The sequence below is a fragment of the Loxodonta africana genome, chromosome 22, assembly GCF_030014295.1.
Source record: "Loxodonta africana isolate mLoxAfr1 chromosome 22, mLoxAfr1.hap2, whole genome shotgun sequence".
NCBI classification, from domain to species: Eukaryota; Metazoa; Chordata; class Mammalia; order Proboscidea; family Elephantidae; genus Loxodonta; species Loxodonta africana.
The window spans coordinates 53,098,549-53,386,906 of record NC_087363.1 but is presented as its reverse complement, the minus strand read 5'-3'; positions in this window follow the sequence as shown (position 1 = coordinate 53,386,906).

Sequence of the window (288,358 nt, the reverse complement as noted above, 5' to 3'; positions counted from 1 at the left end):
AAAAAGTACAACATATAGTTAAATATTGTTATTTTCTAGAATAAGCCCAGAGAAAGGGTCTTTCCCAAGGTTACAATGCTTTTTGATAGTGACAGATATAAAAAAGTAACCTCTCATTGTTTAGGTAGATGTGTTGCATTCAATATTTCAGATTTCAAAGCCTGTCTCCATCAATAGCTGACTGACTGACCTACCAAACCCCTTTGAAATTCAGTTTCCTCATCTGTAATAATGTCTTACTTTTAGATTTGTGGGGATGAATGAATGAAAAAGATTATAACTCAAATAATAAGGAACAAAATAGATTTTCACCAAATGGTTTCTGCACACTAAAGACATGTTAGATATAATTATTGCCACGTATGAGAATAAGTAAGAAAATGATTGCGATTGTCAAAATGGAAGCATCCATCACTGTTTTTTAAAAAAATAGAAAACTTTAATATTACATTAATATCAAGAGAAAGCCTTACATTACAGATTTACCAAGAAATATCTTAACATCTGAACTACTCTCTGTACCATAAGTTGTAGGGAAATATTTTTTGAGTGGGAACTGTTGAGTCTTTAATCCCACCAGAGGTCTCTCATCTTTCTACTCCGCTACTAGAAGCAAAGCTTCCCTAATAACGATTCCAAGTTTCTAAATACTCCCACTGAAATCATCATGTCATAAATGATAACCATCTGCAGCCTTTTTTCCCTGAAAAATGTCTGGGAGTCATTATAATTGAAACAAGTGGGAAAATTCTGTGGACTGACTTCTAATTGTAGTCTACTACTGGGCTTCCCTTAAATGAGCGGTTCTCCGTTTTGTAGTTTGAGTGAGGATTTTTAGGAAACTAATCTAATGCGACAGAGGAGATGACAACCTCTTTTAAGGATTCTTTTCAGGGCTCTTAAACTTTCTTCAGGACTCTGGGCAGATGGCTATAGTATTCATAACTCCACCCATTAAAAGTGTATCTTTGTTTTTATTCTTTCTCCCTACAAAATTCTTTATTTCTCTGCCAGCCTTGATAAAATCAGAAGACACATAGAAAGCAACTAATTGCTTGCACAAGTCCCCATTGTATAGTTAAGTTCATTGGAACACACATTATACTGGAATCCTGCAGATGGCTGGACACATGGTATCTAAAATGTTATTTATACTTTGAAACTAGTCACAATGTCTACACTTGCCTAAATAATTAAAAATGCATTCTCCATGTCAAACAAAGTCCATGCTCATCACTCTCATCCCGCATGCACTGGAGGACCAAGTTAGCAATTGTTCAGTTCATTTCCTACTGGTCAAAAACTAAAATATGTATATAAACATCACTGTGTGATATTAATAGTGACAGGCTGATAATAACAGATGCTAAAATGTGTTAGCTATTTTTTCTTCTAAGTATATCTTTGTGTTATAAAATACTAATTTTAAAGTACAGTTGACAAGAAAATGGCAAATTATTTTTCATGCCAACTCTAATCACTTGTTCCTGGCGGTCTGGAGAGCTGTCTTGAGAAGGAAAGCACATCGAGCTACACCAACCAAGAGTGTCAGAATCGATTAGCAATGCCTGCTTTGGATCTAATAAGAGGGAGTGGCAGCACATTCACAGTGTATTTGCCTTTCTTAGATTTGTGGTTATGGATTTTAGGTTTTAGGAGTCAGAGTTCTGGATTTAATTCCTGGCATCATCACTTACTAGCTAAATGACCTTGAGCAAGTTGTTTAATGTCTCAGAGCCTCGGTGTGCTCAAATGTAAGTTGAGGAAACTAATATTCTCTCTATCTCTCTTTTTATTATCATTAAATGTATGCTGAGTGGTACCTGGAATGTAGCCAAGAATTCAATAAAGTTAGATAGTCATATTACTGCTCCTACTAATGATATTTTTTTTTAAAAAAAGTCGTGTTTCTTTTGGTTCATTACAAATTGAAGAAGTAACTGGTGAGCAAGGACATTAAGAACCCATAATAAATCCCTTACCCATCCTCCTAATCTCCCCCAAATCATCTCCCTCAAGCAGATCCAAAACCAAATGTCTGAAAGCAAAGCCTTCGCTGGAGGTAGCTGTGGCATAGTGGAAGGTGTGCTGGCCTTTGAAACATCATGGCCTCAGGGGGATCCCAGACTCTGCTGTTTGAACTCAGTGCCCTTGGGCCAGTCACATGGTTGGGCTTCAAATACCTACCCACCTTCCTCACTAGCTTGACATAAAATGTATTTGTGACATTATTGTTGTGAGCCATCCAGTAGGCCCCCAACTCATCGTGACCCCATGCCCAACACAATGAAACAACTGGTTCTGTGCCACCACCATCACAGGTTGTGAATGGTACTGTTGTGATCCACAGGGTTTTCATTAGCTAATTTATGGAAGTAGATCGCCAGAAATTTCTCCCTGGTCTATTTTAGTCTGGAAGTTCTGCTGAAACTTGTTCAGCATCATAGCAACACACAAGCCTCCCATGACAGATGGGTGGTGGCTGTACATAAGGCACGTTGGCCTGGAATAGAATCCGAGTCTCCCGCATGGAAGGGGAGAATTCTATCATTGAACCACTACCGTCCTCTATTTGTGATACTGCAAGAAAATTTAAAAAGTACTATGCACATATGAAACTATAGCACATTTTAATGTCACTTAAAAAAAAATCGGAAAGCACAAGGAATAACACGATCTCATTTACCTGTACTTGAAATTATCAAGGTTAATATTTTGTCATATTTGTTTCAGGTCATATGATCATTTTTTTAAAATAGAACTTTTTGAAGAATAGTTCCTTATGTTGTAGTCCTTTAGGTTCAGCCCTCAAGAAAAATTCATCCTGTCGAGATATTTGAGCAATTCTTTTGGTCTAGAATTAAGAAGAGATTTGAAAGCTGATATACGCTGTGAAATCGTGGGGTCATCCAAAAAACACTGGCAATGGCCAAGTGACTTCAGAACTATCTTATAAGGGCCACTGCATAAGGTTGTTCAATCTCTGAGCTGTCAGCTGGAGTTCTAGATGGGTGACGGATTTGTCGGGTTCAGCTCTTGCAAATCCAGCCTTTGTTTCCAATAGAGGGAGCTTCTGTGAAAGAGACCTTGACCGCACTGGTTTCCAAACTAATCACCAACACTTTGTACTACCAGGAGAGTCTGTCTCCAATTCCACTAATGCCCAATGAAATTAATACGACTCCTCTAACATTTTGCAATGTAAAATAATAAATTAACTAGAAAGGACTGTAACATGGCTCTTGCTAACATCTGCTCTGCTCTGGTTTTTACTAAAAGAAGCTGCACACTGGCGCCTCGGTGCCCTCACACTTTTCAGCTCCATTTACAGATGGCAGAAGGAAGTTTAGCTGTGGTGTACAGTCTGTGCATATCATTATGATGAGTTATTTCAGCAGGGAAATGACTATCTAAAAAAGACCATGGCTTTTGGGGCCCAAAATAAGCATTTATCACTGAAAAGTTTCCGAGAGAAACCAGTCTTGCCATCAGCCTCAGGGTGCGCATATCAGATTGTTGAGTCGGATGTTCAAGCTCATTATGCAGCTTTCTTACTGGTAAAACATCTGACTTGGGAGCTTTCCTTCTCACCCGAAAACCATTCTGACTTTTCTTCTGGAGATTTAAAAAAAAAAAAAAGCCCGTATAACCCTGACTCTGTTTCTCTCTCAATCATCACACTCAACACAGTATTATTAGACCACCTAGATCACCTTTCTCAAAGAAGCTTCCCTGAAGCACTAATATTCTACTTAGTAATGTTTGTTCCTGTGATCCATGAGCAGCTGGGGGAGCGAAAGTCTTCTACGACCAAATGAGTGTGAAAATATAAGCCGAATCTCTTCTTGGTGAGTCAAAGTGCATGACAGAGGATGAGAAGACTCGGCGTGCAAGCCTGTTGAATCCAGTGTTCACAAACTCACTTGTTCTGAGAATTCTTTTTTTTTTTTCCCTCCCCCATGGAACCCCTATTAACATCACGTGGGTCATTGTGAGAAACACAGTTTGGGAAACACTGATCTTGATCATTTCCTCTCCCCCACTTAAGGGTATTGCTCGATTTATCCAGTAATTAAAATCTCTCACTCTCTCTCTTTGTCTCTGTCTGTCTCTGTGTATGTGTGTCTGTCCTTGTCTCTCTGTGTCTGTCTCCCTCTCTCAATAGACAGCTAGATATGTGTATCTATATGTGTCTGTCTATCTACCTATCTATAATAAATTTTAGATTTATCTAGTTTGGTTGTTTATAACTCATTCACTGCATAATCTCAAACCCTCTAGTTAACTGTAGGCTGCCTGGTTCTCACCACAGAAAAAAGTAGAAAAGATTTTCCATTGCTTTTGTTCACAAAATGCACATTTTGAATCCACTGCAGAATTATTGCATTTGAGTCCGATTGTGTCCTTGGAAGACCAGATGGAAAACATACAGAGAAATTTCCTCTTCTAAACTGGTGAATGATAAGATACTTCTTCAGCCACACAAAAGAAAAAAGTACTGCATGAATTCTCAGAACATGTTTCCATCCTCACAGATTGAGCGTGTCCATGGAGTAAGTGAGATACAGACCTGGGACAAGCTTTCTGAATGAGGTAGGAAAGGGAAAGGTTAGAATAATATAATCCAGGAGGGTGGTTAAGAGCTCAGCCTATTGATTCAGATAGGTCTGGGATTAATTTGCTATTTCCATGTTCGTTAAGCATTGTATCTTAGACACATTATTAATTCTTCTAGCATTTGTAACCACCTGTGCTGAATAACATGAGGGTGAAATGAGATAATGCATATGAAAGTGCTTAGTACAATGCCTGCTAATGAATAGCATTCCGATGTAGCTGCTATTTTTATTTTGTCAGTGGGGACATGAATAGATGAAGAAGCTAAGATGTCCTCTCAAGCTGGCACCACCCACTTCGCTAAGGGCTGTGCTGCTGGAGTTCACCTGACATTTGTGCTGAGTGTTAAAGCTTATCTTTTTTGTTTTCTTTTTATTTGTGTATTTTCCCTGCTGGGCATTTGAGGAGTTTTCTTCTTTCACCTGGAAGTATCCTTTCTGATGATGATGAGCTGATGTTAATTGAGCAGGTAACCTATGTATTATTATGAATTAGGCTTTATTTCTATTGAGCTAAATAGGCTTAGTAAATCAATAATTATGGAACAGGGTGTTAAAATAGATCCAAAGCTATTCATTATAAAGGATCAGACATCCAATAGTATTGTAAAGGAGCCCACCTGATAGAATTTGCAAAACTTAGGGCATCAAGAACAAGTTAGATGTCATTCAATCAGTTCATCCATGCTGAGGGTATAGGGTTCAAAGGAGACCCTTTGGGGAAGGACTGTGGAGTACCTTGTGTCCTGTGAGTCTCATCTCCCCCTATTTCACCTACGGGAAAAGGATAGAGGGCCTTTCCCCTTTGGACTTCCTGGGTGGTACGAATGGTTAATGCCCAAAAGGCTGGAGATTCAAGTTCACCCATAGGCGCCTTGGAAGAAAGGCATGGCTATCTACTCCTGAAAAATCAGCCACTGAAAACCATATAAGTATAGTTCTACTCTGACACACAAGAGTCGCTACGAGTTGTAATCGATTCCATGGCAACTAGCGACATCCGTCTTTACTTCTGGAGAAAATAACCTCAACAAATTCATAAAAAGATCTTGAAATAGGTCTCCTCAGGTTGAGGGACACAGTAGACTATCGTCTGACTCCTATCTGAAACATTTAAAAGGCAAGAAAGGGATAACGGAGGACAGACAGGCTGAAAGGGAGAAACATGTACTTTGGAGTCATGTTGCACTCCCAAAGTCTGCTGGGGCCATGGATGGGCAGTTGTTTCCCAAGACCACACTCTGCTGGGGCCATGGGTGGGCGGTTGTTTTCCATGACCACAGTCTGCTGGGGCCATGGATGGGCGGTTGTTTTCCATGACCACAGTCTGCTGGGGCCATGGATGGGTGATTGTTTTCCATGACCACAGTCTGCTGGGGCAATGAGTGGGCGGTTGTTTCCCATGACCACAAAGGAGTGACAGTGAGCACAGGTTGGAGAGTAGGTTAAGGGGCTAAATCTTGTCCCAGAAAATGCTCCTCAAGAAGTGATGAAACATCAAAAGAGAATCTAGCATTGGACTTCAGGCTTCTGAAGGAGCCTGTATAGGAGGAGCAGAGCCCTGATGGCGCAGTGGTTAAGTGTTCGCCTGCTAACCAAAAGGTTGGCAGTTTGAAGCCACCAGCTGCTCCTTGGGAACTCTATGGGGCAGTTCTACTCTGACCTACAGGGTCACTATGAGTTGGAATGGACTCAACAGCAACGGTTTTTTTTTTTTTAAGGTATAGGAGGAGTAGCCAACAGATGTAGAGCTATATTTGCCCCAGCCAATGGAGCTGGAGGGGAGAGCTCCCCAATAAAAGGAGGGGGTTCATTTTCAATGAATGACAAAATCCCCAGAAGAATCAGATCCAAACACCTGAAAGGCTTAGAGATTGAGAAAATGAAAAGTAAACTGGCTATTCATCCCCCAGCCTCTCCCCCACCCCACTCCCCACACATCCAGATCCTGAATGCTGGTTTACTTTAAAATAAATGTTATCTGGATAGTTCCAGAACCTAAGCTGTGTCTTGTATCTTACAATAACATAAGGACTTAGCAATTCTTAAAATCAACCAAACAAGTCATAGGACTCCCTGTTTGCATCCAGGCTGAGGTATCTTTCTTCCATTGAGCGAAAAGGAAAGAGGAAGACTAAATAAAGTTACTTTATTAATAAAAATAGTATTTACTTACTTAACCCCCCATAGGCACTGTGCTGGGGTCCTTGAGTGGAGCAAACAGTTGAATGTTTGGTTGCTAAACAGAAGATTGGCATTTCAAGTCCACCCAGAGGTGTCTTGGAAGAAAAGCCTGGCAATCTACTTCCAAAAAATCAGTCATTGAAAACACTATGGAGCATAGTTCTACTCTGACACACATGAGGTCACCATGAGTTGGAATCAACTCAAGGACAATTGATTTTTTTTTGGAACTATGCTAAGTACTTTCTTCTCATTCAATGCTCCCAACAACCATGTGAGATAAACACTGTTCTCCCAGTTTTCAGGTGAGGCAGTTGAGGCTCTAAGCCTCTCTGGTGGTTTAAATACCAAACTGAAATTGATCCCATACCTAAGTGACTCCAAACCACAATTCCTTTCAAATCATCACAAAGCCAAAGCCTAACTTACTTCTAAGAAGAGCGTAAAGCTCTAGAAAGACTCTCAGTCATTTCAATATACAAAATTTTTATCAAAATATTATGAGGCAATTTAATCATTCTATTTTTCTTTAGAGTTAAGATGGCTTGGCTTTTCTAATTTGTCTTATAAAATTACATCAAAACTGATTTGGTAAAATTGTTCAATTTTCATCTCTAATGAGGAATTTTATTTAAATACTTAGAAACTGGATTAGATAGAAAATATCTTGGAGAATATCCTTAAAAGGAAGGTAAAATCTTCCATTCTGAACATGTATTATTTTCTTTTGCACATCGAATTCTAATTATGGAAGCAGAAACCAGGACAGTGATGCTTACCGGGAAAGAGGAGGTGAACAGTCTGAGGAACCAATTATTTTAAGATTCCCAGAGGTTTTGACACATTTTTATTTCATTCAGATTTTCTTTGCTTTTTTGTTAAAAACCAAATCCAGACTTAATAAGGCGATACTATTTAAAAGTAGTATTGCAAGACTGGGGAAAGGGCCTACGGCAATAGAGGAAGAGGGACTGTTACAATAGGGAGAACACTCTGAAAAAAAAAAAAGATCAGCAAGCATCTGGAAGTTTGACAGAAAAGGGCTTTACTTTTATAACCGATTTTCGTCAAGTTGATTCCAACTCATGGCAACCCCATGTGTGTCAGAGTAGAACAGGATTTTCAATGGCTAATTTTTCAGAAGTCGATCACCAGGCCTTTCTTCCAAGGTCCTCCTGGGTGGGCTCAAACCTTTTACTTTTCAGTTAGCAACTGAGCCCTTTAACCTTTTGTACCACCCCGGGACTTCTTTCATAGAGAGAGTGGGAGACCTTTGTTTCTTGGGTCCCCTCTCTTAAAGCTCTGCATTTAAGGCTTGTACCAATATGTGTAAATCAAGAAAACCAAAAGAGCAATACCTATCAGTTTAATTTTTCTTAAAATAGCTGAAAAAGCTAAATTACAATCAACTTGCTATGTTGGTATTATGTGCCATCGAGTCAGTTCTGACTGATAGTGACCCTACAGGACAGAGTAGAACTGCCCCACAGTGTTTCCTAGGCTGTAATCTTTATGGGGGCAGATCGCCAGGCCTTTTCTCCAGTGAAGCCACTGGTGAACTTCAGCCCCCAACCTTTCAGTTAGCACTCCAGCACTTAGCTATTTGTGCCACTTTGGCTCCTTCAATTTAGTAGACAAAATTTAAATCACTATATTCACAGTTCCTTTGAATAAAAGTAACAGAACAAACAATTAAATCATCTCACATTTCGTAACCTAGTACCCACTCAATTAGCCTACCCCAATTCAACCATCCAACACAGTCCCAACATATTTTATGTATCTGAGAATTGTACCAATAATTTCTATTTACATACCTTCTTTGGGGGGGGAGGGGAGAGATATTTTATTTATATTCAATGAGAACATCTGGGAGAATTGATATTATGTGCCCTCTGAAACAACCATTCTGACTTTCTAATTGAAAATTTCCTATTTCTTTCTTTGACTTAGGAGGCACTAGTTTGACACAGTCTCCATGCTAAAGCCATACAGAATCATTCCAAATGCAAGGCAGCACTTTAAAACAAAACAAAACAACAACAAACAGAGACAATCATTGGTTGTACATGATTTGGCTAAGGGGAAAATATCTGTCTCAAAAATAAATAAATAAAAGGAGAGAAAAAGTATTTGGCCAAGGGAATCCAAAATCGTAAAGGTAGAGAAGTGCGTTGGAAAACAAGCAGTTTCCAAATGGTATGAGACGGACACATAGATAAGATGTAAGGAAGAAAAAAATTTAGCTTAATTCTGAATAAACTACCAAGGGAATATATGCAGGTAAAAAAAAAAAAAAAGGAGTCACCTTAAAATCCTTGATTAGGTTGATGTTCATTTTATCTATTTTTTTCTTTTCTCTCACGATGTCTATTTTCACACTGTGAACACTTTGACAAGGCAATAGTGATTTCTTTTGTTCTCATCATCAAGGTAATAACCAGTGAAATTATTTGATGGCTTTCTCTGCAGTGGAAAATACGGATTAACTTTTCCATAATTAAGTCTTGATAGTAATTGCCCACGATTATCCTGTATCCACTGTCAAATACATTTTAGTAAGTGAGTGCACGGTGCTAGAACTACAGACACAAACTTTGCTTATTAGTTCAATTAGCAGTGAAGCATAGTGTCTTTCCCTCCATGATATTTTTGTTTTTCTGGGTTGTTAGGAAGATACTATGAGAGTGCTCTTTGCTACACAGCTGGTGTTCATCATTACCTTGGTTCCACCTGAGTCCCTTTGGGTTTGGAAGTTTTTATATAGTTAATAGTTTTTCAGATCTCTTGAGATTCTTCACTTGTCTTTAGCTATTCACGTTCTGACACTTCATTCAATACACTTTTTTGACTTTCAGGGCACTGCACTTTATGCCAGAATTGTGTTGCCAAAGACTTTATGTAGCTCAAAGCTCGTATAATTCAAGACTTATCCTGAAACAATGAAGTTTTATATTTATCGACTAAAGTGTGTAATGCCACTTAACAGAAAACAGAGTTCACAACTTACACAGCAAGTTAATTTTTGAACTTATTTTATTTTATGGGAGAGAGGGCCCTGCATGAATTAAGAATTTCTTTTTAAGACTTATATCACACTATTTCAAATGTTGATAAATCACATTTATTTAAAACATAAACACACTAATGTTATAATTGTGTTATATGAAAGGTTTGTAGTAAACCACAAAAGTTATAAACAGGATAAATAAACTAAAGAGAAAGGTGTAAATAAAACAAACTTATTGAACACAAGTGATTACTCAGAGAATAAAAGACATCTGACTTACCAGGCTTATCAACGCCACCCTGAAGAATGGCCTTTATTTCCAAAAGGAGTTCAGCAAATAGATTTCGATTATTGTAAAAATCCAGACTGACGAATGGAGTCTACACAGAACATTCTCTTCAAGGTTGCAGGATAGCATTGGTGTTAAGTGCTCCATGACTGATGAGTGCTGTCTGTCATGTGTGTGGATGGAGGATTCCAGGCACATGTGCCACATAGTCAACAGTTTAATTAATGACTTGTGTCACATATTAAGGGACCCTGAGCTGGACGTTAAGTAGGTAGAAGACATCTACTGCTCAAAGACTGAGATACCATTTGCTGAAGCCCTGCACACCTGCCTAAATAATACTTGGAGATCACTTTCCCACTGCTAACAACTGAAGGCGTGAAATGCTGCTGCTGAGCACTCAGGCTACCAATCCAAACCTCTGCACCGCTCAGCGTGGTCCAAACATCCGATCACCACTGACTGCATATAGAGTTCCCTCTTCACTCAGTGTTCCAAATCTGGGTACTCTATGTGGACTTCTGACCAAAAGCTAAAAGCACGTTCCCTAGGACCTATGGGGATTGCTTTCTATTAAGAGGGAGCAGAGTGATGTAGCAGAAATAGGACTGAACAGTCAGGACATGGGTTTTCATTTCCAGTTTTGCTGCTACAGAAGTGTGTGGATCTTGGGCAAGTCACTCGACCATTCTGGGCTTGTTTTTTCACATGTAAAACAGCAATGATAATGACTATTTAATGTCTTGTAATACTGCATGAGCATCCGATATCAAGAGAGCTGAGAAAGCTGGTTACAGTGAGGAGTGATTAAGTAAGGTAGGTCTTTAACACAATTTTTACAACATTGCCCTTAGATTTGGGGATTCCAATACAGTATCAATGTGCATTGCTGCATAATTTCCCAATTATGACATTTCTTCCCATTTTCAGTCATCATCCATTTCCTCAAAGTACTGCAGATCAATGCCTTAATTTGAAATTACAAAAAGATATGCATAGATGACAAGCCAATACTTCCCATTACACATATTCCCAAAACTTTAGTCTTCTATTTAAACCCTTATGATAATAGCGCAGGCATTGCTACATATTTAAGTCTTTGTGCTTTCAGAGCAACGGTTCCTCATCAGAGGTCTGCGAACTCCACCCCTGGGTCAAATCTACCCCCTGTTTTTGTAAAGTGATATTGGAACACAGTTGTGCCCACGTGTTGACAGAGTCCTCGGCGATTTCACAACTGCAGAGTTGAGTATTTATGGCAGAGGCGACACAGCTCATAAAGCCTAAAATGCTTACTATTTGGTCCTTTACAGACAAAGTTTGCTAATCTTGGTTCTATTTTCCTAACCTCAACAAAACAGCACCCACATTTTGTAGTTCTGAAATGCTGAAATAAGCCCCATGAGGAAATAAAAATTAGTGTACTTGAAAGAAAAATGGGCGTAGCATTAAACTACAATCAGCGCATTAGCGGAAATTGAAGCTAGTGATTAGAGGGCAAATTGTAAATAAGCAAGATGTTTATTTAAAAACAAAACAAACAGGCAACTCTTTTTGCCTATGAATATGGGGGGTATAGTATTTAACGTGCATGAAGCCTCTACTGTTTTCAGGCAAACACTTTAAGGCTTCAAGCTGATGACTAAGGAATAGATTTGTTTTTTGCCTATTGCTGTAAACTAAAGAAAGAAAACTAAGCCCATAGCCTAAAAAAATTGTCTGAAATAAAGTTGTTATTTTTAGGTGATTCTTAAAAGGCAAAAAACATTTAACATAATGATAAAATTGTACAAAATATTCTTTTGCAGCCTATGTTAGTCAGAGGCCGGGTTGAATTTTCTTTACTGAACTTGGGCTAGGGAAAGTCTGACTTAATGTTGTTTTTTTATTCAGCCTTCCTTATTTGTGACATGGGCCAGGGGGTTAGAAGTGGTCTTTAAAACCACAGGTTGTCTTCGAAGGCATCATTTGCAGTCTAAGGGCTTCTTGTGTTAGCTAACTGCAGTAGCGGTCCTCAGTGGGGAAAGTTGGTTAGGATATTGTGTTTGATTTCTCCTCAGAGCCCACCTGAGGACAGAATCACAACGCTTCCTTGTCAGGTACTAAAGGAGGAAGGATGAGAGTCATTTCCTCCTGGCTCCCTGATCTTTCACTCTGATGAGTCTCTACCTCAAGTTTGCCTTTGTGGCTCTCATTCTATGGAAAGGAAAATAAAACTGCTCCAACCTGTGGTCATGGAGTCCCAAGGTTATACTTGGTCCTCATTACTGGTAGCTTTCTTCGTTTTCTTTTAAATTAGTCAGCTCCCTCCTCCACCTTTATTATATCTGTTGCCATTCTTTCATTTTTATGGGTTTTTATGAATAAAGGTAATGTTGCTTAATTATATATATATATATAATATATATATTTCCTTATATTTTGCTTTCATTTACAATTAAATGATGCCTTTTTGAGTAGGGTCTGAAAGCTTTGTGCAAGATTTGCCTTCCTGTTTTACACAGAAGATGGTTCGATAGTGTAGAGGAAGCTTCCATGTGCATTATTTTAGTCATCATTCCACTTGTATACAGAGAGAGTTTAACATGACAGCTAAGAATTCTGAATCTTAACCAGTGTACAAATCCTGTCTCAGAACACTTACTCAAGATGCAAAGTATTTACTTCCTCCTTTCCTCAATATTCACGTCTGTAAAAAAAATTTTTTTTTTTTTACCATTTAAATGGAGGAGTCCTTGTGGCACAATGGCTAAAGTGCTGAACTGCTAACCAAAAGGTTGATGGTTTGCATCCCAGCCAGTCTGGGAGAAAAAGACCTGGCAATCTGCTCCTGTAAAGATTTCAGCCTAGGAAACCCTATGGGACATTTCTACTCTGTCCTATAGTACACTATGAGTTGGAATCAACTTGATGTCATACAGCAACACTGTTTAAATAAGTTAATATTTGTAAAAGGCTTAGAACAACGCCTGGTCATGTATAAGTGCCATTTTTATTATTATTAGGACTACAATGTAAGGTTACAGATGCACACTCTGATCTTTATTTTTCCCAAAGCAATTGGACCCTTTCTCCTGTTTGTGGGGGCGCCGGGGGCAAACAGCTGACATCAGGGAGGGCTGGCCACATTTCTTTTCTAATGCTGGACATGGGACCTAGTCCCAGTGATATATGAGAAATTATAAGTTGGAGAGCTTCTAAGAAAATTTTCTTCTTTATTAAAGGGGAAGTTTAAGGAGAAATGCTCTGCTCTATATCATTACCTGCTTCATGGTTTAGAAGTGACGAAGACTGTGATGCTCGGAGTTGTTGCAGCCATCTTGTGGCCAACAAAAATAAGTAAACATAGCATAGGCATGTCAGTCTTGAGTTCTGCCACTTTACAGATCCTGAACCAACCCAGCAAATACCATCTTGTAGGCGTCTTGTCATGTGGGAAGCATAGCCTCCTATTTGTTTAGACCACTGTTAGTTATGTTTTTCTCTTACTTGTAGCCAAAAATATTCCCACTGAGTATAATCTTCTCTTCTACATACCAATATCTGCTTTGCCAATGCATACATCTCTTTTGTGATGGATTCAACCAATGAGCAATGAATATTCTAATTGGCATTTCTAAAATATATATTTGATTATGCAAATTCTTACCAGTAGTTTGTATCACTTCAAAATAACACATAATCTGTTATGTTATTTTTAAAGGAATTCAGACTCTTCAGTAAGGGGATAAGAGAGAGTATTACAAAGCCGAATCAGTGGCTCTCTTAAGATCTGGTCTGGGAGCACATATCCATAAACCTCTGGAAGTCAAGGGATTCTTCCTTACACAACACGTTTGTGTGGGTCTACCTGGATTCTCTTGTTTCCACTTTTATGAAATCTAACTGGAATTTTAAAACTGATTTTCATATGTGCTTCCAACATTTTTGTAGAAAGAAGTTAACTTCATTTAAACTGACAACATTTATGGACTAAATCAAACATCGTAGGTAGTTAAAAAAGAAAAAGAGAGAGAGATTTATTTATGAGGATGTAACAGAAGAAGAAAAAATAGCACCATTCAGTTGCCCAGCTTTAAAGGACCAGATACGCCTTATAATAAATAAAGCTATGGAATATTAATGGCTTCTTCTCATCAATCCCAGTAAGAGCCTGGAGAAAAATCAGAGCTCTTTTCCCAGTTTGGTAATTGGGTTTTTAATAAGTATTTTTTCATACTACCATAATGTGGTAGCCAGCGTTTTAAAAATTCCCTTCTTCTTGGTATTTTCATGCCCTTGCGTAATCTCCAATGAGCCCTGGTGGTGCAGTGGTTAAGCGCGTGGCTGCTAACCAAAAGGTCGGTGGTTTGAACCCAGCAGCTGCTTCATGGAAGAGCGATGTGGCAGCCTGCTTCTGTAAAGATTTACGGCTTTGGAAATGCTATGGGGTAATTCTGCTCTGCCCTACAGGGTCACTATGAGTCAGAAACAACTCTACTGCAATGAGTTTGATGTAATTTCTTCCCCTTGACTGTGGGCAGGAACTAGTGACCGCATCTAATAAGTAGACTATGGCAACATGATGAGATATCACTTCTGTGGTTATATTACAAAAGACAGGGATATCTGCCTTGATAGCTGACTTTCTTTATTGTCCTCTGGTTTATGTGTTTTGAAGAAGCAAGCTGCCCTGCTGGACAGGTCTGTGTGGCAAGGAACATAAGACTCTTCACAGCTGCATGTCAGTGAGGAATCAAACCCTCAGTCCAATAACCTGTGAGTGGCTGAATTCTGCCAACAACCGTATGAGGTTGGAAGTAGGTCCTTCTCTAGTTAAGCCTTGAGATGCTATTCCATTCCTGGCCAACAGCTTAATTGCTGTTGCCCCAGCTAAGTCTTGTCTGGATTCCTGACTATGGAAACTGTGAGACAATAAATATGTGATATTTTATTTGTTTTTTTATTTTGGTAAATACACAGATAACAAAACATTCGCCATTTCTACAATCTTTACATGTACAGTTCAGTGACATTAATTCATTCATTATGTTGTTCAACCATCAGAATTAACCATTCCAGAATTTTTCTATCACCAGTAACAGAAGATCAGTGTCTCCCAGGCATTGTGTCTTCCTTCCCACCCACCCCCCACCTCCCCCTGGTAGCCACTAATAAACTTTGATCTCTATATTCTTGGCTATTCTAGATATTTCCTATAAGTGGTATCATACAATGTTTGTCTTTTTGTGACTAACATATTCACTTAACCCTACCACCCAGAACCTAGGCTTAAGGTCATGTCTAACCGCAGGGGAAGTTAGGAAATATAGTATTGTGCTTTGTTTTATTTTGTTTTGGTTTTCTCCTGAGCTCCATGTATGAAAGAGATGGGGAAGAGTCTTAGACTGCAGCGCTGTTCTATGCAAGTTTTGGCTAGGCTGTAATTGTGCATTAGAGGAACCCTTCATCCTACAGGAGTGGACCTGCACTAGTATCCCTGCTATGCTCATCATCAGATGGGAGGAGCCCAGGAGAAGCATGGCCTTGGCACAAATGCAGTGGACAACCCAGATGGGTGATTGTCAGCTATCCACACAGCCCTCTTGCCAGTTACCTTGATGGAGATCTGAGCAGCACATTTCAGTGGCTACCAAACACATAATGCCGGGGTGTTTAGCAGGTGGATGGGTTGATCGTGATTATCGAAAATGGCTTCACATGCATATCTAGTGCTCCTGTCAGGGTGACTGGACTGTCCACTGAAGCACCCACACGTGGCCTCTCCAGCATGATGGCCTCCAGGTAGTCTGAATTCTTACATGGTGACTCAGGGGGTATGTTTCCGTGAACAAGCAGTAGTTGCATGGCCTTTTATGATGTGGTATTTGTAGATACATAGAATCACTTCTGTTATACTCTGTGGGTTGAAGCACCTACAAGACTTCCCAGGTTCAAGGGGAGGCAAGATAGGCCCTACTTCTCATGGGAGGAATATCAAAGTATTTGCAGCCGTGTTTTAAAAACCACCACGATGTCCTATGTTCTTTTATATTTCTGCCAGTACCCTGTACCCCAGTCTCACTGTATCCAAGAGGGAATACAATGTAAGTGTTAAAGAGCACATCCTTTGAGATCAGATAGACATGAATTTGTCACCCATAAAAACCCATTGCCATTGACCCTATAGGACAGAGTAGAGCCACCCCATAGGGTTTCCAAGGAGCAGCTGGTGGATTTTAACTGGTGGCCTTTTGGTTAGCAGCCAATCTCTTAACTACTGTGCCACCCAAAGGCAGAAAAAAATAATATTAATACAGTATTTAACTCAAAAAGTTATTCTGAAGACTAAATGAAACAATATATGCAAGTTTCTGGTACATACTAAGTATTCGATAAATGTTTCCTATCCCTTATGTATTTCCCCCATATTTGTACTACAGAATTGCCAAGTCCATTCTTTGGGACAAATAATTATTTCTTCTGCTCCCAGAGGACTATTTTTGTGGCTAGAATTCATTTTTCAAACCACAGACTTTTAGATCTGGAAGGGACACATCCAATTGAATCTAATGTGGTCATCTTAGTTATCTAGTGCTGCTACAACGGAAATACCAAAAGTGGATGGCGTTAACTAAGAGAAACTTACTTCTTCACAGTCTAGTAGGCTAGAAGCCCAAATTCAGGGTGTTAGTACCAGGAGAAGGCTTTCTCTGTCAGCTCTTGAGGAAGGTCCTTGTCATCAATCCTCCCCCAGACTCGGAGCTTTCTGCCCAGGAACCTCAGATCTAAAGGATGTGCTTTGCTCCCAGCACTGTTTTCTTGGTGGTATGATGTCCCCAGTTCTCTGTTTGCCTCCCTTTCCTTTTATCTCTTGTAAGATAAAAGGGGTGCAGGCTATACCCCTTTACATTGGATCGAGAATGTGACCTGATCAAGGGTGTTACATCCCACCCTAATCCTCTTTAACCACAGGCAGAGATTATGATTTATAACACATAGGAAAATCACAAAATGGAGGGCATCCACACAATACTGGGAATCATGGCCTAACCAACTTGACACATATTTTTGGGCTACGCAAATTAATCCATAACAGTGGTCAACAAGCATTATTGAGTAGCTATTCTGGATTTGGCTTAAAGGATTTAGATATCGACTCTAAATGGAAAAGAAAATAAATTAAAAAGATAGGCATTTTGCTTTTATAATACTGTAAGTGGACTTAAAATCTCGGGAAGTGTGGTACATCCCCCTCACCCCAATCCTTAGCCTTGATCGTCAGCAATGGGCTGGCTGTGCTTCTCATGCCCACGTGTGCCAGGCAGTTAGACAATGGCCATTCTGTGGATGTCCCTTAGTGAGGGTCCCTATCTCAGCCATCTACACTGTGCTGATAGCAGCTGAACACCTCAGACTGGGAGTAGCACCAACTTTTACAGAAAGGTCTGGCTGGGCCCTGAAACCAAACGGCTGGCCTCCTGCCCAGCTACTTTTTCCTCTATCCAATTTCTGAGCCGAATGTTACTATTCCCAGAGGAGACCTGGGGACTATAAATTTTGAGCCTTGTTGATGAGTTCTAAAAAGTACAATGTAAACAAAGCTCATAAAATTTATTGAACTCTTAAGTCCCAGAGACAGTGTTAAGAGCTTTATAATGGTAGCTCAGTGCTCACATTTCTGAAGTTGGCACTATTATTATATCTACAGATGAGGCAACTGAGGTTCAGGGGCATGAAGGAAAAAATTAGAAAATCAGGTTTGGAATATTTTATTTATTTTTATTATGCTTTAAGTGAAAGTTTACAGCTCAAGTTAGTGTCTCATACAAAAATTTATACACACATTGTTATATGACCTTAGTTGCTATCCCTATAATATGACACACACTTCCCTATTCTATCCTGAATTTCCTGCGTCCACTCAACTAGCTCCTGTCCCTTTCTACCTTCTCATCTCGTCTCTGGACAGGAGCCGCCCATTTAGTCTTGTGTATCTACTTGAACTAAGAAGCAGACTCTTCATGGGTATCATTTTATGTCTTATAGTCCAGTCTAATCTTTGTCTGAAGAATTGGTTTCAGGAATGGTTTTAGTTCTGGATTAACAGAGAGTCCAGGGGCCATGTCTTCTGTGGTTCCTCTAGTCTCAGGCAGACCATAAGTCTGGTCTTTTTACTGGAATTTGAATTCTGTGCCCCACTTTTCTCCTGCTCCATCAGGGACCCTCTGTAGTGTTCCCTGTTAGGGCGGTGATTCGTGGTAGCTGGGCACCATCTAGTTCTTCTGGGGGGTTTTGAATATTTTAAATGAAACTATAGACAATGATAGAGTTCCTGGGTGGGGCAAACAGTTAACATGGTGGTCTGCTAATGGAAAGGTTCACGGTCTGAGTCTACTCAGAAGTTCCTCAGAAGAAAGTCTTGGAGGTCTACTTCCAAAAAAATCATCATCGAAAACCCTATGGAGCACAGTTCTACACTGACACACATGGGGTTGCCATGAGCATAAATCAACTAGACAGCAACTGTTATAGGTAATGGCGTGAAACTTCTGTTTCTTAATGAAATATAATCCAGTGAGTGGCTTTTGAACCTCATAGTTTAGTTGGTAAAGGAAAATATAATATAGATACCCAATCTGACAAAATTGGCATTACTATTTTACCAGTCATATAAAAATTTTGGTTAATGTGTGGAATCATACAGTTGATTCACATATAAACATATTAAACCTAAAATATATAAATGTACTTTCATTTATTAATCACTTGATGCAGAGGAGGGTTGTTTTGTTTATTGAGTATGGGTCCGCTGACAGAAGGTCCACCTTGTTCTTTATTCATCAAAAAAAAAAAAAAGAAAGAAATATTCATGGTGCACCATCTAAAATTTGTAGCTTTAATTTTCTTACAGAAGAAATTATTTTATATTCTGAAAGTTGTTTTCACCAATTATTTAAAACTGTTGTATACTTAATTCTACGATAATTTTTGGCCTAGTTGCCTTTACTGTGTTGTTTCATAGAATACACATATTTCTTCAGTTTCTAAATGTTTAAACAAGACTTAAAACTTGCTTAACATTGAACTGTAATAAGTGGGCTTGGGAACAAACACAACTAACTCTTAGTAAGAACGTTAAGTGCAGGAATAGGAGTCACCAATGTACTAGAATGTAGCCAGAGGAAGGGCAGGTGGTGACATCTGCAACATTGACTAAATGGAGGAGGTAGGTACAGCGAGGGTCTATCTATGGCCACTTTTCACCTATCTTTAAGATCACCTTTCTTTCTATTGACATCAGTACATACATGTGATCAACTGCTTTGGATTACTCTTCATCCTTAAATTCTTAGGATATCCTTTTGTCAATAATTCCCATGTCCCACAGACTTGCAGAAATGAGTGGAGCTCCACTCGTAAATGAGAACAAAACATAAAATGAATTAAAGCCCATCAGTCAAAAACAAAAAAGATAATTGAACAACAAAGATGCCACATCTATAGTTTGACTTCTTCAGGAAGCATTTCAAGAAATTTAATGTGTGGTATCTCTATTAGGGCTATTCAATAAAACAGTCTGTGCTGAAGGAAATGTTCATTATAAACCATTTTTTTCTATATAGTTGTTTCTCTCTACTTATTGATTTGTATGATTGATTTCTATGTTCCATATTTATACTATTCAATACATAGCCATTAGCTACATATGGCTATTGAGCACTCTAAATGTGGCTAGTACAACTGAGTAGTCCTTGGGTGGTGCAAATGGTTGAGTGCTTGACTATTAGCCAAAATGTTGGCAGTTCAAACCCACCCAGGGGAGCCTCAGAAACCCTATGGAGAATTTCCACTCTGCACACATGGAGTCACCACGAGTCGGAATCGACTAGTTAACAACTAACAGCAGTACAACTGAAGAAAAAAACAAAACAAAACAAAACAACTGAGGACCTGAATTTTCGTTTTATTTAATTTGAGCTAATTTAAATTTAAATAACCACATGTGACTTGTGTCTATTGTATTGGAAAGCAGAGATTTACATCTATTACTCCAAGATTAATTCACATACAGGGCTAACTTCTACAACTTCTTCCCATAAATAAATGAATTGTGAAAGTAAATCACACTAATGCTTTAATCTTGGACTGGGAGTTTTCCTCTTAGTTTTATTAAAGGAGAGGGTGAGGGTAAGTACATGCATGTCTGTACACAAATATTGCTAACTTTAAATAAATTATTCTCCATAGTTTTCTATATTTTATGTACTGTTGGCTTAGTTTAGTTTGGACCTCATTTATGAGTGTGTGAGGTAAATCAGAGGGCAGATATCTTGCCATCAGAATATAAACTAACTCTTGTGTAGAATGACATGCAAATCGGTATGAATGTCCATATTCTTACCTATGTTTACCAAATGAGCTGATGAGCAAACAAAATTGTGCAAAATCATGCAAATATGAAAACAGATCGGTCAGTGTTCACATTTGAAATGTAATGATCACTGTGAAACCACCTGGGCTTAGGAAAGTCATTTAAATCATACATATTAATGATTTATGAGTTTACCTGTTCTGCTTCCCCAACGTGCTCAGGAACCAGGACCCTTACTAACCCATGAATTATGTCACCCTAACTTGGGAATCATATGGTCTGCGGACAACTGCATTTCCTAATTTATATCAGAATCTTCCAATGAGCACAGGTAAAATGGAATGAAAGTTTTAAGGTAGAAATATTGATATTCGTAATGATATAATAGTAGATATAGTAGCAAGCAGAATAGAATCTAAACATTTACTGGAATTATTTTACTATTACTTTGGTATGGTAGTGTTTTGGAGGGCATTTAAAATGTCTGTTTTTAACTAATCTTAAAATTAAACAACTCCCCAGACGCCTGGACAATGTTCCAAGACTTCTAGGCGTCTTATCATTAAATACAGCCCTGAAAACCAACCTCATTAATCTCTCAAGAATGCCCCTTCTCATTTCCCAAGGACCTTACTTACTTTGAAGTAACAGATGGTAGATGTTTAGCCTAGAGGTTTCTTTTTCTCAAGACCTGTATATCTAAAGTTTGGTATATCCCATGTGACTTGCTTTTCTGTACTACTCTATAACCTTCAAAAAACTAGCTGTATGACTTCCAGCCAACATGGAGCCATAGATAGAAGCAGCACACCATCCCTCCACAGCAAAGACCCAAAAAACTAAGTAAAACAGAGACAAACGTCATTCCTGGAACCCAAAGTATCAAATGAAGAGATAAAGAACTCAGCCAAACACCGAATGGAATAAGAAACTGACAGAGAACTGAGAGCAAGGAGAGATACTTGCCAAGGTTCCTTATTAGCTAATGCAGCACGGATTTGCCATCTTTGGACTCCTGTCAGAGATCAGCTGACAGGGAGCACGAGAAAGCTATTTCACGAAGCTCCCAGCAGGAGACAGAGCACCGGGTCACCAGAAATACACACTTTCCCACCCCCTATCCTCTTCCTGCTGCTCTACCTCCCAGCTTCCTGGCTGGCTCCGGAGCTCGGCTGCCTGGGAAATGCAGCCTCTGTGCCCCTTGGATTCACCCCACCCACATGGCAGATTGGCAGACATGGAGTATGGGAAAGCAGCTTCACAAAGTTCCCAGGAGGAGACAGAGCACCCGGTAACGAGCGATATATGCTTTCCTAACCCCTACCCTTCTTCCCCTCCCCCTTCGGCCTCCTTTGTTTCCTGCCAGCCGCAGTCCCTTGGCCAAGAGGCAACTGTTTCTGCCCCAGGCCACTTGGATTTGCCCCGTCCACACTGGCCGGGTCCCTGAGCTGGTGTAGCTTCTTTCCGTCTCTTTTGATTTCTTATGTGTCTCCCACCACCTCCCCCTCCTTTATCTCGAACACCTGGCTCCATGTGCCATCTTTGCTTCTTCTTGAAAGCCTGTGAAGCCCTGCTTGACTGGGGATCCACTACCCAGGCCCGTGACACCACGCTGGTGGGATCCCTGGGGCTTTATGTATTTGCTTGTTTTGTTTTACTTCATTCTGTTCTGTTTTGTTTGTTTTCTTTCTCTTTTTTCATTTGGGAACCCCTTCTAGCTAAAAAAAAAAAATTTTTTTTTTTTTTTTTTCTAGCTGGGCTGCACTGCACAGCCTAGGAGCCACTCCCTTAAGCTGCATAGCCGGGATCCCTGGGAGCATTTCTCTTTTTTCTCCTCTTTTTTACTGTTTCTGTCTGTCTTCATTTCTCAGCTCTCCTCTGTCTACACTGGCCTTCTTTTCCAGTCTCCTGAATACCTGGTGCTGTATGACGTCTATATCCCCTTTAGCCAGGCTATACTTGCAGGACTCCCGGGGCTTTTCTTTTCTACTTTTTTTTCCCCTTTCCAAATTTTTGTCTAGTTTTTTTTTTTTCTTTTTCTTTTTCCATTTCTCCCTTTTTGCTTCTCTCCATTTCTCAGATTCTCATCTCTCTACTCCAGTGGCAACCTCCCTTTGGACTTCTCTTTTTTTTCTCTGTTTGTTTTTGGCTCCTGCTTTTCTCTCCTCTTTCCCATACCCATACTAGCTCCATACATCACAACCTCCCGCATATTTCCTGTCTACCTGCACCACGAGCTGAACATCACACCTCTGAGCAGCACAGGCACAGCCTACTGGAACCTGCCTGGCACTGATTCCCGGTCTGCCCTGTCAGCCATAGTACATGCCACAAACAACCCATCCTACCCCCTCCCCTTCAGCTGGACCTTCCCTGGTGCACCATAGCTGAGTGACCGGCCCCACCCATTGGACAAGGAAGTGAAAAGTATCACCACTACAGATGAGCAAAAAACAAAAAATGCACAGACTGCCTGCTCAGACATAACCAAATAAAACAAAAAAACAGGACAAAACAAATCTACAATCAAGAAATGAAGAAAATAACTACTGAATGTCCTGAAGAGAGCAGACAATATCAAAACATATTAAAAAAAAAAAAAAGAAAGAAAAGGATGGTTCCAGAAGGTGTCCAAAAGAAAACACCAGATGAATTTCCAGTAGAAGAAAAGGCTTTAGAACTACTGACAGGGAATTCAAATCTCTAATATTCAGACCTATCCAAGGGTTGAAGCAAAAATCAGACAAAAATGAGGAAAAAATTGACAAATTTATGGAAAAGGCAGACAAATTTATGGAAAATACACACAAAAAATAGAAGAATTCAGGAAAATAATAAAGGAACAAATGCCAAAATAAATTCACAACTAGAAATCACACAAAAACAACAATTAGAAATCTAAAAGATAAACAATAAGATTTCAGAAATGCACAGTGTCATAGAAAGACTGAGGAGAGGTTGAAAGGATGAAAGACAGGATTAGTAAAATTGGAGACAAACACTTGGATACAACTCTGAGGAAAAATCAGAAAAATGTGGAAACCCTGAGAATTATGTGGGATACAATCAAAAGCAAAAATATGTGAATGATCAGAATTCCAGAACAGGGAGACAAAACAGAAAACACAGAGAAGATCACTGAAGAATTGCTGACAGAAAAGTTCCCTAACATTATGAATGATGAAAAGCAGAACATCCAAGAAGCTCCACAAACCCTGTATAGGGTAGGACCCCCACAAAAAAACACCAAGGCATATCAAAATCACACTTGCTAAAACAGAAGACAAAAAATCCTGTGAGCAGCTTGAGAAAAACAAAAAGTCACATATAGAGGAGAAACAATAAGACTAAGCTCTGATTATTCAGCAGAAACAATGCAGGCAAGAAGGCAATAGAATGATATACAAAACCTTGAAATAAAAACACTGCCAACCATGAATAATATATCCTGCAAAATTTTCATTCAAATATGATGGTGAAATTTGGACATTTCAAGATAAACAGAAATTAAGAGGATATGTAAAAACCAAACCTGCAAGAATTATTAAAGGAAGCCTTTTGGTCTGAGAACAAGCAACATCTGACCACAGCCTGAATCTAGGATGCAAGATTGTACCAGCCAGATACCAAGGTAGGAAATGAACTCTCAAGGACTATCTAAAATCAAAAGAATTGTAACAGGAAACCAGAGAGTTTCATCTATAAATGACAACAACGTCAGAACAATAAAAGAGGGAATAAACGGTGTAGGTACAGAACTTTCGAATGGAGAAGAAGGCAAGGTGATAAAAATAATAGACTGGTTCAAACCTAGGAAGATAAGTGTAAATTTCAAGGTAACCACAAAGAAAGTTATACCCACTCATCAAAATAAAGAAGAAAAACATAAAGTCTTGATAAAAGCAAAATCTACAAAAACAAAAGAAATCCACAAACAAAAAAACTCAACATAGGAGAGTAAGAGGAACAAAAAAAAAATGTTTGCACCACAAAAAAAGCACTACAAAATGACAGCAATAAACTCACACCTATCAATAATTACACTGAATGTAAATGGCCTAAATGTACTCATAAAGAGACTCAAAATGACAAAATGGATTTGAAAAAAAAAAAAAAGGATCCATCAATATGCTGTCTACAAGAGACACACCTTAGAAACAAAGACATAATTTTATTAAAAATCAAAGGATGGAAAAAAATATAACAATCAAATAATTACCAAAGAAGAGCAGGAGTGGCAATACTAAACTCAGATAAAACAGACTTTAAAACAAAATCCACCATAAAAGACAAAGAAGGGCACTATATAAGGATTAAAGGCACACTCCATCATGAAGACTTAACCATGATAAATATCTACACAGCCAATGACAGGGCTCCAAAATACATAAAACAAACTGTAACAGCACTGAAAAGAGAAATTGACACAATAATAATAGACTTCAACATCACTCTCAGTAAAGGACAGAACATCTTGAAAGAAACTCAACAAAATACAGAAGAGTGAAAAAGTGCATGACCTCATAGACATATATAAAACACTCCACCCAACAGCTGCAAAGTACACATTCTTTTCCAATGCACATAGAACATTCTCCAGGATAGGCCACATCTTAGTTTACAGAGCAACCCTCAACAAAATCCAAAACATTCAGATAATATGAAGTACCTTCTCTGACCAAAATGCCATCAAAGTAGAAATTAACAACAGGAACAGTAAGGAAAAAAAATCAATTACATAGAAACTGAATAACATCCTGCTTAAAAACCACTGGGTAATAGGGGAAATCAGAGATGGAATCGAAAAATTCCTAGAATCAAATGAGAATGAAAACGCATCATACCAAAACCTTTGGGACACAGCAAAATCAGTCATCAGTTGCAGCAATTGATGCACACATCCAAAGAGAAGAAAGGGAAAAAATCAAAACATTAGCTACACAACTTGAACAAATAGAAAGAGAACAGCAAAAGAAGCCCACAGCCACCAGAAGAAAGGAAATAATAAAGATCAGAACAGAATTAAATGAAATAGAGAGTAGAAAAGCAACAGAAAGAATCAACAAAACCGAAAGTTGATTCTTTGAAAGGATCAACCAAATCGACAAACCACTGGCCAAACTGACAAAAGAAAAACAGGAGAGAATGCAAGTAACCCAAATAAGGAATGAAATGAGGGTCATTACAACAGACCCAACTGAAATAAAAAGGATCCTAGAGGAAATGGACAAATTTCTAGAAACACACTATCTATCCAACCTAACACAATGTTGAAAATCTGAACAGATCCATAACAAGAGAAGAGACTGAAAAGGTTATAATAATAATAATAATAAACCTCCCAATAAGAACAACAGCAACAACAGCTTCACTGAAGAATTCTACCCAACATTCAGCAAAGAGCTTACACCAGTACTACTCAAACTCTTTCAGAACATAGAAAAGGAAGGGATACTTCCAAATTCATTCTATGAAGCCAGCATAACCCTGATACCAAAACCAGGCAAAGACACCACAAAAAAAAAAAAAAAAAAAAATTACAGCCCAGTATCTACCATGAATATAGATTAAAAAATTCTCAACAAAATTCTATCCAATAGAATTCAGCATCATATAAAAAAAAAATAATACACCACAACCAAGTGGAATTCATACCAGCTATGCAAAAATGGTTCAACATTATAAAATCAATCAATGTAATCCAGCATATAAATAAAATAAAATAAAAGAATTGCATGATCATCTCAATCAACTCAGAAAAGGCACTCAACAAAGTTCAACACCCATTCCTGATTAAAAAAAAAAAACTTTCTGTAAAATAGGTATAGAAGAAAAATTCCTCAACATAGTAAAGGGCATCTATACAAAACCAACAGCCAACATCATTCTTAATGGAGAGAGGCTGAAAACATTCTCCTTGAGAACAGAAACAAGACAAGGATGCCCTTTATCACCACTCCTATTTAACATTGTGTTGGAAGTCCTAGCTAGAGCAATAAGGCAAGAAAAAGAAATAAAGGACATCCAAATTGGTAATAAAGAAGTAAAACTGTCCCAGTTTGCAGATGATATGACACTACACATAGAAGACTGAAAGACTCTAAGAGAAAACTACTGTAACTAATAGATTCAACAGAGCAGCAAGACACAAGATAAACATACAAAAATCAGTTGGATTCCTATACACCAATAAAAAGAAAGATGAAAAGGAAATCAGGAAAACAATACCATTTATAATAACTCCAAAAAAAAAAAAAAAAAAAACTGAAGAATAAATCTAACCAGGGATGTAAAAGCCTATAAAAAAAAAAAAACTACGAAGCATTACCACAAGAAACAAAAAGATCTACATAAACGGAAAAACATACCATACTCATGGATAGGTAGATTCAACTTTGTGAAAATGACAATTCTACTCAAAGCAATCTACAAATACAATGCAATACCAATCCAAACACCAACAACATTCTTTAAAAAGATGGAAAAACTAATTATTATCTTATATGGAAACAGAAGAGTTCCCAGATAAGTAAAACACCATTGAAGAAGAAGAATAAAGTAGGAGGACTCCCACTACCTGACCTCAGAACCTACTATACAGACATGGTAGTCAAAACAGCCTGGTACTGGTGCAATGACAGGTACATTGATCAATGGAACAAAATCGAGAACCCAGATGTAAAACCATCCACCTACGGTCACCTGATCTTCAACAAGGGCCCAAAATCCATCAAATGGGAAAAAAAGAAAGTCTTTTTAAGAAATGGTGCTGACAAAGCTGGATGTCCATCTGCAAAAAAATGAAACAGGATCTGGACCTCACACCATACACAAAAACTAATTCAAAGTGGATCAAAGACCTAAATATAAAACCAAAAACTGTAAAGATCATGGAAGAAAAAATAGGATCAATGCTAGAGGCCCTAATATGTGGCATTAACAGGATACAAACCATAACTAACTACACACAAAGTCCAGACAATAAGCTAGATAACTGGGATCTTCTAAAAATTAAGCACTTTTGCTCATCACAAGACTTCACCAAAAGAGTAAAAAAGAGACCCTACAGACTGGGAAAAATTTTTGGCTCTTACAAATCTGACAAAGTTCTAACCTCTAAAATCTATAGGAAAATCCAACACCTCTACAATAAAAGGACAAATAATCCAATTAAAAAATGGGTTAAGGAAATGAACAGACACTTCACCAAAGAAGACATTTGAGTGGCTAACAGACATATGAGGAAATGCTCCTGATCACTAGTCATTAGAGAAATACAAATCAAAACCACAATGAGATACCATCTCACCCCAGCATGACTGGCACAAATCAAAAAGCAGAAAATAGCAAAAGTTGGAGAGGCTACAGGGAGGCTGGGACTCTTATTCACTGTGGGTGGGAATGCAAAATGGTACAACCATTTTGGAGAATGTTATTGTCCTTACTTAGAAAACTAGAAATAGAAATACCGTGTAAGCCAGCAAGCCCATTTCTAGAAATATATCCTAGAGAAATAAGAGCTATCATATGAATAGACACATGCACACCTATGTTCATTGCAGCATTGTTCACAACAACAGAAAGATGGAAACAACCTAGATGCCCATCAACAGAGGAATGGATAAACAAACTGTGGTACATACACACAATGGAGTACTACGCAACAATAAAGAACAATGATGAATCTGCAAATCGTCTCACAACATGAATAAATCTGGAGGGCATTAGGCTGAGTGAAATAAGTTTTTTTTTTTAACACTAATAAATCTTAAATATATTAGTTTTGATGTGTATTTCATAACATAAACTGGCCATGTTTTCCCCCAAATTTAAATGAATACAACTCTACTGTCTTAATTGTTATTTAAAGTTATTTTAAGAGCAACTCCCAGATATTACTTGGGGGTGGGATGTAAGTATAAGGTGATTAACGGGAGTTAAGGAAAACCTTCTCTAGGCAAACCAGGTATTTTTCCTCATAGAAGATTTTTATGTTGTCAACACTAGGCATTTGCCAGGTGAGAAGTGACCTTAATGAAACAAAAATTAAATCTTAATGTTCAAACCATCATATACTGGACATTTTGTAATATTGTACAGTATCGCATACCACGAAAACTTCTTAATGGAGGATCAAACACTGGAATCTTATTCTTTTTTTGTCTTCTTGTTCTGTTGACTGGCTACTCAATTTGATGAATTTTATTCAATTACATTAAACCAATTAATGTCACACAAGAGAATAAAACACTAAATTCAATATCTTGCCTGTTATGAAACTTTCAAAGAATAAATGGTCTTCATTGAAAGAGCCAGAAACAATAATTTCTGCATGAGAGTAGAACTGTACTGTGCATTAAAGTGAAATGAAGTAAAATGCTTGTTCTGGGAAACACTGGGCATGTGGTCTGTGAGACTGATGAACGTGCTGAAATTCAAACTGAAATTTAGATTTATGAATCAACAGTTCCTGGAGAAAGTGGCTTGCAGAGGAGTGGCTTGTCTCTTGCTCAAGAGACATCAACAAATGTTTGGATTAATTTGTCTTGACGATCTCTTGCCACCAACAACTCTTCATGGGAGTAGGAAACTATGTACCAAGCACTTGTGCTCCTATCCTATACCCCACCCTTTTTATGCAAAATAAAAAGAGAGAGCTTCCATTTTACAGTGGTTTTTATAGCTATCTAGAATTTGAGACTATATATATTTTTAAAAAGTGGTCTGCATTATGGGCTTAATATTTTAAATAGAGCATCTTTAAGGTGCTTGAAGTCTTTATATACTTCAGTGAACATCCTTGTACATATCACATTGTACACATGTGCAAGAGCATATCTAATTTATAAAACTAGAGCTGAAATTACTGGATTGGAGTGTGTATCCATTATCAATTTTACTAAGAAATACAACTATATTTCTTAACATAGGAAAATGGGTTGAACCGATTTGTATTTTTACCAGCTGTGTATAAGAGTTCCTTTTCATTCCTATTCTTGTCAACACTTAATATTGTTGGGTTGCTTGATATTCCACTGTTCTTACTAAAGCTTTAATATACATTTATATGATCACAAAGATATTGAACATCTTTTCATATGTTTACTGGAATTTTTTCAGTTCCTATCATGTCCCATGTATTGCATTCTTTATGTAGTTCTCTTTGAATTGGAGAATATATGCATTTAATGGTAACCTGGTTCAATCTCCTGTAGAGAATGGAGTCCATTTTATATAACCGTAGGAAGACCATCGGCCACCATCTATTCAAATACTTCCAATTAGATAGTTTTTATGAACTCCCTAAGAATGCCTTTTAATATTGAAGAATTCTTAAATCTAACAAATAATCTGGTAAAATATTTCTCTATTTGGTAATCCTTACTGTTTAAAATGGAAACCCTGGTGGTATTGTGGTTAAGAGCTCCAGCTCCTAACCAAAAAGTCAGTAGGCACTCCTTGGAAACCCTATGGGGCAGTTATACTCTGTCCTATAGGGTCACTAAGAGTCGGAATTAACTCGACGGCAACAGGTTAACGTTTAAAATCCCTATATTCATCTTCTAATTACATGCTGGTAAGCGTCCCAATCAATTAGTTTTCTTCTTATAGTTTAAATGTATATTTCAGTGTGCTTTTATATACTTAATGTTTCTATTGTAATTTTAAGGCCACTGAGGGCTGAAGTTTAGGAAGTTTCCAAATACCCAAAAGCAGAATTGCTACAGAAATGGCCTTTTTCCATTTTTATTACATCTTAGTTTTTGTGTTATAACTTCCAAGTAACAAATTGAAGAAAGAAACTAGTTTGGTAATGAAATGCAACCGGACAACACACCTCACATATATCAGTGAATCAGTTGGGGCACCTTTAGTTATGCATAATAAAGCCCATTTGAACCAGATTAAAGAAAACAGGGATAATATACTATGTTTTATGTGCCATAAAATATGATGTTGGCAAAGAATATTGAATATACCATGGACTGCCAGAAGTATGAACAAATCTGTCTTACAAGAAGCACAACCAGAATGCTCCTTAGAAGTGAGGATGGCAAGACTTCATCTCAAATACTTGGAAAACGTTATCAGGAGGGACCAGTCTCTGGAGAAAGACATCATGCTTGGTAAAGTAGTAGAGGGTCAGCGAAAGAGAGGAAGGCCCTCAACAAGGAGGATTCCAACTCATAGTGACCCTATAGCGACCCTATGGGACAGAGTAGAACTGCCCTATTGAGTTTCCAAGGAGCACCTGGTGGATTTGAACTGCTGACCCTCTGGTTAGCAGCCATAATGCTTAACCACTACACCACCAGTGTTTCCCCTTAGCCCTTGGTAGCCACTAATAACCTTTTAGCTCTATGCATTTCCCTATTCTAGCTATTTCACGTAAGTGGGGTAATACAACATCTGTCCCTTTGTGTCTCGGCATAATATTTTCAAGATTGATTCATGTTGTAGAATACATTAAAACTTCATTTCTCTTTATGATTGAAAAAAATTCCATTGTATGTATATACCACATTTTGTTTATCCATTCATCTGCTGGAGGACACTTGAATTTTGTCCACCTCTTGGCTCTTGTGAATAGCACTGCAATGAACACTGATGTGCAAGTATGTGTTTGAGTCCCTGCGTTCAAGTCTCTTGGTATATACCTAGGAGTAGAATTTCTGGGTCATATGGTAGTTCTATGTTTCACTTTTTGTGAAACCTCCCAAAGTGTTTTCCATAGTGTCTGCATCGGTTTGCATTCCCAACAGTAATGCATGAGGGTTCCCATTTCTCTACATTCTAGCCAATACTTGTTATTTTTAATTTTTCTGAAAATAGCCATTCTGGGTATGAAGTGATATATCACTGTGGTTTTGATTTGCATTTGTCTAATGACTAATGGCATTGATCATCTTTCCATATGCTTCTTGGCCATTTGTATATCTTCAATGAAGAAATGCCTATTCAAGTCCTTCACCCATTTTTAATTGGGTTGGCTATTTCAGACTATGGGACACTCACAGTTTGTCCTCAATTCCTAATTAGAAAGAAAGTCATTAGAAATAGGGCACCAATCACCGATACTGATTTTTCAATGGATATTACGTCTTTCTGATCAGTCTGAACATACCAGATGCTCCCAGGTCATGAACATGTGAAAAGCAGCTTTTATCACTTACAATAAGAAGCAGACAGCACACCAGAACAAATGCGTAGCTGTTGGCATTCTCTTCGATACAATGGTTATATTTAAGCTTCTTAGAAATTCAATACAAACTTTTGAAATGAATACATGCATATTCACATCAGGAGATGAAAACCCTATTTCAAAACAGGATTACATCTACAGGTATAAACCAAATGAAAACCCACTGCTATCCAGTCGATTTTGACTCATACCAGCCCTACAGGACACAGTAGAACTGCCCCATAGGGTTTCCAAGGAACAGCTGGTGGGTTCCAACTGCCGACCTTTTGGTTAGTAGCCGTATCTCTTAACAACTGCACCACCAGGGTTCCTCTCTATAGGTATAGGGGTTAGGACTCAAACACATATTTTAGGGGGACTCAATTCAATCTGTAACAGATGCTATTGTAAACTGTTTTATTAATTTCCTTTTCAGCTTGTTCATTGCTGGTGTATAGAAACACAACTGATTTTTGTGTATTGATTTTATACCTACAATTTTGCTGCATTCATTTATAAGCTCTAGTTTTTTTTAGTAGCTTTTTTGTGGTAAGGGCAAGCAGCAGGTACAATCTGACAAATGCCTCATCTAAGGAATTTTCTGGAGGGACTTCTGAGAGAATTGCCTTCAATCTTAAAAAAGGACAAAACACAGAGACATACCCCATCCTGCCTTTGGATATTGTCTTATAATGTGATAGTTGGAGCTCTGGCAGCCCCTTGAGACCATGAGGTAAAACTGAAATCAATCGCAGAGAAGTCGAAAGTGGATAACTTATATAATTGGGCCATAGCATTAGCCAACCGTGGAACTACCCACTCAAGACTTCCTATCATGTGAGATAATGCATTTCCTATCATTTAAAATATACAAGTCAGTTTTTTCTGTAACTCATAGCTGTTGGCGTTCACTTTGATACAATGGTTATATTTAAGCTTCTTAGAAATTCAATACAAACTTTGAAATGAATACATGAATATTCACGCCAGGAAATGAAGTCTAACCACTAATAAACTTCACCTTTCAAATCTTCAGTTTCTTTTTCTTCTCCTCCAAACCTACAGAGTTTTATAAAAATACTAAACATGAAAAGCAGCAGTTTGGTTTCACACCCAGATAATGTTCTCCAATTTTGCCAAGTTTCATTGTATATCTCCATTTAAACACACACACCCACAGCTGATTCTTTTAAAATAATTTTATTTAAGCTGGAGGCTATGTGCCTCAAAATCAAATTACTAGAAGACAGCCTCACAAAATACATTTGATCTTTGTGGGGGATGATCTGAATACTTTAGAGGAGACCAGAAACCATGGAATAAAAATACTAGTTTCAAAATTGCCCACAAGGCTAGCCATCTCAGTAGGGAAATAGATTTTTTTTTTTAATAATTTCTAGTGTAAAGCTCTATCCACTAGGATGTGCTGTTGCCTTGTAGCTCTCCATAAAATCCCTTGTTTCCAAAGCATGTTCATAAATTGTCCCTGCCAAATCTGGAATGCTTTATCTCCCTTCCTCAAAGCAAGCACGCATGTTGTTGTTTCCTTATTTCAGTGCAAGCCAGAAAGTGTCTTGCTGTAAGATAGAAAAGAATGATGTTGGAAAGCCGCTGACATGCGGATAAGTTTGATTACTGGCAACATTCTAATGTCTGATGAGAGCGCTGGAGTTGAGGTCTGCCAATTATTCACAGCTCCGAAGGATAAATGATTTCCAACATGGTATCCATCCACCCAGGCAGCCAGAGTGTTGCAGGGATGTTTCTAATTGTGAATTTGAAGAGTGGCTGTCTGCATGCAGCGTTAATAGAGCTTTGTGCCCTGGCAAACATTGACATGAGGCATTTAGACACCCTAAGATTTCTCCTTGGGAATGACAGGGTCAATTATGGACTCCTCAGGTAATCTCATTTGGCAGTGGAGATGCAGCCAGTGGGAGGGGACTCTAACTCAGAAGGGAGACAGCTTATCAGGCCATCAGCAAACAATCATTCAGTGTCTGCAGTAGGCCAGCACGGTAGGCTTTGAATTTTTATTATCAGAACTCCTGACAGAAGTTGTGCTGGTCACAGAGGGCTAGGTCTTTGATGAAGATAGACTGGGCTTTTCTTCCATATAACCGCTGGTACCCAAGGTGTCACTGAACGGCAAATGCCTTTAAGGACATGGACTTAATTTTGCATATGCTCAGTTTCTTTGTTTGTTTAGATTTTTAAAATTTTAATGAATGAAATAGTTTCCCGGGGAGCACAAATGGTTTGTGCTTGGCTACTAACACAGATGTTGGTGGTTCAAATTCACCAAGCAGGGCCACAGAGAAAAGCCCTGGTGATCTTCTTCCATAGGATTACAGCCATTGAAAACCCTATGGAACACAGTTCTACTCTGAAACACATGGGGTGGACATGAGTTAGAATCAACTCAATGGCAACAGATAATAAATGAAATTAAACCTAAGCGCTCTTGATACAACGATGAAAAGGCTAGCATGGTTCCAAACCTAAAGAAAATTAGAAAATCAGATGGACATTCTGTATTAGTTTTGTAGGGTTATTGTAACAAAGTAACACAAAGTGGGTGGCTTAAAAACAACACAATTTTATTGTCTAACAGCTCTGGGGGCTACAAGTCCAAATTAACATGTTGACCTGACCACGGTCCCTCTGAAGGCTCTACTGGAAGATTTTTTCTTGTCTCTCCCAGCTTCTGGTAGGCCCAGGCATTCCTTGGCTTGTAGATACATCTTCACATGGCTGCCCTTATGTCTGTCTGTCTGCCTGTGCCTCTTCTCTTTTATATGAATACCAGTCATATAGGATTAGGAACCCTCCTACTTCAGAATGGCCTCATGTTAACTGATAGCATCTTCAAAGACCCTATTTCCAAACAAGGTCATATTCACAGGTACCAAGGGTTAGAACTTTGACAGGTTTGGGGGGAGACACAATTCAGCTCATAACATATCCTTTATGACCTGGCTCTGCTTCCTGCTATGGACCCATCAGTTAATACATTTACCATCCATTTCCATATGGGTTTTCTAGAACTAACCCCACGTGCGGCCACAATGCTCCTTAGAAGCAAGGATGGCGGGACTGCGTCTTACATACTTTGGACATGTTGTCAGGAGGGATCAGTCCCTGGAGATGGACCTCATGCGTGGCAGAGTACAGGGTCAGTGGAAAAGAGGAAGACCCTCAACTAGGTGGATTGACACAGTGGCTACAACAATGAGCTCAAGCATAACAACGATTGTAAGTATGGCGCAGAACTGGGCAGTGTTTCATTCTGTTGTGCATAGGGGTCGCTATGAGTTGGAACCGACTCGACGGCACCTAACAACAACAACAACAACCCCATGCTATTTTTTCACATGCCCCTCATCTCAGCTTCTTTCACTCCTATGATTTGCTGCTTTTCCTGCTATTCTCTTAGCTTGGAACAAACTTTTCCTCTTCTTCCCTGTGTACCTAATCCTAGTAAGCTTTTTATTCTCTTAATAAACATGATTTTACCTACAAAGCCTTTGTTTATTTCGCCTCTGAAATTTTTTTCCCGAGATTTTAGTGAACTATATATATGTATAGACTCATATGTGAAACAAAATAGAAGCTTAGTAAATATTGGTTATTTTTGTTTTATTTATTTATTTATCACATTCTGTATCATGTATTTATAGTTACATGGTTCTCCTATACACTGTTAGGGTGTCTGCAAAGATGGCTGCCAACACCTCTTGTTATCCTTATGGGCCCATGCTATGCCTTCCATCAGGTGGTGAGATGTAGTTCTTCCCCTCTTAAATCCATGCTGGCCCCAGGATTTACTTTGAGCAATAGGGTGTTCTGAGGTTTCCAGGCCTAGGCCTTAAGATGCCTTGTAGCTTCAGCTTTTATTCTCTTGGGATTTGGTTGCCATGTCAAAGGACTTTGAGAATTATTATAGACACATAGAGTGAGAGAACAGTCAGTCCTCAGCTATTCCAATCACTCTAGCTGAGGTCCCAGATATGTGAATGAACCGTATTAGACGTTCTAGCCCTAGCCAACTTCCAGCTAAATACAGCCTCAATTAACTCAAGTCACTTTGATGTGGAACAGAGGTGATCCATTGCCAGTGAGCTCGGCATAAATTGTGGACTTGTGAACCAACACACGGTAATTAAACCACTAAGTTCTGAGGTGGCTAGATATACGGCAGCAATGTGTAATTGAAACATCTATACTGTGCAACATGCAAGTTCTTTGAGAGAGAGAGCTGCATGCCTTTGTAAATCCCTTAATGCCTAGATTAATGTCATATCAACAGCAGTCATTCAAATAACATCTCAAAATGAATGAAAAATACTCCACTTGATACTTAGAGCTCTCGTTTACATTTACCTGATCCTGTCAGACTGAATGATGGCACTGCAGATATTTTTGGCAATTTGGCTTAGCTGCCATCTCACATTGTACATTGTTGAAATTCACTCCGAAGTGAAGTTTTCATAACTTCGGTTTCAACTTCAGTGTTCATCATTCTGTCTCAAGGGCCTTCTACTGGATACATCCCTTGTGCTAATGCAAAACTGTGGCCTGATCTGTTGCAAGATAACTTTCAAAGGAAACCTCAAATTATCTATAGCTATGAACATGCACTCTTTCAATAACCAGAAAATAAAGAGATACGGAAATTGATTTCCTTACACAGGGAAATTTCCCTATATGCCACATGACATCCTCAAGTTGCAGCCAAGGCAATACTACTTATTCCCAATTAATGCTGAATTTTCTTCTAGATTTATGATCTCTTCCTCTGCACTCCCAGCTTTTTGTGGCCTCTACAATGTTGTGAAATTTTGAAACCATTCTTTCAATGGCCTGGTGTTCCTTTCTTCTGGATTTCACATCCCCTTTGAAAATATCCTTCTTGTCCAATTGTCAGTGAATCTTGGCACCAGCTTCCGGCCTTACACTGAAATCTCAGTGGCAGTAGTTAACATTAGCTATAACATAAGCTATCAATCTTATTCAAGTAGAATATGACATTATGATTAGTTTTTAATATGGAAGAGATAATTTTCCCTCAAATGAATACCATTTATGGAATTTGGCTTTCCAGTGTCCTGGACTGAACTTTCACATCCAATGTTCTTTGTGTCAAGACTGTAAAAGAAAAGTTCACCATAGCCTTCCTTACAACAAACCTTTCGTTTCTACTCCGTTAATAAAGTCATACTATATCAATGTCTTTTAAAGTATCTTTTCTTTTTGGTCTGGAACCCTCAGTCTAGACAAATAAGTTGAGCCAAGTATCAAAAAACAGATCCACTTTCATCTGTATTGTCAACAATGCTAAAGTGTCTCCTGTGCGTAAGCACTGCAAACAAGAAGTGCGAGCTGGAATCTTCTTTCTAGAAGATTAAGGTTCTGAATTAGTATTTGTATATGAAAAAAAAAAAAGTCATCTGTGGTGGTTAAGGTTGTGTGTCAGCTTGGCTGGGCCATGATTCTCAGTGGTCTGGCTGTTAGGTAATGATGTCGTTATCCTCCATTTTATGATATAATGTAATCACCCCCATGATGTGATCTGATGTGATCAGCCAATCAATTTTAAGGGGAATTTCATTGAGGCTGTGGCCTGCATCCAATATATACGGATGTTCTGACAAAGCTTAACGGCTCTTGCTTACTCTGGATCCTTCATCTGGTTTGTCATCATCTGACTTCCTGCTCTTGGGACTTAGCCAGTGGTCTGCTGTATTACCTGCCAATCTTTGGATTCATTGACTTCCACAGCCTGTGAGCCAGCAGCCTGTCGCCTAACCTGCCAGTCTTGGATTCATCAGCCCCTGCAGCCACATGAGTCAGGAGAAACCTCCAACCTGACCCCTGACCCACAGACTTGGAACTTTCCAGCTCTACAACCACTTGAGCCATTTCCTTGAGATGAAGCTCTGTCTCTCTCTCTATATGTATGTATGTGTGTGTGTATATATATATATACATAGATATGCTTCACTGGTTTTGCTGACCTAGAGAGCCCAACCTGAGACATTTGGTACTGACAGTGGTTCTAGAGAAACAAAATTTTAAGGATGAGTTTTCTAAATTGATTCTCAAGTCTGGTTAGTCTTAAAGATGTTGATGACTCTGCTTCTAGTAGTAAAAAGGGCACTGCTAATCAATGGCGTGAGGTGGCAATGTTGTTGTTAGGTGCCGTCAAGTCAGTTCTGACTCCTAGCCACCCTACAGGACAGAGTAGAACAGCCTGATAGGGTTTTCAAGGACTGCCTGGTGACTTTGAACTACTGACCTTTAGGTTAGCAGCTAAGCTCTTAACCACTATGCCACCAGGGCTTCAAAAGGTGGCAACAGACATGTGCAACATATCACTACCAACAGGCCAAGTATCGGTGAGAGGAGGGGCTCGGGGTGATCACATGTTTGATAGTCTTCTACATTTTTGTCTGAATGAGAAGTATAAGGAAGCTAATTGGTTGGCCCTACCTTCACTAGACAAAGTGGTGAAAGAAAAAGATGAGCTCAGGACTTCAAATTTACCACTCAAGTGCTACATAAACGACCTCAAAGTTTCCATGTGTGCCCTGAGCCAAAACAAACAAACAAACAAACAAAAAGTTGCTGTTGAGTCAATTCTGACTTATACGGACCCCACAAGACAGAATAGAGCTTCCTCATAGGGTTTTCAAGGAGAGGTTCATGGATTTGAACTGCTGATCTTTTGGTTAGCAGCCGAGCTCTTAACCACTGTGCCACAGGGTCTTATTGTAAGAGTGGCTGAATTACAATGCCGGTTGAATTCCCAACCTCAAATGGTGTCTGAAGTTAAAGTGAGGATATTGATTGGGAAGAAATGGGATCCTGAAACTTGGGATGGGGACGTATGGGCAGATAATCAGGAAGCTGGGGACACTGAGCCCCTAAATTCCATTGAATCAGCCCTGCCAATAGATCTAGCCTCTCGTTCCCATCTGAAGAGATTACTCTATCTTTGTCTGCTAAGCTACCTTCCCCATTAAACCATTAGCTCCTCCACCCCCATCTGATGAGATTAACCCGACTGTGCCTGAAGAGCCTCTGTTTGAGTCGTCTCCTGGGGAGGTATTTGATGCCTTATGAGATGTTGTTGAATGTTCTCAGATCACATCCCTACCACCCATTTTTTGCTTCTAGATTTGTAACTAGACTTAAGCTGTTCACCAGCTTTAGCGCTTGATTAGTCATTTTCCGTTTCCTGGTTATTATTTTACACCCCTACAACATGAGTATACTCAAGCTTGATTGCATTTGATGTCACTTGCTTCTTCCTCAAATGCAGCTCCTATCCTTAGTAGCACCTCTTTCCCAGTGCACCATAAAAGGAAAGAAAATGGGAAAACCAACACATTGAGTCTGTGGGGTAGGGACTTTTTTCTGGAAAGAGGAAGAGGAGAGTCTGTCACACGTCATAACGCCTCCAACTTATAGGTACACAAAGCAAATCTGTTTTCTTATGATATTCATCCATTCCCCTCACCCTTCTTTTTTTTTTTTTTTAAATAGTTTCATTTAAAAATCAAAGACATTTTTATGCTTTGTTCCAAAGAAGCAAACATACATCTCCCAAATTCTAGTTGTAATCTGATTAATATAGCATGAAGCTTACAAAAATATGCCCCACTTCCCATTCTGCAATAGTAACTAAACTTCTTATGAGAGAAAATAGACAGGCATGAACAAATGATGACTTATTAGAATAAAGCAAAGAACTATAGCTTTATTTGCATTATGAAAGATTATGTTTTCCTGATGGCACCAGCCACCTTATTCTTAACATTTGACATGGGCATAAAGATTACAAGGGGTTTGGAAGCTTGCCTGTGTCCTAGGCAAATCTGAGAGTATATTCCTGCTCTTTCTCTTTTATCACCTTTCTGAGTAAGCAGCAGACCACATAACGTGCTTCCATGGCTGAGTGATTAGAACAGTGGTTGTCAACTGACCTTTTTCTCTAGAGTGTTTGAACTGAGATCTCAGAGCCAAGCTGACTATGAGCTTCACTGCTGTAACTGGAAAAATAGATGTAGGTACTGCGGCTGCCATTTTCAAAATAATAGACAGTGTAAGAAGTCATAAAGGAGCTCTAGTGGTGCAAATGGTTGAGCACTTGACTGCTAACTGAATTGGCAGCTCAAACTCACCTAGCTGTTCCATGTGAAAAAAGGCTGGCCATCTGCTCCCTTAAATATTACAGCCTAGGAAACTCCGTGGGGCAGTTCTACTTCATTACCTGGGGTCACTATGAGTTGAAATTGACTTGACAGGACCTAACGAAAACAAGTAGTCATAAAAACAATAGAGTGAGAAAAAGAGAAAAAAAAAAAAAAAGGAAAGAAAAAGACAAAATCAAATAATGGAGAAGAGCAGACACACCCCATCATGGTGGCAGAGACACAGACATGGCTGATCCTTACAGCTGCTTACATTCCTGCCCATTGTAAGCTAAGCTAATAAAATATTTTTGAGTTTCCATCTATGAACATCCTTTCAAAAACTTCCCCCTTTTCCTGGGGTCCCTTGAGCAAGTCTTTATTCCTTGGAAGCAAAATTACCAGGACAACTGGGGTGTGGTACACAGTATTTTGGAAAAAATAACAAAGCATAAGGAAGAATAATACAAAAGAAAGCTCCTGAAATTGGTAAGAGAAGGTATTCAGAAAGGAGGTAAAAACATGGATGCATAAGTCACAGAAAGAGATGAAGGTGGGAAGAAATTTATTTAGAGGCTGAAGTCAGTAAAACAGAGTCAAAACAAGGTGTGGGCATGTTGTTGTTGTTAGTAGGTGCTGTCGAGTAGGTTCCGACTCATAGCGACCCTATGCACAACAGAACGAAACACTGCCCGGTCCTGTGTCATCCTTACAATCGTTGTTATGCTTGAGCTCATTGTTGCAGCCACTGTGTCAATCCACCTCGTTAAGGGCCTGCCTTCCTCTTTTCTGCCAACCCTGTACTCTGCCAAGCATGATGTCCTTCTCCAGGGACTCATCCCTCCTGACAACATGTCCAAAGTATGTAAGACACAGTCTCGCCATCCTTGCTTCTAAGGAGCATTCTGGTTGTACTTCTTCCAAGACAGATTTATTCGTTCTTCTGGCAGTCCATGGTATATTCAATATTCTTCGCCAACACCACAATTCAAAGGTGTCAACTCTTCTTTGGTCTTCCTTATTCATTGTCCAGCTTTCACATGCATATAATGAGATTGAAGATACCATGGCTTGGGTCAGGCGCACCTTAGTCTTCAAGGTGACATCTTTGCTCTTCAACACTTAGAAGAGGTCTTTTGCAGAACTTTGAAGGACTTTATTTAGAGGCTGAAGTCAGTAAAACAGAGTCAAAAAAAAGGTGTGGGCATACTGTAAGGGAAATGAGAAAGGCTAATACGATGGGTCAAGACAATTTAGGACGCAGTGAAAGTATTGTAAAGGAAGTGCCAAAGAAGGTTACATTTTCCTATATCTTATCTCTGACAGACCCTTCAATTCCAACATTTTCTGCCTCCTTTCTTAAAATCATTGAAAAAAAGTCTTTTTTTTTTTTTTTTTGCAACGTGCTTGGCATTAACCTTTCCCAATTAAAATTTGAACTTTTGTTATAAGAGATATTTAAAATGTTATGGCTTCACTGTACACCATTCCCCCTTTTTAATATTCACAAATGACATAATTCCTTAACAGTATTTTTATGGGAAGGTCAGTGAAACCACAAAAGACATTTAGCTGACAACACTTGGTGTTTCTGTCTTTGAAAACATGTTCAGCAATTTCCAAGCCCATCTATTTCTAGTTTATTTGGAACTTTATCTTGTGAACTGTAAATGCCATTATTCTTATTTTATTTTCACTTTGCCCAAGTCATAATGCGGGCTCATCAAGGCTTACTTGAAAATCAAACAAAACAAAACAAAAAAACCCTAACCCATCCATTGCCATCTGGTCAATTCTGACTCGTGGTGAACTCATGTGTTACAGAGTAGGACTGATCTCCATAAGGTTTTCTTGACTGTAATCTTTCTGGAAGAAGATATCCAGGACTTTCTTCCACGCCCCCACTGGGTGGGTTCGAAGTGCCAACCTTTTAGGCGGTATCCCAGTGCAAACAATTTGTACCACCCAGGAACCTAAGGCTTACTTACCCTGTTACTTAACTTTGATTGTGATTTCTAACACAAAAATTATTCTGGAAGGTTTCAATGTGAAAAAAACAATATCTTCATTTGGAGGTTTTGCTTTAGCAGAGATATGAAGGTATTGGTGCAAGAAGACTCTGTGCTTTGGCAGAAAGATGCCTGAAAGTACTTGGGAACATATGGCTCATCAATGGAAACCAGCAACTAACAGTCCTCCAGCAATAACACCATGTGTACAAACTGGGCCGATGACAGGTTGGGCTAACTCGTACACAAGCATTTTTGCTGCCAGGTATACAGATTCTCTTTGCCTCTGGTTCTCAGTGTGGGTACAAATCAGAGTTGCCTCCAGAGCTTTTTCCAATTTTGTGTGCTATATATCTGTGTATATATGTGTGTGAAAATTATCTTTATATATCCATATATCCATACATACCCACATTTGCTCCCACTTACAAATATGCTTCAACATATTGTGCTGGTCAAATGTCTGTTTGTTCTGTTTCATTCCTTATGATGGAAGGCAGGAGGAGGGAAGGAAGACGGGTATTTCTGCTCACTCACTCCTTCTTTCTGCGGCACTGTAGTGGCCACTGAAACTCCTCTGTGGCTCCTGATCCCACTACATAGCTGTTCTTTCGAGGTCCCAGCTCCAAAGTGAAACCCTGGCCATGGCTCTGGCTACTGCAGAGCCACCTGAAATTCTCTGAACTGCCTCACAGACTAATTTCTGTTGTCCTGGATTGTCCCAGGTGACACACACTTACATCACAAGCTTGTACACTCTCCCACACTCTCATCTGTACATCAACATTAGTATTGTCGTTGTTCTTATTGTCATGGATAAACACTTATGTAGTGCTTTCTATTAAATCTTTTAATCCTCGACACAACCACAGGAGGTAAGTTCTAGTGTTATTATTTCATTTTTACAGAGGAGGAAACTGAGAGGTTAAAAGACTTGCCCATGGTCACACAGCTAAGAAGCACAGTTGTACCTAGGCAGTCTACCCTCAAAGCCCATACTCTTAGTCATTACACATATTGCCTTTTTATACATGCACGTAGACGCACATGCATACACATATCTTCATGTTCCTCCACATAAAGGTACACACTTAGCTATAGGATTCTGGGCCCTATCCTCATGCAATTAAGTAGGACATAGGGATGTGGACCAAATACCTGTGTTATCAAAAGGTATTAGATTTACAATCTTTTTTAGAAACCATTGCTTTAGTTGATAACTGCTGTGGCTGTTGTCTAATTTTAAGGCAGAATTGAAAAACCCTTCACAGAAGGGGATAATTTTTTAAAGCCCGCCCTCTTTCTTTCTGTTCTAGCCAGAGGCCAGCCTGGTGTAAAATTATTTTAAATGCCCAAAAGTCTTTATACAGTCCCCTAGCTCTCCCCATTATAGCCTTTTATTAAGGAAAATATCCTCTCACATCTTGAATTCTTGTCTCATCTATCATTGCAAAGAAGCTTGTTCACAGCCCTCCTTAGTAGTTAGGGGACCCTGGGTAGCACTAATGGTCTATACTACTAACTGAAAGGGTGGTGGTTTGAACCAATCCGGCAGTGCCACAGCAGAAAGGCATGGCAATGTGCTCCCATGAAGATTACAGCCTAGAAAACCCTGTGGAGCACTTTTATGTTACCACACGTGGGGTTGCCATGAGTTGGAATTGACTCAACAACAATAGGGTTAGTATTTAGGGACTGCAAATTTTTCTCTCTTAAATACTATATATTAAAAAATGAAATCTGTGCTAAGTTAGGATCTTTTACTGGGTGGATTCCAGATATTTCGTGTCTAATGCAATGTCATATGGATGTCTTGCAGGCATGAGTGTTATGAGGCATCTGCAGATTCTGTAGCCTGATTAGTGATGAAGATGCTCCAAAGAAAATAATGAATCTCAGTATTTTCATGGAATGGGGCTTGTTCTGATGCTACAAAAATCAGTCTCCAGCAAGTTGATTCTGACTTATAGCTACCCTAACCTGTTGCTGTTAGATGCTGTAGAGTTGGTTTCGGTGCATAGTGAACAAAACACAGCCTGATCCTGTGCTATCCTCACAATTGTTGATATGTTTGAGCCATTGTTGAAGCCACTGTGTCACTCCATCTCATTAAGGATCTTCCCCTTTTCCCCAACCCTCTACTTTACCAAGCATGATGTCCTTCTCCAAGGACTGGTCCCTCCTGATGGCATGTCCAAAGTACGTGAGATAAAGCCGTGTTATCTTCCTTTCTAAGGAGGAGGCTGGCTGTACTTCTGCCAAGACAGATTTGTTCTTTCTTCTGGAAAGCCATGGTATATTCAATATTCTTCACCAACACCATAATTCAAAGGCATCAATTTTTCTTTAGTCTTCCTTATTCACCGTCCAGCTTTTACATACATATGAGGCGACTGAAAATAATATGACTTGGTCAGGTGCACCTTAGTTCTCAAAGTGGCATCATTAATTATTAACACCTTAAAGAGGGCTCTTTGCAGCAGATTTGCCCAATAATAATACATCGTTTGATTTCTTGACTGCTGCTTCCATGGGTGTTGAATCCGGATCCAAGTAAAATTAAATCCTTGACAACTTTAATATTTTCTCCATCTATCAGGATGTTTTTTATTCGTTCAGTTGCAGGGATTTATGTTTCCTTTATGTTGAGGTGTAATCCGTACTGAATACTGCAGTCTTTGATAGTCCTCAGAAAGTGCTTCAAGTCCTCTTCACTACCAGCAAACAAGGTTGTGTTATCTGCATACTGCAGGTCATTAATGAGTCTTCCTCCAATCCTGATGCTGCATTCTTCTTCATATGGTCCAGCTTCTTGGATTATTTGCTCAGCATACAGATTGAATAAGTATGGTGAAAGGATACAACAATGACACATACCTCTTCTGATTTTAAACCACACAGTTTTCCCTTGTTCTGTTTGAATGACTGCTTCTTGGACTATGTACAGTTTCCTCATGAGCACAATTAAGTGTTCTGGAATTCTCATTCTTCACAATATTAATCCATAATTTGTTATGATCCGCACTGTCAAAGGCCTTTGCATAGTCAATAAAACACAAGAAAACATCTTTCTGGTATTCTTTGCTTTCAGCCAAGATCCATCTGACATCAGCAATGATATCCCTCATTCCACATCATCTTCTAAATCCAGCTTGAATTTCTGGCAGTTCCCTGTCCATGTATTTTTGCAACATTTTTTAATTATCTTCAGCAAAATTTTACTTGTGTGTGATATTGTCTGATAATTTCTGCATTCTGTTGGATCACCTTTCTTTGGAATGGTCACAGATATGGATCTCTCCCAGTCAGTTGGCCAGGTAGCTATCTTCCAAATTTCTTGGCATAGATGAGTGAGTGCTCCCAGTGCTGCATCCATTTGTTGAAACATCTCAATTGGTTTTCTGTCAATTCACGGAGCCTTGTTTTTCACCAGTGCCTTCAGTGCATCTTGGAATTCTTCTTTCAGTACCATCAGTTCTTGATCATATGCCATCTCCTGAAATGGTTGAACATCTACTGCTTGTTTTTGGTATAGTGAGTCTGTATAGCCCTTCCATCTTATTTTGATGCTTCCTGCATCATTCGATATTTTGCCCATAGAATTCTTCAGTATTGCAACTTGAGGCTTGAAATTTTTCTTCAATTCTTTTAGCCTGAGAAATGCCAAGCACGTTCTTCGCTTTTGGTTTTCTAACTCCAGGTCTTTGCGCATTTTGTTATAATAGTTTACTTTGTCTTCTAGAGCTCTTTTACTTCATCATTCTTCCCTTCAATTTAGCTCTTCTACTTTCAAGAACAAATTTCAGAGTCTCTTCGGACATCCACTTTGGTCTTTTCTTTCCTTCCTGTCTTCTTAATGACCTTTTGCCTTCTTCATGCATGAAGTCCTCGATATCATCCTACAACTCATCTGGTCTTCTGTCAGTGTTCAGTGGTTCAAATCTATTCTCGAGATGGTCTCTAAATTCAGGTGGGCTATACTCAAGGTTGTATTTTAGTCTTGTGGACTTCTTTTAATTTTCTTCAGCTTCAACTTGAACTTGCATATGAGCAGTTGATGGTTTCTTCGCAGTCAGCCCCTGGCCTTGTTTCAACTGATGATATTGAGCTTTTCCATTGTCTCTTTCCACAGATGCAGTCAATTTGATTCCTGTGTATTCCATCTGGTGCGGTCCATGTGTACAGTCATGGTTCATGTGGTTTAAACAGGTATTTCCAATAAATTTTGCTCATGCAAAATTCTATCATACAATCTTTGGCATCATTTCTATAACCAAGGTCTTGTTTTCTAACTACTCACCTTCTTCTTTGCTTCCAATTTTTGCATTCCAATCACCAGTAATTATTAACTTATCTTGATTGAATGTTTGATCAATTTCAGATATAGAATTTGGTAAAAATCTTCAATTACTTCATCTTTGGCATTAGTGGTTGGTGCAGAAATTTGAATAATATTTGTATTAATTGGTCTTCCTTGTAGGCATATGGATAGTACCCTATCACATTGTACTTCAAGATAAATCTTGAAATGTTCTTTTTGGTAATGAATGTGATGAAATTCCTCTTCAATTTGTTATTACCAGCATAGTAGACCGTATGGTTGTCCTATTCAAAATGGTCAATACCCGTCCACTCCAGCTCACTAATGCTTAAACTTAGGATATCTATTTTCAACTGTTTCATTTTGTTTTTGACAACTTCCAATTTTCCTTGCCTTGTGGGCTTCATACATTCCATGTTCAGATTAATAATGGGTGTTTGCAGCTGTTTCTTGTCATTTTGAGTTGTGCCACACCAGCAAATGAAGATCCCAAAAGCTTTACTCCACCCATGTCATTAAGGTCAGTTCTACTTTGAGGAGGTAGCTCTTCCCCAGTCTTACTTCAAGTGTCTTCCAATTGGAGGAGCTCATCTTCCAGCACTATATCAGACAATGTTCAATGCTGTCCGTGAGATTTTTATTGGCTAATTATTATTATTTTGGAAGTGGATCACCAAGTCCTTCTTCCTGTTCTGTCTTGGCCTGGAAGCTCCACTGAAAGCTGTTCACCATGGGTGACCCTGCTGGTATTTGAAACACTGGTGACATTGCTTTAGGCATCACAGCAACATGCAAGTCACCACAGTATGACAAATGACAAACAAGTGGTGGACCAACCCTATAGGAAGAAAAATTGGGAAGAAATTTCGGTAAAGTATAGACCTTCCATATGCTTAGGGAAAATGCTACTGAGTGGCATTAGGGCAATAAAATCCTATACATTATTTTTTTTGTGTGTGAGTCAAACAGACACAATACTGGCTTTTTCACACTGAAGAATGTCAAGAAGGCCCAGCTACAAGAGAGGAAGGAATGTTTTGAAGTCTGTTATAATGACAGGAACTCAGTTATTGTGTTACGAAAACAACTTCACAGTAAAATCACAATCCAAAGAAGTGATAACTAGATTCTCCTTCTACTTTTCTCCCTAGCCAAGCACAGAGTATTCTTAACTCTAAAACTGTGATTATAATAGTGACATCTTCATCAGTTGTTGGTAGAAATAAATGAGTTCATAGTTATATAATTCTTTGAGTACCTGCCACAAACGTGCTGAATAAGTCTTAGATATTGGTAATAGTATTATAATTGGTATTGAGTAATACAGATGGGATCTTTGAAAAAGTTGAAGTTTGAGTTTTGTATTATCTATGGATCACTTAAGGACTTCCACTTCTTTTTTTCACCAAACTGAAAATTACACTAGTCTCCATTATGGTATAAAGGAATACCCAGATATCACTATAATATTTGTGTTTCAGAAATCTGATTTACAAACTTACACAAGGAGGACTAGCTGCAAAAGGCAGAGTCAGACTTGAAATTAGGTCTTCTGATAAGTAGCTATAAAGCAAGACAAATTATGATAACTACTAAAAGATGAGAAGTGCCATTGTGGCTCAGATGAAAAGGGCAAGCATCTTACTGGTAGCTGAGATAAGGAAAGAATGTATGCTTGAAATTTTGTTCATTTGCTTAAATTCTGTGTTGCTGTTTCCATATATTCCCCAGAGTTGGTTGGCCTTACTACTTTGTCCCAAATGACCATAGAAGTTGGCTCTAGGGCAATTTTTTCCTAATCCAGTTAGAATTGGCCTTACTCTTTTCACATACATGATAATTTAGTCTTAAGCCTTGCCCTCTGCTTGAAAGGCTGTTGGAAATGAGTTCCAATACAGAATAAGACCATCTGTCCCTGATGCAGGAGATCCAGTTGTGACTGGCTCGGCTCTGGCTGCCAAATTAATTCTGGATATATTTCATGGTGTAACTTACAGGTCTTACAATCCTAGATCAGCCAAGTGTTATGTTATTAAAATCCATTTGGCCTCTCTTTGGAACTATGAGTCCTTATCTCAAAGGCAGACAGGGATAGAAGTGCTTGGGCAACAACTGAGGGATTATTCCTTTTCTGGGTGTCTTTTGCCAAACACCGAGCCTGCATGCTCTGTGAAGAAAACGGTTCTGTGTTCAATACTGTTGGTGAAATGCTATATACTTGCTGATTCATAATAGACATTATAGTATCAAGACCACAGCAAAGTAAGTGAAACACTCACTTTGGGCCCAAAACATAAGGAACACCAAAAACTCAGTAATCAGGATAAATACTATTTAATGGAATATAAATCCAAAATTAAATGTCATACAAAAAAACCCATGATGAATGAAATATCAACATTTTAAATGATGACAGAATCTGATCCTACACTTCATCATCTTGCCTCACTAGCTGCACCCTAATTCTGGCCCTTGTCTCAATAAAACTTTATTTCCAAGAATCAGCAGCTGGCTTACGGCCCATAGCTTGCCACTTAAAAAAAAATATTGCATTAAAATATCTATCTTGATTATTGAGTTTTTTGGTGCACCTTTAAATTTTGTGCCAGTGGTTAAGTACCTTACTCTGCTCACACAATTCCTGAGTTAGATTCCCAGTAGTCCTGCAGTCTAGATGCCTAATTAACTAAGTTAAATGCACCCTTTACCACACCATAACACTATAGGGTAGCTGTGAGTTGGAATCGACTTGATGGCAGTGTTTTTTTTTTTTTTTAACACCATATTTTGTGTAATATCTCAAAAACTAATATCCCAGAGAAGTCCTGTTATAGAAAATTCCAGAGATTAAAGAATTATGTCTATTCATTTCATAACATAAATAGACATCCATATAAAGTAGGCACTTTTATTATGGCCTTCATTTAATGGAGGAGAAAAAACGAAACAGTAATGGCTAAGTAATTTGGCCAAGACAAGATAGAAAGTAAGGGATGGAGCTGAATGTTAGATCGAGCTGATTGACTCCAGAGTCCATATCCTGACCTATAGACTAAGCTGTCTATGTTCAGCAGGAAGCAGAACTGAAAGTCCATGTCACTGCAAAAGGAGAGAGTGAGAGACACGAGATGGGGAAGGGGATTTCCCATGGATATTCTAGTTCTTGGGTCTATCTTATATGAGGCCAGATACATTCCTACCCTGGGGTGTCATGAGCTGCTTCTGTATACTTTTAAGAAATTCTCATCCTTGACTTGTGCTAGCAGAAGTTGCTTTATTTTGCTTTGAAAAAAACTTTCTGTAAAACCCTAAGACTGACTCTTCTAAAATTTCCACCTACTATGCCTGTCTGATTTTTTCATGTTGACAATTCCATTAGTTTTCATCATCTCAACACTTATTCCATTTTTATTAAATGTTTTTATAATTTCATTTTAGGTTGTTTTACAATTATTTTTTTAATAAGCATATCATCTATATCTATCTGTCTGTCTGTCTGTCTGTCTGTCTGTCTGTCTGTCTATAGGCTGTGGTGGTTCACTGATAGAATTCTTGCCTTCCATGCAGAAGATCAAAGTTTGATTCCTGGCCAGTGCACCTCAGGTACTTCCACCACCCCACCTGTCAGTGGAAGCACATGTGTTGCTATGATGCTGAACAGCAGACTAAGATAGACTAGAAACAAAGGACTGGCAATCTACTTCCAAAAATCAAACAATGAAAATGCTATGGATTACAATGGTCTGATCTGCAGCTGATTATGGGTATGGCACAGGATTGAACATCATTTTGTTTCATTGTGCATGAGGTCTCCTTGAATTGGATCTGACTCAATAGCATAGCAGCTAGCAACAACAACATATATATACTATTTTATTTATATTTTCTTCATAGCTGTGATGCACTACCTTTTGGCTTCCATGATACCTAGTTGTGTTGTGTACTCAGTTATCACACAATAAATATTTTAGTATGAATAAACCCATCTAATGACCATTTTTATTTTTACCTAACCACTAGGACAAGCATCATCTCCAGTACTTTTAATATGAAACCATATATTTTAAGCATAAAAAGATGTTCCCTTTCTGTGCTGTTAACTCTGGAATAAACAAGTCTGAATTATGAGATGCTGTAATTCCTCAGAGGGCAACCATGACAATAGAAAACATGAGTGCAAAGCTCAAATGGTTTTTGTGTTCACCAGAAACTCAATTCGAAATTATCGCTCAATAATTCAACCTTCTCCCTATGAGATTGTTTTACTTTAAATTTTATATCCTATGTAGATCAGAGTACCTAGCACATAATATACACAGACATGACCAAGCAGGGCCTGGAAAGAAAATCAAGAATTTGCAAATCCATTATAATGGAAATATATGGGAAATTATTTTATTTTCATAACCTGCTCAATCCTGTGTCAACCTGCATTGGTTTTGGATGGCATTTCCTGAAGTTGTGCTTTGGGATAAGTAATAGACATGTACTAAAAATACCAATGCCCACTGTGTGCATTCTTATATCCTCAAAGTTATTCAAGTCCAAAATAAGCACACTCAAGTTCAGCCTGCCAAAACTAAACCTTAGAAAGAAGTACTGGTGATTCTAATAAAGCTAGAAATCATTGAATGGCCACTGCTTGAAATAATAGACTTGATGGAGAATTCTATTTTCTATTAATGGAAAAATCCTGTGGAAGGCTTAGCTGTCCCTCTCTTATTCTTGTTGTTGTTATTAGTTGCTGTCAAGCCGATTTCAAATTATTGGCAACCACATGTCTGCAGAGTAGAACTGCTCTACAGGGTTTTCAAGGCTGTCAACTTTTGGAAGATCACCAGACCTGGCTTCTGAAATGTCTCTGGGTGGGTTTGAACTACTAACATTTCAGCTAGTAGTCTAGAGCAAATCCTTTGGGATACTCAGGTACTCCTCGTATTTCCCTTAAAAAGCCCCAAATATATCCTTATCTAGTGCTCCTATAACAAAAATAGCACAAGTGGGTGGCTAAAAACAAACAGAAATTTATTTTTCTCTCAGTTTAGGAGACTAGAAGTCTGAATTTAGGGCAGCGGCTCTAGAGGAAGCCTTTCTCTTTTTGTCGGCTTTGGGGAAAAGTCCTTGACCCTTGGTAATCTTCGTGTGCTATGGCTTCTATCTTTCCCCAGCTCTGCTTTTTGTTTGCTTGTTTAATCCCTTTTCTATCTCAAAAGAGATTGACTTAAGACATACCCTACACCAATACTGTCTCATTAACATAACAAAAAAACATTTCCCAAAGGGGATTATAACCACGGGTATAAAAACCAAACCAACCCTGTTGCGGTCTAGTTGATTCCAACTCATAGTGACCCTACAGGACAGAGTAGAACTGCCCCATAGGGTTTCCATGGAGTGGCTGTTGTATTCAAACTGCTGACCAGGGCTCTAACCACAGGTATGGGGGTTAGGATTTATAACACTTATTTTGGGGGGACACAATTCAATCTATAACAGTCACCACAAGTTGGAATTGACTCGACGGACACTAACAACAACATAGCCTAGCACACCTCAATTACGTTTCTGAGGCTCATTTTTCTCTCTGTAAATTGGCAGTGAGAGACCTAACTCAAAGGATTACTGTGAGGATTTAATCGGTTAACATAAAAGGTGTGTAACAGCTCTGTTATATATATGCAATAGTGCTATTTTTACTATTTATTATTTTACTCTTCAAGTTTATCTACCTGCCATTAAAAAAAAAAATTATCTAAATCTTCTTTGAAACTATATTATTGGCCTATTTTTTAAACTTTTAACACCTTTGGGGTTAACCAAAACATCCTTGGGTTTACTACTTGCTATGGAGACCTGGTGGCATAGTGGTTAAGAGCTACAGCTGTTAATAAGAAGGTCAGCAGTTCAAATCTACCGGTCACTCCTTGGAAACCTTATGGGGCAGTTCTGCTCTGTCCTATAGGGTCCCTACGAGTCAGAGTTGATTCAATGGCAACACTTTATGTATGAAGTACTTGGTTCAAAAATTAGCCTTCCAGGTGTCAGAAGGTACATTTTACTTTCTGTGTTCTAGAGTCTGGCTAAGCATGAACCTTGTTCCCCTACCTCAGGGTTTTGTCATGACTGGAATATCTTGGGCCCTGGTGCAGTTTTGTGTCCCCTCCCCTCTGGAAATGCTTTTTATTGATCTGACTACTGAAGCCCTCATTCTTTACTTGGTATAATTTTTTCCTAGGGCAGCCATAACAAAGTGGGTGCATATAAGCACAGAAATTTATTGTCTCACTGTTCTGGAGGCTAGAAGTCCTAATTCAGGGTGTTGGCAGGGTCATGTTTTCTTTGAAAGACCTAGAAGATGAGTGTTCTTGTCCTTCTCAGCTTCTGGTAGCCCCAGGCATTCCTTGGCTTGCAGCTACAGTATAACTCTCCGGTAACACAAAATTCTTCTCTCTGTGTCTCTTCTCTTGGTTTATAAGGATTTCACTTAGATTGGATTAGAACCTACCCTACTCCAGTATGACCTTATGTTAATTTAACTATAACATCTTCAAAGATCCTAATTCCAAGCAAGGTCATATTCACAAGTACTGGGTGTCATGACTTCAATTATCTTTCTAGGGGATTCAATACAATCCGTAACATTTGGCTATGGCTTTTCTTTCAAGGGGGTATACAAACATCAACCTTTGGAAAGAAAATTTGAAACATCTTTCCATCTATCTAAAGGTTCCCCTCCTTTTTTTTCCTATTTTTTACATGACACTTACACTGACCTTTCAAGTGGATTGTAAATTATTGACAACTGGACTATTTCATTCAGTTTTGTATTCTCAAGTCTAAAAGAATGCCTAGATCATGTTAGGTATAAAACATACTTTGCGTTCTGGAGGGTGTTATCTTAGAAAATTAATAGTCAGTTTTAACACGCATAAACTCCTTTAGTTTATCAAAAGGTAGCCATGGCTAGACTTCACAACATTCATTTATTGTTGTTAGGTGCTGTGAAGTCAGTTCCTACTCACAGTGACCCATATACAACAGAACGAAACACTCCTCAGCCCTGTGCCATACTCACAATCTTTGCTGTGTTTGAGACCATTGTTGCAGCCACTGTGTTAATTCATCTTGTTGAGGGTATTTCTCCTTTTTGCTGACCCTCTACCTTATTAACCATCATGTCCTTCTCCAGGGACTGGTCCCTCCTGATAACATGTCCAAAGTACGTGAGACGAAGTCTCACCATCCTCAAGTCCAAGGAGCACTCTAACTATACTTCTTCCAGGATATACTTGTTTGTTCTTCTGACGGTCCGTGGTATATTCAGTATTCTTCATCAACACCATAATTCAAAGGCATCAATTCTTCTGTCTTCCTTATTCATTGTCCAGCTCTCACATGCATATGAGGTGACTGAAAATACCATGGCTTGGGTCAGGTGCGCCTGAGTCTTCAAGGTAACACTTTTTATTTCTGTCACTTTATAGAGATCTTTTGCACACATATGTCCAATGCAATAAATCTTTGATTTCTTGACTGCTGCTTCCATGGGTGTTGATTGTGGATCCTAGTAAAATGAAATCCTTGACAACGTTAATATTTTCCCCATTTATCATAATATTGCCTATTGGTTCAGTTGTGAGGATTCATTTAGAACCAGAAAATCAGAATTAACAATTCCAATTCCAATGTGTTTTCAATGGTTAGAGTCCAGATCTTCAGACTTTAGGTTTTCACCTTTAAGGAGTAGTCTCAGGGGGAAGGCTTAACCAAGACTCAAACTCAGTGGAGGTCCCTTGTAGCTAGGGAATGAGGTCAGTGGCAGACAGAATCTCAGTTCCATCTCTGCCTCTTCTCAGGGAGTGGGCAGAAAGTTAGGGTTTATATGTGTATTTGTCACCTTGGCTCCACAATACAAAGGTCAGTGTGATGCCAAAGACTAGTATATTATGCCTTTTTTCCAGGGTTGGAAATCAGCTGAATGAAGGATCTTTTCTTCAAGGTTAAAGAAAAGGGAGGTTGTTTGGAGATTAACAATGTTATGTTTTCTTGTGTCACAGATCAAAGTGAATTCAAAAGTTGTTTACATTCTGTTGTGGATTGAATCGTGACCCCCAAAAATATGTGTGTCAATTTGATTAGGCCATGATTCCCAGTATTGTATGATTGTGCACCATTTTGTCCTCTGATTGATTTTCCTATGTGTTGTAAATCTTACCTCTGTGATGTTAAAGAGGTGGGATAGGCAGCAGTTGTGTTAGTGAGGCAGAACTTAATCTACAAAATTGGATTGTGTTTTGAGGCAATCTCTTTTGAGATATAAAAGACAGAGGCAAACAGAGAGACAGGAGACATCACACCACCAAGAAATCAGTGCCGGGAGCAGAGCTTGTCTTTGGACCCAGTATTCCAGTGCGGAGAAGCTTCTAGTCCAGGGGAAGATTGATGAGAATGACCTTCGTCCAGAGCTGACAGAGAGAGAAAGTTTTCCCCTGGAGCTGACACTGAATTTGGACTTCTAGCCTACTAGACTGAGAAAATAAATTTCTCTTTGTTAAAGCCATCCACTTGTGGTATTTCTATTATAGTACTAGATAGCTAAGACACATTCTTTACATACTTCACATGCTTCTGTGTTACTGTGGAAACACTGATGGTACAGTGGTTAAGTGCTATGGCTGCTCGCCAAAAGGTCAACAGTTCGAATCTACCAGGTGCTCCTTGGAAACTCTATAGGATGGTTCTACTCTGCCCTATAGTGTCACCATGAGTTGGAATCGACTCGATGGCAATGGGTTTTTTATGTTACTGTGTCTAAGTTTAGAAATTTTATAAATAACTTACTTATGACTTACAGGGTTTTAATGACTTAATGTTAAGGAGCCTAACAAATGTAGACATTTCTATTCCTAAATTCATATGAGTGGTTATACATATGTATTTTGGTGAAAGCATAATAATGTCTTATACCTTAATAGATTTGAGATCATTATAGAATCATATAAAATGATTTGAGTAAAAGGATGAAAAAAATGTGTAAGGTATGTAAATTTTTTAATATGCTGCTTGATTTTCACAGTTAACTGGCTACTCCTTTATTTAAAATAAACTACTTTAGAAGACTTCATTATGCAGGCATTTACCACTTAATGGTACAAATGATTAATGTGCTCAGCTCTTAACCTAAAGGTTGGAGGTTCAAGTCTACCCAGAAGAGACTTGGAAGAAAGGCCTGGCAATCTACTTCCAAAAAAACAGACATTGAAAATCCTATAGAACACAGTTCTCCTCTGACACAGTGGGGTTGCCATGAGTGGAAATCAACTCAACTGCAACTAAAACTGATGGCTCTGTCTTCCAAAGGGGGCTGTGATTGACTAAAAGAATAGAAAACCCAGAACTGAAGATGGAAACCATAGGCAAAAAAAAAACTGGCCTAAACCTGTTATTAATAATAACAGCAACCATGGGAATGAGGCATGAAGAATGAACAGAATACTTTAATACTGTCAATTGTTTAAAAAAATAAGCAGATGACAAAACCCTTGTAGGAGTTTATTGATTCCGTTTTGTAAAGAATTCGGATATGTTTCAAGTGGATATGTTCAGCAATTTCGTATATTGGCTAAATGTTATAATGACAAATAGCACATGAATGGATTTGATACACATTCTTATTTCAACCAGTAGCTGTTAAGTTTACATAAAATTACAGGAATTTTTCATCCATATTAGGGAACTCTATTAAAGAGAAAAGATAGCATATCAAACCTGAGTCGATGATGCACAAATATGTTTTCTGGACTCTCTTTCACCATCCTTTCTTTCTTTCTTTATTGTACTTTAGATGGTTTACAAAACAAAGTTGTTTCTCATTAAACAGTTAGTACACATATTGTTTTATGACATTGTTAACAACCCCACGACATGTCACCACTCTCCCTTCTCAACCTTGGTTTGCCTATTACCAGCTTTCCCGTCCCCTCCTACCTTTTAGTCCTTGCCCCTGGGCTGTTGTGCCCCTTTAGTCTCGTTTTGTTTTATGGGCCTGTCTAATCTTTGGCTGAATGGTGAACCTCTGGAGTAGCTTCATTACTGAGCCAAAATGGTATCCAGGCACCATACGCTCAGGGATTCTCCAGTCTCTGTCAGGCCGGTAAGTCTGGTCTCTTTTTTGTGAGTTAGAATTTTGTTCTACGTTTTTCTCCAGCTCTTTCCAGGACCCTCTATGGTGACACACTGTCAGAGCAGTCAGTGGTCATAGCAGGGCGCCGTCTAGTTGTACCGGACTCAGTCTGGTGGAGGTCGTAGTAGTTGTGCTCCATTAGTCCTTTGGACTAATCTTTTCCTTGTATGTTTAGTTTTCTTCATTCTTCGTTAATCACAAAGGGGTGAGACTAGTGGAGTATTTTAGATGACCGCTCAGAGGCTTTTAAGACCCCAGATGCTGCTCAACAAAGTAGAATGTAGAACATTTTCTTTATAAACTACGTTACGTCAATTGAGCTAGATGTTCCCTGAGACCATGGTCCCCACAGCCCTCAGCCCAGCAATTCTATCCCTCAGGGATTGTGGATGTGTCTATGGAGCTTCCATGACCTTGACTTTTACAAGTTGTGCTGGCTTCCCAAGTATTTTGTACTGTCTTACCCTTCACCAAAGTTACCACTTATCTATTGTCTACTTAGTGTTTTTCCATCTCCACCTCTTCCCTCCCTCGTAATCATCAAAAATTGTTTCTTTTTGTTTGTAAACCTTTTAATGAGTTTTTATAATAGTGGTTTCATGCAATATTTGTCCTTTTGTTATTGACTTATTTCACTCAGCATAATGCCCTCCAGATTCATCCATGTTATGAGATGCTTCACAGGTTCATCATTCTTCTTTATCTTTGTGTAATATTACACTGTGTGTATGTACCATAGTTTTTTTATCCACTCATCTGTTGATGGGCATCTAGGTTCTTTCCATCTTTTTGGTATCGTGAACAATGCTTCAATGAACATGGGTGTGCGTAAGTCTATTCGTGTGATGACTCTTATTTATCCAGGACATATTCCTAGGAGTGGGATTGCTGGATCATATGGTATTTCTATTTCCAGTTTTCTAAGGAAGCACCATATTGTTTTCCAAAATGGCTGTATCATTCTGCATATCCACCAGCAATGCATAAGAGTTCCAATCTCCCAGCAGCCTCTCCAACATTTGTTATTTCCTGTTTTTTTTTTTTTTGATTCATACCGGTAATGCCAGGGGTGAGATGGTATCTCATTGTGGTTTTGATTTGCACTTCTCTAATGGTTAGTGAAACTCTGATGGCGTAGTTGTTAAGTGCTACAGCTGCTAACCAAAAGATCAGCAGTTTGAATCCACCAGGTGCTGCTTGGAAACGTTATAGGGCAGTTCTACCCTGTCCTATAAGATCGCTATTAGTCAGAACCGACTCGATGGCAACGGGTACAGGTTTTTAATGGCTAGTGATCTCAAGCATATCCTCATGTGTCTCTTGGCTGCTTTACTATCTTCTTTGGTGGAGTGTCTGTTCATTTCCTTTGCCTATTTTTTAATTGTATTATTTGTCTTTTTGTTGTAGAGGTGTTGGATTTTTCTGTAGATTTCAGAGAATAGATCTTTGTCTGATTTTTAATAGCGCAAAAATTTTTCCCAGTCTGTAAGTTCTCTTTTTACTCTCTTGGTGAAGTCTTTTCATGAGCACAAGTATTTAATTTTTAGAAGATCCCAGTTATCTAGCTTATCTTCTGGAGCTTGTGTGTTGTTGGTTATGGTTTGTGTTCTGTTAATGCCATGTATTAGGGCCTCTAGTGTGGATCCTATTTTTTCTTCTATGAACTTTATAGTTTTTGGCTTTATGTTTATGTCTTTGATCCATTTTGAATAATTTTTGTGTATGGTGTGAGGTAGGGGTCCTGTTTCTTTCTTTCTTTTTTTTGCAGATGGACATCCAGTCTTACCAGCACCATTTGTTAAAAAGACTGACTTTTCCTCATTTGATGGACATTGGGCCATTGCCAAAGATCAGGTTACCGTAGGTGGATGGGCTTACATCTGGGCTCTCAATTCTGTTCCACTGTATCTGCATTGTACTAGTACCAGGCTGTTTTGTCTGTACATTCTGACGTCAGTCATCAACCTTTCTTAAATATAGATTATTTTGCGTAAAAAAAAAAATTAAAAATGCTGAGGCTATATTCACTTCAAATTCTGGTGCTATCTCCAGTGAAAAATATGCTAAACATTAACAAACTGAAGCAGCCTTGTATTTATTTCTAATCTAATTTGTTGTATTTGCATAAACATAAACTTTGCAAAAAAATCATATTACTAAAATACTAAAATTGTGCTGGCCATATTTAATTCTAATGTTATTTAAGATGTATGCTTCTTGATTGTATATGAGTATACCAAAGTATAACAAGTGCCAGTGCAGCATCTTCTTTTTTGATGATTTTTGGGCAAGTGTTTATGACATTAATCACCTGAGATGCCGTGGATCAAATGTCTAATAAATGACTACGCCACATTCATAGGAATTCAAACAATGAAATTTTCAGAGCATAAGAAGAGAGATTGGTTTGCAGCATAATTTCTCATTGTCTGTACCTAATTTTGGTTTTTACTTTATTTCCCATGTTTTCTAATATTCCACCAACGACCATCAGAAATCATCTAGACATTTAAATTTATTTTAATGATTGATACTTATAAGTCACTTTGAGACATGCAAAGATGACTTCTGGATCATCTTTCATGTATTCATTGAGTTAACTTGAGAGATACTTTTTTGTGCATATATAATCGTCATTCGAGAGAAATGCTATGCATTGTATTTTACAAGTTTTTGTGCTCAAAATTTGGAAGGGGCCAAATTAATGCCCTTTTTATTGAATATTTATTGGTAACAACTTATTCTACAAAGATTATGAATAAAAGATGCTCATTTAAGTCCTCAAAAGCTGAGTATTAAATCTGGAATAAGGGGGCTTGTGCTCCTTTATGAATCACAGTCATAATCACGCTCATTTTACTAGCCTGGAAGGCAAGGAATTAAGTTTAGTTCTAAAATTTAGGAGCACTGAGGTAAGCTTTGAATGTTTTCCAAACATCCCCAAGGCCATCGAGTCCGTAAACTGTAAATGCTATTCTTCCTGGTGAATAGAACACCACAGCCCTTAATCAAATCCCAACAATATTTCTCTTTGAGAAAAACTGCCTCTGTTATTTAGATTCCAAAACAACTACCAAAGGAAAACTTAATAATGTGTACATTCTTTGTTTCCCAAACCTAATCGGGCAACCCCTAGTCACAAGTAAATGATTCTGGTTTAATATCTTGAAAGGGAACCAACCCCCAGGACATTTTCACCTCTCTTAGGTATTTTTTTTTAGGTAGAACTCTCCACTACCCATTTTCAGTTTGCGTCCAGCCAAAGTTAACTGGATTTGGGGGTGAACATTTTTCCAGTCCAGGGAGGTAGTTACATATTCTGTAGTTCACTGTAGCAGAACATTTTTGTGTTTCTCTAAAGATGAGGTACACAATCTTTAAGAGCCTTTTGGAAGAAGGAGGAACCTCAAACTCACATGTATTTTTCATTACTTTCCAGCTGCTACTCTGTAGATTGTCAGAATTGGGATAATAGCTTGCAGACTCTCACTTAGCACTTTGCTGAAAGGGAAGGTTGGGTTGCCACCAAACCCATAATTGAGACTGAATTAGAATAAACGGCTGTTAATCTCTCAGCCTAATTGTGAATGGTGTGTATTTGACATTCGCCAAGATATACATTAAAATAAAAAGAACATTTTCAGAAACACGGAGTGGCTTTGCATTAATGATCACCTCCCTTGCAGTGCTGACGGTTTGCATTATTCATAATGTCATTATCAGGACTATTCAGCACTGAATGATTTGTTCGACCAGAAATTGTACGGCCTGACCAGATAAGTAATATCTGGAGTTTGTATTTATTCTTACGGCTGCTTGCTCGGGCATGGCTTCTTTTATCTCTGTTGTGAGCTTACTTACTGCTGCTCAGCAGGATGTACCATCAGTGACATAAGCTTTATTCGTTTACAGACCCAGAGCGCTGCATCAAAGTATTAAATCCTGCACATACGGGCAAAACGCAAAGGCTTTCAATCCTCGGACTGGCAATCGTCCTTGTGCTGCTGCCATATGTCAGCGCGCAAGTCAAGTTTCCTGTCTGTAAGGAAGGCACGCAGCCATTGTCCCAGCTTGTTTGTTTAAGATAGAGACTTCCCCGCCACCGCAATAACTTTGCCATTCAAACCCCTTTCATCCGCACAGAATGAACTACCCAGTCATACAATGAAATACCAACCGTCCTTTCAAAACTGATTGGTCTATTTCATAACTCTTTTCTTATTCTAATTAAAGCGGCTTAGGAGAAGCCTATGTTTCAGCATCTTGGGCTTCCCAACGACAAGGAATGGCAAGGAAGAATCAGAGCACTTAGATAGTTCTCTGTTGTGAAGGCAAGGTTTAAAGGTCTAGAGAATTTTTTTTTCCTTCTTCTTTCCTGCAAAGAGATCATCTTTTGAAATCTCCGTCAGCTACCCTCTACACATACCAATTTCAGTTTTATAACACCCCTTGCTGTGCGTCTCTTGGCAGGAAACTTGCCCATCTTGCAGAGTCTTGTATGAATAATTCATTTAAGTGTCATGCTGACTCTCAAAACCCTAGATTACTGCTTTGGAGGAAATGTTTAATAGGATTCTTCCAAACAACTCAAAACATAGGCTCTGAGTTCTATAAGTCCTATCCTTTAGAAGGCCTGAGAGCAATAAAAGAGTTAATGCACAGGAAGCCCAAACCTACTGGAGGCCGCTCAACCTGTGTTTAGCTGGATTGTAACCTAATAATGGGAACTTAGTATCTTAAATGAGGGTCACGGTTTTCAGAGATATGATTCTTACGTAGAGGGCTTGAGTTCAAGACACAGGCACAATTACTTTTTGTTAGATCTTGGGGTTTTGACCTTTCTTAAACAATATCAAAGATCCTTGGAGTACCAGGCAGGCAAGCAGCTGAGTGAAGTGCTGAGTTAGCTGTGGTCAAGCAAACTCTACACACAGTCGCCAGGGTGACAGATTGCTGTTACTCAATGACAGTAACTGCTATTTGCCCAATCAGAATATGCAAAGATCTCCTATGGACACAGAAATTTACCTCTTTTAAGCTCTGCCTTGGTGATTGTATTGTATCTTCTTCACCTTCACTTCCTCTTGCATTTCCCATCATGACTTCCTTCACATTCCCATCAAAGCTTGCCTTTAACAAAATATTTAAAATGCATTCATATTACCCTGACTGGTGACCTAAATTTTAACCCACTCTCACTCTCCTAGAATGATTTGCATTTTAAACCAACAAGAGAATCATAAACTTAAATAAAAAACTTATATTGAGGTTTTTTCTTTTTAATTTAATAACTTTAAAATAACACAAATAATACTTGCTCCTGGTAGAAAAACAAAACAGATAAAGTAAAAGAAAGACAATTAAAAAATGACAATAATCACAAATAACATCTTGACGTTTTTACTGGTCATCCATGTTCACTCTTTATATCTCTATAGTGATCTCCTAGTCTATATATTCATATGTCCATGTATACAGCATTACAAAGGTAGGAAAATCAAAAGCAATGTTTTAAACTGCAGTCAAATTGCAGAAAAGTCTATTCCATAGGAGTGCCTTGTCTAGGTCAGGAGGTTTTAAATGGTGTTTCATAGATGCTTACAGGTTGGTTGAGAGCTTTTGAGTTGTATATGTCTTCTTCTTTTTGACCCTCTAGATCTATGGTCACCTTTTTCTACACTTCCATCTTTTCTATTTGAGACTCTGTCTCACGAGAATAACTTGAATGAATTACGTCAATAGGCTCACCTACCCCCTTGCTTTCCATTGGGTTCAGCCAATGACAGAATCAGCAAGAACTCATAAAAAGGAAGAAAGTGAGATCAGGGTATATATTCTCCCAGTTCCTCTCTTAGGAGTGGGAATAAATAGTAATAACAGCTTTTTCTGCTTCTGGGTTTTAGAAACCAATATTGCTCCTCTCTCCTTCAGGTTGGGGGTAATATTGTCTCACTCTAGTATTATTGCTGGGGGCAGAAAAAAAACCCAAAACTTAGTGACTTAAAACTATAATCATTTATTTGCCACAGCAATGTAATTTTTGCAGGGCGTGGTAGGGAAGGCTCATTTCTGCCTCTTACCACACCAGCTGAGATAGCTTAACTTGGGGCTGGATTATGTACTTCTAAGAAGGCTCCCTTACACGGCTAGCAAGTTGGTACTTACTGGGCTTGAAACTCAGCTTGGACTGAGGGCCAGGGGGCCTAGGTTTATTTTCCCATGGACCTCTCCACGGGCTGCTTGGACTTCCTCACAGTATGGTGCCTGGATTACAAGCACGGATTTCTCAAAGAAAGCGAGGTATATAAGCTGCATCACCTTTTATGAGCAGCCGTGGAAGTCAAGTAGTAAATCAAATGAAAAACAAGACCAAACAAAACCCAGTGCCTTCAAGTTGATTCCGACTCATAGTGACCCTATAGGACAGAGTAGAACTGCTCCATAGAGGTTCCAAGGAGCTCCTGGTGGATTCAAACTGCCAACCCTTTGGTTAGCAGCCGTAGCACTTAAACACTACAGCACCAGGGTTTCCAAAAATTAAATGAGGGTGCCATATTTTCTGCTGGGACCTTTCTTAGTACAGAATTGAGCGTGGATGATGCAGGAAGGGGAGCAGAGGGTGGCTCCAAGTAGCAAGGTACCAAGAACCAACATCAACTCTAACTACTGTAGTACCACCTTTATTTTTAGTATATATATTTTGATAGCACATAAGATTTCAACTGAATAAAGTGTCTTGCTGTTAAAATAATATATTTTAACATTACTACTTTAGGTTCTTGAGCATATTGTTAGCAGTTTTAAAAGTTTCTTCATGTCTACCGTACTAACTCTGCAACAAAATCCTTACAAATATGTACTTCTTGGCAGGGAAATTACATTTTTTTTCTTGGTCAATCACCAGATATGTAACAAGTCGGTGCAATGTTCAGTTTACTGTCAGATACTTTAGCAAAACATCATCACTAGATTCCCTGAGCAATCCACTTTACAGTCAACGTGTTATTAACCTCAGACTTGAGTGGTCTATTCCAACAGTGATCTTCCACAAGGATAGTTTGTAAGAAAGGTTTCAACAACACTTTTGTGCTCTGCTTTCTACTGTACTTCTCTTCTCAATTGATGCCCTCCAGATGCTTACTGGCCCCTCACAAGGAAATAAGATGGCAGGAGTTAGGATTTATTCTACTTGTCAGAACAAGTAGAATAGAATGGGCTGCCGCACCGTTCAACTGGTGGAACTGAATTCCCTTGGAAAATAAAAAAAACAGAGAAAGCAGTATTTTGGCTAAGGGAGTACAAGTTGAAGGTAATGGCTTTTCTTTCTTTTTCCTATTTCCTTATTGGCCTACAGGAGATTTTCCCTATGTGAAACTTAAAGCAGTAGAATTGGTTAAAATAATGTAGCAGAAATGAATGAAGAGATGCATGAATAAATCATAGGAAAATTTAAGATTCAGGTAACTATGAATTTATTTGTTTGACTGTTTTAAAGTGGACTGTTGAGACACTATCACAATAAATTGCAAGAAGGAATAAATCTAGATTATTCCCCCAATTAAAAACAAACAAAACATTTTTAACTCTACTGTAAATATCCTGGCTTTAAATAGCCAATAATTCCTCTTATTGTTGTTGTCAGCTGCTGTTGAGTTGGCTCCCAGCTCAGAACCACACAATGGAACCAATGGAATGCTGCCTGGTCCAATGCCAACTCCATGATTAGTTGCAGATCAAACCGTTATGATTTGTTGATTTTTGGAAGCAGATTGCCAGACCTTTTTTCTTAGTTCATCTTAGTCTAGAAGCTCTGCTGATACCCGCTCAGCAACATAGCAATGTGCATTCCTTCACTGACAGATGGTTGGTGGCTTCATATGAAGTGCATCGGCAGGGAATCAAATCCGGTTCTCCCTCACGGAAGGTGAGACTTCTACCACTAAACCACCAAGGCCTTTATCCCCATTTCCTTGCTATATTAGGATACTAGAGTTGCCACTTAGGTCATCGTAACAGTCAGGGTCCAGTCAAGAGATAGAAACCACACCAGTTATTTTAACAGAAAGAATAGAAAAAAAATTAACTCTGTGTAACTAATGCGGCACAAATACAGTTAAGTGCTGGGTTACTAACAACCAGGTTGGCAGTTCAAGCCCACCCAGAGGCACCTAGGAAGAAAGGTCTGCTAATCTACTTCTGAAAGAAAAGCCATGGAAAACTTGTGGTATACAGTTCTACTCTGACATGCATGGGTCACCATGAATTGGAACTGACTTGATGGCAACTTTTTTTTTTTTTGTAAACTAAGTTCAACTAGTAACTGGAAATGCAAAAAGAGAAACTAAGTAATAATGGAGATGGCAACTTCAGGATGAAGCTGCCACCCCTGGACTAGAGCAATAAAGGGAAGAAGTTGGAATTATTAGAATTTAGAGACTTGGAAGAAGAGTCCTGTGGAACTGACACACAGACTTCTGAGCAGGCAATGCCAGACAGCTGGTGCTACTATTTCCAAGGGGGATTTAATGAGGCTGGTTCTGAAGATACTAAAAACCGTATACAACCAAAACGCAGTTGCTTCTGGGTTAAAAAAGCATTGCTGGGATGATGCTTACAAGAACCATAAGGCCACTTGAAGCAAAGAGGAAGAAGCTAGTCCCTTTTGCCCCTCTTGCCTTCCATCTCTATTATTCCCTATTGGAAAAGCTTAACAGTGAGCAACTGGCAAAGTGGAACTATGGTTTGCAGAGTTCTAGCCATACCATCACAAAACAGTGTAGAAGAATAGGTTTGGACAATGGCTTAATTGAGTACCAGTAATTCCTTATAAAACCTGCATCTGTATTACTTATTTATTGCTCTATGAAAATTACCTGTAAACCAAGTGACTTCAAAAGCAAACATTTAGGAGGTGGAGCAAGATGGTAAAGTGAGCAAGGCTCCCTTTACTCCCCCAGCAACTAACCCACCGAATAATGAACAAAAACAAACACAGACTGAGTTCACAGAATTCCAGATGGCAGCGGAGGTGTTGGAGAGTCACAGTGAGTCCAGAAGCAGGGATAGGAGGAGCAAGGAGGGCATAGAAGTTGAGAGGACCCACCCACTAAGACAGGGAGTGCTCACTTATCACAGCCATTTTGGAACAGGTTTGGGTAACACCCCAAGTAGGGAACAAAGAAAAGAAGTTAATCTGAGGAAGCTGTAACCCAATATTTGGCTACAGGAGTTGCTGGACCACGCATCTGGGAGGGGTTGAAGGGAGAAGATGGTGCTGCAAGAGAGTGCTCCCAAAACTCTCTAAGGCCAAGATGAACAGGAACTAGGACTTGAAGAAACAGCAAGTGCAGCAACGTGAAAGGAATACTTCAAACTGATGGGGCCACACAGAGGGAAAATGCCAACAGCAGGACACCATGGGCAAGGCTGTGCAGGGGTGCCCATGAGGGAAAGACATAGAAAGCCTCCCAACTTCACCACAGGCAAGTCATGTCCCACTGCTTACATCAGTGTCTGTGCCCAGCCACACACCTCTCCCGTGTATGTATAGTGAATGCCAGAGATCAAACATTCAGAACTCCTGAATGAGCAACAACAACAACAAAAAAAAGAAACCCTAAGTTTAAGAGTGCCCTATAGTAGTTCTCAGGAGAAGATACCAAGCCCACTGTCGCTGGGAGGATTCTGTGGGGCTGAGTGGAGCTGCCTAGTGGGATTTCCAGGGCTATGAGTTTTTGTGGAGGTGGGCTGCAGAACCTTTGTCCTGTGTGGCTGGTGAGTGAGGGCCTCGGCCTTTTGGTTGGCAGCTGGGCACTATGACCCTGCAGCACCAGGGCATCCAATCAGAAAATTTACCCACAAAAATCAGAATATGAAAATTAAAATAAAAAAATAAAGATAGGAAAATAGACCAAATTCAACAACAACAACAAAATATTGGAACACACAAAATCACAAAAGAAGAAGGAACAGTCAGAAGTAAAACATGAAGAAGAGGAAATTTCTCTAATAGAGGCCAGAATAATGTAAAGAATTGATCATTTTCAGACTATGGTGCTATAGTTTAAAGAAAGAAAAAAATACACAAAAAAACAAACCAGTAGGGATCAGGAAACAAATGAAGAAACAAAATGAAAGACTTGGCAAGGAAATTGAAAATATTGAGAAAAAAAAGAGGCAGAGAACTACTGGAACTGAAGAATAAAACAACTGAATTAGAAAAAGCAAGAGAAATGATCAATAATAGAGTTGAACAAAGAGAAAACCAAATAAATGAACTAGAAGACAAAACAACAACTAATCAAGTCTAAAGAGAAAAGAACAAAGAAAAGTGAACAAACCCAAGAGGAAATATGGAATTCAATTAGAAAATCTAACGGTAGAATTGTTGGAATTCCAGAGCATCATGACAAAAATAAAGGCATAGAAATTACTTTCCAAGAAGTAAGGAAAAAAAAAAACACCCCTCAAACCTGTTGACTTCCAGTGGATTCTGACTCTTAGTGACCCTATAGGACAGAGTAGAACTGCCCCATAGCAATTCCAAGGAGTGGCTTGTGGATTCGAACTGCCAACCTTTTGGTTAGCAGCCAAATTCAAAGAGAATTTTCCAGATGTGAACAGAAAACCAAGACTGCAAGTACAGGAAGCTACATGAACCTCAATCAGAAGGGACACAAAAAAGATCAACTTTGCACCACACTGTAATAAAATTCTTGAAAACCAAAGACAAGGAGAGAATTCTGAAAGCAACACAAGAGAAAAACACAATGTAACATACCAACTGTCTTTCATAAGTATTAGTGCAGATTTCTCCCCAGAAACTCCAGAGACTGTAAGACAATGGAGCAATACATATAAAACACTGAAAGAAAACAATTCCTAACAAAGAATTTTTTATCCAGAAACACTGTCATTCAAAAAAGAGGGAGAAATCAAGACATTTCCGAACAGAAGCTCTGGGAATTTGCCACCACCAGACCACCTTTGCAAGTATTACTCAAGGGAGTACTCCAAATGAAAAGACAAGAGCATTAAATAAATACTTGTATCTATACATGGAGGAAATGAACAAAAAATAAGAGAGATCTTAAAAAAAAACAACAACAAAAAAAAGAAAAACAAAAAACCAGCAGCATGGGCAATCATAAGAACCAAGTATGCGATATTTTCAGGGAATAAACCCGATAACTAAATAGTGCAAACAATACAACATCAAGTTGGTAAGAAGTAAGTACAAAGTAAACTTATTGAATATAGGTTGTATATTGATTTTAATGAAGACTCACCAACAGAAATGGGGGAGGGAGGAGTATATCAGGAATAAATGTATTATGTTAAGGATGTATGTTAACTCTTGTTAGTATGTAAAACATTGTTGCAATTTAACTTGTATAATGTAACATATGTGGTAACTACTAAGAAATCACCAAGAAGAAACATGCAGAAAAAAAGAAGGAAGTTAGCCAAAAGGCTCATCACAAGAAATGAGCAAAATACAAATGAAAACAGAAAAAATCAGAACAACAACAATAAAAAAAGATACAAAACACTCAAAAAACAAATATCAAAATGAGTGAGGTAGACAATTTTCAGTAATAACCTTAAATGTGGTCTGAATGCCCCATGCAAAGGCAGAGAGTGTCAGAATGGATAAAACAGCATCATCCATCATTTTGCTGTCTACACAAAGCACAGATCAGACATCAGGACATGAAACAGATTGAAACTAAAATGACGAAGAAAAATATTCCATGCAACCAATAAGCAGGAAAGAGCAGGGTGGCCATACTAATATCAGATAAAATAGACTTTAAATTAAAATCTATTACAAGAGATAAAGAAAGACATTCCATTATAATAAAAGGGTCACTCCAGGAAGAAGACAAAACAGTTATAAATATAACCTAACAGCAGTGCACCAAAATACATGAAACAAATACAGACTAACATGAAAGGAGAAAAAGACAACTCCGCAGTAATATTAGGGGATTTTAACACACCACTTTCAATTATACACAACATCTAAAAGAAGATCATTAAGGACAGTTGAGGACTTTAATAAAACCATAAGCCATTTGGCTCTAATGGATACACATAGAACACTCAACCCAGCATCAGAGCAATACATATTCTTTTCCAGCACATATGAATGCTTTTCCATAATAGACCATATTCTAGAACACGGACAAGCCTCAATAAATTTAAAAAATTTTAAATCACACAAAACACCTTCTCTGACCATAACAATAAAAAAAAAAAAATTTTTTTTTTTATCATATGCTAGAAATCAACGATAGGAAAAATAAGGAAAATAATTCATAGAAACTAAATAATAATTTAAAAAACTATTGTCATAGAAATTTTAAAGTGAAATTTAAAAATTTCTAGAATCAAATAAAAATGAAAATGCAACATATCAAAACCTTTGAGACACAGCAAAAGCAGTACTCAGAAGGAAATTTGTAGCTATAAATGCCTACATTAAAAAAGAAGAAAGGGGAGAGGCGAGGCCAAGATGGCGGAGCAGTCAGATGCTTCCTGTGATCGCTCTTATAAGAAAGACTCAAAAAAAAAAAAAAAAGAATTGATTATATATGATAATCTAGGAGCCCTGAACATCAAAGGCAAAATTGAAGAATCAAACTGAGTGGCAGGGGAGGCTCTGATGGTTCAGAAACAGCAAGGATTTGCCAGACCTGACCTGGCCTGTACCAGCAATCTGCAGGCTGAATCAGCTGGCATGCATGGCGAGAAAAGCAGCAGCACTCATAGAGACTGAATGGTGGAGAGGGTGGAGAGTCAGCTCAAGTCTCCAGAACCAGCAAAAAAACAGTGCTATATTGGCAAAAGATAAGTGCATGCATCTAACCTACCATGCAGATCCAAAAAAACACCCCCTTTGGGAGAACCTCTCACTCATGAGAAGGACCAGCCCCCTTCCAGGTCTGCACCAGGTCCTGGGCCAGCTTCAGCAATTGCTACATCTCCTGGGCCAGAAGTGCCCTGTACCATTCTCCAGGATTTGGAGAGGGAACAAATTAACAAACAGAAAAGAATAAGCTGCCTGCTTCCCTAAGCCAGGAATTTGGGGCAGGGATAGATGCAATTGCCTAGGCACAGGATAAGGGGGTCCACAGACTTTGAATGCCCTTCATGCTTGCATAGACCTGTGTGGGCCCATTTCAACACCATAGGTCTTCATTAGCACAGTACAACAGGGTATATACCTGGAGTCTGTTTTCAACCATATCAGCTATAAGGGGGAATGGTAGATTTGTAACATTTGACACCACCCTGCCCATTAAGGAGGGTCCTCACCTACCCACATCATGGGCCTGAGGACTGGTGGCTCCACCCACATCACCTAGCTACCCACAACAGGGGCCCAAGAATAAGTGGTGCCTCCCAGTCCTTACAGCCAACAGCATTGGGTGCCCGTAGTCTGGCTTCAAAACCCACCCAACTGTGTGCTCTAGGGAACAAGAACATGTTTTCCTCCCAGATACTCAAGGGCAGATTTCAGCCCCCTGCCTTGCTCACCACCTGACCCCTTACTGAAACCATATACCTGTGCCTACTCCAATCACCCCTGCCTGTTTAGGACTGTAGATGAGAGCCTACACCATACACTTGATGACCAACTACCTGGACACCTGAGCTGAATCCATACAAGAAAATAAACAGACTCCTGGGCTCACACACCTAGTAACAGCTCTAACCACCTGGTAACAGGACATGAGGACTTCAAACACACCAATAATCAAACTAACTCACATGACAAGCCTATTTGGGCATATCAAAACAAAACAAAAGAATAAGCTAGGACACAGTAAGCAAACATAAAATAAATAAATATAATAACATTGATGGCTCGAAGACAACAGTCAATATCAAATCACATAAAGAGGCAGACTATACTGGTTTCAGCAAGGGCCCAAATTAAAGAATCAAGAAACCTTTCAGAGGAAGACAATTTCCTGGAATTACCAGAGGTAGAATTCAAAAGAATATATACAGCACTTCAAGAGATCATGAAGAAGATCAGGCAAAATGTAGAACAAGCCAAGGAACACACAGATAAAGCAATAGAGGAACTTAAGAAGGTCACACAAGAGCATAATGACAATTTATCAGGCTGCAAGAATCCATAGAGAGGCAGCAAACAGAAATCCAAAAGATTAACTATAAAATTTCAGAATTAGACAACTCAATAGAAAATCAAAGGAGCAGATTTGAGACAATGGAAGTCAGAATTAGTGAGATTGAAGGTAAAGCACTTGACACCAAATTATTTGACGAAAAATCAGATAAAAAAATTTAAAAAGATGAAGGAACCCGAAGAATTATGTGGGATTCTATCAAGAAGAATAACCTATGAGTGATTGGAGTACCAGAACGGGTGGAATAACAGAAAGTACAGAGAGAATTGTTGAAGATTTGTTGACAGAAAACTTTCCTGATATCATGAAAGATGAGAAGATATCTATCCAAGAAGCTCATCGAGCCCTACACAAGGTAGATCCCAAGTCACCAAGACATATTATAATTCAACTTGCTAAAACCAAAGATAAATAGAGAATCTTAAGGGTGGCTAGGGATAAACAAAAAATCATCTACAAAGGAGAGTCAATAAGACTAAGGTCATACTACTCAGCAGAAACCACGCACTCAAGAAGGCAATGGGGTGACATATATAAAGCCTTGAAGAACAAAAAAAAAAAATTGCCAGCCAAGAATTATATATCCAGAAAAACTATCTGTCAAATATAAAGGTGAAATTAGGGCATTTCCAGATAAACAGAAGTTTAGGGAATTTGTAAAAACCAAACCAAAATTACAAGTATACTAAAGGAAGTCCTCTGATTAGAAAATCAATAACATCAGATAACAACCCAAGAACAGAACACAGGACAGAACAACCAGATATCAACCCAGATAGGGAAGTCACAAAAATATATCAAAGCTAAAACATTGAAAATAGGGAAACAGAGATGTCGATATGTAAAAGATGACAACATTAAAACAAAAAAGAGGGACTAAAAAATGTAGTCATATTATCTTTCATACGCAGAGGAAGTCAAAGTGATATAAAGAAAAAAAGATTGGTTTAAAATTAGAAAAATAGAGGTAAATGTTATGGTAACCACAAAGGAAACTAACAATCCTACACATCAAAATAATAAACAAAAAAACATAAAGACTCAGCAAATACTAAATCAGCAACAATGAAAATGATGAAAAGAAAATGCATAAAGAAAAATGACTCAGCACGGAAAGTCAAGTGGAACAAAGAAACTGTCAACAACACACAAAAAATACATCAAAATGACAGCACTAAACTCATACCTATCAATAATTATGCTGAATGTAAATGGACTAAAGGCACCAATAAAGACACAGAGAGCGGCAGAATGGAAAAAAAAAACACTATCCATCTATATGCTGCCTACAAGAGGCACACTTTAGACTTAAAGACACAAACAAAAGAAAATTCAAAGGATGGAAAAAAAACGTATCTAGCAAACAACAATCAAAAAAGAGCAGAAGTGGTAAAATTAATTTCTGACAAAATAAACTTTAAAGTAAAATGCACCGCAAAGAATAAGGAAGGACACTATATAATGATTAAAGGGCCAATACACCAGGAGGACTTAACTATAATAAATACTTGGGTATCCAACAACAGGACTCCAAAATACCTAAAACAAACTCTAACAGTATTGAAAAGAGAGATAGACAGCCTCACAATAATAGTAGGAGAATTCAACACACCGCTTTCAAAGAAGGACAGAACATCCGAAAGAAGCTCAATAAAGACACGGAAGAACTAAATGCCACTATCAACCAACTTGATCTCATAGACACAGACAGAACACTCCACCCAACAGCAGCCAAGTATACTTTCTTTTCCAACACACATGGAACATTCTCCAGAATACACCGCATATTAGGCCTGAAGCAAGCCTTCACAGAATCCAAAACATCAAAATATTACAAAGCATCTTTTCTGACCATAAAGCCGTAAAAGTAGAAATCAATAAAAGCAAGGGAAAAAAAAATCAGATACATGGGCACTGAACAACACCTTGCTCAAAAACTACTGGGTTATATAAGAAATTAAGGACAGAATAAAGAAATTCACAGAATCAAATGAGAATGAAAACACATCCTACCAGAACCTTTGGGACACAGCAAAAGCAGTGCACAGAGGTTAATTTATAGCAACAAAAGTACACATTCAAAAAGAAGGGGCAAAATCAAAACATCAACCCTACACTCAAACAAATCGGAACAGACCAACAAAAGAAGTCTTTGGGCACCAGAAGAAAACAAATAATAAAAATAAGAGTATAATTAAATGAAATAGAGAATAGAAAATAATTGAGTTAACAAGATGAATAGCTGGTTCTTTGAAAAGATCAGCAAAATTGATAAGCCACTGGCCAAAATGACAAAAGAAAAACAGGAGAGGAAGCAAATAACCCAAATAAAAAAAGAGATGAGCAATATTACAACAGACCCAACTGGAATTAAAAGAATCATAACAGAATACTATCAAAAATTGTTCTCCAAAAATTTGAAAACCTTCAAGAAATGGACAAACTTATAGAAACACACTACCTACCTAAATTAAAACAAATTGAGGTAGAACAACTAAATATACACACAATAAGAGATCAAAAAGGTAATTAACCTCCCCCCCCAAAAAAAAAGCCATGGCCTTGATGGCTTCACTGGAGAATTCTACCAAAGTTTCAGAGAAGTGTTAACACCACTACTATTACAGGTATTTCAGAGCATAGACAAGGATGGAATACTCCCAAACTCACTCTATGAGGCCAGCATTACCCTGATATCAAAACCAGGTAAAGACACCACAAAAAAAAAAAAAGGAAAGAAAATTGCATACCAATATCCTTCATGAACTTAGACACAAAAATCCTCAATAAAGTTCTAGCCAATAGAATTCAACAGCATATCAAAGAAATAATTCACCGTGACCAAATGGGATTCATACCAGCTGTGCAGGGATTGTTCAACATTAGAAAAACTATCAGGGTAATCCATCACATAAATAAAAGAGGAGAACAACATGATCTTATCAATTGATGCAGAAGAGGCATTTAACAAAGTCCAACACTCATTCACGTTAAAAACTCTCAGCAAAATAGGAACAGAAGGGAAATTTCTCAACATAATAAAGTGCATTTATAGAAAGCCAACAGCCAAAATCATCCTAATTGGAAAGAGTCTGGAAACATTCCACTTGAGAACTCTTATTCAATGTTGTTCTGGAGGTCCTAGCCAGAGCAATTAGGCTAGAAAAAGAAATAAAGGGCATCCAAACCAGTAAGGAAGAAGTAAAAGTATCTCTATTTGCAGATGATATGATCTTATACACAGATAACCCCAAATAATCCACAAGAACACTACTGGAACTAATAGAAGATTTCAGCAAAGTATCATGATACAAGATAAACATACAAAAATCAGTTGGATTCCTCTACACCACAAAGAAAACTTCAAAGAGGAAATCACCAAATCAATACCATTTACGATAGCCCCCAAGAAGATAAAATACTTAGGAATAAATCTAACCAGAGATGTAAAAGACCTATACAAAGAACACTACAAACCGCTACTACAAGAAACCAAAAGATACCTACATAAGTGGAAAAACATACCTTGCTCATGGATAGGAAGACTCAACATTGTGAAAATGTCTATTCTACACAAAGCGATCTACAGATACAATGCAATCCCTATGCAAATTCCAAGGACATTTTTAATGAGATGGAGAAACAAATCACCAACTTCGTACCGAAAGGGAAGAGGCCCCAGATAAGTAAAGCATTTCTGAAGAAGAAGGACAAAGTGGGAGGCCTCAAGCTACCTTGTTTTAGAACTTATTATACCAACATGGAAGTCAAAACAGCCTGGTACTGGTACAACAACAGATACATAGACCAGTGGAACAGAATGGAGAATCCAGATGTAAATTCACCCATGAGTAGCTAATATTTGACAAAAGCCCAAAGTCTGTTAAATGAGGAAAAGACAGTCTCTTTAACAAATGCTGCTGGCATACCTGGATATCCATCTGCAAAAAAAAAAAAAAAAGAAAGAAGAAGCATACCTCACACCAAGTAAAAACACTAACTCAAAATGGATCAAAAAAAGACCTAGGTATAAAATCTAAAACGATAAAGATCATGGAAGAAAAAATAGGGACAGTGCTAGGAGCCCTAATACATGGCATAAACAGTATACAAAACATTACTAACAACGCAGAAGAGAAACTAGTTAACTGGGAGCTCCTAAAAATCAAGCACCTATGCTCATCAAAAGACTTCACCAAAAGAGTAAAAAGGCAACCTACAGACTGGTAAAAAAATTTTGACTACGAGAAATCTGATCAGGGCCTAATCTCTAAAGTCTACTAAGTACTGCAAAACCTCAACAATAAAAAGACAAATAATCCAATTAAAAAATTGGGCAAATTATATGAACAGGCACTTTACCAAAGAAGATATTCAGGTGGCTAACAGATATTGGAGGAAAAGCTCGTGATCATTAGCCATTAGAGAAATGCAAATCAAAACTACAATAAGATACCATCTCACCCCAGCACTAAGCCAAAAAACACAAAATAATAAAGGTTAGGAAGGTTGTGGAGAGACTGGAACACTTATACACTGCTGGTGGGAATGTAAAATGGTACAACCATTTTGGAAATTGATTTGGCACTTCCTTAAAAAGGTAAAAATAGAACTACCATAGGATCCAGCAATCCCACTCCTTGGAATATATCCTAGAGAAATAAGAGCCGTCACATGAAAAGATATATGCATACCCATGTTTATTGCAGTATTGTTCACAATAGCAAAAAGATGGAAAAAATATCAGAAAGATGGCCTAGGTGCCCATCAAAGGAGACTGGATAAACAAATTATGGTATATTCATGCAATGGAATACTAAGCAACGATAAAGAAGAACGATGAATCCATGAAACATCTCATAACATGGATGAACCTGGAAGGCATGCTGAGTGTAATTAGTCAGTTGCCAAAGGAAAAATATCCTATAAGACCTCAGGAAAAGGTTTGCACAGAAGAAAACATTCTTTGGAGGTTGGAGGGTGGGGAGGGAGGAGGAGGGATATTCACTAACTAGATAGTAGACAAGAAGGGAAGAACAACACACAATACAGTGGAAGTCAGCACAAGTGGACTAAACCAAAAGCTAAGAAGTTTCCTGAATATAACCAAACACTTTGAGGGACAGAGTAGCAGGGGTGGGGGTCTGGGGATGATGGTTTCAGGGGATATCTAGATCAATTGGCATAACAAGGTTTATTAAGAAAATGTTCTGCATCCCACTTTGGTGAGTGGCATCTGGGTTCTTAAAAGTTAGCAAGCAGCCATCTGAGATGCATCAATAGGTCCCAATCCACCTGGAGCAAAGGAAAATGAAGACCACCAAAGACACAAGAAAAACATTAGCCCAAGAGACAGAAAGGGCCACATAAACCAGAGACTCCATCAGCCTGAGACCAGAAGTATCAGATGGTGCCCTGCTACCACCAATGACCGCCCTGACAAGGAACACAACAGAGAGTTCCTGACAGAGCAGGAGAAAACTGGGGTGCAGAACTCAACTTCTAGTGAAAAGACCAGACTTAATGGTCTAACTGAGACTGGAGTAATTCCAGAACACATGAACCAAGGACTGTCTGTAAACCCACAACTAAAACCATTCCTGAAGCCAACTCTTCAGACACACCTTAGACTGGACTATAAGACATAAAATGATACTTGTGAAGAGTGTGCTTCTTAGTTCAAGTAGATGCATGAGACTAAATGGGCAGCTCCTGTCTGGAGGTGAGATGAGAAGGCAGAGGGGGACAAGAGTTGGTTGAATGGACACAGGAAATCTGGGGTAGAAAGGAGGAGAGTGCTGTCACATTACAGGGATAGCAACTAGGGTCACATAAGAATGTGTGTATAAATTTTTGTATAAGAAACTCTCTCGAGCTGTAAAGGTTCACTTAAAGCACAAAAAGAAAACATGGAAAAAAGGCAGGTGTAAACACATAAAAATAACTTTTAAAACAGTAAATATCTTAACAGTGTGTCATTTCTTTTTGTAAAAAAACTAATTGATAATCAAGTGATTTGCATATTTTCAAATAAGGCAGAGCAGTTCTATTCTCTTTCAGCATCTAGTAAGGCAACCTGAGTACTTTCTGTTTGTCCTAAGGGCTGATGGAACAACAACAAAACATAGGTAAGAAATAAAATATAAATTCTTTACATATCCTAAAGGGTGTGGATTTCTATCACCTCACTGTGACTTGTTTTTCCCATTATACCATTAGTCAGCTGTTTAATAAACAGATTTTGCAAAGATAACAATTATCTTTTTTGCCAGTGACAAGACTATATGTAATTACCATTAGCAACAAAGGATGGTGCTTTGTGAACATCATAAACATTCTCCCATGTTTATGGAGAGCTTGTCCTGATGTCAAGATACCATATCAAGAACTATCAGGGCGGATGACATTTTTTTAGGTAAAAACTAGTATGTTAAATTGCTGCTGTCTCAGACCTATTGTTATAGATGATGCTTTGCTTATGTAATGGAATGTATGCTAAGTGGGAATGTGTATAATTAAAGAACTTTAAGTCATATGTATATACTTGATATGTATTGGTCATGTACATTTTATTTACAGTTTATATAGCACATAGGTGAGAACCCTGGGAAAACTTCTGAATACCACCCAGCCAAAACAATTTTTTATCATTTATTAGAAATTTCTCAATATTAAGAGTCTTTGCTTTTCTTCTAAATCACTAAGCACTTCAGAAAAAAACACCCTTTTCTATCAATGTATTCCATATTAGTATAAGTACGATCGTACATATACTTGAGTAGTCAACTTACTTTTACTTACACATAGCCTACTGCCTCATTATAGGTAAAAAGACAGTTATAACAGCTCAGGAAATCACAAGAACTCAACTGAAATTGAATTTTTGTGACAAAAATGTCAGTATTGGCAACGTGCACCTCCACTATTAAACTCTCTAAGCCTGGTTGCACAAAGATCTTTAAACAGGGACTGATTTCAAGTAACCTAAAATGTTATGTTATCAAACGAAGAGCTCCTGAATTTGGAGTAATGGTAGAAGACAGCGTCTATTTCCTTGGTAAAACTGAAGGGATTTGTCTTCCTGTAGAGATACTATCGGGGGGAAGAGAGGGTTGTTTGCCAAACAGATTTTAAATAACTGGATTTAACTACTAAAATGTTGAAAAGTTATGGCGGGGGGAAGTGACTTCTTTTTTAAATAGCTAATGAATTGGCCTGTGTGAGACTGTCAGAATCAACAGGAACTAGTTGGTAAGGCATTATACTGAATGAAATAAGTCAATCACAAAAGGACAAATAATGTGAGACCACTACCATAAAAACTCATGAAAAGGTATACACTCAAAAAGAAACAATCTTTGATGGTTATGCTGGGAGGGGTGGGGATGGAAAAACACTAGACAATAGATAAGCAGTAACTTTGGTGAAGGGTAAGACAGTACAACAATACTGGGTAAGCCAGCACAAACTGTACAAGGCAAGGCCATGGAGAGGCTGAAAACCTTTCACTTGAGAACTGGAACAAGACAAGGATGCCTTTTATCACCACACCTATTTAACATTGTGCTGGAAGTCCTAGCTAGAGCAATAATGCAAGAAAAAGAAATAAAAGGCATCCAAATTGGTAATGAAGAAGTAAAACTGTCCCTATTTGCAGATAGTATGGTGCTGTACATGGAAAACCCAAATGACTCCACGAGAAAACTGCTGTAACTAATAGAAAGATTCAGCAGAGCAGCAGGACACAAGATAAACATACAAAAAGCAGTTGGATTCCTATACACCAATAAAGAGAATGATGAAAAGCAAATAAGGAAAACAATACCATTTATAACAGCACCTAAAAAAAATAAAAAAACTTAGGAATAAATCTCATCAGGGATAACTACAAAACACTACTGGAAGAAACAAAAAGAGATCTACATAAATGGAAAAACCTCCCATGCTCATGGATAGGTAGATTCAATATTGTAAAAATGATAATTGTACCCAAAGCAATCTACAAATACAATGCAATTCTGATCCAAATACCAACAACATTCTTTAAAGTGATGGAAAAAACTGATTGTTAACTTCATTTGGAAAGGGAAGAGACCTCAGACAAATAAAACACCGTTGAAGAAGAGTAAAGTAGGAGGACTTGAACTACCTGACCTCAGAACCTACTGTAGAGCTACGGTAGTCAAAACAGCCTGGTACTGGTACAAGGACAGATACCTCAACCAATGGAACAGAGTTGAAAACCCAGATGTAAATTTATCCACCTATGGTCACCTGATTTTCAACAAGGGCCCAAAGTCCATCGGATTGAGAAAAGTCAGTGTTTTTAACAAATGGTGATGGCAAAACTGGATGTTCACTGGCAAAAAAATGAAACAGGGCCCATACCTCACATCATACACAAAAACTAACTTCAAATCAATCAAAGACCTAAATATAAAACCAAAAACTATAAAGATCATAGAAGAAAAAATAGGATCAGCACTAGAGGCCTTAATACACGACATTAAAAGAATACAAACCATAACTAACAACACACAAACTCCAGAAGATAACAAAAGAACGAAAAAGGAGGCCTCACCCACCCCAATATCAAAACATACTACACTGCCACTGTAATCAAAATAACCTGGTATTGTTTCAGTGATAAACACATAGACCAGTGGAACAGAACTGAGAACTCAGAATTAAATCCAGCCATCTATGGAAAACTGATTTTTGAAAGAGGTCAAAATCTATTCAGTGGAGGCAGAAACAGTCTATTTAATAAATGGTGCTGGCATATTATCAATCCCATTGTGGTTCAGTATTCTGTTGTATAATTAGGTCTTTTGCTGTAGTGGTCTAGTAGGGTCAAGATTTGCATTGACTGTTCAGAAACACCAGTTGGTAAAGTGCTAAATAACACAGATTTCCTTAATATAATTCACTATCGAATAGGTCAGCAGAGGTCTGTCTTACAAGCTAAGAATCTACGACATTTCATTCTGCAGAAAAACTGTCCACTTAAAAAGAATCTTCATAACAGTAAATTTAGGTTTTAAAAATGAGACCATTAAGATTTTTTTTTAAATTTGTTTCTTAAATACATATATCCTGTCTAGTAATCTGACCAAAAGTACAGGTTTTGGTCACTGATATTAACTTATAGCTGAAAAATTTTCACTTTTTCTATCCACTGTACTTTTTATGCTGTCACTAAAGTGCATGCCCAGCACTGTATGTTAAAGACCAAACCAAAACCCACTGCCATCGAGTCAATTCCAACTCATAGCAACCCTATAGGACAGAGTGGAACTGTCCCATAGGGTTTCCAAGAAGTGTCTGGGGGATTCGAACTGCTGATCTTTTGGTTAGCAGCCATAGCTCTTAACCATTATGTCTCCAGGGTTTCCATATTAAAGACAGTCTCTCACAAATGTTGGAAGAAGGGACTGGTTTCATCTTGGTTGGCATATTAATGTGGCATTACATGGAGTTTATTCTTCGTTTCGTATAAAACATTGCAAGTTTCCTTTTTCTTGGATCCATCATTCCACCTACTGTTCAAGTAGTTCTTCTAGTAACTCTTCCTATTCTTACTTCTATTTGGTTCCATTTCTGTGATTCCTTTATTTCCACTAACGTTTTGTGATAGACAGTTAACTAAGATAAATTTAACGAATCGTGACTTATTTTCTAAAGTATCTGAATAATGTATGTAATCTGGGCACAGAATTTAAAGTGAAATTGTATCAAAACATAGGAAAACTACATTACTGTCTATTTTGAAATTATGAATAACTTAAATACTGAAAATATTCTGATTCTAATGGCAGTATTCTTACCTTCTAATTTCAGCTAAATGGTTCATGTTAATTTATTATTAGTTGTTTAAACACCAGTTACTTTTGTTTATTGATATCTACTTTTTTTTTTTTACTCTATGCTGGAAATGATAAACCATGATAGCATTTGCTACGAACCCTCAACCATTTAACTTTTAGAGCAGAATATTCGTTTTGGGAGGATTTTGTGCTTCGTCTGAGTTTAGAAGTAATGTCATCAAACATTAAGCACATACCTTTTAAGAAAATGTAAGATTTCTAATTGTCTTATTACCATGGTAATTCAAGTGGATGAGAAGTATTTAACTGCGATCTTGTATTATAAAGTTGGGATGTATAGCAGGATCTCAACTTGATGAAAAGTAAATGAACAGTTACCTGATAGACCTTTTTTTTTTAAAAAATGACTTGTTTAATCCATAATTCCATAACAAAATTAACTTCACTTCAATATTTGTCTTTGTGTATTCAACAGTGCTCTAATAAGGAAATGATAGAAAATATCTGAGAATTATTAAAAGATTTAAAATTTTTATTAGAAAAAGTAAGTTTCTCGTGTCTTTGAATGCTAGAATTTTTGTCTTACCCATCCATGGTAGCTAAAAAAAAAAATCACTCAATATTCAGGTTTACATGTTAACTCCCTTTTATAGGGAGCTGTCTACCTCACAATTCAAAGTGTATTCTCTAGACCAGTAATGTAATTGCAATTTACTATGCAGCAAAATGATTCAAGAAGAAAAATAACATAAAATGTCTATTTATCTTTGTATAGACAATTGCTTAATTTACTCTGCTTTTAACAAATATTTGTATTTGGATAAATGCTATGGGTGCATAGGAATATCAGTGCAAAATGCTGCTAGCCTCAGAACAAAGCATTAAAATTATTTTGTGGAAAAAAAAAGGTGCTCGCAAAACTGGATATCTTACCTGCAGAAAAATTAAGTGAGACCTATACCTCCCACCATATACAAAAATTAAATCAAACTGGATCGAAGACCTAAATGCTATACCTAAAACCATAAAAATCCTGGAAGAAAACTATGGGACTTATTTTTTTTTGAAAAATAGGATAACAAACATTACAACAAATGCCTAAATAGAAGAAGACAAAATAGATAAATAGGGCCTGTCTTTGTCATCTAGTGCTGCTATAACAGAAATACCACAAGTGGATAGCTTTAACAAAGAGAAGTTTATTCTCTCACTGTCCAGTAGGCTAGAAGTCTGAATTCAGGGCTCCAGCTCCTAGGGAAGGTTTTTTCTGTTAGCTCCGGAAGAAGGTCCTTGTTATCAGTCTTGCCTTGGTCTGGGAGCATCTCAGCTCAGGAACCTCAGGTCCAAAGGACACGCTCTGCTCCCGGCACTGCTTTCTTGATGGTATGAGGTCCCCCTGTCTCTCTGCTTCCTTCTCTGTTTTATATGTCAAAGAGATTGGCTTAAGACACTATCTAATCTTGTACATCTCATCGATATTACTGCTGCTAATCCATCTCATTTCATCATAGTGGTAGGATTTACAACACATAGGGAAAGCACATCAAATAGTGGACAAGCACACAATACCAGGACTCATGGCCCAGCTAAGTTGGCAGATATTTTTGGGAGACACGATTCAACCCATGACAGGGCCTCATAGAAATTAAAAACCTATGAGCATCAAAGGAATAAATAGACAACCTACAGACTGGGAAAAGTTTTGGGGAACAACTTATCCAATAAGGATCTACTGCCTAAAATCTATAGAAAACTGCAACAATCAACAACAGAAGACAACCCGATCTCAAAATGGGCAAAGGACATGAACAGAACCTTCACCAAAGAGGACATCCAAGTAGCTGACAAACATATGAAAAGATGTTCATGATCATGAGCCATTAGAAAGACACAAATCAAAAGTACAATGAGATACCATCTTATCCCGGCTAAAACGGCACTGAAAAGAAAAAAAAAAAAAAGAAAACAGCTAACTTTGGCAAGGATGTTGGGAGGTTGAAACCCTTATCCGTTGCCGGTGGGACGTACAGTGGTACAACCACTAAGGAAAATGGTTTGGCTGTTCTAAAAAAACTTGAAATAGAACTACCCTATGATTCAGCAATCTCACTCCTAGGTATATACCCTGTTATGTTAGGTGCCATAGAGTCACTTCTGACTCATAGCCACACTATGTACAACAGGAGGAAACACTGCCCAGTCCTTTGACATCCTCATGATAGTTGTGCTTGAGTCCATTGTTGTAGCCACTGTGTCATTCCATCTCTTTGAAAGTCTTCCTCTTTTTCACTGACTCTCTACTAAGCATGATGTCCTTCTCCAGGGACTGAGCCCTCGTGATAACATGTCCAAAGTATATGAGATGAAGTCTCACCATCCTTGCTTAAAAGGAAGAGTCTGTCTGTACTTCTGAGACAGTTTTTTTTTTTTTCATTCTTTTGGCAGTCCATGGTATATTCAATATTCTTCACCAACGCCATAATTCAAAGGTGTCAATTCTTCTTCAGTCTTCCTTATTCAGTGTCCAGCTTTCACATGCATATGAGGTGATTGAAAACACTGTAGCTTGGGTCAGGAGCAGCTTAGTCCTGACATCTTTGCTTTCTAACACTTTAAAGAGGTCTTTTGCAGCAGTTTTTCCCAATGCAATGCATAGTTCGATTCCTTGACTGCTACTTCCATGGGTGTTGTTTGTGGATCCAAGTAAAATGAAATCCTTGACAACTTCAATATTTTGTCCGTTTATCATGATGTTGCTTATTGGTCCAATTGTGAGAATTTTTGTTTTCTTTTTGTTGAAGCACAATCCATACTGTAGGCTATGATTTTTGATCTTCCTCAGTAAGTGCTTCAAGTCCTCTTCACTTTCAGCAAGGAAGGCTGTGACATCTGCATATCACAGGTTGTTCATGAGTCTTCCTCCAATCCTGATGCCATGTTCTTCTTCATATAGTCCAGCTTCTCAGATCATTTGCTCAGCATTCAGATTTAATAGGTATGGTGAAAGGATACAACCCTGACGCACACCTTTCCTGACTTAAAACCAAGCAATATCTCCTTGTTCTGTTCAAATGACTGCCTCTTGATCTATATACAGATTCCTAATGAACATAATTAAGTGTTCTAGAATTCCCATTCTTTACAAAGTTATCCATAATTTATCACAATTTGGTATCTACTCTAGAGACCTAAAAATAGTGGCACAAACAGGTGTGCACACAGGTGAGAACAGATAGAAGTGTCTATAAAAACAAACCAAATCTGTTGTTGTCAAGTCAGTTATGACTCATAGCAACCCAATAGAAGTATCTGTAAGTAGGTGTAAATATACACATGTAGGTGCAGGCACGTATATTCATCAAAGACACAAATACAGATACACTCAGACATAACCAAACCAAACATCTTCCAACATTTATTTTCTGGGTTTGAAAGCTTAGGACAGTAGTCTTATGGGACCTCTCAACCAATTGGCAAAAATCATAATTTGCATCCTAGTGAAGTGAGTAGTGTCTGGGGTCTTAAAATCTTGCAAGTGGCCATCTAAGACACTACTACAGGTCTCTACTCGCCAGGAGCAAAACAGTAAGGAGGTAACCAAAATACTTGAGCCAAAACCTCATCTACCCTGAGACCAGAAGAACTAGACGTTTTCTGATTACCACCACTGACCGTTCTCTTTAACTGTGTTCAGTTTGTTCTCTTTCCAGTACTCTAGATTCCCTAAATGCTTATCTTCTCATCTTTGTTTGTGAGTAATTGTTGATCTTTTGGTCTCATATTGATGGTGTTTAAGTAGGGCACTGATCTTACAGGTAATATCATTTATTTCCTGTGCTGCTCTTTTTTTCCTGTTATTTCACTAAAAGGTGATCTCGGGGGATAGACTCAGTGCCAGCTTTAAAGAGTGCATTGGGCTGATAGTCTCAGGGAGCCATCTGTTCTCTACTGTTCCAGTTTGTCTGTCTTTTGTTTTTTAAGAAGAATTTGGGTTCTGCTCCATAGTTTTCTCCCATTCTCTCCGGGCCCAACTCTTGTGACCCCAGTCAGAATGGTCATCCACAAGCTCTTAATTACCACACTATTACCTCCTTTATTCAATTTTAACTTAAATTCATGACTACTGCAAGAAAGCTGGCACTATATGAATGTCAAACATATCTCTACATGGATATATTTTAGGAACATATTAAATATAAAAGGCTCTTTTAAAGCTAACTTGATGTTAAAAATCCAAGGAAGAGATTTAATCACTCGATGGGTCAGAGGTTCATTTTAGCCTTGAATTCTAAAAGCAAAGCTCAGGCTTCAGACAAGGAGCCAAGCTCATTTTGAAGAAGACATTTGACAGTACTGTGTTCTTTTTGGCTTATGTAACATTTAGATTTAAGTCTTAAGAGGATAACACTTCTAAATATTTACCTTCTCAGAGTCAGTTCCATATGGGTACATTCTGGGAGGTGGGGGTGAAGAGAGAGTCCATGTACTTGTATGCCCTTCAATAAAAAAAAAAAAGATTCAGCTTTATTTTTCAAAAAATCAGTTAAAACAAATTGACACAAAAAGATGGCAGCTTGGCTGAACATCTTAATTTTGAATAGATGTTAATTAAGCATGTTATACAAGTGCTGCCTGAGGGCTGAATTTGAATTCTGTCTTAGTTTCTTAGTGCTGCTGTAACAAAAACACCACAGATGGGTGGTTTAATGAAGATAAATTTATTGGCTTACGGTTTTGGATGCTAGGAGTCCAAATCAGGAGATTGGCTCCAGAGAAGCATCCCTCCTTGTCAGGAGTTCAGGGCATTCTTTGGCATTCTTTTACTTGTAGAGGGCTCCCACAAGCTCTCTTCCATGCGTGTGCGTGTGTATTCTACTGTATGTATAAGACACCATTTGGGAGGGATTATATTTAGGGCCCACCTTATTCTGATATGAACTTATTAATATAACAAAAAGAAAATTTCTATTTCCAGAAGGGTTCTATTTATAGGTACTGGATTAGGACTTCAGCATAACATTTTGGAGGACACAAATCAATCCATTACAAGTTTTTAAATAAAAAATTGGCTAATCATAACAAATATACTTTGTAAGAAAATAGTGTATGTGATTCCTTTGTTTTCAATATATGAATTTATGCATAAGAATAAATGCAAGTAATTAATAGCAAACAGCTGACCACTTATCTAGTCCCTTTCATTAAGTAACACTTACAAATTGCAAATTAAATTAAAGCTAAAGATATATGCTTAAGCCAAAACCCTAACAATGTTGTTCTTTTCTGCTACAGCTAAACATGCTCACCCCCTCCAAAACATCAGTGGGTCTTCAGCTCTGAGATAATGTAAATTAAGGTTAAACCCATTTGGTTTAGCCAAGTGGCATCCCGTAAGCTATGGGCCAACTCTGACTAAGAAAAATAGGCTATCACACTACTTCAGTAAGTTCACATATTTTAATATCACTGTAAATTCAACTTCATTGTATTTTCTATATCCTGGCCACTCTCATCTTGAGGAGCGTGGGGAGATAGGAGCCTTTATCATTTGTTTTTTTCTCCCCTCCCCCATCACCAGAGAAATCTTATCTTACTCGACTAGGCCATAAAAAAAAAAAAAACACGACCAATACCATGCCTCAGAAATTCTAAATACGTATCCAATACATCCTTCACATTTCCCACCTGTTCCTTTCTTATAGTGAATTTTTTTGTATCCATGGTCTAGAGAGATCCCTCCTGGCGTAGTGGTTAAGTGCTACAGCTGCTAACCAAAAGGTAGGCAGTTCGAATCCACCAGGTGCTCATTGGAAACTCTGTGGGGCAGTTCTACTCTGTTCTATAGGGTAGCTATGAGTGGGAAACGACTCGATGGCAACAGGTTCTTTTTTTTTTTTTTTTTTTCGTGGTCTAGAGGCTTACTGTCCTACAAAAGTATCCTGATTCAATTATCTGCAAAGGCAAATATCAAAGGGAAGCCATTGTGGTGATGTCTGGCCTTTCAAAATCATGTTGCCTTGAGGAGCTTGTACTGGAAATGTAGAAGTTGAAGTTTTCTGTCTGAGTTAAGTTAGATTTTAATACCAGAGTTCCCTTGGATTATTAATATTACACCATCCAATTTTCAAAAAACAATTAATTTGCCCTGCATTACCTTTGCTGGCTCTGTATTTCCATCATCACATTTGCCTTCACTTTACATTCCATATTTTCTGTCTGAATAAGCTGTTAATGAAAATCTTACTCCCCTCCAGAAAGTGTAACATTCCTAAATTAAGTTTATAAAACCAGAACTATACTCACCCCTATTCTGCGCATCAAAATTTTCTTAACGTCAATGTTTTAAGATTGTGTTGCTAGAATGAAGAAAAAAATGTGGCAGGAAGATTACAAATTTTAGTGACTCTCGCCTTTTGTTTCTTGTAATAAAGATTTCAGATTAAAAAAAAAAAATGCCATCGAGTAGATTCTGACTCATAGTGAGCCTACAGGACACAGTAGAACTGCCCCCTCTGTTTTCCAAGAAGCTGCCGGTAGATTTGAACTACTGACCTTTTAGTTAACAGCAGAGCTCTTAACCATTGTGCTACCAGGCTCCTGATTTCAGATTAAAAACCAAATACATGCCACTTAATGAGACAGTTGTCTATTGACTTGGCTCCTATACAATATCTTCTGGATAACACATAAAATGGGCCTTTTTAGGGAAAAAGTAGATAGCTCTTATTTTATATTTAAATCAGCATGTGATATTAAGTAAAAGTAAGATATAAAACACAGTTGGAATAGAATAACTGTAGTGTAAATGTATGTTGCAACTTTGTAATTTCTAACTTTGCAACAATTTAGTTAATTCAATCTCTTTTTCCTTATAGCAGCAAGTAGGTTTAAATTACTTTGTTAAGTTTAGTTAGTAGTAGCTACCAATAGTGCTTAATGAGGATTTTGAGACTGTCTGAAGTATTGGGAAATACTATCATGATTAATTAATGAAGTCTTTCATGGCCCCCTGGGTGGTATAAATGGTTAACTTGTTTACCTGCGAACGAAGAGGTTGGAGGTTAGAGTCTACCCAGAGGTGCGTCAGAATCCTGGAGATATACTTCCAAAAAATCAGCCATTGAAAACCCCGTGGAGCACACAGTTCTACTCTGACACGATGGGGCCGCCATGAGTCTGAGTTAAGTCAACAGCAACTGGCCATGAGTTCGAGAGGGAAAAGTGGTACCATACATGCAAGTTATTTTGCATCTCTGATCTATATTGCAAGATTGACTGAAGTTTCCTGTTATTTAACTTTCATACTCTGTGGAGAGTACGAAAAAAAAAAAAAACAAAAAACATAGTTTTGGAATCAGAACTCTCAGGGCTGGGGGCTTGGGAACGCATATTTTTTAAAATTTTCCTGAATGATTCTAGTGAGGAACCACATTTAAGAACCACTACTTTTGGGGTCTAATTCATGCCATACGTATTTTGTAGTTCAGAGGTAAATGGTGAGCATTTATTATGTGTATGTGTGTGATGGATGAGGGAAAGGGGTTGTAGGGGAAATTAAGCAACCATGTTTTTTGTTTTGTTTTATAGAGGCAAAGGTTTACTTCAGTGCTTTGCAATTTTTTAATCTGGAGGTTTTTTTTTTTTTTTTTTTAATCATTCTGGAGACAAAATTCAGGGAAATATAAAAGATAGACTAGTCCGTGAAAAAAGAGAGAGAGAGGAGAGCACAACCTTCATCTAGGGTCATAGGTTCCTCTGTTTCTCTCTAATTTACATTAAGGAGTTAGAATGGTTCACCTGCATTACATACATATAAGTCAAGTCTCAATGGGGTGAAGAATTGTCGCAATTATCTTAAAATTCGGTGAATTACCTGATAATTGTTTCAAGTTTCCATTTCAATCACACCATGGAGACCTGACCATAATTTACTTCCTGGTTGAGTGGTCCTAGCAATGGGTGCACTGCTCTCCTAATACAATACAATTTGACCACATAGCCTCCCATTAAACAACCCACTGCTGTTGAGTCAATTGCAACTCATAACAAACCTATAGGACAGAGTAGGGCTTCCAAGGCTGTAACCTTTATGGAAGCAGACTTCCACAACTTTCTCCTGGGGAGCCACTGGTACTTTTGAACCGCCAGCCTGTGGCTTAGCCGCTGAGAACATCAAACCAAAAAAAAACTAAACCCATTGCCATCAAGTTGATTCTGACTCGTAGCAACCCTATTGGACAGCATAGAACTGCCCCATAGGGTTTCCAAGGAGAGGATGGTGAATTTGAACTTCCAGCCTTTTTGTTAGCAGCTGTAGCTCACCACAGCTCTTAACCACTGGGCCAGCAGGGCTCTACCAAGAGCAAAGTATCTTATAAATAAGGACATACCTGAATCCCCTACCTCTTCCCAAATACTCATGGAGTTTCTTGGCTTCTAAAACCATGGGGCAAGAACTTGTAAAGTTTTTCACAAAAAAAAATTTGTGCATACTAGTGTTCTTTCTCCTCTTTCTGTCTCTCTCCCTTTTCCACCTCCCTCTGTCTCTCTTGCTCTGTCTCTGTCTCTGTTTGACTGTCTCTCTCTCTCCATACACCACACACGTGCACACGCACACACATATGTGATGTAGCTATTTATGTTAATGCATTCTAATAAGGGAGAACTTTGAAAAAGTCCACAGAAATGAAAAAAGATTCTCAAGACACATCACGATCTAATGATTAAAAATAACAATGTTTTGTAACATGTAAAATCACAACATATTGCAAAAGATAATTGAAATTCCTGCATGTGCCTAAGATATTAATACTTTTTCAGCTTTTTTGTAATTAAATTGACGTGGGTATTTAAAAATCTGCTCCCTACATGTGCTTACGGACGCTAAGTATTTCCTGAGTCATTCTGCTAACTCAGACACTGGGTGTGAATGTGTCTTCTCTTCCAGTGGTAGTGTACCCACGTGATATTTTAGCACCACTGGAATGCACTGTGTACTGGGAATATCAGCAAAAATGAAGAAAAAAAGTTATCATTCTGAGAAAGTAATTCACTTAGTGGGCAGTTTTAGCTTTCTGCTGGCAATAATGGCCATTATAATCCAATCTGAATTATATCCTCAAATTTTACATCTTAAACCTGATAGTCTTCTGGAACAAGGGAAATTTGGAAATGTAGAAATTACCTTAGGAGAGGTTCCCTAGAAGCAGAGCCTGGGATAGAGATTTGGATAGATGAGATTTATTGAGAGAGGGTCCTCAGGAGAAAGGAAGTGAGGAAACCAAGATGGGGAAGGGGGTGGAAACTAGCAAGAGTTGCTCCACTGTGAGGCAAAAGTGTCAGCATAGCATTTTGTACCCCCATCTGTCTGTCAGCCACTGGCTGTAGGAACTCTTGGGGATGAGGGGGTGGAGTACCATTCCAGGTGCTTCTGGGAAAGCACATATAGCACTGGGATATACAGAGATACACTGGCTGAGAAAGGGGGTCTAAGCAGTTCACCCCACAGTACCTAGTGCAGAAGTTATTACAAGAAGGAATAGCCGATATTTCCCAAGCCTATAATAACATGTTTCATCAAATCTAGGATCCCATCAATCATAAAATTTACTATTATTTTAAGTACTATAAAGAAAGAGGGAAAAATTTCCAAGATGGAGTTCTAATAGGAAACCCTCACATAAAGCTGAAACACCAAAAAACTAAATCCCCAGTGTCAGGGTAAATGAGAAATAAACCTACCATACAGAAGCAGACAGTGGGAACATTCATGTTTCAACCTTGGTGCAGGGTGGAAAGGAGAAGAAAAAAAATAATAACTTCCTTGAGAATTTGAACCACAAGCCCTTGCTGCCATGGATTTTTGGATTAAATTCACATTTCTGGAATAGTTCAAAATCCTCAGGTTCATGGTGACCTCAAATACTTGACGGAAGCAAACCCAAATGTGGCTAAGCAGTGAAGTAAAATGCCACTAATTATAAGGCATTTCAGCCAAAATGTAAAATAATGATAAATAAGGATTGATAAACTTCAATATGTTCCAGGGCTTGTTCTCTAAGGGTTGATGATCTATGGCCTGTTGGCCAAATCTGGCTGCCTCCTGGTTTTGTAAACAAAGTTTTATTGGAACACATGCCCATTCATTTATGCGTGATCCGTGGCTATTTTCCTGCTACAACAGCAGAGGTTAGTAGTTTCTAAAGAGCACATATGACCTGCAGAGTGGGAAATATTTACTATCTGGCTCTATATAGAAAAGTTTTGCTAACCGTTGAAACGCTTCCACATACTAATTCATTTAATTCTCACAATAATCTTATCTGGTTGCTGAGAGCACATGTGTGCTATACTGTAATTGCCCTCCCCTCCCCATTCTCCATAGCTACTAATGGACACAAAGTAAAGTCAATGCCCTAGAGGGAGATAATTGCCCTCTGAGAGATCAGAAACATTTATTGTTTTATCTTAGAGAGGTAAAGGAGGAAGGACTGTTCCTTGATACCAGTAAGTCTAGAAGAGCTGATCAGGATATCATCACCCAGCCTGAACAGGGGCAATGAGTAGTATCCATTGTCTGCAGGGCCCCTTCCCCTTTTATTATCCCTTTTCTCTTTTATTACCCTTTCCCCCACTCTCTTTTTATATGTGCTTTTTGGCACATAGTCATTGTATCTTGCTAGTATTTTAACCCTGGGAGAGAGGGCCTTTGGGGTTCTTCTCCCATGGCACAAAGTGGGGCATGCGTGGATGCGAAGTAATAGTGTCCCTGGGACAGAATGTTAATTTTGGGGAATCTTGGCTGCTGATGATGTTTGCTATTCTACTCATGCCTGGCCTGTTTATTCTGTGAGTATTAAATACCTGTTGATCATGCTGTTAGAACAGCATCTGGTCTGTGCTCTGCTCCAAATGGTCCTTCACTTAAGGACTTAAAAACATAGTATGTTGCAGAGGTAGATAGTGCCCATTTTACATACATGGAAACTGTAAGAAATTAAATTACTTACCCGATGTCATATAGCTAGTAAAGTAGTAGAACGAAGACTTGATCATAGGTGTCTCATTTTTATCTTCCAGGGATTGACTATACAAAGTCACAGTTTGCAAAAAAAAAGGACTGGCTGATTGTAGGAATTCAAGAGACAATTTCTTACAGGAATGGGTATATACATGAATGAATGCACATACTAGAAAGGGGCAGAACCAAGTTTTGAATTCAGGTCATTTTGAATCCAGAGCCCAATCTCTCTTTGAGAATAGATACAAAAATTTAATTATTAGAAGAAATTTCCTTAACCCTTCCACTTATTGCTCTTGCCGTAGTAACTGACACCATTTCCTTTGAAGAAAACTTGCTGACTTATGAGTCAGATAGGCCACTGTCAAGTATTTTTGCTCCCAAAGTTGAGATGTATAAATCACACTTTAATCAGTATCTTTAATGAACTAGCCTACTGTAGTCCTTATTAAACTGAGGAATAAGTCTTCTATTGTACTAGCCCCATGCCCCATGGGGCCCTCTCCTTCACCCAGTAGGATCACATTTGATCCCAGGTGCCCCAGTGGACTCTGCCTGCCCTTGGAGGCTGGCTTTCCCTGATGATCTGCCCCAGGCATAGAAGCACCCATCCTCACTCTCTCTGAGTTTTCTTGACAGAGTTGAGGTGAGTTGTGGGATCCTCTGGGCAGCTGGCCATCTCTAGAGCACTCCCTGGTCCCCCCAGGCACAAGATCCCTGCACCACCCTCACCGCCTGACAGAGATGCTGGATGCTGGGCTGAGTGTCCTGCTTCCTCCTGCCAGGAGACACAAAGCTCCCTGAGGGCAAGGGGCCAGGCCTAGTTCTCCCCTCCTTGTCTCCTCTAGAAGAGATCTTAGCTCCCGGCAGGTCTGCTGATAAAAGTTCGTGGAGGAGAAAAAGGCAGAGAATGTATTTTTCCTTGACAAATTATCCATTTTACTTCCAAATGTACATAAGTTAAACCATTGTTTTTGTTAACATTTAAAATCAAGTCCTAGCTGTTTGAATTTAATACCCAATATAAATTTAAATCTCATTAAAAATTGAGGCATTTGTTTACATGTATAAATATTCATATAAAATATTTCATAGAAAATGCTTTTTAAAGTTATTTTTTCATTTATTATTACTATTAAAAAAATACGTAAACAAGACTTCATGTTGGTGATATTAGCAAGGAAGTGGCAGAGTCCCTTCTCAAAAGGGACTGTCTGGTGGGAGACTACGTTGAACCCAGGCATGTGTGGCTCCAGAACCCCTGTTTTTGACCACTGTACTCTATTGCCTCTTCCTTGGAAATATTATTCTGTAGAAAGGTCTACACAAAATGTTGAAAGGGCTTCTTGATTGGAGCAGAAAGGAGGAAACATTTGAAATGGGTTTTTAATGGCTCATGGGAGCTTAGAGAACATGGGCAGTCTTAAGAAGGAATGGTAGGCTAGGACAAAAGATAAAATTGTGCAGAGCCCAGAGACATGACATAGTATAAAGAATTCAGAGAGTTTAAAGGGATTCAGTATTAATACAGGGTAGGGCGAATATTTAGACATGGTGAAGAATAAGGCCACCCCCTGCCTGAACTGAAAACAAAAACAATCAACGTGTAGAGTGGGAAAAGCTTGAAGTATCAGGCTTGGACTTCAGCCAATGAACAGTGGGAGCTGTGGAAGACTTTAAACAATGCAATGAGCAAATGTAAATTTTCATTGCTGAGCAATCTTTCTGGCAGCAGTTTATGAAATGACTTGGGTCGGTGAAAGATGGGGTATCTCTGAACTATTCTCATCAATGTCTTTGTTAATTTCATCTCCTCTGCCCACTCTTTAAATATTTCCACAACCCGAGAGCCCACCCTGTGCCTCTTCTTCTCACTAATTCCCTTGACCAATATTATCTACCTTCAAGATTCACGAATCTCTACAATCAAACTGAACCCTTCTTATGCTACATACTAATAGCAGCTTCAAGGAATTTAAAACACCATCTATCCATCCAAAACCAAACCAAACCCAGTGCCATCGAGTTGATTCCAACTCATAGCGACCCTACAGGACAGAATAGAACTGCCCCATATAGTTTCCAAGGAGCGCCTGGCGGATTCAAACTGCCAACCCTTCGGTTAGCAGCCGTAGCACTTTACCACTACGCCACCAGGGTTTCCCTCCATAGCTGACTGAAATCCCCCAATCTATACCATGATATCAATGTAAATTGGTCTTACCATTCCACCAAACAGGCAAGCCAGAAAACCCAAGCCTTCCTAAAATCCTTCATCTTCCTCACCCATCTCCTGCTTTACCCCTTCAACATCAAATTGATATTTTAGCTCTGTTAAGCCAACCTATTAGCAGTCTCATCCCTGTCTCTTGGTGTGGGACCTCATCATCTGTTGCCTGATCTTCTACTACATCTATGTGTAGTCTTGCCATCTTTCATCTAGCTTCCCTACTCAAGTAAACTTTCTAAGAAATTGTGCAAACCTTTGCTTAAAACTCCTCTGTGGTTCCCCACTGCCCACAAGATAAAGTCAAGACAGTTCTCAGCTCCAGGTGCAAATTGGAGCCACCTGAGGAGATTTTAAAATAAACAGATGTCAGAATTTCAGTGCCCAGAGAGCCTTAATTAAATGGTCTCCCGGGAGGCTGTTGTTGTTGCTACCTGCCGTCAAGGTGGTTCCGATTCATAGTGACCCTATAGGACACAGTAGAACTGCTCCATAGGGTTTCCAAGGAGCGGCTGGTGAATTTGAACTACCAATCTTTTGGTTAGCAGCCGAGCTCTTAACCACTACACTGCCAGGGCTCCTCCAGGAAAAAAAAAAAAATAATTTTTTTTTTTTTCCCAGGAGGCTAGGATTTTTTTTTCTTTTTTTAAAATCTACCCAAGGGATTCTGATAAGAAGCTAAGAGTAACTATCATGGCTGTGGGCCTGCTGAACTATGTGATTTGACCCTTGTCTACATCTCAATTGTATCTCACTCTCAGCGCATAGTGTGTCACTCAGCTATTGCCTTAGTCATCTAGTGCTGCTATAACCGAAGTACCACAAGTGGATGGCTTTAAGAAAGAGAAATTTGTTCTCTCACAGTCTAGTATGCTAGAAGTCCAAATTCAGGATCTCAGCACCAGGGGAAGGTTAATTCTCTCTGTTGGCTCTGGAGGAATGTCCTTGTTATCAATCTTTCCCTGGACTAGGAGCTTCTCAGAGCAGGGCCCCAGGGTCCAAAGATGTGCTCTTCTCCTGGCACTACCTTATTGATGATATGAAATCCCAGTGTCTCTCTACTTCCTTCTCTCTTTTATTTCTCAAAAGAGATTGATTTAAGACACAAACTAATCTTGTAGATTGACACCTGCCTCATTAAATCATATAGAAGGATTTATAACACATAGGAAAATCATATCAGATGACAAAATGGTGGACAATCACACAATACTGGGAATCACAGAATAGCCAACTCGACAGATATTTTGGGGGGACACAATTGAATCCATTACAGCTATGTTGAAAGGTTTGTAATTTCCTGAATATGCCAATCTCTTTCAAGACCTCCTGTTTTGATTTATGCCTTTTCTCTGTACCTGGATGGCCCACCATTCTCCTTCACCATCTACCTGACTCTTCTCAACTCATGTAGACCTGTCTATTCCCTCTGTTTGGCCCCAATCTGTCAGATTCTTGCCCATATTTTAGAATCTCTATCACTTTGTTTCCAACCAGAATGTTCCTTAGAAGCAAGGGTGGTAAGACTTTGACTTGTTTGCTTTGGACATGTCATCAGGAAAGACCAATTGCAAGAAAAGGACCTCATATTTGATAAAATAGATGGTCAGCAAAAATGAGGAAAGCCCTCAGTGAGATGGACTGACGCAATAGCCGCAACAATAGACTCAAACATACAAATGATCATGAAGATAACGCAGGACTGGGCAACAATTTGTGTAACACATAAGGCTGCCATGAGTTGGAGCTGACTCAATGGCAGGTAACAACATTAAATTTATTACACTTGTTATTTACCTTCCTGTCTTCTCTCACTAGAGTTAACTCTTTGAGAAGAGGGATTAAGTCTAATTGATTAATTCATCACCAGAGTTAGCTTAGAACCTACATCTAGAACAGAGTCTATCAAACCCAGAACCTTTGACATTCGGGGTAGATAATTCTCTGTCATGGCAAGATGTCCAGTGTTGGAGGTTTAGTAACACACCTGGCCTCTACCCACTGATGCCAGTAGCACTCCCCTTCCTACTTGTGACAATCAAAAATGTGTCCAGAAATTGTCTCCCATTCACCCCTCCTAGGTAAGGGCAAAATCACCTCTGGTTGAGGAACACTGAGGTACTAAAACTCACTGGAGAAGGGAGGTCATTTAGAAGTGTGGTAGACTACTACAGCGATGGTCCTCTGTGAATCAAGTCACCCAATGTTTATACCCTTGGATAGTCTCCTCTCATATTGACTCAGGTCTTGGCCATGTGACTTGCTTTGGCCAATATGTTATCAGCAAGCATGAAGCAAGCAGAAGGATTGAAAATGATTACTTTGGGAATTGCCTTCTTGGAAGCCAGCCACACTGTATGAAGCCAGCCTGGCCTTCTTGAGGAAGACAGACCATGAATTAAGGAAGACGTCGAAACCACAAGAAGAAAGAAGCCCAGCTCTCCCAACCTCCCAGGTAAGCCCATTTCCCAACCTACTGCCAGATGAATGCAGCTACATGAATGTGTCCAGGTGAGACCAGAAGCAGAAATTTCCAGCCAAACTACAGAATCACGAGAAGTAATGAATCATTTTTTTAAAATAATTTTTATTGAGCTTTAAGTGAACGTTTACAAATTAAGTCAGTCTGTCACCTATAAGCTTATATACACCTTACTCCATACTCCCACTTACTCTCCCTCTAATAAGTCAACCCTTCCTGTCTCTCCTTTTGTGACAATTTCGCCAGTTTCTAACCCTCTCTACCCTTCCTTCTCCCCTCCAGACAGGAGATGCCAACACAGTCTCAAATGTCCACCTGATACAAGTAGCTCACTCTTCATCAGCATCCCTCTCCAACCCATTGTCCAGTCCCTTCCATGTCTGATGAGTTGTTTTTGGGAATGTTTCCTGTCCTGGGCCAACAGAAGGTTTGGGGACCATGACCGCCGGGATTCCTCAAGTCTTAGTCACACCGTTAAGTCTGGTCTTTTTATGAGAATTTGGGATCTGTATCCCACTATTCTCCTGCTCCCTCAGGAGTTCTCTGTTGTGCTCCCTGTCAGGGCAGTCATCAGTTATGGCCAGGCACCATCTAGTTCTTCCGGTCTCAGGATGATATAAGTCTCTGGTTCATGTGGCCCTTTCTGTCTCTTGGGCTCATAGTTACCGTGTGACCTTGGTGTTCTTCATTCTCCTTTGCTCCAGGTGGGTTGAGACCAATTGATGCATCTTAGATGGCCGCTTGTTAGCATTTAAGACCCCAGACGCCACATTTCAAAGTGGGATGCAGAATGTTTTCACAATAGAAATATTTTGCCAATTGACTTAGAAGTCCCCTTAAGCCATAGTCCCCAAACCCCCACCCTTGCTCCGCTGACCTTTGAAGCATTCAGTTTATCCCAGAAACTTCTTTGTGTTTGGTCCAGTCCAGTTGAGCTGACCTTCCACGTATTGAGTATTGTCCTTCCCTTCACCTAAAGTAGTTCTTATCTACTAACTAATCAGTAAATAACCCCTCCCACCCTCCCTCCCTCCCCCCCTTGTAACCACAAAGGTATGTGTTCTTCTCAGTTTATACTATTTCTCAAGATCTTATAATAGTGGTCTTATGCAATATTTGTCCTTTTGCCTCTAATTTCGCTCACAATAATGCCCTCCAGGTTCCTCCATGTTATGAAATGTTTCACTGATTCGTCACTGTTCTTTATCCATGCGTAGTATTCCATTGTGTGAATATACTACAATTTATTTAACCATTCATCCGTTGATGGACACCTTGGTTACTACCAGCTTTTTGCTATTGTAAACAGAGCTGCAATAAACATGGGTGTGCATATATCTGTTTGTGTGAAGGCTCTTGTATCTCTAGGGTATATTCCGAGGAGTGGGATTTCTGGGTTGTATGGTAGTTCTATTTCTAACTTTTTAAGAAAATGCCAGATAGATTTCCAAAGTGGTTGTACCATTTTACATTCCTACCAGCAGTTTATAAGAGTTCCAATCTCTCCACAGCCTCTCCAACATTTATTATTTTGTGTTTTTTGCATTAATGCCAGCCTTGTTGGAGTGAGATGGAATCTCATCGTAGTTTTAATTTGCATTTCTCTAATGGCTAATGATCGAGAGCATTTTCTCATGTATCTGTTAGCTGCCTGAATATCTTCTTTAGTGAAGTGTGTGTTCATATCCTTTGCCCACTTCTTGATTGGGTTGTTTGTCTTTTTGTGGTTGAGTTTTAACAGAATCATATAGATTTTAGAGATCAGGTGCTGGTCAGAGATGTCATAGCTGAAAATTCTTTCCCAATCTGTAGGTGGTCTTTTTACTCTTTTGGTGAAGTCTTTAGATGAGCATAGGTGTTTGATTTTTAGGAGCTCCCAGTTATCTGGTTTCTCTTCGTCGTTTTTAGTAATGTTTTGTATTCTGTTTATGCCTTGTATTAGGGCTCCTAACGTTGTCCCTATTTTTTCTTCCATGATCTTTACCATTTTAGTCTTTATGTTTAGGTCCTTGATCCACTTGATGTTAGTTTTTGTGCTTGGTGTGAGGTATGGGTCCTGTTTCATTTTTTCGAGAATGGATATCCAGTTATGCCAGCACCATTTGTTAACAAGACTATCTTTCACCCAATTAACTGACACTGGGCCTTTGTCAAATATCAGCTGCTCATATGTGGATGGATTTATATCTGGGTTCTCAATTCTGTTCCATTGGTCTATGTTGTTGTACCAGTACCAGGCTGTTTTGACTACTGTGGCTGTATAATATGTTCTACAATCAGGTAGAGTGAGACCTCCCACTTTCTTCATCTTTTTCAGTAACGCTTTACTTATCCGAGGCTTCTTTCCCTTCCATAAGAAGTTGGTGATTTATTTCTCCATCACATTAAAAAATGACATTGGAATTTGGATCGGAAGTGCATTGTATGTATAGATGGCTTTTGGTAAAATAGACATTTTTACTATGTTAGGTCTTCCTATCCATGAGCAAGGTATGTTTTTCCACTTAAGTAGGTCCTTTTTAGTTTCTTGCAGTAGTACTTTGTAGTTTTATTTATATAGGTCTTTTATATCCTTGGTAAGATTTATTCCTAAGTATTTTATCTTCTTGGGGGCTACTGTGAATGGTATTGATTGGGTGATTTTCTCTTCGATGTTCTTTTTGTTGATGTAGAGGAATCCAAGTGATTTTTGTATGTTTATCTTATAACCTGAGACTCTGCCAAACTCTTCTATTAGTTTCAGTAGTTTTCTGGAGGATTCCTTAGGGTTTTCTGTGTATAAGATCATGTCTTCTGCAAATAGAGATAATTTTACTTCTTTCTTGCCAATCCGGATGCCCTTTAGTTCTTTGTCTAGCCTAATTGCTCTGGCTAGGACCTCTAGCACAATGTTGAATAAGAGCGGTGATAAAGGGCATCCTTGTCTGGTTCCCCTCTCAAGGGAAATGCTTTCAGGCTCTCTCCATTTAGAATGATGTTGGCTGTTGGCTTTGTATAGATGCCCTTTATTATGTTGAGGACTTTTCCTTCAATTCCTATTTTGCTGAGAGTTTTTATCATGAATGGGTGTTGGACTTTGTCAAATGCCTTTTCTGCATCAATTGATAAGATCATGTGGTTTTTGTCTTTTGTTTTATTTATATGGTCGATTACATTAATGGTTTTTCTAATATTAAACCAGCCTTGCATACCTGGCATAAATCCCACTTGGTCGTGGTGAATTATTTTTTTGATATGTTGTTGAATTCTATTGGCTAGAATTTTGTTGAGGATTTTTGCATCAACGTTCATGAGGGATATAGGCCTGTAATTTTATTTTTTTGTGATGTCTTTACCTGGTTTTGGTATCAGGGATATGGTGGCTTCATAGAACGAGTTAGGTAGTATTCCGTCATTTTCTATGCTTTGAAATACCTTTGGTAGTAGTGGTGTTAACTCTTCTCTGAAAGTTTGGTAGAACTCTGCAGTAAAGCCGTCTGGGCCAGGGCTTTTTTTGGTTGGGAGTTTTTGATTACCTTTTCAATCTCTTTTTTTGTTATGGGTCTATTTAGTTGTTCTACTTCTGATTGTGTTAGTTTAGGTAGGTAATGTTTTTCTAGGAATTCATCCAGTTCTTCTAGGTTTGCAAATTTGTTAGAGTACAATTTTTCATAATAATCTGATATGATTCTTTTAATTTCAGTTGGGTCTGTTGTGATGTGGCCCATCTCCTCTCTTATTCGGGTTATTTGTTTCCTTGCCTGTATTTCTTTAGTCAGTCTGGCCAATGGTTTACCAATTTTGTTAATTTTTTCAAAGAACCAGCTTTTGGCTTTGTTAATTCTTTCAATTGTTTTTCTGTTCTCTAATTCATTTAGTTCAGCTCTAATTTTTATTATTTGCTTTCTTCTGGTGCCTGATGGATTCTTTTGTTGCTCACTTTCTATTTGTTCAAGTAGTAGTGACAGTTCTCTGATTTAGGCTCTTTCTTCTTTTTGTATGTGTGCATCTATCAACATAAATTGACCTCTGAGCACTACTTTTGCTGTGTCCCAGAGGTTTTGATAGGAAGTGTTTTCATTCTCGTTGCATTCTATGAATTTCTTTATTCCCTCCTTAATGTCTCCTATAACCCAGTCTTTTTTCAGCAGGGTATTGTTCAGTTTCCAAGTATTTGATTTCTTTTCCCTAATTTTTCTGTTACTGATTTCCACTGTTATGGCCTTATGGTCTGAGAAGATGCTTTGTAATATTTCGATGTTTTGGACTCTGCAAAGGTTTGTTTTATGACCTAATATGTGGTCTAGTCTAGAGAATGTTCCATGTGTGCTAGAAAAAAGTATACTTCGCAGGTGTTGGGTGGAGTGTTCTGTATAAGTCTATGAGGTCAAGTTGGTTGATTGTAGCAATTAGATCTTCCGTGTCTCTATTGAGCTTCTTACTGGATGTCCTGTCCTTCTCCAAAAGTGGTGTGTTGAAGTCTCCTACTCTAATTGTGGAGGTGTCTATCTCACTTTTCAGTTCTGTTAAAGTTTGTTTTATGTACCTTGCAGCCATGTCATTGGGTGCATAAAAAATATTTAATATGGTTATGTCTTCCTGGTCAATCGTCCCTTTAATCATTACGTAGTGTCCTTCTTTATTCGTTGTGGTAGATTTAACTTTAAAGTCTATTTTGTCAGAAATTAATATTGCTACTCCTCTTCTTTTTTGCTTATTGTTTGCTTGATATATTTTTCTCCATCCTTTGAGTTTTAGTTTGTTTGTGTCTCTAAGTCTAAGGTGTATCTCTTGTAGGCAGCATATAGACAGATAGTGTTTCTTTATCCAGTCTGAGACTCTCTGTCTCTTTATTGGTGCATTTAGTCCTTTTACATTCAGCGTAATTATAGGTAAGTATGTGTTTAGTGCTGTCATTTTGATGCCTTTTTGTGTGTGTTGTTGACAATTTCATTTTTCCACTTACTTTTTTGTGCTGAGATGTTTTTCTTTGTAAATTATGTGTTCCTCTTTTTTGTAGTATTTGCCTTTATGTTTGCTGAGTCGTTATGTTCTTCTTGGTTTTTATTTTGAGTTCTGGAGTTGTTATACCTCTTTGTGGTTACCTTAATATTTACCCCTATTTTTCTAAGTAAAACCCTAATTTGTATCGTCCTATATCGCCTTATATCCCTCTCCATATGGCAGTTCTATGCCACCTGTATTTAGTCCCTCTTTTTGATTATTGTGATCTTTTACGTATCGACTTCAATGATGAATCTTTTTTTTTTTTTTTTAAGCAACACTTTGAACCAGTTCGTTGGGGTGAAGCCCCTGCTGCAAATTTGAATTTCTAGCAAATTCTCAGGCCATGTTAATGTTGCTGGTTAGGGACCAATTCTGAGAACCACTAGTAGAGCAAAAAACCCCAAACCACTGCTGTCTTGTTGATTTTCACTCATTGTGATCCTATAGGACAGAGTAGAATTGCCCCATAGGGTTTCCAAGGCTGTAATCTTTATGGGAGCAGACTGCCACATGTTTCTTCCATGGAGATGCTGGCGGGTTTGAATAGTCATCTTTTCAGTTAGCAGCCTAGCACTTAACCACTGTGCAACCAGTTCTTCTACCAGTACAGCAATGGTTCTCAATATATATTATTCATAGGAATCACCTGAAGATTTTGTTAAAATGTAGATTCTGATCCAGTATATCTGGGGTGGAAATGCAAATTCTCAGCAGGAGTTCAAACAGGAACAAACCACTTGGAAGCCCTGTTTTGAAGCCCTCGTTTTAAGACACTAAGTTGTAGGTGCCTTATTATGGAACAATATAGAACATACAGGTAATGGTAAAAGTCTAGCCAAAGGAACTGAGAGTCTGAAGTAGGGTAGCGGCAGTGGGAATAAAAAACATGGTGGAAGTTAGTTTAATGTTTTCTATGTTCTTTGCTGGGCAATCTACTAAGTACACTGCAGAATTCAAATTTATAAATAATTGATGATTTATACTTGCACACTTCTCTAAAGATTCTAAAACTCATACCTTTTGATAATTTTTTTCTTAACTGCTTTCATGCTTCAGGACCTTTGCATGCATTATTTCATTTAATTGTCGCTAAAATACTGTGAAATGAGTCACATTATTGCATATTACAGATGAGGAAACTAAGGCTCATAAAATTAAGTACTATGCCCCCATCAAATGGCAGTATGTATTGGGTCTAGAACTCAGAATGAGCGCTGACTGAGTCTAGGAACATTGCTTTTAAATACTCTTCTATATTTTTTAAGAGGAGACCTGGTGGCACTCAGCTGTTAACCAAATGGTCAGCAGTTTGAAACCACCAGCTGCTCTGTGGGAGAAAGATGTGGCAGTCTGCTTCCATAAATATTTACAGCCTTGGAAACCACCGGCCTTGGAAACCAAACCAATCTACTCTGTCCTATAGGGTCACTATTATTCAGAATCGACTCAATGGCTATCGGTTTGGATTTTGTTGTTGTTGTTACATTTTTCAAAAAGAAGTATGTGGTTAAATTTAAGATCTGCTTCTTTGTATGATGTCTGTGACAGTGGAGAAAAGCTACCTATATTCTCAGCATTCCCCTTCCCAAGTTGATGTTTTGGTTTAATATGGAGCATTTTTATTATGAACAACTGCAAGACCATGCATATTAATTTCTGATATATCTTCACTTTCTGAACAATACAGCTACAGGAGGGTAAATGTAGATATGGATTTTTAGCCTCTGTCAGCTCCTAGCAAAGATTATTCTCTCTTAGGAGATCAGCCTCTCAGCTCCTGTGTTAGTTTCCTGTGGTTATCCTAACAAAGTTCCACAAACTGGATGGCTTTAACCAACAGAAATTTATTCTCTCACAGTTTTGGAGGACAGAGTCTGAAACCGAAGTATCAGCAGGGACATGCTCCCTTCCAAGGCTCTGGGAGAGAATTCTCCCTTTCCTCTTCCATCTACTGGTGGCTACTGGTGGTCTTTGGCTTGTGATTGCATCACTCCAGTCTCTGCCTCTGTCTTCGTATGGCCTTCTCTGTGTGGCTGTGTCTTATCGTCTGTCCTATAAGGTGTCTTAGTTATCTATTGCTGCTGTAACAGCAACACCACAATTGGATGGCTTTAACAAACAAATTTATTCTCTCACAGTTCAGGAAGCTAGAAGTCTGAAATCAGGGTGCCAGCTCTAGGGGAAGGCTTTCTCTCTGTGTCCACTGTGTGGAAAGGTCTTCATTAATCTTCCCCTGGGTCTAGGAGGTTCTCAGCACAGGGACTCTGGGTCCAAAGGTCACATTCCTCCCCCACTCCCCTCCCAGCTCTTCTTTCTTGGTGGTAGTAAGTCCCTCTCTCTCTACTTGCTTCTCTCTCCTTTCATCTCTTGTAAGATACAAGGTGATGCAGGCCACACCCCAGGGACTCTCCGATTACATCGGCTCAGGACTGGGACCTGAGTAAGGGTGTTGGATCTCACCCTACTCCTCCCTCATGAACATAACAGACAGCTCACTCCCAGATGGGACCATACCACAGGCATACCCCCCCAAAATTCATTGCCTTCGAATTGATTCCAACTCATAGTGACCCTATACGACAGAATAGAACTGCCGCATAGAGTTTCCAAGGAGTGGCTGGTAGATTCGAACTGCTGACCTTTTGATTAGTTGCCATAGCTCTTAAGACTGCACCACCACAGGCGTAGAGGCTAGGATTTACAACACATCCCAAAATGGAGGATAATCACACAATACTAGAAATCATGACCTAGCCAAGTTGACACGTAGTTTTGAGGGACACCATTTGATCCATTACATAAGGACACTTGTCATTGGATTTAGGGCCCACTTAGTTTTTTTTTTTTTTTGGAGAATCTAGATGATCTCATTTTGAAATCTTTGATTTAATTACATCTGTGAAGACCCTTTTTCCAAATAGGTTTACATTCACAGGTTCTGGTGGTTTAGGGGGCACTATTTAATCCACTATAGCTCCCTTCCTTCAACATCTAAGGAAAGTCTTTTCTTTGCCAGGTGATAGCAGAGCTTTTTGTGATGAGGATTTAGGAGCTTGGGTAGAAAGAAAGTAAACTTGAGTAGATAGAAGCCAGAGGGTTACTTCAGTTGAAGGTATGAATTTGAGGGGAAAGAAGGGAAGAGAGTGCTATAAGAGGGGACAAGTTTGCTTGTGGCCTTGCAATATATCAAGGCTATAAATTCTTTAGGTTGTTCCATTTACAGTTTTCTGTAATGTTGCTCACCCAACCTGAAGCCACTTTACCAAGAACTATAAACTTTTTGGGAAAGCATTACTAAACTTTTCACCAAACTTAGCAAAGTACAGAAGCATGCTTAGTCATTGTTAGGGATTAAATTGTATCCCCAAAATAATCAATTGAAGTCCTAATCCCTGGTACCTCTGAACACGACATTGGTTGGAAATAGGGTCTTTGAAGATGTTGTATCAGCTAAACTAACATTAAGTCATACCAGAGTAGTGTGAGTCCCAATCCCATCTGCATGGTGCCCTTACAAGAAGACAGGCACGAAGAGACAGGGTAAATATAGCCATGAGACCATGGAGTTATGCTGCAGCTGCAAGCCAAGGAACTCCTGGGTACCAGAAGCTGAGAGAGATAAGAAAGGCTCTTCCTGTAGAACCTTCAGAGAGAACATGGGTTTGCTGATGGTCTGAATTCAGACTTCTAGGCTCCATAACTGTGAGACAATAAATTTTTGTTCTTATAAGCCACCCAATTTGTGGTACTTTGTTATGGCAACCCTAGGAAACTAATAAAGTCATGATGCAGTGGTTAAGCATTTGGCTGCTAACCAAAAAGTCAGCAGTTCTAATCCACCAACCACTCCTTGGAAACACCGTGGGGCAGTTCTACTCTGTCCTACTGGGTCTCTATGAGTTGGAATCAACTTAATGGCATTTTTTTTTTTTTATCTTTCCTGAAACCGTGGCCAGTTTCCTCTGTGAGTTTCCCTTCCCATCACCAGAAGCAGTGTCAGGAAATTCCACTGGAGAGGCTGCAGTTTTTTGGCTGTCATTTGGAACATGGATTTTGAGATAGCAAATGAAATTAACAGCAGCCTGCTTTGACTGCTTCCAGAGACCATGGGTTCATAAAGGACATGGTCATCTTTCTGTCTTAAAGTTTCTTGATGTTGTTAGCTGCCATTGAGTCAGCCTCCCACTTATGGCAACCCCAAGCACAATGGAACAAAACACTAACTACCTGGTCCTATGCCATTCCTGATAGGTTACAGATCTGTAGAGCTGTCACTGGCTGCTTTTTAAAAATAAATCACCAGGCCTTTCTTCCAAGTCCATCTTAGTCTGGAAGTTCTGCTGAAATCCATTCATCATAGCAACCTGCAAGCCTCCCACTGACAGACAGATAGTGGCTGCATGTGAGGTGCATTTCCAGGAAATCGAACCTGGTCTTCCACATGGAAGGTGAGAATTCTACCACTGAAACACCAATGTTCCTTTCCATCATCAAAGTTTTACTGTTACACTGAGATTGGGAGTGCCTATCTGGATTTGCTGAAGGTGGAGTTGTGTACGCATGTGCTTTCCTCCTACTTTTAGTTACATCATTGGCTCAAGATAAAAGAATATTCACCGAGGTGAGAGGAATCAACCCTCTTAGACAATGCAACCTGTAGTAGAGTCAAGGGCATGTTGATTGACTACACTACAAGCACGCATCTAAGCTGTTATTTTATGTGAAAACTGATGCTCAAGTCTAAGACTTTTCTCTCCGGTTTAATCCACCACATGAACAGCAGAGGGCACTGGCCAAACGTCAATACTTTTCCAATCAGAAGGCTTGTTCACCGAATGGTTGGTGTTTGCTGTCAGTGTTACAATTTTCCTCTTCAAGCCAATTTCTAACTAGAAGCAAACTTTCGAAAACAATGTATACATTGGTCTTGCTAAATGGTTTATAGATTTAGGATAATAATTTTCAACACAACTGCGAATGAGATTCACTATACCATCACTATCCAATATGGTAGCCACTTGCCATATGTGGCTACTGAGCATTTGAAACGTGGCTAGTCAGGATTGAAATGTGTCGTAAGTGAAAAATACACAGTAGATTTTGAAGATTTAGTAGTAAAACATTGTAATTTTTTATATTTAAGTGTTGAAATAATATTTCAGATATACTGGGTTAGTTAAATTCTATTAGTAAAATGCATTTTAGCTGTTTCTTTTTGTTTTTTAATAAGACTAATAGAAAAATTAAAATTACATGTGTGGCTTGCATTTTAATTCTATCACACAGCACTGATCTATACTCTTTAAAAATTCCTTGTCTAATACATGAGGAAGTGTTTTCTAATTATATTACCTTTTTTCTTTTTTTTTTGTCCAATGTTTCACATCCTCCCAGATGAATCCAGAAACCCTGTGGCCCCAGTAGTACAGTTGTATTGTGGGAATCACCCAAGACCTACTTTTAAAAAGCCTAAGGCAACCTCAAAACCCTTGCCATCACTCTGGGAGAGAGCCTTGAACTCAGGGAGTCATCTGAAGCTAAATGTGTGGGTAAACAAGCAGGAAGCGTTTGTTTGACTTAAAAAAAACAATGTTTGTTATGAAATTCAGAGGTTCTGGAATTACAGCTTCAAGATGAACAAGCCTTTTTACACCAGGGAGCTCACACTACAGATGAAAAACTGAGACTTGAAGAGGTTAAGCAACATTACCAGACCACACAGCCTAAAAGTGACAGGACTGGCTTTGGAACCCAGATTTGTTCAATGTGTTTATTTATCGTCTTCCTGCCAAGTTGCTGCCAGATTGAGACACACAGGGTCCTGGGAGGGTGACTGGCAGGCAACAGGGGGTGGGCTCCTCTTGCTTCCACGTGGTCATCAGCTGTATCAATGAGCCAAAGCCAGGACCTGGCAACCTGGGAGCCAGGACCTGGTCATAAACAACAGTGAGATGCTGAACGTAGCATAGTTACAGCCCTGAAGGAGAGGGAGCACAAACAGAAAACAGTCTGTTCTTTGTGATCCTAATGAGATAAATGTTTCATTGTTCTCACCTCTGGAGGGCACCTATTTTCAGCAACAGAAGAACTGCTTTAGGACTGTCAATATTCCGCTGATTAGACAAACCAGGTTCATTAGAAAGATCAAGCAGAAAAGAAAAGTTGGAGCGAAAGTAGAATTTATCAGCACAGTTCAGGCTTACCGCGGTGTGATTTTCTCCACAACAGGATTCCTGAGAACCACAAAGCCATCTTTTCTGCCATCACCCCTACTGTTCTCTAGTGTAGCAACCAGGAAGGTGTCGCCGTAATTGTGTTCAAGGAGTCTTTGTAATTTTCTAGGCTTTAAATGAGCCAGTCTCCCAGCAATGCAAATCAGGCTGGTTTAGGCAAAATGAAACTCAGCCTGCCTAGAAAAGTATCTATTCGGTGAAGTTCAAGCTGATCGTAATAGCTAATATTTATTGAGCACTATTTGACAGATGGTTACATTTGCCATTTTATTTAATCCTAATTCGTTTTCAGAGAGCAGCACTGTTAATTATCTCTATTTCACCAAAAAGGAAACTGAGGCTCAGAAACCTTTTGTGGCTTGTTCCAAGCCATAGAACTTGTATTCAACCCTGGACTTTCTCTCAAGAGCTTTGATCCCTAACCATTACACCACACTGTCTTAGAGAATGTCTTAATATTATATATATATGTATATATAAAAGTGATTTTCTTCCTCTGGACATTTCTTGAAAAATGCAAAAAATCTATACGGAAGGTACTTGCAAGGCACTGAATGCTTTCAGCCATTTTCATTCTCTCACTAACAAAAAGTTGATGCCAAATGTAAGTCCGCATATTTATGAAGGCAGTTGCTTCCTGCTCGTCTCATTTTATAGTTTGCTTTGACTTGAAGAAAGAAATAACAGAGAGCAATCTTTACTGCTATAATTGGATTTTTGCCATCAGGTATGGCTTGGTACAATTGTATCCTAGGAGAAATAATACATTTTGGGTTTAGTTTTATAGAATCTATTTTCCGTAACCTTAAAGGTCTTAAATTTTATCTAGGAATACATTATGTTCAACACTTTCAGCTTGCTTGTTACCTGCTAGGGAAAAAAAAAGAAAAAGCTAATTTAAGAAGATCTTTCTAATCTTGTCTTCCAACTTTCTGGATGAACCTAAAAAAAAATAGAAACTACCTAGGTGAAATTTACATTTTTAGTAATTTTGAACTCTGCATAAAACTTCTAAAAATGCTCTTATCTACAAACTGCAGGAACTTGGAAGATAATTTCGTCTCCAAAATCATTACTGAAGCGCTTTGGCGTCCTTCGTGTTAGTTAGAGATTTTGTCATTTCTTTTAGTGCGCCACTTTTTAAAATTTTTGTTTAAGGCCTTGGAGTATCATGCATAGAAAAGACAAACCAAACTCGCTGCCATTGAGTCGATTCTGACTGATGGCGACCTCATGGCACAGAGTAGAACTACCCCATACAGTTTCCAAGGAGCACCTGGTGGATTCGAACTGCCAACCTTTTGGTTAGCAGCCGTAGCTCTTAACCACTACGCCACCAGGGTTTCCATCACGTGTACAGTATTAGATAAAAAGAAAATATTTGTGGAATCTAATTATTATTATTATTAATAACATGAGAGTTGGATTTTAAGGAAAAGAGCTGAGTTTGTCATAGTTGTGTAATTGAAAGATTTTAATTCATGTTGGAAAAACAAAAAGGCTCTTAGGTATAGCTTGGTAGCCAAAGCCATGAGGAATAATAGGACGTTTTGCTGATAGCCTTTTAGTTTCTAGCTGCAAAAGAATATATTTTCTAGCTATGGAATTCGACGTAGTAATCTGGAATCTCATGAAATGATGCTGTGTTCTTCTGTTAGAAAGAATCCAAAACAGAAAATGTAGTTCAAGGCAGAGAATATACTTTGTAAAGAAAATCTAACTTCTTCAAAAACTGAGTGACAGATAATCCCCAGAGGGAATCATGGCAGAACCTTCTAGTAATAAAGACTAGTGTCTCTAGTATTACGTGTCAATACTAATTCTGTAGATTTGAATTATCTATCTCAAGAGTTTGAATAAAAGCCTATTTTTTTAAATTGCCCAGTCCACCCTCAGATACCAACTTCCTACCTGATGTCTCTACTTGTATAAACGATGCTTTTCAAACTTTAATCTTCATGAGAATCGCCTGGGGATATTGTTAAAATTGAGATTCTTATTTACTGGGGTGGGGCGATTTAAACTCATAATGACCTTATAGAACAGGGTAGTACTGCCCCATAGGGTTTCCCAGGCTGTCATCTTTACAGGAGCAGATCACCAGGTCTTTCTTCCACGGAGCCATTGGTGGGTTCCAACTGCCAACCTTACGGTTAGTAGCGGAGCACTTAACCATTGTGCCACCAGGGCTCCTGGGTTCTTCTTATCCCTTCAAACTACCTCTTGCATTTTCACCTCAGGGCCTTTTTGTTTGCAAGGAAAGTTTGTCCCCCCAGGTCTCATTACCTTACATTATTCAGGTCTCTGCTTCAATATCTGCTCTTCAAATGACCCTACCCACACCCTGTTTAAAATATACTCCGTTCCAGCTATTATGGCTGTCTAACTAAGCACCCGAAATTTAGTGGTTTAAAACAACATTAATTTATTTATTTTTAAATATATAGCATGGGTAGGGCTTGATGGGGACAGCTTATTTCTGCCCCAGTTGGCTGGGGCCAAGACTCATCTGAAGGCTCACTCACACACAGGCATGACACCTGGACTAAGAGGACTGAACAATTGGGGCTCCTCTGACATCTCTGTCTCTATGTGGCCTATAGCTGCTTCAAGTTAGCCAGACTTCAGGGCTCCAAATGCATGTGTGTGTGCATGTGTGTGAGTGTGTGTGTGTGTGTGTGTGAGAGAGAGAGGGAGGCAGCTATTTATCCAGGTAGAAGCCAAATCGCCATTTGTGACCTAGCTTTGTAAATTACTCATGCCGTGTCACTGCTGCTGTGTTCCTGTCTGCCAACTTCTATTTGTTGGAAACCAGTCACTAAGGCTGTCCCATATTCAAGGGAAGCATAATTAAATTTCCCTTTTGGAGGAAGAATGTCAAAGAATTTGCAAACATTTTGTAAAAACTATCACACATGGGGTCTCCACAAGTTGGAATAGACTCCATGACAACTGGCATCACATTGTCCAACTGCTCATCCGTTATCCTGCCTTATTTCTCTTCCTGTCACTTATCACTATGTGAAGTCAGATTTTTCTGTTTTCCGTTCCTACTACCAGAATGCAAGTCCCATGGGAGCAAGGGCTTTGTCTTCCTTACTCAAAGACTGCTGGGCAAAGGGTAGGTATTCAAAAGTACTTGTTGAGTTGTTCTGTTTATTTAATAAACCTCTTTTCTCTGAACCACTTAATCCTGTTTAATGCTGTTACTGATTAACTGAGTTAACATATGAAATCTGCTTAGAATAGTGCAAACCACAAGCTCTATGCTCGGTCGGTGCTAGATAGGTTATTAGTAATAGCTAACATTGACTGTGTGGCTAATATACATCAAACACGTCATATGGATTATTTCATTTGATCGTCCAGGAAATCTATGAGCTGGTACTATTATAGCGAAACCTGTGAAAGCCAGAACTTGAAAGGACTGCCTTGTTTTTCTCGGTCTCACAAGTTATTTGCCTTTGACAGGGTGCAGTATTACCACTTTTCTATCACTTATTTTAATGGAAAATATTTGAGTTTTCCCTCTCTGACAGGTTTCTGCCTTACACAGGTTCTAGCTTTCACAGGTTATACTGTATCATGCCCTTACTTCACACAGCTACCTAGAGCCAGAACTCTTAATTCAAAACTAATCCTGACTGATTCCAAAGCACGAGCTCTCAATCCTCCTCTGTGGTATGATTTGATTATTTATATTGGCAAAGTGGCAAGGACACTGGTTTTGGATTGAGAAGACACAGAGCCTGGTCCTGGCCCTCCGTTTCACCTCTTGGAACCCCAGTCTCCCCATCTGTGAAATGGGAATGATAACAATACTTCTCTGAGGGAGCACTGTAAGGATCAAATGAGCTACACATGAGGACAGTTTGCCAAGAGCGTGATGCTAAAAACAATACAGTTGCCGGCGAGTCAACCACAGCTCATGGCGATCCCATATGTTTCAGAGTACGTCTGTGTTGCACGGGGTTTTCAGTGGCTGATTTTTCAGGAGTCGATTGTCAGCGCTTTCTTCCAGGTGCCTCTGGAGGTGGACGCCAACTACCAGCCTTTCTGTTTGCAGCAGAACATGTTAGTATTTGCACCACCCAGGAATGTGTAATGCTTAGAGGATATAATATAGCACTTAATACCTGTCCTGATCATTGTTACAGGTATTTGTGTGCATATTTTACAAAAATTTATAAGTTTTTGATTCCCAAGACAAGGCTGGCCACACTTGTCTATCCTGCAGTGCCTTATAGCACAGACCTAGAGTTTGATAAACATTTGAGGAATTAGTGAGAGGGTCCAAAGATCCTGGTGTGTAGAGTGCTCTTAAAATAGGTACATATGCATATATATATGTATGTGTGTGTGTGTACATCTATCTATATATATATAGATGTATGTACACATATGTGTGGAAACCCTGGTGGTATAGTGGTTAAGTGCTACGGCTGCTAACCAAAAGTTTGGCAGTTCGAATCCTCCAGGCACTCCTTGGAAACTGTATCGGGCAGAGTTGGAATCGACTCGACAGCCGTGGGTTTGGTTTTTATACACATGTGTATACATACACATATTCTTTGTATTTATTTGGAAGTTAAATACCTCAAATGCTTTCAAAAGTAGATAAGGTAATTGTCATTAAAGAGCCTCTAGCTTTTTTTTTTAGCTTACTATACGTGGGATCATGAAAGTGCGAAGATAGAGAGAGCAGAAGACTTGGCTCATATTTCTGTTGTACCTCTTGTAAAAAAAAAGGTAGAATGGACAAATTCCTAAATCCCTTTATTTTAGCTTCAGTTTCATCTCTGAAATGAAGGTGCTAATACTGACCTCATGGGATTGATTAAATGCTATAAATAGGATAGCTTTGTCATGTACAATGTACTTGCACATATAAGAAGTCATCTATTTCTTCTAAGTCCAGTTTAATTTCTATTCACCTTAGAGAATGAGTGATTTATCTTTGTGATTTTTTAAAAGAAGCCACTTAAGGCCTTTTAAAAAAATCATGAACGCCTGTATTTTAAAATTACAGAAATAAAACCACAAAGTTCATTATGGAACACAGGTAGTTGCTCTTTATTGTAAAGAACGTTGTATATGATGTGATCACCTACAAATGTTTTAACGAGAGCATTGCAAATCCTTGATATTTCCTACCTTCTTTAGTGTTTGCCATTGTTGTTAGGTGCCGCCTAGTCAGTTCTAACTCATGGTGACCCTATGTACAACAAAACGGAACACTGGTGGTCCCGTGCCATGGTTTAGTGTTACCAGGTAGAAATAAGACATGCCATTTACTGAACTCTTTAAATTGTCTCCCAAACATTACCCTTTAACTGCTTTCTTGCTAATAGGTGTTTGGTTTTGTTTGGGGTGGCAACTTAACCTACTCCAAAGGGCAATTCATGATTAGTCTTAGCCCATTGTGTTTACCTTATTTTCCTTTGCCAGATATGTGGGGTCTATTGGAAGACTTCTGAGGAAGAGGTGTTTTCTGGTAAGAGACACACTTAAGAGGAAATCTCATTGGCTAAACTCCTTCCCCTTCCTTCCCGCTTGATACATCGATGACTCCTTCATATTTGCAACTATGTGTAATAGGCCAGAAAATTGAAATATATCCTGTTCTCACAGAATCCTGATACAATTGAGCCTCTTTAAACTCTTGTACAGTCTACCCACAGCCTACTTAAGTAAACAAAAGATGCCATGATCAAAGCTGCTCTTAGTTATTTGGTTTTGCTGCCTGGTTACTTGGAGATGACTGTATCCTAGTGGATGTGTGTCATACCATCTCAACAATCTAGGAAGAGTGGTCATAGAGCAAGGACTTCATTCTCTATGTTGAAATCATAGAATCTTGAAAGAAGTCATTTTGATTCTAGCAAAAATAGCAGTAGAGGAAAGCAAGTAAACCTAACAAAAACACATAGATTCTAATTTCTCTGAGATTCATCCAGTCTTCAGTGAACCGAACGGCATCCATAAGAACTTATTTTTCTCGTAAAAGCTATTAATAAGATTTCACTGGGTGCATATGGTATGAACAATTGAGAATAAGAACATTGAAAAGAATAAATTTTCTGATTATTGTTCATCCATTCCACCGATTTTTAAATTTTGAGGTCTATTCAATATTATTCAATATTATTTAGGAATCTTTTCTATTGTACGAATTTTCTCATTCAAGTTCTGTAAAAAACCGAAAGAAGTTCAGGACATCTCCACCCAGGAGAGTGAAAAGTTGGGTAACGAAGAGACCCAGCAGAAGTGGAAAGCAACAGTCACACCTGGCACAATGGTTAAGAGCTTGACTGCTAACCAAAAAAATGTTGGCGATTCAAATCCACCAGCTGCTCTGTGGGAGAACGATGTGGCAGTCTGCTTCCATAAAGATTTACAGCCTTGAAAACCCTATGGGACAGTTCTACTCTGTCCTATAGGGTCACTATGAGTCAGAATTGAATCGATGGCAATGGGTTTTTTTGTTTTGTTTTATTTTTTATCACGGAGTACCTGTGTGGTAAAATGGTTAAAGTGCTTGAATGCTAATGGACAGGCTGGAGGTTCAACTCTACTCCAAGACACTGTAGAAGACGGGCCTGGAAATCTATTTCTGAAAAATCAGCCATTGAAAATACTATGGAGCACAGTTCTATGAGGTCACCATGAGTTGGAATTGACTCAATGGCAACTGGTCTTACTGGTTGTTGTAGGAACAGTAATTAAAAATTGCATTATCTCATTCAGGGAGGGGCCTAAAGAGATACATATTTTAAAGGAACCACTTTGATTGCAGCTGAAACAATAAATTAGTTGGGCCAAGAGTGAGGCAAAGTGACTTCTCAGGGTGGTTGTTGTATGTTGTAGTAACTTAGGCAAAGATAATGATAATAACCTACATGTATTAATATGAAAAAAAAATTTTTTTTTATTAATATGAACAAACAGGAGTTGGGATAGATTAGATATAGACACTGAGGGAGCTGGAGTAGCTACAAATGACAGAAACAGTTGAATTTCTGATTTAAGAACACCAGACAGAGGAACCATTTGCTAGGATTGGTCAACTAGGACAAATGCTGTAGAGGAATAAAATTAAAAGAGAGAGAAAAGGCCTAGAAGACCTTGGTACCATGTTAAGAATATTTTCATTAGAGTACAAAGGAGGGGAAACCAGACGGCTGAGGGTTGGAGCGCGAGTAGACAGTGAGTTCGTGGAAACAGTGAAGGGGGATGAATCTTGAAGAGGTGGAGAAGAAGAGGGGTTAGTTGGAGCAAAACAAAAAATGTAAGGTTGAAAATTTTTGTTTGAATGGGAGAGAGCAGAGGAAGCTTCAGGAGTCCAACCTGAAACATAGCTACCTTTACTCTTGTCTCTTAAAAAGTATATTCTAAAACAAACACAAACACAACTTTCATTTTTCCTTTCTTTTAGTCCTTACTCTGTGGCACTGCAGACAATACAATGAAAAATGGCAAAAAAAACTATGGAAATTTGAATCTCAGTGGCAGCGTTGTCACTCAAAAACCAAAAGACATCATTTTTAATTGGAAAAGAACAACAACAGTGCAACTCTACTGGGATTTCAATACTTCTAGCCACCTCTCCCACAGTGAGCATTTCCCAAGGGGTCCTGCATGCTACCTGAGTGCCTTCCCCTTTGACCAAAGAGCCTTCTTGAGGGAAGACTACTCTCCAGCCTCTTCTCTGACTTACCCGCTCCCAAAGAAAGCCATTTAACTTTTTGTCTAAATTTCTGTTATTGAAGAAAGGTGCATTCCTACAAATAAGAGGCCAAACAGCTTATGTGGAGAACTGTAAAGCAGCATTTTTTTTTTTTAATTTTTATTGAGCTTTAAGTGAACGTTTACAAATCAAGTCAGTCTGTCACATATAAGTTTATATACACCTTACTCCGTACTCCCACTTACTCTCCCCCTAATGAATCAGCCCTTCCAGTCTCTCCTTTCGTGACAATTTTGCCAGCTTCCAACCCTCTCTACCCTCCCATCCCCCCTCCAGACAGGGGATGCCAACACAGTCTCAAGTGTCCACCTGATACAAATAGCTCACTCTTCATCAGCATCTCTCTCCTACCCACTGTCCTGTCCCTTCCATGTCTGAAGAGTTGTCTTCGGGAATGGTTCCTGTCCCGGGCCAACAGAAGGTTTGGGGACCATGATCGCTGGGATTCCTCTAGTCTCAGTCAGACCATTAAGTATGGTCTTTTTGTGAGAATTTGGGGTCTGCATCCCACTGATCTGCTCCCTCAGGGGTTCTCAGTTGTAAAGCAGCTTTTTAAAAGCAACTGCATTTTTGACACAGATGGCTAGATGTCCACAAAAACATTGTTTCCACTTTTTCCCGGGTACTTAGCTGAACTACATTTCCCAGGCTTCCTTGGAGTCATGTGGGGTTAAGTGCAGTGCGGAATGTGTGCTGAAATGATGTGTTCCACTTAAAACCTCCCGGTGTTTTCCTATATTTTTTTTTTTACTTTCAGTTACCTGGAATGCATATAAGGAGTCCTGGTGATGCAGTGATTAAGTGCTCAGCTGCTAACCAAAAGGTCGGTGGATTGAACCCCCGCCAATCTTTCCGCCAGAGAGAAGGATGTGGCGATCAGCTTCGGTAAAGATTATAGCCTTGGAAACTCTTTGGGGCAGCTCTACTCTGGCCTAGAGGGTGTCAATGAGTCGGAATGGACTAGATGGCAGCGGGTTTGGTTTTCTTTGGTTTGGAATTTATATATCCCAAGGGCAAATAGGAAAATTACTTGTTGAAGATTATGTAACCATAAGATAGAGGGGTAGGCTGTGAGTGATGCAAACGATTGACAAGCTGGGCTGATAACCAACGGCCGGAGATTAGAGCCCACCCAGAGGCACCTCAAAGGAAAGGCCTGGCAATCTACTTTCCAAGAATCAGTCATTGAAAACCCTATGGAGTATAGTCCTATTCTGACACACATGGGGTTACCGTGAGTTGGAGTCACCTCCAAGGCATTTGGTTACTCATTAAGACAGAAGTAACCTGTATCCCTGATTCAGCATCTGGAGGAGAGCCACCTGCCAATCAGAAATTTTTTTGTCTGCAAGAAATAAACTTATATTGTGTTAAACCTCTGAGACACCAGAGTTTGTACATAACAACTAGCCAAATATAGTAACAATGTAGCCAGTAGCATTTGCCATATACTGACACACTAAATACCAGTCATTATATAACTATTATTCTATTTGATTCCCCTATCAACCCTGTGAAGTAGAAGCCATTATCCCCATTTTACAGATAAATTTCAGAGGGATTAACAAACTGGTCCTAACAACCTCCATAATCTCCCCAAGTGACATTTAGGGACTCACAGAGTCTTTGCCTAAAAGATTATTACTGAACAAAGCCCAGTGAGATATCCCTCTTCTCTGTACCTTCAGCTTCAGAGTCCAAGTAGGTTGTCTGTTCGTTTTTAAATCTGTATGTATAAAACATCCATAGAAGGCATAATCAGTATATAATAATTTATATCATAATTCAAAACAGCATTTGAATTACCTGAAAAATTAGATGCTCAAATGTGTACATGCAAGAGCAAATTCTAGAGTATCTTTTCAAACAATAAAAAAGAAAAGAGCTCCTTCTTATTAAAATAAGTCCAAGTTTTAAAAGTACAGCATCCAATAAAAACTTTCCAGACATGCCTTTTACTTGGCGCAACCTATTTAAAATGAACAGCTCAAAACCAGCCTGGCTTGACCTAAGGGTAGATATGCTCAAGCATTGCACGATCCTGAATATCCACTTTATGGTTCATTGAAAAGGCTTTGCAACAAGATTGACAACAAAAGAAAAAATTATAAGGAAAATTGCCTTACTTATCTGCTATAGTACTCTTGATTGCCAACTGTAATTTTACGGTTCATTATAAGAGGGGGGAAAGGTTTGACCACTGAGGACTTGCGTATCACACCGGTACAAAGAATAAGCTGCTTGAAACACTCTTTGTCTTTAATGAAGCCACTGTAATTGCGTGTTTTTAAGGCTTCATCAATTATCATCAGTCTTACCCCTGCTGGAGTTACATGTGGCTAAAGTATTTAAAGGTCATCAGACACGGTGGGACATGAATCAACTGTAGAAAAGCAAAGATGTTGGAATTACACAGGGGTGACACAAGCTATTTTCTGAGTGATCGCTTGACATAGCATGATATTTGACTGGCTAATTGAGGTAAATAGCATTGCTGTTATAGATGTCACGATAGATCAGGTAGGGGTCAGAAAACATAACAGCTTTAATCATCTCTTAACACAGGAGAACTCTGCTCTAAAGGACTGTGGGGGAAGGCCCCCTATTAAAATTGTATTTCCCTTTTCTACAAATAGCCCTAAACTTTAGTTCTCTAAAGTATACGTCCCGGCTCAGAGCATTTTTAACTTCACATTACTTAGAGCTGCAATTTTCAATAGCGTAGGCACTAGCCACATGTGGCTCTTTAAATATAAGTTGAAATAATTAAAATTAAATTGAATTAAAAACTCAGTTCCTCAGTCACAATAGACACATTTCAAGTGTTTGTTACCTATAGAGGGTTAGTGGCTACTGTATTAGACAATGCAGTTCTGCAACATTTCTATCAGCTCAGAAACTTCTCTTGATAGTGTGATCTACGGCTGGGCTATCCAGTGTGATAGAGACTAGCTACATATGGATATTGAGGGCTGAGAAGTTTCCAATCCAGATTGAGATGTGCTAACAGCTTGGCTGCTAACCAAAAGGTCAGCAGTTGGAATCCACCAGCTGCTCCTTGGAAACCCTGTGGGGCAGTTTTACTCTCTCCTATTTGGAAACCCTGGTGGTGTAGTGATTAAGAGCTATGGCTGCTAACCAGAAGGCTGGCAGTTTGAATCCACCAGGCGCTCTTTGGAAACTCTATGGGGCAGTTCTACTCGGTCCTATAGGGTCACTATGAGTCAGAATCAACTTGAAGGCAACAGGATAGGGTTGCTATGAGTTGGAATCAACTCAATGACAAGAGATTTTTGGGTTCCATATTTGGAAGATGTAGTTCAAAAAGAATACTGTAAAATATCTCATTAATAATTTTGTATGAAGGTTACATGTTGAAATGGTAATTATATATATTAAAATATATTAAAATTAATTCTACCTATTTCTTTTTCTTTTTTTAATGTGACTCCTAGAAGATGTAAATTTACATATGTGACTTGCATTATAGTTCTACTAGACAATGGAGAAAAAAAAACATCTGATACAGATTGCCAGGGATACACCTGTAGTCCACCAAAGTCAGGTTTATTACTTGCTGCATCAGGGAGTCTGCACAGCAGAGGAACCCTGAGTGAGGACTCACAAACAAAAGAAGGAGACAGAGTTGTAATAGAAATCTGGGGAAAGAGTGGAGTTTATATAAAATATAAATGAGGTAGTGTTTTGAAGATTGAACAAATCAGTTTTGGAAGAAGTACAGCCAGAATGATCTTTAGAAGTGAGAATGATGAGACTCGTTTTTTTTTTTTTACTTTGGACTTGTCATCAGGAGGGACCAGTCCCTGGAGAAGGACATCATGATTGGTAAAGCAGAGGGTCACTGAAAAACAGGAAGACCCTCAATGAGATGGACTGACACAGAGGCTACAACAATGAGCTCAAACATAGCAATGATTTTGAGGATGGCACAGAACTGGGTGACGTTTCTTTCTATTATACGTAGGGTCGCCGTGAGTTAGAACTGACTTGAAGACAACTAACGACAACAACAACAGTGTTTTGATAGGCTCTAAACAAAGCAGGGAAACCCTGGTGGCGTAGTGGTTAAGTGCTATGGCTGCTAACCAAAAGGTCGGCAGTTCAAATCCACCAGGTGCTCCTTGGAAACTCAATGGGGCAGTTCTACTCTGTCCTGTAGGGTCGCTATGAGCCAGAGTCGACTAAATGGCTACAGGTAAGCAAAGCAAGGGTGTGTATGAAAGGCTTAACCTCAGGTCTGGGCTGAGAAGTAGGCATTTGTCTTAGCTTTGGAAACTCCCAAGTTAAGGTAAGTGTGGAATGTATCTGAAAACACCTTACCTGAAGTTCTGCAACAAGGTTGGAAATTGAGCCTGCTTCTCTCTGTCAAGACAATGCATACAGTTCAGTTAATAGTAGGATGGTCCATTCTTATTGATGTAATTTCTCAACATTACGTTCTTCCATTAATTATAAAAAAAAGGTTCATAATAGAATAAAGCTCATATAATTTTTGACAAAACAGTAAAGTTCATCTGTGGTCTATCTGTCCTCCTGAATAACATCCCTTACTATTCTTGTTTGTATACTCTGTGCTTAGGCAAAATTTTTCTTTTTTTAAAAAAACAATATTTTGTGTTTAAGGTGAAAGTTAACACAGCAAATTAGGTTTCCATTTAAACAATTTCTACACAAATTATTTGGTGATATTGGTTACATTTTTCACAATGTGTCATCCCTCTCATTCATTCCCTTCTGCTTGCACCGTTTCCAGTACTCTAGGTTCCCTGCCCCCTTACCTTCTCATCTGTGCGTTAGAGTAATTTTTTGACCATTTGGTCTTATATAGATGGGTTTTTTAAAGGAGCTTCTCATGGGTGTTATTCTTTATTTTATGAGCCAATCTGTTATTTAGCTAAAAGTTGACCTCAAGGGATAATTTCAGTTTAAGGTTCAAAGAATATCTCAGGTCGAGTCTCAGGGAGTCCTCCAGTCTTTTTAAGAATTTGAATTCTGTTCCAGATTTTTTCCCCGTTCTATTGGGATCCATCTATTATGGCCCTAATCTGAATGGTTGGTAGTGGTAGCTGGGCACCATCTAGTTCTTTGGGTCTCAGGGTAGATGAGGCAGTGGTTTGTGTAGCCTATTTGTCATATAGACTTTCTTCTCTGAGTCTTTTGGAATCCCTTCTTTCTGTTTTGTTCAGGATGAGTAGAGACCAATAGCTGTACCTTAAATGCCCACTTGCAAGCTTTTAAGATCCCAGACAATACTCACCACATTGGGATGTAGAACACATACTTTATGAACTATATTATCCCAATTAACTGAGTTTTTCTCACAAGACTGTGGTCCTAAGCCTTCAAATTCAGAAAACCAACCTCATGAGGTGTTTCGTTTTGTTTAAGAAGTATCTGTAACTGTGTTCCCTACGTGGTTTATTTTACATATGAATATACATGTATGCACACACACACCTGTATGTACATATGCCTGTAGATATGTCTGTCTGTGCTCACATATGTACCCACATATCCATACCCATGCCTATATACATATTTGTGTAACCACACACATATCTTTTGGTTGCTGTTGGTGCAGCCCTGGTGGTGCAGTGGTTAAGAGCTTGGTTGCTAACCAAAAGGTCAGCAGTTCAAATCCACCAGCTGCTCCTTGGAAACCCTATAGGGTAGTTTCACTCTACCAGCTGTGAGTAGGAATTGACTTGATGGCAATGAATTTTTTTTTTTTTTTGGTTGGTGGCAAAAATGTTCTTGCCAGTTCTTTGAGGTGCTCATAATATTCTCTTTACCTAGAACGTTTTCCCACTCCTTCTGTTGAAATCCTTCAAGGCTCAGTTCAAACATCAGAGCTTCTTTTAAAGGCTTCCCAGGTTTCACCCCCTACAGTCAAGCACACATCAAATATCCCATAGCACTCAATCTGGATCTTCCTTGGGCAAGTGGTAGACACATTTTTTTACTTTGCGTGATGCTTATTTGGCCATGCACTCCCTTTTTCCAACTCCTTGGCCAGCTGGAAAGGAAAAACCACGTCTGTCTTTATATCCCCCCACTTGAAACAGCCTATTTTACATGGTAAGCTCACAAAAAAAAAAAAAAAAAAAAAAATCTGATAAATGAAGGAATGTTTACTCTTCTCAATGTGGTAAGGTGTAATTATATTAGTAATCAGTAAAAATTGTTCTGTGTAGGTTAGGCCTACACAGATTCTTTGACCTCCACTCATCTCTTTGCAAACACAGCTCTGGGTTATTTAGTCATTATACACAGACTGAAGAAACAATAATTTTGAACCTTGCTTTGTCTTCACTTGAATGTCTTTTTGGCTTGGGCACCTTACTTTGCACTTCAGTTTGCCTGTGTGGAATACACATGCACACATACACACAGACACACATATGTGATCTAAATCTGCACACTCAGGAGAGAGAGAGAGGAAAAAGAGTATGACCACTGCTTTAGACACTTGGTGCAGAGTCAAGACATGTGTGTGGCTGCAGTTATACCACACTGCCTATGTCTAATTTGGTAAAGCTACCAACATTCATTCCAACATAAAATTGACTCAGAAAGTCTTCTTTCCCATCATTCATTCTCTCGTTTGCTAACTCATTTATTCATTCATTAATAATTTACTGTTCATCTAATTCCTGGCCCCCTCAAGTGTCTGTCAGTTTCTCGTACTGTGGGGGCTTATGTGCTGCTGTGATGCTGGAAGCTATGCCACCGGTATTCAGACACCAGCAGGGTCATCTATGGAGGACAGGTTTCAACTGAGCTTCCAGACTAAGACAGACTAGGAAGAAGGACCTGGATGGCACCTAACAACAACAGTAACTAATTCCTGCCACACACTGCTAGCAATGCATGTATGCGATGAAAATTTATTCTAAACCCTCTTTGCAGGCCATACAGAATTGAAGATGGAGCAAGTAGATACCTAGGTAGTGTTCTTTGAGAATCTGCTCTAAAATTAGTTATCTTACTGTTATCCAATTGTAGTGTAAGGAATCCCAATCTTTCTCTGCAATTATAAAATATATCTTAACATAGAAAATGCTAGTATAATACTGGAGAGACCAATGAGCTAAGAAACAGAAGGCTGGTGTTCTTGGCTGGTTTACTAGATATGTAATCTGGGGAAAATCACCTTCACATTTAATTTATTTTTCCTTTTAATACTTAGTCACCTGGGGATACAAAATGATTCTTCACTTATTTCCACTTAGACAAAAAGAAAAAAAAATTATTCTTCAAACATCTTTCAAGATAAGAATTTTCTGGGGTAGGGGTCTTGTTCAAAAGACAACATAATAAACAAACAAACAAATAAATAAAATATCTCCAGGCCTATTCGTTGGGGATGATGATTGAGTGGTTTTAAGGAGGAGTCTAGAAATCTTTTTTTTTTTTTTTTTAAAGTGACCCTGTGATTACAAGGAAAGTCTGAGAAACACTTTGATATAGACCTGGCTTCACACTTCAAACTGTACAAGAATCGCTGGAAGGCTTGTTAAAAATGCAAACTGTAGGGCCTTGCCTCTGCTGATCCTGATTTAGTAGAACTGAGTTGGAGCACAGGAATCTGAAACTTTAATGAGGATTTTCAGGTAATTCCACTGTTGGTCCACAGACCATAGTTTGAGAAATACAGGTCTGCAGTGTGAATTAAGAGAGGTTAAAGATTGTCTAAGGAGCTCTGATGGCTCTGTGATTAAGTGCTCAGCTGCTAACTGAAAGGTCGGTGGTTTGAACACACCAGCATCTCTGCAGGAGAAAGACGTGGCAGTCTGCTTCCTAGAATTTACAGCCTTGGTAGCCCTATGGGACAATTCTGCTCTGTCCTATAGGGTCCCTATGAATTGGAATCAACATGTGGCAATGGATTTTGGGTTAAAGATTGTCTAATTAAGCAGTGGTGGTTTAGTGGTAGAATTCTTGCCTTCCATGTAGAAGACCGGGATTCATGTGCAGCCTTCACCCACCTGTCAGTGAAGGCTTGCGTGTTGCTAAAATGCTGAACCAGTTTCAGCAGAACTTCCAGATAAGATGGACTGTTTTGGTGATCTGCTTCCAAAATCAGCCAATGAAAACAATGTGGATAGCAACAGTCTGGTCCTCAGCCAATCATGAGAATGGCACCAGATTAGGCAATGTTTAGTTCTCCTTCGTGTGTGCGATTACCATGAGTCAGGGGCCAACTCTACCGCAGATAACAGCAATGGAGACTGACTAGTTCATGGCTATCATTCCAGCTGCTAGAAGCTAAAGTGGGTTCACAATAATTATTGCTGAATTGAGTGAAAGTGCCCCACGAGATAGTATTATTGTTTTAACTAGAACTAGGAATCATTATTTAGAAGTTGTAAGTAAATGGATTCACTAATGTAATAACAAAGATAAGTTTATCTATTTATCTCAGCCACATCTCAGCCACATCTCAGTCTCTTCTCTACTTGGATGTTTCTGCTTCATTCATTTGACAAATACTGTACTTGTTGAACTCCTACTATACACCAAGCACTGTGTGAGGCACTAGTGATACAGCACTGAACGAATAAACATGATTCCTGTACTTGTGAAACTCATGGTGTAGGTAAGTTTTCTGGTCATCTATTGTTGCATAACAAACCACCCCAAAATTTATTGGCTTAAAACCACAAAAGTAATCATTTTGCTCAAAAATTTGTAACTCAAGTAGGGACAGCGGGACAAGTTGTCTCTGCTCTATGTGGTATCATCTAGGACAACTCAACTGTAGTTCTGAGATCCAGTTTCAAGAAGCTGGCTATTAACTTGGAGCTGACTGTTATCTGGGAGCATGGTTCCTCTCCACGTGGCCTTTCCAGGGGTTGTGTGAGCTTCTCACAGCATGGAGGTCCCAGGGTATTTGAATTTCTTCCATGGGAACTGGCTTTCCTCAGAGAATGTTCTAAAAGAGTAATGCGTAAGCTGCAATGCTTTCTCTGAGTTAGCTTCTAAAATCACGGTATGCCACTTACGTTAAATTCTACTGGTCAATCAAGTCACTAAGATATTCCAGATTCAAAACTAAAAGCAAACCAGGTGTCATTGAGTTGATCCTAACTAATGCCTACCCTGTATGTGTCAGAGCAGAACTGTGCTCCATAATGTTTTCAATGGCTGAGTTTTCAGAAGTAGGTCACCAGGCCTTTCTTCCAAAGAGCTGCTGGATGGACTTGAATCTCCAACCTTTGGTTTAGCAGTGAGTGCATTTGCACCTCCCAGGGGTTCCTACCCCAGATTCAAAGGGTGGGGGAATTAGCCTCCACCTCTCAATGGGAGGAAACCCTGGTTGCCTAGTGCTTAAGAGCTAGGGCTGCTAACCAAAAGGTCGGCAGTTCAAATCCACCAGGTGCTCCTTGGAAATCCTGTGGGGCAGTTCTACTCTGTCCTTTAGGGTTTCTATGAGTCGGAATCCGCTCAATGGCAACGGGTTTTTCTCAATGGGAGGAGTAGCAAAGAATTTGCGTCCATCTTTAATTTAACCACAAGGTGAGACTGATATTTAACAATTAACTAAATACGCGTGCATTAAATACTACTAAAGAAAAGTATCTGATACTATGAAAACATAAAACAGAGGGAGGTAATTAGCAAAAGACTCCCTGAGGAAGTAGTATTACAGATGAGACAGGCTCCAACTCAGATTGCTACATAACAAGTAAGGAGATAGTCATTAGAAAGCAGGTAGAATAATTAGGCAAAAGAAACTAGGCTAAAAATGATCATAAAAACCAAACCCACTGCCACAAGTGGATTCTGACTCATAGCGACCCTATAGGACGGGATAGAAATACTCCCATAGGGTTTCCAAGACTATAAACCTTTATGTAAGCATACTGCCACGCCTTTCTCCTGTAGAGCAGCTGGTGGGCTGGATCTGCCCACCTTTCGGTTAGCAGCCCAGTGCTTTAACAATTGCCGCACCAGGGCTCCTTAAAAAGTATAATTAAAAGACACCAAAGCTGTTGCCCATGGAGTCAATGCTGACTCATAGCGACCCTAAAAAAAAAAAAAAAATAGTGTTAATTAGCTAGTGTTATTTGCTCTCTCTGTACCAGACACTGTTTCCAGGCTCTCCATGCATTATCCCATTTAACCTGCACAAAAATCCTAAGCGATATGTTATCATTCCATTTTACACAAACTGGAAAAGAAAAAGGGTCTTGCTGTATGTACTACTGAAAGTTGAGGGCGTGTGCAGCCTACAAGGCTACACCAAAGGCTATCCCAGCGAGAGGCCATGAGTAGCCCAGAAATTCCAAGGGGTGAGGTGTGGGGAGCAGGTGCCCGAGGAGAAAGTCATGCATCAAGTAAGAGTGAACGAACACCAAAGACAAACTTCATATCCTGTGCCCCTGGCTCTGACGGAGAGTTGTAATTTTCTCTCACAGCAGAGTTTTAAGGAGATTGAAAAATAACAGCTGGATTCCTGGTTTTAAGGAGAGAAGGAGAGGCTTTCCATTTGATTTGGCTCCGTTTTCCCCAATCAGAATTTTTTTTTTTTGAAGCCATGAAAACCTTTAACTACCTCTCTCTCTAGGTACAGTGGAAACTGACACTCTACTTGATAACGAGATTTGCTAAATAAATAATAATCCTTTTAAAAATACTTCTAGGAAGATATAAGTCACTGGTGTAGGTTTTGGGAGACCTGGCGGCAGCGAGGTGAACGCATCACCTGAGTGACGTGGCTCCGATGATCGAAGAATGTAATACTTCATCTTGCCGGGAGTAATATACTATCGGGTCTGCGTGGCTTTGGTGATGTATGACTTGGGAAAATAAGGTTAGCTGTCAAAAACTCATTCCAGGGAACTGAAAGTTTGGCTGGGGAAAAAAATTCATTTTGGGCCTTAAAAAAATACATTTTTCATTTGAGTGGCTGGAAAGATGACACACTGGGGTCAAAAGGCTTGAGGGCTTCATGCACCCTGGCAAAAATTACATCTTTCAATACTGACAGCTCAGGGAAAAGGCAAGGGTCAAATCAATGAAGCCAGAGCCCTTCCAGTTTGGGGTTTTTGGAGGAGCCAATCACACACAATCTTAGAATGCTGCAACTTGGGTGACTTTTTTTAACTTCTCACTGAAATGTCACGGAGATAGCATAGTTTGTCAAAACTGTTTGAGTGGGAGTTTCAAAAGGCTTAAGTTTTCATATTGAAGCAGAACCTCTGCAATTAAGGTTTTGTACATGGGTTAGAAAATGTTTTATTATTATTTAGCGTATCCCTATTTATGGATGCTTCATCTTTTTTTTTTTTCCAACAACTGTTATATTCCTGAAGGTGTTAATGTATTCTAAAATGATCTTTAATACTGATATTTCAAAATCTGTTCACAAATATGTGTATCATCTGAAATTAAAAAAAAAAACTGTCTTCTAATGTTTTATTTGCTTTGAGATGTGCTGACTAATCTTGGAACTCGATTTACATTTATGACTAAATTCAGGTTTTAGACTCATCTATTTTTAATTTCTACATGAGCCTAATATTTTCATGACGTGAGAATTAAGTAATAAATTTCCAGAAAAAATAAGGACCTAGCAAAACAAAGCAACAAATAAACAAAAATAAAATATTTGAAGGAACTAAATAGAGGAAATATTTCTTTTAGGTTAAAAAAAAAAAAGCAACTCCTTAGGCAGTTTGTAGGTTTAGAGTTGGGCTTTGCATTTGGTAATGTTGTTGTTAGGTTCCGTTGAGTCGGTTCCGACTCATAGTGACCCTATGCACAACAGAATGAAACACTGCCCGGTCCCGAGCCATCCTTACAATCGTTGTTATGCTTGAGCTCATTGCGGCAGCCACTGTGTCAATCCACCTCTTTGAGGGTCTTCATCTTTTCCGCTGAGCCTGTACCTTACCAAGCATGGTGTCCTTCTCCAGGCACTGATCCCTCCTGACAATATGTCCAAAGTACGTAAGACACAGTCTTGCCATCCTTGCTTCTAAGGAGCATTCTGGTTGTACTTTTTCTAAGACAGATTTGTTCTTTCTTTTGGCAGTCCATGGTATATTCAATACACTTCGCCAACACCACAATTCAAAGGCATCAATTCTTCTTCGGTCTTCCTTATTCGTTGTCCAGCTTTCACATGCATATGATGAGATTGGAAATACCATGGCTTGGGTCAGGTGCACCTTAGTCTTCAGGGTGACATCTTTGCTCTTCAACAATTTGAAGGGGTCCTTTGCAGCAGATTTGCCCAATGCAATGCGTCTTTAGATTTCTTGACTGCTGCTTCCATGGCTGTTGATTGTGGACCCAAGTAAAATGAAATCCTTGGCAACTTCAATCTTTTCACCATTTATCATGATGTTGCTTACTGGTCCAGTTGTGAGGATTTTTGTTTTCTTTACGTTGAGGTGTAATCCATACTGAAGGCTGTGGTCTTTGATCTTCATTAGTAAGTGCTTCAAGTCTTCACTTTCAGCAAGCAAGGTTGTATCATCTGCATAACGCAGGTTGTTAATGAGTCTTCCTCCAAACCTGATGCCCCGTTCTTCTTCATATACTTCAGCTTCTTGGATTATTTGCTCAGCATACAGATTGAATAGGTATGGTGAAAGAATAAAACCCTGGCGCACACCTTTCCTGACTTTAAGCCAATCAGTATCCCCGTGTTCTATCCAAACAACTGCCTCTTGGTCTATGTAAAGGTTCCTCGTGAGCACAATTAAGTGTTCTGGAATTTCCATTCTTCACAATGTTAACAGTAATTTGTTGTGATCCACACAGTTGAATATCTTTGTATAGTCAATAGTGACTTTTTTTTGACTTCTCACTGATACGTCATTGAGATACCATAGTTTTTCAAAACTATTTGAGTGGACCCAGCAGTCTACTTCTGAAAAGCATTAGCCAGTGAAAACCTTATGAATAGCAACATTTGGTAATACAGGGATGCTTTAACTTTTTTTTTTTACTTACAAGAAAATACGAAGGAATAAAAAATCATCTATTGATTACTGAGATGAATTTCGATTTATAACATTAAGAAAGACCAAAAATGACTCAATAAAAGATTATCACGCTTAAAACAAAATAGTCAAGTAGTGATTATGAATACAAAACATTTATATTTTTCTATTTGTTATTTCTGTTTTGAATACAAACAATACAGATAGAGATAGAACACACATTGCTATTTCATTTTCCAAATGTAGAGAATGACACACAAAGTGTTTTCAAATTTTATTGAGAACAATTTGTTTCCATTACCGTAATCATGTCTGCGTTTTGTTTTTAAGATATACCAGAGAAAATATATGACTAGGACATGAAACTCATGATTCACAAATCTCGGTGCTTAAGATAAGGCCCAAATCATTATTTATATAAATTTAAAAAATAGTAAGTTGATGCTCAGCAAAATAGTCAAGAGGCTAAATGAAAGACCGAGGTTTAAAAACCTTAGGTCCATATCTTTGTTTCTATAGTCTTTTATATCCCCTTTTATAGTCTCTGGATTTACTCCCTTCATGCTTCTGCCTCCAGTTGCCCTCCAAACACTGACTATATAATTTGTGCGGCCCAGTCCAAAATGAAAATGCAGGGCCACCTTTTAAAAAATCATTAAGAATTTCAAAATGGCGACAGCAGAGCACAAAACCAAAAGCAGGGCTCTTCTAAGCATGGGCCCTGTACAACTGCACATATAGCTTGCCCAAGGAGCCTGCCCTACTCCCTCTGCATGGAAGGAGGTAAGAAATTTGGGACCTGAGAAAGGGAGATGTTAGTCTTTGCTCCAGAAAAAGCCAGAACATTTGTGGAGGTAATATTTTTGTGTGTGTCGGGGGGTGGGGGCTAGGTGTAGGTTATTGCTGTTTTCACTGTTTGTCCTTGGAAAACAAGATATAAGACAACTCTGGAAAAGATGAACATCAACATTTTCTCTCTTATTCTACATGTGGGAGAAATGGCCTCTTTTGGAAGATCTTAAGCTACATATTGCTCTCTCCTGTGGAATCTGCTATTTCATACGAACAATAAAGTTCCCGAAGTTATTTTCTAGGTTACTTTGGGACTCCCATGAGGTCATGGCTGCCAGGAAGGATGGTATTTCAGCCTCTAGGGCATGAAGTGGGAGATGATGCTGCAGCTGCTTCCTTTTGCAGGCTGTTTTAAAATAATATTTTAAAAAATCACCAGTGTTTACCTTTCAAATATACAAACTATGATGTTGTTACGGATTAACTTACTCTTCTACCCCATGTGTAAATCAGTATTAATTAGTGTAGCATTCTCTTGTAAAGACTGGGACATGTGGTAACCCCTTCCAGGTTGCTTAAATGTAAATTACAGTGAATTTGAAAATGCAATTTTGCTTACCTTCTTTAATCTCACTCCAGAGTTTATTTGCTTTGCTGTTAGATGCCTATGGTTGCTATAAAAATATCCTTTCCTGACTCTCTTAATTATACAAGCCCAGCATTTAGATTCAAGTTTATTACTTGCAGATCAACAAATTAGTAATCCAATGAGTCTATCTGCTTATGGGTATATAAGTCATATAGTGTGTATGATGACATTATCGTGTTTATGTGTACCACTCAATATATCTTCAACTTTCTTAAAGCGTATTCTATCTTTAAGATATTTTGCAGTAATAATGTGGTACGATGGCTTAAGACATCTATGAGCTATATACTAATCAAGCAGATAAATTAACTGTATCTGCCTGTGTGGTATCCTGTTGGGAGTCTTTGGAAGGTCTCAGAAAGAGATGGACAATTTGGATTTTTGGTGGAAAAAAATGTATAAAAATAGCTGATATTCATCACAAATGTTCTCTGCATTTCTCTGTGGAAAGTAATGGACACAAACTGCTATAATAAGGATAGAGCGAGATCTGTGTTTAAGTGAGAATAAATAGGAACTTATAGTAAATGATCTCTAAGTTCCCTTTATAACTCATTGCCTTCAAGTCAATTCCGGCTCACAGCGACCATGTAGGATAGAGTAGAACTGCCCCACAGGGTTTCCAAGGCTATAAATATTTACATAAGCAGACTACCACATCTTTCTCCCATGGAGCAGCTAGTGGGTTAGAACCACTGACCTTTTGGTTAGCCAGTGCTTCTTCACTTTATATAATTCATTTTTCACATTTCTCCTACATCAGTCATTGAATATTATTGAAAGAAAATAAATACTTAAACTAGTAAATACATTTTCTTCGTCATTTCCTCTCCAGTGTTGCTACTGAACATAAAATGTATTTCCTCAAAGGCTATTCTTTTCACACGTTGCCACTGAGTCGATTCTGACTCATAGCGACCCTATAGGACAGAATAGAACTGCCCCATACAGTTTACAAGGAGCGATTGGTGGACTCAAACCGCTGACTTTTCAGTTAGCAGCTGTAGTTCTTAACCACTGCGACACCAGGGTTTCCTTTCTATTCTTTCTATAACAAGGTTAAACATGTGGGCCTTTTGACTTTCCAGCAAGAGAAGCATAATGTTTGAAATCAAGTATCTTTGTATTAGAATACATTCTCCACTTGCTGGCATCATCCTGACCAAGCTGTGAGACAGTCTTCAAATAGCTTAACCTCTTTACATCTATTTAAACCCTTTTGTGACCCAACTGGAGTCCTGGTTGCACAATGGTTAAGAGCTAACCAAATGATAGGCAGTTTGAATCCACAAGGCGCTCCCTGCAAATCCTATGGGGCAGTTCTACTTTGTCCTATAGGATCGCTATGAGTCAGAATCCACTCAAAGGCAGCTGGTTTACAGGTGACCCAATTAAAAGGTCTGGTGACACAGTGGTTAAATTGACCCATTGCCAACTGAAAGGCCAGCTGTTCAAAACCACTACTGGCTCAATGGGAGAAAGATGTGGCAGTCTGCGACTATAGAGGTTTACAGCCTTGGAAACCCTATGGAGTCACTATGAGTCAGAATCGACTCCACAGCAGTGGGTTTGGTTTTGTAACCCAATTATTTTTTCATTTTAATTTTTTGTGGGAACTATGTGTTTTCAGTAAGAGAGGGCATGCTGAATTATCAAGTGTTCCTAAATTTTTGGTAGGTAATATGTATTTTCTTTTATGCCTCATTTCACAAATTGTACCATTGGAGTACCTTTGTGAACACAAACTCCACCTCTAGAGTTCAGAGGTACATATGTGTACCAAATAAAAAATTTTCAAAATTCATTTTTTTCTACCAAAAATCATTTATTCAGCATCACCTAATACAATTCCCTGTAAAAATGGTAATTTGCAATACACACGTTTTTTCCATTTCAAGCTATTATATCGGGCTCTGCCTGCCAATAGGATGTAATGTCAGTGGGACAGCAGATTCTCAATGAACCTCAGAGGTATAAAAAGTAAGTTGGTAGCTGTATATACCACTGGTCCTGAAAGGGTTTAATCATCTGCACAATGGTAATATTGGCCTTATGAAATCATAAATATTAAATAAGTTAATTAACAAAAACTGTTCATCTCTATGCTGCACAAATAATAATCACTTATTAAAGTTAATTATTGTTAGGATTTTCAGCAAGGCAAACTTAGTGGACAAAATATAAGAAATATGTTATAAAAGGAAATTAATACCCTTCTATGTCAAGTCCCATGGTGCCAAAAAAGAGATGAGATATTTAGGTTGAATGGACCATAAATCTGTCCTAAAACAACACTTTAAATTTAATTTTGATTTCCAGGATGCATTTGTATAACTCGTACTTTGAGTTCCTTTAGAACATCTAAATAGGTAAGTTTGACTTTTTTTCTAAAAAATGGGATCTTTCCTTGTCTTTATATCTGTAGTGCATCCTTGAAAAAACATTTATTATAGGTTATATTTACAGTGAAACCAAATACATTTCAACCTTATCATGATTCAAAAAACACCGAAATAAATTTTTCTTTAAGAAAATTGTCGACATTACATCATTTTTAAGCATTTATTTTCTCACTTATCAAAGCTATAGCCTGCTGTAAAAGATGCATAATGATAGTATAATTAGTTTGACTTAGGTCATCTTGCTTGCTTTATAAGTCACATCACATATAGGATTCCAGAGCAAAATGACCCACTTACATTTTTTTTTTCTTGTTGATCAGGCATTTTGCAGTGTAAAAAAAAGAATAGTAAACATGTCTTTTTTTTTTTTTCTTATAACTTTTATTAAGCTTCAAGTGAACGTTTACAAATCCAATCAGTCTGTCACATATAAGTTTACATACATCTCACTCCCTACTCCCACTTGCTCTCCCCCTCTTGAGTCAGCCCTTTCAGTCTCTCCTTTCGTGACAATTTTGCCAGCTTCCCTCTCTCTCTATCCTCCCATCCCCCCTCCAGACAAGAGTTGCCAACACACTCTCAAGTGTCCACCTGATATAATTAGTTCACTCTTCATCAGAGTCTCTGTCCCCCCCGCTGACCAGTCCCTTTCATGTCTGATGAGTTGTCTTCGGGGATGGTTCCTGTCCTGTGCCAACAGAAGGTCTGGGGACCATGGCCGCCGGGATTCCTCTAGTCTCAGTCAGACCATTAAGTTTGGTCTTCTTATGAGAATTTGGGGTCTGTATCCCACTGATCTCCTGCTCCCTCAGGGGTCCTCTGCTGTGCTCCCTGTCAGGGCAGTCATCGATTGTGGCCGGGCACCAACTAGTTCTTCTGGTCTCAGGATGATGTAGGTCTCTGGTTCATGTGGCTCTTTCTGTCTCTTGGGCTTTTAGTTGTCGTGTGGCCTTGGTGTTCTTCATTTTTCTTTGCTCCAGATGGGTTGAGACCAACTGATGCATCTTAGATGGCCGCTTGTTAGCATTTAAGACCCCAGACGCCACATTTCAAAGTGGGATGCAGAATGATTTCATAATAGAATTATTTTGCCAATTGACTTAGAAGTCCCCGCAAACCATGTTCCCCAGACCCCCGCGCTTGCTCCGCTGACCTTTGAAGCATTCATTTTATCCCGGAAACTTCTTTGCTTTTGGTCCAGTCCAATTGAGCTGACCTTCCATGTATTGAGTGTTGTCTTTCCCTTCACCTAAAGCAGTTCTTATCTACTGATTAATCAATAAAAAACCCTCTCCCACCCTCCCTCCCTCCCCCCTCGTAACCACAAAAGTATGTGTTCTTCTCAGGTGTACTATTTCTCAAGATCTTATAATAGTGGTCTTATACAATATTTGTCCTTTTGCCTCTGACTAATTTCGCTCAGCATAATGCCTTCCAGGTTCCTCCATGTTATGAAATGTTTCAGAGATTTGTCACTGTTCTTTATCGATGCGTAGTATTCCATTGTGTGAATATACCACAATTTATTTACCCATTCATCCGTTGATGGACACCTTGGTTGCTTCCAACTTTTTGCTATTGTATACAGAGCTGCAATAAACATGGGTGTGCATATATCTGTTTGTATGAAGGCTCTTGTATCTCTAGGGTATATTCCGAGGAGTGGGATTTCTGGGTTGTATGGTAGTTCAATTTCTAACTGTTTAAGATAACGCCAGATAGATTTCCAAAGTGGTTGTACCATTTTACATTCCCACCAGCAGTGTATGAGAGTTCCAATCTCTCCGCAGCCTCTCCAACATTTATTATTTTGTGTTTTTTGGATTAATGCCAGCCTTGCTGGTGTGAGATGGAATCTCATCGTAGTTTTAATTTGCATTTTTCTAATGGCTAATGATCGAGAGCATTTTCTCATGTATCTGTTGGCTGCCTGAATATCTTCCTTAGTGAAATGTGTGTTCATATCCTTTGCCCACTTCTTGATTGGGTTGTTTGTCTTTTTGTGGTTGAGTTTTGACAGAATCATGTAGATTTTAGAGATCAGGCGCTGGTCGGAGATGTCATAGCTGAAAATTCTTTCCCAATCTGTAGGTGGTCTTTTTACTCTTTTGGAGAAGTCTTTAGATGAGCATAGGTGTTTGATTTTTAGGAGCTCCCAGTTATCGGGTTTCTCTTCATCATTTTTGGTAATGTTTTGTATTCTGTTTATGCCTTGTATTAGGGCTCCTAGGGTTCTCCCAATTTTTTCTTCCATGATCTTTATCGTTTTAGTCTTTATGTTTAGGTCTTTGATCCACTTGGAGTTAGTTTTTGTGCATGGTGTGAGGTATGGGTCCTGTTTCATTTTTTTGCAAATGGATATCCAGTTATGCCAGCACCATTTGTTAAAAAGGCTATCTTTTCCCCAATTAATTGACACTGGTCCTTTGTCAAATATCAGCTGCTCATACGTGGATGGATCTATGTCTGGGTTCTCAATTCTGTTCCATTGGTCTATGTGCCTGTTGTTGTACCAGTACCAGGCTGTTTTGACTACTGTGGCTGTATAATAGGTTCTGAAGTCAGGTAAAGTGAGGCCTCCCACTTTCTTCCTCTTTTTCAGTAGTGCTTTGCTTATCCGGGGCTTCTTTCCCTTCCATATGAAATTGGTGATTTGTTTCTCTATCCCCTTAAAATATGACATTGGAATTTGGATCGGAAGTACGTTAAATGTATAGATGGCTTTTGGTGGAATAGACATTTTTACTATGTTAAGTCTTCCTATCCATGAGCAAGGTATGTTTTTCCACTTAAGTATGTCCTTTTGAATTTCTTGTAGTAGAGCTTTGTAGTTTTCTTTGTATAGGTCTTTTACATCCTTGGTAAGATTTATTCCTAAGTATTTTATCTTCTTGGGGGCTACTGTGAATGGTATTGATTTGGTTATTTCGTCTTCGGTGTTCTTTTTGTTGATGTAGAGGAATCCAAGTGATTTTTGTATGTTTATTTTATAACCTGAGACTCTGCCAAACTCTTCTATTAGTTTCAGTAGTTTTCTGGAGGATTCCTTAGGGTTTTCTGTGTATATAATCATGTCATCTGCAAATAGTGATAACTTTACTTCTTCCCTGCCAATCCGGATACCTTTTATTTCTTTGTCTAGCCTAATTGCCCTGGCTAGGACTTCCAGCACGATGTTCAATAAGAGTGGTGATAAAGGGCATCCTTGTCTGGTTCCCGTTCTCAAGGGAAATGCTTTCAGGTTCTCTCCATTTAGAGTGATATTGGCTGTTGGCTTTGCATAGATGCCCTTTATTATGTTGAGGAATTTTCCTTCAATTCCTATTTTGGTAAGAGTTTTTATCATAAATGGGTGTTGGACTTTGTCAAATGCCTTTTCTGCATCTATTGATAAGATCATGTGGTTTTTGTCTTTTGTTTTATTTATGTGATGGATTACATTAATGGTTTTTCTGATATTAAACCAGCCTTGCATACCTGGTATAAATCCCACGTGATCAGGGTGAATTATTTTTTTGATGTGTTGTTGGATTCTATTGGCTAGAATTTTGTTGAGGATTTTTGCATCAATGTTCATGAGGGATATAGGTCTATAATTTTCTTTTTTTGTAATGTCTTTACCTGGTTTTGGTATCAGGGAGATGGTGGCTTCATAGAATGAGTTGGGTAGTATTCCGTCATTTTCTATGCTTTGGAATACCTTCAGAAGTAGTGGTGTTAACTCTTCTCTGAAAGTTTGGTAGAACTCTGCAGTGAAGCCGTCCGGGCCAGGGCTTTTTTTTGTTGGGAGTTTTTTGATTACCGTTTCAATCTCTTTTTTTCTTATGGGTCTATTTAGTTGTTCTACTTCTGAATGTGTTAGTTTAGGTAGGTAGTGTTTATCCAGGAATTCATCCATTTCTTCTAGGTTTTCAAATTTGTTAGAGTACAATTTCTCATAATAATCTGAAATGATTCTTTTAATTTCATTTGGTTCTGTTGTGATGTGGTCCTTCTCGTTTCTTATTCGGGTTATTTGTTTCCTTTCCTGTATTTCTTTAGTCAGTCTAGCCAATGGTTTATCAATTTTGTTAATTTTTTCAAAGAACCAGCTTTTGGCTTTGTTAATTCTTTCGATTGTTTTTCTGTTCTCTAATTCATTTAGTTCAGCTCTAATTTTTATTATTTGTTTTCTTCTGGTGCCTGATGGATTCTTTTGTTGCTCAGTTTCTATTTGTTCAAGTTGTAGGGACAGTTCTCTGATTTTGGCTCTTTCTTCTTTTTGTATGTGTGCATTTATTGATATAAATTGGCCTCTGAGCACTGCTTTTGCTGTGTCCCAGAGGTTTTGATAGGAAGTATTTTCATTCTCGTTGCTTTCTATGAATTTCCTTATTCCCTCCTTGATGTCTTCTATAACCGAGTCTTTTTTCAGGAGGGTATTGTTCATTTTCCAAGTATTTGATTTCTTTTCCCTCGTTTTTCTGTTATTGATCTCTAGTTTTATTGCCTTGTGGTCTGAGAAGATGCTTTGTAATATTTCGATGTTTTGGACTCTGCAAAGGTTTGTTTTATGACCTAATATGTGGTCTATTCTAGAGAATGTTCCATGTGCGCTGGAAAAAAAAGTATATTTTGCAGCAGTTGGGTGGAGAGTTCTGTATAAGTCAATGAGGTCAAGTTGGTTGATTGTTGTAATTAGATCTTCCGTGTCTCTATTGAGCTTCTTACTGGATGTCCTGTCCTTCTCTGAAAGTGGTGTGTTGAAGTCTCCTACTATAATTGTGGAGGTATCTATCTCACTTTTCAATTCTGTTAAAATTTGTTTTATGTACCTTGCAGCCATGTCATTGGGTGCATAAATATTTAATATGGTTATGTCTTCCTGATCAATTGTCCCTTTTATCATTATATAGTGTCCTTCTTTCTCCTTTTTGGTGGATTTAAGTCTAAAGTCTATTTTGTCAGAAATTAATATTGCTACTCCTCTTCTTTTTTGTTTATTGTTTGCTTGATATCCTTTTTTCCATCCTTTGAGTTTTAGTTTGTTTGTGTCTCTAAGTCTAAGGTGTGTCTCTTGTAGGCAGCATATAGATGGATCATGTTTCTTTAACCAGTCTGTGACTCTCTGTCTCTTTATTGGTGCATTTAGTCCATTTACATTCAGTGTAATTATAGATAAATAAGTTTTTAGTGCTGTCGTTTTGATGCCTTTTTATGTGTGTTGTTGACAATTTCATTTTTCCACATACTTTTTTGTGCTGAGGCGTTTTTCTTAGTAAATTGTGAGATCCTCATTTTCATAGTGTTTGACTTTATGTTAGTTGAGTCATTACGTTTTTCTTGGCTTTTATCTTGAGTTATAGAGTTGTTATACCTTTTTGTGGTTACCTTATTATTTACCCCTATTTTTCTAAGTAAAAACCTAACTTGTATTGTTCTATATCGCCTTGTATCACTCTCCATATGGCAGTTCAATGCCTCCTGTATTTAGTCCCTCTTTTTGATTATTGTGATCTTTTACCTATTGAGTTCCATGATTCCCTGTTATGTGTATTTTTTTTTTTTAATTAATCTTAATTTGTTTGTTTTTGTGATTTTCCTATTTGAGTTGATATCAGGACATTCTGTTTTGTGACCTTGTATTGTGTTGATATCTGATATTATTGGTTCTCTGACCAAACAATATCTTTCAGTATTTCTTGTAGCTTTGGTTTGGTTTTTGCAAATTCTCTAAACTTGTGTTTGTCTGTAAATATCTTAATTTCGCCTTCATATTTGAGAGAGAGTTTTGCTGGATATATGATCCTTGGCTGGCAGTTTTTCTCCCTCAGTGTTCTGTATATGTCGTCCCATTCCCTTCTTGCCTGCATGGTTTCTGCTGAGTAGTCTGAACTTATTCTTATTGATTCTCCCTTGAAGGAAACCTTTCTTTTCTCCCTGGCTGCTTTTAAAATTTTCTGTTTATCTTTGGTTTTGGTGAGTTTGATGATAATATGTCTTGGTGTTTTTCTTTTTGGATCAATCTTAAATGGGGTTCGATGAGCATCTTGGATAGATATCCTTTCGTCTTTCATGATGTCAGGGAAGTTTTCTGTCAGGAGTTCTTCAACTATTCTCTCTGTGTTTTCTGTTATCCCTCCCTGTTCTGGGACTCCAATCACCCGCAGGTTATCCTTCTTGATAGAGTCCCACATAATTCTTAGGGTTTCTTCATTTTTTTTAATTCTTTTATCTGATTTTTTTTCAGCTATGTTGGTATTGATTCCCTGGTCCTCCAGATGTCCCAGTCTGCATTCTAATTGTTCGAGTCTGCTCCTCTGACTTCCTATTGCGTTGTCTAATTCTGTAATTTTATTGTTAATCTTTTGGATTTCTACATGCTGTCTCTCTATGGATTCTTGCAACTTATTAATTTTTCCACTATGTTCTTGAATAATCTTTTTGAGTTCTTGAACAGTTTTATCAGTGTGTTCCTTGGCTTTTTCTGCAGTTATCCTAATTTCATTTGTGATATCTTTAAGCATTCTGTAAATTAGTTTTTTATATTCTGTATCTGATAATTCCAGGATTGTATCTTCATTTTGGAAAAGATTTTGATTCTTTTGTTTGGGGGGTTGTAGAAGCTGTCCTGGTCTGCTTCTTTAAGTGGTTTGATATGGATTGTTGTCTCTGAGCCATCACTGGGAAATTAGTTTTTCCAGAAAATCCGCTAAAAAAAAATGCAGTCAGATCCCTATCAGAGTTCTCCCTCTGGCTCAGGCTATTCGGATGTTAATGAAGCCGCCTGGGGAGGGTGGGGGAGGGAACAGAGAGATAGGAGAGTAGCACCTCAGAATATAGCCAGAGTTGCTTGTCTTGCTTGGAATGACTATTATATCTGAGATTCCCGTGAGTGCGTTGCCTATGTTTGCTGGCTGTGTGGAGATTGCCCCCGGGGGGTCTGGCCCGCTGGAGTCACGGTCAGATCCTCTCTTTCAGCCGCACGCCCAGCGTCAAGGCTCCCCTACTGGGACGGTGCACTCTCGACTCCAAAATCAGTCGCTGCCTCCTGGGGACTTCTCGTCCCTCCAGCCGCGTGGCCGTGCCACCCCCGTGAACCAGGTGGGCCCCCTCCCGGGGTTAGTTCAGATGGGTGGAGCAGCTCCCCGTGTTTGTGCCGTGACCGAGTGTCCCGGCTGGGACGCTGATCTCCCCGCTCCAATATCAGTCGCTGCCTCCTGAGGACTTCTCCTATCGGCTGCGTCCCACGCCGCCCACTCGACCCGGCTGGGCCCCTTCCCGGGGTTAGTTCAGGGGGGTGGAGCAGTTCTCCGTGTTTATGCCGTACCTGCATGCAGTCCAAATCCCGGCGGGACGGTTGCCCGGCTGGGACACTGCTCTTCCTGCTCCGAGACCAGTCACTGCCTCCCGGAGACTTCTCCTACCGGCTGCATCCCACGCCGCCCGCGGAACTGGCTGGTCCCCCTCCCGGGGTTAGTTCATGGGGGTGGAGCAGCTCTCCGTGCTCGTGCCGTACCTGACTGGTGCGCTGGCTCCAGGCTCTGGAAACAATCGCTGCTTCCCCGTATTAGTTTGTTCTCTGTCTCTAAATCTGTGTTTGTTGTTCAGGGTTCGTAGATTGTTATGTATGTGATCGATTCACTTGTTTTTCTGTGTCTTTGTTGTAAGAGGTATCCGAGGTAGCGTCTGCCTAGTCCGCCATCTTGGCTCCGCCTCCAGTGGGTCGTAAACATGTCTTTTGTGATCTAGAAATTTTTTCAGTTTTACATAAAAAATAAAAAACAAGCTGAAAGGGTCCTATACATTGAGAACTTTTTTTTTAAATTTTTATTGTGCTTTAAGTGAAAGTTTAACAAATCAATTCAGTCTCTCACATATAAACTTATATACACCTTACTACATACTCCCACTTACTCTCCCCTCAATGACTCAGCTCTCTCCTTCCTTCCAGCCTCTCCTTTAGTGACTATTTTGCCAGCTTCTAACCCCCTCTACCCTCTCCTTTTCCTTTCCAGTCAGGAGATGCCAACATAGTCTCAAGTGTCAACCTGATACAAGTAGCTCACTCCTCATCAGCATCTCTCTCCAACCCATTGTCCAGTCCCTTCCATGTCTGATGAGTTGGCTTTGGAAGTGGTTCCTGTCCTGGGCCAACAGAAGGTTTGGGGACCATGACTGCTGGAGTCCTTCTAGTCTCAGTCAGATCATTAAGTCTGGTTTTTTATGAAAATTTGGTGTCTGCACCCCACTGTTCTCCTGCTCCCTCAGGGGTTCTCTGTTGTGTTCCCTGTCAGGGCAGTCGTTGGCTGTGGCCAGGCAGCATCTAGTTCTTCTGGTCTCAGGATTATGTAGTCTCTAGTTCATGTGGCCCTTTCTGTCTCTTGGGCTCATAATTACCTTGCGACCTTGGCATCCTTCATTCTTCTTTGATCCAGGTGAGTTGAGACCAATTGATGCATCTTAGATGGCCACTTGTTAGCATTTAAGACCCCAGATGCCACACTTCAAAGTAGGATGCAGAATGTTTTCTTAATAGAATTTATTTTGCCAATTGACTTAGATGTCTCCTGAAGCCATAGTCCCCAAATCCCCGCCCTTGCTCTGCTGACCTTCGAAGCATTCAGTTTATTTAGGAAACTTCTTTGCTTTTGGTCCAGTCCAGTTGTGCTGACCTCCCTGTATTGCGTGTTGTTCTTCCCTTCACCTAAAGTAGTTCTTATCTACTATCTAATCAGTAAATAGGGGGAAACCCTGGTGGTGTAGTGGTTAAGTGCTACGGCTGCTAACCAAAGGGTTGGCAGTTCGAATCCGCCAGGTGCTCCTTGGAAACTCTATGGGGCGGTTCTACTCGGTCCTGTAGGGTCTCTATGAGTTGGAATTGACTCGACGGCATTGGGTTTTTATAATCAGTAAATAACCCTCTCCCACTCTCCCTCCCCCCTCTCGTAAGCACAAAAGAATGTGTTCTTCTCAGTTTAAACTATTGTGAGAACAGTTTTTAATAAATCACTAATATTTCTTGTTTTTTAAACATCTTTAGAGATAACTCACATACCATATAAATCACCCATTTAAACTATACAATTCAATGTTTTTTGGTACATCCATAGAGTTGTACAACCATCACCACAACTAGTTATAGAATATTTTCCTCACTACGAAAAAGAAACTCATAATCTTTAGAAGTCGTTTCTCATTTACTACCAATCTCCCAGCCCCAGACTTATACGGAGTAGAGCTGTCCCATAGGGTTTCCAAGGAGTGCCTGGTGGATTCTAGCTGCCAGCCTTTTGGTTAGCAGCCATAGCGCTTAACCACTATACCACCAGGGTTTCTATCTTGATAGGTTTGCCTATTCTGGACATTCCATGCAAATGGAATCATGCAATATACAGTCTTTTGTGACTGATTTCTCTCACTAATAATTTTTTTAAGATTCATACATCACACTAACACAGGTATTATCAGGACTTTGGTCTTTATTATTGGTTAAAAAATAAAATTTATTTATTATAAAGAAATAATGATCACACAGATTTACTCCTATAATTTCGTCTATGAATTTTATAATATTAGTCCTTACATTTAGATATATGATTCCATTGTAGGGATATACCATACACAATATCTTGTTTATGTTTATTTTATTTAAAAATATACCACATTTTATTTACCTACTTGTCAGTTGATAAACATTTGGGTTGTTTCCGCTTTTTGGCTATTTTTAATAATACTGCTATGAACATTATCGTACAAATTTTTGTGCGGATATAGGCTTTCATTTCACTTAGATATATCACCCAAGAGTGGAATTGCTGTTATATGGTAACTATGGCAGAGCCCTGGTGGCACAGTGGTTAGGCATTCGGCTACTAACAAAAAAGTCAGCCCTTTGAATCCACCAACCACTCCTTGGAAACAAACCATATGGGGCAGTTCTACTCTGTCCTGCAGGGTCGCTATGAGTCAGCGTTGACCTGTCAGCAATTAGTTTTTTTTTTTTTATGTTAACTATGTTTTTAACCTTTTGAGAAACTGCCAGACTGTTTTTCAAAACAGCTGACCACATTGTTTTGCATTCCCACCAGCAGTACATGAGAGTTTTAATTCCTCCACATGATAACCAACACTTGTTAGCCATATTAGCGGGTGTGAAGTGGCATCTCACTGTGGTTTTTATCTGTATTTCCTTGCATTTCTTTGTTACAGGCTTATTTGCCATTTGTATATCTTCTTTGGAGAAATGTCTGTTTAGATCACTTTCCTGTCAAAATTTTTTTTCATCCTTTTGTTATTGAGTTGTGTTCTTTATATATTATAGATACAAGTCCCTTATCAGACATATTATTTGCAAATATTTTCTCCCATTCTGTGACCAATCTTTTCACTTTCTTCATGATGCCCTTTTAAGATTTTTGTTTTTCCTTTTGATGGGAGTCCAATTTATCTACTTTATCTACCATAGTTTGTGCTTTTAGTGCCATATCTAAGAAGGCTTTTCCAACTAAAGTTCACAAAGATTTACTCCGAAATTTTCTTCTATGAGTTTTATGATATTAGCCCTTTCATTTAGATCTATAATCTATTTTGTCTAAATTTTTGAGTGTAGTATGAGGAAGGGGTTTAACTTCATTCTCATGTATGTAAACATTCAGTTGTTCCAGCATCATTTGTTGAAAAAGACTATTCTTTCCTCTTGAATTGTCTTGGCACTTTTGTCAAAATTCAATTTACTGTAAATGTAAGAATTTATTCATGTGCTCTTAGTTCTGTTCCATTGATTTTTATGCCTATACTATGCCAGTACTATGCAGTATTGATTATTGCAGTTCTGAAATTGGTAAGTGTGAATCATCCACCTTTATTCTTTTTTAAGATCGTTTTTGCTACTCTCAGTCCCCTCAATTGCTATATGAATTTTAAAATCACTCTGTCAGTTTCTCAGAAAAGGGAGCTGTGATTTTGACAGGGGTTGTGTTGAAACTGTAGATCAATTTGGAGAGTATTGCCACAAAAAAAAAAAAAAAAGTTTTTTTTTTTTTTTTGCCACCTTAGCAACATTAAGCCTTCTGATTCATGAAAGTGGGATGTCTTTTCATTTACTTAGGTCTTCTTTCTACAGAGTTCTGATGTTTTCAGAAGTTTTACACTCCTTTTATTAAATTAATTCCTAAGTATTTTATTATTTTATGCTGTTGCAAATTGAAATGTTTTCTTAATTTCATTTTTGTTTATTCATTACAACTTAATAAAAATATAATTAATATTAATATATTGACCTTCTGTCTTGTAACTTCTTTTTAATAAACTCATTTATTAATTATATAATATTAGTTTGTAGAATCCTTGGGACTTTCTACACACATGATCATATCATCTTAAAAAGAGATAGTTTTACTTTTTGCTTTCCAGCCTGGAGAATTTTATTTCATTTCCTTGTCTAATTGCCCTGGCTAGAATCTCCAGTATAATGTTGAATAGATGTGGCAAGAGTGGACATTATTTATTGTTTCTGATCTTAGTCATGAATTTTTCATGGATGCCAGGTTGTAAAATTTCTTTTTATTCCAGTGTGTTAAATGTTTTTTTCTTTTTATTCCCACAAAAGGGTGTTGAATTTTGTCATATGCTTTCTCTGAGCCTATTGAGAAGATCATGTGGTATTTGTCCTTTATTTGATTAATATGGTGTATTACACTAATTAATTTTTAGATGTTAAACCGATCTTGCATTCCTGGGGTAAATTACATTTGGTGATGGTGTATAACCCTTCTATATCTAGTTGTACTTTGTTTGCTTCTATTTCATGGAATTTTGTGTTTTTATTCATAAAATTCCGTAGCTTTTTTGTCACAGTTTTGATGTCAAGGAAATATTAGCCTCAAAATGAGGAGATATTTCCTCCTCTTCTATTTTTGAAAGAACTTTGAAAATTATTGTTGTTATTTTTTCTTTCAAGTATTGTGCGTAGTTCACCAGTGAAGCCATATGTAGTGAGCTTTTGAATTACTAAATCAATCTGTTTGTTATTGTTGTTGTTAGGTGCTGTAGAGCCAGTTGTGACTTATAGTGACCACATATATGTACAACAGAATAAAACACTGCCTGGTACTGTGCCATCCTCACAATCATTGCTATGTTTGAGCTCATTATTGCAGCCACTGTGTCAATCCATCTGCTTGAAGGTCTTCCTCTTTTTGGCTGACCGTCTACTTTATCAAGCATGATGTCCTTCTCCAGGGACTGATCCATGTCCAAATTATGTGTGTCATGGATTGAATTATGTCACTCAAAAATATCCTTCAACTTGACTATGTCATGATTCCCTTGTATGATTGTCTACCATTTTATCTTCTGATAGGATTTCCTTATGCGTTGTAAATCCTATCTCTATGATGTAATAAGACGGATTAGTGGCAGTTATACTGATGAGGTCTACAAGGTTAGATAATGTCTTAAGCCAATTTCTTTTAAGATACAAAAGAAAGAATCGAGCAGAGAGACATGGGAACCTCGTATGACCAAGAAAGCAGCACCAGGAGCAGAGCACATCCTTTAGACCGGAGGTTCCTGCCCTGAGATGCTCCCAGACCAAGGGAAGACTGATGTTGAGGACCTTCCTCCAGAGACAACAAAGACAGAAAGCATTCCCTTAGAGCTAGCACCCTGAATTCAGACTTCTAGCTTACGGGACTGTGAGAGAATACACTTCTCTTTGTTAAAGCTATCCACTTGTGGTATTTCTGTTATAGCAGCACTAGATGACTGAGACAATATGAAATGAAGTCTTGCCATCCTTGCTTCTAAGGAGCATTCTGGCTGTACTTCTTCCAAGACAGATTTGTTTGTTCTTCAGGCAGTCCATGGTATATTCGGTATTCTTCCCCAACACCGTAATTCAAAGGCATTAATTCTTCTTCTGTCTTCTTTATTCATTGTCCAGCTTTTGCATGCATATCAGATGATTGAAAACACCATGGCTTTGGTGAGGCACACCTTAGTTGTTCAAGTGACATCTTTGCTTTTTAACACTTTAAAGAGGTCTTTTGCAGCAAATTTGCCCAATGTAATATGTTGTTTGATTTGACTGCTGCTTCCATGGGTGTTGATTGTGGATCCAAGTAAAATGAAATCCTTGACAACTTCAATCTTTTCTCCATTTATCATGATGTTGCTTATTGGTCCAGTTGTGAGGATTTTTGTTTTCTTTATGTTGAGGTGCAATCCATACACAAAACAGTAGTCTTTAATCTTTATCAGTGAGTGCTTCAAGTCCTCTTCACTTTCAGCAAGCAATGTTGTGTCTTCTGCATATTGCAGGTTGTTAATGAGTCTTCTTCCAATTCTAGGTGACCTGCTGATATGTGAATATCATGGGTAACCCTGCTGGTATATGAAATACCAGTGGCATAGCTTCCATCTTCACAGCAATACACAACCCACCACAGTATGATAAACTGAAAGAGGTGTGGAGTGTTTGTTATAGGCCTACTCATATTTTCTGTTTTTCCTTGGATTAGTTTCAGTGGTTTGTCTTTCTAGGAATTTGTCCATTTCTTCTAAGTTACCTAATTTGTTGGATAAAATAAAAATTTTCATTTTAGCCTTTATAATTTCTATAAGGTCAGTTGTACCTCTTCTTTCATTCTTGATTTTAATAATTTGCGTCTTTTCTCTTTTTCATTTAATCAGTCTAAATAAAGGCTTATCAATTCTATTAATCTTTTCAAAGAACATTTGTTTTTATTTTCTTTATCTTTTTTCTATTATTTATTTAATTAATCTCTCTAATCTTTAGTATCTCCACTTTTCTACTTGCTTTTTACATTTAGGTTCTTTTTGAGTGTTTTAAGGTGGAAAGTTAATTAATTTGAGATCTTTCTTCTTTATTAATATAGGTGTTTTCAGCTATAAATGTTCCTCTAAGCATTTTTTCACCAGCACATCGTAAGTTTTGTTACGTTGTGTCTTCATTTTCATATTAATATTTTCTTTTACATAGTTATGCAGGTTTTCCATGATTTTATAATCATTTGTTATACTGGATTTATAAGGTTTTAAGAAATTTCTATTATGTTAAAAAAAAGTTTCCATTATGGTGAATCATGAAGACCCCATGTGTTACAGGTAGGCCTATGCTCATAAAGTTTTCAAGGCTGTGGCCTCCTGGAAGCAGATTAGTGGACCTTTTTTTCAAGGCACTGCTGGGTGGTTTCAAACTGCCAAGCTTTCAGTTAGTTGCACCACCCTTCTCAGTAAAACCATTAGCCCCTTCACCCCCATCTGATGAGAATAACCCAACTGTGTCTAAAGAGCTTTTTTCTTTGATATTGCCTGGGGTAGCATTTGAATCATTGTCTAGGGAGGGATCTGAGTCATCGCCTGGGGCATTGCCTGAGGCAGATGCCTTAAGAGACATTGCTGAATGTTCTCAGAACTTGTGTCCACCGCCCGTTTTGTCTTCTAGGCCTATAACTAGACTTAAATCCCAGCGAGCCCCAAAAAGTGAAGAATAAAGTATAACCAAGGAGGAGGTACACTACATCCCAAAAGAACTGCTAGACTCTTCTAATATGTACAAACAGAAATCTGGGGAATATGTGTGGAAATGGGTATTAAGAACGTAGGATAATGGCACAAGGAATATAAAATTAGTTCTGTCTGAGTTTATTGATACGGGCACACTAAGCACAGTTTCTTCATTCAATGTTTCATTTCAAGAGGTTAGGAAAGGATTGAACAGTTTATTTGGTTGTTTTGCTGAAGTATGGATTATGTGGTGGTTTACACTAAGTCAATTTGAAGTACCAGACCTGCCTTGGTATACTGCAGAAGGAGGTATCCAAAGACTTAGGGAAATTGGCATGCTAGAGTGGATTTTCAGGTTAGACCTGTAGACTCACACATGGAGTGCCCAAAGAACACAACTTTTACCACAAAGGTGTGGAGTGAATATGTGAAGGCAGCCCCAGCATCCTTGAAGACTGCTATGGCTGCTATTTTATGTAAGTCATATTTGACAGTGGGAACTTCTGTAACTGAATTTACACTTATTGACTCGATGGCACTGGGTTAACTACAATAGGGCTGATTGGGTCCCATAATAGTAGAGACCAAGTGGCAGCACTCAATCAACAAAGACAAGGGGGGTGTGGCTACTGTAATGGACAGCAAAATCAAAGCAGTAATCAAAATAATCTGGCTTGTATGGACTTATGCCATTGGCTACTTAGCCATGGTGTCCCCAGGAATGAAATATATCAGAAATCTACCATTTACTTGGTCTGTGCAAACAGAAGAATTCTAGATCAAGTGAATGGCACTGTAACTTGAATCACCAGAATAAAAAGTCACAGCCTCTCAATCAATTCCCAGAATTATGCCAGCTTACCAACCCACTTTTTTTTTTTTTTTACCAACCCAAAACCTCTTGAATGAAGGGAGAGGCTGTGTTCCTTTGGAGAAGAACTCCAAGACAGTGCAAAAAATTTGTACAGTTAATCTTTCTCCCAGCCTTCCCCAAAGGGACCTTTGACCTTTTACAAGAGTGACCGTTCATTGGGGAAAAAGAAATAATCAGATTTTGGGGTGATTATTGGATACTGGCTCTGAACTGACACTAATTCCAGAAGACCTAAAATGTCACTGTGGCCCACCAGTCCGAGTGGAGGCATACAGAGGTCATGTTATTTAACGGAGTCTTAGCTCAGGTTCATCTCACAGTGGGTCCAGTGGGTCCCCGAACCCATCCTGTAGTGATTTCCCCAGCTCCAGATTGCATAAGTAGAATAGATATACTCAGCAACTGGCAGAACTTCCACATTGGATCCTGACAAATGGGGTAAGATCTATTACGGTAGGAAAAGCCAAGGGGAGGCCATGAGAATTGCTCCTACCTAGGAAAATAGTAAACCAAAAGCAATACTGCATTGCTAGAGGAGTTGCAGAGATTACTGCCAGCATCAAATACTTGAAGGATATAGGGGTGGTGATTCTTGCTAAATCCTCATTCAACTATTGACCTGAGCAAAAAACAGATGGATCTTGGAGAATGGCAGTGGATTATGATAAACTTAACCAGGTGGTGACTCCAATTGCAGCTGCTATTCAAGACGCAGTTTCATTGATTGAGAAAATTAATACATCTCCTGGTACTTGGTATTTAGCGATTTTTTTTTCTGGCCAATGCCTTTTTCTCAATTCTGGTTTTGAAGGAACACCAGAAAGAGTTTACCTTCTCCTGGCAAGGCCAGCAATACACCTTCACTGTCCTACTCAGAGGTATATCATCTGTCTAGTTTTTATCTCTTGGAATATTATTTCTCCTCCATCTCATCCACTGAATCTGGCATGGCCTCTTGTTTCACGTGGAGAATTTTTCCATGAGCCTGGTGAAGTAAAGCTTCTGAACATAAATACCTGTTTTTGAATATGGGGCCTGGCTGGCCTGGGGCTTTAGCCATATACTATTTTGTGTTCATTCTGATTTGGGTTTATAAGGAATTCTGTCTTGTTTCTGGGGCAAGCTATATGTTTTGCTTTTAATGCAAAAGGTTTTGTATTAAAGCTTGAGGTTAGCAAGTCCCTTTGCTAAACTTTTGCTTCACTTTTAATGAAAAATTTTCTATTAAAGCTTGAGTTTATCAAGTCACTTTGACCAGAAGTGATACTTGATTCCATACAGCTTAAGAGTTTTCACTCTGACTCTCAAATCAGGTAGGCTGTTTTTAAATCCCAATTCCAAAATTTATCAGTTGCCTCACTTTGGGTAATTTCTGTAACCTTGTTAAATCCCAGTTTCTTCATCAGTAAAACAGGGGCCTTAATAGTGTTCTACCCTGCTGATTAAATGAAAAAAACAAAAACAAAAAAACCACCACCACCACCATATTAGTTATTATTACCATTTATTGCCTTATAGTCTCTAACTCTATTAAGTATGTATGTCTCTTTCCTAAAGAGACTCCTCAAGGGCAGGAACAATATCAAGGCCGCCCCTCCCCCTCCCATAGATTAGTATGGTGCTAGATTTCTCAACAACTACACTAGAGATATTTGGGAACCAGTTATTCTTTGTTTTTTTTTTTTTAATTCTTTGTTATGGGGGCTTGGTTGTGCATTATTGGATGTTAAGCAGCACCCCTGGCCTCTATTCACTAGATACTTATAGTATCCCCCACCCTACTGTTTAAGTTGTGATAACATAAACTGTCTTTAGAGATTGCCAAATGTCCCCTGGGGTGGTGGGATAAAATTGCCCTCTCCTAATTTTAAGAACCACTGGTATTATATTATACATATAGTCAATATTTAATAAATACTTGTTAAATAAACTCTGAAGAAACTGGATTGGAGGATCTACCATCTTTAGACTCTGTAGTAGTCCAAACACTTTAAACCTGAGACAATAGTCCTAGTCAGATACGTTCTTTGGTGGACCAGTCTTCTTATCTAGGAAAAATAATATAGTTATAAACCTTAGAAAAACTGTATGTTTTCCAATTCAAGCAAAATCTTTTAGAAATGAGTACACAGTATATTAAAAAATTATTAAATGCACACCAAATATGTACTAAGAATTTTACATAATTATCTTAAATAATCTTCCTAATTTTATTAAGGATGTATTGCTATGATCCTCACTTATAGATCAGAAAGATTGGGCTTAAGCTATTAAATAACTTGCCTAATGTCACAACGGACATACCCTTAGAAGTGAAAATTTACTTAAGAGTGTTCTGACTCAGGAAACCAAGTGCATTATTAATGCTTAAAGGCCAGCAATAGTATTTCAGAACTGAAAAAAAGGAAGCAAATTTGTTAATGTTTCTGTTTATCTATTTTCCACACTAAAAATTGAAATAAAAAAGCAGTTAGAAGAAATCTAATAGTAGAGATGGGTCAAAGGATCAATACTAGAAGATTATTATGTAAACATTTCCTCTACACTTCTGTCATTTCTGAAACATACTTGCCTTAAACTAGTCCAAGGATTAATTGGTCTGAAGGAACTATACGTAATCTTTCCCATCATCCCCACTTGCCCATTTAAGACACATATAAATCATATATTATATGTAAACATATAATTCTAGTATGTGAACTTAGCCTTCTTTGAGGAAGAGATATAATGAAAAGATTGATCTTGCCTAAAATTCACATAACTGCAATGACCAATGGAATACTTATTATAACTTACAGACTTGTAAAAATAAGAATTAGGCAAAACCATAATTCAAAGGCTTCAATTCTTCTTTGATCTTCCTTATTCAATGTCCAGCTTTCTCATGCATATGAGGCGATTGAAAATACTATGGCTAGGGTCAGGTGCACCTCAGACGTCAAAGTGACATCTTTGCTTTTTAACACTTTAAGGAGGTCATTTGCAGCAGATTTGCCCAATGCAACATGTTGTCTGATTTCCTAACCACTGCTCCCATGGGTGTTGATTGTGAGTCCAAGAAAAATGAAACCCTTGACAGCTTCAATCTTTTCCCCATTTATCATCATGTTGCTTATTGGTCCAGTTGTGAGGATTTCTGTTTTCTTTATGCTGAGGTACAATCCACACTCAAGGTTATATACTCTTTGGTATTCATCGGTAAGTGCTTCAAGTCCTCTTCACTTTCTGGAAACAAGGTTGTGTCATTTGCATACTGAAGGCTGTTAATGAATCTTCTTCCAATCCTGAGGCTACATTCCCCTTCATATAGTCTAGCTCCTCAGATTATTTGCTCAGCATACAGATTGGATAAGTATAGTGAAAGGATACAACCCTGAGGCACACCATTTCTGATTTTAAATCAGAAAGTATCCCCTCATTGTGCTCAAACGACTGCCTCTTGTCCTGTATATGGGTTCCTCATGTGTATAGTTAAGGGCTCTGGAATACCTATTCTTTGCAATGTTATCCACAATTTCTTATGATTCATATAATCAATTGCCTTTGCATAGTTAATAAAACACTGGTAAACATCTTTCTGGTATTTTTTTGCTTTTAGCCATGATCCATCAGACATCAGCAATGATATCCTTCATTCTATGTCCTCTTTTGAATCGGTCTTGAACTTCTGTCAGTTCCCTGTGGATGTACTATGCAGGTATTTTTGAATGATCTTCAAAAATTTTAGTTGTGTGTGATATTAGTGATATTGTTCAATAATTTCTGCATTTTGTTTGGATCACCTTTCTTTGGAATGGACACAAATATGTATCGCTTCTAGTCCAATGGCCAGCAGACTATCTTCAAAATTTCTTGACATAGTCAAGTGAGCACTTCCAGTGCTTCATCTGTTTGTGGAACATCTGTCAATTCCTGGAGCCTGGTTTCTCACCATTGCCTTCAGTGCAGGTAGGACTGCTTCCTTAAGTATCATTGGTTCTTGATCATATGCTACTCCTGAAATGGTTGAATGTCGAGCAATTCTTGGTGGTGCGTATTCCTTCCATTTTCTTTTGATGCTTCCTGCATTGGTCAATATTTTGCCCATACCCATACTCATTGCCATAGAGTCGATTCTAACTCATAGCGACCCTGTAGGACAGAGTAGAACTGCCCCCATAGAGTTTCCAAGGAGTACCTGGTAGATTCGAACTGCAGACCTTTTGGTAAGCAGCTGTAGGTCTTAACCACTATGCTACCAGGGTTTCCTATTTTGCCCATAGAATCATTCAATATTGTAACTTGAAGCTTGATTTTTTTTTTCTTCAGTTCTTTCAGCTTGAGATATGCTGAGCATATTCTTCCCTTTTGGTTTTCTAACTCCAGGTCTTTGCTCATATGTGTGTGTGTGTGTGTGTAAGGGAAGTAATAAGTAATTACTGTAGAAGGTTTAAAAGCCTTTGCAGCATTTAGAATTCAAAAGACTGAATTGAGGGTTTTATTTTTCTTAAGATAACAGAAAGAAGAATATAAGACCCAGTAAGGAAAAAGCCTAATTTTTTTGTTAGAAATTATTGTATTTAGTTTATATGGTATGTAAGGAGATAGATTTTACGAGAAACTGGAAACAATATTAAACTACTGACCTGTACCCATCTCTAAAATCTTTATAAAAATTTCCTTCACAGTGAGGTCTGTGCTTTTTTTCTTCCTCCATCCTGAGTTCAAACTTAGCTCCTGGGTCTGCTACTGCGATCGTTAAGGAAGGTTGTGTGTCAGCTTGGTTAGACCATCATTCTGAGTAGTTTAGCAGTTGTGATGTAGTTTGGCACTCATGTAATGATGTAATCACCTCCATGATGAGATCTGATGTAATGTGTTCACCTCCATGACAGAATCTGTTGTGAGTAGCTAATCAGTTGAAAGGGACTTTCCTTGGGGGCGTGGCCTCCATCCAATGTGGTGGAATTTCTGGCAAGTCTTGTGGGGTTTTACTTGGATCCTGCAGCTGGCTCCTGCTCATCTGACCTCTGATTCTTAGGATTTAGCTAGCAGCTTATCTGCCATATTGCCTGCCCATCTTAGAATTCATCAATCTCTGCAACCTGTGAACCAGAGGCCTGCTGTCTGACCTGCCGATCTTGGCTTCTCTAGCCCCTGAAGTTACGTGAGTCAGGCAAAGCCTCTAGCCTGACCCAAGGACTCGGGACTTTCCAGTCTCTACAATCACATGAGCCATTTCCTTGATATAAATCTCTCTATATATTTATGGAGCCCTGGTGATGCAGTGGTTAAGAGCTATGGCTGCTAAACAAAAGGTTGGCAGTTTGAATCCACCTACCACTTCTTGGAAATCCTATAGGGCAGTTGTACATTGTCCTATAGGGTTGCTATGAATTGGAATCATCTCAGTGGCAATGGGTTTAGTTTTTTATATACACTTTACTGGTTTTATTTCTCTAGAAAGCCCAGCCTAGGTAACTACTCAGAAGAGCCTCTGTCTTCTCAACATCATCTAATTCTCCTAAAAGTTGCAAAAATCAGGGGAGGAGGGTAAGAATTATTAAATTCCTGGTCGTAATCTATAATCAGTAATATTTTTTTCAATGAATGAATGAATAATTAAATAAATAAATACTGTTCATTTTGTCAAAAAAAATTGACTCAAATAGAAATTAAAGCATGTAGGGTTTATTTGAGCAGTTAATCTGTAAGCTTACAGAGAAATCCTTCTGTTCAGAGAAGCAGAAGATTCCATTTCAGGCCATTTATAATGAGATTTTTTAAACAGAAAAAGGGTTAACACGGAGTAACTGTTTGCCTAAACTTAACATAATTAAGTCTTGCTTTCTTCTTTCTTGAGATTGCCAGGCAGTCTTTGTGATGTAGAGGAGCTATCTCAACCACTCAGAAAACTCCAAAGATTTAGAATTGTCTTCTCAGGAAACATTGCCCAAAGTAGCCTTTAAATGGATTCATGGTTAACAAATATCACAGAGGGCTGTTTGTGATTTTATGATGACTGTGTCACTACCCTATCTCAATGTTTACTGCCACATGTGGACATTCCGTACTGGTCAGTGACTTTGGTGAAATTGCCTATGTAATCAGAGTAATCCATTAATTTGGGGCCTGTTTCCTTTTTTATTAAGGATAAGTACTATTACTCTCATATTCTGACTTTCGTATTGTACAAACTATTAAAGAGTTTTTTTCTTATACTTTTTGGTGTCAACCCTGCACTTGTATTCACAGAATATAAAAGCACAACATTTAAAAATTATAACCTGCCTTAGAATCTTTTAGATCCATGGTACTCATGGTGTAGTCCAGAACTCAGCAAGATCAGCACCATCTGGGGCTTGTTGAAGTCCAGAATTCCAGGCTCCTTCCTGACCAGCTGAGTGAGAATCTGCACTTTAACGTGATCCCAAATTGTTATAATGTACATTAAAGTTTGAGAGGCAATGTGTTACATGGCATGTTTTTTTCCAATGTTGAATGTTATGAATGGACTAGAATAAGCCTAACACTTGATATAATGTAATGCTATATTGTCCATTTAAGCTACGTTATTTATTTCTTGCCGCAGATATTTATGACTAATTTCCTGCACTAAATTATAGGAATTGGTTATCAAATGTGATTGACTTTAAACCTAAATATTGATGAAAGAGATATTTTAAAACATAAATATTTTTGAAAGAGATAATGCTCAAGTATGGGGTACCACTTAGATAATTTTATATTACTGGGATTTATTTGCAGGAAAAAATATTTTTTTAATGAATTATAGAGATCTACAAAGCCACCAGATGTACTGATTCTTATTTTTATTGACGCTATATATAACATTGGCATTATTCAGGGCATATGAGTTGGTTTAGAAGGTTTGAAGATTTATTCTATTGACAATATAATATTGTCTCTTGATACTAGCTGGCATTAAACCCAGAAAAATCATCAACTGCAATAACAGTTGTACATGAATATCTCAGAGTATGCTATTATTTCAAATCTGGAAATCATCATAAACATATTTTCTTTTTAGAATTAAAGCTATATATTGTGTTACATGGTTGTTTACGGCTTTGAGGGAAACTCACAATTATCACTCATTTAATTACAATGAATTGAAATGTCTACGTAATTATGCTCTTAAAATTGGACAGATTTATAAGGAGTTTTGGGTTAATATTAGTCTTAATACTCTCCAAACTACATTCTGAATATACATATTTTCCAGTTCATCCTGGTACTGTGCCACATTAAGTCATTCTCGCAAGCCCTCTGAGGCTTGATGAAGCAAAACTTTGTCTAATAATTGAATCCAAGGGAAATTCTAAGCCTTTTATTTTTAAAGAGCTAGTAAGGAATTCAGCAAATATTTATTGACACTCAATGTGAAGAACATAGTTCTTGGTACTGTGTGGTTAAAAAAAATTACTGTGAAACAGTTTCTTTGCCCTACAGATCACAAAATTGGAAGCAGGATATATGTGTGTATGTCTGTCTTTGTGTGTCTGGTCATCATTGAAAAGAAAGGCTAATCTTTCCATCGTATAGTCATTTTTCATATATTTCAAACACCAGATATAATTTTAAATAGTAGTAATAGTATTAGTAGTCTTCACTAAGCACTAATATTATGCCAACAGCATTGCTAAGCACTTCAATTTTATGATCTCATTGAACTTATTATGAATCCTATAAATTAGAAAATGTTTGTTATTCCCATTTTTGTACATCAGAAAAGAGAGGCTCAGCAAGGTTTTGGATTTCTTTGTCAACATCACAGAGATAGTAAGTGGTCCATCCAGGAAACAAAATAGATTATAGCTGGCCTCCAGCATATACATATTTTTCATCCTTGTTCATGGTAAGCTCCTGATTCTGTGGAGTAACAGTGAACAAGCACCAAATAAAGAGGCCTTCTAAAACAGTAGGAAAGGAGGCAGAGCCAACGTGGTGCCCTAGACAGACACATCATGCCATCCCTTTGTAGCAAAGACCTGAAAAACTAAGTAAAACAGATAAAAATGTTAGTCCTTGAACCCTAAGCATCAAATGAAGGATTAAAGATATAAATTAAACAGCAAACAAAAGAAGAAAGTGAAGGAAAACAGACAAGGAGCCATACAGAGTGGAGGTGCCCTGACAACTAACACATTGCAGTGTCGCCATCTTGGAGCACAGCCATCAACAAACCCAGACAGGCAGTACAGGAAAGCAACTTCATGGAGCTCACAATAGGAGGCAGAGCACCCATCCCATATTCCATCCCTTTTTCTGCCAGCCCTTGCCATGCCGCCAAGGCTGAGTATCCCCAGCTCAGGCCTGGTGCAGCAACAGATCCACACTGTTCTTCTCCTCCTGCCATTCAACCAGCTGCTGAATGGAGGGGAGTAAGCTCGTGCCACTTCCCATCCAACACCCCCACCTATTTGGTGAGGGTCTGTGACTGCTCCCGCATCCCTAGACTAACAGCAGGCAGACAGTGCCTACCCAGCCTGCCCTCAGCCACCTCGCCAAACCAGTGTACAGTGAGGTGGGCTCACCCTGCCTGCTGCTGCCTTCTTCACCTGGACAAGGTGATAAGAGCTATCATGCCCACCGTCATGGATTGAATTGTGTCTCCCCAAAATAAGTGTCAACTGGGTTAGGCCATGGCTGTCAGTATCGTGTGGTTTTCCTCCATTTTGTGGTAGTAATTTTATGCTAAAGAGGATTAGGGAGGGGTTGTAACACATCCCTGATCCAGTGTAAAAGGAGTTTCCCTGGGCTGTGGCCTGTACCCCTTTTTATCTTACAAGAGATAAAAGAGAAGTGAGTGGGGGGGGGGACTTCATACCACCAAGAAAGCAGTGCTGGGAGCAGAGCACGTCCTTTGAACCTGGGTTCCTACACAGAGAAGCTCCTAGTCCAGGGGAATATTGATGACAAGGACCACCTCCAGAGATGACAGAGAGAAAAAGCCTTCCCCTAGAGCTGAGACCCTGAATTAGGACTTCTAGCTTACTAGACTGTGAGAAAATAAATTTCTCTTTTTTTTAAACAATCCACTTGTGGTATTTTTGTTAGAGTAACACTAAATGACTAAGACACCCACAGATGAGCAAGTAGAAAAGCACAGCAGACCTGCCTGCCCTGACATATCAAAACAAAGCAAAGAAGCAGGATGAAACAAACAAACACAAAATAAATAAAGAAAGAAAATAATACCTTAATCTCTCAGAGAAAGCAGATGATACGAAAACATAAAAAAGGAGGACAAGATACCTCCAGCAAATGACCAAAATAAAGAATCAGATGGCATTCTGGTAGAAGAAAAGGCAGTGGAACTACCTGACATGGAATTCAAAGGACTAATATTTAGGGCTCTCTAAGAGATTCAGGTTTAGTGGGTTAAGAGATTAGGAAAGAGATCAAGGAAAACTCAGACAAAATCGAGGAAAAAAATAGACAAAATCATGGAAAATACAGACAAAGCTTATAAAAACATAGCCAAAATAAAGGAAAACACACCCAAAGCAATAGAATAATTCAGGAAAATAACACAAGAACAAAACTTCAAAATAAATAATTAGAAATCATACAGAAACAGCAACAAGAAATCTAAAAGATAAACAATAAAATTTCAGAAATGGGCAACTCCATAGAATATTTTAGGAGTAAATTTGAAACAATGGAAGACAGAATCAGTGATATTGAAAACAAATTAATGGATGTCACTTTGTTTAAGGAAAAATCAGAAAAAAGAATGAAGAAAACCTAACAATTATGTAAGACACCATCAAAAAGCAAAAATATGCCTGTGATCAGAGTTCCAGAACAGGGGAAGACAATGGAAAACACAGAGAAGATTGTAGAAGATTTGCTGGCAGAAAACATCCCAAATATCATGAAAGATGAAAATCTGTTCATTCAGGAAGCTTAATGAATCCCATATAGGACAGACCCTAAAAGAAAGTCACCAAGACATGTCATAATCATGTTTTCCAAAACCAAAGACAAAGAAAGAATCCTGAGAACAGCTTGAGAAAAACAAAAAGTCACAAAAGGGAAACAATAAGACTAAGCTCTGATTACTCAGCAGAAACTATGCAGGCAAGAAAGCAATGGAATGACATATATAAAAAATTTGAAAGAAAAAAACTTCCAACTAAGAATCACATGTCCTGTAAAATTCACTGTCAAATATGATGGTGAAACTAGGACATTTCCAGATAAACAGAAAAGAAGGGAATTCTTAAAAATCAAACCAAACTTACAAGAAACATTAAAGGGAGACTTTTGCTTAGAGAACCAATGACATCAGAGAAAAACCAGAGTCTAGAACACAGGACAGCTTCAGCCAGATACTAAACTAGGTAAGGAACTCTCAATAACAACAACAACAACAACTAAAAAAAGCTAAAAGACTTAAAATAGGGAAACAGAGACATCAACCTGTTAAATGATGACAATGTCAAACAATAAAAAGGAAATTAAACTATGCAGGTATAGAACTCTCAAATGGACAGCAAGTCAAGGCAATATCAAGTAATAAAAGACTGGTTCAAACTTAGGAAGATATGGGTAAATTTCAAGGTAACGGCAAAGGAAGCTATAAATCTACTCATCAGAATAAAAAAAGAAGAAAAACTTAAAGTCTCAGTAAACACAAAATCTACAATAAAGGAAGAAAACAAAATCCATAAACAAATGAAACTCAGCAGAGGAAATTAAGAGGAACTAAGAAAACATCAGCACCACAAAAACTAAACAAAACAAAAAAACAAAACATCAGTATGACAGCAATACACTTATACCTATTGGTAATCACACTGAATGTAAATGGCTTAAATATACCTGTAAAGAGACAGAGAGTAGCAGAATGGATAAAAAAGCATGACCTATCAATATACTGTCTACAAGAGATGCTCCTTAGACACAAAGACATAAATATATCAAAAATCAAAGGACGAAAAAATAATATATCAAGCCAAAAAAGGGCAGGAGTGACAACACTAATCTCAGATAAGATAGACTTTAAGGCAAAATCAACCATAAAAGACAAGGAAGAACATTATATAATGATTAAAGGGACAATCCACCAACATGACATAAACTTAATAATTATCTATGCACCCAATGACAGGGCTCTGAAACATATAAAACAAAATCTACAAACACTGAAAAGAGAAATACACAGTTCCACAGTAATAGTAGACTTCAACACAGCACTCTCACTAAAAGACAGAACATCTAGAAAGAAACTTAACAAAGATACAGAAGATCTAAAGGCCAAAATCAACCAACTTGACCTCAAGACATACATAGAACACTTCATCAAACAGCAGCAAATTATACATTCTTCTCCAATGCACAAGGAACATTCTCCAGAATAGATCACATTTTAGGCCACAAAACAGCCCTCAATAAAATCCAAAACATCAAAATGATACAAAGCATTCTCTCTGATCACAACCATAAAAGTAGAAATCAATAACAGGAAGAGCAAGGGAAAAAAAAAAAAAAAAATCAAAGACATGGAAACTGAATAAAACCTTGCTTGAAAACAACTGGTTAATAGAAGAAATAAAAGAGGGGGAAAAATTCCTAGAATTAAATGAGAATGAAAACATATCATAGCAAAACATTTGAGACATAGCAAAGGCAGTGCTCAGAGGTCAATTTATACCAATAAATTCACATATCAAAAAAGAACAGACCAGAACCAAAACTTTAGCCCTACAACTCTAACAAACAGAAAAAGAACAGCAAAAGAAGCCCACAGCCACAAGAAGAAAGGAAATAATAAAGATTAGAGCAGAAATAAATGAAATAGAGAGCAGAACAATAATAGCAAGAATCCAACAAAAGTTGGTTCTCTGAAAAGATCAACAAAATTGAAAAACCATTGGCCAAACTGGCAAAAGAAAAGCAAGGGAGGAAGCAAATAACCTGAATAAGGACTGAGATGGCGAACATTACCACAGACCCAACTGAAATAAAAAGAGTCATAACAGATGCTATGAAAAACTGTACTCCAACCAATTTGAAAACCTAGAGAAAATGGACAAATTTCTAGAAACACACTACCTCCTACGTAAACTAATGCAAGCTGAGATAGAAAATCTGAATAGACCTGTAACAAGAGAAGAAATTGAAGAGGTAATAAAAAAAGCTATCCACCAGGAAAAAAAAAAAAGAGCCCTGGCCAGGATGGCTTCACTGGAGAATTCTACTAAATATTCAGAGAAGAGTTCACACTGGTACTACTCAAACTATTTCAGAGCGTAGAAAAATTAGGAATACTCCCAAATTCATTCCAAGAAGCCAGCATAACCCTGATACTAAAACTAGGTGAAGACACCACAAAAAAAAAAAAAAAAAAAATTACAGACTAATATCTCTCAGGAATATAGATGCAAAAATTCTCAACAAAATTCTAGCCAATAGAATTCAGCATCATATCAAAAAAGTAATACACCACGACCAAGCAGGATTCACATCAGGTATGCAAGGAGGATTCAACATTAGAAAATCAATCAACATAATCCTCCACATAAATAGAACAAAAGAAAAGAATCACATGATCATCTCAATCAATACAGAAAAAAGGTCCTTGATGAAGTCCAACACCCATTCCTGATAAAAACTCTCAATAAAATAGGAATAGAAGGGAAATTCCTGAACATAATAAAGGGCATCTATACATCCCTGGTGGTGTAGTGGTTAAGTGTTATGGCTGCTAACCAAAAGGTCGGGAGTTTGAATCTGTCAGGCGCTCCTTGGAAACTCTATGGAGCAGTTCTATTCTGTCCTCTAGGGTTGCTATGAGTCAGGATCGACTCAACGGCAGTGGAGTTTTTTATATAAAACCAACAGCCAACATTATTCCCATGGAGAAAGATTGAAAGCATTCCTCCTGAGAACAGGAAGAAAACAAGGATGCTCTTTACCATCACTCCTATTTAACATTGTGCTAGAAGTCCTAGCTAGAGCAAGAAGGCAAGGAAAGAAAATACAGGGCATCCAAATTGAAAAGAAAGAAGTAAAGCTATCCCTATTCACAGATAATATGATATATACATAGAGAACCCCAAAGATTCCACAAGAAACTATTGGAACTAATAGATTGAGCAGAGTAGCATAATACAAGATCAACATACAAAAATCCGTTGGATTCCTATATACCAACAAAGAGAACTTTGAAAAGGAATTCAGGAAACTAATATCATTTATAATAGCCCCTGAAAACATAAAGTATTTATGACAAATATGACAAGGAATGTAAAAAAAATCTATACAAAGAAAACTACAAAACACTATTGCAAGAAACCAAAAGAGACCTACATAAATGGAAAAACATACCATGCTCATGAATAGGAAAACTCGACATTGTGTAAATGTCAATTCTGTCCAAAGCAATCTACAGATATAATGCAATCCCTATTCAAATACCAACAGCATTCTTTAACCAGCTGGACAAATTAATTACCAACTATTTGTGGAAAGGAAAGAGGCCCTGGATAAGCAAAGCATTATTGAAGAAAAGAACAAAGTAGGAGGCCTCACACTACCTGATCTTAGAATGTACTATACATCCACGGTTGTCAAAACAGCCTGGCACTGGTACAAAGACAGACATAAAGACCAATGGAACAAAATCGAGAACCCAGATGTAAATCCTTCCACCTATGGTCAGCTGATTTTTGACAAATACCACAGTTCATTAAATGGGGAAAAGACAATCTCTTTGACAAATGGTGCTGGCAAAACTGGATGTCCATCTGTAAAAAAATGAAACAGGCCCCATAACTCACACCATACACAAAAAGTAAATAAAAATGGATTTATCAAAATGGATCAAAGGCTTAAATATAAACCTAAAACAATAAAGATCATGGAAGAAAAGATAGTGACAATGCTAGTGGCCCTAAGACATGGAATAAATACAATACAAACCATAACTAGCAATGCACAAACACTAGAAGATAAACTAGATAACTGGGAGCTCCTAAAAATTAAACACTTATGCTCATCCTCAGAACAGACCGTCAATGGCTCATATGCAAGTTCAAGTTGAAACTAAAGAAAATTAGAACAAGTTCAAGAGGGCCAAAGTATGACTTTGAGTATATCCCACCTGAATTTAGAGACCATCTCAAGAAGAGATTTAACACATTGAACACTAATGACCGAAGACTAAGACGAGTTGTGGAATGACATCAAGGACATCATACACGAAGAAAACAAGAAGTCATCGAAAAGACTAGAAAGAAAAAAAAGACCCAAATGGGTGTCAGAAGAGACTCTGAAACTTGCTTTTGAAGGTTGAGTAGCTGAAGCAAATGGAAGAAATGATGAAATAAAAGAACTGAACAGAAGATTTCAAAGGGCGGCTTGAGAAGACAAAGTATTACAAAGACATGTGCAAAGACCTGGAGTTAGAAAACCAAAAAGGAAGAACACACTTGACATTTCTCAAACTCAGAAACCGAAGAAAAAATTCAAGCCTCCAGTAGCAATATTGAAAGATCTGTGGAGAAAATATTAAATGACACAGGAAGCATCAAAAGAAGATGGAAGGAATACACAGAGTCACTCTACCAAAAAGAATTAGTTGATATTTAGCCATTTCGGGAGGTAGAGTATGATCAGGAACTGATGGTACTGAAGGAAGAGGTACAAGCTGCACTGATGGCATTGGCAAAAAACAAGGCTCCAGGAATTGAAGGAATACCAGTTGAGGTGTTTCAAAAAACTGAGGCAGCACTGGAAGTGCTCACTCATCTATGCCAAGAAATTTGGAAGACAGCCAGCTGGGCAACTGACTAGAAGAGATTCTTAAGTATTCCTAATAAAAGAAAGATGATCCAACAGAACAAGGAAGTTATCTAATAATATCATTAATATCACATACAAGTAAAATTTTGCTGAAGATCATTCAAAAGTGGCTGCAGCAGTACATCGACAGAGAACTGCCAGAAATTCAAGGTGGATTCAGAAGAGGACGTGGCCTTGTTCTGACTGATGATATTGAGCTTCTGCATTGTCTCTTTCCACAGATGTAGTCAATTTGATTCCTGTGTGTTCCATCTGGCAAGATCCATGTGTATATAGTCACTGTTTATGTTGGTGAAAGAAGGTGTTTGCAATGAAGAAATTCATTGGTCTTGCAAAATTCTATCATTCGCTCTCCAGCATTGTTTCTATCACCAACGCCATATTTTCCAACTACTGATCCTTCTACTTTGTTTCCAACTTTCAGATTCCAATCACCAGTAATTACCAATGTGCCCTGATTGCATGTTTGATCAATTTCAGACTGCAGCAGCTGATAAAAATCTTCTATTTCTTCATCTTTGGCCTTAGTGGTTGGTGAGTAAATTTGAATAATAGTTGTATTAACTGGTCTTCCTTGTAGGCATATAGATATTTTCCTATCATTGACAGCATCGTACTTCAGGATAGATCTTGAAATGTTCTTTTCGACGATGAATGCAACACCATTCCTTTTCAAGTTGTCATTTCCAGCATAGTAGACTATATGATTATCTGATTGAAAATGGCCAATACCAGTCCATTTCAGCTCACCAATGACTAGAATATTGATGTCTATGCATTCCATCTCATTTTTGATGATTTCCAATTTTCCTGGATTCATACTTCATACATTCCAGTTTCTGATTATTAATGGATATTTGTAGCTGTTTCGTCTCATTTTGAGTTGCACCACATCTGCAGATGAAGGTCTGAAAGCTTTACTCCATCCATATCATTAAGGTTGACTCTACTTTGAGGAGGTAGCTCTTCCCCTGTCATCTTTTGAGTGCCTTCCAATCTGGGGGGGCTCATCTTCCAGCACTATATCAGACAATGTTCCGCTGCTACTCATAAGGGTTTCACTGGCTAATGTTTTTCAGAAGTAGACTGCCAGATCCTTCTTCCTAGTCTGTCTTAGTCTGGAAGCTCAGCTGAAGCCTGTCCTCCACGGGTGACCCTGCTGGTATCTGAATACCAGTGGCATGGCTGCCAGCATCACAGCAACACGCAGTATGACAAACTGACAGACACGTGGGGGCATTAGCCATGTAGCAAATCAAAGCTACAATGAGACACCATCTCACTCCAACATTACTGGCACTAATCAAAAAAAGAGAAAAAAAAAGAATGTAAAAAATGTTGGAGAGATTGCAGGAATATTGGAACTCTTATGCACTGATGGTGGGAATTTAAAGTGGTACAACTATGGAAAATGATATAATGCCTCTTTAAAAGGGTAGAAATACCATGAAATCCAGTAATCCCACTCCTAGGAATATATCCTAGAGAAATAAGAGCTGTCACACAAATAGACATATGAACACCCATGTTCATTGCAGCATTATTCACGATAGCAAGAAGATGGAAACACTCCAAGCGCCCATCAAAAGATGAATGAATATGCAAATTATGGTACATACACACAGTGGAACACTACCCAATGATAAAGACTAATGATAAATCCATGAAACATCTCACAACATGGATGAATCTAGAAGACATTATCCTGAGTGAAATAAGTTGATCGCAAAAGGACAAATATTGTATGAGACCACTATTATAAAAACCCAAGAAAAGGTTTACATACAGAAAAAAACAATGTTTGATGGCTATAAGGCAGAGGATGGGTAGGGAGGGGAAATAACTGACAAGTATTAACTTTGGTGAAGGGGAAGGTAATACTCAATATAGGAGAAGTCAGCACAACTTGATCAAGGCAAAGATATAGAAGCTTCCTAAAAAAAAATTCCTAGACACATCCAAATACCTTGCGGGACTTATTTACTGGGTCTGAGGGCTGTGGGCCATGGTCTTGGGGGACATCTAGGTCAATTGGCATAACATAGCTTAAAAAGAAAATGTTCAGCATCCTACATTGGTTAGTAATGTCTGGAGTCCTAAAAGCTTGAGAGTGACCATCTAAGATACTTCCATTGGTCCCAGCACATTCAAAGCAAAGGACAATGAAGAAAATTAAAGACATAAGGAAAATAGTAGTCCAAAGGACTAAGGGACCACAGAAAATACAGCCTTCACCAGTCTGAGCCTAGAACAACTAGATAGTGCCCAGCTACCACCACCAACCACGCTGACAGGGATCACAATAGAGGGTTCTTGGCAGAACACGGGAAAAATGTAGAACAAAATTCAAATTCACAAGGAAAGACCAAACTTACTGGTCTTACGGTGACTGGAGGAACTCACGAGACTATTGATCCCAGGCACCCTGCTAACTCAGAACTGAAACCATTTCCAAAGTCTACCTTTTAGCCAAAGAATAGACAGGCCTAAAAAACAAACATTTACACATGTGAGGAATGTTCTTGTTAGTTCAGTCAAGTATATGAGACCAAATGGGCAACACTTGCCCAAAAGCAAAGAGGAGAAGGCAGGAAGGGACAGGAAAACTGGATGAATGGGTGCTGAGAATTCAGGGTTGGGAGGGAAAGGGGAAGAGTGCTGACACATTGTGGGGACTGCAACTAATGTCACAAAACAATTTGTGTATAAAACTTTTTAACTGAAAAACTAATTTGTGCTGTAAGCTTTCACCTAAAACACAATAAAATTAAAAAAAAAAAAAAGTCAGAAAAAGCTAATTCTGGGAGCACTGCCTTTAGACTCAGTACCATACAACTACAATCAGAGGGCTAACGCAACCGAAACTGAGCCTTATTGCTTTCCAGCATGCATGGGGTCCCCATGTTGGCCTTATCTGAAAAGTAGGAAGAGGTTTAGCATAGGCAATACCAGTCCAATAGTATAAGTCGTTTCCTTGCAAGAGTATAAAAATCATTTTTTCTGGAAGCATAGAAAATGAAAAGTTCAAGTATGCTTATAATGTGTCAAAGTTTCTAGTAGCTACCACTGCCATTTTATATCAGCCCCTGCTTTCTGGATCTTTTGTGTAACGGCTGCCTGAGTGTTACTTTTTTACTTGATGATTTTTCTTAAGAAATATTACCCTTTTAGGCCAAAGATGAAGAAGTTTGCCTGATGGTAGCCAGTGGTAGCACTGTTTCAAAGCAAAACTTTCAAAGGGGAACATGGAAGGCAGGCAAACATGTCTGCCCCCTGAAGGCCTTTAAAGTAACTCATTTTTACTTTGTTTTGCAATCTTATGGGTTCTTTCAAAACAAAAGAGTGACAATTTTTATTTAATTGAGTTAGAGTTGGACATCTCATAGAGCCACTGAAGGGGAAAACAGGCTTTGCGAGGTCAGACATGGCTGCCCTCATGTTTTCCATTAGTTAGTTCGCTGCTTCTGTTTCCATTAGTTTGCTGCTGTTTCCATTAGTTCACTGCTGTTTTCCAAGCCCCTGTTATGTGGCCTTGATGAGGCAGTCTTCTGTAACCCTGTGGCTTGGAGCCACCTTTGTCCTTGACCACTATAAAAGCTTCCCATCCCCTTGCTGCTGGATGCAGAGAACTGCTTGGTCCTACAGTCTCCCAGGGTCATCTGCCTCCATGTGTAAATCTCCTTAAGTAATAAAGACTTCTTTGCTACCATATGGAAGTTGCCCACCACTTTCTTTGGTCTCTTGGCACCCTCCAATTTTGGAGGCAAACTCCAATTACTGGTCCATACCCGGACAGCCATAAAGAATGGGAATCTACCATCATTTTGGAAGTAATTTCCAATAAAGGAACATTAATGTTGGAAACTTGAACAGGAGTCATTTTGGTATCAAAGGAATTAGAGACTCTTGTATGAGTTTCTCATAGAAGAGTTTCTATTATCACCTGCCTTTTTTTTGTTAAATAACACAAGGATTACTGTTTTTTTTTTTCTCTGTTTTGATTATGATGTCATGTAGTTACACATGCTCTGAAGTTTTGTCTTTGTGAATGGACTCAACAGTTTTGCACAGTTTAATAAGTAGTTAGACTCAATCATCATTCCTTACCATATGTTTTTATCACATTTGTAACTGGCAGGAAATAGTTCATTTAAACCAAATTAATCATTTTGCCTGAGTTAATATTTGTTAGCATGAATTATACCAGTGGCTACTTCACATTTTTTACTTCACTCCCCCTTGTCTTCACTGCTATTAGAGGCCCAGCTGTATTTTAATGTAAGAAGAGAAAAGAAAGGACAACAATAACAACAACAAAAAAATTTGGGCCTAGATTTAAGTGTTTAAGATGATGACGGGCAAGAAACAAAAGTCTTGACATTTTCCCTATTTTTCCTGGTGGATTAATAGAGACTTTTCTTAAACAGATTCTTTATAAATTAACAGGTTTATTTAACTTTTGAGTGCTACTAAAATGATCAAAAAAAGTACAGCAATAACTCGGGGAAGTATAATACTTGGAAATATCAAGGCCCATATTCTCTGAAGTCCCGTCATGGAAATGATAAACTTAAAGGCTAGTTAGTTGTTTAGGGTTTAACTTAATGAGAATGCATTTTGAACTCAATTACCATTCAGTGGCTTGTTGAAATCTGGCTTGTACATTATTCCCATCTCTTTCAGCTCTGTTCAAGACGTCACATTGCTGACTTGATATTAGTCATAGTGGGAGTAATTACACCACAGAAATCAGCAAATTCTAGAAATCAGGGTTCCCTCCACAGAGGCATAGCGAGGGTGGGCAGAAGAGACACTTGGTCCCAGGCCAAGTCCAAAAGGGCACTAGAGGAGGGGCCACAAACATGAAAGACCTCTGACTGGGGCAGCCAGACAAGAGAGGGGAGAGTGTTTCTGCTGACACTTGCTGTTATCAATGTCTATTCCTCTTGAAATTGAGGGGGGCAGAAATTCCCCCTGGATGTTCCTTACCCTTGCTATGCCTCTGCACCCCAACCCCTTACAGAGCTCATTGCTGAACGTTTACCAGTATACTACCATGTGACCGTATAATTTTTTCTGTCCTGTATCATCAGCTCTTATTTGTTCCCTTAAAAAATGCACATTATTAGCCATAACGTTAATCACACATCACCAGGATCAGCTGCAAATTAATCGGAAAAAAACCAGCCCAATGCTTACATTTTTCCTGGCTACCTGTAGCACAAGTTAGGGCCTCATTAAATATTTACTGAGTGAATAAATTACCATATATAATAAAGGACTTATATCTTTGTATGTAGGGAGCCCTGGTGGTGCAGTGGTTAAGAACTTGGCTGCTAGTTAAAAGGTCAGCAGTTCAAATCCACCAGCTACTCCTTGGAAACCCTAAGGGGAAGTTTTACTCTGTCCTATAGAGGTGCTATGAGTTGGAACTGACTCAAAGGCAACGGATTAGGTTAGGTTATTTGCATATATATGTTCTCAAAAACATGCATTTAATGTAGACTAGCACTTGTCAGAAACGATAGCATGACAATTCATATTCAGTGAGGAGCAGTTTCACAGGACATATAGAGAAAAAGCTATTAAAGATACAGGGCAGGACTTAAATTCCATTTGAACTACTTGTTATATTTGGGACCTTAGACCAGTTATTTGAATTCTATAGATTTCAACTTGTCATCTGAAAATACAGAAAATAATACTTACCCTGTGGGATTATTATGGAGCCCCTGGGTGTGTAAACGGTTAACATGTTTGGCTGCTAATGGAATGGTTAGAAGTTTGAGTTCAAGTCCACCCACAGGTACCTCAGAAGAAAACCCTTACAATCTACTTCCAAAAAATCAGACCCTGAAAACCTGATGGATCACAGTTCTACTCTAACACATATAAAACCATATGGGATCCCATAAATCGAATCAACTCCACAGCAACTGTTTTTTTTTCTCTTGGGTGGGTGGGGTGGGGAGCCTATTGTGGAGATTAACATAATATAAAGCATCTGGCATGTACTCAGTGTTCAAAATGGAAGTAGATATCCCTAACATAACAATAATACTTTTATTGTTACTATTACTGTTATTTTAGTTGTAATCATAGGAGTATAACTGACTTTTCCCAAATCCCATGATTGGAATAAAAAATATATGATTTTCCAGCTATGGCATCAATGGTAATTCACCTAATGTCACTTGAAATAAGTCTCAGTATCTGGACTCTGTAATGAGAACTCAAATTCAAGGAGGTCTGACCTAAGCATTTTCCTTACAAACCTTAGGATTAGTTTCCAATTGCACAGTTAAAATGTGCAATTACATTTTTCTAAATAAGAGATCTAAGTTAACAGTAAATTTCTAAGACCAGAGAGAAACAATTCCCCAAACATCAAACACTAGAACACAGACATCCCCTAGCCTTTATTATTCTTTTAGGTAAATAGGAGAACACATGATTATGCAAAATTTAAATTCTTCTAAATCAATGACATCCAAGCATTCGTGTACAGAAAAATAACTGGGGAAGCCTGTGGAAAAAATGCAGGTTATTGAAATCTGTTTTACCAACTCCTTACCCTAGGAGAGAGGGTAGATAGGGAGGAAGAGAAAATGAAGACAAAGGTAGGAAGAAGAGAGAAGGAGGAAAGATAGGGAGAGATGAAAGAAAGAGAACAGGAGTGTAGAAGGAGGGAGAGAGGAAGGAGAGAGAGAACAATATTTTAGGGAAGAATTCATGTTTACTTCTGTGTTTATTCTAATTACCTAAAGTCTCATCACTCTCCTTTTTGTTCTTCCCACCTCCCACCCCAGAGTCTTGACATTTGAAAAATATACTGGGGGTTTATATTGATGTAATTTAGGTAGATTTATCACTTAGGCTAAGTCACCCCACTAGAAATGGTATCACAAGTCAAAAAGATATTAAGTCAAATATGATTTTCTCTATGAAGCAGCAGGGAGAGGTGGGGTCAAGGTGGTGGAGTAGTCAGATGCTTCAGGTGATCCCTCTTAAAACAAAGGCCCAAAAAAACAAGCGAAACGATTATATATATGACAAGCTAGGAGCCTTGAACATCAAAGGCAAAGTTAGAAAATGGACTGATCAGCAGGTGAGGGAGAGACAGCTCAGAAGAGGTGAGGAGTTACTGGACCTGAATCACCAGGAACCCTCAGTCACCATTCCCTGGAGTGACCATGGCAGGGCTGGTGGTAGTGTTCCGGACGTGGTTTACTCAGGGAGGTACAGTGAGCCCCATAGCCTACTCACACCTCCAGAACCAGAGAAGAACTGTGTTCTTGGCAAAAGCTAAGTACTTGCATTTATTTTTCTGCACCCCCAGCCCCCAAGTCGGCTTTAGTGCTATTGTCCTCGGGGCCTGAGAGAGGTCCTGCTGCATGCTCTGAGCCATTTTCCTGGCCTTGGAGAAGGAATAAATTCACAACTGGGGGAAAAAATAATCTGCCAACTCCACTAAGCTGGGGAGCTCAGGACAGAAGCAGCTCCTATCCAGGCACAAATGGTCCATGGACTTTGAATACCTTTCACCCCTGCATGGATCTGTGTGGGCCCATTTCAGGAGAATAGGCCCTTGTTCACAGACAGCAACTGCTTCAGCTGTGCAGTTGAGAGGTGGGTGTTTGATGTTTGACACAGCTTTGCCTATTAAACAATGTCCTCACCTACCCACATCAGGGGCCTAAGGACTGGTGGCTCCACCCATGTCACCTAGACACCCACAACAGAGGTCCAAGGATAAGTGGTACCTCCCAGTCCTTACAACCAAAAGCACTGGGTGCCCATGGTCCCACTGCAGAGCCTACCCACCTATATGCTGTATGGAGCAGGTACGTGCTTTCCTCACAGACACTCAGGGGATGGTTGTCAGCCTCCTGCCCTGTTCAGAGCATGATCCCCAGCTGAAACCAGATACCTGTACCTACACCAATCAACCCTACCCTTCTAAGACTGTAGGACAGAGCCCGTACCACACACTTGATGACCAACTACCTGGATACATGAGCTGAACAAATACAAGAAAAGTGAATGGGCTCCTAGGCTCATATACCTGGTAACAGCTCTAGCCATCTGGTGACAGGACATTAGGGCTTCAAAGGCAAAAAAAATTGAGTTAGCTCACCCAAGCAGCCTATTTGGGCTTATTAAAACAAAACAAAGAAGCTAGGATACAGTAAACAAACATAAAATAAACTAATACAATAACTTATAGATGGCTCAGAGACAATAGTCAATATCAAATCACATAAAGAAGCAGACCATGATCAGTTCAACAAGCTCTCAAAACAAAGAATAAAGGGATCTTCCAGACAAAGGTGCATTCCTGGAATTACCAGATGCAGAACACAAAAGGTTAATATACAGAACTCTTCAAGACATCAGGAATGAGATCAGGCAAAATGCAGAACAAGCCAAGGAACACACAGATAAAGCAGTTGAAGAAATTAAAAAGGTTATTCAAGAACATAATGAAAAATTTAATAAGCTGCTAGAATCCATAGAGAGACAGCAATCAGAAATTCAGAAGGTTAACAATAAAATTGCAGAATTAGACAACTCAATAGAGAGGCAGAGGAGCAGAATTGAGCAAGTGGAAGGCAGAGTTAGTGAGATTTAAGATAAAACACTTGGCACCAATACATCTGAAGAAAAATCAGATAAAAGAATTTTAAAAAATGAAGATACCTTAAGAATCATGTGGGACTCTATTAAGAGAAATAACCTATGCATGATTGGTTTACCAAAACAGGAATGGATAACAGAAAATACAGAGAGAATTGTTGAAGATCTGTTGGCAGAAAACTTCCCTTATATCACGAAAGATGAGAAGATATCTATTTAAGACACTCATCAAACTCCACATAAGGTAGATCTTAAGAGATAGTCACCAAGACATATTATAATCAAACTTGCCAGAACCAAAGATAGAGAATTTTAAGAGCAGCTAGGGATAAACAAAAAGTCACTTACAAAGGAGAGCCAATAAGAATAAGCTCTGACTACTTGGCAGAAACCATGCAGGCAAGAAAGCAATGGGATGACTTATATCAAGCATTGAAGAAAAAAAAAAAAATTCCCAGCCAAGAATCATATATACAGCAAAACTCTCTCTCAAATATGAAGCTGAAATTAGGACATTTCCAGATAAACAGAAGTTTAGGGAATTCATAAAAACTAAACCAAAACTATAAGAAATACTAAAGGGAGTTTTCTGGTTAGAAAATCAATGCTATCAGATATCAGCCCAAGACTAGAACACAGGACAGAGCAATCACATGTCAACCCAGACAGGGAAATCACAAAAATAAATCAAGATTAAAAAACGCTCAAAACAGAGAAACAGCAATGTCATTATGTAAAACAAGTCAACATTAAAACAATAAAGAGGGGCTAAGAAATGTAGTCATAGATCTTTCAAATGGAGAAGAAGGCAAGGCGATATAAAGAAATAAAAAAATAAAAGTCAGGTTTAAACTTAGAAAAATAGGGGTAAATATTAAGGTAACCACAAAGGAGAATAACAATCCTACGTATCAAAATAAAATACAAGTAAAAAACAGAGACTCGGCAGAAACAAAATCGACAACAATGAATAAAAGACAATATATAAACTATTTAGCACAAAAAATTAAGTGGGAAAAAGAAACTGAACTCACAAAAAAAGACATCAAAATGACAGCACTAAGTTCATACCTATCCATAATTATGCTGAATGTAAATGGACTAAATGCACCAATAAAGAGACAGAAAGTGGAAGAATGGATTAAAAAATATGATCCGTCTATATACTGCCTCCAAGAGACACACCTTAGACTTAGAGACACAAAAGGATGGAGAAAAAAAAATACCAAGCAAACAACAATCAAAAAAGAGCAGGAGTGGCAATATTAATTTCTGACAAAATAAAAAACAATAGAATAAAATTAAATCCACTACGAAGAATAAGGAAGGACACTATATAATGATGAAAGGGACAATATACCAATAGGATATAATCATATTAAATATTTATGCCCTCAATGACAGGGCTTCAAGATACACAAAACAAACTCTAACGGCATTGAAAATGAGATGAACAGCTCCGTAGTAATAGGAGGAGACTTCAGCATACCACTTCTGGCAAAGGACGGAACATCCAGAAAGAAGCTCAGTAAAGACATGGAAGATCCAAACACCACAAGCAACCAACTTGGCCTCATGGACATATACAGAACACTGCACCCAACAACAGCCAAGTATACTTTCTTTTTCAGTGCACATGGAACATTCTCTAGAATAGACCACATATTAGGTCATAAAGTAAGCCTTAACAGAATCCAAAACATTGAAATATTACAAAGCATCTTCTCTGACCATAAGGCCATAAAAGTAGAAATAAATATTAATGAAGCAATAGTACAGCCTAGAGTAAGATCCCAGGTCAGATCTTGAGATGAGAGTAAGCACCATCTTTAATAAACTTCCAGTGGTATATCTATGCAATACAAAGCTTTCTAAAGGGATGTAAATTGGCTATGCTGTGCCATGGAGTTACCAATGGAAGAAAATTGAACTTGATAGGATACTGCATAAAGTTATTATGCTCTTCATAATTCATGTCCCATTACTAATGCAAGAAGTCACAAATAAAGGAAAGCCAAGAGTATCCTTGAAGTCAGAAGGATTGAACTCCTTGAGGAAAACTGTTACTGACTTTATTTTCCGTGTTTTAAGCTAACTATGGGAAGTTAAGAATTCTCTAATAATTATTTTGACTTATAGATGCCTTACTTGGTCTCTTTTACTTGCTTTAAATTTCTGTGGATCAACATATCTGCCTTAAAAATCAATTTGTTGGCTCTTGTACTAAATTGTAAGCAAATGTATTTGCTTCTTGAGCTAATAATGTGTCAACGAGAGCAGATACACATCACGTACCTTGGGTGGAGGTATAGCTGCTTGAAAGTGCACAGATTGTCACGTTTGCTCCAGAGTTTCCAGTCTTGGATTTTGTCCACAAATATTGTTTTAGGAGATAAATTTAGATTTGAATAGTGGCCAAATTTAAAAGCACTTTGGACCAAGTTTTGTCTCAAATCAACAAGTAAAATGTCTTCTTTCTTAAAAGGACTATGTTTAAAAAACCTATTATAAATCTCATTTGTGCACCATCTTTCAGTACAGGAAAAGTTGAATACATTGTATGATTACAGATTAACATTGTTGATTTTATAGACGCAAATGTATCTGAGCCATGTGTCAGGTAGAATTCAGCCAGAATACAAGAGCTATGCTAAGCTTAAAAAAAAAAAAAATTATTACTTTTTATTTTGAAAAATATTCAATACTACAGAAAAATTGCAAGAATACTCAAAGAATTCCTACATGCCTTTCTTTATATTAACTCTTTACTAACACTTTGCCTCACAACTGAACCAATAAGAAACATTATGCCTCAAAAACCAAACCACTGCCACTGATTTGGTTCCTACTCATAGTGACCCTATAGGACAAGGGTAAATCTAATCCATAGAGTTTCCAAGCTGTACAGTTGGCCCTCCATATATATCAACAGCATCTGCAGATTCAAGTAACTGCAGGAAAGAAAAAAAAAAAAGTTCCAAGAAGCAAAACTTGAATTTGCTGAGCGCTGAAAACAAACAAATGAAGTGATAGTGCTGTGTAGGCATACCCTGCTGTAGCCTCCCACCATTTCACACATCCTCAGTCTCTCTTCAGCACTCCTTGTTTGAGCATTGTTCACCTCATGTCTTGTTATTATTTCCTAAAAAATGCTGTATAACAACTATTTATATAGCATTTACATTGTATTAGCTATTATAAGTAATCTAGGGATGATTTCAGGTATATGGGAGGATGTGCTTAGGTTACATGCAAATACTATTCCATTCTCTATAAGGGACTTCAGCATCCATGGATTTTTATATCCATGAGGGGTCCTGGAACCAATACTCCACGGATGCCAAGGGATGACTTTAATCTTTATGAAAGCAAACTGCCACATTTTGCTTCCACGGAGTGGCTGGTGAGTTCAAACTGCCAACCTTTCAGTTAGTGGCCAAGAGCTTAACCACTGCACCATCACGGCTCTCTAACATCAGATTCTGGGTGGAGGCTCCTTGGCCCTGGGCTTCTGCTCTGCCTTCCAGGCCTACCGGAATGACAACTCTACTCCCTTGGCTTTGGGTGGCCAAATTTTTCTAGTCACCACTTGAGTGGTGACACTACCCCCTCAGCCCTGGCAGGCCTCATTCTTCTACCTCTTGGGCTTGGCAGCCTTGCCCCCCTCAGCTTTGGGCATTGGATCCAACCCCATCCCACTGATACTCAAGAAAGGCAGCCCCACACTCAGAAACTGAGTTGGTGAAGATCTGACTTTTTGAAACCTAGGAGGCCATGGTGCTATCCTTTGAGACCAAAGCAACTCTGCTTCCCATGTTGTTTGTCTCTTCACCTTCTGCTTTGTGGTTCCTTCCCATCTCTGCCCCTCAGACCTCTTGGGCTGGCCTGGTGTCTGATCTGCTCAGGCAAGTGTTCCAAAGCTCTTTAGCTCTACTGATAAGTGCCTGGAGGCACCTCACTCCACCAGTAAACCTCCTTCGGAAGGCCCTCAACTCTCTTGCTCTGTGTGTTGGCAAGCCTAGCTCCACCAATAAGGCCTGGAGACACCCTGCCCAAAAGCAATCAACTCTCTTGCTCTGTGGGTTTGCTTCTGTGCCACCTCACACTGCTCGCCTGGTTCTATTCCTTCTGTTTCTCTGCTGCTGCTTCTTGCCATCTGTGCCATATCCGGTATACAGCTCTCCTCACTTCCTTCTGAACCCTCAACAGAACTGTCTATGATGTTCATAATTCCACCAACAGTCTCTTCAAGTTAATCTAGGCTTTTCCTATTGTTGTTGTTATGTGACATCGAGTTGGCTCCAACTCATAGCAACCCCATGCACAGCAGAACAAAACATTGCCCTGTCCTGTGCCATCCTCACAATCATTGTTAAGCTGCTTAAGCCCAGTGTTGCAGTCACTATGTCAATCCATCTCATTGAGGGTTTTCATCTTTTTCGATGACCCTCTGCTTTACCAAGCATTACGTCCTTCTCCAGGGACTGATAACTCCTGACAACATGTCCAAAGTATATGAGATGTAGTCTTGATGTCCTTGCTTCTAAGGAGCATTCTGGCTGTACCTCTTCCAAGACAGATTTGTTCGTTCTTTTGGCAGTCCATAGTATATTCAATATTCTTCATCAGCACCACAATTCAAAGGCATCAATTCTTCTTTGGTCTTCTTTATTCATCATCCAGCTTTCATATGCATATGAGTCTATTGAAAACACCATGACTTGGGTCAGGCACACCTTAGTCTTCAAGGTGACATCTTTGGTTTTTTACACTTCAAAGAGGTCTTTTACAGCAGATTTGCCCAATGCAGTGTGACGTTTGATTTCTTGACTGCTGCTTCCATGGGTGTTGATTGTGGATTCAAGTAAAATGAAATCCTTGACAACTTCAATCTTTTCCCCATTTGTCATGACATTGCTTATTGGTCCAGTCGTGAGGATTTTTGTTTTCTTTATGTTGAGGTGCAATCCATACTGAAGACTGTGGTCTTTGATCTTCTTCAGGAAATGCTCCAAGCCCTCTTCACTTTCAGCAAGCAAGGTTGTGTCATCTGTATAACGCAGGTTGTTAATGAGTCTTCCTCCAATCCTAATGCCCCATTCTTCTTCATATAGTCCAGCTTCTCAGATTATTTGCTCAGCATACAGATTGAATAGGTATGGTGAAAGGATACAACCCTGACACACACCTTTCCTGATTTTAAACCACGCAGTATCCCCTGTTCTGTTTGAACAACTGCCTCTTGATCTATGCACAGGTTCCTTATGAGCATAATTAACTGTTTTGGAATTCTTTGCAATGTTATCCATAATCTGTTATGATCTACACAGTAGAATGCCTTTGCATAGTCAATAAAACATAGGTAAACATCTTTTTGGTATTCTCTGCTTTCAGCCAGGATGCATCTGACATCAGCAATAACATCCCTGTTTCTGCATCCTCTTCTGAATCTAGCTTGAATTTCTGGCAGTTCCCTGTCAATATACTGCTGCAGCCACTTTTGAATGATCTTCAGCAAAACTTTACTTGCGTGCGGTATTAATGATATAGTTCGATAATTTCCACATTGGATGGAATCACCTTTCGCAGGAATAGGCATAAATATAGATCTCTTCTGGTTAGTTGGCTGGGTAGCTGTCTTCCAAATTTCTTGGCTTAGACAAGCGAGTACTTTCAAATTACATTTGTTGAAACGTCTCAGTTGGCATTCTGTCAATTCCTGGAGCCTTATTTTTCACTAATGCCTTCAGTGCAACTTGGACATCTTCCTTCAGTGCCATTGGTTCCTGCTCATATGGTACCTCCTGAAGTGGTTGAACATAGACCAATTCTTTTTGGTATAGTGACTCCGTGTATTCCTTCCATCTTCTTTTGATGCTTCCTGAGTCTTTTAATATTTTTCCCGTAGAATCCTTCAACATTGCAACTGGAGGCTTGAGAAATACAGAGCGTGTTCTTCCCTTTTGGTTTTCTTTCAGCCTGAGAAATGCAGAGCATGTTCTTCTCTTTTGGTTTTCCATCTCCAGGTCTTTGCACATATCATCATACTACTTTACATTGTCTTCTTGAGCTGCCCTTTGAAATCTTCTGTTCAATCTTTTATATCATCATTTCTTCCTTTAGCTTTAGATGTTCAAGAGCAAGTTTCAGTGTCTCTTCTGACATCCATTTTGGTCTTTCTTTCTTTCATGTTTTTTTTAACGACCTCTTGCATTGTTCATGTATGATGTCCTTGATGTCGTTCTACAACTCATCTGGTCTTCAGTCATTAGTGTTCAGCGCATCAAATCTATTCTTGAGATGGTCTCTAAATTCAGGTGGGATATACTCAAGGTAGTACTTTGGCTTTTGTCAACTTGCTCTAATTTTCTTCAGTTTCAATTTGAACTTGCATATCAGCAATTAATAGTCTGTTCTGAAGTCGGCCCCTGGCCTTGTTCTGAGTATGATATTGAGCTTTTCCATCATCTGTTCCCAAAGATGTAGTCTATTTGACTTCTGTGTATTCCATCTGGCGAGGTCCACGTGTATAGCCGCCTTTATGTTGGTGAAAAAAGGTATTTGGGATAAAGAAGTTGGTGGTCTTGCAAAATTCTGTCATGTGATCTCCAACATCGTTTCTATCACCAAGGCCATATTTTCCAGTTGCTGATCCTTCTCCTTTATTTTCAACTTTTGCATTCCAATCTCCAGTAATTATCAATACATCCTGATTGCATGTTTGATAAATTTCAGACTGCAGAAATTGGTAAAAATCTTCAATTTATTCATCTTTGGCCTTAGTGGTTGGTGTGTAAATTTGAATAATAGTTGTATTAACTGGTTTTCCTTGTAGGCATATGGGTATTATTCTATCACTGACAGCATTGTACTTCAGGATAGATCTTGGAATGTTCTTTTTGAAGATGATTGTAACACCATTCCTCTTCAAGTTGTCATTCGTGGCATAGTAGACTATATGATTATCTAATTCAAAATGGCTAATACCAGTCCATTTCAGCTCATTAATGCCTAGGATATCAACATTTATGCATTTCATTTCATTTTTGATGATTTCCAATTTTCCTAGATTTGTACTTTGTACATTCCAGATTCCAATTATTAATGGATGTTTGCAGCCGTTTCTTCTCATTTTGAGTTGTGCCACATCAGCAAATGAAGGTCCTGAAAGCTTGACTCCATCCACATCACAAAGATTGACTTCACTTTGGGAAGGCAGCCCTTCCCTAGTCATCTTTTGAGTGCCTTCAAACAGTGTTTCACTGCTGTTCATAAGGTGTTCACTGGCTAAATCTTTTCAGAAGTAGACTGCCAGGTCCTTCTTCCTAGTCTGTGTTAGTCTGGAAGCTCAGCTGAAAACTGTCCACAGCAGGTGACCCTGCTGGTATATGAATACCAGTGGTGTAGCTTCCAGCATCAGAGCAACACACAAGACCCCACATCATGACAAACTGACAGACTTATGGAGAGGCTTCTACTATTAGGCTCTTTAAAAATCTCCCAGCCTCTACTCATTACTCAATTCCAAAACCACTTCCACATTTTGGTATCTGTTAGAGCAGTACCCTGCTCCTGGTACCAAATTCTGTCTTAGTTATCTAGTGCTGATATGACAGAAATACTGCAAGTGAATGGCTTTAATGAACATAAGCTTATTCCCTCACAGTTTAGGCGGCTATAAGTCCAAATTCAGGACGCTGGCTGCAGGGGAAGGCTTTCTTTCTCTGTTGGCTCTGGGGGAAGTTCCTTCTCAGCTCAAGAAGCCAGGTATAAAGGACATACTCTTCTCCTGGCTATTCTTGCTTGGTGGTAATGTGGTCCATCTCTGCTTGCTTCTCTCTCCTTTTATCTCTTGTAAGATAAAAGGTGATGCAGGCCAGACCCCAGGGAAACTCCCCTTACATCTGATCAGAGCTGTCACCTGAGTAAGAGTGTTGTATCTCACCTAACATAATCTAATTTTGTCACATTAACCACAGACAGGGATTAGGATTTACAAAACATAGGAAAATTATATCAGAACACAAAATGGAGGACAACCACACAATACTGGGAATCATGGCCTAGCCAAATTGAAACATATTCTGGGAGGGGGATACAATTCAATCTATGACATTATGTATCAGGTAATCAGTCATTGCTGCATCTTGTATTGTTATTGTTCTTATTATTTTCAGTCTAACAATCTAAAATAGATAATCCAATATAAGGATTTGATGACACAGTCAATGTAAAAGCTTAGAAGTGAAGTAGAGAATGAGGAAGCAACCCAGAGATTACAAATAACATACTCAGCTAGAGATACTGAGAAAAGTGTGGTACCAGACCCCAGGGTGCTGTCTAGCTGACTGTTGGGTGAGAGCTTCAACCCCTGAGGAGGTATAGCCATTACCCATGAACATTTCCAAAGTGGAGCAAAGTGTGGAGAAAGACCCTAACCTCTACCTGCCTGGGAGCTGTACTTTGCAGAAAAGTAGGGAGTGGATCTGAAAGTTAAATAGACACAGAATGGCACAGATCAGATCTCCACATATATGTTGTTCTTTAAAGCTGTCTTCTTCAAAGATCCCATACTTACTCAAATGATGATATCATTGCAGAATATAATTTTGTATCTCTGTTTTTAGATTTTTAATGCCTACAGAAGAAAATCTGTCTTTCACAAAACCCACAAATAGCATAAGTTCATTTATGTCCTAGCTTACTGTTATAATTATTTCACATGACAACATGGCTGTAATTCGCCTGTGCTGTAAAATGTGAATCGCCAGATGTTGATTGCCAGAAGATGAGCTCTGTTTGTGCTAAAAATGTTTCAAGAGCTTTCCCATTAGAGAAGTGAAGGATGATGTAATTTTGAGTGTATATATTATTGCAAAGCTAAAACTTTGTGAAAGCAAAGTTGAAATTTGTAACACCATTATTTTTAAATGACTAATCTTTGATGGAAGGAGTTCTGGTGGTGCAATGGTTAAGTGTTCAACTGTTAACAGAAAGGTCAGCAGTTCAAATCCACCCAGTGGCCCAGCAGGAGAAAGACCAGACAATCTGCTCTTATTAAAAAAAGAAAGAAAGAAAGAAAATCATTGCAGTTAATTCTGACTCATAGCCACCCTACAGGACAGAATAGAACTGCTCCAAAGGTTTTCCAAGACTAAATCTTTACAGAAGCAGACTGCCATATTTTTCTCCATGGAATGACTGGTGGATTCAAGCTGCTGACCTTTTGGTTAGCAACTGAGCACTTTTAACCCATTGCTCTACCAGGGCTCCTCCATAAACATTACAGCCTAGGAAACACTATGGAGCTGTTCTACTTTTTCATATGTGGTCCCTATGAGTTGGGATTGACTCGATGGCACACAACAACAACCTCTGGTGGGACTTTTTCTGGGGACTTTAAGGTTGGTTTATGGTGGAATGGTTTATGGTGGTATGGACGTTTTGGTTAGCAGCTGAGTGTGTTAACAAATAGTTAACACACAAGGTCCATCCAGAGGTACCTTGGAGGAAAATATTGGCAATCCTGTTTAGAAAAATCAGCCGTTGAAAACTCTATGGAACACAGTTTACTCTGACACATATGGGGTCACCATGTGTCACAGTTAACTTGATAGCAATTATTTTTGAATTTATTTAAATGGTGGATGGAGAGAGAGCTATGGTTTATTGAGTGCCTACTATGTACTAGGCACTATGTAGGTATTTTACACACTTTATCGTACAATATTATATGGTAGATATTACATTTAACATAGTCCAATACTCATTCTCTCTTGCTTACAACCTATGGTGTAAATATTTTGAACTGAATTCACTCTTGGCTTTATTTTGTGTAACTTGAACTGATGGGTCACGTTTTCCTACTTGTTTTTAGTTTCATTCATTTGTATATTTTTGTAAGCAATTTTTAAACTTTGGGGGAAAGAGGGAGGCTCTAAATAAATAATTGTCATTCATATTGAAGTCTAATTGTAGGCTATATATTAGATGCTGAATCCATGTGTGTCAGAGTAGAACTGCACTTCATAGGATTTCATTGACTGATTTTGTAGAGTAGATCGCCAGGCCATTCTTCCAAGGTGCCTCTGGGTGGACTTGAAACTGCTTAGGTTCCCAATGAGCTATTTATAGTGTTACTATAACTGTTAATTTTGGTTATCAGCTGAGTGAGTTAATCAATTGCACCACCGAAGACATCACCATGAGTTGGAATCAACTGACAGCAACTGGTACTGTGTATAATTAGATCGTAATTTTTGGGGGACAGAAACTATCTTATTAACCTTTTTTGTCCCAATACCAAGCGCCAGACAGAAGGTGACTTCTGGATGTGTTTGTGTGTGTGTGCACACATGTGTGTGTATATGTGTGTTGTAATTAAGCTTATTTGAATTTCTCCATCTAATCATAAGTCATAAAGATGTTTTCTTGGTAATAACTAATTTATCTCGTGCATTTTGGTCCTTTTTGTAGGGAGGAATGAGTATTAAAAAGAAAGTCTTTGTTTCACACTTGCCTTATTTCTGGATCGTCTCTTAAGTATTAGGTTTCATTGACTTGAGTATTATATTTTCTCAACTCTCTATAGCATCTTTAATTCAAAAATACTCTCTAATTATTAAGGATGGGTTAGCTTTTATATTTTTATTTTCTGCTTTGCTGCAACTTTCTGTATTTCTATTGTATCTTTCAGTCTGTAAGACAATAAATACAAGTTGTAGGCTAAAGCAATCTGTTGGATACCCCTGGGATGTTTCAGACTACAGAAGCCTGACAATTCTGACAATTCCCCTCACAATTTTTAATAAAGCAGGATCTCTAATTTTAGAGTAATCTTTCTTTGTTTTACAACAATAAGGTGGTGAGTAACATCAGCAGGGTCTCTCAACAATTCTTGTCAGTGGAAAATGTGTTTATGTGTTGCTAGTAACACTATAAATCATTCATTGGGGACCTAAGCAAATGACAATGGGATTTGTTCCCTCCAAGTCTTAATGATTATTTTACATAATTTGTCCTAGTAAAATGGTACGGAACGAACAACTTCTGAGAGCTGTTTTGCTTTGGTAATTTTGCGTTGTTGAGATCGCGTGGAGAAGCAGGCAGCTCTGCAGACTGTGGAACAATGAAATAGCATATATAAAGCTGAGCTGATAACTTGAGATAATTCTCCTTTGCAAACTAAAAAAGATATTCAGTAATCAGCTACCACTAATGTGTCTCCGAGATAATATATTCTTGTCTTGAACACAGTAATTTTTTTTTTCTGCTAACATATTCCTTTCAGCACGTATGTCTCCATCTACCAGTCAATTATATATGCATGGGTTCATGTTTTCATGTTGTGTGTTTTATTCACTCCTTCCTCTGTGCTGGAAACAATCCAACAGTGTATTATTTATCTCTGCTGAGCACTGTGTTCATACAGGTAAAATCTTAGTCAAGAATTTTCTAAACCCAACGTAATTACAGGTCAACAGACCCACTAGTTCTGTATGCATTTGACAAAATAATCATTTAGTTCAATGGGAGGAAATGTCAATAAAGCAGTTTTTTAGAAATTTAACTACGTGTAGAATTGACTTGACCATTGCAATTGGTCAAAATATCATTCAAGGTAAAAGAGATTTTGACTATATTTAGGAAACAAATATATTAAAATATTCAGTCCACGTGGAAGAGTATTTTTCAAACAATTGACAGGTGAGGCATTCCTCTTCTTAGATACTAAGAGAAAGGGAACCGGTTGCCATCAGGTAGACACTGACTCATGGTGACTTCATGGGTGTCAGAGTAGAACTGTGTTCCTTAAGTTTTCAGTGGCTGATTTTTTGGAAGTAGATCTCCAGGCCTTTCTTCCAAGGCAACTCTGGGTGTACTCAAACCATCAATCTTTTGGTTAGCAGCTGAGCTTGTTTGCTGTTTACACCACACAGGGACTCCAGAAAAAAAACATAAGGATCTGGTATATCTAAGTGATTTATCTGCCTATTTATTTATAAGCTGATACATGGAGATGACTCTGAAATGTGCTCTCGAAAGTCAAGCAGCTAAAGCAAAAGGGAGAATTGATGAAGTAAAAGAACTAAACAAGATTTCAAAGTGCAGCTTGAGAAGACAAAGTATTATAATGAGATGTGCAAAGAGCTGGAAATGGAAAACCAAAAGGGAAGAACATGCTTGGTGTTTCTAAACCTGAAAAAAACTGAAGAAAAAATTCAAGGCTCGAGTTGCAATACTGAAGGATTCCATGGGGAAAATATTAAATGATGCAGGAAGCATCAAGAGAAGATGGAAGGAATACACAGAGTCATTATACCAAAAAGAATTAGTCGATGTTCAACCATTTCAAGAGGTGGCATATGATCAGGAACTGATGGTACTGAAGGAAGAAGTCCAAGCTGCTCTGAAGGCATTGACGAAAAACAAGGCTCCAGGAATTGATGGAATATCAACTGAGATGTTTCAACAAATGGATGCAGTGCTGGAGGTGCTCACTCGTCTATACCAAGAAATATGGAAGACAGCTTCCTGGCCAACTGACTGGAAGAGATCCATATTTATGCCTATTCCAACTGAATGTGGAAATTATAGAACAATAACATTAATATCATGCACAAGCAAAATTTTGCTGAATATCATTCAAAAACGGCTGCAGCAGTATATCAACAGGGAACTGCCAGAAATTCAGGCCAGTTTCAGAAGAGGATGTGAAACCAGGAATATCATTGCTGATACCAGATAGATCCTGGCTGAAAGCAGAGAATACCAGAAGGATGTTTACCTGTGTTTTATTGACTATGCAAAGGCATTCGACTGTGTGGATCACAACAAATTATGGATAACATTGCAAAGAATAGGAATTCCTGAACACTTAATTCTGCTCATGAACAACCTTTATATAGATCAAGAGGCAGCTGTTCAGACAGAACAAGGGGATACTGATTGGTTTAAAGTCAGGAAAGGTGTGCGTCAGGGTTGTATTCTTCACCATACCTATTTAATCTGTATGCTAAGCAAATAATACAAGAAGCTGGACTACATGAAGAAGAACGGGTCGTCAGAATTGGAGGAAGGCTCATTAACAGCCTGCGTTATACAGATGACACAACCTTGCTTGCTGAAAGTGAAGAGGACTTGAAGCACTTCCTGATGAAGATCAAAGACCACAGCCTTCAATATGGATTGCACCTCAACATAAAGAAAACAAAAATCCTCACAACTGGACCAACAAGCAACATCATGATAAACGGAGAAAAGATTGAAGTTGTCCAGGATTTCATTTTACTTGGATCCACAATCAACAGGCATGGAAGCAGCAGTCAAGAAATCAAAAGATGGATTGCATTGAGTAAATCTGCTGCAAAGGACCTCTTTAAAGTGTTGAAGAGCAAAGATGTCACCTTGAAGACTAAGGTGCGCCTGACCCAAGCCATGGTATTTTCAATCGCATCATATGCATGTGAAAGCTGGACAGTGAATAAGGAAGACCGAAGGAGAATTGATGCCTTTGAATTGTGGTGTTGGCGAAGAATATCGAATATACCATGGACTGCCAGAAGAACGAATAAATCTGTCTTGGAAGAAGTACAACCAGAATGCCCCTTAGAAGCAAGGATGGCGAGACTGCATCTTACGTGCTTTGGACATGTTGTCAGGAGGGATCAGTCCCTGGAGAAGAACATCATGCTTGGCAAAGTACAGGGTCAGCGGAAAAGAGGAAGACCCTCAACGAGGTGGAATGACACAGTGGCTGCAACAATGGGCTCAATCATAACGATTAAAAGGATGGCACAGGACGGGGCAGTGTTTCGTTCTGTTGTGCATGGGGTCCATATGAGTCGGAACTGACTAGATGGCACCTAACAACAACAACAAACATGGATATCCGCTGGATTGACGTCTGTATGAAAGGGGATCTTCTGGCACTCTCACATGCTTGGGACACTTCAGCTTCAAAACGGAACATCTTGGTAGCTACTATGATGCGTGCTGTTCAATTGCTTTGTCTTCATTTGAGAAACTCTTAGAGGTATTTATCCACACCTCTTTTTGATGAGTACCTAGGTGTTATAAAAGATTCAAACACACTCAGAGGCTTCTTGGAAGACAAGCCTGGTAGTCTGCTTCTGAAAAATCACAGCTATGGAAACTCTGGTGCCATAGTGGTTGAGAGTTTTACTGCTAACCAAAAGGTCAGCAGTTCAAATCTACACCAGGTGCTCCTTAGAAACCCTATGGGGTGGTTCCACTTTGCCCCCTATGAGTTGGAATCGATTCGACAATGCCTTTTTTTTTTTTTTTTAATGAAAACCCAATGCAGCAGCTCTGCTTTGCAACACATGAGGCTGCAGAGTTGGGGTCAACTCAACAGCAAACAATTTGGTTCTGGTTTTGGTTCTCTCTGTTGACAGGCACAGCAACTGAAACTCATATTGATTCTTACCAGTTTTTGGATCTTACACCTTTAAAATCTCATGAAAACAAAATTCCTAGAAGAAAAATTCTGATACATTGTCGTCAAAACTGGACAGAAGAGGAAGATAGCTCCTCTATGTAATTCAGTAATAGTTCTTTTGACCTTATCTTAGTGGGGGATTAAATCTTTGTAACCTTCTTAAACTTTTGTTACCTTCGTAATTCAAAGCGACAAGTTAAATGTTAATGCAACTGATAGACGTGAACAACTGGTCAATGACCAGCCTGATCAGACTCCATAATGTGGCTGAAATTACTAAAATATGCAGGTTCATTGTAATTTTGACAGAAAACAGTATTCTGCCCGGTTTTATATCTCCCTGGGTGGTATTAAAAACTAAGAATGTCTTAAGTACCACATTTCTTTGGAGGAAAGCTACAGATCCCAGTAACCTAATCTTCATGAGAAGAAATAGCAAATTGTGAAATTTCACCCCCGTCTATTTTGAATAAGAAATTTGAGGATAGAGCCTAATACTGTGTTAAAGACCCTTTTTCACTTTGCTCCCACAATCAAATTACGAGTTGTAGTATATAAGAGCCTACAATTTCCACTTAGGTCTAGGCCCTCTAAGGCAAAATAAACTGGAGATTTTGAGCAATTACACAGTGATGTAATGGTAGGAGACGGACGTGGGGAGAAGATTGTGTGCAAATGTAGTGCGGATGGTTTGGGACCCACGTTCATACTTATTTCAGTAACTTTGGTGTGGCCCTGGATGTCTGTAAAAACCTTACATGATAAAAACATATCTCAGAATCTGCTTTCAAAATGCAACTCCTTTCTTTTGACCATACAGTTTTCATTTATATTAAGGGCTTCTCAGTTTTTACCTCCCACATGTAGGACCAGGCTACTGTTAGCCCATACTGTAGCTTTGTACAAAAGAGAAGGCACCACTCTTCTAGGCACACGCAGCAGCACATAAAGGCACATGGCAGGACCAGCTCCATGATTTGTAGGGTCGGGTGCAAAATAAAAACCTGGGCCCCTTGTTAAAGAAATTATTAAGACAGTGACAGCAGAGTATTAAACCGAACACACGGCCCTTCGAAGCTTGGGTCTTGTGTGACTGCAGAGGTTGTGTGCCTGCACAGGCTGCATGCTCATGAAGCTCATGGTTTGGTCAATGGGGCAAAAGCTAGATTTCGGCCCACACTTGCTCTTTCAGGGTCAGATACACTTATTCAGGAAATACAGGGCCTGATGAACCATGCTGGGAGGAAGTCCTGCATCACGAGGAATTGTATAAGTCAGTTGCATCTCAACATGGTGCTAACTCCAGTTCACATTCCTGGTTGAGGTGTTTTTCTGGACACTCAGTGTGGATTTATGATGATACCTAGTTTCCCAGAGTGCTTCTAGATGTAGTTTGGCCAATAATGAATGGAGCACTGAGTAACTCTCTTGCTCTTCCAGCTGAACAGAGTTATCAACACCCAACAACACCTAAATCCATTTTCCATTGCTTAAACACTGGGGTGGGAGATGGCATAACTGAAGAGTTTAGACTTGAGGAAACTCAGATCTGAGTGTGAATCTTGACTATATCACTTCTTGGTTGGGGAAATTTGACAAAGTTACTTAAATTTGTTGAGTCCCTCATTTGCAAAATGGTGAAAATATCTACAGCATAGAATAGTATTTAGGATAAGCCAGATATAGATCTCTGTAATAGGCACTCAGTGAATAATATCTCTGATTATGGTAAAGTGAAATCATTTTTTTTTTTATCTCAATGACCAAAAGTTCATTTTTTAAAAGTAACATTTTATTGTGTTTTTAGTGAAACTCTGCACTGCAAATTAGATTCCCATTTGACAATTGCTACACAGGTTGTAGGATTCTATATTTATGACTATTAGTTCTGGTTAAGGATGTCTGAAGATACCACAAAAGATGCCTTTAAAATCTAAAATAGAATCTCTAAGAGAAATAAAATTTAAGCCCCTTTTTAAGGATAGAATGGGTTGTGAAATCAAACAGTGAGATAATAGCAGACCTAAAAATGTATGAAGACTTTCTTCAATAATCTAGTAATGGAAACTTAAATGAGGACTTTAAGAATTTCCTCTGTGTGTTTTAAGGGAAGAAACTTGACATGTGATAGGTCTATGCTTTCATTTAAGAGACCAATTATTTAAATAAACATTACTGAGAATATTAAGAGATTTAGCATGAAGGATTTACCCAAAGGTAAATAATTCCTACTCTATGGAGAAGAAAGGTAAGAATTTAATCTGGAAAACCTTGAGTTGCATTCAGCTAAAATAGTCGTATTGTATAAAATGATCTCCATAGCAATGGGAATTTGGAGGTCTCAAAACAATTTAATTCTAATGTTTCATTCCATTTCCTAATATATTTCTTTTTGAGGAGAGACCAAAAATTCTTCTGATATCAGAAAGATGTAAATATCAATGGAAAAATTTTTGCCAGAAAAGCACATTATAAGTATAGAAAATATGATATATTGGATATATCCCAGGATTTGGAACTTGACAGCTTGTGTTCAAATTCTAGCTCCCACCATTGAATAATATTGGTGAGTCATTTGACCTTTCTAACCCCAGACTCTTCATCCATAAAATTGGGTAATAATGTTCTTATAAGAAACCTTAAAAGAATTAGATTAATAATGGAATAAAATGTATGTAAGTAGCTTTCTAACAGAGTTAGTTATTGTTGTTAGGTGCCATCAAGTTGATTTCAACTCGTAGCGATCCCTATATACAGCAGAAGGAAACACTGCGCCGTCCTCACAATTGTTGCTATGCTTGAGCCCATTGTTACAGCCACTGTCAGTCCCTCTCATTGAGGGTCGTCCTCTTTTTTGCTCACCCTTTAATTTTACCAAACATGATTTCCTTCTTCAGGGACTGGTCCCTCCTGATAACATGTCCAAAGTAGGTGAGACAAAGTCTCACCATCCTTGCTTCAAAGGAGCATTCTGGCTGTACTTCTTCCTGTTGGTATTGTTATTAAAAGTAACAACATATGTTTATAATATACTTAAAAAAATTTTTTTTTCATCTTATCTTCCCAAAGGGATTTTTAGCTTTTGTGAGCAGATTTCCTATAAAAACTCCTTTCATTTCCTGCAAAGCACTCAGCACAACTTTGACAGCATTTACCACTAACAGCCACCTGGTAAAGGACTGCTGGCAGAAGACACGAGTGACCGCAGCAATGACTCATTCTGTCACTAGAGCAGAGTTGAAAATCCAAATACCTATAGAACAAGAGAGAAGATGGCCTGGAATGTTTCCTTATGGAATAGTAAAGTGGGCATTTTTGACCCAGACACACATTGTCTGCCTATAAATCTTACACAAATACCCTTCCATCCCACCAGGGAACTCTCTCTTGTTTTTTGAAATACAGAGCCTTCTCAGTCTTCCATTTTTACCATTTTTGATGGAGCCATAAGTTCAAAAAATATTTTATTTTTTCTCTTTGCTCTAAGAATAAAGAAGTGCTTAAGTAAAGATAGATAGTACCTGGCAATGTATCCCAATGTCAGGGGACAATGTGAAGGCCTATGTAGTGACTGTGTCAAATGGGAAAGTTTATGCACCATCAACAAGGGGCAGACACACTGCAGGTCCAGCCAACTGATAATGTGTAAGACATGCACCGTTACTGCAAGAAAAGACTGAACTTCAATGTTTTGTGAAATTTTTGAATTGGAAAATAATTCATTTTAGTTTAATATGCCTGGCAGCATCTATGAACTGATTCCATCTCATAGGTCACCATTTTATGGTCTCTGATTTAGGGAGTAGTTTACAGCCCTGGTGGCATAGTGGTTAAGAGCTCGACTGCTAACCAAAAGGTCAGCAGTTCAAATCCATGAACTGTTCCTTGGAAACCCTATGTCTTGTCCTATAGGGTCACTATGAGTCAGAAACAACTCATGGCACCTTACAGCAACAACAACAACAAGTTTTATTAAGGAGCCCTGGTGAGACAGTGGTTAAGTGCTTGGCTGTTAACTGACAGGTCAGCAGCTCAAACTGCTGTGGCAGTCTGCTTCCAAAAAGATTTACAGCCTTGAAAATTCTACGGGACAGTTCTACTCTGTCCTGTAGAGTCTCTATGAGTCGGAATTGACTAGATGGCAATGGGTTTGGGTTTCTTTTTTAGGTCTTTATTAGGTGCCTGGATGGCACAAATGGTTAAGCTCTTGACCAGTAGCTGAAAGGTCATCAGATTGAACCCACCCAGAAGTGCCTTAGCGGATAGGCCTGGCAATCTGCTTCCAAAAGATCACAGCCTCTAAAGCCCTATGGAGCAGCTCTAGTCTGCACACGTGGAGTTGCCATGAGTCAGAATTGACTTGACAGCAACAAACTAACAACAACAAGCAGATCAGAAGGCCTTTCTCCTGTGGTTCCATTGGACGTGTTTGAACCACCAACCTTTAGGTTAGCAGACAAGTGCAAATCATTTGCACCACCCAGGGACCTTTTCAGTTTGACCAACTTGATGACGATTTTCAGTTTAACTACAAAAAAAAAAAAAAAAAAACCCAGTGCCTATAGGATATCAAAATATCTCAGTGATTCAAACACCCTTTCAATTCAGCAAAACAATATATTATTAATTCAATCCTGGTGGCATAGTGGTTAAGTGCTATAACTGCTAACCAAGAGGTCGGCAGTTCAAATCCACCAGGTGCTCCTTGGAAACTCTATCAGGCAGTTCTACTCTGTCCTGTAGGGTCGCTATGAGTCGGAATTGACTCGACAGCAGTGAGTTTGGTTTTTCGGTTTGGTAATCATTTGTCTTCTGAACTTACAAGGGTTCACAATACTTGCTCTGCCCTGAAATTATTTATGTGTTATGATACTAAAACTATTAAGGGTTCGTCAAGTTTTAAAATAGAATTTCAGATTTCCGTATTGCTCTCTACAAAGTGAATATGCGTAAAGCCTCCTCATGGTATGAAGTGGTACTGCTTTTGCAGCCTCTTCTGAACAGTAGTTAGTAAAATAGCAAATCAGTCATATAAAGTGTCATTCTTAATAGGTAACTGAAAAGTCTACATTGAATGCTTGATTTCTAAAAAAAAAAAAAAATTTTTTTTTTTTTTAATAAATTGTAGCCGTAGTGAGTTATGCATGGATTAAGATAGAAGGAAATCCCTTGATGTAGAAGATAGAACTTTAGGATGAATATTTCAAGTATTCATTTCTCCATGTTAACCTATATCTGTATCTGTATCTTTATCTCTAGATATATTCATATCTATATATCACCTATATCTGTATTGTTGTTGTTAGTGGTCCCAACTCCTGGCACCTCATGTACAATGGAATGAAAGGTTACCCAGTCCTGTGCCAGTGCCATCCTCATGGTTATTTGTGGATCAGACCATTGTGATCCTTAGGGTTTCTATTGGCTGATATTTGGAATTAGATCACCAGGACTTTTTTCCTAGTCTCTCTTAGTCAATGTAAAAACACTGTAGGGGTTAGCATCTTATCTCCTCTAACTTCAAGAGTGGGAAGGAGAATCAAGATCAACAGCTCAAGGCTGATTCTTATGAGATTGAGGTCAGACATGCCTCCTTTTTCTGCCATCGTTACCAATTCTGACACCAACGGTTCCTCCCATAGCATTCTCTACTTCTCTACTGAGTTCAATAATTAATTACAATGGCCATACAGAACTCACAGGCAATACTCACGATTATGGGGTTTATTAGGGAAGTAACAGGTTACAACTCAGGTTTAGGAATACTCAGGGTACAGTTCTTCCATCAGGACAGCCTCTTTTCAGCTGTGCTCACAGGCACACCTCTCTCTGGACTCTTGTTCTCTGCCCTAGCTCAAGCAAGTGTTACTAAGCTCTTTTAGCTTTGCTGATACATGCCCAGAGGTACCCCACTCCACCACCAGTAAGCCTCAGCCTGAAGGTGCTCAGCTCTAGCTTCGTGGGTCAGCAAACTTAGCTCCAGCAAGTGTCCAGAGGCACCCTACTTCTCCAGCGAGCCTCCTACCTAAAGGCGCTCAGCTTTCTCACTCTGTGGGCCAGGGAACCCACTGTGCCGTCTCCTGCCGGTCTCTCCTGCTTCCATTTGTCTGCCATGCTTCTCTCCATCTTCAGTATTACATCTCTTTCTCTGTTTCTCTCTCCACCTACTGGTTCTAGGAGCTTCTCACGACAGAGATCCCAAGTTCAAAGGATGCACTCCTCTCTTGGCTCTTCTTCCTTGGTGGTAGTGAGATTCTTTCCTTTCCACGTCTGGAATGGCTCATTTTAAGCCTAGCAGGATGGCAAAACTGACCAATCCCTTTGGTAGGCAACAATTACCTTATTTGAGCAGTCCCGCCAAATCCCTTGGGTGGAAGTACAAGATCATGGTGAGAAGGGCCATATAAAAGCCGTCCATTACACCACAGTCTGGAAGCTCTGCTGAAACCCATTCAGCGTCATGGCAGTACACAATCTTCTACTGAGGGACAGCTGGTGGCCGCACATGAAGTGCACTAGCTGAGAATTGACCTTCGGACTGCCTCATGGAAGGTGAGAATTCCACTCCTGAGCCACCAATGCTCCCATGTCTATGTCTATGACTATGTCTATCTCCTTCCTATTCCTCTTGAAGCACAAATCTCTGAAAAATTATTAACCTTTACTTCTGCATCTTTATAATAGTAAAGCTATCTTATATCTTGCTCATATCTACAAGTTAGACTACTCTATTGGAACTGAGATCCACTTTCTCTTTTAGAAGGATGTTCAACTATTTCTCACACATTAAGGCTGTCTGCACACACACACACACACATCATAAGAAGTGGAAAATGGAAGTGTTCTAATGACCAATGATCAAACATTCCAGAAAAGGATGGGGTTTCCCCTCAGGTTTTTCTTTAGTAAAAATACAAATGGAAAATTTTCTGTCTAATGCATGAACAACTTAGTGAATAAATTTAGTTACCAAAAAAAAAAAAAAAAAAAGTGAGCAAGAGAACCATTACTGGGAGATCCTTATGTGGTATATTAACCTACGCCAGTATAAATTAATACAAAACCTATTTGTTGTTCATACAGAATGACTATACGAAGATCAGGGCATCAGGGCTGGAGGAAGATTCATTACAACATGGGAAATGCAGAAGACACATCCTTGTTTGCTGAGAGTGAAGAGGACTTGAAGCACTTACTGATGAAGATCAAAGACTACAGCCTTCAGTATGAATTACGCCTCAACATAAAGAAAACAAAAATCTTCACAAATGGACCAACAAGCAACATTGTGATAAACAGAGAAAAGACTGAAGCTGGGTTTTTACTTGGATCCACAGTCAACATCCATGGGAATAAAAAAAAAAAAATATAGCAGTCAAGAAATCAAAAGACCTATTGCATTGGCTAAATCTGCTGCAAAAGACCTCTTTGGGGTGTTAAAAAGCAAAGATTTCACATTGAGGACTAAGGCGCCTGACCCAAGCCATGGTGTTTTCAATGAATGTGAAAGCTGGACAATGAATAAGGAAAACCGAAAAAAATTGATGCCTTTGAATTACGGTGATGGCGAGGAATATTGAATATACCATGGACGGCCAGAAGAACAAACACATCTGTCTTGGAAGAAGCCGTGCTCCTTAGAAGCGAGGATGGCAAGACTTCATCTTATGTGCTTTGAACACGTAATCAGGAAGGATCATTCCCTGGAGAAGGACATCATGCTTGGCGAAGTAAGGGGTCAGAGAAAAAGGAAGACTCTTAATAAGATGGATTGGCACAGTGGCTGCAACAATGAGCTCAAGCATAGCAACAATTGCAAGGGTGGCACATGACCAGAGAGTATTTTGTTCTGTTGTACATGGGGTCACTCTGAGTTGGAACTGACTCAACAGCACCTAATAACAACAATTTGTTGTTCGTTTTCTTCTGCTTTACTTTGATTTTCAGTCCACTTCAACAAGAAACATAATAAAATGACTTCTTTTTAAAAATCCAGACCACTCATAGAACATTGTATTCTAAAGCCAAAACAATTTTTTTTTCCTTGTTGAAAACATTAATTAGTTAAAGAGATAATCACAATAATAAAATAATGGACCCTCATTAATTTTAGGGTGGGTATTTTTTTTTAAAGTTAAGGCTAAAACTTCTGGCTATGCGGTTTGCACGTGCACAGAGGCACTCAGATGGACAGGGAGCAAGTGGGAGCTAAACTCCAGTTCATTTTTTGCTTGCCAAGACTTCACCCTGGTGTGGCAGAGTGTCCTTTTGGAGAAGACAGTAGCATTTTCTGTACCTCAAAGCTCTATCCCTTATCAAATACTGTTCCCAGGAGGCAGCATCTACTCAGATAAGGCATCTTCTTAGAAGTAGTAGCTATTTCAGATGAACTAGAATGTTCTTGGAGCATGACATTTGCTGTTTTTCTTGCTATCAATCCTCTATAATGACATTAGTTCCTCCCTGCTTTTTCAACTTGATTTTCTAAATTCTGAGCAATTCCTTGGGCCTCCAATATCTTTATTCTATGTTTCTTTTTTTTCTTAAGAAGTCAGAATCAAATTTCATTCTGACAAGCCAAGAACCGCGGCATTTTTCGGAGCATAGACTGTGAGTTGGACCCTTCACCTGTACTAAGTTAAGCTCAAGTATTAAGGTAGATTGATGACATTAATGGCCCAATTCAGCACTGTTCCCTGTATGTACTTTTTTTGTTTTTTGTCACACAAATTTTGTTACATAACCCTTAAATCAGGGTGTATTTCCCTATGACATGTAATTTGTTTTAGACAATAGTGTTCAGCAGAAGTGACAATGTGCCAGTTCTAAGCCTGAGCCTCAGAGACTTTAAGTACTTCAGTTTGCCCTCTTGACTTGCCCTCTGCTGACAGCATAAGAAGGATATTCCTAGGCTATCCTGCTGATCCCGGAGGAGGATGAGAGACACATGGGGCACTCTCAGTTACCCAAGAGCCTGCCCAAACTACAGCAGAGTCCCCAGAAAAACCCAGCTTAGATCAGCTGAAACCCTGTGAAGCAGTTCTACTCTGTCCCATAGGGTCACTATGAGTTGGAATCGACTGGAAGGCAACAGGTAGATCAGCTGAATAACTTAGGTATGTGATAAACAAATGCTTCTTGTGATGTGCCAAAAAGTTTTGGGGTGGTTTCACACAGCATAAGTAACTGAAACAATGCTATCATGTTAATCCCAAATTTACCAATGAGATACAGAGGTTTGAAAATTAAGCAGCTGGTTAGTAAAACTTAAAATAGTTATTAAATACAAGAGCCAGGAGTTAAAACTCACTGTGACTATCACAAAGTCTATGGTCTTTCCACTATTCCATGAGAACTCTAATACAGCAATGTTTAGACTTGTTCAGTAGCCTGCATATAGGATGAGATCCAGAAAAAACACTAAATTTGTCTTTTTAAGATTTGAATTATTTTCTCTGTCTATGAATCTAGGCATCTCCCTTAAAATTAAAAAAAAAAAAAATTCATTATTTGGTGAAAGTTTACATTGCAAGTTAGGTTCCCATTTGACAATTATCACACAAATTTTTCAATGACATCGATTACATTTATCAACATTCACTTTAATTGTGTTCAATTTGTTCGCTTTCTAGTACTCTAGTTTCCCTGCACCCTTATCTTCTCCTCTTTGCTTTTGGATAATGGTTGACATTTTGGTCTAATACTGCTGGTTTTTAAGTAGGGCACTGATCTTATGGTTAATATCCTTAATTTGTCTGCCAATCTACTATTTCTATAAAAGCTGGTATCAGGGAAGAGGCTCAGTTCTAGGTTTAAAGAGTGTCTCAGGGTGGTAGACTCAGAGAGGGCTCTGTTCTCCATTGTACTGGTTTCTATGGCATATATATATGAATTTGAGTTCTGCTCCACATTTTTCTCCTATTCATAAAGATCAATGATGTTAGTCAGGCACCATCTAATTCTTGTGATCTCAGGGTAAATGAGGTTGTGGCCCATGTAGACTTGTGTCTTCTCTGTGCTTTTGGTTACTGTGATAGTTAATGTTGTGTGTCAACTTGACTGGACCATGATTCTCAGTGGTTTGGCAGTTATGATGTAGTTTGGCAGCTATATAATAACTTAATCATCCCCATAATGAGATCTGATATAGTATAACCACCTCCATAACGTGTTTTGCTATAAGCAGCCGATCAGTTGAAAGGGGGATTCTTTGGGGATGTGGCCTTCATCCAATATAGGTGGACTTTCTGGCAAAGCTCACCAGCTTTTGCTTGCTCTGGATCTGGCAGCTGGCTCTTGTTCATCTGAACTCCAGGTCTTGGGATTGAGCTAGCAGTTTACCTACTGATCTTGGGATTTGTCAGCCTCAGCAGCCTGTGAGCCAGAGGTCTGCTGTCTGACCTGCTGATCATGATTTTTATGAACTATATTAGGCTAATTGACTGAGTTCACCAGCCCCTGCAGCTACATGAATCAGGAGAATCCTCCAGCCTGACCCATGGACTTAAGACTTTCCAGCCTCTCAACCATGTCAGCCACTTCCAATCTCTGTATATTTATACACTTTACCGGTTTTGCTTCTCTAGGGAACACAGCCTGTTTTCTCCTGATGAGTGCAGACCTATATTTGTATCTTAGATGGCCTCTTGCAAGTTTTTAAGACCCCAGATGCTACTAACTTTACTAGTATTCAAATCACGATTTTTATGAACTATATTATGCTTATTGACTGAGTTATCACATGAGACTATGGTCCTAAGCCTTCAAACCCATAAAGTAAATGTTGGGTGGTGTTTGAATACGTCTGAGTGTATCAGCATTTGCATCTTCAATGAGTATATGTGCCTGCACTCACATATTTGTATTTATACATACCAATAGATACTTCTATCTGTTCTCACCTATGTACACACCTGTATCTACCCATATACCAGTTTGCCTGTACTAATTCATATGTGTTCAAACACTTGCTTTTACTTTGGTTGTACTGTGCTCACTACATCCGCAATCAGTTTCCGATCACCAACAATAGCAAGCCTCTATGTCTGCTGCAAAGGACCTCTTTAAAGCGTTGAAGAGCAAAGATGTCACCTTGAAGACTAAGGTGCGCCTGACCCAAGCCATGGTATTTCCAATTACATCATATGCATGAGAAAGCTGGACAATGAATAAGGAAGACCGAAGAAGAATTGACACCTTTGAATTGTGGTGTTGGTGAAGAATATTGAATATACCATGGCCTGTCAAAAGAACAAACAAATCTGCCTTAGAAGAAGTACAGCCAGAATGCTCCTTAGAGGCAAGGATGGCGAAACTGTGTTTTACATACTTTGGACAGGTTGTTAGGAGGGATCAGTCCCTGGAGAAGGACATCATGCTTGCCAGAGTACAGAGTCAGCAGAAAAGAGGAAGACCCTCAGCGAGGTGGATTGACACAGGGGCTGCAACAATGAGCTCAAGCATAACAACGATTGTAAGGATGGCTCAAGACCGGGCAGTGTTTTGTTCTGTTGTGCATAGGGTCACTATGAGTCAGAACTGACTCGATGGCACCTAACAACAACAATAGCAGTCTAAAACATAGTTTCCCTTTCTCCCTTCCTCTCCTGGGTAACCAACAGTGAATATAGGTCTCTATATATTTATCTTTTTTTGTCTTATTTCTGAAAGAGGTATCATATAATATTTGTCCTCGTGTGCTTGAGTTATTTCACTTAGCCCTCCAGGTCCATCCATGTTATAATATGTTTTACAGACTCATTGTTGTTCTTTATGATTACATAGTAATACATTGTGTATATATATATATATATATATATATATATATATATATAAAAACCAAACCCTTTGTATATACGTTGTATATACGTACCACAATTTGTTTAACCATTCATTCGTTAATGGACACTTTGGTTGCTTCCATTTATTAGTTATTGTGAATAAAGCAGCAATGCACATAGTATGCATATGTCTGTTTGTATCATTATTTTAGGTCTGTAGGGTATACACAGGGTCCGTGGTTGTTCAGTGCTTAAGAGCTTAGCTGCTAGCCAAAAGGTCAACAGTTCAAAGCTGCCAACCACTCCTTTGAAAGCCTATGGGGCAATTCTACTCTGTCCTGTCCTATAGGGTTCTTTTATGAGTTGGAATTGACTTGACAGCAACAGGAGTGGGATTGTATAGGAGTGGGATTGCTGGATCACAGGGAAGTTCTATTTTTAGTTTTTTGAGAAAGTGCCATGCCATTTTCCATAGTGGTTGTACCATTTTACAGTCCCACCCACAATACATAAGGGTTCCAACCTCTCCACATTCTCACCAACATTTGCTCTTTTCTGTTTTTCTATCAGTGCCATTTTACCAAACCAAAAACCAAAACCAGTGCCGTCGAGTCGATTCTGACTCATAGCAACCCTATAGGACAGAGTAGAACTGCCCCATAGAGTTTCAAAGGAGCGCCTGGCGGATTTGAACTGCCGACCCTTTGGTTAGCAGCCGTAGCACTTAACCACTACACCACCAGGGTTTCCAGTGCCATTTTAGGTGGGATAAAACGTGTAACGCACTGTAGTTTTGATTTGCATCTCTGTAATGCCTAATGATTATTTACACCTTTTCATATGTTTGTTGGCTGCTTGGATGTCTTCTTTGGTGAAGGTTCTGTTCATGTCCTTTGCCCATTTTGTGATTGGGTTGTTTGTCTTTTTGTTTCTGAGTCACTGCAGTTTTCTATAGATTTTAGAGATTAGACCCTTATAAAGTAAATCTTTTCCAAAGATTTATTCCCTGTCAATAAGCTGTCTATTTATTCCTTGAATGAAGTTTTTTGTTGAGCAGAAGTTTTAAATTTTTATGAGGTCCCATTTCTATTTTTTCTTTTCCTATTTGTGCATTTGTTGTAAAGTTTGTTATCCAATTTTTATCGAAGATTGGTCCCAAAGTCTTCTACCTATATTGTCCTCTAGGAATTTTACTGTTTTAGATTCAAGCAAAGATGTCACTTTAAGGATTGAGGTGAGCCTGGCCCAAGCCATGGTGTTTTTAATCACCTCATGTGCATGATAAGTTGGGCAATGAATAAGGAAGATTTAAGAAGAATTGACACCTTTGAATTAGGTGCTGGCGAAGAATATTGAATATAGTATGAATTGCCAAAAGAATGAACAAATCTGTCTTGAAAGATGTTCAGACGGAATGCTCCTTCGACGCTAGAATGGAGCGAATTTGTCTCACATACTTTGGAAGTGTTATCAGGAGGGATTAGTCCCTGGAGGAGGACATCATGCTTGGTAAAGTAGAGCATCAGTGAAAAAAAGGAAGACCCTCAATAAGATAAATAGTCACAGTGGCTGCATCAATAGGCTCAAGCATAATGATTATGAGAATGGCTTAGGACTGGGCAGTGTTTCGTTCTGTTGCACAAAGGATGGCTATGAACCCACCCAACAACAACAAGTTTAACATTTAGGTCTTTGATCCATTTTGAGTTAGTTTTGTGTATGGTGTGAGGTGTGGGTTCTGTTTTATTTTGCTGCATGTGGATATTCAGTTTTTCCAGCATCATTTATTAAAGAGATTGTTTCTGCCCCACTAAATGGACTTTGACCCCTTGTAGAAAATCAGTTTTTCGTAGATGGCTGGGTTTAATTCTGAGTTCTCAATTCTATTCCCCTGGTCTATGTGTCTATCCTTGAACTAATACCAGGTAGTTTTGATTATAGTGGCTGTATAATATGGTTTAGTATCCGGCAGTGTAGAGTCTCCTGCTTTGTTCTTTTTCTTCAATATTGCTTTGGATGTTTCTTTCTTTTCCATATGAAATTGGTCATTAGTTTTTCCATTTCAGTAAAGAATGTTGTTGGAATTGTATTGGGGTTGCACCGTATCTGTAGATCACATTAGGTAGAATTGACAGTTTCACTGTGGTAAGTCTTCCAATCCATGAGCATATGCCTTTCCGTTTTGGTAGTTCTCTTTTAGTCTCTTGTATTAGTGTTTTATAATTTTTGTTGTATAAGTCTTTTATGTCTCTGGTTAGAATAATTCCTAGGTATTTTATTGATTTGGAGGCTATCGTAAATGTTTTTCTTTTCTCGGTTTCTTTTTGGGAGCAGTCTTTGTTAGTGTAAAGGAACCCAACTGATTTTTGTGTGTTGATCTTGTATCCTGTAACATTGCTAAATTCTTGTATTAGTTTCAGCAGTTTTCTTGTGGAACACTTCAGGTTTTCTGTGTATAGGATCGTGTCATCTGCAAACAGAGATAGTTTTACATACATTTTATTTCCTTTTCTCGTCTTATTGCTCTGGATAGAACTTCCTGAAATATATTTACCTGAAAGGTGCTTACCAGAAAGATATTTACCTATGTTTTATTGACTATGCAAAGGCATTTGACTGTGTGGATCATAACAAATTGTGGATAATGTTGCAAAGACTGGAAATTCCGGAACATTTAACTGTGCTCAAGAGGAACCTGTACATAGATCAAGAGGCAGTCATTTGAACAGAACAAGGGGATATTGTGTGGTTTAAAGTCAGGAAAGTTGTGCATCAGGGTTGTATCCTCTCACTATATTTATTCAATCTGTATGCTGAGCAAATAATCCAAGAAGCTGGACTATAAGAAGAAGAATGGGGAATCAGGATTAGAGGAAGGCTCATTAACATGCTTCGTCATACAGCTGACATAATCTTATTTGCTGAAAGTGAAGAGGACTTGAAGTACTTACTGATGAAGATCAAAGACCACAGCCTTCAGTATGGACTACACCTCAACATAAAGAAAATAAAAATCCTCACAACTGCACCAATAAACCACATTGTGATAAACAAAAGATTGAAGTTGTCAAGGGTTTCATTTTACTTGGATTCACATTTAAAATCCATGGAAGCAGCAGTCAAGAAATCAAATGATGCATTTCATCGGGCAGATGTGACCTCTTTGGAGTGTTAAAAGACAAAGATGTCACTTTAAGGGCTGAGGTATGCCTGGCCCAAGCCATGATGCTTTTCAGTTGCCTCATATGCATGTGAAAACTGGACAATGAATAAGGAAGTCCTAAGAAGAATTGATGCCTTTGAATTGTGGTGCTGGTGAAGAATATCGACTAGACTATACCACGGACTGCCAAAAGAACTAACAAATGTCTTGGAAGAAGTACGGCCAGAATGCGCCTTAGAAGCTAGGATAGCGAGGCTTCATCTCACATACTTTGGACATGTTATCAGGAAGGATAAGTCCCTGTTTGGTAAAGTAGAGGGTCATCAAAAAAGAGGAAGACCCTAAACAAGATGGATTGACGCAGCGGCTGCAGCAATGAGCTCAAGCATAACCACCGTCATGAGGATGGTGCAGGACAGGGCAGTGTTCCTTCTGTTGTCATAGAGTTGCTCTGTATTTGTCAGTATCAGTTTCATGTATTTTAGTGCAGTTGCTGTTAGGTGCAGATATATTTATAATTGTTATGCCTTCTTGCTGGATTGACCCTTTTATTATTACATAATGTCCTTCTTTATCTCTTGTAACTGATTTCATTTTAAAGCCTATTTTACCTGATATCAGTGTGGCCACCCATGCTCTTTTTGGTTTACTGATTATATGGAATATTTTTCTCCTTCATTTTATTTTCGTTCTGTTTGTGCCCTATGTCTAAGGTGTGTTTCTTGTAGACAGCAAAAGGACAGATCATATTTTTTTTTATCCATCCTGCCACGCTCTGCCTTTGCATGGGGCATTTAGGCATTCACGTTTAAGGTTATTACTGAAAACAAAGTGCCTACCTCACTCATTTTACTATTTGTTTTTTTTTTTTGCGTGTTTCGTATCTTTGTTTTTTTATTCTGATTTTCCTGTTTTTGTTTGTATTTGGCTAATTTCTTATGATGAACCTTTTTGCTACCTTCCTTCTTTTATTCTGAAGGTTTCATCTTGGTGATTTCTTAGTGGTTAGCACATATGTTACATTACACAATTTACAATTGCTACAACATTTAACATATGAACAATGGTTAACATACAAGCTTAACATAATAATTCTACTCCTAATATGCTCCTCCCTCCCCATTTCTGTTGGCATGTCTCCATTTAGCATCAATATACAATCTATATTTGATAAGTTTACTTTGTACTTATTTCTTCCAAATCTGATGTATTATTTGCAGAATTTAATTATTGAGTTTATTCTCTGAAAATATACTTAGTCCTTATGATTGCTTGTGTTGTTACAGTTTTTGGAGATCTCTCTCTTTCACTTATTTATTTATTTATTTATTTATCTTCCCAGTGTATAGATACGAGTATGCTCTTGCCCTACCTTTGGAGTACTCCCTTGAATAATACTTGCAGAGGTGGTCTGGTGGTGGCAAATTCCCAGAGCTTTTGTTCATTTATGAATGTCTTGATTTGCTTTCTTTTTTGAATGGCAAATTTGCTGGGTAAATAATTTTTGGTTGACAATTGTTTTCTTTTAATAACTTATATATGTTACTCCATTGTCTCCTGGCCTGTAGAGTTTCTGGGAAGAAATCAGTAGTAATTCTCATGAAAGCCTCTTGGTATGCTATATTTCATTTTCCTCCTGCTGCTTTCAGAATTCTCTCTTTGTCTTTGGTTTTCAAGAATTTTATTAGGATATGGCGTGGAGTTGTTCTTTTTGTGTCACTTCTTATTGGGGTTTGTGTAGCATCCTGTATTTGCAGGCTTGGTTCTCTGTTCAGTTCTGGGAAATTCTCTCTGATTATCTCTTGTAAAATTGTTTCTATGTCTTTACTGTTGTCATGGTGCTCTGGGATTCCAATAATTCTAATGTTTGATTTCTTAGTGAAATCACATATTTTCTTTTAAGTTTGTTTGCTTTTCTTTGTTCTTTTCTCTTGAGGCTTGATGAGTTCAGTTATTTTGTCCTCCATCTATTGTCTCTTCTGTCTGTTTGACTCATTTGTTGAGTGTTTCACCTGCTTTTTCCTAATTCATATATTTTATTCTTCAGTTCCAATAGTTCTTTTTTTTTTTTTGGTATTTTTAATTTCCATGTTGAGTCACTCATTTTGTGCCTCCATTCATTTCCTGATCTCTGGTAGTCTGTTTTCTGTGTGCTTCTTGCTTTCTTTAAACATATTTAGCACCATAGTCTGAAAATGATCAATTCTTTGTATTATTCCTACCTCCATAGAAGAACTTTCCTCTTCTTCATGTTTTGCTTTTGACTGGTCCTTCTCTTGTGACTTTATGTGTTTTACTATTTTTTATTGAGTTTGGACCATTTGTGACCTTTGCTTTTTTACTTTAAATTTTGTATTCTGATTTTTGCAGGAAAATTTTCTGATTGCACACCTTGGTTTCACAGGGGCTAAGCACCTGACTGCCAACCTAAAGGCCTAGTCTGCATCCACCATCTACTCTGTGGGATCAAGACACGGCACCCTGCTGCCACAAAAACTCACAGCACTGGGAATCCTGGGGGAAGTTCCACTCAGTTCCACAGGATCTCTGTGATTCAGATTCGACGCAGTGCCAGTCCGTCTGGTATCTTCTCCTGAGAACTACAAGAAGGTACTCTTTAGATTTATTTATTTATTTATTTTTCTGTCTGATTCAGGAGTTCTGGATGATTGATCTTTGGAATTCAATACACATGCATAGGGGTTGGGGTTTAGCTGATTGCAGAGGCCGACGTAGCACTGGGGGTGGACTTTCCTGTAGTGAAGGTGGGGGCCTCTCTGTGTCTTTTCCTCATCTGTGTTCCTGCACAGGCTAACCTGTATTGTCAAGCTTTGGGTTGTGTAGTCCCATCAGTCTGAAGTATTCCTTTGGCCTTGCTGCCCTTGCTGTTCCTTCTGGTACTAGTACTAGTCCATCTCAGGTCTCAGCAAGATTCAACAGCACTCTCCAGCAGTGCCACAGTCGCCTTCATCCCCTTCCAATTGTGTGGCCTATGAACTCCCACAGCCAGCTTGTACCACCTTAAAAAATTGGTTATCTCCTTTTCGTGTTCCCTGTTTGGGGTGTTACCCAGCCCAATTCCAAAATGGCAGAGATGAGTGAGCATCCCCAATGTTAGCAGGTAGATTCTCCCAGCTTTGATGCCATCCCTGCTCCTCTTCTCCCCCACTTCTGGATTCATTCGACTCTCCTACACCTCACCTGCCACCTGGAGTTCTGAGATCTTAGTCTATGGCTGTTTTTATTTGTTGTTAAGTGGGTTAGTTGCTGGGGGAACAAATGGGAGCTTCCACTCACTTTGCCATCTTGCTCTGCCTCCTCTCCCTTTAAATTTACTACAAATAAGAAACAATTACTTGGGATTTCTGATGTTTTCCTGTTTTATATCAGACACATCCTTCACTCCTGTTTTTGAAGTTTTAAAACAGTTAGTAGCATTTTGCTCAGAATGTCCCATATCATGGAAACAGTTACTTGCCTACATGGATAGATAGCTGTTGTTGTTGTTATTGTTGTTTGTTGCCATCAAGTTGGTCCCTGACTTATGGCAACCCCAAGTATAACAAATAAAATGTTGCCTGGTCCGGTACCATCCTCATGATCACTAACATGATTCCATTATTGCCTTCAAATCTATAGAGCTCATCTTCCAACACTATATCAGACAATATTCTGTTTTGGTGCATTGGATTTTCATTAACTAATTTTCTGACTTAGCCTGGAAACTCTGCTGAAATCTGTCCACCATGGATGACCGTGCTGATGTTTGAAATACTGGAGCCACCAATCTGGTGGCATCACTTCCAGGATCATAGCAACATGCAAGCCACTGCAGTACAACAAACTGACAGATTGGTGTGGTGGAAGAGAGCTAAGTTGATATAAATTTCTCCCCCACAGGAAAATATGGCTCATAATTTTACCAGAAAGGGAATCCACTGAACATTGAAAACCAAACAAACAGGAAAGAGCATTTATAAAACCAACCTACATGAATGGGTAAAATAATAATAGATAAAAGCTTCCCCTACCCAAATCTCTCACATTAAAGATAACCATTTCTTTTATGTTTACCCAAAAAAGTTGTATTTATACATAAAAAAACACATAAGCATATGCCAAATGTATACATACATATTCTTTGTACTATCATTTATTTTAGACAGTCCTCTATTGCAGATCATGTAAGTTGTTCCATTTAAAAAAAAAAAATTCTTGAAAATGAGCATTTGAATACTTTCTTAATGACTTATCTGCAGGATGAAATCAAGTGGAGTAAATGGATGTGTGAAAATTTTGTTAGTGTCAAAATGCTACCCAGAAAATTACCTAAATTTTCAATTCCATAAAAAATTTACCTCTATTTGCATTCTGACACAATATGTACCTCATTCTCTGTCAACCTTAGTATCTCATAGATTAAAAAAAAAATTACCATCATTTGATTTAGATTTAATTGTGAGATTCAACACCTTTTCATGCTTTTATTGATTATTTGTATTTCTTTTTCTATGAAACACTGTTATATTACTTTGTCACTTTTTTCAGGGGAGGCCATTTTTCAGATTAAAAGGATTAATACACTTGCTTTCTCAGAGCACTTTTAGGTTTATAGAAAAAATTGCTTAGAAAGCATAGAGTCAAATATATCCCTCCCTCTGCACATAGTTCATCCTATTATTATCATCTTGTATTTGTTAAAATTAATGAATCAGTATAGATATATTTTTTAACTAAATACATAGTTTACATTAGGGTTCACACCTGTGGGTTTTGACAAATGCATAATGTCATGTATACAACATTACAGTATCATGCAGAATAGTTTCACTGCCCTTAAAAGTGCGGTGTGCTCCACCTCTTCATCCCTTCCCCCTTCCCCTTATTTGCCAATATTGAAAACTTTAATGAGCTTTTTTCTTATTGATTTGATTGAAGTGTTCTTAAAAAAAAAAAAAAAAAGCCTCCATCGAATACATCTATATAAGCTTTTAAAGCAGAGGATTTGATCATTACGTGGTGACTCTAGATAATGTGGACCTGATGTTAGCGGAGGAGACCCTTTTGAGCCTGAACAGTGCAGGATTAACTGTAGGCCTCTTTTTTTTAGTCCACCTTGCCTCCCTGTTTTTGGCCATACAAACTCTAATTTGTATTGCATTGAGACCATGTTGTGATTTCAAAATGACTTTCCAAAATCTAACATTTCTATATCCCTGAAAATTGAAGTTCCTCTGAGGCTTTTAAAGTTCTGTTTTTCTATTAAGTTTATTTGTTATGGTGTGTTTTATTCTGGGAGACTTTTTGTTCCTAAACCCAAAACCCAGTGCCATCAAGTCAATTCCGACTCATAGTGACCCTATAGTTCCTAAAAGGTGTTGTAAAAATAAATGAGTTGGTTTATAATAATGCAATGCATATTTCATTATTTTTGTTCTCATAATGCTTACTTTCCCTTGATTTCTTAAATGAGTAATGCATTGATTAATTCTTCATATATACCATTTTGCTTTTAATTCTTTAAACAGCATTATCCATAAGCAGTGAAATAAATGATTGCATGTTAGAAAGCTGATTCTAAAATGCATTTAATTATCAGCTTGACTTGGTGTTTATTATCTAGAATATTTGATCCTTCAAAACACTCATATATATTTTGTAGGGTTTATATCACTTCTACTATCATGCCTGGAGACAATCTATTATAATAGAGAACTTGAAGCATTCTAAAGACCAGTGAGCTGTTTTTACTAAACACTTTTAAATTAAGATATTCAAATTCTTATAATTTAAATGGAATCTTGGCTGCTATTAATTAAAACATGAACAACCAGCGGTGATGGTGTGGTGTGAAGCTGATGTTTCATACTGCAAATAATTAAAAAACTTCAAAATGGACCCAAAGCTGTTGCTTCACCTATGCATTTTTAACAGTCAATAGGTTTTTAATATTCAGCAATAATTGATGACTACTTTAAAGAGCTGCTTTTTCACTTCAAAGGAAGCCCCATGGCAGTCCATATCATTCATTGTGTGGTAGTTGAAAAAGAAATCATGTATGAAAAGCTCAATGTTGAATGTATAAACATAGGAGAATGTGGTCCGGAGTCAGGAGGCCCAGAGGCTAGCCTGGGTCCTCTCTCTGACTTTCTGTGTGAGAACTTGGTCAACATTGTTAGCCTTTTTGGTCTCAGTTTTTATCCTCGTGAAAGATGGATTTTCTGTTAAATTTATGACGCTTAAGCTTCAGGAACCCTCACTTGCATAGGTCACTTCCAAGACACTGGAGGTTCTCTAGTGATTTTCTATTCATATTATTGTGTCATTTGTCTTATTATGTTCAAGTATTCACAAAACCTGGATTCATAATACATTCTCCAAGTTTTTCTCCAATTCCACAAGTCTATCCTTCCATATAAAGGTTCAGTATTTGTTTTCAAATAGTTATTCACAACTGTTTGTCACCCAAAACATTTTCTCCTATAAAGATGTTTCTGTTTTTCTTAGAATGCTCTACAGCTTTTATGGAGATTGATTTCACTGGAATGCTGTAAAACCCTGGAGATACGTCTTATCTTAATCCTTCTCTCTGACTTTTGTTGCTTCTTAAGTCAGTGATTCTCAAACTGTGATCCCAGCACCATAGACATCAGAATAATTTAGAATGCTTTAAAAAATGCCGGGTCTCATAGCTGTAACCCAAACATCCTGAATAATGAAGAGGGAGAGGTTGACAGATACAAGAAATCTGTATTTCAACATGTCCACCAAGTAATTCTTATGCCCATTAATCTGTAAGGGCCAACCTGCTTATTTGTATGTTCTAGGAGGTGTGTGAGTGTATTTCTTAGAAATTAAGACCTCATGGCAAGGAGAATAAGAATGCAAGAAAAGCTAAATGTAGGTGAAAATTTGTGACCCTTTTCCTGAACAAATAAAAAACCAGTAAGATTATAATAGTTTATTGTATTATACAATATTGTATCATACACCATCATATCATATATCATATCATATCATCTCCAATTTACATTTCTTTTTTTATTATGCCATTTTCCTCCTGTGCATCTTTTCTGCCCTCAAACCAAAAAAAAAAAAAAAAAAACTGTTGCCATCGAGTTGATTCTGACTCATAGCAACCCTACAGGACAGCGTAGAACTGCGTCATACAGTTTCCAAGTTCAAACTGCTGACCTTTTGGTTAGCAGCTGTAGCACTTAACCACTACGCCACCAGGGTTTCCTTCTGCCCTCACAGATAGGCTAAAAATGGGAGAAACAAAACTTGAAAAGAAAAACCATTTTGCTTTCCCTTGGCTCACTTGCTGCTTGGAGGTTAGGAATGCAGGACACAAGACGGGGTGGTTTTGGACAGATGTGGAGAAGACACAAGGCAAAGAGACTTGGTCTCACTCCTCCATTGTCAGTCTTGGGAGAAATTGTAAGCAGGCATACCTTACACTAATGAGGTGCTGGCCCAACAAAAGTAAGAAGGCAGAGCAGTATATACAGAGAGAGAAGAAGGTACGGTTTGCATCCCCAAGTCTTTCTGGGTTCCATGTTCAGCAGGCAGTGAGTCGAGAGCCTGCTGCCTGTCTTAGGTCGTATGATGGAGTTCAAGATGACCCACAGCAGAGGCAGACTTGTGGAAAGCCTGGGTCAGGAACCACAGGAATGACAGGTAGAAGCTCTGAGGGATCTGACACATTTTGCAATTGAAAGGAGGAGGTAGTTGTAGAATGTGGTGGTAGTTAGGCCAGCTCCACTTCACTGCACCTCTTCATCTCCTGGAGAGATGTGCGTTTATCACAAAGAAAGGGGTACAGTCATCCCTTTTGTATCCCTCATAGATACCAAAATTCGTGGATGCTCAAGTTCCTTATATGAAAGGGTGTGGTGTTTGCATATAACCTACATCTTCTCAGCTCACAGCAACCTTATAGGACAGGGTAGAACTGCCCTTCAAGGTATCCATGGCGCAGCTAGTGGATCAGAACTGCTGGCCTTTTGGTTAGCAGATATAGCTTGCTGTAGCTCTTAACCACTGCACCACCAGGACCGCTTTTGTTGTCATTGTGTTTATCCTCCCATAGACTTTAAATCATCTCTAGGTTACTTATAATACCTAATACAATCTAAATGCTATGTAAGTACTTGCTATACAGTGCCGTATTGTTTAGGAAATAATGACAAAATGTGAGAAAAACAAGGCTCAAATAGTGAGTGCTGGAGAGAGGCTGAGGATCCTTGAAATGGTGGGAGGCTACAGCAGGGTATGCCTACACATCACTTCATTCACGTGCATCCAGTGTAGTGCTCAGGTGGCAAGCTGAAGTTTTGCTTTTTGGAACCTTTTTTTCCCCCCTGAATATTTTCAATCCGTGGTTGTTTGAATCCGGGGATGCTGACTGTACTTCATCTGGCCTGCCAAATGGTATTTCTGTTGTTTACCATCTTAATCCAGAGTCATGCTTTTTATTGTGCATTTAGTAATGAAGTATCACCTCCAAGATTCTTTGCAAATGGAAGTTCTTACAATTAGTTGAAAGCTACATTTTAATAAAGCTCTTATGTTGTTGGAGCCCTGGCATTGCAGTGGTTAAGAGCTTGGCTCCTAACCAAAAGATCGGCAGTTCAAATCTACCAGCAGCTTCTTGGAAACCTTCTGGGGCAGTTCTGCTCTGTCCTATAGGGTTGCTGTAAGTCGAAATGGCCTTGTTTGCAATGAATTTGGTTTGGTTTGACTCATGGTGACCCTTTGTAACAGTAGAATTGCCTCATGGGGTTTTCTTGGCTGTAATCTTTATGGAATAATATTGCCAAGTCTTTCTCCTGCCTCTGGGTGGGTTCCAACCCTCAAACATTCAGTTCAGGTGCTTAACCATTATACCAATAAAGTCCTTAAATGCTCTTTATTTTGTTTTCCTTTATTTTCAGGCACCAGAGAGTATTAAATGGTTGCATGCCAATAATTAGCACGGAATATAAATGAATAGTTTTTCTGGGTGGAGGGAAGAAAGTCTGAAATAACCTTAGTGGAAAAAAAAAATATGTTAAGGAAAATAACAAGGTGTATCCAGCTAAGTGTTTCTAGAAGGCAAATTTTGAATATCTAAAAGGACCAGTTGGAAAATATTAAATATGACTGATCAAATGAATATCCTTTAATTATTTATCATGAGAGTTCACATTACTTGGAATCCTCCTTTTAATAGGTTAGCCAATAACTTGAGTCTTTATGGCCATGTTTAAAAAATACGATGAATCTTTGAATGTGAAGCTTGGCATTGACCATGGTCGTGACCTTATTCTCAATCATCTTCACGTTCAATCTCAGACTTGGTGGTGATCTTATTGAAGATACTGCATAATTAACAAAAAGAAATAGGAACAGCTTGTGGAAATCAAGCCATCTATTTTATGGACTATTTATAATCATGCTGTCGAAATACATAACTTTTAACTGCAGCTTGGTTTTCTATATATCAATAATAATTTTTATAAAATTATCAATATTAATACTAATTGTCAAGTGCTGTTATACCAGGATGTAGAGGAATACACATAAAATGGCAAGTGCTAGTATCATTGACTCTTTGAATGATAGCTCTGAGTTTTGAAGACTTAGCCTTAGATGAAGGTTTATAGAATAAATCAGTTTCTCATTAAACAATTAATACTTATATTGTTTTGTGACATTGGTTGCCAACCCCGAGACGTGTGAACACTCTCCCCTTCTTGACCTTGGGTTCCCCATTTCCATTTGTTTAGCTTTCTTGTCCCCTCCTGCCTACCTGCACTTGCCCCTGGGCTGGTGTGCCCATTTAGCCTCATATGTGGTTGAGCTACTTATTACTGTTTGTTTTAAGGGCCTGTCTAATCTTTGGCTGAAGGGTGAACCTCAAGAGTGACTTCAGTTCTGAGTTAAAACAGTACCTGGGGTGAGTTTTGAAGGCTTTCCTAAAGATGCCTATCAGAGGAAAAATTAGCCTAAGGAAAGGGGCTTGTCTATATAGTTACTTAAGGGAATTGTCTTGGAGAGTTGTTCTAAAAGAAGAATGTCCTGCTGCTGGAGGGGTCATTCGTTATCTCTAAGACTGGCATATTAGTCAGTTGTTATTGTCTTTGAGAACTTGACTGAATTAAGCTCAAAGTGACAGGATCAATGCAAGTATTCAAAGTTAGTTCCACATTGCTGCATTGCTGAGCTCAGCTGACACCTCAGGGGCTCTTTGAGAATGCTGGGATGTTCATCACGAATCCTTTTCCACAACCCAGGAAATGCTTGTCTACATGTCAGTGAATCCAATGACTAATGCTGGGTTGACGGCAAATGATGGTGTAGCCTTTAAAAGGAATTCTTATTCATTTCATTTTTGACGAGAGATGTAATTCTTAAATTTCTTGGGGAAGAAATAATCTATTTGAACAAATGATTTCTAAATTGTATCATGCTCCTTACCAAGTCCTGCCCACCTCTAATTCAATGTCTGTCAAATTGTTCATATTATATCTTCACCCTGGGATTTTACTTACATTGTTGATTATCTTGGCTGTCATTTTTTAAAATTGTCTGATCCTTTTTTTTTTTCCACATGCAATATCAATATCATCACCAAATATTTATTCAGCACTACACATTTCTAGCTTACCTCTTCAAAGACGAAGATCATCCTTATTTTTCTTAATGATGCAAATGACTTGCCATTTGATCAATATGGCTGTGTGAAACACAGTGAGAAAGAATATTAATAGTGACTGAACCTTCTAGGCCACATCTGTTATGCTAATGTCTGCTCATTTCCTGCATGTGTATGTGTGTATATATATATATCACATTTTACTTAGTAGTGACTTTTCCCCATGCCTGAGGAAGGATTAAACTCTCCAAGAGAGAAATAAAGTAACATAGCTACATATGTCTATAGAAACAGAAAAACAAACTGTAATAAAAACTATAAATTTGGATACTTGTTAAATGGCTGAGGAGTATATTTGGGGTTATGATAGCTATTAAATGCATTTTAACATCCATAATAATTGAGAATAGTAGCAAAGCAATCATTATGAATAGTGAAACAAACATAAACTAAAAAGAAATTGCTATTCGTTAGTTTTTGTGGCTTTTTCTAGTGCCAAAGAATTTTTTCCTACTGTGATAATGGTATGAAGCATCAATGAAAGCTATAAAATATGAAGCGATTTTCAAAATATTTTCATAATTATTTCATTATCCAAACTCTCATTTTAAAAAATATTTCAAAATAAGGTAATACTATAGTTGGAGTTAATGAAGTCAGACATTCCAAGAAAGAAAATACCTTTTTTCCATGAAATAATTTTTTCACTAACATTTATTTTGGACCTATTGCATACAAGGCTCTTTGCTAAGTTCTAGGGATACCAAGAGATATCCCCTAGATAGTGAAATAATGTCTTATTGTGAATTAATGACAGTGAAAAACATTAACAGGGATGTATAAAGAGAACTATGAGAGTGCTCTAGAGGAAGGATGACCCAGGATAACTTGGAAAAGGACCAAGAAAAGCTTATTAAGTTTTTATTTTACACAATTGCAAATAACATAAGCTTCAATTAATTGGCTCAAGCACAAAAAGATAGGAATAGATCTGTCATAATGAAATCCAGGAACATTATCACTGGGACTCAGATTCTTCATTCTGTCATTCTTCTGCGTTGACTTCATATTGAACTGAGACTGCTCTAAACAGTAGCCTAAGACAGTTCCAGACTTAAAATCTTAGTAGTAGAAACTCAGAAGAGAGACACCTTCTCCTTTGCAATCCTTCCAGCGAACGTCCTGTGTTTTAGTGCCATTAGATTGTCATCTATTATAAGCTCATTCATGAAGCAATTATTCTAGACAAGGGGATAGAATGCACTGAATTTCATGCCTGGATGTGGAAGAGAAGTGTAACTCCACCCAAATCCCATGGACTCAGAACAAGTGAGAGAGGAGTGTTTCCTAAAGAAAGGGAGAATCCTTAATGAACAAGTAAAACATCAGCTGTCCACTACAGAAGATTTAAAAGGAGATAACTTTCTTCCCTTCCTCTCTTCCACCTTTTCTTCTTTCCTCTCTTCTACCCTTTCTCCCTTCATTTCTTCCTTCTTCCCTCACTCCTTCCTTCCCTTCCTCTGTTCATTCCTTCCTTCCAATAATCACTTTTTGATCAACTAATGGAAGCATGACCTTGGTTTTCATGACTTTGGTTTTCATTTAATCAATTTAAGAAAATCTGTCAACCTGGACATGAGGATAGTTTTCAAATGTCTTCCCCTGTCAAAAGTATGAGCCTTCGCTAAATATTAACCTGTCTTCTTTTTCCCTTTCTCTCTGACTTTTTTCTTTGAGAAAGGAGTTTACAAAGGAAGTTTAGATTTTATATATACATGTAAAATTTACTCTGTTGGATCCTGCAAAAGTGATCAATTTTTCAATGATGTGCCTGGAAAATAGTGACTTCCCACATTTAATTTACAGAGTGATAGCATAAATTTTGTGGCAAAAGAAAAAACTTTAAATTTAGTATGCTGAGCTCACTAGCTGTGATAAAACTGAATAGAATTGTACTGAGACCTGCTTGCATCTGGGTTAGGGTAATTGAATCCATAGATCTGGACTCTATGGTCTGCAAGGCTGGCAGTTAATTTTCTTTCTGGTGCATCAATATACTTCAAAATTAACATTCATGAGAACTCAGGGAGAACTTGCTAGCCTAAAAGATTTAGACTTTGGCTAAATTTGTCTCCTACATGAAGGAAGCAATTTTATAGGACACTCAAGTGCCCTAAAATGTTGACAATCCAGCAATATCTTACACTTTTAAAATTCTATAGCAGGTTCTTAGATTTTTTGAACAAGGACATTAGATTATTCTTGGCACTTATGGCTACTCAGCTGAAATAACATTTGGGAAGGAAATAAGTGGTTCAAAATAGGTTTGGACATCTGTTTTATAACTGAAAAACTGCTTCTGGCCCATAAAATATTTCATCATTATAATGGACATTAGCGTTTTGTTTGATAGGTTTTTTATATATTTTTCTTTGTTTGCTTTTAACTTGAGGCCAGGGAATTTTCCTGAATAATATTGTTTGCAATATTTTGTGCTTGGAGAACATTTTGTTTGTTGGCAAGTTCTACTCTCTGCAGGGACAATGGCACCAAATATGTCTGGCATAATATGGCTGTGATATAAGAAAGACATCAATTCAAATCTCAGCATATATAACAGAGATTCCTTTAAATTCTCTCCTTAAGGGCAGGGATACAATTCTTATTATCCCCAGATCTACCCTGCACAGAGGTGAGGAAAGTCAACCTTTCTGTTCTTGAATGCTACTTAATGGTCTGACCTGGGACCAATTCAAAGAAACTTAGGGCTTCTCTTTGGCAGTCGATGGTCCTAGACTAGGAGAGTGGGGAATGAGCATGCTCTCAGTGGGAAAAGTAGACCACAGCAATATGGTAGTTAGGGGGTGAAGACCAAAAGGGACAGCCATAGCGATTCCCACTGGCAAGGGTTGCCTGATTACTGAGATCACTGGGCCTTTGTGGGTATCCAGCAAACTACCAGCTCTTTGACCTTGTCAGCGGGTACTGGTAGAACAACTTCACCGAAACTAGCCTTTCTACTTGTATTTCTTTTCTATTACCTCTCCTCCACCCACCCTCCCTACTCCAAACACTAAGATCTTCCAATTCTGGCTCCTACATATCTGCTTCGTGTGTTCAGCTTCTGTCTAACCCTATCCTCCACCGCAATTTTCCTTTGCTTAAAACCTTCCAAAGGATCCTGGTTGACACAGGCGTTAAACAAATTTCCCTATTCCTGAGAGGCTTTCCATGATCTCATCTTTCTCTCCCTCTCCAGCTGTAATGTCTACCATTCTCCTTCTTGTTATTTCACACTGAAGCTATTAGGGCTTTTGTTAACTGTACACAAAAGCCGTTCTTCTTCCATGCTAGGAATATGCTCTCTCCCACCTTTCATCTACTCATATTTAAGGTCTCATCTGAAATGTCCCTTTATCACAAAGGGGTTTCCTGACTCTGTATTATTCTTCCTAATATAAGATTTCATAGCACCTTGTATTTTCTTTATTCAAATTTATCACACTTAACATAATATGTTTGCTTTCTATTAGTCTTTAAGCTCCATGAAGTTAGGAAGCCTACTATCTTTGTTTATCTTGTATCCCCAGTATTAAGCAAGTGCCTGCACATAGTATGGAATAAGTAAAGACTTGTCGATTGATTAAACGGATGATAATTCTGTGTATCTGTTCAGGAAATAGCTGCCAACAGAAATTTATCTTATATGGCCATTGATTAGGATATTCCAGGTAATTTAAATCATTTTATTCAGAGGAAAGTCTATGATTTTTTTTCTTTAATCATTAATGTAAATTGAATTGCTGTAAACAGCTCTAAGTTTCAGGAATCGGTGGTATGGCAGAAAGTGTTAAAATGATCTCTAACATATAACTGTGCCAGTGAATACACTCACAAGATTATTGCATAGCTTTGGTTTAAGAAAACAAACGTAATTTCTAGAGCATAATGTGGTAGATTAGATTTTTATGAAAAATAATCACTTCCTTCCTATTTATTTCTATGACATGTATATATTTCCCTATCTCTTAATTTGGGTTGGGGCATGTCACTTGCTTGGGCCAATGGGGTATTAGCAGATGTGACATGTGACATTGCAGGGGCTTGACATTTGCCCATGCAGTGCAGCTTCAACAATGTGCCTCTGCCATTCTCTGTGAAGGGCTTCTCCCTGGAAGCAGCTGTCTTTTTAAACTGGGTCCCAAAATGAATATTCATGGTGCAGTCGGCTCAGTTGATATGCAGACATAAGAGCAAAATGTATCTCTATTGTTGAATGACACTGAGATTGCCTGTTTTGTTTCACAGCAATAGTTCACTTGTACATACAGTTCATAATAAGTCTATAGGGAAGATGGTGTAAGGCAGAAGGCCAAGTATTCCCTAAGCACAAATATGTAAGTGAGAACTCCTTAATTATTTGAATGCAATATAAACAAGCAAAGGTTACTACGGCTATGATGCCAAGTTGTTAAGTAGAGCAGTAAAGATTATGTGAATACACAGAGAAGACAATCAAGGATGATTAAGCAGCATCCAGCCCCAGGTCCACTCCACCCCAAGTTAGCTCCTGCTGATGCTAGAATTTGGCAAAGCTCTGTGTCTTACATGTGCCTCCTTATATACGTCTGAGTCATTTGAAATCATACAAAGACCAGTGAATCCTTAACTGGTAGAAACTAACTAGATTTGTCCCCAAATGATTATACTAAAACATGCATGGATCTTGTCAGGCCTGTAACTAATTATTAAAACATAAATGTGTGATCTTCCTTTCACCATCACAAAGAATCAAAAGGCATTTTTTAACATGATGCTATAATTCATAATTTGGAAAAAAAATTCAGTATGCTTTCAAAAAATGAAATTGATACTCCCATTAATGAGTGCTTTCAAATATGTATGGAGGTAGTTCTCATTTTCACTAATTCTTGTTCATTACAGTATTTAAAGGGTTAGAGGGTGGGGGAGTAAAAAAATCATTTTGCAGGCAAAAAATTTTAACTAGCAGCAGATGGTTGAGACTGTACAGAAACGGCTTCTCATATCAAGCTTATGGAAATTGGCCTCTTTCTTTTGTAGTCACACATCATTTAGTTCTAGAATCAGGGGTCAGGGCAGTACTTGCCATATGCTGACCTCAGTATATCTACCTCTTGCTGGTATAGATGTTCCATTCAAAGAATTTGATTTGAGCTAAAGCATACTACAATTTTTATGATAACAAACCATGGCCCTTGCTGACATTTTACCACTGGCCAGTAATGAATTCTCTAGAGAGCTGGAATCTGTTTTTTTTTTTTTTTTTTTCTTTATTTGAAATAAAGCTGTCATATCTAAGTGCTTTGTGGAACCAAAAAAACATTAATATCTTTCTACCTGCAACCTAGTCTCCCCTCTGAGCACAAAGGAAAAATGGGAAGTGTGTACGTGTGTGTGTGTGTATAGATGTGGGGAGAGTCATGGAGGGAAGCATAGGCTAGGACTTACTGGGAGAGGAAAGACTCTTTCCAGTCACTTGATGGTAATTTAAAAATATATTCACAAATTCATGGATACACTTTTCTTCAAAAGTTAGAGACTAATTCCCTTCTCCCCAGTTGTGGACTGTACTTAGTGACTTGTTACTCATGAATGGAATACGGCAGAAATAATGTTGTATAACTTACAAGACCAGGTCATAAAAGGATAGCTTCTCTCCTGCATTGTCAGCTGCCATGTTGTGAGGTAACTCAAGTAGCCCTGTGAAGATTTCTCTGTGAGGAGGCTCTAAGACCTCATGCCAACAGCTAGCACCACCTGCCAGCTATGTGTGAGCCACATTGGAGGTGGATCCTCTAGCCACAGCCAAGGTTTCAAATGATTGTGGTTCTAGGCAACATATGATTAAGCCTCATGAGCCCAAATTGCCCAGCTAATTCACTCCCAAATTCCTGATACATTGTGAGAGTTTGTGAAAGTTTATTGTTGCTTTTAGCCACTAATTTGTTACTTAAATAACTAAAAGAAACAAGCTCTTTACATTCATTATCTCGTTCTATGATCATCATAATAATCATATAAGTACCTATTATCTTATATATATATATGATGATAATAAGTACATATATATGAAAAATTGAAGCTCAGAGAATTTAAGTAACTAAATTACTATAGTGCTCAGGAGGTCTATGTATCAGTAAGGATTAAATTTAGCACAAGTAACAAAAAATGCAATATAAAAATAAATAAGAAAAATACACTTTTTCCACACATTAAATATTGCTTATTAGGTAGTTGCTCATGGACTGTCATGGATCCTAGCTTCTTCTATCTGATTCACTATTATTAGCATGTAGCTTTACTACTCATGTTCACAACGTGGCTGTTGCACCCCCTGTATTTTTATGTCAGGAAGAAAAATCCTCTCCTAGACTCTCTCCTTCATCACAGTGACCATGGTTAAGTTGGGTTGTCACTCCTAACCCCAAAGGAAGCTGAATTCAATGTCCCAGTGAACAGATTTGGGGTCTGCTGGGAAGTAAGGGTTGAATAATGAATATTGCCAGGCAGCTAGTCATATTTTCTACTGCCTATCTGTTTGGTGGAAACCCTGGTGGTGTAGTGGTTAAGTGCTACAGCTGCTAACCCAATGACCGGCAGTTTGAATCCATCAGGTGCTCCTTGGAAACTCTATGGGGCAGTTCTACTCTGTCCTATAGGGACACTATGAGTCAGAATCAACTCAACGGCACTGGGTTTGGTTTGGTTTTGGTTATCTGTTTGGTTATCAAATATTTACATAAAGCCTTTTCCCTTTTCTTAATTCTTCAGCCATACTCATCTCAAAGGTGGTAACTACCAAGCGCTACCCAGTCACTGACTTTAGTTCAAAGTCTTGGAACTCTGGGTGGTGTACAGATGACTTCATCATTCACAGAGCTAAGAATAAAAGTAAAATGTATGTCATGGAAGCCTGCATTACGTGGTTGGAAGGTAAATATGCCTTTAAATGTGTTAAAATCAGTTGTTGTTGACTCGATTTTGACTCACGGTGACTCATGGAGAGTAGAACTATGCTCTATAGGATTTTCAGTGGCTGATATTTCCAAAGTAGATCACCTAACCTTTCTTTTGAGGCACCTCTGGATAGAATTCAACCTCGATTATTTTGGTTAACAGCTGAGTGTTTACACCATTCAAACAAAAACAAAACCTGTTGCTGTTGTAGATTTTGACTCATAGAGGCCCTAAAGGACACAGTAGAACTGCCCCATAGGGTTTCCAAGGAGCAGCTGGTGGATTCAAACTGCTGACCTTCTGGTTAGCAGCCAAGCTCTTAACCACTGTGCCACCTGGGCTTTTATACCACCCAGGGACTCCTTAAATGTATTAGCAGCAGAGTAATCAATGCAAGTTAATATCAGTTAAACAATTCACATTGTCTTTAAGATTAACATGAACAAGTCATTCAAGAGATATAACATGATTCTTGCTCCAGCCTTCAAGTAATGCTTTAATATAGATCAATTTATTTGGAAATAAAAGTTTTAAATTTATTTATAATTTTATAATTCTTTATTCTTGAGGAAAGCTAGTGACAGTAAGCCAAAAATTAATATAATCCACTCCTCATATGATTAATAAGTTCAGAGACAACCTATATGCATGTTTTATTATCAAGAAACAATTATGCACAATCACTGTAAAATTTTTATCAAACTTGTATAAAATTTACCTTGGTTTAATTAAATTTAAATGGTTAATAGCCTGAAAATGTTTATTTTTTCATATTAATCTGCTCAAATCAACTGCAGATAGGTTTTCCAGGCCTTCTATAAGCCTGACATGGTTGAAGATGTCTTTCTAAAGGCCTTCTGGATATTAAACTCAGTGTAGCGCACTGAACACATGGCTTAAGGCTCTCTCCAAATTGTATTAAATTTCAAAGTAAGGGAGTTAAAAGAAAATAAGTCTTTATCAGACTTGAGAATATGAGAATGGAATTTTATGAAATGCATCAGAGGTTTTATAAAATTTCTTAAATATAATGTATGTTAACAAAAACAACAAAATAAAGAATATCTGTAAAAATATATAAATATATATGTGCGTTTCTTAAATAATGTCAAAAGAAGCATTAACAGACATGAATAAAATCAATCATAACATAACACACAAAAAAGATGATAGTGTTAAGAGATACAGTGTTTATTTCAAAGGAAAAAATATGAAAACAGAGTGAAGGGAATAAATATAATAAAAATATTAACACTGAAAAAAAAATATGTCTTTAAATTGAAAGAGCCAAGTGAGGGCCAAACAAGATGAGTTTTTAAAAAGTCTCATCACTTAATATTGTCTGGCCAAAATTCAGATAGTAAAAGATTCTAAAATTTTCAGGGAGAAAATCTTGAAGATTTATTCAACAAAGTGAAAGAGAAATAAAAGAATGGACACTATGGGACACAGACCACAATGCAGTTAGCACAAGTGTTTACCACAACTTGATTCTTGAATGACAGTTACACAGTGTACTTAGGAAGCAATTGATTCAAATTAGAACAAGAATTCTGTGGTCTCTCCAAAGAACAACTTCAAGAAGAAGAAGAAAGTGGTTGCTAATCATATAGTTATGAATTTGGAATAGCTAATCACAAGAAAATCGTGGTCTACACATAAGAAACTACTGAAATGTGTTATGATTTTGTATAATGGATAGAAAGTTAGAAAAACAGAATGCTGCTAGGCTTCACACTGGAGAAGATCTCCTCTGAGCATCCCAGATTTAGTGACATAGGATTACACTATCTCTCTATCAGCCTAAATCAAAAATAAAAACAAAACAAAACAAACCCGTTGCTGTCCAGTCAGTTCCGACTCATAGCTGCCCTACAGGGCAGAGCAGAATTGCCTCATAGGGTTTCCAAGGAGCAGCTGATGGATTTGAACTGCTGACCTTTCGGTTAGCTACTGAGCTCTTAATCACTGCACCATTGGGGCTCCTCTATCAGCCTAAAACTTTTGCCTTCGATTCCGACTCATATCGACCCTATAGGACAGAGTAGAACTGCCTCCATAGGGTTTCCAAGGAGCAGCTGGTGGATTCCAACTGCCAACCTTTTGGTTAGCAGTCGAGCTCTTAACCTCAGCATTACCAGGGCTCCTCTATCAGCCTAGTCATATTAAATTCTGTAATAAATAATATTCACCTAATCATAATATTGACATAATTTTAATTGTCGTTTGTTAATTTTAAAATTTTAGGATATATTTATAGCTTGTGCTTTGGGGGATCTGGTTGTCGTGGCAAAATAGACTCCAAATGTTGTGAAAAACACAAATGTAAAGGTATAGTTGAAGAGGGCAGAGGGTGTGGGAGGTAAGGGAGTATTTGTAGGGTATCTAACTGCCTAATCTTCCACAGTGGGAGTGAGGGGCGCACTACTATCAAATGCTGATACAGAATAAGTTAAAGAATCAACTCATGTATTTAGAGTTAAGGAGCCCAAAAAAGAACTCCTATCTAGATCTTCAAAGTCCTGTAAAATTGCTGCAAATTTTCTCATCTCTCTGAACTTGTCTTATTGCTGGAGCTCAAAACAATGACTTTCTATTTATCTATGTGATGGTAAGTTTCATATGTCAACTTGTTTAGGCAGTAAGAAACCCATTGCCATTGAGTCAATTCCAACTCAAGCAACCCTATAGGGCAGAGTGAATTGCCCCATAGAGTTTCCAAGGAGCAGCTGGTGGATTTGAACCGCTGAACTTTTGGTTAGCAGCCGTAGCTTGCCACAGCTTTTAACCACTGCATTTGCACCGGCAGGGCTCCCCCAGGCAGTAGTTCCCAGTTATTTCATCAAACACTGATACAGGTACTGCTATGAAGGTACATTGTAGATGTGGTCAACATCTACAACCAGTTGACTTCAAGTAAAGAAGACTACTCTTAATAATGTGGGTGGACCTTCTCCAAGCAGTTGAAAGGCCTTAAGAGAAAAAACAGGTTTCCTGGAGAAGAAGAAATTCTACCTCGACTCTGCTGTACCAATTCTTGCCTGAGTTCCCAGCTTACTGGCCTTTCCTATGGATTAAGGACTTGTCAGCCCCAACAATTGTGTGAGCAAATTCCTTAAAATAAGTAAATCTCTCTCTTTACATATTGGAAGCCCTCTTGGCACAGTGCTTAAAGCACTAGACTGTTAACCATAAGGTCAGCGATTTCAAAACCACCAGCAGCTCCTTGGGAGAAGGATGTGGCAGTCTGCTTCCATAAAGATTTACAGGCTTGGAAACCCTGAGGTTGTTCTGAGTTGAAGTCAACTTATTGACTTGACGGCAGTGGGTTTGGTTTATATACATACATACACACACACACATATATGTATGTGTGTATGTATATGTATATATACATACACACATGCATGTAAGGTAGTTCTCAACTTACCATGAACCACACTTAGGACCTTCCTTCTTTTTTGGCGTACATTATGTGCCTATAACCAGAAAAGCGGAAAGTGCTGATGTTGCAGCTGTAAGCTTATATGTAATGTTTCCAACCCCCAAAGACAAATAAAGACACTGATAATAAAAGGCAATAATAATGAAAACTGAAAGAAAAAAAAAAGAGGTATTTCATTTACGTCAGAACTGCCTTATGAAGGAGTCATCAGAAGAGAACCCTACTGTAAATCAGGGACTACAGGTACGTATACACACACACACAGACACGCACACACATGCATAGGTATACGTAATATTTTTCTGGAGAACCCTGATTGATGCATTCACAAGCAAACCTCTTTGCTGCCTCTGGTCCTTTCCGTTTGTTGTTTCTTTTGCGTGAAAAACTCCTCCTAGAGATTTTGTGTGGCTGGCTTCTTATAACTGTACATGTTGACCTCAGTTGTCACTTTCTACCATTTTTAAAGCAGCTCTCTAATCCACCTCTCAATCACTCCGCCCTACTGTCTTACTTTGTTTTGTAGTCCTAAAACTACTATCTGAAATTGCAGTATTTTTTGTTCATTTTCTCTTCCCTCTTACCTGAATATAAGCTCCAAGACAGCAACACATTTTTTTAAATCTCTATTATCAGTAAGGTTGCCCAATGAGACTGTTGAATGAATGAATTTAATAATTAATAAAAGCAATGAAATATCAGAACTCTGAAGAAGAATGGAATGAAGACATGCTAAATGACTTAAGAGAGCTAACTAACCCATCTTTTATAACAAAGAAAAATAAACACTGACTAAACTTGATAGGCACTGGGTTACTGGGTTTGTTTTAAACTTGATAAACAAAGAAAGGATGGCTTAAGCATATAATGTAGAAAACTGATAACGAACATGAGAAGATTTAAAATGGTTAAAGGTGATTATCTCTTGGAAGCAGGACTAGTAAATGAGAAACGTGTTTAAATTGTTTTATTTTTAGTATTTGTTTTTTATTTAATAACATTTTATGCTGTGTAGTTTTTTTTTTTTTTTAAGTTCATGCATCACTTTCACCAAAAAAGAAAGTGACATGTAATTATTTAGTTTTGAACTATTTATGGAAAAGCACCATATACTTATATTGGAGTAAATGTACTACATTTTTTTTTTTCTTTAGTATATTCTTATTTCATGAGGCATTGTGGTCTACAGCGTATTTTTAAAAAAAAGAAACTAAAGTGACTATGAGAACTAACTAATTCATTCTCTGGTTTCCTAAAATAGGAATGCATTAGTGAATTCACAAGGGAAAAGCCTAAAGTAAGGGCCAGGCTTCAAAGGAGTTGTCTTTGGAAGAAGTGGACTGGGGTAAGCTATAGTGTAGGCAATGTTTATGTATCATAGCCACAGCCATCAAAACAGATGAAGTAACAGGTGGTGTGACAACAGATGAAATACAGAAAAGTGATGGTGAAGAGGAAGGGGAAGATGACCAGATTCTATTTTGTGTGGTGGAGTTCAATTGAACACATTATCTTTGAGGAAGTTGAGGGTATTTAAAACAACTCAGGGACAATTCTATTATACTCATGTTCTACTCATTAACATCAAATATGTCCAGTATTTCAACTCTTAAAATTAGAGAATACATAGTGTAATTTATGTAGTATAAATAAGTAGTTGATTTATTTATCCGGCTACCCGCCCCCTCCCTTGTATTTGAGGTTGAGGACCATAATCAATTAATAAAGGAAAACACAAAAGTCATTGCAAGACTATGGAGTTTGGTTCAAACTGTTTGCTACCACATTTCCAGGGAAGAAATAACGTGAATCAAAAATTAAAAACAAAAACAACAACAAAAAAAGAATGGTTCCCATAGTTCTTATGATACAGGTGGGATTTCTTTTATGAAGAAAAAAACACTTTTTTTTTTTTCATATATGCCAAGTAATTTGATTACTAAGCTTAAGTGAAATGGAATTCGGAGATTATTTGCAGGCAAACTAGAAAAATTATATGTGGAAAAAAAAGCACAAATAGATACTATCAAACGTAAGTCATTATTGAGAGTAAATATTTCAGATTTTTATTTTTAATTGACATATTTCTTCTTTGTACATTTCATCATCATCATCATCATCATAATAATAATAATAAAATCACCATCAAATGACTGGTAATGGATTGGGTTCCCATCATGTGTATCATTGCCTTTTCTTTATAGACAAATGTCTGATAATACATTCTACATTTGTTCTTTCTACTTTTTCACATCCCTGTCATTCTTCAGTCCCTGGAATCTGGCTTTGACATCCACAATATGACTAAAACTATGCTCATTAGATGAATATGGAGTTTCTTGTAGTTTAATCCTCATCTTACTGAATTCTCAGCAGTTCTGAGTTCTGGACTCATTTATCTAACTCCCTACTAGTTACTTTCATTTGGATATCCCCTGTTAGTGTTGCTGTTGTTGTTTAATTTTCTTCCAGTCACCTCTGACTCATGGGACCCATGTATAACAGAACAAAACATTGCCTAGTCTTTAGCCACTGTTTTAATTTCCTAGTGCTGTTGTAACAGAAATACCACAAGTAGGTGACTTTAAAGAACAAAAATTTATTTTATCACAGTTTAGGAGGCTAGAAGTCCAAATTCCAGGAACTAGCTAAAGGGGAAGATTCTTCTACTCTGGGAGAAGATCCTTTTCCAGTTCTGTAGCCATGGTATTCCTTGGTGATCTTCATGTGGCTATTATTTTCTCCAGTATATCTCTTATTCTGTGTCTAATATTCTCTTTTTATAACTTGAAGTGATTAGGTTTAGGGCACACTCTACCCTGACATGACCTCATTAAGTTAACAAAGAAAACCCTATTTCCAAAATGGTTTATATCCACAGGTATAGGAATAAGGATTCCAAAACACATTTTGGGGGAGCACAATTGAATCCATAACAGCTATCATCAAGACCATTGGTATGCTTAAGTCGATCCTTGCAGCCATTGCGTCAATTGATCTCATTGAGAGTTCCCCTCGCTTCATTGTTCCTTTACTCTATCAAGTTTGATGTCCTTCTCCAGCAATCAGCCCCTCCTGATGATGGGTCTAAAGTAAGTGAGTCAAAGTCTGTCTTAGTTTAGAAGCTCTGCTGAAACTTGCCCACCATGGGTGACCTTGCTGATATTTGAAATGCTAGTGGCATAAGTTCCAACATCATAATAACATGCAAACCACCAAAGTATGTTGTTGTTGTGTGCCATTGAGTTGATTCTGACTCATAGCGACCCTATAGGACAGGGTAGGACTACCCCATAGTTTGTCCAAGTAGCTGCTGGTGGATTTGAACTGCCGGCTTTTTGGTTAGCAGCCTGAGCTCTTAACCACTTTGCCACCAGGGCTCCATCACAGTATAGATGTCCCCCCCCAAATAAATAAATAAATAAAACCATTGCTGTTGAGTTGATTTCGACTTGTTGCAACCCTACAGGACCTGGTACAACTGCGCATAGGATTTCCAAGGCTGTAAATCTTTATGGAAGCAGACTGCCACATCTTTCTCTCATGGGACAGCTAATGGGTTAGAACTGCTGACCCTTTGGTTAGCAGCCAAACACTTAACCACCAGAGTTCCTTAGATGTTTTCGTGATACCTCAAAATCAAACTGTGCAAGACAGAACTTATATCTTTCTCTATGTTTTTCCATGTTTCAACCAGTTGCTGAAACCAGAAATTTGAGTATATTCATTGACTCTTCCAATTTCTTTTCTAATCCCATGTATTAATCACTGAGTAAGGTCAATGGTAGCTCCTAAGTATTTATTTATTTATATCCGATTTACCCGTTTTCCACTATCCATGTGTCATTGTTCTAGTCAAAGCTAATGTTATTTTTTGCCTGAATAATACAGACAGCATCCTTCTAACTCATCTTCTTGCCTACATTCTTTGTAACTACATTTCTTTCTACACATTGCAGACAAAACTATTCTTTGCAAAAGCAAATCATACCCACGTGTATGTACATTTACACTATATGAGTGTTTTTGTGTATATTTATACATACATGTATAAATTATACTTGTGTTTGTGTGTATGTGTATGTGTGTGTGTGCGTAATGTCACAGTTTAAAGCTCATTGGTCCCCTCAGGGTAATGTTCCAAATACTTAAGTTGGTTTGCAAAGAGCTTATGGAGTTTCTGCCATCTCTAGTAATTTTTATTTACTTGTCCAACCTTAAATCTCATTGTATCACCCTCAAATCTTAGAACCTATCCACAGTGAATTACTTTTAGTTCCTGATTATTGACAACACACTTTATTCTTCCATTAGGGTTTTTAAGCATGTTTTTTTCCCTCTGTTTGGAACTCTAATTTCTTTCTCAAACTACACTCCCCCACATTCCTAACACTACTTTTGGATTATCTCCTGAATGAAAAAGTTCAAGAGCTGATTCTGTTTTTTTTTTTTTTTTTTCTAGCCTCCTGCACACCTGAAATTTCCCCATGGTCAATTCTTCTTAAAGCATTAACTCAAATATTTGCTAGGCATTTACTTAAATTGAATTGACAGAAGTGAGACTCTAGTCTGGAAGCATAGGACTGGTTGAAGCACCTGTGTTTTTGAATAATGACTATTGATGAGATGCAAGTGCCCTAGAGGACGGAGGCAGGCAGGTATCCCTGAGTGAGTATCTAAAAAACCAGGCATAAAAGGTGAAGTGAGCTCAGAGATGGGGCTTTCCAAAGTTGAGATTCTGCACACTTAGCTTCTCTTTCATGGTTATGCTTTTCTTGAGTGCAGAATGACATAAGGAGCTGTAGCTGGGAGTCATAAGAACTCTACCTGCTGTTTTTGTGCATTCTATATTGATTCCTTTTTGTGTTGTTTCTTAGAGCTCAATAAACCTTATGCCAATTGAGGTGTGTTTTGTCTTATTAGTTAGATTGTCAATTCAAACGCAAGACCTCTGCTGCCGACAGAGTAGAGGGAATTGCAGTTTCATTCATGCTTTAGACCTAGTTAATATGCCACTTCCTTCAGGAAGCATTCCTTGACTGAACAGTTAAGTCAAGAATTGATAGCCTCTTATGTGCTCATAAAGCATGTACACTTTTTTTTTTCACAATTATCAAGCTATACTGTAATTATTTTCTATCTTTAGAAAAGTCAAACCAGTTGCCGTCCAGTTGGATTCATGGTGGCCCTATGTGTATCAAGTAGAACTGTGATCCATAAGGTTTTCAATAGTTACCTTTTTGGAAATAGACCACCAGGCCTTTCATCCAAGGCACCTGTGCGTGGCCTCAAACCTCCCACCTTTTGAATCGCAGCCATTTACTCCACCTAGGGACATGGATATTGTTTCCCTTATTCCTTGATATACCCCCAATAGGTGCATATGGATAATAAAATGCCTGTAGGTGCTTAAAAATTATTGAATAAGTGAATGACTAGAGAAATAAGAGAAAATCTCTGTGTGTCATCAGGAATATGAAAATGTTTAACAAGGTTTAAGTAACTAAGTTAAATTTTCTATTTACTCCCCCATTGGGTCAGTTCATTACTGCTTTTTAAAAAAACGGTGGCTTAAAACTAAAACTTTTATCATTTATTTTACATTTATCCCTTTTATAACATTTTTTCTCCTGAAAAAAAAATTTTTTTGATACCATGTGTTTTCAGTATTGGAAGTGCATGCTTACTAATTGAGTGTGTTTAAACTTTTGGTTGGTAATATGGATTTTGAGAAACATGATCTGGTAATACAAGCCACCGATGAGGGGAATGGCACTCTGGCACCAGCCGTTTGTGGTATGACAATATGCCACTGAGACCCAGATAAGTAATTTATTGCAAGTGCCTTTCTATTAGGTTACATGGGGACCCTCTGGTTTTCCAAATATGACACAGAAAAACCAAAATGAACCCATCAGGTCTCCCTAACTATCACATAGGAAAGCCATAATTATGCTTGCAAGCCTTACCTCACAGAAATAAAGGGGAAAAAGGTAATAGTTTACAAAGCTGGCACATCCAGGAAGCATCACTTAATAGAATTCTCAACCTACTCAACAATAAGTCTCCAACTCCAGTCTGCTGAGCTTCATGCATTTCAAAAGGGACCTGCTTTGATAGTAGATGCATTAGAACTTGAACAACACCTTACTCTGAGATCCAGAGTCATAAAAAGTAGATGGCATACAGTTTATGCCAACGGTAACTAAAGATATTATTGCTCGTATGTATGCAGGTCTGGCCTTTGGGTTAGTCTAGGCTGGGCTTGTCTGAGGCACCCTGCTGCAGTGGTTAGGTGGCTCTGCTTTTCACTGCAGGTCTGTGAGTCAGCTGGGAGAGCTCTACTTCACATGTACGTCATGGCCCCTGGAACAACAGACTTTCCTTGGCGGGTTTGTCATATGGTGGTGGTAGAGGCGTAAAAGTACAAGTGAAAACATGCCAAGCCCCTTGCAACATAGGCTTAGAACTGACACACTACTACTTCTGCCTATGTATCATTGGCCAAACAGGTGAGGTAGCCAAACCCAAAGTCAAGGGCCGGGAAGATGTACTCTACCCACACTGAGGCCATGGCAGAGAGATTGAAGCACCAACATCATTGACCCACATCCACAAATGGAACAAACACTAAAATTCCATTCTTGCAGAGAAAGTATTTTTTATGACTCCATTTCACACGAATTATGCATGGGGATGTGCCTATCATTTTCTGACTTTAAACTGGAATTTATTTCAATAATAAAGGTATTCATAAAGTTAAAGTTAGGTCCCTGGGTGGCACAAAATGTTAAGTGCCCCACTACTCGCTTAAAGTTTGGGGTTCAAACATACCCAGAAGCCCCTTGGAAGACAGGCCTAGTAATCTCCTTCTGAAAGGTCACAGCCTTGAAAACCCTATGGAGCAGTTTTGTTCTGCATACATGGGGTCACCATGAGTCAGAGCTGACTTGACAGCAACTAAGAAAATCATCAATGTTAAAATTAGATTTCTCATTACCTCAGATTTTTACTATTAATTCTAATTTGTCAAGAAAAAATAATTTGCAAGGTAATTAAAAAAAAAAAAAGCCACCACCCCCCCCACCAAAAAAAAGTTCTGGCCTGGATAGCCTCACTGGATAATCATACTAAACATTCAGAGAAACGCTCACTCCAGCACTACTCAAACTATTTCAGAGCAGGGAAAAGGAAGGAATACTCCTGAATTCATTCTACGGAGCCAGCATAACCCTGATGGCAAAGCCAGGCAGACAGTACAAAAAAAAATTACAGACCAATATCTCGCATGAGTATAGATGCAAAATTTTTCAACAAAATTCTAAATGGAATTCGGCATCATATCAAAAAAAAAAAAAAAAAAATACACCATGACCAAGTGAGATTCACATCAGATACACAAGGATAGCTCAACTTTAGAAAATCAATCAACATAGTCCACCACATAAATAGAACAAAAGAAAAGACTGATATGATCATCTCAATTGATGCAGAAAAGGGATTTGTTAAGTCCAACACCCATTTCTGATAAGAACCCTCAATGAAATGGGAATATAAGGGAAACGCCTCAACATAATACAAAACCAACAGCCAATATCTTTCTCAACACAAAGAGGCTGAAAGCATTCCCCCTGAAAATGGGAACAAGACAAGGATGCCCTTTATTACCTCTCTTATTTAATGTTGTGCTGCAGGTCCTAGCTAGGGCAATAAGGCAAGAAAAAGAAATAAAGAGCATCCATACCGGAAAGAAAGAAGTAAAACCATCCCTATTCACAGATGATATGATCCTATGCATAGAGAATCCCAAAGATTCCTATAAGAAAACTACTGGAACTAATAGATTCAGCAGAATAGCAGGACACAAGACCAATATACAAAAATCAGTTGGATTCCTATTTACAAACAAAGAGAAGTTCAAAAAGGAAATCAGGAAAATAATACCATTTATAATAGCCAGTAAAAAGATAAAAATACTTAGAAACAAACTTAACCAGGGACATCAAAGAGCTACACAAAGAAAACTACAAAACGCTATTACAAGAAACCAAAAGAGACCTACGTAAGTGGAAAAACATACCGTGCTCCTGGATAGGAAGAGTCAGCATTGTGAAAAATGTCAATTCTACCCAAAACTATCTACAGATATAATGCAATCCCTATCCAAATACCAAGAGCATTCATTAACAACATGGAAAAACTAATCACCAACTTTATATGGAAAGGAAAGAGGCCCTGGGTAAGCAAAGCATGATTGAAGAAAAAGAAGATAGTAGGAAGCCTCACACTACCTGATCTCAAAACCGACTACACAGCCACAGTAGTCAAAACAGTCTGATACTCTTACGACAACAGACACACAGATCAATGGAACAAAATTGAGAACCCAGATGTAAAACCATCCACTTATGGTCAGCTGACATTTGACAAAGGACCAAAGCTCATTAAATGGGGAAAAGATAGTCTTTTTAACAAATGGTGCAGGCAAAACTTGATGTCCATCTGTAAAAAAATGAAACAGGACCCATACCTTACACCATACACAAAAACTAACTCAAAATAAATCAAAAACCTAAATATAAAACCTAAAACAATAAAGATCACGGAAGAAAAAATAGGGACAATGCTAGGGGCCCTAATACATGGCATTAACTGAATACAAACCATAACAGTGCACAAGCAGAAGAAGATAAGCTAGATAACTAGGAGCTTCTAAAAATTAAACACGTGCTCATTAAAAGACTTCACCAAAAGAGTAAAAAGTGAACCTTTGGACTGGGAAAACATTTTTGGCTACAACATATCTGACAAGGGTCTAATCTCTAAAATCTATAGAATACTTAAACATGTCAATAACAAAAAGACATATAATCCAATTAAAAAATGCACAAAAGACATGAACAGACACTTCACCAAGGAAAACATTCAGGCAGTTAACAGACACATGAGGAAATGGTCACAAACATTAGCCATTATGGAAATGTGAATCAAAACTACAGTAAGATACCATCTCACCCTGACATCACTAACACTAATCCAAAAAACAGAGAGGTTGTAGGGGGAATGGACTTTTATGCACTGCTGGTGGGAATGTAAAATGGTACAATCACTATGGAAAACAATTTGGCATGTCCTTAAAAAGCTAGAAATAGAAACACCATACTATCCAGCAATCCTACTCCTAGGAATATATCCTAGAGAAATAAGCCATCACACAAATAGACATATGCACCCCCATGTTTAATGCAGCACTATTTACAATAGTAAAAAGATGGAAACAACCTAAGGGTCCATCAGAAGAATGGATAAACAAGCTATGGTACATTCACGCAATGGAATAATATGCAATGATAAAGATCAACGATGAATCCATGAAACGTTTCACAACATGGATGAGTCTGGAGGGCACTATGCTGAGTGAAATAAGTCAATTACAAAGGGAAAATATTGTATGAGACCACTATTACAAAACTCAAGAAAAGGTTTACATACAGGTATAACGATCTTTGATAGTTACAAAGGAGGGGATGCGTAGCAGAGAGAAATCACTAACTAAATAGTAGACGGGTTGACATTGGTGAAGGGAAAGACAACACACAACATAGGGGAAGACAGCACAATTTGACCAAGGCAAAGTCATAGAAGCTCCCTAGACACATCCAAATACCTTGAAGGACTGAGTTACTGAGGCTAAGGGCTGGGGACCATGGTCTCAGGTGACATCTAGGTCAATTGCCATAACATAGTTCATAAAGAAAATGTTTTGTATTTTACTTTGGTGAGTAGCATCTGAGGCCCTAAAAGCTTGGGAGTGACCATCTAAGAGACATCTATTGGTCCCATCAAGTTTGAAGCAAAGGAGAATGAAGAAAACCAAAGACACAAGGAAAATATTAGGCCAAAGGACTAATGAATCCCATGAACCACAGCCTCCACCAACCTGAGCCCAAAAGAACTAGGTGATGCCTGGCTACCATCACTGACCACTCTGACAGGAATCACAACAGAGGGTCTCAGACAGAGTGGGAAAAAAAAATGTAGTACACAATTCAAATTCACACACACAAAAAAAGACAAAACTTACTGTTCTGACAGAGACTGGAGGAACCCCCTGAGATTATGGCTCCTGGACACCCTGCTAGTTCAGAACTGAAGCCATTTCTGAAGTCCACTTCTTAGCCAAAGATTAGACAGGGCTATAAAACAAACACTAACACACATGAGGAACTTGCTTCTTAGTTCAATCAAGTAAACATGAAAAAATGGGCAACATCTGCCCAAAAGCAAAGATGAGAAGGCAAGAAGGGACAGGACACAGAGAACCCGGAGTCAGAAAGAGAAAGCAGGCAAGTGCTTACATATTGCAAAGAGTGCAACCAATATCAGAAAAGTGTGTATGCATCTTTAAATGAGAAACTAATTTATGCTGTAAACTTTCACCTAAAATACAATAAAATTAAAAACAAGCAAAAATAATGTCCAAAGAAAATGCTTAACTTGATTATCTAAGCCCTAGAATTATAAAGGGCAACCTTGTAGTTGGTAGTAGTTGATATAGTTTCTCAAGGAGCCCTGGTGGTGCAATGGTTAAGTGCTGGGCAGCTAACCAGAAGGTTGGTGGGAGAAAAGACCTAGTGATCTGCTTCTGTACAGATTATATCCTTGGAAACCCTAAAGGTATAAGTTCTCTACTGTCTTATAGGTTCACTATGAGTTGAAATCAACAGCACCTAACAACAATAAAAAAAAAAAAAATAGCTGACTCAAAATGATAAATTAGAGCTTATTCAAAAATTACTGTTTGTTCTTCTTTCAGTAGTAATCTAGGTCCTACTAGTCCTTATCTTCCATCCACTGGAACATCCCCAGTTCTGACTCCCTCCATAGTCTTTCTTGAAAGCCCATTTTGTTCAGTTTGAACAATTAAACTATCATATCTGAATATGTGACTCAGGCTTTGTTTGACTCACTTGGTGATGTTTTTTACTTTTTTCCCTTAAGTTCAATCAAAAGGATCAATGGGAAGCCTCGTTTCTTTTTCAGGACATTCTGATTCATATACAATTTATCTAAGTTAGCTGTCCTGGGTCTTTTTTTTTTTTTTCTTGCTGATGATAGAAAAACAGCAGTGTAAGTATTCTTGTGACCAAGTTGATTTCTCCTGAAATGAAGAGAAGAATATCACCTGCTCAATTCTATTTCAGATTAAAGTATTGCTGTTTTTTACTTGAATTAATGTGGATAATTTTCTTGATCTTTAACTGGCCTTGTCCTGCAGATACCTGACTGAAGTTGTATTGGCTTCTGCTAAACAGTTGAGATAGTTGTTAGCATTACTGAACATGTTTTCACCTTTTTGTAATTTATTTTAGTCAAAGGGAAGATCAATTACACTTTGAAAACACTGTACACGTTGTTAGAAATCTTCCAATCAATTCAAGCAGATAAGATGTAGATTCATTATTTTATAATCCAGGTAGTATCTAAAAAAGAAAAAAAAAATTTTTTTTTAATGACAAATGCTTTCCTCAGAATGAAAACACACATTTATTTTCTAACCTACAAATTACTAGTACAACTCAATGTTTTCCCTTGTTTCCAATATTTAAAAAGTAGATGATTTAAGGTGGATCAGTAAATTCATTTCTCTTCACTTTAAACGTTTTTATTATATGCATCCCAGAGAAAAATCATTATCTAATCTATGAAGGGGAAACTCTGGTGGCATAGTGGTTAAAAGCTATAGCTGCTAATCAAAAGGTTGGCAGTTCGAATCCACCAGGCACTCCTTGGAAACCCTATCGGGCAGTTCTACGTTGTCCTAATGGGTTGCTATGAGTAGGAATCGACTCAATGACAATGGGGTTTTTACTCTATGAAGGTACATTTTAATCTCTAAATAATCTGCTGAATACATTTATGATGGTAATTTTGTGCATTGTGAAGCACTCTAGTTGCTCAGTGTTGTTCACTCCAATCTAAAGCCTGGCAAACAGATCCCAGGTATAAAAGTATTCAGACTATAGACTAGCTCCAGACAAGCAAATGCACTGAGGAGCAGAAAGAATGAGGTAGTGTTCTAAATGCAGTCAGGTTCCTAGATCTTAATCCTTTAGTGCTGGCTGTTAAGGGTTGGTTGGAGCAGGGATTGGGGGGTGGGTATGTGTGGAAGCAGTTAAAATATTGTGGAACTTTCAGATCTCTCCTATTTAAGAAAAAAAAAATCTTGGCAGTAATGATACTAACTAGGAAGGAGATATTGAGAGCTCAGCCATTTTGGCAGAATACCTGCAGAAAGTTGGGAGGTAGGTGTTTCCAATAAATATATCAAATGAGTGAGTTTTATAAATATTTTTTCAATTTTCAGATTCTGTGGCTAGGTTGATGGATGGCATTTTTTACCCAAGTAACTTTACAAGGGTGGTCTGTATATTTGTGTTTCTGTGTGGTTACTTAACACTTTTAGGACAAAGGTCACCATGTTTTGGGGGCAGAATAAGAAAAGTATATTGTAGAAATCAGTGGTGATATATGAACACTAAATGTGTATGTCCCTATAGACCTTTGATAAATAACCTAATCCAAGTATATGTAACTTTCATGACACCTACTATTTCAAAGAGGATGCACATTGTTATGGATTAAATTGTGTCCCCCCACAAAAAAAAATTGTGTTGTAATCCTAACCCCTATACCTGTGGTTCTAATCTCATTTGGGAATGGGTTTTCTTTATAATGTTAATCAGGAAGTATTAGTGTAGGGTGTGTTTTAAGTCAATCTCTTTTGAGATATAAAAGAGCAGATTAAGCAAGCAAGCACAAATGGAGAGGAAGATACATGCCACATGATCTCCAAGGAACCTAGGAACAGAAGCTGAAAAGAGACGAAGGCCTTCCCCCAGAGCGGACAGGGAGAAAGACTTCTCCTGGAGCCAAAACTCTGAATTCAGGCTTCTAAACTTTGAGAAAATAAATTCCTGTTCATTGAAGCAATCCATTTGTGATATTTATTTTATAGCAGCACTAGATATCTAAGACATACATTGATGTATATATGAGCTTTAGCATGATGGTAATACCAAGAATTAGAACCTGCTGGACAGGAGATAAAATATTAATAGGATTGTTTTGGTCTTTTTATCCTAACAGTCTTCTATTTAACCACGTGACACACAATGATATTCAATTGAAAAAATGAATAAATAAATGGTATAAAAAAGAACAAACCATACTGATTTCTGTCAAGTCGATTCTGACTCATGGTAATCTCATGTGTTTTATATAGAGTAGAACTGCTCCATAGAGTTTTCTTGGCAGTCATCTTTACAGAAGCAGAATGCCAGGCCATTTTTCTGTGCTATCACTGCTGAGTGAGTTCAAAGTACCAACCTTTACATTAGTAATTGGGCACAAACCATTTGCATCACCCAGGGAACTTAATAAATGGTACAGAAGTAAGGAATTGTGAGTTTAGACTGCAGCAAATAAATAGGGAAAATAGACGGATAAAAGAGATGGATTGCTGAGAAGGAAAAACACAAAATCCAAGTGCAGGAAGTGAAGGAGGTAAACTGAGGAAGATAGTAACTCAGAAGCAGAGAGAAGAATGTCATTTCATGAGGCCTTGTTTGAGCCGAGTGCCTAGAGATAGGCAGAAATTGAGACTGAATATTGCAGCCAAGAAGAAAAACACCTATGTCAGGCACACATACACTGAAATTTGACCCTCAAGTATAGAGATCTTGGATCTCAGCCAGAAATGATCTAATAATAATACCCAAAATTTATGAATTCTTACTATTTTTGTAAAAACTGTATTAAGTATCTTACATAAATACTACAATCATTTGTTGCAACTACGTTATGAGGCTGGATAGGTGCCCTCCTTGACTGTGGTCAGAGGTTAGCTGACTCCTCACATCAGTATATGATTGCATGGAGGTGAGACTGACTCAGTGGTGAGAGCTCCCTGGAGGAAGGAAAAAATCCCACTGACCCTTTTACAACACATAGCTCAAAGCTATTCACACCCTTAACCAAGAGCATTAGTGCCTATACTTTAACTGAGAAATTTAATCATTTTGCATCATCCAGCTTTATAACCAAGGCTTGTAGGTTTTAACTACTTTAGGGGACAGTCTGTTGACCACAGAAAGAAAATTTCTTTTCAACATGCTATTTGGTTGAAAGGGTTCTAACCCCCCAGGGAATTATGCTAGGCACTGATAGACAATAAAAGAAATTGAAATTGAGACACCAGACACTGTTAAGTTATATTCAGTTATTAAAAGGCAGCTTTGCAGTAAAGCATTTAATTTGGAGTCATGCACTGAATTCTAGCACAATGACCTAGTAGCTGCACAATAATGGAGTATGTTCTGTATATTTTGAGATATTTTAGAAAACCTTTATTGTGTTTTTTTTAGATTAGTAATAATTGGACTCAGTGTTTTAAATTTAGATGTACCCTATTTAAAAAAAGACATAAAAAAAGCAGAATATATTACTGGAAAACATAATTAACATATCTTTAAAATTTAAGTTCACTTTATGCTTCCCAGCTTTAGGAACACCCATATATATATATATATAGCAAATAAACTATATAAATATATGTACATATATACACACACACACACAAATACATATATAGTTAAACCCAAAACCCAAACCTGTTGCCATCGAGTTGATTCTGACTCATAGCGACCCTATAGGACAGAGTAGAACTGCCCCATAAAGTTTCCAAGGAGTCACTGGTGAATTCGAACTGCTGACCTTTTGATTAGCAGCTGGAGGATGCCATAGCTCTTAACCACTGTGCCACCAGGGCTCCGTATATGTAGTTATACATATATATACACACACACACACACACACATATATAGCAAATACATACAGCATGTATGTAGCAAATAAACTACGCATAAAAAAAACCCAGTGCCCTCAAGCAATCTTTAACTGGGTTTTAAAAAGTTGTAATTGGAAATCAAATGACTATTATAATTTCCAACTACAAGTTTTCAAAAAAGAAAATTTTATAATTTATTTGCTAAGATACTATATGCTATTTTAATTGAATACCTTTGTTCTCTGAGTTACTACATGAGAGTGTACCACAAAGGACATTGAGGAGTAAGGCTGGGTTTCTAGGGTCATATGCCTAACTGTTCTCTCGGCTGGGGCTCCTCTTCATTTCCTTGGACAGTAGAAAGAAGACAAATGTGAAAGGGAAGGGTCCCTGGATATGACACTGCTGATTATATTATCACACTATTTTTATTTGATGTTTCATAAGTTTAAAAACACAGCAATAGGGGGAAACCTGAAGTAGGGCTACTCAGTTTAAAGTCTTCACTGCAGAAAAAGGGAAGGTTGTGTACATAGGGTGGCTGTTTTATGTATGTACGCTTGTACATGTTGGAGGAGCCCTGGTGGCTCAGTGGCTAAGCTTTTGGATGGTAACAGACAGGTCAAAAGTTCAAACCGGCCAGCTGTTCTGTGGGAGAAAGATGTGGCAGTCAGCTGCCATAAAGGTTAAGAAAAAACCCATTGCCACTGAGTCGATTCTGACTCATAGTGACACTGTAGGACACAGTAGAATTGTCCCATGGGTTTCCAAGGAGTGGCTGGTGGATTCAAACTGCCGCCCTTTTGGTTAGCAGCCAAGCGCTTAATCACTGCACCACCAGGGCTCCAGCCTTGGAAATTTTATGGGACAGTTCAACTCTATCCTAAAGCATTGCTATGAGTCAGAATTTACTTGACAGCAGGGTGTATGCTTGTATTTCCTTTGTTTATTCAGTTTTCTGTCCCTTTGGCCTTCTTTAGGTAGCATGATCCTCTTAACTCTGGGGATGTCCTCTCCCCATTCCAAGTGGTTCCACTGGGGCTGGAAAGGCAACACACTGCCGTGGTAAGGGTGCAAGACTCTGGACTGGACTAGTCATGTTCATATACAGGTTTTAGTACTTATCAGTTGTGCGACCTTGGGCAAGTTCCTTAACTTCTCTGTGTCTCAGTATCTACATCTTAATATGGGGATAATTTAGTGCCTCCCTCATTAGGTTATTATATGGAGTTGTTTATTATGAATTTCCTCTCAAAGCAGAGCCTGAGACAAAGGCTTAGGCGCAGGTGGTTGGTTCTGGGAAGTGATCCCAAATACTGGGCACCCAGGAAGAATGAAACAGGGAAGGAGAAAATGCTAAGCCAAGGGTATATTTTCAAGCTGGTCACTGCTGTGGGCACAGAGGTCTCACCCTGTTGCAGACCCTCCAATGTCTGTGCAAACAGCACTGTAAAATTTTCCACCCAAAGGATTGGTAGGAAAGTATTTATCTGACACCATGTAAGTTTACACACATGTGTGTAAAATTTCTGGATTGTTGCCTGGCCCATAGAACACTGTCAATTCATGTCAACTAGCAACTGAGAATACTTTTTTAGTGATACACATGTATTTTATATATATATATATATAATACATATATATATTCACACATATTTGAATTTGAATTTTTCATACCCAGACAGTCAACAAATACATGAAGAGATACTCGAGATCATCAGCCATTAGAGAAATGCAAATCAAAACTATAATGAGATATCATCTCACACCGGTGATAATGGCACTGATCAAAAAATCAGAAAACATCAAACACTGGAGAGGCTGTGGGGAGACTGGAACTCTCATATACTGGTGGTGGGAACACAAAATGATACAACCACTATGGGAAACAATATGGCATTTCCTCAAAAATCTAGAAACAGAAATACCATATAATTCAGCAATCCCGCTCCTAGGTATATACCCTAGAGAAATAAAAGCTGTGACAGAAGCAGACATATGCCCACCCATGTTCACTGCATTATTTTTAGTAGCAAAAACACGGAAACAGCCTAAGTGCTCATCAAGGAATGAATGCATAAGCAAATTATGGTATATTCATCGACCACTCTGACTTGGACCACAATAGTAAGTCATGGGCAGAGTGGGAGAGAAATGTAGAACAAAATTCAAACTCATAAGTAGGACCAGACTTACTGGTCTGATAGACTGGTGGAAACCCTCAGACTATGGCCCTTAGACACCCTTCAAACTTGGAACTGAAATCACTCCAGGAGAAGAAAGAATCAAAACTTGACCGGTGCCCAGAAAGTCTACAGGCTTGTAAGCAAATTTATCCAGGGAACAAAAGGGCTGACAAATTTCTGTGGCCTGAAAGTTGCTTGATCAGTGTATGTGCCTGAACAGGAAACCCATTGTCACTGAGTCAATTCTGACTCATAGTGACACTGTAGGATAGGAAATCTTCTCATCCCTAAGACACGCGCATGCATGCATGCACACACGCACTCACACACACACAGGCATGCACGCTCACACGTGTACTATGTATAGTGAGTTGAGCTAAGAGAAAGTATCTGTGAATTTGAGCATTTTCTCAGAAAAGTTTTAGGGCTGCTTGAACCCACAAACAAGGCAAGGAAATTGGGCTGACTATTTGGATCTACTTATTTTTTAATTCCCAGTTGCTTCACTGGAAACACCAAACTTTTCTAATTCATTGTGGGTTCTGAATTAGTAAGCTAAATTTTAGATGATTCATTATTTTTTTCTTAATAAATAATTGAAAAAGTCCTTCCTTTCAACTTTTCTCATTTTTTTTCTTTGATGGTTCCTCATGATATTTAAATTTTTATTTCTACTGGTAAAATATGTAGAACCATACAGAGCCAAGTTTTCAAGATTATAAGTGATGTCTTTTTAAATTCTGACTTTCTTATAGAGGAAGGGGATCAGATTTATTGTCTGAGGATTTAAATCAGCATAAGGAATGTAGAGCTTTTTAAATAAAAAAAAAAATAGGAAAGATTGCTAAGAAGTAAAATAAAAATGCAACTGATAAGGTTTTTCTTTTTTTTTCCCCTTGTCCACACAGACACACACACACACAAAGTTCATGTGGGTTAGAAAGTTATTTAAAATATTTTAAATTTGTTTTAAATTTTTTAAGTTATTTATACCTCCTGTGGAGTGTCTCTCTTCTATACCTTAAATATCTGCTTTACAACATTATCAAAAAATAAATTATCAATCCACTTTTGACATATCCTTCTTTGTTTAAGTTAAACATGTTGACTCTTTTGTGCCCAAACCTGTGGTTTTCGAGTCTATTCTGACTCATAGCAACCCTATGTGACTGAGCATGGAAGGGGGCCCTGGTGGCATAGTGGTTAAGAGCTCAGGTTGCTAACCGAAAAAACGTTCTGCAGTCTGAATCCACCAGCCACTCTTGGAAACCTTATAAGGCAGTTCTACTTTGTCCTGCATGGTCGCTATGAGTTGGAATGGACTGGAAGACAAGCTTTTTTTTTTTTTTAATTATTCTTTATGGAAGCTGACTGCCACATCTCTCTCTCGAAGTGGCTGGTGGGTTTGAACCGCTGACCCCTCAGTTAGTAGCTGAGCACTAATCACAGTAATGGCTCAGCTTTTGAAAATCCTGACTGTAAAGAGATTGGCCCCCAGCAGAAATGGACAAGGGGAAATTAAGTTTATCAAGTCATTTTATGAAAGAATACAGTAAGGAAGAGCTGGGGGGAAGGGTACTCAGAGTTGATTAAAATCAGCTGAAGCATCTGACAAGGCAGTATTTTGGGACATGTTTGTGGGCTTATGTGCTACTTCACAGAAAACGCTAAAGAGATCAGGTGTGTACCACATAATGGATTTACTTTGGCTCCGCACAACACATTTAACTACAGCAGTGATAACGAATGGTCAGGAGTCTTGGTGTAAATTTCAGACTTAGGAAGTTTAGGTCTGTTGTAAAGAATGCCTTCCTATAAATAAGGACTGGCTGTCCTTGAACATTTTCAGAGCATGTGTGAATCTGGTGTTAAAGCTAGCAAAATTCATTGCCGGTTTTTCCTTTGCGAGGGGAAAAATTTACAGTATCTCTCTGGAGTCTCTTGAGCTATGTGGGGATGCACAAATCTCAGTTTTAGTGAGCACCATATACTGCCTTTATTAGTCTTAGGGGAACCAGAATCAGCTCAACTGACTAGGAGATTTGCTCATTTCAGAAAATTACATGGACTTTTGTATTTAGGATACCTTATATTATCTTAATTGTGACTCTTTTAACATACTTATTGCTAAACCTCCAGCTTTTCTTTGCTGTGTTTATCACCTTAACTCTGTCGCTTAGATTTGAAGGTTGCAGCAATTAGGGCAAGGTGACTGATCTTCCTCAGGGTCAGCGTGGAGATCCAGTGTCAACCACTGCAATATTTGGAATTCTGTTGGGACAACAATGGCCTAGATTGTTAAAAGTGGTAATAAGAATAAATAATTCAGACTCGTGGCAACTCCGTGTGTGTCAGAGTAGAATTGCCCTCCATAGAGTTTTCATGCCTGTGACCTTTCCGAAGTAGATCACTAGACCTTTTTTTCCAAGGCAGCTCTAGGGGGGTTCAAAGCACCAATCTTTCGGTTAGTAGCCCAGCGTTGAACCATTTGTGCCGCCTAGGACTACTCAACTTATAGTTAAGTATATTTATTGCAGGATCACTCTAGGCAAGATACTGGGAAAGAAAGCTTGTAGAGATCTTGCCCTGAAGATGTTTCAGTTTGGTATGGGAAACAAGGCCGCTTAGAAATAGTTATATACCCAAAAGAAATGCATGTATCTGTTTGCCAGATGACATGAACTAAAATATTTATAATAGCACTATTAATAATAGTCCCAAACTGTAAATGGGCCAATTGTCCATTAACAGTAGAATGAATAAGTTGTACAGAGTTGCACAATAGAATACAATATAGCCGTGGCAATGAATTCAACAACATGGGGGAATCTTTTAACATAATGTCGAGTAGAAGAAGGAAGACACAAAACAGTATATACTCATGATTTCCATGGATGCAAAGTACAGGCAAAAATGTATGCTGTTAAAAGTAAGTAAAGGGTTATCGTTGAAGGGCGTAGTGCCTGGAAGGGACCCTCTGGGGTGCTGGTAACATTCTTTTTTTTTTGAGCTGTGCAATGCACTGAGTTTATGAAAATTCATAAACTGTGCATAGATGATTTGTGCAGTTTTCCATATATATGTTATACTTCAATCAAGTTAAAAAATAAGCAGTATAGCTGAATCATTAAGCAGAATCAGAGGAGATCCACAAAGGAGCTGGCTCCACCAGGCACCACTAACCTAGTTTTCTTAAAGAACTGGGGGAATTCGGAGAGTTGGACGTAGAGTCATTACTGGAAGAAGAAAACATAAAAGCAAAGCAAGGAGATAAGGAGCAGTAGGTTACAGACTGAACAGACTCTCAAGTTACTTGAAGACAAGTTGCAAATGTGCAAAGAAGAAAGTCCTAAGTTAGGTTTGGGCCAGAGCATTAAAGATCCTAAAAGATTATGAATAAGGTTTGCTTTTTTTTTTCTTTATGGGATGAGAGCCAATGAAAAATTTTTGAGCTATGGAATGGCGTGATTAAAATTATGTTTTTAAATATCTGGCAGTAGTGTGTTGCGGGATGGATGGAAAGGTATCGAGACTGAAGGGGAAGATTCGGCCACTCCTGCCATACTGCAGGGCGAATCACATAGCCCTGCCCTGGGCACTAACAGCAGTGGCACAGCGAATGACATCTAGCCTGTGCTCCATAAGTATTTGCTGAATGAAATCACTGGGAAGCAATAAACAAAGGAAAAAGATATTGCTTTCGGTTCTGTAAACAAGTATTCTTGAGGGATGGGTTTGCTTTTTCAGTGGTTCAATTTATCATTTCAAAGCAGAATCTTTGTTTTTTTGCAAGGTAATGCCATTTGAAATGGGGATGGTAACACGTGATAAACTCTCCCCAACTGTTAGGTAAGGATCCCTGATGGCTTAATGGTTAAGCTCTACTAATCAAAAGGATAGCAGTTCGAACCCACCCGGCAACTCTGAGGTAAAAAAAAGACCTTGCAATCTGCTTCTGTAAAGATTACAGCCTAGAAAACCCTATGGGGGCAGTTCTCCTCTGTCCGATGGGGTCCCTATGAGCCGAAATGGACTCCGTGGAGGCTAACGACAACAACAATCTTTGGGTGGTATTCAGATCATTGAATGTTAACCACCTGGAGTCCAAATTATAAATAGAATAAAATCATGGGCCTGGCTGTATTGTCCTTCTATTAATTTCCTCAAGATGTATTTGAAGTAAAATACAAAGGTCCCTTAGGAAGAACATTTTCCCTTTGTTTCTCCATAATTACCCTGAATAGAAAAAGATCAACAATCACAGGATATTTGAATGATTTGGTTACGAGCTGTTGCCACAACAATTTTTCACTAGTTCTTGGTCTGAAATTCAATAATTTCAGCATTCTGAGAGATCACAGCAGTAGTAGCGATGCCATATCTGTGGTTTCCCTTGGAATTCTGGCCACAGACCTACCTATTAGAACTCCGGGTTAGTTTCAAGGAAAGGGTATGTTTCTATCTTGTTTGTGATTACTGGGAAGAACTTTGGGATATCTGGTGGCAACTTGGCTCTGCCCATTCATATCCAGGGGGGGTTGAGGGGGGAGGAGATCCCTGATCCAGGCAAATATTTGAAGCAGGTGGAACAGGGAGACAATTTATCAGCAAAGTATGTGGGTGCAAAGACTGCCTGGATCATCTAATTCTGTCAAGCTAGTGTTTGCTGAACTGAATCTACTAGATAATTAACTTCATTTTCTCTTTACTCCCCTCGACACAGTTTAATTGTAGGGGAATGGAGAAGACAGAAAGATAGCTGATTCATTATATGTTAGCTAATGGCTCCAACTTGTATTTCTGAATTCTTCAGCCTTCCTTTCTGCTCTCCCCTGTCTACTTCTAATCCTTCCTCCACACTCTCACTAATGTTCTCTTTAAATTTTTTCATTTTATCTTGTCACATTTGAAAGTTCTGCTAGGCACTAACAATTTTTAACCCACTCTCAGTAGGTGACCATGACCTGTTTGTTGAATTAAGACTCATTAAGAAAAAGAGAAAAACCTATCATTAATGGTAAGCTCAGAGCTAACATGGCCCTAAAAAGATTTAAGCTTAGTTTTGTTTTGCTGATGATATTTTAAACCATCCACTCTATGTCAAGGTCGTCAGTGGTCATAATGAATTAGTTATCTCTGGGACATGTCCTAGAATTCATCCTAAGTAAATGTGCTTGTAACTTAAATAACTGATTCAGGAATTGGTTGACTTGCAAAATACGTTTTGTAAAATATGTGTGTTTCTTTACGGGGAGGGGAAAAATAAAACCTCTGAATTTGAATTTACACATATGTGACTTGAAAAAATTTACCCCACCCCCTGACACATCCAAGAAAATATATTCAGGGTTTATAAAGTGAGGATATGGGTTAGAAGAAATAACCTGGTTCAATCCAGGTTAATTACAGAATGAATCAGCAAACCTGTCCTACAAAAATCAGTACTGACTCTGAACTCTAAGTTGACTACTTATTGTTAATGTCGAGGTGCCGTATTTTTAACGCTCTTGTAACGTTTTAAAGATATTTCTACCATCCTTATACAATGAGTCCATTAACGTGGAACCATTTTTCATTTCTCATTATTTATAATTTTAAAACAACAAATAAAGATATTTGAAGTAAGGAGACCTGACACACTACCTTAGAAATATTTGCCAGATATAAACTGGGATGTTGATTCAAAGCATGCTATTGATTTTTCCACTATAGTTTTGTAACCCAGGTCTGCTAGGCGTGGCCATAATGACATGAAATGGATGAAAGTGAAAGAAGAAGCTTTATTTGGACGGCCAAGTTAAGGAGCACACCAGGACTTGCGTCGCCAAAATTGCTCCCAGAACAAGAGCCCAAGGGGTTTATATGGGTGAAGTAAATTGGGTCTGGGGTCTTCAGGAACGCCTCGAGATGGAGCCAGCTTGCTGATTGGTTTGGCCTGAAGAGGTGTTTCTGGGGCAGTCCGGCCTTTCTGTGCTTGCTCAGTCTAAAAAGCAGGGAGGGTCTCTCAAACTGGAACTTAGTCTCAGACCCTCGCTTCTGAAAGTCTCCCCGAATCTTGGACTGCTAAAGTTCGGTTCCAGCCAGTGGGAGGAGGGTTCCAGGGTCATCCACAGGACGGGAGGTCATGGTTCTGCACATGTCAGGTGGGCCAGATGTACTTCTTGCCTAATTCAGCTGGATCTGCGATCCCAGTCCCTTGTTTTCCTCAACTGGGCCAGAAACAGAAAGCATACCTAAATAAGGAGATAGCTAAAAGACAGGTAGCTAGCTCCTCTATCACGGAAGATGGCAGGCACAGCCCTTTGCCTATTCAAGATGGTGGGCAGGCTGCCGGTTTCAGTTTCTAATTTATGATTTATTTGGGTACCTCATAAAAAATTGTATATCCTGAAATCATATTTTTATTCTTCTAAGGTGAATTTTACTCTTTCTATTTGCATCCATCTTTCCTTTGCAAAGTGATAGACATTAAAACATTGCAAGTCATGGTTTCATAAGTTATGATTATAAAAAGATAAGCGGTGCAAATCTGATGCATCTGGTTTTCTTTACCTTATAAAATCTTTCTTTTGCCTCTATAGATTTAATTTCTTACACTTCATCTAAAAATATTTTTTGTTTAAGGGGGAAAAAAACACGCCTTGTGACAATTTGCATATTATGTTAATGTGAATATGCATCTAGACATCTGGATGGCATTTTAAAATCTCATTCTCATTCAAGGAACTAGACCTCACGCAGATGGTAGAGACAATTTTAAGAGCATTGTTGTAAACAAATAAGGCAGCCAGGAAACCAAACACACTCCAAGATAGGCTTTGGCGCCAAAGAAGCTTTTTAGTGAGATGTTTTGACTACAAGATTGTACAGCCCTTATCAGTCTCGGACAGAGGGAGAGGTACCAGCAGGCAGTTCCGCTGCGCAATGGCAAGAAGGGAAAAAACAAACAAACAAACACAACAAAAAACCATGAACCACACATTTTCAGTTTTGAACATTTGAAAGATTAAATGTATTTTTACACCTACACAGAATATGCATATACACACAGAACCTATACATGTGCATGTATATATATACACATACATACATGCACATATCTTCATGTCGTAGGCCTATACAATCTGACAATAAGATTTCTTCCTGCCTTCTCTCCGTGGGGATATCTGCAGTCAAAATTTTTGACTGAATTTAAATTCTGTTCTGCCATTTACTAGCTTTACTTTGGGTGTCCTTGTCTCATAAGAAGTCCCTGGGTAGCATGATGGTTAACACGTTCAGCTTCTAATCAAAAGGTTGGCAGCTGGAGTCTACTCAGAAGAAAGGCCTGCCAATCTATTTCTGAAAAATTCGCCGTGAAATTAGCCCAGGTGGCATGAACGGTTAAGGGCTTGGCTACTAACCCAAAGGTTGACATTTTGAGTGCACCCAGAGGTGCCTCTGAAGAAAGGCATACTGATCTAGTTTCGAAAAGTCACAGCCACCGAAAACCCTATAGGGCACGGTAATATTCTGACACACATGAGGTTGCTGTGAATTGGAATCGACTCTACAGCAACTGTTTCTTTTTTTTGTCTTATAAAGTTGATAATAAGATTAAATGTGTTAGAACATATGATGAGCTTAGCACATGCCCATACATAACATGGCCCCCGGATACCCTTTTAACTCAGTACTGAAGTCGCTCCTGAGGTTCACCCTTCAGCCAAAGATTAGACAGGCCCATAAAACAAAACAAGACTAAATGGGCACACTAGCCCAGGGACAAAGACTAGAAGGCAGGAGGGGGCAGGAAATCTGATAATGGGGAACCCAAGGTCAAGAAGGGGAGAGTGCACACATGTCATGGGGTTGGCAACCAATGTCACATAATATGTGTACTAATTGTTTAAGGAGAAACTAATTTGCTCTGTAAACTTTCATCGAAAGAACAATTAAAAAAATATTAACAAGAACAACAAAAAGTTCTAACTCACAAAAAAAGACCAGAATTACTAGTCTGACACAGACTGGAGAAACCCCAAGTGTATGGCCTCCAGACACCCTCTCAACTCAGTACTGAAGCCATTCCTGAGGTTCACCCTTCAGCCAAAGATTTGACAGGCCCATAAAACAAAAGAAGACTAAATGGGCACACCAGCCCAGGGGCAAGGACTGGAAGGCAGGAAGGGACAGGGAATCTGAAAATGAGGAACCCAAGGTCGAGAAAGGGAGAGTATAAACATGTTGTGGAGTTTGAAACTATCATGGATTGAATTGTGTTCCCCCAAAATATGTGTATCAATTTGGCTATGCCATGATTCCCAGTATTGTGTGATAGTCCACCATTTTGTAATCTGATGTGATTTTCCTATGTGTTGTAAATTCTATCCCTATGATGTTAATGAGATGAATTAGTGGCAGTTATGCTGATGAGATCTACAAGATTAGATTGTGTCTTAAGCCAATCTCTTTTGTGATATAAAAGAGAGAAACAAGCAGAGAGACATGGGGAGCTCATACCACCAAGAAGGAAGAGACAAGAGAATAGTGTGCCCTTTGGAACAAGGGTCCTGCACTGAGAAACTCCTAGCCCAGGAGAAGATTGATGACAAGGACCTTCCTTCAGAGCTGACAGAGATAGCCTTCCCCTGGAGCTGATGCCATGAATATGGACTTCTAGCCTATTAGACTGTGAGAGAATAAACTTCTGTTTGTTAAAGCCATCCACTTGTGGTGTTTGTGTTATAAAGGCACTAGATAACTAAGACAGCAATTAGTGTCACAAAACAATATGTGTATTAATTGTTTAATGAGAAACTAATTTACTCTGTAAACCTTCATCTAAAGAATAAAAAAAATAAAAAAGTTTAAGAGAAGGAAAAAAAAAAAAAGAAATCAAATGACATATTGCATTGGGCAAATCTGCTGCAAAGGACCTCTTCAAAGTGTTAAAAAGCATATATGTGACTTTGAGAACTAAAGTGCACCTGCCCCAAGCCATGGTACTTTCAATCACCTCACATGCATGGAAAAGCTGGACAATGAATAAGGAAGATTGAAGAACAACTGATGCATTCAATTATGGTGTTGGCTAAGAATATTGAATATACCATGGACTGCCAGAAGAACAAACAGTTCTGTCTCGGAAGAAGATGGTCAGAATGTTCTTTAGAAGAGAGGATGGCAAGACTTCGTCTCACTTACTTTAGACATGTTATCAGGAAGGACCAATCCCTGCAGGACATCAGGCTTCATAAAGTAGAATGTCAGTGAAAATCGGGAAGACCCTCCACTAGATGAATTGACAAAGTGGCTGCAACAATGGGCTCAAACATAGCAATGATTGTGAGGGTGGTGCAAGATGGGGCAACCTTTTGTTCTGCCATACATAGGGTTGCTGTAAGTTGGAACTGACTGGATGGCACCTAACAACAACAACAATGTGTGGTAAAGGAGCCCTAGTGGTACAAATAGTTAAGTTCTTGGCTACAAACCCACCCAGCAGCTCTGTGGGAGAAAGACCTGGCAATCTGCTCCTATAAAGATGACAGCCTAGATAACCCTATGGGGCACTTGTATTCTATCACTTGGAGTTACTACGAGTCAAACATCAACTAGATGGCAACTGACAACAAATGTGTGATAGATCGCTTTTACCAGTAATCAAAATATCCCTGATTAGGATGCCAAGTAATTCGCCTGCACTGTTAGGTCATCTGCAGAACTACATGACGATGTAGTCCATAGACTACACATGAGGATTTTCAGATTCCATACATTATGTCCATTTTGGAAACCACTTCTAAAAGATGTTTGTAAAAGAACTGGTAATACTAGGGAAGAGAAAGAGCAGAAATGGCAAATCTTAGGCATACATACTGGCACGACCTTATCCTATACCCTTAACAGACATCACTAATCAATCACAGCCTCTTTCCCATTGAATACAGATAGTCTCAGAATGCTTTTCAATGCATGACTTTGGCAGACACTCAAATTGACTAAGAGTAGGGTGGCGCAACTGTTAAACACTCAGCTGCTAACCAGAAGCTTGGCAGTTTGAACCCACCCAGCATCTCCACAAGAGAAAGACCTGACAATCTGCTCCCATAAAGATTAAAAAAAAAAAAAAAAAAAGATTACAGCCTAGAAAATCCTATGGGGCAGATCTACTCTGTTACTTGGGGTTGCTATGAATCGAAATTGACTTGATGGCACCTAACAGCAACGACAAGGATGAAATGTGATATCAAGAGTAGGTCAAGGTAAATGGTTCAAGGCTAGCCCCAGGACAACTCTTTAAATAGGCTGTACTTTCCATGGATATGTTGGGCAAAGATAGTGTCTTAAAGGAAATTGGGGAGGATGGACATAAAAAATAAAACTATATTTTATATTAATCATGTCTTTAGAAGACAAAATCAGTTAAGGATGATATGGATGAAAAGAAGACATAAAGGGCAGTATTTACTTTTCTAAGGGCCAAATAAATGGCACAGATAATAAGAGTAATAAGAGGTAATGTGCCCTGAGGAGGGAGGCTGGCAAAGGCAGATAGAAGCTGTAGAATCAGAAAGGTACGTATGAGCACCAATGAGAAAGCCAAGTTCTTTGGAGCAGATATTCATGCCAGGAAGCAATGGAAAGCAGAATTGACAGGCCAAGCAGCAGACTGGTTGTAGATGGTCTGGAATGCTATGCTAAGAAAAGTGGACTCCAACTTGCAGGCAGCGGATAAGCTTTTAAGTTTTAAATATGGAATTACAGATGTCAGCATGAGAGGGCTCTTTAGAGATCAGCTGGTCTAGCCCTCTGTCTTAATGTAGGAGTGCGTATCTTTGTTTGCTTGATAGTGACAGCTGACTATTTATGCTCAAAAGTTCAAATATAATGTTTATGTATCTGATTTTCTGTTCACTGGTTTAAAAAATTGGGGGAATTTTTCATGGTGATAAGGAGAGATGGGCTGACTTAGGCAAAGCTCTCTAAGACACTGATTAAATTCTATATGCTTATCTTAATATTTTATATTTTATTGCATACATAGTATCAGCATCTACTTAGAACAGGTTTCTCAGCCTCAGCACTGACATTTTCTTCCAGATATTTCTTTATTGTCGGCATAGGGGCTGTCCAATATTATATTTAGCAGCCTCCCTCATGTACACCAAAGGAGCACCCCCCTCCTCAGCTGTTACGATCAAAAGTGTCTACATTGTCAAATGTCCTCTTGGGTCAAAATTGCCCACATCTGAGAGCCACTGGAAATGCTGGTGGCGTAGTGGTTAAGTGCTACGGGTGCTAACCAAGAGGTTGGCAGTTCAAATCTGCCAGGCGCTCCTTGGAAACTCTATGGGGACAGTTCTACTCTGTCCTATACGGTTGTTATGAGTTGGAATCGACTCAACGGCAGCTGGTTTTTTTTTGGAGAGCCACTGACTTGGAGCATGGATTTACATTTATAACTTCAAATTGAAAAAGTTTTTCCTTAGAGTTCAAACAGAATATTAAGATATAATCAGGCAGTGGTTTACAGACAAAATCAGAGGAGGGAGAAACAGAAGGCCATGAACATATGCAGGAATGATCATGTCAGTCTAGCAGTGAACAGATGACACCAGAACTAAAGTTCCGTGTATGGCAATAAATAGTAAGAAACAGAGGCACTGAAAGTAGCAGTCGTAGCAGCAGCAGTAATAGTAGAGCTAGCATGTATTAATCATTCACAATATTACATAAATATTGCATACGCATACATACTGTGATTTGGCTCATGCCATTTTATGCCTATTATTTACTTAATATATAATTAAAATTTGGGGGCTAATAATGAAAATAGAAAATGCATTGAAATATTTCTTGCTCAATGAATCAAATGGACCCTTTGAAATCATTGCTACCATAATTAATCCCATTTTACAGATGAGGAAATTGAACCTTAGATGTCGTCCAAATCAGAGTCAGGATTACAGCTCATATCCCTCTTACTCTGTCACTCTCTATTGTCTGATTCCTGGAACACTAAGCCTTTGGATTGCAAATTGTCAATGGGAAATCACAAATAATTTTTCAATTGTCACACTCCATTCTTTGATAGAATCCACCGTCCTTGCCCAAATTCTCCTTGCTTTATTTAAATATGTGAACAAAAATAATTCCCTTTAAGAATGGAATGGGCTGGTACAAGCCTTAGAGCCCCATCTGCTATAGTTCCCTTACATACTGCCACATTACAGTAATGAGTAAAGAGAGGGAAAATCCACGTGTTTAATGTGCCTATTTCTCAAGGGAATATTTGCATGGTTCTGTCTTTTTCTCCAAAGAATTTGTTACACAGTTAAGAGTGTGGTTATTATTGTATAGCAAGCATAGCCATATAACGGCATGAGGGAACTTTAAAAATAGACAAAAGTAGCTATAAAATTTTAGACAATATGAAATCTACTTTTTTATTGATAGTATGCTAAATTTTTTTTCACGATGTCTTAAGGACTTTTTACGACTATTATCCTATTCCCATAACTAGGTTTTGCAATTCCAGCCTGCTCATGAATACAGCAAACTTCAGTTAGCACTGTAACTGAATAACTTCTTTTTCTTTAACGGAATCTCCAAGCCAGTCACTTCTTTTATTTTGAGATAGATCACCTTTTGTTTATTGCTCTGTGACACAGCAACACCTGCCTTAAAGCTTAGCTAGGGGAAATAAAAACACTTTTTGGAGCTGGTTGGATGACATCCATGTAACCTCTAACTTAACACGGGGAGAATATAGATGCTTACTGTAGGATCGAAGTCCTAATGTCACAGTGGTTAAGAGCTATGGCTGCTAACCAAAAGGTCGGCAGTTCTAATCCACCAGCTGCTCCTTAGAAACCCTATGGGACAGTCCTACTCTGTCCTATAGGGTCTCTATGAGTTGGAATTGAGAGCAGTGGGTTTGGGTTTTTTGTTGTTGTTCTTATCTTAGAATCAGCAAATAAATTCTACCTATGTTAATGCTCTATGTTTCTGACTTTAGAGGTTTCTTATACATGTTTTTGAAATATGAGCCTAAATATAGGAGATAAAAATGAAGGTTCAGCTATGAACCTTGTTTATTTAGGCCTCTCTGCACTTTAGTTTCTCAGTCACTGAGGTGGGAATAAAATGCAAACCTCACAGACTTTAAAAGGGTGAATAACATAATGGATATAAAATGCTTACACAATGCCTAGCAGAAAGTGTAATAAATACGGTCACTTCCTACGGTAACTGAGGTAGTTGGCTGTCTCTGCAGTCCCCATAATAAAAGTTTATCAGAACTGGTTATGAAAGCTGCTAGCAATTTCAGTCCAATACTCACTATTGATGGAAATGCCATTATTTAAGTTTTTCTTTGAATGGCATATTTTTCTCCCCAAATACCCCTCCCGTTTGGGCTATCTAGGCAGTGATCTTATCTTTATTTAGCCACTGTCTTAGGCTGGGTTCTCCAGAGAAGCAAAACCAGTGAAGCCCTGGTGGCACAGTGGTTAAAGTGCTCAGCTGCTAACTGAAAGATCTACAGTTTGAACCCACCAGCTGTTCCCCGGGAGAAAGATGTGGCAGTCTGTTTCCATAAGGATTTACAGCTATAGCCTGGGAAAAACTATAGGGCAGTTCTACTCTGTCCTTACAGGATCACTTTGAGTTGGAATTGACTCGATGGTAATGGGGTTTAAACATATATATATAGAGAGAGAGAGATTTATATCAAGGAAATTGTTCATGTGGTTGTAGAGGCTGGAAAGGTCCAAGTCCGTGGGCCAGACATCAGGCTGGAGTATCCTCTTGACTCACGAAGCTGCAGATGCTAAGGAAACCAAGATCGGTGGGTCAGATGGCAGGCTGCTGGCTCAAGTCCCAAGAACTGAAGTTCAGATGAGCTGAATGCAGGATTCAGAGCAGAGTGAGAGCCAGAAAGCTTTGCCAGAAAGTACATATATATTGGATGCAGGCCATACCCCCAAAGAAACTCCCTATCAACTGATGGGCTGCTCCTCATTGAGGACATTACATTATATCAGATCTCATCGTGAAAGTAATTACATCATTACATAACTGCCAAACTTCCTCATAACTGCCAGACCACTGAGAATCATGGCCTAGCCAAGTTGACACACAACCTTAACTATCACAGCCACTAAAATGGTCAAAACCTTCCATTATATTTCCAAATTCCATTTGTATCATCTGTAAGGGAATATAAGATGCACTTAGGCACGTAAGAAATTCAGGTATGTGACACTGTAGTGTGCGATCATATTTAGATGGTTTATAGAACAAACTAGCTTCTCATTAAACAGCATATATATTGTTTTATGATATTGGTTAACAAACTCATGACATGCCAACACTCCTTTCTCAACCTTGTGTTCCCTATTACCAGCTTTCCTGTCCCCTCCTGCCTTCTAGTCCTTGCCCCTGGACTGGTGTGCCCCTTTAGTCTCGCTTTGTTTTATGGGCCTGTCTAATCTCTGGCAGAAGGGTGAACCTCAGGAGTGACTTCATTACTGAGCTAAAAGGGTGTCCAGGGGCCATACTCTCAGGGTTTCTCCAGTCTCTGTCAGGCCAGTAAGTCTGGTCTTTTTTTTTTTTGTGAGTTAGAAATTTTATTCTACATTTTTTTCCAGCTTTGTCTGGAACCCTCTATTGTGATCCCTGTCAGAGTAGTCAGTGGTGGTAGCTGGGCACCATGTAGTTGAACTGGACTCAATCTGGTGGAGGCTGTGGTAGTTGTGGTCTGGTGGAGGCCATCATAGTTGTGGTCCATTAGTCCTTTGGACTAATCTTTCCCTTGTGTCTTGTTTTCTTCATTCCCCCTTCTCCCAAAGGGCTGAGACCAGTGGAATATCTTAGATGGCCGCTCACAGGCTCTTAAGGCCCCAGAAGCTACCCACCAAAGTAGAATGTAGAACATTTCCTTTATAAATTATGTTAAACCAGTTGAGCTAGTCACATAAAGTTTTTTCACCAGTGGTTGAGATCCTAAGACTACCTTTAGATTCCAGATTCTAAGTTTGTGGTTCATTGGAAATTCACTGAGCAACATACATTTCAAATGCATTTTGTATTTTCCTTATTATTCTCCTCAATTTTAATTGTGCATATGATACATAATAGGAATAAAACAGCATGAGCCAAAGCACAGTATTTATGCATATTCCCTGTGAAAAACAGAACTGGAAAGGTTATGAATAAAGTTGACATCCATTTAAAAAATTATTTGAATATGGCTGGTACAGTTAAAGTATAGTTAAAGAAAAACTCATGCTCATTTAATATTTCTAGTATGTTTCCATTTTAATAGAAAAAATACACAAATTTAATATATTTATCCTTATCGCTCTGTGTAGATGCCTCCTTTTCACTTTTTTGAAAGTGACAACACTTTGGAGAAAAGTATGCTGTATTTGGAATTTATTAGGTTTTATCAAATGGCAGGTGGTTATGAATTTTGTTTCCAAAAAGGAGACCTGAGGGATATTCCATATTAAAGGCTTTATTCCCTTTTGGTGGAAATATGCAAATCATTTGTTTTTAACAAAATATCTATGAAACATTTCTTCTCATTATTTCTCTTAGGAATGGCAGTTTCCTATTATTCATAACCATAAATGCAATTGATATGTTGAAGTTTATTTTCATGAGAATATTTTTGTCCTTTTTAAGGTTTTAAAGCCCAGGAAAGTCTAATTTTTTATTTTTTAAATACCTATGTGTATTAAAAAACCCAAAATAACAAACCCATTGCCATTGAGTAGACTCTGACTCACAGCTACCCTATAGGACAGAGTAGAACTGCCTCATAGAGTTTCCGAGGAGTGCCTGGTGTATTTGAACTGCTGACTTTTTGGTTAGCAGCTGTAGTTCTTAACCACCAAGCCACCAGGGTGCATACCATATCTTAATTGGACTAATGCGGATGGCCATTTCAAACATGGCTCTGTTATTCATTTTTGGGGGGACAAGAAGGTTGGGAAGTACACGCCATCAGCAGAGCAATTTACCCTTCATTGAAATTATGATACAGTCACAAAATAAAGACACATACATATACATGAGGAAACAATTGGTGAACTAAAACATCATTAAATAGTATCTATCAATTTTTTTTTTATCAACATTATAAAGTAGAACATGTTTGAAATAAGGAAGACCTTATAGCTTTAGATTAAATGACAATAAAATGGCAACAAAAAAGCAGGACTCTCCATGCAGGCTGGCTTCTGTGATGTCCCAATCTTTATTTACCTGCTATAAAATCAGTCAGTGTTAACACTGACGTACTACACCTGAAAGATTGGAACAGCTCCTTTGAATCCATTCGTCTGCCATGTAATGCTAGAACCAGGACATCTGCTCTCCCTAGTAAAAATCCATAAAATGTCACTGGGAAAAAAAAAAAAAAAGCTCTAAATGTAAGATGTGAATCAGACAAGTACTAAAATACATGACTCATCTAACTGCCTCTGAATAATTGGTTCACGTCGACCGAATGTAGATGTCCCGTGGCACTATAAATTCTCTGCAAGCAACAACTGCCTACTGTTGCCAAAAGAAAAATGGCACCATGGTGAAACAGTGTTGTTTGAGCACTGCCAAGGAAAGGGATACAAAATGAGGAGGAACCATGAAAAGTAAGTGAAGACTGCATTATAATGTGGATTCCACATAGGGATTCCTTTTGACCAGCAGATTAGTGTACAAATGGATGGGCTTGCATTACCTTCAGTCCTTATTTCCCTAACCTCATTTCCCCCACACCCAGCATGCACCCCAGGCAAACAGACACACAGCTGTTTGTGCTTGGCAAAGAGCTACCCATCTCATTGTTCAGTGGCTCTGGAAGGGCACCGATGCAACTTTAGCCTGAAAACATTTGGAAAAATAATCCAGTTCATGACATCTTTGCTTCGTCCTGAGTGACAGTTGAAGGTGACTTTCTTTTGTAAAATCCTGCTTGCCATTAGCAATTTTCCAAAATTGAATACTGTACTTATTTGTCTGATAGGCATAGCTGTGTCTGTTTCCAAGGACAAAGCCAACTGCACAACACTCTGTGCTCATTTATATACTAAGAATTTTATTTAGATCCCAGTTTTACGGAAAAAAAAAAAATCGAATTCTGATAACCCACTTTAAGGGCAATGAATTCTTGAATTCTATATTAAGTTGTGAAAAGGACAAATTCAGTTGCTTTCCATCAAAGTAATAGAGGTCTGGCCAACATCTTAGAAAGAACCTAATGGATTGTGCCATTCGTGTGAATTGTGGAAGTATTTGTTTCTAAGTCTGATTTTTAGAAACTTGAGAGTGTTCTAACTCTGATAAATACTAGTGGAGAGTGTCATGATCAAGTTTAGAGACTGGTATGAGAGTATGGGCTTTTTGCCAGGTCGCTCCATTTCTCATAACCTCGATATCTTTATCAATTAAAGCACAGTAAGTAGATGCATGCCCATAATTATTTGTAGCTCTAAAAGTTCTACAATTTCAGGGGTGGTGTATGAACTCACCAATTTAGACAGCATCTCCTCAAACAAAATTAATTTGACACTTGAGGTACCAAAGGCTGACCATTAACACTTACACCCAAACCAAAACCAAACCTGTTACTGTTGAGTTGATTCTGACTCACCGCAACTCTATAAGACAGAGTAGAACCATCTCATAGAGTTTCCAAGGAGCGCCTAGTGGATTCGAGCTGCTGACCTTTTGGTTAGCAGCTATAGCACTTAATCACTATGCCACCAGGGTTTCCAGCACTTATAGGGACCAACATTAAAGTGTTAAAAAGCAAAGGTATCACTTTGAGGACTACAGTGCGCCTGACTCAAACCATAGTATTTTCGATCACCTCATCTGCATGCAAAAGCTGGACAATGAATAAGGAAGACTGAAGACGAACTGACGCCTTTAAATTATGATGTTGGGGAAGAATATTGAATATACCATGGACTGTGAGAAGAATAAACAAATCTGTCTTGGATGAAGTACAGCCAGAATGCCCCTTAGAGGTGAGGATAGTGAGACTTCATCTCACGTACTTTGAAAACGTTATCAGGAGGAACCAGTCCCTGGAGAAGGACATCATGCTTGGTAAAGTAGAGGGTCAGCAAAAAAGAAGAGGACAGTTAATAAGCTGGATTGACACAGTGGCTGCAACAATGGGCTTGAACAGCAACAATTGTGAGAATGGCACAGGGCTCAGCAGTGTTTCGTTCTGTTGTACGTAGAGTTACTATAAATTGGAACCAACTGGATGACACCTAACAACAACAACAACAAGTACAATAAAGCATTTATATAGTCTAAGTGCTTTACCTGTAATAACTCAATCTTCCCAACCACTCTATGGAATAGGTACTATTACTATCCCTATTTTACAAATAAGGAATTTGTGGCAAAGAGACATTAAATAAACCTGTTCAAGGTTACACTACCAGTAAGTGATGCAGTTGGATTTTGAGTCCAGGTAGTCCAGCAGCAGAGTTACCATAATTCATGAATGATTAGGACAGTAGGAGGTGCAATGGAAGCACTTGATTGAGGTGAGATCCAAATGATGAAAAGTTATTAACTAGGTGAAAAGAGAAGAGTGTTCCTTAATGGAAGAATTGTGCAAAGGTACTCTTAAATAATTACTCAAATAATAAACAGGCAATAATCCTGTACTATACACAGAAGAAATATAGAGAGGCTGATCAAAATGTAGTTGTTAAACAGTGACGTATAAAAAAATACCAGTTATCATCCTTATTGATCAGATATTGAGCAATGGCAATATCACATTTTGGGAAATGACTAACAAACGAACAAACAGACCAGTAGTCGTTGAGTTGATGCCGACTCATGGCGACCCCATGCGTTTCAGAGTAGAACTGTGCCCCATAGCGTTTTCAATGGTTAGAGACTATAAACTCTGATTGTCAGCATTCTTGTGTTGGCAGTATACTTTTAAAAACTATATTATTTGCTGAACTCTTAAAGGAATTAAAAGTTAAAAAACAAAGTTTCAGAATATTGAAAAATATTTCCATGTTTATTGAAGAATTAATTTTTTTGTTATTTGCAATGAACAAAAGAACTCTACTATCCTGACTACATTCTCTTATACAGACACGATGCAAATTTTTTACAATATCCAGCATACACCAACTTGCCGTGATATTAAGCCTTATCACTTCCTTGCAGCAGCTTGTTCCCAATCTCACCCTGACCTACGCATCATTCAGTGTGATATTCTACCAGACAGATATCACTGTAAAACTGTGTTGTCTCAAATGTAGCAAAAATTGTTTATCATATGGCATCAGGTATGAAGTCTTTTGAAGACTATTTCCTGCTTCCTAAAAACGCTGACAAAGAGCAAACCAAGTGCTTCACACTTCAAGGTTCAGAAAAATATCCACTGTAATACCAGTCAGCTACTGCAGGACCTGCTTGGGAAGGGTTATAGCAAAGGAATCGCCTCTGACAACCCCAACCCCTCTGGACCCTATTTAGAAGTCTCGAATAGAGAGAGAAAAGTAGAGAACTCCTAAAGCTATAAAAAAAAAAAAAAAAAAAACCCAGTGCCGTCAAGTCGATTCTGACTCATACCGACACTATAGGACAGAGTAGAGTCGCCCCATAGAGTTTGCAAGGAGTGCCTGGCAGATTCAAACTGCCGGTCCTTTGGTTAGCAGCCGTGGCACTTAACCACTAGGCCGCCAAGGTTTCCACTGAAAAACTATAGTCATCTATAATTTTACCCCTTTCCATATGAAGGGAAGAAAGAAGGCATTGACTTATCCATTCCCTACCTTTTGCAGGTGGATCCCTGTTGCTACAGTGTAGAGGAAGGGGCAGGAGGGAGAAGGCCAGGGGGTCTGAGAGAATCCCAAAGCAGCCTGCGTTTCTCAGGTTGTCATGGCAAGGGCATGTGATGCTATAGAAGGTACCTTGGGCTCAAACTATCTCATCAGTGCTCCCCAAGAGCTCTACCCACAGGGTGGAGGGTAGACTGCTTTTGGAATAAAGAGTATGGGCAAGGATGATATTGAGGACTTAGAGATAAAAGTGGGGAATTTTAATAATTACATTGTATTACAGAAATAATCACACCAGGCTGCATTTTCCACCAACAATGAATGAAGAAAAGATTATGTCTGCTCTCGGCAGATGGAGGTCGGAAACTGCTCCAGACCTTGAATGTTATATTCAGATTTTATAATAAAGCAAGATACAGGTTTGCTCATACCTGCATTGAGACTCCTGGTTCAAATTGGCTGTCTTCACAACGGTTAAAATTTGGGAGTATAGCGTGTTATGACTGATCAATAAAGAGCCAGTGGTCTACAGGATTCTAGGATAAAAACATAACATTGCTTATTCAGCAAGAAATTTCCCTCAGAGATGAGATAAGAAAAACCCCCTCCTCCCTTTCTGCTAAGAAACTGACATATTCCCTTTTGTGTTTAATAAAAAATTTCTCTCTTTACCTGGGCGGCTAGGAAGTTTGGATCCAGGCTTACTTTCAACTCACTTATCACTACAGTTCTGGTTGGCATATTTGTCTTTTTATTGCAACAACTTTTTCCTATTTCGTTTTAATTTTTACTTTAATTTTAATATCTATGCATTTTCTTATATTAAAATCTTTTTGGAAACGTTAATATCTAAGCAAATGCAATAATTTTTGTTAGTTATACATTTAGATTGATGCATAGATATATAGAGAGTATGTAGAATCATATAAAAGACATATATATACATATATAAAACTTTAATGATATACACACACATGTATGGGAATCTTAGTAAATTTCTTTTGACTTTTTAGCCTTAAATGTGAATTAAAAAGAGGTGGTAATGGTGGTGTCTGAATCTGTAGTCCCAATTATAATCTCACAATTCTAAACTCCCAACTCGGTTGGAAACACCATTTATCTACAGAATTCTTTTGCTGGTGTTCTGCTCCCAAGGAAGCAGACGAAATAAAGGGTTCACTGCTTTTAATGTTTCTGCTTTTTATGTTCATCGTGGTGTTCTGCTTTTAGCAAACACCCCGATACTTTTAAAGTTTGCTTCATGTTTTACCTCAGGAATTTGCTTTGGTTGGCCTGTCCTATAAACTTGTCCCAGAATTACACAAATGGTGTTAAACCATTTATTTTTTTCTTTTCTTTAACTTCAACTGAAAGTATACTTCCTCTGAAGTGCACATTTGCAATAGGAATGTATTACCAATGGCAGAAATAAATTTCAATGTAAATTCACATTGTTCTTCTACAACGTGAAGTGATAGCTTTTGAAACTTACATGCATAAAACTCTCCAAGGAGTCTCAGACCTATTATTGATTTCATGCACTGTGAGGCTTATATTTCAGTGTCCCCTACCCTCGTTTTTAGGCGGATGTAGTCTCTCAGTATTACCCACAGGCTCTGGATCACCAGGGGTTGGTCTAAGAATCCCCTGAGTAGATGAAGTGACTATGCAATTGAATTTTTGACGTATGTAAAAAGGTTGTAAAATAGATAACAGAGAAAGTACTGTAAATAGATGTTTTAGAGAAGGAACAGATGGCCTCTCTGTGAAGATGTTCAGATAAAGCCAAAATATGACAAGCAGATGGCTTGTGCACATGGGGTAGGTTGACAATGAAAACCTGAAGCTGGTGGGGCAGAATGGACAGAGCTTCAACATTTCCTAAAAAAGTGACATTTGGATTGTAAGAAGAAAATGTTATAGGCTACATGAACACATAGACAAGCTATTAAAAATGTGGCACACTCCACTTCATCTTCCTGGAAATCTCCATTTGCATTTTATTGCTCCATCAATACATGAATAATTTACCCTAAACTGAAGAGGGGGAACATTTTAAATGTGGGGACTGTGGGACAAATAAAATACATACATCTGAACTTGCACTCATTAAATAAATGCTGATGTAGGTTTAATTGTTGTTTTTTTCTCCCAGTATTGGCTTAGACTCGTTTTATTTGCTTTACAAATAAATTATTAAGCACACTAAAAATGTACCAGCTCATTTTCCCTTATATTTTGCCAGCTATTTCTACATGCATGAATTTTTTTTTTTTTAAGGAGCAAAAACAAGAGAGTCAGTGAGCCCTCTTCTCTCTTAGGTAGCACTTTCTATGTTGAATAATTTCCAAAGAAACAAACAAACCTGTTTTCTTTTTAAAAACGATTACACAAACAACGCTTGAACTATATGGCTTAAAACAATGCAAAATTATATAAACTTAAAAGCAATGTCGCTTTCTACTTTTGTTCCTATTTTAAACTTCTGTTGGGATCTTCAGTGATAACTATTGTCATTTTATTATATGTTTTATCCTCTTATTTTTTATGCATTTACAAATGTGTATATATGCCTACATTCATATATATAAAAAAAAATTTTTTTTTTTTAGATCTCATTAAAACCCTAATTCGATTATTGTTCTCAAAATTTTTTTCTGTTAAAACTCCTTAGATTTTTACACAGAAATTCAACTTGCTTTGCTAAAGAACTGCATAGTAGCTCACTGAATGGACGTATCATAATTTATTTGTGGCATATCTAGCTTATTTCCGTATTTTAAAATCTGTTACAAACCATGCTTATTTGAGATAACTTGAATAGATATTACTTATGCACATGCATAAAAAAATGAAAGCAGAATTTCTAGGTAAAGATCAAAAGGTATACCCATTTAAAATTTTTTTGGCAGATGCTACTAAATTGTCCTTTAGAAAGCTTTTCTCAAATTACATTCCTACCAAGATTATATGAGACCACCTTAACCCAATTCCCTATAAAAAATGAATATTATTCATTTCCCCAAATTTAACTGAAATTTTCAGGTATTAGTTTGAAAGATATGTTAAGAGGTGTTATTTAATAACAACTGACTATAAAATCAAATTATTAAAAAAAAAACTTTCTTTACATCTGAGCTAAAATCTTCCTTTAACGTTGGTTGACCCACTAGCCTCAGTTCTGCTCTTGTGAACCATGGAGAAAATGTTAGTATCTTGTTTCTGAAACAATCTTTCCACGTTTTAAAGTCAAACATGATGTCTCTCTGGAATGCTGTCTCCTATAGACCAAATATTCCTAGTTGCTTATATCATTTCTAAATAGATACAAAAAACCCAGTGCCGTCGAGTCGATACCGACTCATAGCGACCCTATAGGACAGAGTAGAACTGCCCCATAGAGTTTCCAAGGAGCACCTGGATGGCTCGTTTAAATCCTCACCATTTTGATGTCTCTCCTCTGTATGCATTCTGGTTTGTTGGTGTAACATGCAATAATAATACTCAGAAATATAATGTAGTCACATGGAAAAAAAATGCGTACTTGACAAAGTCACATATAAAGGCTAAACTTGGTATTATCTCTCTCCTATTCTTGCGTTTACCAACCTAAAAGAAATCTCAGTAACATGGAACACATTTTAATGGATCACCTCTCTTTTTTCTAAGAACTGGTCTATGTATTCATATATGTTCTTTGTACAGTTCAGGCCAAAACATTACTACTTTGGGAAAAAAGACTGTGCTGTATCTCCAACCCCTGTCCCCGCCCCTCCGACACAAATTGATTGAAATTACCAGATATGATTTCACTTCTACTTTACTTAACCTTTGTGATACAACTTTCCTTGTTCCTTCCTATTTCTGGTTTCTTCCTAACCAAAACCAAAACCAAACCTGCTGCTGTTGGGTCAATTCTGACTCATAGTGACCCTACGGTAGAACTGCCCCATAGGGTTTCCAAGGGCCATCTGCTAGATTCAAACTGCTAACCTTCTGGTTCGCAGCTGTAGTTCTTAACTGTTACGCCACCACGGTTTCTAGTTTCTTCCTAGCTACTGTCAGTTCCCTCCCATATTTTTTTTTTTTTGTTAATCTCATATTGTTTATGGTCTTTTTCATGCCATTCCATTGTCATGAGTTTCTGTGGGTTCTAAAAGAGAGCAGGTTTATCTTCTGTTTCGTTTAGGTGTGCTTTTTTCCTGAGTAACACAATACTTGAAAAGACAGATTTGGTTGATTTATTTGAAAATCAGGCTCATAATTCTTTGCAGCAAATATGCATAATTCTAATTTTAAAACCACTTTTATTTCAGAAGATTCAATTGTGTCCTAAACTAGGCAGATTTAGATTCAACAAACATTTTAGTGAGTGACTGTTTTGGGTCAGGTGTGGTGCCAGGAGCTCCCACATGCATAGTTTTGCTAATAAAAATTATGACATATATGAGAGTGAAACTGGGAAATGGGAAGTGTGCTTTGTGCCAGAGGAAGAATAAACAACTCAGATATTAAGCCTTAAATGATTTAAAAAAAACCCAAAACTTTACATGTGAATAATATTTTTCAAATTTAAACCACTCGTCTGTATTTGTTCAAGCGATACTAACCACAATGTGATGTAATACTAATGTTTCATTTTTAATGTAGAGAAAATTGAGTGTGTTACAAATGCGGATATCCTTGTCATCAGCCTGCAGCTATTAAACTACAGGACGAGGACTAGGATTTGGGTCTTTTGCTTTTTCTCTGGCTTCCAAGAGGCTGATAAGTTATTCATCGACTTTAAATTGCCATATCCCAGAAGTCCATAATCAAAGAAACAGCAATTATTCACTACTTACCGGTGTGCATGTTGTTGTTGTTAGGTGCCATCCAGTCATTTCCAACTCACAATCGTTGCTATGCTTGAGACCGTTGTTGCAGCCACTCTGTCAATCCAGATCATTGAGGGTCTTCCTCTTTTTCACTGACCTTCTACTTCACGAAACATGATGTCCTTCTCCAGGGGCTAGTTCCTCCTGATTATAAGTCCAACGTATGTCAGATGTAGTCTCACCATCCTTGCCTCTAAGAAGTATTCTGGCTGTACTTCTTCCAAGACAGATTTGTTCTTCTGGCAGCTCAGGGTATATTCGATATTCTTCACCAACACCATAATTCAAAGGCATCGATTCTTCAGTTTTCGTTATTCATCGTCTGGATTTTGCATGAATATGAGGCAATTGAGAACACCGTGGCTTGCTTGGTTTGGGGCACCTTAGTCCTAAAAGTGACATCTTTGCTTTTTAACACTTTACAGAGATCTTTCACAGAAGATTTTCCCAATACAATACATCGTTTGATGTGTTGACTGATGATTCCATGGGCATTGATTGTAGATCCAAGTAAAATGAAACCCTTGACAACTTCAGTTTTTTCTCTTTTCTTCATGATGTTGCTTATTGGTTCAGATGTGAGGATTTTTGTTTTCTTTATGTTGAGGTGTAATCCATACTGAAGGTCGTAGTCCTCGATCTTCATCAGTAAGTGCTTCAAGTCCTTTTTGCTTTCAGCAAGCAAGGTGTGTCATCTGCATGTCACAGGTTGCTAATAAGTCTTCCATCAGTCCTGATGCCCCATTCGTTTTCATATAGTCCAGCTTCTTGGATTATTTGCTCAGCATACAGATTGAATAAGTATGGTGAAAGAATACAATCCGGACACACACCCTTCCTGAATTTAAACCATGTAGTATCCTCTTGGAAACCCTGGTGGCATAGTGGTTAAGTGCTATGGCTGCTAACCAAGAGGTCGGCAGTTCAAATCTTCCAGGTGCTTCTTGGAAACTCTATGGGGCAGTTCTACTCTGTCCTAGCTATGAGTTGGAATTGACTCGACGGCACTGGGTTTTGGTGTTTTTTACTATCCTCTTGTTCTGTCTAAATGACTGCCTCTTGATCTCTGTAGAGGTTCACATGAGCACAGTTAAGTATTCTGGCATTCCCATTCTTTGCAATGTTATCCGTAATTTGTTATGATCTGCAGAGTGAAATGCCTTTGCATAGTCAGTGAAACACAGGTAAACATCTTTCTAGTATGCTCTGCTTTCAGCTGGGATTCATCTGACATTAGCAATGACATCCCTCATTCCATGTCCTCTCCAGAATCTGGCTTGAATTTCCGGCAGTTCCTTGTCAATGTACTGCTGCAATCTCTTTTGAATGATCTTCAGCAAAATTTTACCTGCATGTGATATTAATGATGTTGTTCCCTAATTTCCACATTCTGTTGAATCACCTCTCTTTCCAATAGGCATAAATATGGATCCCTTCCAGTTGGTTGGTCAGGTAGCTGTTTTTAGGTTCGTATTATTTTTTTAACAAAACGAATATATTTTACTGAGCTTTTTCAAATTCTTCTTAGTCTTCAGTAAACCAGGAAGGAAAGTGTGTATGCCTTTTTTGCCCAACATTTCCATGAGCTAGACTTCTCTTCAGTGTTTATTATTTATTTATTTTTCTACCACATATTCTATAAATCTTTTTATGTATTTTGGATCCCTGTTGTTGGATGTGTAGATATTTGTTAAGGTTATGTCTTCTTTGTGGATCATCCTTTTAATCATTATATAATGTCCTTCCTTGTCATTTATGGTTGATTTCATTTTAAAGTCTATCTTGAGATTCGTATTGCCACTCCTGCCCTTTTTTAGTTGCTGTTTGCTTGATATGTTTTTTCTATCCTTTAATTTATAATGTATTTATGTCTTTATTTCTAAGATGTGTCTCTTATAGACAGCATGTTGATGAGTCTTTTTTTTTTTTTTTTAATGCATTCTACCACTCTCTGTCTCTTTATGGGCACATTTAAGTCATTTACATTCAGTGTGATTATCAATAGGTATGAGTTTATTACTGTCATATTGTTCTGCTTTTTCTTTGTGGTGCTGACATTTTCTTTGTTCCTCTTACTTTCCTGTGCTGAGTTTCCGTTGTTTGTGTATTTTCTTTTCTTTTGTTATTATAGATTTTGTGTTTACTGAGATTTTAAGTTTTTCTTCTTTTTTATTCTGATAAGGAAGTTTGTTATCTTCCTTTAGGATGACCCTGAAATTTACCCTTATCTTCCTAAGTTTGAACCAGTCTTTTATTACTTGATATCGCCTTGACTTCCTCTCCATTTGAAAGTTCTATACCTATGCTGTTTATTCCCCCTTTTATTGTTTTATGTTGTCATCATATACAAATTTACATCTCTGTTTCCTTGTCTTAAGTCTTTTAGCTTTGTTTTACTGTTGAGAGCTCTTTACCTATGTTGATATCTGGCTGATGCTGTCCTATGTCCTAGACTCTGGTTGTTGTCTGATGTTGGCTCTCTAACCAAAGAACTACCGTTAATATTTCTTGTAAGTTTGGTTTGGTTTTTATGACTTTCCTTAATTTCTGTTTATCTGAAAATGTTCTAGTTAGGCCATTGTATTTGAGAAAGAGTTTTGCAGGATATGTCAGTCTTGGTTGGCAGTTTTTTCCTTCAAGGTTTTATATATGTCATTCCTTTGCCTTCTTGCCGGCATGGTTTCACTCGGAGCTTAGTCTTATTGTTTCCCCTTTGTATGCGACTTTTCATTTTTCTCGAACTGCCCTCAGGATTCTCTCTTGGTTTTGGCAAGAGTGATTATATGTCTTGGTGACTTTCTTTTGGGGTCTGTCCTACGTGTTGTTCATTGAGCTTCTTGGATGGTAATCTTCCCTTCTTTCATGATATTGGGACGTTTTCTGCCAGCAAATCTTCAACAATATTCTCTGTAGTTTCCATTTTCTCCCCCTGTCCTGGAACTCTGGTCATGCACACATTTTTGTTCTTGATTGTGTCCCATCTAAGTCTTAGGTTTTCTTCATTCTTTTCTCTGCTTTTTTTTCCAAAGCGCATCCATGGATTTGTCTTTGATCTCACTGATTCTGTCTTTCATTGTTTCAGATTTGTTCCTAATACATATCGAGTTGTCCATTTCTGAAATTTTGTTTTTTATCTTTTAGATTTATAGTTGCTCTTTTTGTATGATTTCTACTCATTTATTTATTTTGACATTTTGTTTTTGTATTTTTTTTTCCTGAATTCTTCTATTGCTTTTTCTATTTTTCTTGATTTTACCTATGTTTTCATTGGTTTTGTCTGTGTTTTTCATAATTTTGTCTATTTTTTCCTTGGTTTTGTCTATGTTTTCCTTGCTCTCTTTCCTAACGTCTTGGAAAGCCATAAATATCAGTCTTTTTAATTCCATATCGGGTAGCTACACTGCCTTTTCTTCTACCAGAAAATCATCTGATTCTTCATTTTGGTCACCTGCTGGAGCAATCTTGTCCTGCTTTTTTACATGTTTTGATATTGTCTGCTGTCTCCAAGACATTAAGGCATTATTTTCTCAATTCATTGATTGTCTGTTCATTTGTTTTATCCTGCTCCTTTGTTTAGTTTTGATACATCAGGGCAAGCAGGCCAGATATGCTTTGCTGCTTGCTCATCTGTGGGCCTACTAGCTCTCACCAACTTGTTTGGGTGGGCATTGCAGTAGCAGGCAGGGTGAGCCAGCTTCACTGTACACTGGTTTGGTCAGGCGGCTAAGGGCAGATCAGGGGGTTCTATCTGACTCCTGATGTTGATCCAACTGCGTGACAACATTCACAGCCCCTTGTTAGGTAGGTAGGGGTGTCAGATGAGGAGTGGTTCAGAAGTTGATTAAGTGGCGAGAGGTGAGGGGCAATGCTTGCCTGGTGTGGTGGGTCAGAGCTGGGGATGTTCTAGCTGTGGCAGCATGGCGAGGGCTGGTGGGAATGGTGAAGTGGCATACAAGGCCAGGTGGGTGGAAAAAAGAAAAGAGAAAGAAAAAATAGAGTAGCTGGTTGGTGGGGTGGGGCAGACTTGGGGGCTGGTAGGAAGGTCGGTAGGTGGTGTACAGGGTCAGGTAGGAAGGAGAAAGTAAAGGAATAAAGGGAAAAGGAACAAATGGTGGGGTGGGAGCCAGTGGGTGGTGGTGAGGTGGACCTGGGGTGATAGCAGTCCAGTAGATCTCTACCTGTGGGCATGCAGCATGGCCTGGTGAGAAGGGGTAGAGGTGGCATACAGAGCTAGGTGGGAGGGGGAAAGAAAAAAAGGAAAAAAAATGACATGGTAGGAGCTGGTGGATGGGGGCAGGGTGGATCCAGATTGGCAGCAGGCTGGTGGCTCTGTATCTGTAGCAGTGTGACATGGACATTTGGGGTGGGGTATAGGTGGCATATTGGGCTAGGTGGAAGGAAGAAAGAAGAGGAAAAAAGGGGAAAAAGAGAGAGAGAAAAAAAAAGGTGCTTCCAAAGCCGGCTTGTGAGGGCAGGGCTGATGCAGGACGATGGCAACCCTGTAGCCAAGGTAGTGTGGCTCAGTGGGAATGGGTAGAGGAGGGATATGGGGCTAGGTGGGAGGGAGAAAGCAAAGGAAGAAATGGAAAAAAATGGCATAGCTGGAGCTGGTGGGTGGGACCAGGGGGGACTGGGCTGGGCAGCTGGCCAGTGTCTCTCTAGTCAAGGTGGTGTGGCCCAGTGGGAAGGGGTGGAAGTGAGGTAGGGGTTAGGTGGGAGAGAGTAAGAAAAGGGGGAAAGGGGAAAAAAATGACATGACAGGTGCCAGTGGGTGGGGGCAGGGTGGACCCAGGCTGGTGGCAGGCCAGTAGCTCTCTACCCATGGTGGTGCACCATGGTCCATTGGGAAGGGGTAGAGGTGGCATATGGAGCTAGGTGGGAGGGAGAAAGAAAAGAAAGAAAGGGGGAAAATTGCATGGCAGGATTTGGTGGGTGGAAGTGTGGTGGACCCGAGTTGATGGCAGATGGTAGCTCTCTAGTTGAGTGGCACGGTGTGGCTCTTTGGGGAGGGGTAGAGGTGGCATACATGGCTAAGTGGGAAGGAGAAAGAAAGAAAAGGAAAACAAAACAAAAAAAAAGATGGTGTGTCAGGAGCCAGCAGGTGGTGGCAGGGCAGACCTGGGGTGATGGTGGGTAGGGGTCTCTCTAGCCTATCTGCATGGCATGGCCCGTTGGAAAAGCATAGGTGTGGCATACAGGGCAGAAAGGTAAGGCGTGGGAAAGCATATTTCTCTGGTTTCTACTCGGTGCTCTGTCTCCTGTTGGGAGCTCTGTAAATTTACCTTCCTGTAGTCCCTATTCAGTGTTGTTGCTGGCTGTGTTCCAAGATGGAGACATTATTCCATATTAGTTGGCAGGGGACTTCCACTCTGTATCTCTCCTCTTTCTGTTTTCCTTCAGTTTCTTCTTCCATCTGGTCTTTGATCCAGTTCTTTATCCCATCGTTTGATGCTTAGGGTTCCAGGATTGATGTTTGCATCTGTTTTACTTAGTTTTTCAAGTCTTTTCTGTGCAGAGTTGCCATGATGTGTCTGTCTGGGTTGCCAGGTTGGTCTGGTCCTCCTATAAATTTTTTAAAGGAATGATTTACTGTATTTAAATCATTTTGTACAGGTTCTTAACTGATCTCTTTCTCTACATACATTTTGTTACCTCAAGCTCCAGTATTTAGTGGTATTTATTAAATAGCCATTTGATTATAGCAAAATATTTTACGCATAAACATTTTTATTTGAAAATTTGTCCATTGGAGGAAAAATGATCATGCTTAAAATATCAAGCATTTTGTTTCTTTTGATATATTTTTGTCTATACTCATGTAGTTCACACACTTCTAATTTCTAATAGCGACATGCTTTTCATTCTGTTGATAAACTTTGATTAAATATTTTGCAGTGGTTGAACTTTAGAGCTGATTTCTTAAAGCAGGAACTATTCTATGTTTTTAATTCCATTAGAGTTAATTAAATGGGTGCAGTATATTTTCCCCTTTGCTTATTTGTATTAACTTATCCATGAACATGTTCCTGATCATATGCTATCTCTTGAAATGGTTGAAAATAAACTAATTCTTTTTAGTATAATGACTCTGTGTATCCCCTCCATCTTCTTTTGATTCTTCCTGCGCCATTTAATATTTTCCCCGTAGAATCCTTCAACAGTTCAACGCGAGGTTTGAGTTTTTCCTTCGGTTCTTTCAGCTTGAGAAACATTGAGTGTGTTCTTCCCTTATGGTTTTCTATCTCCAGCTCTTTGCACATGTCATTATAATACTTAGTGTTCTCAAGCCGCCCTTTGAAATCTTCTGTTCAGTTGTTTTATTTCACCATTTCTTCCTTTTGCTTTAGCTGCTCAATGTTCGTGAGTTAAGTTTCAGAGTCTCCTCTGACATCCATCTTGGTCTTTTCTTTCCTTCCTGTCTTTTCAATGACCTCTTGCTTTCATCATTTATGATGTCCTTGATGTCATTCTACAACTCATCTGGTCTTCAGTGATTAGTGTTCAGTGCATCAAATCTATTCTTGAGATGGTCTCTAAATTCAGGTGGGATATACTCAAGGTCATGTTTTGGCTCTCATGGACTTATTCTGATTTTCTTCAGTTTCAGCTCGAACTTGCAAATGAGCAATTGATGGTCTATTTCACAGTTAGCCCCTGGGCTTATTCTGATTGATGATATCGATCGATCTGACTGATGATATTCAGTACTGATGGTACTGAAGGAAGAAGTCCAAGCTTCTCAGAAGGCATTGGTGAAAAACAAGGCTCCAGGAATTGGCAGAATATCAATTGAGATGTTTCAACAAATGGATACAGTACTGAAGGTGCTCATTCATCTATGCCAAGAAATATGGAAGACAGCTTTCTGGCCAACTGACTGGAAGAGACCCATATTTATGCCTGTTCCCAAGAAAGGTGATCCAACCAAATGCAGAAATCATAGAACAATATCATTAATATTACAGGCAAGCAAAATTTTGCTGAAGATCATTCAAAAATGGCTGCAGCAGTGTATTGACAAGGAACTACCAGAAATTCAGGCTGGTTTCAGAAGAGGACATGGAACGAGGGATATCATTGTTGATGTCAGATGGATTATGGCTGAAAGCAGAGAATACCAGGAGGATGTTTACCTGTGTTTTATTGACTATGCAAAGGCATTCGACTGTGCGGATCATAACAAACTATGGATAACACTGCAAAGAATGGGAATTCCAGAACACTTAATTGTGCTCATGAGGAACCTTTACATAGATCGAGAGGCAGTTGTTTGGACAGAACAAGGGGATACTGATTAAAGTCAGGAAAGATGTTGTATCCTTTCACCATACCTATGCAATCTGTATGCCAAAAAGCTAGACTCTATGAAGAACAATGGGGCATCAGGATTGGAGGAAGACTCATTAACAACCTGCATTATGCAGATGACACAACCTTGCTTGCTGAAAATGAAGAGGACTTGAAGCACTTACTAACGAAGATCAAAGACCACAGCCTTCAGTGTGAATTGCACCTCAACATAAAGAAAACAAAAATCCTCACAACTGGACCAGTGAGTAACATCATGATAAAGGGAGAAAAGATTGAAGTTGTCAAGGATTTCGTTTTACTTGTATCCACAATCAATAGGCACGGAAGCAGCAGCCAAGAAATTAAATGATGCATTGCATTGGATAAATCTGCTGCAAAGGACCTCTTTAAAGTGTTGAAAAGCAAAGATGTCACTTGAAGACTAGGGTGCACCTGACCAAAGCCGTGGTATTTTCAATTATTTTCAATTATTTTCATCATATGCACGTGAAAGCTGGACAATGAATAAGGAAGACTGAAGAATTGACACCTTTGAATTGTGGTGTTGGCAAAGAATATTGGACTGCCAAAGGAACGAACAAATCTGTCTTGGAAGAAGTACAACCAGAATGTTCCTTAGAAGCAAGGATGGTGAGACTGCATCTTACATATTTTAGACATGTTGTCAGGAGGGATCACTCTCTGGAGGACATCATGCTTGGCAAAGTACAGGGTCAGCAGAAAAGAGGAAGACCCTCAACGAGGTGGAGTGACACAGTGGTGCAACAATGAGCTAAAGCATAACAACAACGATGTTGTTAAGGATGGCCCAGGACTGGGCAGTGTTTTGTTCTGTTGCACATAGAGTGGCTATGAGTCAGAATTGACTCGATGGCACCTAACAACAACAAACATGTTCCTAAAATAATCTCAAAAAACTTGTGTGTGATGCAAGTATATTTATGTACATTTACAACAATGGTACTGTCATGTGAGATTTAGAGTAAAGAACAATTTGTGTTCTTAATACCTCTTTCTCTCACTTTTTCTTTCTTATTTGTAACTTAAAAAGAAAATGTCCTTAAAAAGTAAAAAAAAAAAAGAAAAAGAAAAAATGACCAATAGGGTATAAATAATTTTTGTTTTAGTTTAAAATATTTTTGGAATATCACTCCTGAATTGAACTGTGTACATTTTCAAAGGGCTGAACTCTCCATTCTGTCAGGATATTTTTTCTCAATTGTTTCCTTAACTATGGCTCTTATCTTACTAGAATTTCCTGTTTCTTCTGATATGTTTATTAGCCACTAGTTGAGACATCCTATTTTTGAGATCTATCATTTTATTTTGTATGAATTTACTGTATAATTAATTTAGCCATTTTTCCAGTTTGCTCTCCTAGTATGCACCCTATATAAGTCTTTTTCTTCCCGTTCCGCATCCTTTTGTCCCACTGAAATACCAGTGATATTTTTCTCTACAGTTTCTTAGCTTGCCACAGATTTTTTTATTATTTCATATTCTATTTTTGTTGTTGTAGTTATTAGGGGCTGTGACGTCGCTTCTGACTCATGTCGACCCTATGTGACCGAGTAGAACTGCCCAGTAGGGTTTCCTAGTTTGTAATCTTTACAGAAGCAGATTGCTAGGTCTTTCTCCCGCAGAACCACTGTCGGGTTCCAATGCCAACCTTTCAGTTAGCAACCGAGTGCTTAACTGTTATACCACCAGTGCTCTTTATCCTATTTTTAGAGGTCATCATTCCTTCTTTTTTAATTTAATTTTTTGTTTGTTTGTTTCCTTTGAAAAATAGTTTCTCCTGTGTGAATATTTTTGCCACCATTTGTTCATTTACTCACTGTTTTGAGTATTAGTTGTTTTACTTGGATTGGATATTTCCTGTCTTTTTTAACAATTTTTGATGTTTCTCGGTCACATTTATTATTTTTCTTCCTTATATCATTATTTTCATATTATTTTATTGAATTTATTTAGGAAGTACTAGAAGGTACTCTATGTATATCAAAATGTGATGTCCTTGAACTTCAGTAGAATTTATGCTTATTAATCATTTTCCGTTTCTGTATTTCGGGCAATGGAATGAAATCAGGTATCTGTTTCTTAGCCGCTATCAGTGTATATAGGAATTGGCAGAATGGTTTCATTGCACATTTTATAAATATGGTCATAGTACTTTATAGATTTTCACTGTTTTTTAATAGCATATATGTGGACTACATTTGCCATTTAATCAGGTATTTGTGTCTGTGGTTCAAGTATATTGGACTCAAATGGTTCTGCAGAAAGACTTCATTTCTCAGTCTAACATATGGACAAATATATAGAGGATTTTAAATGAAAAGAAGATGAACTTGGTGTCAAGTTCATCTTGTGATGTATGCTTTGCATTCTTTCTGGTTTCAAGGTTCCTTAACTTTAAAATGGAGGTGTTTTTACCCTTCTCACCAAGCTGCAACAGAGGCTGGTTGGGGCGGGGGTGGGGGTAGGAATTAAATAAAATAATGTGTTAAACATTTTACTTCATGGCTTATGCACTATTATAAAGTATCTTCTAGTGAAAAGACAGAAATGCATTGGGGGCTATAGTTTCTCAGATATGATTTGCTAAGTTTATTATCTTGAATAATTGCTCCAATTATCAAAAACTACATAGTGGGTGGGATTGCAAATGCCTTCCATTCTTTTGATAGAGTAGTCAGACTTCATTAAATCTGGAAAACCCTCCAATACCTATTCGCCTTCTAATTCCCCTTCAGGGCAGCTATACCATAGACTATTGTCGTATTGCAACTCCTCGCCCTAAGATTGTTCACATTACTTCCTCAGCCTAAATGGCTTTTGACTTGGTCCTTGCTTTTAATGTGAACTGGTCTAGAGATCAGAGATTAATGTCCAATAGTGTTCCTAAAAATGGTATAAAAATAACTTAAAGCAAAATTCTTAATTCAGTAGGCCTTTATTCCATGTAGGAAACCCTGGTGGCATAGTGGTTAAGTGCTACAGCTGCTAACCAAAAGGTCGGCAGTTCAGATCTGCCAGGCGCTCCTTGGAAACTCTATGGGGCAGTTCTACTCTGTCCTATAGGGTTGCTATGAATCAGAATCGATTCGATGGCAGTGGGTTTTGGTGGGTTTTTATTTCATGTGATACCAAATACTACCCATTTTGAATAATATTTCTCTCCACTTACTAATTCAAATATTTTCATATGCCGTACAGATACCTCAATTTTATATAACCACAAAACATCTCCAATCCCTCCCCCAACTCCTTCCCTTCCATTATTCTTCATTTTGATTGCTATACTGGTATCCATGGTAACCTCATGTGTGTCAGAGTAGAACTGTGCTCCATAAGGTTTTCAATGGATAATTTTTTGGAACTAGATTGCCAGGCCTTTCTTCTGAGGAGCCTCTGGGTGGACTTGAACCTCAGAACTTTTGGTTAGTAGACGAGCAAGTTAACTCTTTGCACTACCCAGGGAACTCAATGAGTTGGGATTGACCAGAGGGCAGCTGGCAAGTGGTGTTATATCTGTATCCACTCACGCTTTCAAGCTTAACCCAAACGAACCCGTTGCCTTTGAGCCACTTCCAACTCCTAGTAACCCCACGTGTTGCAGAATAAAACTGTGCACCACAGGGTTTTCAAAGCTGTGACTATTTGTGCCACCTTTTGGAGTTTAAAAACTCAGAATTACCCTTGCCTATTTCCTTTCTTCATTCCCACAGTTTGCTGGTCATCAAATCTTTTGACTCTACTTTCAAATGGTTCTCAAATCTGACCTCTCCTCTTTTTCCCTTTTGTTAATGCTTTATTTAAGGAGCCCTGGTGGCACAGTGGTTCAAGCGTTTGGCTGCTAACCAAAAGGTCAGCGTTTCGAACTCACCACCCGCTCTGCAGGAGAAAGATGCTGCAATTTGCTTCCATACAGATTATAGCCTTGGAAACCCTGTGGGGCAGTTCTATTCTGTCCTACAGGGTTGTTATGAGTCGGAATTGACTTGACAGCAGTGGGTTTGGTTTGGTTTGAGAATACTTTGTTTTAGGTAAACTTTATTACCTGGACTATATCTGAGCATCCTGACCAACTGTATTTTTACTCAAATAGTGTGCACCTTCTCTGTTTGTTTGCCAACCACTCCCTCCACCCCTTCTTGCAAGGTATTTTCATCAGCACTCTATGATAATTTTTTTACACCAACATGTTAAAAAAAACTGGCATAGTGGTACTCGTGAAAATACCTTCCTGGGGGTGGGAGCAGTTGGCAAACAAAAGTAGAAGGTGTGCGTTATTTGCATAGAAATACAGTATTTCCCTGTCCTCAATTACTGCTTGTCATTTCATCCCTGAACATTTCATTTATTCTCTACATTGTTCCCAGAGTTATCTTTCATTATATCATGATGTCATTTTTATGGTCAAAGGGCTTCCACTGCAAGATCATTAGCCACTAGGGAAATGCAAATTAAAGCTACAGTGAGATACCACTACCCATTTATTAGAATGGGAAAAATAAAAGTTACTGACAATACCAAGTGCAGACAGGGATGTGGAACAACTGGTTCTCTTCTACACTGCTGGTTGTAAGTTGGTACATTCATTCTGAAAAATAATTTGCAAGTCTGTTTTAAAGTTACACATACACTTATCATATGACCCAGCAGTCACACACCTGGGCATTTATCTCAGAGAAATGAAAACTTATGTTCACACAAAAGCCTGTACACAGGTGTTCGTACAAGCTTTATTTGCAACAGCCCTAAACTAGGACAACTCAAATGCCTTTCAAAGGGTGAATGGATAAATAAATGTGGTAAATTTGTACAACAGAATGTTTCTCAGCAATAAAAAAGAACGTATTATAGATACACACAACTTGGGTAGATGTCAAGGCGTTATGCTTAGTGAAACAGAGAAAGTTAATCTCAAATGGTTTCTTACTGTATGATTCCATTTGTATGAAAGTTTCAAAGTGACAAAATTATAGTGATGGAAAACAAGTCAATGGTTTCTAGGCGTTATGATTGGTGAGGGGGGAAGCTTGTGAGTATAAGAGAATTACTTAGTGGTGATAGAGCATTTCTATATTCTGATTATGGTGATAGTTACACGACTGTATATATATGACAAAATTTCCTAGAACTATACACCGAGGAAGTGAGGGGAAGTGCATTTAAAAAGTGGTGAAATCTGAGTAAGGTTTATATGTAGTCTGGTGCATGGTATTGTTCCAATGTCAATATCCTGGTTTTGATAATGTTCTCTGGGTATATATACAGGTTATTATTATTGGGGGACACTTGGTGAAGGGTATATGGGAATCTCTGTGCTATATTTGCAACTTATTCGTCTTAAGATATTTCAAAATAAGCAGTTAGTACAAAATAAATAAATAAATAAATAAGCCTGCACCGATTACTCAAGGCCACGAAAGATAAAATCCAAACATTTACCAAGGTGTACAAAGTAAATTCAAATTACTTTCTCAAACTTTGTTTCTCCTACACATTGTTCCTATTGATTCCTGCAAATAGGTTATATATTAGCGTTTTGGAATTCTTACAGGTGTATAAAAAATGCCTTCTTAATTGCAAATAGCACCAGTCCTTCAATATGTGGGCCTTATTCCTCTTCCTTGAAGTCTTTCTCAAAGGCTGCTCTTAGTTTTTGTTCCTATGACACTCTGTCGTACCTCTCCTTGGGAAATGACAACAATTTACTGCATGCGTATTTTCTGTTTATGCATCAGTTTCCTCCACCAGACCATGAACTCAAGGCGAGGTACAGTACTTCATTCACTCTGCTATTCCAGGTTTGGAGCCCTGGTAGCGCAGTGGTTAAGAGCTCGGCTGCTATCCAAAAGGTCAGCAGTTCAAATCCACCAGGCAGTCCTTGAAAACCCTATTAGGCACTTCTACTCTGTCCTGTAGAGTCACTATGAGTCAGAGTGTGCTAGATGGCAATGGGTAGTTGTTTTTTGTTTTCTTTTTTAATTCCAGGTTCAGACCAATGGAAACTCAATACTAGTTTAATGAATTTATAAACTCAGCCTGTAACTGATCTCATAATCCAGCATAACGTTTCCTGTGTTTTTATCACATTTTTACCTTTAGACATTATTAATAAAAATATTTTTATTTTCTCCCACCCACAATGAATATCTATTTTACGTTGTTGTTTCTGACCTTCATAATCTGGACATATTAGTAGAACTTCAGCGTTTTTCAAAACGTTTTTTAAAGCAACCTTGGTGTATCTAATAAACACCAATACCATCTGTGTTTGGCGATAAAAAAAAAATTTTTTTTTTTTTTTTTTTGTCTATAGCCAAGGGAAATTCTATCTAGAGTTACAGCATGTTTTTGAATAGAGTAAGAAATGTCTACAGTTCCCTTGGAGTCTATAACATTTTATTTGCCAGATACTATGTCCATGGTATCTAATATTTTACTGTTATGTGCTATTACAGCTACAATTTTAAAAACATTTGTTTTATATATAAGCTGAAGTCAAGATCTTGGGAAGTCATTTCAGATTATGTTGTTTCTATATGATAGAATCTCTAGAAATGATAATAGTGACAGGATGAAAGACAGTAGTACTTGGCTATAGGAAATAAAGGTAGAAAATATAAAGGAAGTAAATTATGTATGAATTTGGACCCCACATTTAGTAATAGTTCTTTGATATGCTTATCTATTTTTAACTTTTACTCAACTTGGTTCCAAGCATTTTCTGGAATTTCCCTATTATCAATCAGTCCAGGTCCATCCCTCTGTAATAACTTCTTCACTATAAACAGCATAGAATAAATGAAACAGGAGTTTTCTATCAAGACAATTCATACAATTATTAAACCTTGAAATTGCATGTCAGCTAAATGCTGTACCGTCTATTACAAGGCTCCACATGAAGGGTTCTGACTTCCTTTCCGGTCCCCTTTTTGTGTCTTGCCTTTGTTAGTTATACTTCAGACTCACTGGCCTTCTTTCTGTTCTTCCAATAATCGAAGCTTGTACAGGCTTTGGAAATTTGCACTAGCTCTTTTCTCTTCCCAGAATCCAGCTTCTGTAGCTCCACACATGGCTCTTTCTTGTCCATCAGATCTTAGTTAAATGCCACTTCCCCAGGGAAGTCTTTCCTGAATCCATACCAAAAACCAAACCCACTTCCGTTGAGTCGATTCCGACTCATAGCAAACCTATAGGAGAGAGTAGAACTGCTCCATAGAGTTTCCAAGGAGCGCCTGGTGGATTCGAACTGCCAACCTTTTGGTGAGCAGTCATAGCACTTAACCACTACGCCACCAGGGTTTCCCTTTCCTGAATATCTGACCTAAGGTTGCTTTGTCAGTGGTATTGTGAAGTCAGCTTGCTAGAGATGTTGGTGCATATTCCTTCTCAACTCTGTATTCAGGGACTCCATATTGGTAGCTTGAGATCAGTCATGTTGGGAATATTTTACACCATGGAAAATGCCCAATGGTACAACTCAGCAGCTTAGGACTTTTTTTTTTTGGAGGTAGTTTTTAAACATTTATCAACACAGCTCTGCCTGTATCACCTCTTAACATGTAACTCTTTTTATTCTCTTTGCACTATTTATTACAATTTTTTTCCCTTTAATAATTTGTATTTGTGTATGTCTATCTCTAGTACAAGCTTTTTAAGATGCAATTCAATGCTTTTTTCCTAGTACTCAGAATAATGCTTTGCACATCACAGATGTACAGTAAATGTTTGCTGAATGAGTGAAACATCAAACAGGACCTATCTGTTGTTTAGTATTGGTAGTTTTACTAATGTATAACACCCATCAACTGATATTTTCCCTACAAAAGATCTATTCCCCTGTGACTGATTTCCTCATATAATCTTTGATATATCTATATCTGGAGCCATGGTGGTGCAGTGGTCAAGAGCTATGGCTGCTAACCAAAAGGTTGACAGTTCGAATCCATGAGGCTTTCCTCGGAAACCCCATGGGGCAGTTCTACTCTGTCCTATTGAGTGGCTATGAGTCAGAATCGATTTGATGGCAACAGGTATATCTATATCTACGTCTACATCTATATCATCTATATACCTGATTAGTTCCTTTCAATTAAAGTAAAAAAAAAGGTAAAATCAGATGCTAGAAATTTCGAGGTGGCTATTTAACCCTGGAATATGAACTTCACTGACAAGAGAGAACTTTTAAATCCTTAAATCACCTAAGAAATATAACCAATTCTTTCATGTCAAAGTTAATAATTAAATGTTTAATACCTCTTTAAGCTATTAAGCTAGCAATAAAAATGTAATATTTTAACCCAATTTACTTGATTAAAGAAAAATCCCAGATGTTATTTAACATGAACAATGGCAGTAATCTGCATTTCATTAAAGTCTGAGTACTAAAAAGAGAATTTTCAACATATTATGTAAAGAAGTTCATTTAACTCTTTTCAGTAAGGGAATATTATCTTACATTTCCCTTAAAGTATGTTAATTATCATTAGATGCTGAGTTAATCTAACATGAATTTTTGCCTTTTTTTCTGCATAACAGGGTACCTGTAGTTGTTAAATAACCCATTATCAGCTGAAATTTAATTGCAGGTTTTACTCTCCTTTCATAACTAAAATTTTTCTTCTTGTTTACTTGTTTAACTCTATTTGTCAAAATGATCATTTCTCTGGTGTTAAAATTATTAATTTATATAAAAAATTCATTTGGAAACAATAATTATAATTCAGTTCTGAGAATTTTTATTTAATTTAATAAAGAAAATATAAAATATTATTCTGTTTTACGGTCTTCTTAAATTTTACTAAAGAGACGTGTGAGCATGGAAAGTATGTAGCGAAGGTCAAAATTTCCTTTCAGAATATTGCTAAGACCTTCTTGGTGTCTTCTGCTCTCATTATAGGCAAAGTTGTTGTTGTTAGCTGCCATCCAGTTGTTCTCTGACTCATGGCAACTCTATGCACAACAGAACAAAATGCTGCCCAGTCTTGTTCCGTAACGGGTTTGTGGATCGAACTGTTGTGAGCTGTAGAGTTTTCATTGGCTGAGTTTTGGAAGTAGATGGCCAGAAGTAGCCTAAGTCTGAAAGTTTGGCTGAAACCTATTCAACATCACAGCACCACACAAGCCTCCATTGACAGATGGTTAGTGACGGCACATGACGTGCATCGGCCAGTAATCGAACCTGGATCCCCTGGATGGAAGGGGAGAATTGTACCACCAATGCCGCACTATAGGCAAGATTACCATGTCATTTTTAGTTAAAAAGAAAAGAAAGGAAAATACAATGATTTGATGACCTAAGAATTTAAAAAGAAAAAATTATTGAAAACCAGGTGTCCTAGATGAGTTTCTACTCTCCCAAAGAGCTGATTTGCCCTTTCTGTTGTTAACCACCTCCAAAGTATGATGTTAAAGTGAACACATGTGACATTGTTTTCTGTTACTATGTGTGCACAGAGTCAGAGCATCAATATAGTGTGTTATAACCACGTTTGGATCCTGAGACATAGGCTAGCTGAAAAAGGAAGATGATGACCGAATGATATTCAGTTTTATTATTAAGCAGCTGATGGAATTGTTCACCTTTTGTTTTTAGGTTCACAGTTGCTCAAATGTAATTCTTACCTCATGCACAGGAATCAATGAATTTAACTAGGAAATCGATGTTCTTTCTGGCAAGTCAGCCACAGTATAAAGCAACACATATTTATTGAGTCTTTATTTAGTAATATACTCTGATAGACGTTGTGGGAGAGTTAAAACATAAGTAGGAGAGTCGTTAACCAGAAGAATTATTCCGTCTAGTTTAGGAAAGTTCAAATTTACATAGAGATAAAAGAAGGGAGGAAGGAGAAAATGAGTGATAAATTAAAGTGACCAAAACAGTAAGGAGTATTTAGAGGACCATTATATCAAAATATTGTAAAAAGGAGGCTCTTGGAATTGAACAGAGAAAACTATGGCAGAAGCATTTCTTGATTTGTGATGTTGACTTTTTTTTTCTTAAACCAAGCTAAGTCTGATTCTTAGCTTCTCTAAAATTAACCCAAATCCATCATTGTCTGGTCGATTCTGATTCATGGCGACCCTCTAGGACAGAGTAGAACTGCTCCATAGGGTTTCCAAGGAGCCCCTGCTGGCTTCCAACTGCCAACCTTTTGGTTAGCACCTGTAGCTTTAACCACTACACTACCAGGGTTTCCTGTCTAAAAGTAAGAACAAAGAAGTGATTAATATATTCATGGAATGTATTTCTCAACACTACACACCTATGGGTCTGGAAGACACAGAAAGGAGAGAACTTGCTGACAAGAAGCTCACTAAAGGAACTTTAGGGTGTGGACTAGAAGAACAGCAAAGGGGGGGGGCATGCATATTGATAGACATTATAAAAAAATGAAGGAAAAATCATCAAATTTAATGAATAATATGGTGGGCAGTCAAGGCAGAACAAGAGGCTAAAATGTTTTTGAGGATTCATTCCTGGGAGATTAAGGTTATCACTGAAATATTAAGCATGTCAAAAAAAAAAATCTGGTTTTTAGGTGGAAGATGAGAAGTTCTGCTTCAGACATGTTGAGATAAAGTTGGTAAAGGGACACCCCAGTGTTATTGGATATTCAGATACTGAAGTCAGCTATATTCAATTATATTTGAATATTACTGAGTTATCTAGTAAATCGTTTTACAAGGATTTGCCACAGTACTACCCAACAGATTATTCCAACTCTTAGATAGTTTATTTACTTTGTTTAGAAGAGTGGTATAAGGCTGAAAATGATGCCACTGGTATTTCAAATACCAGCAGGGTCACTCACGTAGGTAGGTTTCAGCAGAGCTTTCAGACTAAGACAGACTAGGAAGAAAACCCCGGCAATATAAATTAGCCAATGGAAACCTTATGTCTCACAACAGAACATGGTTCAACTCACTTGCTTTGACCACATCATCAGAAGATATCAATTGCTAAAGGAGGGTATCATGTTTGGTGAAGTAAAGGGTCAATGAGGGCGTGGGAAACCCTTGGTGAGATGGATTGGCTGCAACAATGGACTTGACCATGCTGGCTATTGTGAGGAGGATGCAGGACTGGGAAACATTTTGTTTTGTTGCACTTCCCAACCCAGACCCAGTGCTGTTGAAAGGTTGCCACAAGTCAAACTCGGTGGTAACTAACACGAACAGATGAGTGGTGCACTAGTGGTTTCCAAACTTTTTTGATTGCACATCCATATTTGTAACAAAAGTCAAGCATTTAGCTCCAATACTTTATGGTTATATATGTAGACTATTATTGTTCTAATATAATATTCATTTTTTTAAAAATCAACGGTACACATTGAAAACTAGATGGGATAGAATAGTTGTAAACAGAATTTCTATTACACACTTTCCTATGTACATTCCAACTGAGAGATCACTGAGGTTGATCTGGCTTCATGTAAATAAGGTCCCGTTTATTCATTTGACTCTTAAAAAGGCCTGGAAATATAACCACAGGATCCCTCTCCTCTAGAGTCATAACTAACTTTAGCATACTGTCATGCACATGTTTACCTAGGAAACAACACTAATCATTTCTTGTATTAATGAGATACCAAATTTCATTTTGTGTATTGGAATGAGGTTAATTATCCCTGAGAACAAGTCATGGTAGATTACTTATTTATATTTGTTGATGATGTGGTGGATACTTGCCTTTTTTGTTTGTTTGTTTTCTTTCTGAGCAACCAGCATGCTATCCTTGGGATGATTATTCCTCTTCCACTCTGTGATTCTGGCATGGTTGTCAATCACAGGACCCTGTTTTCCCACCTCATAGGATCAAATGCAGAAAATTTGCTTAGTATAATTTCTGGTACACAGTAGTCATTCAATAAGTAATAGCAATTTATTATTGTTTTGGCTAGATTAATTTATTACAATTTGTTGACGGTCCTAAATTAAACCTATTCAATAAACCAGGGGTCGGAAACTCTTTTCTGTAAAGGGATAGATAGTATATGCTTTAGGCTTTGAGGACTACAAGGTCTCTGTCACAACTACTTAACTCTGCCAGACGAGTGAATGAATGTGTGTGGTTGCATTGTAATAAAACTTTATGAAAACAAGAGTTGGATTGTATTTGTCCTTCGGGCCACATTTATCAACCTCTGCAATAAGGTATATAAAATGTATTGAATGTAAATACTTACACGTGCATAGTTAGTGTGTAAATGTGTAAATACACGTAAATACGCACCTGACCACCACCCATGTGTCAGTTTGTAGTACTGTGGTGGCTTTCATGTTGCTGTGATGCTAGATCCCCATGGGTGACATGGTGGACGTGTTTCAGCAGGCCTTTAAAACTAAGGCAGACTAGGAAAAAAGTCCTGATGAACTGCTTCTGATTTTAGCCAGTGAAAACCTTATTGACCACAACAGAATATTGTTGGATATAGTGCCGGAAGATGAGACTCCATAGGTTGGAAGGTACTACACAATATAACCTCAACAATTGGCAGAAGCATATCAATGATCATGAAGATGATGCAGGACCGGGCAATGTTTTGTCCTGTTACACACAAGGTCCTCATGAGTTGGAACCTACTCAATGGCGAATAACAACAACATAAATGAAACTGTAAGTAACTTTTAACCCTTTCGTGTCTGGACGTGTATATAGCGACCAGGAGCTATTTCAGCATCTGGAGATTATTGGGAAGCTGCTGTACACTGGCATATTTTGTGATGCCGAAACGGAGGGGCCTTTATGACTGTTTCAAACTTGAAGAAATGAGTATGTGCCGCAAATCCCTGTTTTTACAGGGTATTGTATGAAATGTCTGAATTTTGAGTAGGAAAAATAAAAATTTTGAAAATCTTTATTTGTTACACCTATGTACCAGTGGACCCTGGTGGGACTCTAGGGTAGAATTAATGGTACGTCATATGTACTAAGGGACACTAAGGGTAAGCTTGTAGGAGCGAGCAAGAAAACAACTGATACCACCCACCAAAAATTCAGACACACTCAATGATTCAGCATGCTTCTATTAATGAAAACACATGGCATCAACAAAAAATTCAAAGCAGAAAATAATTGAGTCACCAAAAGATTAAGTATTACATGCATTGTTTTCTTTCCTGCTGTTGTAAGCCCTCCTTCACAGGCCAATGGATAGAGGAATGAATAAGTAAATACCTTGGTTCTGTTTCCAGTGTTTCTTTTGCCTTCATTGCTTGTTTCTTTCGTGTGCTTCACAAAGATCCAGATAAAGCGTTGATTCTCAGTAGCTGATACCCAACTGGTCATTTTCATGCAGGAGTGCCAATAGACATAATGCAGAATCTCCTTGGTTTCTTTTTCTGGTTGATCAAAAATGATCTCTTAAGCTGAATTTCTTCATCAGCTATAGTTCTGCTACACACATGTTCTATGTCTTTGACACTGCACAGACACATGTAATACCCAAATAGTGGCAGTTTATTCTCATCTATTTCCAACATGTTCTTCTGATACGTATTTCGAAATACTTTCTTTTCACAGTGTAGTGGTATCATGAGTTATATAAATTTTCTTTTCTTTAGGTAGCAAAATGCCTCTGTTCAAAGTAGAGGGCTGCCTAGATAAACTCGCCTATGACCAGTAAGCATTTCTTCTACGGCAGTGTTAAAGGCACTCACCACTGTCTTCGCTCCCTCTTCTCTGCTTCACCTCTCAAACAGCCAAAACATTTTGGATTTTCTTGTGGCCTCTCAGAATTTTTCTATTAAATGATTCACTTCCCTTTGCTTTTGACTTACAGGAGGAAATACTCTTGTAATTTCTAATTTAGTAAAAATTTACAAAGATTATTGTATGATATGTGTTATATATGATATATTCATTCCATATATTTTTTCTCATTTATCTTTCCTTCTTTCAGTGAAGATTCAAGGCATTTATTCCATTATGCACACAGACCTATAACACCATTCATTCCCTGTCCTGGAAATAATTGCTTAGCAAGGTCATCTTTCAGTTGTACTAGGAGGAGTAACTATCTGGTTTCTGTCACCACAGACCACTCACAGGTCTTATTCCAACATCAATTATTAATTCCGAGTCATGGAAGCTGCTCAGGTTCCTTTGCCTGCCATTTTGTCTCCACAAATTGTTGTTTAATTGTCTACAAGAAAGAAAAAAAAAGATGGGTGTGTTTTGTACTTAAAGATAAACCCATTGATTCTCATCTCAGAAAACAATTACAAGGATGGTTTATTTCCTTGATAGATTGTTTCTTGTATATATGGTAATCAAGAATACAGATATAAATGAAAAAGTAATTATGACTACTGTGCATGGCATTGTTTCCTTTTATTCTTTTTCTTTTAAATTGTCATCTCAAACATTATATCAAACTGGGAAATTTTCACTAATAGGAGTGTAAATTGTCTGTGGCTACAATTTCTTTCTGACTATGTATGGAAAGGTGGGGTTTATTTTCCCTCTCCTTGAACCAGGACTGACCCCATGACTACTTAACCGATAAAATGTGGTTGACCCAACACTGCCAAGCACAAGTCTAGACATTAAGAAGACTGCTGGCTTTCAATTTCATCCCACTTGGAAGGCTCGATCTGGGGTAAACCAGCTGCCCTGTAAGAAGTGTGAATACCCTGAGGTCTCCAGGCTCTGAAGAAACCCCAGCTAGCCAGGTCCTTGTACTGTTTAAACACTATACATTTTGCATTGAATAGATTGTTCTTTCAGATTCTACCTTAGAAGAAAGAACAAATGTAGTTTAGTAATCTATTTCTTTTCATATATTTTATTGAGGTGAAATTCACATAAAATAAAATTAGCAATTTAAATGTGTACAATTTAGTGCATTCAAAACATTGTACAACTACCACCTCTTTCTAATTTCAAAATTTTTTCATCATCCTAGAAAACATCCCATCTCTGTCAAGTAATCACTTTCCATTTCTCTCTCCCCTAATCCCCTGGCAAGCATTAATCTATTTTATGTCTCTATGGATTTGCCTAGTCTGGATATTTCATATAAAAGGAATAATATAATATGCTATATTTTGTGTCTGGCTTATTTCACTTCGGTATTTTTGAGGCTCATCAATGTTGTAGCATGTATCAGCACTTCATCCCTTTTTATAGCTGAATAGTATTCCATTATGTAATTGGTGGACACTTGAGTTGTTTCTATTTCTTGATTATTATGAGTAATGCTGATATAAACATTTATGTACAGGTTTCTCTGTGGACATATATTTTCATTTCTCTTTAATATATACCTAGGAGTGGAATTACTGAGTCACATGGTCATTTTTTTTTTTTTTTTGGCCATTTTATGTTTAAAATTTTGAGAAATTACCAAAATATTTTCCCCAGAGGCTGTACCATTTTACATTTCCACCAGCAATGGATGAGGATTCTTATTTCTCCAAGTTCTTACCAACACTTGTTATTTTCTATCTGTTTGATTACAGCTACTCTAGTGGGTGAAGTGGAATCTGATTTGTGTCTTAGATTATTGTTTTTTTTAAAGACCAATGATGTGTATCATTCCATGTGCTTATTGGCTACATACATACCTGCTTTGGAAAAATGTCTATACAAGTCCTTTGCCAATGTTTATATTTGGTTGTTTTTCCTTTAGTTAGTGAGTTTTCTTTATATATTCTAGATATTAACCCTTATCAGATATATCATTTTCAAATATTTTCTCCTATTCTGTAGGTAGTCTTTCACTTTCCTGATAATGACATTTGATGCACAAATTTTTAATTTTAATGAAGTCCAATGAATCGGTTTCTTTCTGTTGTTTATTGTGCCTTTGGTATCAAATCTAAGAATTCATTGCCGAACCCAAGGTCATGAAGATTTACCACTATGCTTCCTTCTAGAGTTTTATAATTTTAGTTCTTATACTTAGATCGAGCATCCCTGGTGGTGCAAATTGTTAAGCACTAACTGCTAACTAAAATGTTTGTGGTTCGAATCCACTCAGCAACTCTGTGGGAGAAAGACCTGGTGATCTGCTTCTGTAAAGATTACAGCCAAGAAACCCTATGTGGCATCTCTACTCTGTTATGTGGGGTCACTATGAGTCAGACTAACAACAACAACAAAAATATATAGATTATTGGTCCATTTTGATTTAATTTTGTATACATAGTGAGGTAAGGCTTCAATTTTATTCCTTTGCATGTGGTTATCTAGTAGGTCCAACATTATTTGTTGATAAGAATATTCTTTCTTCATCCAGTAGACTTAGCATTCTTGTCAAAAATCAATTGACCATAGATCTATTGGTTTCTTAATTGTATTCCATCAGCCTATATGCCTATTTTTGTACCAGTATCTCCCTCTTTTGTTTACTATAGTTTTATAGTAAGTTTGAAATCAAGAAGTGTGAGTCCTCCTACTTTGCTTCTCTTTTTCAAAATTGCTTTGTCTATCCAGGACCACTTGAAATTCTATATTAATTTGAGGATTGGTTTTTCCATTTCAGCAAAGACAGGTGTCAGAATTTTGTTCAAGATTTCATTGAATCTGTAGATTGTGTTGAGGAGTATAGCTGTCTTTACAATATGAGTTTTTCAGTACAGGACATGGGATGTTTTTTCATTTAATTAAGTCTTCATTAAATTCTTTCAGCAATTTCTTTTGGCTTTTGAATAGTTTGTTGTGTAATTTCCACATGTTTGAGTAATTTCCAGTTTTCTTTTTCTTGCTAATTTCCAACTTCATTACATTGCGGACAGAGAAGATACTTTGCATGATTTTAATTTTTAAAAACTTATTGAGATTTGAAGCCCAGGCAAGCATGATGGTGCAATCTGAATTGCTATGCCCTTTCTCCAAGCTGCTGGCCCTGTCCAGCTCCCTACAAGTATAGAAGCTCTATGTTAAGATAGCCACAGCGTAACAAACCTGATTGGCTGAAATTTGCCTGACCTTCAGCACCACAGTCTTCCTGTGGGCCTGTTTCATCAAACAACATCATGAAGATGTTTTAAAGTATAAAAGAAGAAATGGGTTGGAATAAACTATTGAAATAAAAATATAGTATGCTCTATACAGTGACTTCAGCAGTTCCCCTAAATTCATCAATCTTTTGATTGAAAAAGAGAGAAAAAGTTGTATTTGAATATATACTGTCAGCATTTGTGTGTTGCATCATGTGAAAAAATAAAAATAGTTCTGTATTTTTCAAAAAAAGATTTATTGAGACATATTTTGTGACCTAACATACGGTCTATCCTGGACATGATCCATGTGCACTGGAGAAGAATATGTACTGCTCTGTTGTTGGGTGGAGTGTTTTATAAATGTCTGTTAGGGCTAGTTGTTTTATAGTGTTGTTCAGGTCCTCTATTTCCTATTCTTCTTTCTAGGTGTTCTTTCTAGATGTTCTGTCCATTACTAAAAGTGATGAAGTCTCTAACCATTATTACAGAACTATTTATTTCTTCTTTCAATTCTGTCAGTATTTGCTTCATGTATTTTGGGACTCTAATAATTGTTACATATGAGTTACCCTTTTATCATTATATAATGCCCTTCTTTATCTCTTGGAAAAGATTTTAACATAAAGTATGTTGATTTTTACATAACCTGTGTTGTCTGATATTAATATAGCCACTCCAATTCATTTTGGTATTGTTGCATGGAATATTTTTTCCATCCTTTCATTTTCAACCTATTTATCTTTGGATTGAGAGTGTCTCTTGTAGACAATATACAGATGGATCATTCCTTTTTTGTTTTTTTTTAATATATGGGTTCTGCCAATCTCTGCCTTTTGATTAGAGTTTAATTCATCTACATTTCAAGTAATTACTGATATGGGAGGACTTCTGCTATTTAGCTCTTCGTATTTTGAGAAAATATTGAAGTTATCAAGGATTTAATTTTTCTTGAATCCAAAATCAATGTCCATGGTTGCAGCAGTCAAGAAATCAAATGTTGTATTGCATTGGGCAAATCTGCTACAAAAGACCTCTTCAGAGTGTTAAAAAGCAAATATATCACTTGGAGGACTAAGGTACACCTGACCCAAGCCATGATATTTTCAATTGCCTCTAATGCATATGAAAGCTGGACGATGAATAAGGAAGAACAAAGAAGAAATGATGCCTTTAAATGA